The sequence below is a fragment of the Leopardus geoffroyi genome, chromosome B4, assembly GCF_018350155.1.
Source record: "Leopardus geoffroyi isolate Oge1 chromosome B4, O.geoffroyi_Oge1_pat1.0, whole genome shotgun sequence".
Lineage (NCBI taxonomy): Eukaryota > Metazoa > Chordata > Mammalia > Carnivora > Felidae > Leopardus > Leopardus geoffroyi.
This window is the reverse complement of record NC_059341.1, coordinates 37336307-37549461: the sequence shown is the minus strand read 5'-3', so window position 1 is coordinate 37549461 and position 213155 is coordinate 37336307. Positions and strand designations below refer to the sequence as shown.

General features: G+C 49.0%; 3 protein-coding genes and 1 long non-coding RNA gene across 29 annotated transcripts; 1 reads left to right on the top strand and 3 right to left on the bottom strand.

Annotated features, from left to right (window-relative positions):
- Positions 1 to 13429: 13429 nt before the first annotated feature.
- IQSEC3 (IQ motif and Sec7 domain ArfGEF 3) lies at positions 13430 to 119649 on the top strand. 12 transcript variants are annotated; one of them, XR_006708707.1, is made up of 16 exons: positions 13430 to 14118; positions 18672 to 18776; positions 45363 to 45446; positions 67434 to 67713; positions 79135 to 80264; positions 82278 to 82439; positions 97879 to 98001; positions 98458 to 98624; positions 103758 to 103897; positions 105012 to 105137; positions 107100 to 107199; positions 107376 to 107537; positions 110376 to 110468; positions 112774 to 112823; positions 112912 to 113902; positions 116118 to 116230. XR_006708707.1 is itself a non-coding variant. In XM_045463285.1 (16 exons), exons 1-15 carry the CDS (start codon positions 13562 to 13564, stop codon positions 112984 to 112986), a joined length of 3354 nt encoding a protein of 1117 aa, XP_045319241.1. In that variant the 5' UTR covers positions 13430 to 13561; the 3' UTR covers positions 112987 to 112991; positions 116101 to 116213. The 12 variants fall into 12 exon arrangements, 9 of the variants coding, with proteins under 9 accessions (XP_045319241.1, XP_045319242.1, XP_045319240.1 ...); XR_006708706.1 differs by having other exon boundaries at positions 116101 to 116213; XM_045463285.1 differs by having other exon boundaries at positions 112912 to 112991; positions 116101 to 116213.
- LOC123590298 lies at positions 111584 to 114502 on the bottom strand. Its single transcript, XR_006708709.1, has 3 exons — positions 114427 to 114502; positions 113261 to 113465; positions 111584 to 111687 (listed from the first exon to the last, which is right to left on the bottom strand). It is a non-coding gene; the product is annotated as an uncharacterized LOC123590298 (long non-coding RNA).
- Positions 119650 to 130637: 10988 nt separating the features above from the next.
- SLC6A12 (solute carrier family 6 member 12) lies at positions 130638 to 157790 on the bottom strand. Of its 8 annotated transcripts, none has more exons than XM_045463828.1 (16): positions 157680 to 157790; positions 155203 to 155287; positions 152859 to 153135; positions 146753 to 146887; positions 143346 to 143486; positions 142432 to 142519; positions 141333 to 141465; positions 139751 to 139885; positions 137913 to 138016; positions 137473 to 137597; positions 136949 to 137061; positions 136356 to 136493; positions 135540 to 135642; positions 133596 to 133696; positions 132717 to 132887; positions 130638 to 131562 (listed from the first exon to the last, which is right to left on the bottom strand). In XM_045463828.1, exons 3-16 carry the CDS (start codon positions 153070 to 153072, stop codon positions 131419 to 131421), a joined length of 1845 nt encoding a protein of 614 aa, XP_045319784.1. In that variant the 5' UTR covers positions 153073 to 153135; positions 155203 to 155287; positions 157680 to 157790; the 3' UTR covers positions 130638 to 131418. The 8 variants fall into 8 exon arrangements, 7 of the variants coding, with proteins under 7 accessions (XP_045319784.1, XP_045319787.1, XP_045319780.1 ...); XM_045463831.1 differs by lacking the exon at positions 157680 to 157790 and adding an exon at positions 157152 to 157477 and having other exon boundaries at positions 137473 to 137567; XM_045463824.1 differs by lacking the exon at positions 157680 to 157790 and adding an exon at positions 157152 to 157476.
- A 5241-nt stretch (positions 157791 to 163031) lies between these two features.
- On the bottom strand, positions 163032 to 197649 carry SLC6A13 (solute carrier family 6 member 13). 8 transcript variants are annotated; one of them, XM_045463681.1, is made up of 16 exons: positions 192590 to 192821; positions 191921 to 192081; positions 191514 to 191632; positions 184991 to 185125; positions 182246 to 182399; positions 178157 to 178241; positions 177353 to 177485; positions 176316 to 176450; positions 169457 to 169560; positions 168410 to 168534; positions 166811 to 166923; positions 166348 to 166485; positions 165472 to 165574; positions 164928 to 165028; positions 163767 to 163937; positions 163032 to 163471 (listed from the first exon to the last, which is right to left on the bottom strand). In XM_045463681.1, the coding sequence occupies exons 2-16, from the start codon at positions 191994 to 191996 to the stop codon at positions 163349 to 163351; spliced, it is 1815 nt and encodes a 604-aa protein (XP_045319637.1). In that variant the 5' UTR covers positions 191997 to 192081; positions 192590 to 192821; the 3' UTR covers positions 163032 to 163348. The 8 variants fall into 8 exon arrangements, with proteins under 8 accessions (XP_045319637.1, XP_045319638.1, XP_045319639.1 ...); XM_045463682.1 differs by having other exon boundaries at positions 191921 to 192076; XM_045463683.1 differs by lacking the exon at positions 192590 to 192821 and adding an exon at positions 192357 to 192542.
- Between the last annotated feature and the right edge of the window lie 15506 nt (positions 197650 to 213155).

Genomic DNA, 213155 nt, shown 5'->3' with positions numbered 1-213155 from the left:
GATATTTCCTTCCTGGGCCTTGTTTTCTCCTCTGTCCAATGAGAAAATGAACTAGATAAGTTACCTACAAGCAGTTCCCAGAATCTGCAATGTCTCAAAAATTTCACTGGTTAGGAGAAGGAAGAGTCTCCCCAACTTCAGTCAGTGGTAACAACAACAACAACAACAACAATGACAGCAACAAAAATAATGGCAGACACTTACTGAGTACTTATAGCCCCAGGTGTTAAGTGCCTTACGTGCATTAACTCATTTAGTCATCACAATATTCCTATAAGATGCGTTTTACCCATTTTCAGATAAGGAAACTGAGGATCTAAATTAAATGACTTGCTCAGGGTCACATAGCTAGTAAATGACAGAGCAGGGATTTGAACCCTGGCCCTAGAGTATACTTACTTAACCACACTCTTCCCGTTTTATCTAACTACCTGCCCATCCATCCACCCACCAATCCGCCAATGCATCCATCCATCCATCTATCAATCCATCCACCCATTCATCTGATTTCTGTGTAAGAGTTTATATGATAAAAAGGATTCTGCTGAAAAAATTATTTTAAAAATAATAAAAATTTGAAAACTACTGAACATCACCATTCAAACTGGAGAAGCCCTAAAGGGTGGGGTGCTTCCCACTTCCTGGGTCATTCTTAGAGCAATTTCTGTGGGTTGGTGGTGAGAAAGAGTTAGCAGCAATCAGAAACAGAGAATATTTTAAAACAATTTGTCAAACGTGACACCCACAGCTTGTGTGTAGACAGAGGCTATGTAAGAAAGCTCAGGCAGTTTGGATCTGGCTTCCCCCCTCCTTCCTTCTTTCTTATCTCCCCTGTTCTCCAGGGAAAATAGAGCTGGAAGGGGTTTAGGGATTGACTTGTATAGTGAAACTTCAGAGGGCTGAACTCAGACCAGTGGGAGAAAGGGAAAGGAAAGCATATCACAGCTCAATAGAAGAAATATCTTCCTAGCCATTTTGCCATCCTAAAATTAGATAACCATATTGTGATGCAGAGACTCTGTTGTGGGAAAATTTGGGCAGAGACTGGTGATCAGGAGTGATGTGGTGGGGATGCTTGCATTTGGGTGTAAGGGTGTGCTAGAGTAGGTGAGCCCCCAGGTCCTTTCTCCTAGATCCAGTGACTCAACCTCCACCTCCTCACTCTATTGTGGGACTCCTGAGGTCCAGAGAATGGCACACCTTGGCCCCAGCTCTGGAAGCTTATCAGGAGCAGCGAGAACAGATTAAAACCAGTAACCAGGATTCTAGACCTGCAGCTCCAACTTGAAGCTTTCTCAAGTAATCTTTCTCTCTTTTTTTAAGTTCATTTATTTATTTTTGAGAGAGTGAGAGTGACAGCGAGCACACAAGTGGGGGAGGAGCAGAGAGAAAGGGGGACAGGGGATCTGAAGCAGCCTCCAGGCTCTGAGCTGTCAGCATAAAGCCCATTGCAGGGCTTGAATCCATGAACCATGAGATCATGATGTGAACTGAAGTCAGACGCTTAACCAACTGAACCACCTAGGTGCCCCTCAAGTATTTTCAGTGACACCCCACAAAAGTCCCCCTCAAAGAAGGAGGAAAATTATTTCTATGCCCTTCTCACTGTAGGTCTTTCTGGATTGTCTCAATGTGCTTGTTATAGAGGCTGTGACCTTCTCCAAATTTAAGACAGTCCATTTACTGGGGCTAGAGATAGGGAACAATAAGGGAGGGGTGTTCCTACCTTCTGCTGAGCCCACGGATTCCATTTGGTTTACTGCCCTAACAATTTGTTCACTACTTTCCAGTTCATAAGAGCATTCATAGTCATGAGCTCAGGGAATACCAACATTGACCCATTTCACAGATGACGATGGGAAGCTCAGAGAGAGTGACTCACACACATGCCATGACCAGAGGGGTAAAATCAGTTTTCTGACTCCAGGGGCCACTCCTAAATGCTAAAAACTATTAAGCATTTACTCTGTACCTGATATTGTCCTACTACAACAACCCCATGATACCCATTGCATAGAGATTCAGACCAGTTAGATAACTTCCCCAAGGTCACATTGACTGGAAAAGGAAGAATGAGAGTTCAAACCCACATCTGCCTTTTCCAGAACCTATGTTCTTTTCCATGACTCTATTTCATTCTTAAATCCAGAGAAGCCCCAAGAAAATGGTATCTTGGGAGAGCAGGGTATGAGCGGTCTGTTCAAGCCAGAAATCTTGGGAGGCCTCCACAGTGTCTCAGAACCTGGCAGGACTAGCATAATCCATCAGATGGGCAACTAGGGATGAATAGGGCTTCCCTAGCCCAAAAGCTGATAGCAAGAAGGCCTCAGAGACTTCTTCTGAGGCCCGTACCATGAACGGCATCTCCTCAACTGATCTTTGCTATGTGAGATGTGGAAAAAGTCACCTCTCAGGCTGCATTTAAAGGAAGCCCTGGCTGAAGAAAAAACCAGAACAGCTTTGTCTGAAGGGGGATTTCTGGCTCTGTTATTTACTAGCCTTGGGAAAGTCACTATTTCTTTGTGCCCCTGTTCCCTTTCCTGTAAAATCGGGTTAATAAAAATATTCCATAGGCATATTGTGTGGACTAAATGAGATCGTGTATCTGTGAAAGTACTTTATACATAATATAGCGTTAATTACTTAGTAATAAAGCTGATTTTTATTGGACACATGCTCTGTGCCAGACATTGTTCTAAGTGCTTCACATGTTTTATTTCATTTAATCACACATACAGCATAAGGTCATTGCTGATCAACACTCCCCCAAAGTATTATCTCCACGTTGGATGTCCTAATATGTGGTGAAAGGAAAAGAGGTAGGAGCTTAGAATGGGAGACTTGGGTTCTAGTCGTGCTTCTGCTTTGACTGGCTGTGTAACTTCAAGAAAACTACCCACCCTCTCTAAGCCTTGTTTGCCACATCTGAAAAACATGCATATCTTGCTCACCACTCACTGTCAATCAAATAAAATGAATATGTGTTATTGCACAGCACATGCACTGTTTACTTATCCTTAAAATAACCTATGATACACATTTGGTTATTATTTCCATTTTATAGTTGAGGAAACCAAGGCCCAGAGATACTTAAAAGCATAAAGTGAAGTACAAATGTTGGCTAGAATTATCATCACTATTATCATACAACAATAAGGCAACACCTGTGAAAACAGATCCAAAAGGTTATAAGGAAAGACCATATTTACTTTACTTCCCTGTAGGCTGATAGCCTAATGTATTTCTATCCCTGGCAACAGAATACATAAGAAATATATGTGAGCCAGGAGAACTTCTTGTCTGTGGGGCTTAGTTGCTCTTCTGCCCGGAGGCAGAGGGTTGGATGAAATGATCCTGAGTGCCCTGTCCAGTTGTTAAGAATCCATCAAATCTTCTGGACAAGAGCAATACTGCCACTTTCGACCCCATCCCCCCAGCCCCACCTGCCCATCTGGAGAATTGTCCAGTCAGAGTGAGGTGTGAAATCTGTGGGCCTTCTGTGCTGATAGGAGAGGATTTGTCACCAGCCATGGCAACACCCTCTGTTCTTGTCAGGTAGGTGGGGAAGGAGAGAGGTACCCTGGACCAGAAAAACCAAATGCCTTGCTATTCCTGCAATGAGACATTGATCATCAAAGACCTCATAAATATCCCTTCTGCTCCCATAAAACTGCCCTAGAATTAGGACTTTACAAATGTATATGTCAAAGTTAAGAGGAAATCTAGAAATGACTTTGTTCTACAGTCTGTTTTTATACGTTTTTATTGTTGTTTACATATACATGTAGATAAGTACACACACAACACACAATTTAACCAAGGTCCCACCATGTCATTTCAAAAGAGAGACATCTCTTTTAGGAATTCTTCCCTACAAGTAAGCATAATTGGTCATTATCTTCTCCCCAGTTGCACTTCTTCATTCATTAAACATATTATTTGAACATCCATTGTGCTCTAGGCCCTGGGATTAGTGCAGATGTGGGGTGGGTGTTCAGATTTATAAGGCACTAATTTTTGCCCTCCACAAGATTGCAGTCCAGGAGGAGAAGACACCTATACAGATAGCTATATAACAGAGTAGTGAATGCCAGAAAGAGACACATAATAAGGTGTTTTGAGAATCTAAAGAAAGAAGAGGAAATGGAAGATACTCATGGTGTAAATGGCATTTTTACTGAGACTTGGTGGGACAGGATTTAGATATGCAGGGATTCAGGGTGAGGAAGCCACAATAGCCAGAGTAGAAAGTACAAGAAAGAAGAGTGTTATTGGATTTGGGGAGGAGTAAATGGTCCAGTTTGACTGGAACCTACCTGGAAGTGACGGAACATAATGCTGGAAGATAGTCTAGAATGCAGTGGCAGAGAAAGAACAGTCTGAGCACCGGAGAGAAAACACATGGCATGGCTCAGGGAAGGGTAATCCCAAGCTCACTCTTAGGCCTGTCTCGTCCAAGGTTCCTCACTTCTCACAATGTATGAGAGATGAGTCTGTGCATTAGGGTCTGAAGACAAAGTTCCAGCTGCAGCTGTCCCATCTAACGACCATCCTGCTTCAGAAAAGTCACAGCATCCTTGGGCCTCAAATTTTGTGTCCTAAGAGGGGAATCATAATCCTGACCCTGCATTCCTCAGAGGGTGGATGTGAGGATCAAATGATAATGCATATGAAGAGGTCTTGCAACCTGGGAAGTGCCACACAAAAGTAAGGCATTACTTTTATTTCCCTCTAGTCCAGGAGTCCTCCACATTTAGAGTACAACAGAATCACCTGAGTACTTGTTAAAAATGTAGTTTTTTGGCTTCTGGCCATTAAAAAAATTTTTTCTGGCCAGTTATTTAAGGACAGAAGCCAAAAATTAGGACTGCACTCGCCCTCCTACTCTCAACAATTAGAAAATTGTTATATTCCAATATAAACATATATTTGAAATCCAATTTCCAGACATTGGAAAACTATCAGCACAGGATTATGATTCTTGAGACAAGGAAAACAAACTAGGTGAGCCCTACAATCATCTTGGCTCACTGCCTAGAGAAACTTTCAAGATTGTAGGACAGGGAGAGGGAGCCAAAGCAGGACATGATGGTCTCTCTGAGTTGAGGACACAGAGAGTGGAGGAGGCTGGGGTGGCTGGAATCTATAGGGCAGAGTACTAGAGAAGAGAGAGTTACATAAAGAAAGAGCTCCAGGAATCTGCAGATAGCCTTCTTGAGTCTGCTAAGCCATACATACACAGAGTGAAACTCTATGTGAGTAATTAATGACTGTGGGGGTTTAAGGTGAATAATTTCAGGGCTCGGACAGACTGGAAAAGATTAGAGTTCTGAACAGCCAGACTGCAAATACCTTGATGCTGTTCAGTTGATAGAATGATCACATCATAGTAGTAAGGATAAATTAGACAAGAGTAATGATCACTCTTAGACTTGCCTTATACAAAGCTTAAAACAAGTTTTGAGAGGATTGAGTGGGTCCACAAGTAACAACTACCTGCAAAAACAAAGTCCAACACTGTTTAAAGGAAAACAACAAAATTCAGCACTCAATAAACTCACATTCAAACCATCCAGCTTAGAATGAAAAAATCACTAGATATGTGAAGAGGTAGGAAAATAAGACTTCAAACTAGAAGAAAACATAAACATAATGAGATGAGAAATGGAATATATAAAAAAGAGCCAAATGAAACTTCTAGAAGTGAAGCTATCTAAACTGAAGCACAGACAGAAAAAACACACACAAAAAATTGAGGCCCACTGATCTGTGAATCAATATTGATCAGGTTAGATAGTTTTTGCTGCTATATCTTTAAGTTTATTGATTTTAAGAAACCTGTTAATGCCCCCCGAGTAAAACCTTCATTTCAAATATTGTATTTTTACCTCTAGAAGTTCCACTTATTTTTTTATATTTCTCACTTCCCTCCTCATTGTATTCATTGTATTTCTTTAAATACTTACACATATTTATGACAGCTATTTTTAAATCTTTGCTAATTTCACCTGTCTTTCATTTCACATGTTGTTTCTATTGATTTTTCTTCTCCTCATATTAGATTAAAACAATGATTAGATTATAACAATGATTAGATGATAACAATGATCATCATATCCAATGATCCCTGGAGTGCCTGGGTGGCTCAGTTGGTTAAGCCTCCGACTTGAAGGCTCCAGTCATGATCTCACAGTTTGTGAGTTCGAGCCCTGTGTCAGGCTCTGTGCCGACAGCATGGAGCCTGGGGCCTGCTTTGGATTCTGTGTCTCCCTTTCTCTGCCTCTCCCTTCCCCATGCTTTGTCTCTATCCCTCAAAAATAAGTAAACTTAAAAAAAACAAAAAGAATGATCACTGACTTCTTACCACAAAATGTAAGCCAAAAGACACTGGAACAATATCTTTGAAGTGCTGGAAAAAAAATCAAAGTCAAAAACTCTATATCCATGAAAAAGAAATTTTCAACAATTGAGGAGACATAAATAATTTGCCTGGCCAAAAACAAAAACAAAAACAAAAACACAGCAACATAACAGCATGTGTCACCAACAGACCTGACTATACAACTATACAATATGTTAAAGTTCTTGAGATGGAAGGATAACGATACCAAATGGAAACTTGAATCTATAAAGAAATGCAAGTGGCCAAAATGTCATATGTATGAGTAAATTAAAAAGATATTAAAATTTTAAAAAGTTTTTTAAAGATAATTGACTTAAGGTAAAAATGATAGCAACGTATTGTGGAATTTATAATAAATATAGAAGTAAATCTATGACAGTAGTAGCACAGAGGGTGAGAGAAATAGAAACAAACTGTTGTAATGTTTTTACATTATATGTGAAATACAATATTTGGACATAATGGGAATTTATTTAAAAAAATTTTTTAACGCTTATTTATTTTTGAGACAGAGAGAGACAGAGCATGAACAGGGGAGGGGCAGAGAGAGAGGGAGACACAGAATCTGAAACAGGCTCCAGGCTCTGAGCTGTCAGCACAGAGCCCGATGTGGGGCTTGAACTCACGGACCGTGAGATCAGTACATCATGGGAATTTAAACAACAAATATTGTAAACTCTAGAGCAATGACTAAATAAATAAATGAGCAGGTAGTGTCAATAAGCCACTAGTAGAGATGAAATGGAGTACCAGAAAATATGCAAGCCAAATGAAGGCAGGAAAAAGATGAAAAAGAACTAAGAACAAAAGAAACACATAATAAAATAGCAATACAGTAGATATAAATCTAACCATATTGATAATTAAATTAAATGTAAATGATCTAAGCATTCCAATTAAAAAACAGATTGTCAGGCTGGATTTTTAAAAAGCAAGTCCAAATACATGTTATTTATAAGAAAAAATACTTTAAATTTGAAGATATAGATAGATTAAAAGTAAAAGAATGGGGGGGGGGAGGGATGTAACATGCTGTATTGTGTTTCTGTGGCCGTCCAAATTTATTATCTTACAGTTCTATAAGTTAGAAATTTAACATGGGTCTTACTAGGCTAAAATGAAGGTGTCAGCAAGGCTGCATTCCTTTTTGAAAACTCAAGGAGAGAATCAGTTAGCTTGCCTTTTCCATCTTCTGGAGACCACTCATAGTCCTTAGCTTATGGTCCCTTCCTCCATCTTCAAAGCAAGCAAAGCAGGTCTAGTCCTTCTCACATCACACTACCCTGACCATTCTTTTGTAATCATATCTCCCTGTGACCACAACCACAAATGATTTTCTGCCTTTAAGGAATCATGTGGTTATGTTGGGCACAGGTGTGCCCAGAGCAAAATCCAGGACAATCTCCTCGATCTCAGGGTCCTTAATTTTAATGGCATCTGCAAAATCTCTTTTGTCATGTAGGGTAACATAATCACAGGTTCCTGGGACAGTATATGGACATTTTTGGAAGCCATTTTTCTGCCCACCACACATGCAAACATTAATAATGAGAAAGCTGTGGGGCGCCTGGGTGGCTCAGTCAGTTAAGTGTCTAACTTTGGCTCAGATCATGATCTCACGACTCATGAGTTTGAGCCCCATGTCGGGATCTATGCAGACGGCTTAGAGCCTAAAGCCTGCTTCGGATTCTTTCTCTCTCTCTCTCTCTCTCTGCCCCACCCCTGCTTGCGCTCTGTCTCTCAAAAATGAATAAATGTTTAAAAGAATTTTTTAAATGAGAAAGCTGGAGTGGCTATCAGACAATTGCACACAGACATTCATCAAAATAGACCATAAATTGGACCATATAAAAGTTCCAAAATTTTCAATAAATTTTAAAAGATTGAACTCCTATGGATATGTTCTCCGACCATAAAAGAATTAAATTAGAAATGAATAATAGAAATATTTGAAGATATGAAGAGAAATTTAAAAAATATTTTGCACTGAATAAATAAGAAAAATTTAGGATACAGATAAAACAGTGCCTGGTGAGAACTTTAGAGCTTTAAATACACTGAAAAAGAAGAAAGACTTAAAGTCAGTAATCTAAGCTTGCATCTTAAGAAGCTAGTTTTAAAAAAGCAAATGGAGGGGGGTGCCTGGGTGGCTCAGTCGGTTAAGTGTCTGACATTGGCTAAGGTCATGACCTCATGGTTTGTGAGTTCAAGCCCCATATTGGACTCTGTGCTCACAGCTCACAGATCAGAGCCTGGATCCTGCTTCAGATTCTGTCTCTGTCTCTCTGCCTCTCCCCCACTCAATTTCTGTCTCTGTCTCTGTCTCTCTCTCTCAAATATAAATAAACATCAAAAAAATTTTTTGAAAAAGTAAATGGAAACAAAAGTAGGTAGAAAAAAGAAAAAAGAAACATGAGAGCAAATCAGTGAAATAGCAAATGGACAAACAATAAAGAAAAATCAGTGACACCAAACACTGGTTATATGAAAATATAAAAATGGATAAATATCTAGCCAGACTGACTTTTAAAAATACCCAAATTATCAATATCAGGAATGAAACAGGAGCCATCACTACACAGCCAACAGACATTAAAAGGCTAATAGGAACATATTATAAACAACTTTGTGCCAACAAGTTTGACAACTCAAATGAAATTGATACATTCTTGAAAGACACTTGTATTCATTTCTTATTGCTGCTGTTAGATTATGACAAACATAGTGACTTAAAGCAAATTTATTATCTTACAAATTTATTATCTTACAGTTCCAGAAGTCAGAAGTCCAAAATGCGTTTCACCTAGCTAAAATCGAGATATTGGTGGGATTGCATTCTTTCTGTCTGGAGGCTCTGGAGAAGAATCTGTTTCCCTCCCTTTTCTAGCTTTTATATGCCACCTGCATTTTCTGGATTCTTCTCCCCAGATAGCATCTGCCCCATTCTGACATCTGCTTCTGTTGTCACATCTCCTTTCTGACACTCTTACGGCCCCATTACAAAGACTCTTGTGATTACATTGGACCCATCCAGATAATCCTGGATAATCTTTCTATTTCAAGATTATTAATTTAATCACATATTTAAAGTTGCTTTTGCCATGTAAGGTAGCACATTCACAGGTTTTGGGGACTAAGACAGAGACATCTTTGGGTGGCCATTCTCCCTACCAGAGGCACAAATTACCAAAATGGATACACAAAGAAACTTATTGGTTGAATGGCCCTGTATCTATTAAAGAACTTGAATTTGTAGTTAAAAATCTACTCACAAAAAACCCTCCAGGTTTGGCTTCAATGATGAATTATATCAAACATTTAAGGAAGAAATGAACTTTGACTCTTCATAGCAAACACAAAAATTAACCTGAAATAGATCACAGACCTAAACTTAAAAGCAAAAATGATAAAACTTCTAGAAGAGAATACAGAAGAACATGTTTTTGGCCTTGGGACAGGCAAAAAAAATTTAGATAGGACACAAAAAACATTAAGTATAAAAGAAAATGTTTTTCTTTTTCAAGTGTTTTTTTTTCATCAAAATAAAAACCTTTGTTCTTCAAAAGACAATGTTAAGAAAATTAAAAGGAAGATACTGACTAGGGAAAATATTTGTAATGTATACATCTGACTAAGACTGCTTTCCAGAATATATAAAGAACTCTTACAACTCAATACATAAGAGAAAAAATTCAATAGAAAGAGTAGGCAGACAAAATAGATAAATGGCTAATAAGCACATGAGAAGATACCCAACAGTATTAGTCAGAAAAATATCTATTAAAGCCATTTTAAAGCTACTACTCACTCAAAGTGATAAATTTTTAAAAGGCTAAAATTACCAAGTGTTAGTGAGGATGCAAAAACACCTGAACCTCTCATACATTTCTGGTGAAAATAAAAAATAGTACAACCACTTTGGAAAACAATTTGAGTTTCTTATTAAGTTAGATATATATTTAGTATATGACTCAGTAATTCCAATTCTAGGTTTTTCCTCCCAATAAAACATATGTTCACACAAAGACAGCTTTATTCAAAATAACCAAAACCTAGAAACAGCCAAAATGTCCATTTTCAGGTGAATAGATAAATTATGGTTTATCCATACCACATAAGACCACTCATAAATAAAAAGGAACACACTATTGATACCATAACAGAATAAATGAACCTCAAAAGCATTATGCTGAGCACAAAAAAAACAAACACAAAAGAGTATATACTTTATGATTGCCATTTACAAGAAATTCTAGAACAGGCAAAACTAATTTATCTTGGCAAAAAGCAGATGAATGGTAGACCAGGACTGAGGATAAGAGCAATTAACTGCAAAGGGGCATGAGGTTACTTTTTTAAATGATGTTAATTTTGATTACATGGGTGTATATGTTTGTCAAAACTCATTGAACTGTGTTTTCAAAGTGGGTGCATATTATTACATGCAAGCTGTAACTCAATAAAGTGGATTTTTTAATAAAAGAAAAAAAATTAAAATTAAAAAATGAATCACATCCCTAGTGATTCCAACACAGCAGGACTAACATGGGGCCCAGAAATCTGCATTTCCAACAAGTCCTATGGATAATAATGCAGGCTGTTTTACTTATAGAAATAGTATTGTCTCTATGAGCACCCAACTCATGAAGAACAAATCAACTAGACAAGCAAAGAAAATTCAGAAGAAAAGTGTTTCAGTTTTTGTGTACCCTCGTTCTATCCCTCAACTCCCATTCTTTAGTTGGGGGATCATTACCGAAGGATCCTCCCTGGTACTCTGTTCTCCCAACTGTTGGCTCAGCTGTGGATAAGCCTCCTTCCTTCATTCTTTACAAAAGGAAATTTCCTAGGAAAATAAATGGGAGGAAAGCAAAATAAAAACATACTGCAGGTGCAGAGAAACCAATATATTTGCAGAGCACATATCCTTTCCCATAAGGTCATTCAAGTCTGGCACCAGATGGGCTTGGCTGGCCCAGCTCACTGGACACATGGTATTCACAGATAGGCCTACCTTGGGGGAACACAACCTGTGTGGAGAGTAGAGCCGTACAGTAACAGATATGCTAAGAGGACTTATAGCCCAGAGGAAAAGGTCATTTCTCTGCCAAATTAGATTAAAGTGCTCTATTTCATTCCTGAGTCCTTCCTGCTGTCTCACATATCTTTTCCATCTTCTTCCCCGCTCCCCCGTTCTGTCTACCTGTTGCAATCTTTTCCATCCTTCATAGCTTAGCTGAATAACACCTCTTCCTGATCAGATCACCGTAGTCAAACACAATCTATTCCTCCCCTGAGCTCCTATGGCACTTGGCTTGAAGAGCTCTCACAGAAATTTTGATTTGTATTTTAGTTGTTCATGTGCACACCATACCTATTGTATTTGATTATAATCTCCTTGATTATAGAAACCATAAATTTATTATCTATGCTAGGTATAGCCTGCATAGTTCCTAGTACATTACTTAGCAATTAATGGGTGTTTCATGTACATTTGTTGTAGTAATTTATGAATTATTCAGTTCATGTTGATTCATATCTCTGATCTTTTGCTCATTCTGTTCCCCCTTTCTGGAAAATCCTTTCCACTTTAAGTGTTACTTTCTGCAAGAAACTTTCCTAGATACTCCAAGCTGTTGGGCTCCTGTAGCACTCTGGGCATACTCTATCTTATAACATACAACCACCATCATATATCAAAATTAAGTATTTACTACCTGTTTCACCTACTTAATTGTAAGCTTCAAGAAGCCAAAGATTCCGTCCTAGTCATCTTGATCAGTCATCACCTAGCTCAGTGTTTGTTAGGAGGATGCATTTCATAAGTGTTTTTCTTTTTTTAATTAATTCATTTATTTTGAGAGAGAGAGAGAGAGAGAGAGAGAGAGAGAGAGAGAGAGAGAATCCCAAGCAGGCTCCACACTGTCAGCACAGAGCCCAATGTGGGGCTCGATCTCATGAACCGTGAGATCATGACCTTAGCCAAAAACCAGTGTCAGCTGCTCAACTGACTGAGCCACTCTGGTGCCCCCATAATTGCTTTTCACACAGAATAATCTCTTCAGAAGTTTCTGGAAGCATGATCCCATGACACATAGGGTTTGGTATATTTAGTTCATGTTCATATTAGAGTGGCCAAAATTGTCCCGAGGACAGTTTTGTCCAGAGAACACCCAGCATAAACAGACTTCTCACCCTAAGTTTCCTCTTGGCTGAATGAAGGACTAGATGTATAGGGTCCCCTATAGTTCTATGACTTTTGTGTCTCAGGGAATTCCCCAAGAGAATATATTGTTTAGTACAAAGGGGGCACGTGTGACTTCTCCTCAGAAGGTCTTTTTCAAATTTTTAAAAAATACTTTTTATGTTTATTTATTTATTTTAAGAGAGAGAGAGAGCGGGGAAGGAGTAGAGAGAGGAGACAGAATCTCTAGCAGGCTTCCTGCTCTCAGCGCAGAGCCCAACGCAGGGCTCCATCTCACGAGGTGTGAGATCATGACCTGGGCGAAAGCAAAAGTCAAGGCTTAACCTACTAAGCCACCCATGCATTCCAGAAGGTGTTTAAGGTGACCCCTAACCTCTGGGATGGCTGGACATAGGAAACAGAAATCATGACCTCTCAGAGTCCCATGACTTCCTCGTTTTAAATACATTTCTCTTTCCTTTTGCCACTTTCTCTCTCCCCCGCCCCCCAACATTCTCTCAGTCTCCCTCTTCTTTCCCTCTTTCCTTATCTGCTTCTCTTTTCCTACCCGTCCCACCGCACTCTCACAGCACAGGTACATCTACCTCAGCCGCTTTCCTTTTCTCCCCTGATTTATCTATCTCCAGTCTCTCGTTTATGCTGCCCCCGCGCCACCCGCCCCTCGCCCGACTCCCTCAGTCGTCTCCCTTTTCTCCTGTCAGCCCTGCAGGAGGCCGAGACTCCTCACGAAGCCCGGAGGTGGGAGGATGGGTGGGCCCTGGCGCCGCGGTCCCGCCCCTCGGTGCGTGTGTGAATGTCTGTGTGGCCGTGACGCGGCGCCGGCGGCTGGGAGGGAGGCTGGGCCCGCTGGAGAGGGAGGTGAGCGGATCGCTGGGGCTGCTCGGCTCCTGCGCGCCCTCGCGCTCCCCGCCGCCCGCCGAGGCGCAGGCAGGGTGCAGGCGGCGGCGGGCGGCATGGAGAGCCTGCTGGAGAACCCGGTGCGTGCCGTGCTCTACCTCAAGGAGCTCACGGCCATCGTGCAGAACCAGCAGAGCCTCATCCACACCCAGCGCCAGCGCATCGACGAACTGGAGCGGCGGCTGGACGAGCTAAGCGCCGAGAACCGCAGCCTGTGGGAGCACCAACAGCTGCTGCAAGCCCAGCCTCCGCCCGGGCTCGTCCCTCCGTCGCCAGCCTCGCTGCCCGTCACCCCGGCCACAGCCGCCGCCGCCGCCGCCGCTGGGGCCCAGGAACCGCTCCAGAACCACGGACAGCTCTCGCCCGCCGCGCCGCAGCCTGCGCCGGAGCAGCCACCGCTTCAGCACCACGGACAGCTCCTGGTGCAGCCCCAGCCGGGCCCCAGCAGCAGGGCTCACGCACCCCAGTCTCCCCACCAGCACCCAGTGGCGCCCGGGGCAGTCGCCGACAAGGAGAAAGAGCGTCCCCCGAGTTGTTGCACTGCCGCTGGAACCCTCCTTCAGCACAAATCCCCCGCCGCCCTCGGCAAGGGCGTCCTGAGCAGGAGACCCGAGTGAGTGGGGAAGAAGGGATGGGGACTCTTGTGACAGACAGGGAAGCAAATGGGTAAAAGGAGGAGATAAGGGGAAAACCAGGTGCACCTAAGAGTCTGAAGGACTAGAGTAACCTGAAGTGAAGAGATGAGCAGATGCTTGGAGGTAGAAGTGTGTCAAGGAGATTTGGGGGAAAAGAGGGATTGATATCAGTGTTTGAGAGGGCTGAGGGGGTGCTGGAGCAAAAGAGAGCATCCAGACCATTACTGGGGGCAAAGGAGGAAAGAAATGGGTTTTAAGTTATTGGGGATACCGGTTTTAAAGAGGTTTTAAAGAGGACAAGATTGGAAGGAAGTTTTGGTGAAAATTAAACCAAAGAAAAAAGAACAGTTGAATTTTTTTAAGTTAGGAAAAATTTGGAAGGGAGTTTGGGTAGCAAAATTATTTGAATGGAGAGTGAGATATGAAAAAGACAGAGGCTTGGCAAAGAGACATGTTAAGAGCTTTAAAACGGCTAGGGTCTAGGCAGAGTAGAATTGGAATCTGAGAAAATTTAGGATGCAGGGGATACAGTTGAAAAGCAGGTATGATGTGAGAAGGCAGGGGAGCTGGAGGTAGAGGAAGATAAAGGGTGAGAGAAAGCATTTCCCAGAGGAACGAGTCTGGCTCTTTAAGTGATGCAGTGGGAGTCAAAGCCAGGAGTGGCTCTTTGGGGGAAGCTTACTCTGCTCTGACCTGAGTGGGCATCTTTCTTCTGAATCCCCATAGAACTAAAGGGGTGCAAAGACACATCCCACCAAGCCGGTGGAGGACTGTGTTATAGCCTGAGGTCTCAATCTGGCTATAGCTTTTTCCTCTGACTCAAGGAGGATTTCTGTGTAGGGTGGTTGGCAATTGTGTAAAGGGAACAATGATGAAAGGGATAGTTGACAAAAGGAATTGTTGGTATTTGGATGTTTAAATCTCTCTGTTATGGCTGGTGACTGCAAATCTTGTTTCCGCTTGGTTATCTGGTGATAATAGGAATCCTCATGTTGGGTCCTGAGAGAGATATACTCATTAACTCCAGGGAGGGACTCTAGAACCTCAAGCTCTTTACTTTCAGTGTCTGTGAACTAGGGACATGGGAAGAAGAGATGAAAGAGGACTGGAATATTCCCACCTTTGTACCGGAAAGGCCGTGACATATCAGCTTCCTTCCTCTGATTATACAGGTGATGGGAGAACTGCATGGAAGAACAGCTCAGGGGAAATCAGTACCTAGTCAGCACCTGCCCCTGACAATCGTGATGCTAAAGGAAGAGCGGGGTGGGGAGAGGAAGGAGGAGAGCCAAGAATCCCACCTTCATCCAGTTTCAGCATGTTTTAGGTCTGCAGATACTTGTGAAGATTTGATGTATTCCTTAAAAACTCATTTTCTCCTCACATCTACATAGTTAGAGAAGTTGGGTCAGGATATGTTAGCTCACAGGGTAGATTTGACTGGAACCATGGGCTCTTAGGGGTGAAGATCCAGGATGATCTGGCTTGGCAGACGTATAGCACTTGATTCAGGCCCCAAGAAAATGCGGCTTTCTTCCCCAGGTCCCTCAATGGCCCATTTGCTCTTCCTTCAGTTTCATGGTTTTCTTTCCTTATCTGGCATAAAAAGCAGAAAGTCAGTTTTCCCTCAGTGCCCATGGTTCAAAAAAGACAATATTCTTACAAGGTATTGTCTGGCTTTTCCCCCAAATAGGGGGGGGGGAAAGAACTAGTCCATTCATTTCCCTGGGGGCAGCCACAGTTTCCTGGTAATTATCGTTCTTCACCTGATTCTTCTCCTCATGCCCTTTGATATCTCCCTTCTCTTTCACTTTCTTTTCATCCCTTCAGGGAAGCATGAGCAAGAATGATTTAGTTAATTTTTCTTGGAGGACTTTACTGTGGTCCCCAAAGTAGCTTAGAGAGCCCAAACTCTCCTTCCCAGGTGCTCTTGCTGGGAAACCAGGGATTTAGGAATCACTTGGATTCCTATCCAGCCTCACAAGTCAAAACCAGAGACAAACCATAGTGTCCTCATCTTTTCTTCTCCTTTGTCCTGCTTTTGCTTCCCATAGGAGCAAAACAAAAACAAGAGGTAATTAGAATGGTGGAGGAGAGTGGAAGTTGTTAAAAATCTTTCCCTTAGAAAGTTGTGCCAGGCAATAAGAGGTTAATACCACAAGTGGCTCCTTCTTTCCTCCAGATCCTCCAGCTTTTCCCTCTGCTCTCTCTGAGGCTGGATACCAAGATACTTAGAGAGAATGCCTTACCTCCTCCCTGCAACTCTCTCTCCCCTTGGGTGTGAATCATGGACATCTTGGCTGGCTGAATGCCTTTTGTGCCTTTTGTGCCACTCATTTCTTTCCACGGTTCTGCCTAACTTCAACCTAAGTCCCCCTCCACCCCCACAGAACCTCAGGAATAAATCATTGTTGCTGACTACGTGTTTGGCCCCACCTTGCTTTCTACCCGTGACCCCCATTTTGTATGGCTGTCATCCTCTGCCCATACCTCTCGATGGTGCAGGGCTAGATGCAGCCAGCAGGCAGAGAGAGAGAGAGAGAGAGAGAGAGAGAGAGAGAGAGATCTTTATGGATAGGGTGAGATGAGGAGAAAAGCAGAGCCAGCAGCCCTCTCCCTGGTGTTTCTCCTGGGGAGCTCCCTGCTGAATCAGTTCTCTACTGGGCGTGCTGAAGTAGGAAGACGATATGGCAGATGAGGTCTTTGGATCATAATTTTACTGAAATCTTTTCTCATTTTTTACTTGTCCTTCTCTGGCCTCGTTATAGTAAGACTGCAGCCCTGGTGAGGTTGCTGAGGGTTGAGTGTGGGTTACAAGGGCCCAGGCATCGTGTTAGATGCATTATCTTCCCACACAGTTTGTCTCTTATCCTCAGAACTCCTCTTCCTGCCCAAATCCAGGAGAGGCAAGAGCCTTGGGGAACCTGGAACCAAAAAATAATGGATCATTTAATTGTCATCAGATCTGCATTAATATGCAGCCTGGTCTCTCTCCCTTCTTCGCTGAGGGAGATGGGAAGGTGGTGGCCCTGGAGGTCAGGCCAAAGAAGCAATGATGAGGGGGTGAGTGAGTGCAGACATACCATGGAAGAAAGATGCTGGAGGGGTTAATGTTCTTTCTCTGCGTGCTTCCTGGCTCTTGCTAAGCTCCAGCCCCCACTGTTTTTGCCTCTTAATGAAAGCAGTGATCTAGCTTCCTCCTCTTTATTTTTTCAATCAAGGCTCACAGCATCTACAGAATTGATTATCCCTTTTCCTGGCTGGAGTCAGAGCCTCAGCCTGATCTGGCAAAGTCTACTCCTTGCCATGGAAGCACATGACCCTCCCTGAGGCTACTGCTTCAGTGTGACCACAGCTCCTCTGTCTGAGCACATGCTTGCACACCCACCCAGCCATGCATTTAGAGCTGGTGGATCCCAGGGCTTTCCCGTGTTCCCCAACCCTTAAGCAGAGGATTACTGGAGGCTGGGTAAGATTCCTGAATTGTGAATCAAATTCAGCTCCTACTCCCCACCTCCAAGTAGCCATGAAGTCTGGGTGGCTCAGTAGCCCCTGTCCTCTCTTCTCTTCCTTCATCCTTTGTCTTCCTTTTATACTTTCTCTTCCTCACCACTTTTTCCTTTCTCTTTGTCCTTCCTTCTCTCTTTCCTCTTTCTTCTCTCCCTCAAACTCTTTCTCTCTCCCATATTTTCTTCCTTCTATCTATCTGTTGGTTCCACGTAAGCTGCCCAGGGAAGTCTCCTCTTCTCTACTCCCATCCTTTAAGCGTGAAATAAATCTTAGGTCAATTTTTGAGCTCCATGGTATCATACTGACTGGAGGCTGAAGGATAGTTAGAAAGTCATTAGATGTGCTTCTTAGCCTGTTGTCTAAAATGCTGATTGGAGCAGGTGTCTCTACTCCTACTGAGTCAGGGTTGTCCTCCTGGAGATGGCAGCTCAAGTCCGGCCCATTCTGAGAGCTATTAAGAGATTGTGAAGGTCTGTCAGTCAGTCAGCTGTATTTTATCTAGTGTCCGGTCCATTCAAAACTGTACACCCTGTGCTGGGGAAAAACAGGAAAGAAGCAAATAGTCCTTGTTCAACATACCTGAGACATATATCAAGAAATATCTAAACAAATATAAGCAGATTGCTGCTGCCTAGAGCCACCCTCTATCAGAAGAGAACAGGGTGAAAAGGGGGAGCATATAAGTCATATTGAGAGCCCAGAGAGGTTATCTTGGTTGGAGTCAAGGGTTTATGTCAGGAAGAGTAAGAGCCAAGGGTAGCTGGAAGGAGGACAGAGCCCTGAAGATTCAATTCACAGAGATACCTGTATTGCATATGAACATCATCCCATCCCCTAAAAGTACAGTCCCCCCTATCCTAATCACCTCCTACTAGGCTAAACCCTTTCAACAGAGTAAGAAGGGCCTTGATACTCAGAGTCCTTGTCTACCTGTAGCTGGAAGGCCTGCTTTGCTGGGGAAGCAACGAGAAGGTCAGTGCTCACCAAACTGCATATCCTCCTTTTCTTCCTCTACCCCCAGCAAGAAGAGGACTTCTTGCCGGTCAGCTGGAAAATGGGGCCAGAGTGAAGGCTCACCAAGAGGAAGGAGTGTGTGTCTTTTTGCTCACCTAGAAGCCGGCACAAAGTAGGCACTTATAAAGATCCTCTGTCCCCTGCTTGTACAAGAGCCCAGACCACTGCTCTTTCCAATTTTTCATCCAAAAAGAACACAATTCAAGAGAAACAAATTACCCCTGCTTCAGGGAAAACCCACTGGTCTCTGTCCTCCTCACAAGCTCCCTGTGCCTTGTTCCATCCTGCTCTGTCCTTCCATATCCCCAAGCCTTTCCCAGGCCCACAGAGTTAGCACCATAAGGGCCCCATACAAAGGCATCCTGGAACATTTTCCTATTGGCCTGAAACCAAGCAAGAGGAGCAGCAGTTGGTTCTGCTGATTCAGCAAATATCTGTTCAGCCTGAGTTTCAAAGGTCACTTACGAGAAAAGGCAGATGGGGTCAGGTCTGGGTGGAGAGCTAATGAAAGTGAGGCTGATATGGGAAAGGAGGGGAAAGGTGGGATCAGCAGTAGGACCTGTGGTCCAGAAAGAGACTTGGATCCTGCATTTAAATCCTGTGTAAAGATTTTTAGACAGACTGACCTTGTTGGGGACCCTCGAAACTTTTCACTGGGGCCCAAACGGACTCTCTAAGGCCCTGAACACTAAGCAGCTGCTTAGTAAGGGGGTTCTTATAAGAAGTCCTGGGGACACTCTCATTGCACCTGGCAGATCCCCAAATGCAAGGCCATCTGGCAGGATTTCCAAGGCTTGGGCGACTGCAGCACCTTCCTCTTCTGCTTCTGGAAAAGCACAAAGTGTAGGTTCTCATACAGGCTGGAAAGGGTTTCTTGTTTCCATGGAGGAAGGTGGTCACCTCCATTTCAAGGAACATGGGCATTAACAAACAAACAAACAAACAAACAAAGATCAGGAATAGAATGAGGGAGAAATTAGGTTTTTCAGGCTAAAAAGAACTTAAGGAAACCACAGAATCACAGAATTTTCAAGACCTAGTTGGTTAAGAACATGGCCTTTGTGGGGCACCTGGGTGGCTCAGTCGGTTAGGTGTCCAACTTTTGATTTTGGCTCAGGTCATGATCTCACAATTTGTGGGTCTGAGTTCCGCATCCGGCTCCATGTTGACCATGCAGAGCCTGCTTGGGATTCTGTCTCCCTCTCTCTCTGTCCCTCCTCTGCGCTCTCTCAAAATAAACATTTACAAAAAAATTTTCAAAAAGAACATGGGCTTTGAAATTAAGCAAATCTGGGTATGAATCCTGCTCTAACATCTACGAGACTTTACATTCATTATTTTCCCTCCTTAAGCCTCTGTTTTTTTCATTTATAAAATGAGAAGTAATATATACGTTGAAGAGTTGTTGTAAAATTTAAAAGTTAAATAGTATCATTTGTTAGTACTGTTCAGGACACATAGTAAGTGCTCAATACATTGTAGTATTTCTACAGATAAAGAAACCAGGGCCTAGGGCCCATCCACAGTCAGACCACAGTGAAAGACTAGAATCCAAGTTCAGGATTCCTCCATCCTTCCAAGCCTGCTTTCCACCTGTGCCCTTTTCTCATCTACCCCTCTACCTTTGGACAATGCATACCCAAGCTATTGCAGATATGAGAATGTGGAGCTTACCCTGAAATGCAGCCAAGCAGGACAAATCCTCTAACTCTTGGTGATCTGTGATGAGGTCCCATGACTTTATAGTTGGGAAATACTTCCTTAAACTCAACTAAGTGTCTTCTGTTGCATCATTGTAAGATTATTTGCACTTCTCCTAAGGAAATCAAAGGGATCTGAATTATCACCCAGTGCCCCATGGTGATAAGAATGACCTTGCCCATTTTCTAAGTGGGGAAACCACAGTCTCATCTAGTATATGAACTTGTCAAGGATTAAAGTAAAGGGTGAGGGGAATGGAATCTGAACCAGGAGAATGCTTGCAACTTCCCTGGAATGAAAGCTATATCCATTCTTCCAAATTCTTCCATCCTGGGGATGGAAGGGTAGACCTGCTCTTTGCTTACCTCTGAGGTCAAAAAGTTGCAAACAACAGCAGAGATTGACTGAGAAAAGGAGAGTCTGATGTGTTGTGGGATTTGGGGTGGTGGTTGAGGGGAAAGGCAGGGAGCTGGGGAAGGGCTCTACTTTCTCTGATCAAGCCTAGAGAAAAAAGAACTTTCTTAGATGAAATAACATCTAGGAGAAACAAAGAAACAAACAAGCAAACAAATAAACAGAAAAGAGAGTGGGCTTCTGAAATTCCATCCCAGGGTGGTTGTGACTGTGAGGCCACCACAGGCAAAGCCTGCTATGTGTGGCCCTGGGCACCGTGGGGGCATGGGCTGTTCTGCTGTTGCTCTTTGTTTGGAATATCCCATCTGGGAGGGTTATGTAACTCTGCAGGACCAGTGTATGTGCTGAGTGGTACCTTTTGTCACCAGCAGGCAGGCAGGCTACTGTGGACAGAGGCCATGCAGTCTTGTCCAAGTCCCTGCCCACACTCTGTGCTGGCATCAGGCCATTCCCTCTGGCCACAGCTGTAGGGGCTGGAGGGCTTTAGGAGCTGGATCAGGGTCCTCCTGCCCTTAGGGGGAGTCAGAGCTGGAAAGGTACTAAAAAGTCCTTTGGTCCAAACTTCTCATTTGGCAAATGAAAAAACTGTGGCCCGAGAGGTGACTGATGCTTCCAGATGCGTCAGTGGCAGAACTGGGCCTAGAACTCATCATCTGGTTCTCCTGACACTATATGGTAATGGGCTGTGGGTGTACAAGGCCAAACCTACAGCTAGTTATGGCGACTCAGGGGACCCAGGGAGGTCTCTGCCTTCAGACTAGCTTGCCTGTGCCAACAACTCCACAATTAGAGATTCCTTACGATACTTCAAGGTTATCCCCCTTGTTAAAATGCAAATTCTCCTAGGACAGGAGAAAAACAACACATTTAGCTATATCAGCCTTCACACTTCAGCATGAAAGAGGTTTTATTTGAGCAGTGTCCAAGAGCCGATTTGATAAGGAAGGAGGATGCCATGGTGGCACCGATTGACTAAGGGACCAGGCATGAGGCTCACAAAAGGTTGAAGGGCTCATGGGGGAGGCTGTTGAAAGCCTAAATGATTTTCAGCTCTGCTGTATTTTTCAGGGAACCAGCACTGCTTTGCCTGGATCTGGCAAGTGAAGGGGTAGGGGGACCCATGGCACTCCTGCACTGGCGTGTCTTGGAAAAGTAATTATCTGGGTCGTAGAGGGATACTTTCTCAGTGAGCTTCATGTGCAAGTCATAAGGCAGGAACTTAAGGAGCATCCTGACACTTGGTAATCTCTTTTGATCCTTTTTAGGATCTTAAAATACTTTTTTAGTTGGCAACTCTATTGGGGTTTGCTATGCAGTGGGAACCTGTGGACAGGAAGGGTTAACAGAAAGGAGAGGTTGGTACTTCATGGGCCTGGAACAAATGGGGGATGAGAGGCTACCTCAACATCTCATAGGTGCTTGATGAATACTGCCTGAATAAATAAGCTCTTAATATGTACGATCCAGGCCGGCTCAGCAGTTGCAGAGTGGAGGGAGGCAAGGGTATGGTGTCAGAGCTGAAGAAGATCTCAACTGGAGGGGAGGCCCCACAGGGGAAGTAGGTTGTACTTAAGCCCAACAGCCCAGTTTCTGCAGTTAGTATGCGTGAGAACCTAGATCAGTGGCTCAGCTCTTAAGGCCAGTTGGGGAGTGAGAGGCATATGAGGGCTCCTCCCAGCTAATAAAGCCCACCCCCATAGCTATCCATGAGCATGGAGAAGCCTCCCCTCCCACTGCCCCCAGCCTCTGACCCCAGACCAGTCTGGTCCTGAGCCTGGGAAGCTGTGTTAAGAGTTAAGCATGAGAAAGCCCTTTGAGTGTTTCGTCTCAGGGCCACACACACCACCCCCCTGATCTGCCCTTGGCCTTGTCAGAAGGCTGTATAAGAAATAGGCAAAAGGTTTATGATGACGGGAGAGAAAGGAAACCCAAACTGTGGCCATGTGTCCAGGTGGAAAGAGAAGAGAGAGCTGGATTCTGGCCTGGGAGAATGCAATGGGAACCAGTCTCAAGCTCCAGGCCTCTTTACTCCTATTTCTCTACCAGGCAGTATCAGCTGTGTTGATGGAAATGTCAGGACACTGCAGGGAGGGTGAGTGGATGTGTATAAGGTGTGGACGTGCTTGTGGGACTGAGTGGGTGCAGTTGTGCATGGGTGAGTGGGTTACTTGGGCTGGAGAAATGGATCACAACGGACACCATATAAAGACATGCAGGTCTCACAGCAGAACTCAGCGGGTCTTCCCCCCACTTCCCCAGGACACCCCGCTCTGGTCATACTGTCAGAACTCTGGGTTCTATCTCCTTTCTCTGCATGACTTACTTCATCTCTCTTGGCTAGCCAGTTTCTGCTGGGTCTTCCCCTCTGTAAAATGGGGCGAGTCTATAATGCCTCCACTCCCTCACTCTGTTGCAGGTGTGAAAGAGACCTGGCCTCCAAAGGCTGTGAGCTCCTGAGAGGAAGGCTGTCTGGAGGGTGGGCAAGTGCAGGGGTTGGGGATCTGAGACTCTCTATTGAGGTACCGTGTTTGGAAGTTCAAGTAGCCTGCAGCGGTGTGATACATGGAAAGCTGCCCTGTGGTTTTCCCTGAACCTGACTTGGGTAGCTTCGGCCAGGGCCTGGCACCACATGACCTCTCAGGGCTTTGGAGCCATCAGGTCAAACCAGCTGCCTCCCTGCCTCCAACCAGGAATACACTCCCCATCCCAGGCAGAGAGGCAAGGGAATTCCACGATTTCTTCCTTGATAAATGATTCCAATGCACCACGATTTTCATTCAACACATCAGTTCAACCCAATGATTATTTTAAAGCAGCAACAGCAACACAAACTCTGCAAAGCAGTTGGGAATCTCTTGCTTGTGTCTAGTTTCAGTATTTCCTGTGCACAGTCTGGTCTTTACAGAGATACCCTGGATGCTTCCGAACCGGCTTATTTGGCATCTTTGACATTCTTGGGGCAACTTAAATGCTGAGGCAATCAGGGAGGGCCGGGGGCCCAAGGGTATTCCAGAAGCAGGCTGGACTCTGACCGCGAAGTCAGGACCCCTGAGTTCTGAATGCTGTGCCCACCCTCACAGACCCCAAGTATAAGCTTGGTGCAAATCCTTCCCCTTCTCTGGGCCTTGGTTTCTTCTTTGATCAAAGGGGACAATCACTCTTTGCTCAGCTCTTCAACTCTGTCTCCCCTCGATTCGCCAAGTCCACGAAAAGGAGAGCTGTTAGGAGGTTGCTGCAGCACGAAGGACCTCGCTCACACGTGAAAAGTGGCTTCCAAATGATAAGAGCCTTAGGAAGGGAGCTCAGGAAGGGGGATAGAGGGAGACTGAATTCACTCTCCCTTTCAAGAAGAAAAAGGAGACCCCTGCAGTGTAGGGCGTTCCCTGCAGGTCGGGGAGGAACGAGGTTAATGCTGCAGAGGCTACCAGCTGTAAGTGCCCAAGGAATTTCCACCGGGCTCCCTCTGGATTTTACATGAAAAACCGGGAGCAGCTGGAGGGGAGAGCTCAGGAATCAGGAACCTCTGCCCCCCGAACTCGCTCGGAAAGCCTGGGGAAAGCCCTTCCTCCTCTGGCCGCTTCCCCGGGGGCTTCTCCATGGGGAGGGCGCGTGCCGCCAGGCTTTCGGCTGCGTGGGCGGCTTGGCGAGCTGCTGACAGCAGGATGGAACCTCCGGCCCCCGCGCCGCGCCCCGCCCGGCGCCGAGCTCTGCGCTCCCCCGCGGGGGCGGGCACCCCGGCCGGGGGAAGCCGCGCGCCCCCCGCCTCCCGCGCGCACGCGCCCCGCGCCCCCAGCCCTCCCCCGCCCGGCGCGGCGCCGCTGAGTCACCGGCTCCGGAGGCGCAGCCTTGGCACCTGTGCGCTCGGGCTCGGCCCGGCCCGCGGCGCCCCCGCCCGCCTTCCGGGGGCCTGGCCGCGCTCGCGCTGCCGGCCTCTGCCTGAGGCCGCCCTGCCCCTCTCCCTGGTCCCCTCTCCCCGCGCCCCCGCCAGTCTGTCGAGTGTGACCGTTCCCCTCGGTATCTCTCCGCCCCGCGGCCCCCTCCGACTCATCCCGGCGAGCGCACCGCCGCCCGCCCACGGCGTCTGGGAGCGCCCCCGGCGCCACCGCCGCCCGCGCCTTCCCGGGAGCCGAGGGGGAGGTCGGGGGGCCTCCGTGCTGCGTCACCGTGCGGCCGCTGCTGCTCCTGCTGCCGCCGCCCGCGGCCCTGCCGGCTCCCCCCCGCCCCAGACCATGACCGCTCCGCACGAGGGTGCGGATCCTTTCCCAGGCCTCCCTCCGTAGGCCCCAGCCCAGGCTGGTGTGAGTGGATCCACTTTGGAGAAGGGGAGAAGGCGGGGGCGGCTTCAGGTATCAGGATGGAGGTCCGACTTCTACACAGCATCCACCTCCCCTAGCTTCCCATGTACCCAAGACATGTCGGCGAGAGAATCCCGGCTGTAACTTAGCTTCCCGTGTTTATATTTGTGCTTTATAGGATCACATAATCTTGGGATTCTGGCCCAACCTATGATGAAGCATATGGCTTCATTTGTAGCACTAGGTTTGAATCCTGACTCCGTCATGAGCTGATACTCAGTAGCGACAGGCTTGGTTTTCGTATCTGTAAATGCGGATAGGGATAGTCCTAGCTTCATAGGATTGCTGTGGAAATTAAGAGGAAATGCCAATAAAGCACCAAGCAAGGCAAGTGCCTGGCACATGGTAAGGACTCAAAAGAGCATAGTAGTTGCTGTTATTTTAGGACCTTTGGAGTCAGAAAGTGGTTTTTGAAGGTAGAGCGCTCTTCCTTACCTCCCTGTGGCTTCCAGAGGGTGCAGAACAGGACGACTTCTCCTTCACAATCCCTCAAACATTTGAAGAAGGGTCATCTCTTCCTTTCCTTGCCTTCCTGTCCATAATCCACACCCACCCCCCACGCCTGTCTTTTTTTTTTTTTTTCCTTCCAGAAGAACACACCTAAGCCTACCACTTCCTGTTCCACGTGGCTTTGTGGGTCACTCTGTGTGGCCACCTCATCACTGCTTTCTAGAACACAGGAGCCAGGAATGAGTCCTTAGCCCAGGAGGTATGGGCAGACCAGCCTGGGCACAGGGAGCCCCTCCCTCACCCTGTACCAGCAGGGCAGGTTCTGGATCCTGCCCAGCTTTGGATGGCACCTAGGAACCCACTGGCTTTCTCAGCCCCTGGCCACAAGTGGGACCTATCAAGTGAGGTCAGCGAGGGCTGAAGGACTCTGTCCTCAGACTTCTGGTGGCCTGTACTTGTGCAAGTGGCTTTCGTTTTAACACCAAAAATGCTGAACGTTTCACCTGGCCCTGTTGGTTTTCATTTTGTTAATTTATTTGTGCTCTTTTAAAAATTTAAATTACCCTTGGGGCTCCTGGGTGACTCAGTCACTTAAGTGTCAGATTTGGGCTGAGGTCACGATCTGTCGGGTTGCTGAGTTGGGGCCCTGCATCAGGCTCTGTGCTGACAGCTCAGAGCCTGGAGCCTGCTTCAGATTCTATCTCCCTCTCTCTGCCCCTCCCCCATTCATTCTCTCTCTCTCTCTCTCTCTCTCTCTCAAAAATAAAATAAACATTAAAAAACTTAAATTTAAATTACACTTTTCAAATAAATAATACATAGCACAAAATTAAAAAATGCAGGAGTTGATAGTGAAGTGTCTCCCCACCCCGTTTCCAACCCCTTCATCCCCATCGCCACCCCCAAAAACTACTGTTAGCAGCTTCCCATGAGTCCTTCCACGGATAGTCCATGTACATTCAAGCAAATACACACACACACATACATAAATGTTTGTATATATTTGTGTTTATGTGTGTGTGTTTCTTTTTACACAAATGACAGTAAGCTATATGCTGTTCTGCACCTTGCTTCCTCCGCCTAATATCCATTTGGTGATCCTTCCATATCAATGTAAAAAGAGCCACCTTATTCTTTTATAATAGCTGTAAAATATGCCATTGCATGGCTGCGAATCTGAATTCTTTCTTCTTATCTGCTGAAGTTTGGAAGGCAAGCTCTGGGTAGCCTGCTTCTGTGTAATTCTTTGGGGTGTGTTTTTCTGAGAGGTGGGTGGGTAGGCACACATTACCTAGGAGGGCTATTTCAACTTGGACCTCCATCAGCTGCTGTAGTCTCCTGCAGACATTGGTAAATCGCGGTGGAAATAAGATTCAGGAAGTGTACTTCCTTACCTGAAAAGTCTTCACCACTCTTTTAGCTTGGCTCCCTTTGTTGCCTAAGGCCATCAGGATTGGGAGAGCTGCCAGGGTGTTATAATCTCCTTCATATGAGCTGAAGGTGAGTCCTAAAGCCCCACCTCCTTCAGGAAGTCTTCCTGGACTGATATGAGGAAGAAACTGAGGTTCTTCACCACTCGCCCTACCTCCCACCCCTGACTGAGTATACTCCAGTCCTTGCAAAGTATGGAATCAATTCTTTATTCCTTGGTTTAAAAGTGCTTGTTTTCTTCTCTACATAGGTGTATATTCATGGCATGTGTGTTCTTTCACTTAACAAATATTTGATTGTCTACTGTGTGCCAGTTACTACTGTTCCAGGCACTGGGGTACAGTGGTGAACAAAATATCCTCAACTCCCTTTGTGAAGCTGACAGACCAAAAACTAAGCAAGATTAAGAATGAAACCATACAGCACATCTGATGGGAGGGGTGTTCTGGAGAAAAATAAAACAGAGAAGGGGACCTGGGAGTAAGGGGGTTTACAATTTCAAACAGGGGACCCTGGGAAGGCCTCCCTGAGAAGATAAGACCTGAGCAAAAGGCCTGGAGGAGGGGATTCTGTGCCATCGGGTTGGGGGGTGGGGTGAGTGCTCACAGCAGAGGCAGAGTCCTGGTGAGAGAACCCACCTGGTTGTTCAAGTAAGACAGAAACAGAAGGACTGCAGGGAGAGTAGTCTGAGGCAACATTGGAAATGTTGGTGGGGTGTGGGGAAGGTGGGAGAGTGCAGGGGTGCAGCTCACCTGAGATCCATCAGGCTGTTTGGAAATGTGTGGGGACCTTCTAGTTGTTACAATGGCTGACAGGGTTGATGGGGAAGTGCTGAGGGGCAAGGAATACACTTAACATCCTATAGTGCACAAGACCGTTGCCATGGTGAAGTATGTTCCTGCCCAAAACACCAATGTTTCTTTTTTTTTCTTTAAAGTTTATCTTGAGAGAGGCAGGGACAGCACAAGTGGGGGAGGGGCAGAGAGAGCGGAAGAGAGACATTTCCAAGCAGGCTCCACGCCCTCAGCGCAGGGCCTAATGCAGGGCTCAAACCCAAGAACTGTGAGATCGTGACCTGAGCCCAAACCAAGAGTCGGATGCTTAACCGGCTGAGCTACCCAGGGGCCCCCAAATACCAATGTTTCTTGTTGAGAAACACTGATAGGGTCTTGATGTGCATTGTGATGAGTTTGGCTTTTACTTTCAGAAAAACTGGGTTAAAAGGAACCTTGGCTGCTGGGTTGAGTTTCAGTTGAGAATAGCCTGAAGAGGAAGAAAGCCAGAAGCAAGGACACAGGCAGGTCATTGTGGTAAGGTCCAATCGAGAGATGGAAGTAGTGTGAACCTGGGGTAGGAGCAGTGACGGTGGTGACAAGCAGTCGAACCAGCAGTATTTCCCGAAGGATCAATGCGGTGTGTGAGAGAAAGAGGATTTGAGGGTGAGTCCAAGAGTTTGGGCCAAAGTTATTGGAAGGAGGAGATGGGGAAGTCTGGACAGGGAGAGACGAAAGGTGAGGTCTCAGACATGTTAAGTTTGGATGTAGACGCCCAAGTGGAGACAATTAGTAGGCATTTGGAACGGACTGGACGTATAAATTTAGGATGGCTTTGAAAGCCCTAAGACTGGATGACATCCCCGAGAAGTGAGAAAATACTAAAGAGGACTAGGGATGGAGGCTTGGAGCACGCCAGTTTCAAGAGAAAGGCTGGAGAAGTGTGCGGTGTCCTAGCACAGAGGTGTTTCAACCAGGAGGGTAGGAAGGTGGAGGCAAGCCCTGGATAGGGTGAGAGACGAGAACTGCCGTCAGCCTTAACAGTATTGAGGTAATCAGTGACCTTGAAAAGCATAGCTTTGGTAGCACCACGGGGGAGCTTGATTAGTGTGGGTGTAAGGAAGAAGGGAAAAGAGACAAATCAACCAAATGTGAGGTGTGGAACTTGAGTAAGTCCTAATTTAGGCCAAACAACTCTAAAAAGACATTTTTAAGGCAAACAGGAAAATTTGAACACAGATAATGGAGAATTATTTAGTTAGGTATAATAATGATCCTCTTATTGTATCTTTTTTAAAGTTCTTATTTGTTGGAAATATATTCTGTCTAAAATGATATTATTTCTGGGGTATGCTTTAAAGTCCTCCAGCTGGGGCGCCTGAGTGGCTCAGCTGGTTAGGAGTCTGACTTGATTTCGGCTCAAGTCATGATCTCACAGTCATGAGATCGAACCCTGTGTTGCACTCTGCTCTGGACGTGGAACTTGCTTGGGATTCTCTCTCTCCCCGTCTCTCTGTCCCTTCCCCTCAAAAGTAAAATAAAATAAAATACTCCTGCAAAAACTATTGGGGTAAAAGATTGGTAAAATGTATGTTTGAAATTTCCCTACTAAGAACTTTAAAGGATGACAGAACAAGAGGAACAGTAGACAGTGAGTATAGAAAAGTCTTTGATGAATTTTCTTATAAGGAAGAGTAAAGTAATGGGTTGATAACTGGAGGGGAACATGGGTTTAAGACAGAAGACCGCTCTGGAAGGTGGGAGAAATCACACATTTGTTTCCATCATACAACAGGCAACTATACTTGCTGACCATCTGCCACAGAATGGCCCTTAGCTGAGCCCTGTAGGGAAACTGAGGAAGACTGCATCACTACCTAGAGGGAAGCCACAATAATTTAATGAAAGTGAACATTTTGTCATGCGCTTGCTATGGGCTAGGCACTGGGTTAAGTGCTTTACAGACTTATCCCTGTATATGTGCTGATGACTGCTACAGTGGGGGGTGAGGCCAAAGAGGTTAGGTAAGTTGTCCTAGGGCAAGCAACCGTCACGAGGTGGTGTCCACACCCAGACCCAGGCAGTGTGATTCCAGCAGTTGGTATCTTCACCTCTGCTCTCCACTGCCTTCCTGCAGATGATGCAGTAACAGGTATCCATATGGCTAAGAGATGCACTCGCCCCTCACTCCGCCCTGGAGACTGTCATTCACAAGGCGGTTAGTGGAGGGAGGGCAGCCAAAGGTTTTTTAAATGAAACTCTCAGGATTCTGATGCTGCTCCCTGCTTAAGAACCATTAGAATAGATCGGCCCAAGCACACTCATTTATCAACACATATACACAAATATTCACATGAGTGCTGTGAATAATTAGACTAGCTAGGGGCTGGGAAAATATTAAAAGATAATGAACTATGCTGTATAGGAAAGAGGTAGGTGGAGAGAGGGGAGCTGAGCACATTATTGTTACTTAGGGATGGAAAAATCTTATTTAGTTGCCTCAAGGGCTGGAGTCATATCTGTATATTCATTTAGCAAATATTTATTGGGCACCTACTGTGTGTCAGGCTCTGCTGCAGGTGCTGGGAATTCACAGTCAGACAAAGACTCTGCCATCACGGAGCTCATATTCAAGAGAAGACAGGTATTAAACAAGAAAATGACCATATGTGTGTGCATATAAACTCATAAGGACTCTGAGGGATAATAAGGGGATGACTGGGGGGGAGGGTAGTTTTGCTAGGCAAGACCTCACCTAGAGATTAAATAAAGCTAGGGACAGAGCCATGTGAAGACCTGAAGGGAAAACATTCTGTGCAAAGGCCCTGGGGCTGGAAGACATGGATGTATTCAAAAAATAAAAGAAGGGAAGGGGGTGGGAGAGATGGGGTTGGAGGGTCAGATGGGGCTTCCAGAGGAGTCTGGGGGGTGAGAGACAAACGGGAAGACATGGGGGTGGAACTTTGAACAGGGAAGGGTGCACTACTGTGGCAAACTGAGTTGGGAGTTCAAAGGGCAGAAGAGGGAGAGCAGTTCAGCAGAGAGAGCCCTAGAGTGCCATTCCCAATCATCTGCTATTCGGTCATTTATTCGGTCTTTCTTTCAATATCCGTGTGCTAATTTCTGCTATGTGCTCGGCATTTATGTCCATCTATCACCTCATTTTATCCACACACCCCTGATGGGAAGGTATTATTATCCCTATTTCACAGGTGTGATAACTGAGGCTCAGAGAGGTTAAGGTGGCCCACCCAAGGTCACACAGTAAGGTGGTGTCTTCAAGATTCCCATGCAAGCTTTAGCCTCTCATACCCTGACATAGCCATCCCCACTCTAGGGGAGTCCTCTGCAGCATGAGAAGCGCTTCCCCTAGGCAAGTCCTGATGCGGAACCTGGCTCAATGTTCAGGGACAAAAAGGTTGGTGGCACCATGCCCATGTGACAGTTGTTCGTGTTGCTGCAGCTCTGAACTTGGCCTTTGGCCCACTCATCTCTGCCATGCCACACAGGACTAGGCTAGAGGACTGGCAGAATGCCACCCACACATAGCCACAGATGGATGATTTGTAGGTCCCCATGGAACATCATATCCTTCCAGGACCCACATGGTCAGGAGGGTTCATGTAGGGGCTAGAAAATCCTTGGGCTCTGTGGTGTGTGTGTGTGCACGCACATGACTGCACATGCAGAGTTGTATGTGAAAATATGTATATATGTATATGTGTGTCTACATATGCAAGAGTGAATGCATGTGCATTCGCGTATTGTGTGTGCATAGGTTTTGTGTGCATAGGTTTGTGTGTGCATAGGTTTGGGGAGTTTCTATTGAGTGTGAGACTTGGAGTATATTTAGGAACCATGTGCATTTTTGTGAGAATTACAGAGCCAGGCGCTCGGCTGCATCCCACCAGCTCTTCTCATGAGAGATCTCTCTATTACCTGGCAGACAGGTGCCTGGCTACAGGGGACAGCCAGCTTGAGAGGACGGATCGGAGCCACCCAGCCCATGCCAGCCACAGAGGCTGCTTCACACCACATCCTGCCTCGTACCAGAGAAGCGCGCCTACACAGTGTTACTCACCCACCCAAATGTCAATTGTGGGCATTCACTGCTTTTTCCAGGAACGGTGAAGGCAGATCCTGGTCAATAACAATGGCTGCATTTGTCAGTGTTTCTGATTTACCGTAACATTTTTGAGTGCCCTATGAATAATCCCAGTGAATAATGGTAGTAAAAATAATCATAGTATGTAATTATAATAATAATTAATATTAATATTAATGCCATGTACCTGACGAAGAAATTAAGGCCAAGGGAGGTTTGATGACTCCTGAGACACAGCTAAGACTCCAGCTCCATGCCCCGCCACTGCTGTCTACTGCATCCTGGCACTCGCTCCTGCCTTGCCCTACAACCCCAAGGCAGGCATCACAGGGGAGATGGCCTCTGGGCTGTGACAGCAAGAGCCTTGATCTTGCCCTCTATAGCATAGTCAGATTTGGAGTTAGACAGAAACATAAAACCCCATCCAGCCAATCCCCAATCCTGTACCTCAACTACCTCCTAGCCACCTGCCCTGCTCATGTGCTGCAACCCAATTCACAAACCCACAGAAACACTCACTGCTTCTGGGAACCAGCTACACACCAACACTCAGTGTGCTCTGTAATTCTTGCTGAGCCGCCCAGCCTGGCACCGGGAGTTCTGCTGGCTGTCTCCCTACAAAGACGGCTGGACTTCAAACAAGTAGGCTTCAAGATAGGCGACTGAATGGCTCGGGGGTTGCTGGCAGGGCCACCGTGCTGGGCAGGAAGGAGAGAGGGCAGCAGGAAGCTCAGGGGCTCAGAGGAAGCCCTCATGCCTGAGGCGTGGCTGGTTGGTGAGCGTGGAGGGAGGAGGAGGCGGGGGCCCCTGGCACACTCAAATGAGAGACCGACTTTCCTGGTCTGAGTTAGGCTTCCCCCAGACTGCCACGTTGATGCCAAGGCTATGTGATATTAAGCAAGTATTCTGTCTCTCTGAGCCTCTTCATCTGTAAAATGAGGATTAAATTGAGGCAACGTCTGGAAAGGGCTTTGTACAGCTGCACATTTGGTAATAATGGTGGACAGGTCTCTGTGGCATGTACTTGGGCTTTTGTTGACATATGTACGCGTTTCACGAATGTGCATGTTTAATTCCCCGTTTTTCTCCAGCACCCTCGGTAATAGGGACTTTATTCACACATTGAGTCAGCAAATGATATCTACTGCATGCCACGAGCCAGACTGCATGCCATCCTGGATGGAGAAGCTAATTGGTCCCAGGCGCTGCTCTGCCCTGGAGAACTCACTCTAGTATAGGGAAAGGCATATACATAAACACTGGTGACGCAGCGTGGAAAAAATTGATGGTGCGGCCCACTGGGGTTGGAAGGAGGCTGGCGTGGGAATCCAGAGATAAGAGGGTCCAGCCCAGACAGGGGCAGGAGCTGAGGCCAGCAGGGCTGGGGTGCAGGCACAGCAGCAACGGGGGAAGGCTTTGCAGAGGTCTGGGTGCTGGGCCCTGGAGGGTGGGCGGAACCTGGAGATCTGGAGATCAAGGCAGCCTGGGATTTCTGGTGGAGGTGTCCGTGCATTTCACTCTGTTTCCTAGTGATATAATTCAGAGATGGATAGGGGCTGTTATTGCAACTCCAGGGCTGGGAGAGAGGAATTCTGGATCTAGGGACAGCAGGGGCATATTGACGTGGCCAGGCACACTTCTGAGCTCTTTAGATATATTGGTTCATTGAATCCTCATGCTAACCCTTGAGGTAGATGCCATTAGCATCCTATTTTACAGGTAAGGAAACTGAGGCTCCGGCAGGCCAACCTATTAACTAGAAAGTAGCAAAACCAGACTCTGGACTCTGGACTTGCCGTGGCCTGTATTGGTGCATGGTCCCCGTATCGGTGCATGGTACGGACATCGATTTTGACTCTGCTCTCTGCTAAGCATTGCATTAGCATGACATGGGTTATTTTGTTTGATCTTCACAATAACCCTATGAGGTAGCTTCCTTTATGATCCTCCCTCCTCACAGCTGAAAATCTGAGGCAGAAGAAGGTCAGATGATCTGCCCAAGATCTCACAGCCATCCCATTGGAAAGGTAGGGCCTGAATGTACGTCTTCCCAAACCTCCAGCCTGCTTGCTTTCCATGGGACCATGCTACTTCCTGTAGTTTAAGGGGCCTTGATGGAATTCTTCCCTAGAGTATGTGGCTCCCTCACTGCTCCATGCTGGTGCACCCCTAGGACCCGAGGACCTCAGTTCAATACTCATTCCACCCCTTACTGGCTGTGTGACCTCAGGGAAACCAGGTCACATCTCTGTTCCTCATCCGCAAAAGGGAATAACTGGCTCTAACTCACAAGGTGGTACAAAGGGTAAAAGATAGGTGAGAAAATGCTATATAAACTGTGAAGTGCTGTAAAGAAGGGAAGAGACAGCAGCACTGTGTGCCCATCACTGTGGTGAAGGTGACTGATGAGGACTGCACAAGGCAACACCAGCAAAAATAACCAAGTGGGATCACATCAGACTAAAACGCTTCTGCACAGCAAAGAAAACCCTCAACAGAGGGAAAAGGCAACCTATAGAGTGGGAGAAAATACTTGCCAAACATATGTCTGATGAGGGGTTAATATCCAAAATCTATAAGGAACTCAATAGAAAAGATCCCCAAACATCTGGCTAAAAAATGGGCAAAGGACCTGAATAGACATTTTCCAAAGAAGACATATGAATAGCCAACAGGTACATTAGAAAAATGCTTGGCACCACTAGTCGTCGGAGATATGGACATCAAATCCCCAATGTATCCCATCACCTCATAGCTGTTAGGATGGCCATCATCAAAGAGGCAAGAAATAACAAGTGTGGGTGAGGTTGAGGGTGGAAAGGGGGCCCTGTGCACTGTTGGTGGGGTATCGGCTGCAGCCACCATGGAAAACAGCATTTTCTCAAAACCTTAAAGATATCATACCATATGATCCAGCGATCCCACGTTGGGTATTTACTTGAAGGAAACTAAAACTGAATCTGAAAGAAATATCTGCACTCCCCTGTTCATTGCAGCATTATTTATAGGAGACAAGATAGGGAAACAGCCTAAGTGTCCACCAACAAATGAATGAATAAAGAGTGTGCTGTAGATATACACTGAAATATTATTCAGCCATGAGAAAGAAGGGAATCCTGTCATTTAAGACGACATGGATGGACCTTGAGGGTATTACACTGAGTGACATAAGCCAGACAGAGAAAGACAAATACTGCATGGTATCACTTATGCATGGAATCTTAAAAAAAAAAAAAAAAAAAAGTCAAACTCAAGAGTAGCACGGTGATTGCCAAGGGCGGGGGGCTGGTGAAAACAGGGAGAGTTTGGCAAAAGGGCACACCCTTTGAGCTGCAAGATGAATCAGGCCTGAGGACCTCATGTAAAACATGGTGACTATACCCAGGCCGACTCTGCTGTCGGTTTAGCAAGCAATGAACAGGTAATCAGTGGCAGGCCCTGTGCACGCGCATAGGGATATAGACACACACAGGGCCCAGAGTTGGCCATTTGGCTGGAAAATGGAACAACTAATTCAAGAATGGAGCGACTGCCATTTATTATACACTACTGTGGGCTATGGGCGAAATTCCTAAAGTATATTTTCTCATTGAGTTCCTTCAACTATCCAGTGAGGTACTACTATTATTATGTCCATTTGAGTGATAAAGGAAGATGTTCAGAGTGGTTAAGAGACTTTCCCAAAGTCACAAAGCTTAGCAAATGGCAAAGGAGCTATGTACGTCCAAGTCCTCCTGATTCCAAGCCAAGGTCTTTCCCCTGTGCCTGCCACCTCCACGAAATGAAAACACTTTTTCAGAAGGGCGCTGTGGTGGTCTGAGACATGGGCTGGGAGGTGGAGCTGCAGTCAGGAGGCCATAACAACGAGCGGCCCCACCCCGGTGTGGCCTTCGGTCTGCCTCATGCACAAGGAGCTTTTGTGCCGGTTGCCTCTTACAACATTCAAAGCAACGCAGTGAGGTCATGGGTTTCACAGATAAGGGGAGAAGCTCAGAGAGCTCAAGTGACTTGCCCAAACCACACAGCTAGATGTCTTTCTGAAACTTGCACCCAGGCCTCCTATTTGGCCGACTGCACATCTCCAGCTCTTTCCGTGGCAGTAAAATAACTTGGGGGCTGGAACCAGGCCTGGGTTCAAGTCTTACCTCAACATCTTCCTAGCGGTGTGACTTTGGCCATGTTACTAAATTTCTCTATTCATCTGTAAAATGGGAATAATAATATCTACCTCTCCAGTCCATCATTTCATGGTTATTGTACATCAAGTTTCTAGCAGGCAGGAAGTGCTCAATGAGTAAATGAACAAGCAAGCAGTTATGGAGTGTTATTGGCTCTGAGCTCTGTGGGGGACAGTAAGGAGGAGAGGTGACCCTTTCTGTTAGGAAGAGAATACCCTGATGCCTTTTTAAGGAGATGTGAAGGGAGATGGGGTCCACTGTTTCTCATTTGAATTGAGTGAAAAACTTGCAAAATCCACATGTAAGTAACTACAAGCCACTTCCTTTCTCTGCCCCTGGTTGCTGGATCATCTGTAAGCACTTGCCTTACTAAGATCTTTCCAAAGCCTTCTGTGGAAGACTGTGCAGTGGCAGATTGCACCAATGAGCAAAGAAAATCTACCCCTTCGTCCGTTGACCCCATGCCTGGAAGAGGGGGTGGGGGCCCAGGAAGAGGAAGTCAAGATGGCACCCTGGTAGGTCTCTGCTTGCAATAGCGCTGTGGTTGCTGAGTTCCTCAGTGACGAGGACTAATAATATCAATAATAGTCATTATAAGATTTTGCATCTGTGCAGGGTTTATTATGTTTCTCCCAAGGCAGTTTCACATTCAAAGTCTTATTGAATCCCTATAATTCAGTGACATAAACAGGGCAAGAATAAGAGCCTCATTTACCATGACTTGACCTTCCAGAGGGCCCACAGTTTTGAAAGGGGAGCTGGGTCTCCAGCTCAGCACTGTTACCGCTGCACTTCTCAGGGGCTCTCGGCCCCAGGTCCAGCTCCAAAATTTCCCCCATTCAACCATCCCCACCCCCAGTTTCTCGTTGTCCTAGTTTCTGGCCCCCTAGACTCCTTTGGCTCCGTCATGAGCCATCTGGTCTCTGAAAATCCAATCTAGCGGTTGAAGGAAAGGAAAAATCCGGTGTTTTTTATTGCTGCTTGGAGGGGGGTTAATAATTAGGTGATCTGGGGGCAATGGGAGGAAGAAAGTTAGAAAAGAAATTATTCTAAAGCCTCTTGATGAAGTATCAAGAAGTGAGAAGGGGGAGAAAAAGATTTTAGTCTTAAAAACATCAGCTGTATTAAGGCACAATTACATACAATGAAATTCACTGACTTTAAGTGTATGGGTTTAGACAAACCGTCTATAGTTCTGCAACCATGACCTCAATGAAGCTATAGAACATTTCCCTCACCCCGAGGACCCCTTGTTCCCTTTTGCAGTTCACTGTCTCCCTCCCTTATCACTGAGACTGATCTGATGTCACTGTTGTTATATTGCTCTTTCTAAGAAGTCATACAAATGGAAGTCATACAGTGTGTAGACTTTTGTGTCCAGCTTCCTCCATTTAGTATGATGCTCTTTTGAAATTCATCCACGTTGGTGCACATATGAGTAAGCTTGTTCATTTTATTGCTGAATAGTATTCCATTGTATAGATATACCACATTTGCATTTACCGGTTAATGAACATTTAGGTTGTTGCTGGTTTTTTTTAAAACATGTATTTTTATTTTATTGATAAAAACTGGCTCTACATACATTTAGAACACCTGGACCATATGTGTGCAGGATAGATCATTTCCTGAATTTATAGACAATGCTTGGTGAGGACATGTACCTGTGCCCTCCTTGTATTAACTCTGGGCCAGTTCTACTCCCTCCTACTCCTCTGGCCAAGGTGCAGATGCTCCCAAAGTGGGAACCACTCATTTTAGTCACATGGTTTAAGACATGGATATTCAAACCAAAATATGGTGTTTAACTTTATTCATTGTATTTTATTTTACTCTGGTAAGAACACTTAACATGAGACCTACTCTCTTCAGTTTTTAAATGTACAATATAGCCTTGTTAACTACAGGCACAATGTTGTACAGCAGATCTCTAGAACTTACTCATCATGTGTAATCAAAACTATGCCCACTGGTTAGCAATTTCCAGTTTCCCCCTCTTCCCCAGCCCCTGGTAACCACCATTCTAGTCTCTGATTTTATGAGTTTGACTATTTTAGTTACCTTCCATAAGTGGGATCATGCTGTATTTGTCTTTCTGACTGACTTATTTTACTTAATGTCTTCAAGGTTCATCAATGTGGTCATGTATTATAGGATTTCCTTCTTTTTAAAGTCTGAATGGTATTCCATTGTATGTATATACCACATTTTCTTTATCCATTTATTCATTGATGGACACTTAGATTGCTTATAATCTTGGCTATTGTGAATAGTGTTGCATTGAATATTGGGGTGCTAATATCACTTCAAGATCCTGATTTCAGTCCTTTTGGATAAATACCCAGAAGTGGGATTTCTGGATCATATGATAGTTCTATTTTTAATTTTTTGAGAAACTTCCATACTGTTTTCCATAGCAACATTTTGCATTCTCACCAACAGTGTACAAAGATTCCAATTTCTACACATCCTCCTCAACACTTGTCATATACATATGTTTTGATGATAGCCATCATAACGGGTGAGGTGATACCTCATTGTGGTTTTGATTTGTATTTCCCTGGCAATGACTCACATTGAGCATCTTTTCATATACCTGTTGGCCTTTTGTTTGTCTTCTTTGGAGGAATGTTTCACTCAGGTAAACTCAACCCAGCTCATTTTTAATTGAGTTATTATTTTTTTTTTGCTCTTGAGTTGTAGGACTTTCTTATATATTTCGGAAATTAATTGCTTATCTGATACATGGTTTGCAAATATTTTCTCCCATTCCGTATGTTACCATTTCACTCTGTTGTTTCCTTTCTGGCTTAATGTAGTCCCACTTGTGTATTTCTGTTTTTGTTGCCTGTGGTTTAGGTGTCCTATCCATGAAACAATTGCCAAGGCCAATGTCGTGAATCTTCCCCCGTGTTTTTTTCCTTCTAGGAGTTTTATGGTTTCAGGTCTTATGTTTAAGTCTTTCATCCATTTTGAGCTGCTTTTGTGTACAGTAAGATACAGATCCAAATTCATTATTTTGCATGTGGATATCCACTTTTCTCAACCCCATTTGTTGAAAAGACCCTCTTTCCCCCGTTGTGCATTCTTTGCACCTTTGTCAAAGATTAATTGAATGTACATGTATAGAATTCCCAGTTTTATTTTACTGCTGTGAACGTTTGGTGCTATGAATAGTTTTTATCAATCTATGTTTACGTTTATCTTGGGTAAATACCTAGGAATGTGATTACAGGGTCATGTGGTAAGTGCATGTTTAACTTTGTAAGGAACTGCCAGAGTGCTTTCTGAAGTGTTGCACCATTTTACATTTCCACCAGAAAGACGTGTGTGAGAGTTCCAGGTGCTCCACACCCTTTTCAACACTTGCTATTTTCAGACTTTTAAATTTTACTAATTCTGGTGAGTGTGGAATGGTTTCTCATGGAGGTTTTAATGTGCATTTCCCTAATAACTAACCACTTCATTAGTATATTTTCTTTGGCAGAGTATCTATTTTAAATCTTTTGTACACTTTTTTCCATAAGGTTGTTGATCTTATTATTAAGTTGTAAGGATTATTCATTTTTTAAACAGTGTCTTTCAAAGAGAATATTTCTTATTTTGATGAAGTCTAATTTATTAATTTTTTTCTTATGATCTGTGCTATTTGTGTCCTAGCTAGGAAATCTCTGCATACTCTAAGATACACATCTTCTCCTGTGTTTTCTTTGAGAAGTTTTAAATGGTATCTGCTACTTTAGGTTTATATTCCATTTTGTATTAATTTATATATAAATATGGCACAAGGTATGAGGTTAATTTTATTTTATTTTAAAATGTTTTAACGTTTATTTTTGAGAGAGAAAGAGAGAGACAGAGCATGAGAGGGGAGGGGCAGAGAGAGAGGGAGACACAGAATCCAAAGCAGGCTCCAGACTGAGCTGCCAGCACAGAACCCGACACAGGGCTCAAGCTCACGAACCACAAGATCATGACCTGAGCTGAAGTCAGATGCCCAACTGACTGAGCCACCCAGGCGCCCCGTTCTTGTTTTTCAAAGTTGTTTTGGCTATTCAGCCTCTCCCACCCCTCAGCAATAGGAGTGACCTCTGAGCAAGGGAGTGACCTTTTCCTCCTATTCCTCATGTTTAGATAGAGAAGACTTCCTGGAGGAGGTGAAAAAATTAAGAGACAGTGAAAAAAATTAAAGGAGCTCAGTCTTCAGGCTCAGCCAGCCCTAGTGATGATGGTACCAGGAGGGGTAGGTGTCAGGGAAGTGACGGGAAATGATTTTATAATTTCTGCCTTTTCCTGGAACTCAAGGAATCTTATTTGGACAGGTTCCCTGGTGGTTAGATCTGCTGTGTTCACCTCAGTGAAGGAGAGGAGGGGGTTCCTCGTTCAAAGTTGCCCCTCTGGGATCCTGGTTTTGCCTCCTTGATTCTCCTACTGGGAGTCCCCCTTCTTCATGCCTCTACTTACTGTGATGTTGTACACACCATTAGTTCCTCCAAACTACTCCACCATTTTTATGGCCATGCAGTGGAATCCTGAGTCTCAAACTGAATATAGATGTGGGAAGTGATAGGTGTACAGTGTCCCAGAATTTCGAGGGCCTGGCCCTGGCTAAAGCTTTAATTAGCTCCTAGCTAAGTGCTGGTGCCCTGAGTGGTGAACACGCTCTGCCTCTTTGCTGAGGATCTCGGGGACATTTGTTGAAATTCTGAACCTGACCCCCAGGGCACAGGTATACCTGGTGGCAGGAACTGGGAGGGGGGGGGGTACATTCTCTGCCATACCTGCATACCTGGGTCATGGCTCTGAGCCCTTCTGGTTTCTTCCCTGTCTCCTTCCTCCTCCTCCCCCTTCTCCTCATTCCTAGGGGCTGTAATCAGACATTTGAGATCCAGACAATTCCCTAAACACTCTGATTTGCCCCAGGAACCAAGGGCTTGAGTGAGGGAGATGAGGGTGTCTGGAAGACGGAGCTGGGACTTTGGTCAGGGAACTACTCTAGACAAATTACTTCCCCACTCCATGCCTCAATTTTCTCATTTGGGAAATGAGGGGTCAGATTCAATTATTTTCCTTATTGCCCTTTTACAAAACTAGATTAGTTGCATTAATTATTAGTCCAGAATCTATAGATTATATGTAATCCATAAGCAATAATTTATTAAATTAACACAAATCCAAGATAAAAATGTCCATGATCTGTCCTGAAATGACATTAATATTTGTGTAGGTTCCTGAAACTTTCTAGTCCTTGTTCAGGTACATATCCAATTTTAATGTATTTACAGTAATATCATGAGTAGGAATTTATATTTAACATTTTCAGCTAACATTACACCAAGCACATTTTTTCCTTTTCCGTTTTTTGCCTACTTTGTCCCAGTGCCTTCTTGCTGAGGTAGCCAGTGTGAACAGTTTAGTTATATATGCACATATATATATATGCATATATATACATATATATATGTAGAAATACAGCACAATGTATAGAATAGGCATTTGAGGGAGAGGGGTCCTTGTTTATTTTACAAAACTACATATGCTTCTCTGAAGCTTCCTTTTCTCATTTAGCCATACGTGTGGAAATCCATCCAGGCCAAGAGATATCACACATAATTCCATATAGGGGTACAGTGCACAACTCCCTGGTATAAATGAAGCTATCCCAATTTATCCAACCATGCCCTGATTGGTGGGGACTCAGGTTATTTCCAGTTGTTTTGTTTCCCCCAATGAAAACAATGCTGCCACAATATTTTGTACAAATACTTTTGTGAACAGGTTACTTACATTTCTAGGGTATAAAATTACAGAGGTGGGATTGCCAGGTCAGAAGACATGTGCTCTTTTTTTTTTTTTTTTTGGGAGAGAGACAGAGACAGAGACAGAGAGACAGAGAGCAAGCAGTGGGGTGGGGAAAGGGGGAGAGAGAGAGAGAATCTTTTTTAAAAATTTATTTATTTAAATTCAAGTTAGTTAACATACAGTGTAGTATTGGTTTCAGGAGTAGAACCCAGTGATTCATCACTTACATACGACACCCAGTGCTCATCCCAACAAGTGCCCTCCTTAATGCCCATCACCCATTTAGCCCATCCCCCCACCCATCTGCCTTCTAGCAACCCTCAGTTTGTTCTCTGTATTTAAGAGTCTTTTATGGTTTGCCTCCCTCTCTGTTTTTATCTTCTTTCCCTTCCCTTATGTTTATCTGTTATCTTTCTCAAATTCCACACAGGTAAAGTCATATGATGTTTGTCTTTCTCTGACTGACTTATTTTGCTTAGCATAATACCCTCTAGTTCCACTCACTTTGCTGCAAATGGCAAGATTTTATTCTTTTTGATCACTGAATAATACTCCACTGTATATATATATTCCACATCTTCTTTATCCATTCATCAGTCAGTGGACATTTGGGCTCTTTCCATACTTTGGCTATTGTTGATAGTGCTGCTATAAACATTGGGGTGCATGTGACCCTTTGAATCAGCATTGTTGTATCATTTGGATAAATTCCTAGTAGTGCAACTGCTGGGTTGTAGGCTAGTTCTATTTTCAACTTTTTGAGGAACCTCCACACTGTCTTCCAGAGTGGCTGCACCAGTTTGCATTCCCACCAGCAGTGCAAAAGGTTTCCCCTTTCTCCACATCCTAGTCAACATCTGTTATTTCCTGAGTTGATAATTTTAGCCACTCTGACTGGTGTGAGGTGTATCTCATTGTGGTTTTGATTTGTATTTCCCTGATGATGAATGATGTTGAGCATCTTTTCATGTGTCTGTGACCATCTGGATGTCTTCTTTGGAAAAGTGTCTATTTACGTCTTCTGCCCATTTCTTCTCTGGATTATTTGTTTTGTTTTGTTTTGTTTTTTTGGTGTTGAGTTTGATAAGTTCCTTATAGATTTTGAATAATAACCCTTTAAAGAGAGAGAGAGGGAGAGAGAGAGAGAGAGAATCTTAAGCTGGGTCCACACTCAGCTCAGAGCCTGATGTGGGGCTTGATCTCATGACCATGAGATCATGACATGAGCCAGAATCAAGAGTCAGAAGCTCAACTGACTGAGCCCCACAGGTGCCCGACATGAGTTCTTTTTCATTTCCAAAATAGCTGTAAAACTTCACAACCACACAGGTGGGAGACAAGAGCACGTTTCTCCCCACATTCACACCAGCACTTATTGTAACTAGTCTTTTGAATGTTTGCCAGTATGGTGGTTGGGAAATGGCATCTCAGTGCTGCTTTAATTTGCACTTCCCTATTGACTAGTAAGGTAGAGCATCTTTCCATCTATTTACCAGCGCTTTGGATTTCCTCTTCTGTCAACTGGGATTCCTAATCTTTGCCCATTTTTTCTACTGGGTCTGTCTTTCCATTATGAATTTGTGGGATCTCAATGTAGGATATGAAGGTCTTCTGTCAGAAGGATATGGCCTTCTGTCATATGAGTTGCAGATATATTTTCCCACTCTATCATTTGTTGTTTGGCTTATGAGAGTATCTTTTTCCATACAAGATGTTTTCATTGTATGTAGTCAGATATGTTTCTTTTTCTCAATGGCTTTTCAATTTCCTGTTTTGTTTTGAAGTCTCCGCAACACATAAACTGTATTCCTAAGTTTCCTTGTAAATCTTCCCTTGTTTTATGTTTTCTCACTTAAGCATGAAATCTTTCCGGAATTATTTTTGTCAGATTAAAGTAGGCTCCAACATTATTTTCTTCCATGAGAAGAGATAAACTCTCTTTCTTTCTTTCTTTCTTAGAGAGAGAGAGAGAGAGAGGGCACAAGTGACAGCAAGTGAGCAAGGGGCAGAGAGAGAGAGAGGATCCCATGAGGGGCAGAGAGAGAGGGAGAGAGAAGCCCGGCTTACCCAAAGCGGGGTTCATATTTTATCCAAAGTGGGACTCATGTTCACCTGAAGCTGGGCTCCAGCTTACTCGAAGCTGGGCTCTGTTCCCCTAAAGCCGGGCTTGTGTTCACCCAAGGTGGGACTCGAACTCACAAACCATGAGATCATGACCTGAGCTGTAGTCAGATGCTTAACCATTAGGCACCCCAAAAACAGCAGTTTCTAATCTATGCTCTTATAATCCTGGGGCCCCCAAGAGACACATGGGAGGTGGCTACCAAGACTGGGACCAGCAGATCAAGGAGGCATAGACCTCCAATTCCCTGACCATAGAGGGACCACCTTCATTGTTTTACAAAATGGGCTTCCAGGAAAGATTGGGTTTGGACAAAGTGTTCTGAGGCTAAAGGAAGTTTTAAAAATGTCTTTTGGGAAATCTTTGGGGGCCCTCCCAGGTCTGCCATTCTCTGACTCCATGATGGTGAATGCTTGCTAAGGGAGAGAAGACCACATGTCAGCATACCTTCATCCAAAATTAATTTTACTGTTAAATCCCAAGGTGGCTCAAAGTAGATATTAGAATCACAGAGTTTTAGAGATGGAAGTCACCTTGAAAATCATCTAGTCTAATGGCTCTCAATTCTGACTACCTTTTGAATCACCTGGGACCTTATAAAAAGTCCTTATAAAAAGTCCTGGACCTTATAAAAGTCCAGACCAAGTGAATCAGTCCCTGGGGGTTAGGGCCCAGGCATTGATGGTTTTTAAAACTCCTGGTGATTCTAATAAGCATCTAGGGTTGAGAACCACTTCTCTGGTTCAACTCACTTATTTCATTAGTAAATAAATTGCGGCCTGGAAAAGGTGATGAGGTATCACACAGCTGGCTAGCTGTAGAGTTGGCACTAGAATTTCTATCTCCGCCTCCGGGTTAGCGTTTTCATTTGCATCAAACAAATCCCTCATCAAGCACCGTGCCTTGGATTTTCAGCCAGCAACCCTAAAATCTCTGTATGAGTGCTTTCTACCTTCGCATACGATCAGCTTAAACACATTCCCTGCATACAGTTCTGTGCATGATGGGTGAATAGACCTACTTTGGCCTTGCCAGATCATAGTAGGGAACGGGGTCATAAAGAACTATAATGATAAACGGGAGGGCTGAATAAATGGTACATCCTATGCAGAGGACAGGGCCGGGGGTGGGGGGTGCTCAGAAGGAGGAGGAGGAGGTGGTTGATGGGAGGTCCGGGGACTGCAAGCAGGAGGTGGTGTTTGAACTGGGCCTACTGCATGTTGGAGAAGAGCCAGAAGCTCCTCCCTGGAGTAATGTTAACACAGGTTGAAGGGTTCTCGGGTCAGGTGGTGGGGGATGTGTCAGTGCCAGCTGGGCCCAATGTGTCAAGGCCGCCCCTGACCTTCTCCCTCTTGCTCTGCCCTCAGGAATGAGACCGTGCTGCACCAGTTCTGCTGCCCAGCTGCTGACGCCGAGCAGAAGCCCGCCTGCTCCGACTTGGCCTCCCAAAGGTGGGAATGCATTGGTGGCCGTCCTCCCTCCCCCACCCCCACTGTCCTTCCCCTCGAAGCAAAGCACACTGCACAGTGCCATTCGGCCTCTTCCTCTAAGTCCTGTGTTTTTGTCTGTCTGTCTGTTTTTACCTCCTGCCTCATGCCTTCTATTGCTCTTGCCTTCCTCTGGTCCCCAGACGAGCCATTCCCAACTCTGGAGGCCATTATACCCTAATGTTCAAATGCCAAACTTAAGCTCCTTCCCCTAAAGAGCCTACATAAAATATCATCTTTTAGAAATCAAGGGAAGTTAGTTGGATTATACACAGAATATATAATCACGTGGTAAGGTGTCTGGCACTAAGCAGGTGCTCAGTCCAGGGTCGTGCCTGCCTTTTCTACGGTAGCAAAGATTTATTCTTTTCTTTCTAATCTTTCTCCTCCCATAAAAGAGCCAAGATGACTGAGTTTTAATTGTCAGGCTTTTCACTGAGTTAGCTGTTGACCTGGGAAGGAAGGGGGAGAATGTTGAGTCAGGGGTTGGTGTCACTGTCCCAGGCCTGCTTCATCTTGTCGTGGGTTAGTCATAGTCCCTTTCTCGTTTATTAATTTTTTTAATTAAAGAATTTTAAATTAATTTAACTATTTTAACTAGCAAAATATCAGATCACTTCCTAGTCACTGATGACATCTTAGGGTAATAAAACTTAGATATATATACATATATTTGATGGAACGGGCCCAGCATGCCAATCTAATCAGACAGAAAATGTGAATTTTACAGCACATATTTGGGGTCTCTCCAATAATGCCAACAACATAGCTGTCTTCCGCACGGAGTAGTCATCGTCATCACAAAACCTATTTGTTTAGCTTTTACGTGTACTATAAACTTTTCCTTTTAACGTGGAGTACCTCCACCTCTAAGTTTCTGTGCGGAATTATCATCACGTTTGCGAAGCCTGCACGGGAAGGGCGGTGAGTAACAAAGTGCTGAATGGATACAGAAACGCTGCAAGGCTGCGGGCACCGCCTGCTTCCCACAATGTGGCCCCTCTTCTCCACAGCTGTTTGCTGCAGATGTCTTACATTGTGGGACTAACACCTAACAGCCGCCTGAACAGGTGCTCAGAGAGTTCTTTGGGTTTCTTAAGCTCTATACTCCCCTGGAACATAAGCATAGGTAAATAATTCTGCACCACGCAGATCATTTCCTCAGCTAGGGTAGGAGAAATGAGAGTCACTCTGAGTAGCTGAACTCGGTCCCTCTCCCCTCCACCTCCCATTTTGTGGCCCCTCCTCCTTGCATTTCTGTGCTTCTGTCTGTCTTCCACCTTCACCTGTCTCTCTGCTTCACCTCTCCCCTTCTGGCCCACATCAAATTCCTCTCCTGTGTCTACATCCTGGGGCCTTGGTCACGCTTTGTTTTCTTTCCACCAGTTCTTCTTAGTTCTGCACATTTCTCTCTCTTTTTTTACTTGTTTCTTATGTCACTGGGAGTCAAGATACTTGGATTCTGGCCTGAACTTGGCCTCATCTACAGTCTCCTGTTGTTGGGATGAACTTGGGCAAGTTGCTCAGCTCCCCTGGGCCTCAATTTCCCCTCCAAGAGGGTGGTCTGTCAGGAAAGTAACACTGACGTATAATCTCATTGGGTCTTTCAGCTGCTCAGTGAGGTTAGACCAGGCTTTCTCGTCCCTGTCTTATTTGAGAGCAGAGTACGTTTCAGAGCACTCAAGGGCCCTGCCTATAATCACGTGGCCAGAAAGTACCAGTGCCCAGACTTGCCCTGAAGGCATGTCACTCCTACCGCTCACCATTTCCTTGTTTGAGACTGAGTGATTCCATGATCTTTCCTCCTTTATTCCTTGGAGAGCACTAGGTAGGCATCAGAGATGGTAGCTATTGACACAAAGACACAAAATCACCCCTGAAAGGCATCACTACTCATGTTCCCTTAAAGGGAAGTCAGGGCCGGGGTGTAGGCAGGACTCTGAGGTGTCAGAGTCAGGCCAAAGCAAGTGGCACTTTGGGATCCTTCAGTCCAGGGCTGAGAGAGGTGTGCTTGTTCCGAGGGTGACCAGGTAGGATCATGGAAGGCAAAGAGAGGGACCAACCGCTGTGCCGATGCCCTGGGTGGTCTGTGGGTCAAGTTCTGTGCCCGGGGACATAAGAACAAGTAAGGCCACTTGAGTTCTGGAGGATCTCCCCATCTAGTTTCCAATTTCCAAATTGGAAATGGCTCACCTGCAAACTGGAAGTAGACAGAAATGGGAGAATGTAAGGGCAGGAGAGAAGAGAAAAGAGGACAGAGAGCGGAGTGGCATCAGGATGATCTTCGAGGAAAGAGACAGAGGGTCCTGGTTCCTTCCAATGGGCTGTCACTATTCAGACACACAGCTGAGTCTTCTTCCTAAAAATCTCCTCCTTGGCAAGCGGGGAGAAGGGCTGTCTAGTCTGCCTCCCACCCCGTCAATCCAGCTCCATTCAGTAAGCATTTAATTGCTACTACCCAAGCACAAGGCATCGGCGAAGATGGATGACAGGGTGCCCTCAAGCTCAGTCCTAGGGGTGTGGCAACAGGAATCCTTCCTTGGATTTTCCATGGTCATCCTTTCTCTCACTTCTCAGGCCTCTTATTCCTTCTCATGCCCACACCCCTCTGCCTGCCCACCTGCCCTGTGGCCCTGGACCTTGGTGGGAAGGGATGGGAGGGGCTGGTGTGCCATGTGGGAGTGACAAGTGTATGTGGGGCAGGGGAGGGGTGCTCCCCCATCATGGCTGCCAAGGGAATGGGCCTCTTTCTCAAGATTTGGAGTGGGAGGGTAGGAAATCTATTATCTTAGTTTTCCCTTGAAAAGGCAGGTGCCAAGGTGGGGGACAGAGGTGCTCTGGGAGGGAGGGTAGGGGGATGTTCGGTTATGGAGGGACTACCCTCCTGCAGCCCTCCCCTCTGGGTGGGACAGGGAGACTTATGCCCAGTTGGTCCAGACCTTCAGCTGTTGTCTGCCTCTGTTCCCAATTATTCCAAGTTCTTCTGTTTCATTTGTAGTTTCCTGGAGTGTATTTCTGCCTCTCTGTCTGTCTGTCTATTTCTGATGTCAGTTTCTTGGCTTCTCTGGGAGGAGGCCCTCTGGATGTTTTCTGACAGTCCAACAATGTATGTGTCAGTCAGTCTGTCTGTTCCTGGCTTCCTGGGGGGATTGCATCCTAAGAACGTTTTCTCCCATTAGACCCCCACATCCTTGCTCCTAACCCTATCTGTGACCCCTTTACACCCCCTTATCACTTTCCTTTAACCAGGTGCCCCACCTCCACAGAGCATAGCCCACACCTCCCCAGGAATTTCTCTGTGAGAACCTGCCAAAGTCAGAGATTGGGCTGAGGGCTAGCGCAGGGTTGGGGGGTCACAAAGCCCTCTGGGCCACCTTGGGAGATCCTGGGCTGGGCTGCAGGGCTCTGAGACAAGCTAGGCTCTTGTCAGTCTGGCTTCCCACCAGCTCAGCCAGGTTCCAGCCCAATCAGCCTCTGAATCTTCTGGGGATAAGCCCATTGGTCTGCACAGGAGACCCCAATAAGAAATCTAAACTAATTGAACAGGTCTCAGGGTCACTGGGACCTTTGGTGTGTGACCTCAGAGCTGGCTCCCTGACATTCTTCCTCTGCACCCCAGCTGAAGCCAGTGGTGATCAAGATCAGCCCAACTTGAGGGGTCTGTCCTCTCCCTGCCCCACTCCAAGCTGTGGGACTTAGCAAGAATCCCTTTCTTAAGAACTCTGGACGAATCCCATGGGGGCCTCACGGCAGCTGATCACCCACAGCCCCATTGGTCAGACCAGTGGAGAGGAGCTGCCACAGCCTGAGGCAAACCCTCAGCCCAGAGGAGAGACTAAGGGGCCAGGAGAAACCCTCACCCCTCCCCAAGAGACAGATAAGCCCCAGCCCTGGGTTGGGGGGTGGATGTTGCTAGGACAACCTGCCCCAGCCACCTGAAGAGAAGCCTTGAGGGATGGGGTCAGGAGAAACTCTACCTTCGGATGTGGAGCCTGCCAGGGAGTGATACCCCAGGAGGTGGGAACACCCAAAGTTGAGCAAGTCTGGAAGCTGGGTTTCTGTAAGAAAGGAGCCAAGGGGTGGCATCAGGGACTGAGGGGCAATGGAGTAGTTATGGGGCTGGCAGAGGCCTCTGAGGGGATGGTGAGACCACCAGGGAATGGGCCTGGGTTCACACACACACCCCCCACCCCCCCACCCCACCCCCCCACCTCCCCCCCCACCCCCCCCACCCCCCACCCAGGCAAACCTCTGTGCTTACCAGGGCACTTAGGCCCTCAGGTGAGAGCTGGGTTGGGGGTGGCGTGGAACCCAGAGCCGGGTGCAGTAAGTGTGTGCCAGGCTCTTTCTTCCGCCTTCCCTACCTCCTCCTGCTGCTAGCTAATGACAAGGGCTTTATTCTAGGGAGCTGAATAGGCTAGTAATTGCAGCCCTACTTCCAGTCCCATCCCTCTCCTCCCTCTCACGCTCTCCCTGACAATGACCCTGGAACTGGCCAGCCACCATGCAGCATCCAACAGAATGGCAGCCCATTTGTCTCTGTGGGTGGCAATGGGGCCGAGTGGAGGAAGATTGCCTTCTATTAGTGTAATAAGAGGAGGCTTGTAAGGGTGGGGTGGTGGTTCAGCTAGGGGAAGCATAGGGAGGAAACAGAACAACTCCCTCCCCTGGGGAGCCCTGGGGAAGAAGGTACTCTGGGCCCCAGTGAACTCAATGACTCACCCCTGTTATTCGGTCCTACCTGTCCAGCCTTCCTCCAGGATGGAAGAGACACTAATATTTCTTGAACATGCCAGGTATGTTGCACTAAGCACTCTGAGTATTTTATCTCAATTCTGTGAGATAGCTGTTATTCGAAGTTTTAGATAAGGAATCTGAGATGGAGAGAAGTCCCATGTCTTGACAGAGGGACCTTGCTAATCAGTTCTGGAACTGGAAGGTGAACTCTGGTCTAACTCCAAAATGCAACCACTTTCCACAGAGCTGCTGCTAGGGTTTTTTCTTTTTCCTTCCTTCTTTCTTTCTTTCTTTCTTTCTTTCTTTCTTCCAGAGCACAGGAGAAACCCTTCTAGGCATTTCTTTTGATCTTAAATAACATCTATTTTCTCTGATTATAAGTTATACTTGCTAGTTGTTGGAAATGTGGAAAATACAGAAATATAAAGAAGAAAATAATTGAATTCAGTTATATAGAATTAACCACTGTCAATATATTAGGGTGCAACCTTCCAGGGTTTTATTTTTCTAAGCACTGTATTTTACATTTACCCCCCATAAAAAAAAAAAAAAGGCTCTGGGCTGATGGCTCAGAGCCTGGAGCCTGTTTCCGATTCTGTGTCTCCCTCTCTCTCTGCCCCTCCCCCGTTCATGCTCTGTCTCTCTCTGTCCCAAAAATAAATAAACGTTGAAAAAAAAAAATTAATAAAAAAAAAAAAAAGATTTTGTAGCCTGCACTTCCCACTTAGTATATGGTGTCCAGAGAGAACCTCCCGCCCTAAGCAGCCCCTCCAAAGCCCCCATCCTTTCCTGGCGCTCATCTGCACCTGCTAACCAGCCCGCAGACTGGGCGGTGGGTGGCCGTGAGCTCTGCTGGAGGCTGCACTCCCTACTATATCCTTGAGGAAGGGATTTCCTTCCAAGGATGCTGTCTGGGAGAGCCCTTTGTTCGCATCGCTGGCGCCTCTATCCCGCCTCTTGGCTCTCCCCAGCTGGCCTGGGGCATGATCAATGGACCAGCCAGTGTTTACTCAGCGATTACGGAGCAATTAAATTCTCAATCGATACAGTTTAGTCTTCAAACAGCTGGGCTAGGGAGCCTCGGCATCACGCGCCAGCTCCATCAGTCACATCCCCAGCTCTGGCTCCGAGGCTGCCGGGAATCCTGCCCCACCCGCAGTGGAGAGGGTAGGGGCTCATTCTGGGACTGTGGAACTCTGTCCCCTCTTCCCTAGAGAAGCACAGAGAAGACACGCTTCCCTTCTAGGCCTGAGTGGGGCTGGAGGGTCGGCCCACCTAAGCTGCCCAGCCCCTAGGCTCTGGGGTCTCTGCCTTGGCACAACAGGAAGGCAGTGGGCAGCAGGCAAGGCCAAGGGGAAGTTGTCTGGTCTCCTCAGCGTCCCGCGGGTAGTTCCCAAAGGCCTTGGCAAGGGTTGGGATCATGTGACCTAACACAGTGTTCTGACAATTCCCATGATGACCTGCCCTGGAATGGATCATCTGATTGTGGGGCCCAGGTGGGATTCCTGAGGATTGAGGACATCAGTCTGGCCCAGGACACAGCAAACCTGGACTCAAGTGGCAAACAGCAGGGGGAGGGGCGGGGCTGCTCCTTCTTATTTGGGCTTTCTGAGCAGGTTAGGTTTGCTCACCAGTGTCCTGAGGATTTCTGTGTAGTTACGGCAGAATCTGCCTCGGCTGGGCTTTACACCTGAGGATAACCACAGGCAATGGCAGAAGAATTTGGTCCTGGAGCTAGAGAAACCTGTTCCCTGACCAACCATGTGGCCTGTCCCTTCATGTCCATGCTTTTTGTCCCATCTGTGTCTTCCCTGCCAGACTCAGGAGGCACAAAGGACAAAATAGATGTCAGAATACTTTGATACCCTGCTAGGGGATGGCCCCCACACCCATACCCCCAGTTCCAGAGAGTATTAGGAAAGCTTTGTCTTGTCATGGTTTTTGGCTTTCTGTTCAGTGAGTTTTCCTCAGCTGCAACGTGAAACTTGTGTTTGGAGTCAAGTATTTGCCCAGCCCGATTTCCTCGTGTATTTTTTCCACCCAGTGATCCTCTAAGACCAGTCTCTTCATGAGACCTCCGTTGTCACCAAAGGGCATTTTCAAACTTCCCTGTCCACAGGCCTGGGCTGGGGCTGTGTCATGTGAATGAGGCCAGGCTTGGGCCCACCTTCAAAGAGCTGTGAGTTAGGACAGACAGCTTTCTGTCAGCAGTATGTTGAGAGATGATTAGAGAATTCCTCTTCAGTCTATATTTCTATTTTGTGTCCCTTACCCATGAGAGAAGGAAAGAGAACACTGGCTGTCAGCTAGCGAGCCCTTGCTACGTGCTAGACAGATATTAGCTTACTTAATTCCCACCAAAGGTTCATGAACTGCTTTCAGTCCCAGGTTCGAGGACAGAGTGAGGATCAGAGCTGATGAATGACTTGTCTAAGGGCCATATCCCTGGCAAAGGGCGGAACTAGGATTTGAACCAATCTATTGCAGGTGCTGCCACCAGTCAGGTGACCAAAGAAGGGGGGGTGTTCTCAAGCACAGGAAGTGAAAGCATGGTGGGGGAGTGAACAGCAGGCTCTTACTTCTCCTGCCACAGGAAGGGGGCTGCTTAGAGGGGGCTCCTCAAAGAAAGCCTGGTTTGTGGGTCAGCGACGGTGAAGGCTGGCCCTCCACCCTACAAATGAGACTTTGAGGACTCTAGGCACCTGGAGGTAAACACATCAGAGCAACCAAGCTGAAGACAGGAATAACTGGGAGAATATTTTCAGGGGGAGAAAAAGCTTCAGGCTTTATTATTTAAAGAAATAAACATAACTAAGTATACTACTCCCAGAACAACAAAATGAAAGCCACCACAAGGAACATCTAACTATCTCTGTTCTGCTGGTGTTCATTAATGCACAGTTTTGTCCAATTTCGGGAAAGAGATTCTTTTTTTCATTTCCCAGAAACTTCTTGTTTGAGTCTTTTGGGTATTCCTTTTTTTTTTTTTTTTTTTCATTCCCAGAAAGAGTAACCTCTCTTTGCAAGCCTAGAGATTTTTATTTTTTTTTTAATTTTTTTAATTGTTTATTATTTTTGAGAGATAGAGACTGAGAGAAAACAGGGAAGGGGCAGAGAGAGAGGGAGACACAGAATCGGAATCAGGCTTCAGGCTCTGAGCGCTCAGGACAGAGCCCAACGCAGGGCTCAAACTCACAGACCATGAGATCATAACCTGAGCTGTAGTCAGCCACCCAACCGACTGAGCCACCAAGGCGCCCCAAGCCTAGAGATTTTTCTAACCTCACTCTTAGGCCTTTATGGTTTGGGTTTGTTTTCTCCTCTGAAAAGTCATCTTCACCCATTCATTTGTCTTTCAACCAATAACATGACCATGACAATAATTTATAATTTCAGTGAGTGTTTCTGATATATGACAAAAAGTGCTTTAAATCTGTTTCATCAAACCAAAAGAGAGGAGATCATCATAGTCTGCAGCAAGTGGTTTAATCAGACCAGGCATTCTTAATGATTCTACTGCCTTTGACAGAGGCCTTGGAACAGCTTAAGGAAGGTGATTCTTAGAGATTTTGTGTGTGTGTGTATGTGTGTGTATGATGATTAAAAAACCACAAAAAGAAAACAAAAACAAAAACCAGGAAAGACAGCTGTCTATGAAGGAAGACTGGCATATGATGCTGTCCCTGACAGGCAGAAGAGCTAGCAGGAGCTATTGCTTTTGAAACGGAGGGTTTCTGGCTGGAAGGGACCCAAGTGATACACCACTCTTTATCACACAGATAGGAGACTGAGGACCGGAGGAAGGTGCCTTGCCCAAGCGCTCCCAGCTGGTGACGTGCCCAACAGGGTCTAGAACTCAGGCTTCCTGAAGAGCTGGGGCTTTCTACCACCAGCTCAATGCCTCAGTTTCCCCAGCTACTACATAAGGGGGTGAACCGTCTAATGCCCAGGGTCCCTGTGGCAGTAATTCTGTAAGAAGACACTCTGCCTTGGGCCGAGGCAGCAGGAGCACCCGGGAGCATTTACAAAGCAAAACAAAGGGCAAGTGGCATGACAGGAACATGGGGGACAGTGGACCCAAGAAGCAGATGGGAACGGCAACATCCAAACTCGTGCGAGCACACATAAGAAAGGAGAAGCGTCAAGTGGGCCGGTGCACGGGTTCTGTCTTTCTCCATTCTACTGATTGTTAAAACACAAAAGGAAATTTTCAAAAGGAGGAAAGCCTCGCCTCGCTCTGAGTCGTCCAGGCTCTCACAACCACCTTCTGTCATTTTCCCTGGTCCTCACCCCACTCTCCACATCCAAGGGCCTGTGCTGCCTGGGCGCTGGACTTTGTCCCCCGGGATGCTCCAGGAAAGAGCCCGATACCCGCTTCCCTTCTGCCATGCATGCAGCTTCCTTCATTCCAAGGACAGAAATGATGGAAAATGAAGGACGTTTCGGTGGAAAGCTGGTCATAACCTTAACTAACATGTGTACAGGGTGCTCCGGGTTGTAAAACTCCTTCCCAACCGTTCACCCGTCTGATCCTCACCACAAACCTGTTAAAGGCCACAGGGGCAAGAATTACTGTGTCCGTTTTCCAGCTGGGGAAATAGGGGAAAGAAGCAACTTGTTCAGGTTCTAAAGGAAGAAGCTGACAGAGATCAAAACAAGCCCGCATAGAGGGGCTGCAACAAACGGGGGGCATTAAAGCCTGCTTCCTGCCTGTCACTGTTTGAATGCGCTGCCTCGGCCGTGCTCCACCACCCACACAGACTGGCAGGATCTCAGCGTGGTTCCCATGTTCCACGTCTAGGCTGCAGGTTGGCAGGTTTGGAGAAGCGATTAGGTGACCCTGAGGTCCTCGGATTTCAGGGGACCTGGCTCACCAGAAACAGCATTATAAGAGACTTGTATATTACTATGAATTTATTAATTCATAATGAGCAATGATACCAGTGAACAGGATACTCACAATTACTGATTAATAACGACCTTAAAAATATGAGAGTCTCTTTTTTTCTCCAAGTGCAGAGGGATGCGCCAGATGAGTTTTGTGGATGCCCTTCTAGGTTGGACAGGAAGATCTGAGAAGTGGGAAGGTAGTAAAATAGTACCCTGGGCTCGAAGATAAATTCAGGAAGACTTCAAGGAAGTACTAGAATGTGGAGCGGTTGAGAACACAGACAGAGCAACTCAAATCCAGGTCTAAATCCTGGCTTGGCAACTTACAAACTCTGTTACCTTGGTTAAATTACATAAACCTTCTCATCCTCAATTTGCTTACCTGTAAAATGGGGATAACAGGAGCAGTTACCTCTTACAGTGGTTGAGGTGGTTAAATGCGATGATTCCTGGAAAGGTGCTTGGCATATAGGAACCACTCAGTAAGTGCTAACTATTTGAAAGCTGGATTTTTCAGGAGCAGAGAGGGAAAAATCAATCAAGATCCAGGAGTCCCAGAGAAGGGGACTAGAAACTCAAGTATGACTAGGAAATGTTTAGAAAGAATGGGCTGACTACTTTAGGAGATGAGGGTCCAATGGCAGAGCCCCTGGTATGGCAAGTAGGAGGGGACACACTACCTGGAATGTTGTTCAGAGTCATTGAGACATGCCCTTCAGAAAGAGGGTCTAGTCCCTCCTTTGGATGGCAGGTGATGGGCACGGAGAAGGAGGCATCTTTCAGATGTTTCTATTCAAGCCTAGCCTGGGACATAGGCTGCTGGAAACAGCCCAATACCTGAATGAAAGAGAGACTCTCAGAATTAAGGGACCGATTTGGGGAAAAGATCAAAGAAGCTAGAGACCCAGATGAATGCCAATCCAGTAGGGCCAACGGGCCCAGAGAGGAGATTTTCTAGACATCAGGGCAGGAGAGGAAATGATTTCACCCAGCACCAGGCTGTCACAGTGCAGGCGAGGATGAGATTAAGAGCAGAGGCATTTTATCAGAAAATTCTTGCCAGCTGACAGTTTGTTCTAAGAGGAGGAAATGGGAGCACCTGGGTGGCTCAGTCGGTTGAGTGTACAACTTCAGCTCAGGTCATGATCTCACGGTTGGTGAGTTCGAGCCCCGCGTCGAGCTCTGTGCTGACAGCTCAGGGCCTGGAACCTGCTTCGGATTCTGTGTCTCCCTGTCTCTCTGCTCCTCCCCTGGTCACACTCTCTCTTTCAAAAATAAATAAAGATTAAAAATTTTTTTATTTAAAAAGGAAGAAACGGTTGAACCCTTTCAGGGAAAGGTTTATGACCTGGCACTGACCCCTGCCCTGCCTGGAGGGGTGGGTGGTTCCCCAAGCTGGGATCTCTGAGGCTTCTTCCCAAAGCCAGTGTGCTATGCATTGTCCCTTCATCCTAAACACGTTTGGAGAGAGGTGTGAAACCCGCAGACATGTAGAAAATAGCACAGCCATTCTGATACTTGTGAGCTTGTGAAGGTTTCTTCAGTAGCAAGAATGACTGAAGCTAGACATTAGGAAGAACTTCAAGTCGGAAAGCAAAAGATAATGAAGGTGACTGAAAGGAAATAGGTCAATAATTTTGTTCCGTAGAAACTGGATGGATGGCCAGAGCAGCGTCCTACACTACAGGGCATTAGCCATTTCCATCTCTTGTGTCACAAGACTCCTGTTTGGGGTCAGCACACACCTGACTGCCACAGACACCTGTAGGCTATCGGAGACCTTTTCCCTGGCTTGTGGTAAAGTTGAGTCTGTGAGGAGCTGGGAGAATGTCTTTCCCTGGAGATAGCTCAAGATCCAAAAAAACATCTGCTCTGCTGGGGTGAGGTAGGGCCGATCTGAGTGGGACGGGAGGAGGATGGAATAAAGGGACTTTATAGCCATGAGGAAACAAAATAGCTGGGCATGACCCAGCCTCTGGGATGCACTGTGTGTGTTGCAATCATCACCATCCCTCAGAGGGACCCAAGAAGGATTAGATGAGGTCTTTGCTTTCCAGGGAGTCATCGCTCTTGAGCCAGAAGGTGAGGAAGTGCGACATGCCCAGATGAAGGAAGGAAACCTACATTTACAGGGCATCAGTAGGTCCCAGAAGCTTTATGGACATTGTTTTGTCAACTCTCCCAACAGAAGAGGAAAAAGGCTCCGAAAAGTTAGGGAACTAACCAAGGCCACACAGCAAGTGAGTTGTTAGATTTTAAACCATGGTCAGTCTGGTTCTTCATCTCCCACTCGTTATATCCTGCTGCCTCCCAGCCCTTATACCTCCTGGCAGGCTTCTCTTGGCATCCTCTGTAACTCAGAGCTTCAGAAATTATGCTGTGCAGAAAAGAGCACTACTTTTCCATTTAAAGAACTCTCGCACAAGAACGTGAGGGAAAGATAGTTCAAGTTAAGGACTGTTCTTTATTCTGAAGTCACTTCCTTCCTACCTTTTCATATTCGGAAACGGAATGAGGTTTTTGCTTTTTTGTTTTCTTGTTTGAACAGAATAGCATGTTGGAAATCCTAAAAAGGAAAAAGATAGTTGTTCATTATATAGGGCTTACTGAGCATTTTACACACCTTAATTCTCTACCGTAATTCTCCCATAGAGAAGAAAGTGAGGCACAAGGTTAAGCAACTTGCCCAAGGTCACACAGCAAGTCAATGGCAGAGCCAGCGTGCAAAGCCAGGCTGTCTGGCGTGGAGTCCTACCTGCTGCAGTGCTGTCCCCATCGGTGCACTGGCCAACATTGCCTGTGGCCTTCTGTGTTCCCTCCTCTCAGAGACCCCAAAGCACTCACACCCTGGACCTGGCTCCCAGCTGGCTCATGGGCTGATGTCTTTCTTGAGTACACCTCTCCCAGCATCATTTATGTGGCTCCTGAGAGTCACCGTGGCCCATGGTAACATACCCAGACCATGGTGGTGGTGGTGGGGTGGGGGAATAGGTCCTTAAAGAATGAGTCCATTTTCTTTCCTAAAAGTCTTCCTTGCTGAGACAATGGGTGCAGCTCAGCTGCGGCCAGATCCCTGCCATCTTTTCTGTCCTGCCAGCATGGAGTTGCAGGCCATTACCCTTGGAGAGGGGCCTCCTGACCTGTGTGGGGTCTGCAAGATCTCGAGTGTTCCCGGACCTGCCCCGTGAGCACACTATGCAGGCTTGGTGCTGCTGCAAAAGCAGCCACCACCACTTACGTAAGGACAAGGAGGAAATTTGCCCCCAAGGAAAAGCAGGAAATAATAAACACAAATTCAGGACAAAGATTCCTTTGAGAAGAGGAGAAGGAATATGTGAGGTGTCAAAGGCTTCTAATGTGCCATTTCTTGAGCTGGGTACAAGTGAAGATTTTTCTTTACACTTTACATATGTTACTCATATTTCCATATGTAAAATGGCTCATAATAAGAGAAAAAATTAAATAAAATCCAGAGTTTCACTAGGCTGTAAATACAAAGTGTTTCCTGCACTGGCTGTGTGACAACTTTAGGCTGTGTGTCCAGAGATGGTTTTAAAGGCAGTGTTTCTGGAGCTTCCTTGCAGGGTTGGGTGCCACGAGGATGTCAGGCGTGGGAAACGTCTTCTCTTAGGGACGATAACACAAGCAGACATAAACGGTGAAGAAATCTGAGGTGCATTTAGGGGTACAGTGAGTTCTGTGTCTGGGCTTAGAGAAACATGCATTTGTGAAATTGTGTGCTGTGTGTCAGGGAAGGGGCAGAAAGCGGGTAGGATGTCCTTAGAGCCTGATTTTGTTACCAGATCTATGCTTATTTGTGAGAAAATAAAATGCTCAAAATATTAGGATTCCAGTGGCAAGAAGATGGCATTAATCAGTGTGGCCAGTTTAGGAGCCTGTGAGGGAGGTGTCCAGAGGAAACTTCTAAATGAGATTTCCCTGGAGGACAGCAGGTTCTGATGTGCCCAGGTGCTGCTGTTCCCTTGTGGGGTGGGCTGAGTAGGGGAGGCTGATGCCCACACTGGACATCTGGGGACAGTCTGCCTGGGCTGCTTCTGTGACCATCCTTGAGTGAGCACCACGGTACTGTGGGCCTGGATATGGGGAAGGCACAAGTCCAGAGGACTGTGGTTCCTTTGACAGGAAACCCCTACAGACAAAGCAAACCAGCCAGCACTTTTTTGGAACAGCTATGAGACCAAAGCCCAGAGTCTCCAAGGAGCTGACAAGAAAGGGCATCACTTACTCTCTCAGGGCCCTTGGGAGAGGGGAAGGAGAAGCATCTGTCACAATGAATCCAGGGCAGTTTCTGCAAGTGGATGAACCCAGAAAGCCACAGCTGCCCTCCTCCAGGGGTTTCTATTCTGAGACCTGGCTTCCAGCTTGGATAATGGAGGTCAAGGAGCCATGGGCTGGGGCAGGTGCTGCCATGGATTAAATGACGTAAGGGAAGTAAAGGGAGGCTTATGCTGTATCCTTGAGGTGTTGAGGGCAGAGGAGCCAGAGCCCAGCCACTGGGCAGGGATGGTGCATTGTGGGCCTGGGGCCCATGGAGAGGAAAGGAGAAATGGAGAAAGCTGAGCCTCTCCTTCCTTCCAGATGTCAAAGCATTTTGCAGAGACTGTCCATTTCATGATGAGGAGACAGAGGTCCAGAGAGAAGTGGCATGCCCAAGGTTATACCAAATGCTGCAGGCAGAAGCCAGATTGGATCTTGACTCACAGCCCAGTGTTCCTTCCACCACCTGGAGTAGCATTTTCTAGCCTGTCCTTAGAATGAGTACAGAGCGACTCTGTTTCCAGCACTGGCCCTCTGTTCACCTCAGATTTCCCCAGTACTATCTGGGACCCAGAGGATGCTTGGCTTTCCTTGCTTGGTGCCTTTATTCTGACCATCTACGATCACCTTATTGATTCAGACATGGGAGATAAGGAAGTGTTTTAGTAAAGGCTGAAAAGTCTTCAGATGTGAGCCATCTTGTTAGCTTTTTTCTGCAAAATGCCTAGTTTCTTTGTCCCAAAAGCACTTTAAGAAAGGCAGGCAGGGGCACCTGGGTGGATCAGTTGGTTAAGCATCTGACTTTGGCTCAGGTCATGATCTCGCCAGGTTGTGGGTTCAAGCTCCGCATTGGGCTCTGCACTGACAGCTCAGAGCCTGGACCCTGCTTCGGATTCTCTGTCTCCCTCTCTCTGCCTCTCCCCTCCTCACTCACTCTCTCTCTTTCTCTCTCTCTCTCTCTCTCTCTCTCTCAAAAATAAGCTTAAAAAAAAAAAGAAAGGCTGGCAGAGTTTGGGCTAATGTAGTGCAATTGGTCAGGACTTCTGGAAGTTCTTCCCACATGAGGAATCCTTTAGCCCCCCCAAACCCTCCTGGCAAGGTCTCTAGTAATCACTGCTTTAGCCTTGCACAGATGGGAAAACAGCCTCCCTCGGCCACCCACCAGCACCAACACCAACAAGCCCCTCAGGAGGTGGGCCTCTAGGTGCCTCCTCATTCCTTTCTCCACCTTCATGCCAAAGGCCATCACTCAAGCCAGCCTCCAGTAGGGCAGCATGGACCTACGTGCCCTCTCCTGGCTCTTGCACAGTTCTCCAGTTACCTCCATCCTTCCAGCTCCTGGCAGGGGGCGACATGGCCTTGCCTGGGAGCCCAGGGATGACACTCACTGACCTGAGTCAGCTCCCTGGCAGAGGCCGTGTGAGCACAGGGTCCTGCCAGCTGCATAGAAAGGCTGTATTTCCAGGACACTTGAGTGGCTCAGTCAGCTAAGCGTCCAATTCTTGATTTTGGCTCAAGTCACGATCTCATGGCTGCTGAGACTGAGCCCTGAATCCGGCTGTGTGCTGACAGCACAGAGCCTGCTTGGGATTCTCTTTCCCTCTCTCTCTCTACCCCTCCCCCACTCATGGGTGCACTTCCCCCCCCCAAATAAATAAATAAACTTAAAAAAAAAGAGGCCGTATTTCCCATTGTGGCCAGCATACCAGCCTATCTATGAATTAATTTTACCTTTCTCACTCTCTTTGAAAGGAGATATTCACATCCCCACTTTGCAAATGAGCAAACTGAGGTACAGAAAAGTTAGGTATCTTGCCCAAGTCAGCTAACAAACAAGTTGCAGAACCAGGGGCCTCACTCCACTCAAGCTCTCTTACTTGTGAACAAGGATGCCGTCAGTGCTAGGATAACAGTAAACAGTGTCTGAAAGCTCTCAGGTGGGTGGTAGCCAAACACTTTGTACGACCAGAGCTGCCTATGGCCCTTGGCACAGTCTTCAGCGTATGGCAGATAATCTGTGATCATCTCTCCAGAATAGTGTTTTTAGCCTGGGTCTATGGAGTCTCTAAGGCCTCAGAATGTGAAGGTAAAATTTGGCATGTATGAAATCATGTGCATTTTTCTGGAAAGAGAGCCCAGAGTTCTTTCAAGGTGTTTCAAAGGTGTTGGGAAACGGGAAAGGTTCTACAGGTGTGTGGGCAGGCAGGCCCAGGTAATCTTTGCTGTCTAGAGAAGAAGGAAGAAGAAAGAAAAGCTGGTTATGTCACTGATTTGGTTTTCTGGGAAGCAGACTCTGAGTTGAAGGTGCTGAATGTTTCCTAGAGGATGTGCTTGGGATCAACACGCACGGAAAGGAAGGCAGGAACATAGCACGGGGCAAAAGAAAAAGTCCAAGTGACAGAAGTCCAACAAAATCCTCAGCCAGTCCCAGGTGAGCTCTGGAGGGAGAATGACCTACCAAACTTGCCCCATGTTAAGTAACAATGGCTGAGCCTTTATATCCCTGCCTCAATCAGTCACTGGATTCCGACAGCTCTGGGAAGGACGTGACTTTGGGCCAAGGAGACACTGCCTTTGAGACACTCCCTGAAGGAGCTGAAGGGGCTGACAGCAGAGGGCAGTCTCCCAGAGCTGGGCAACAAGTTATTCCTTGAAGGAGAGTCTGGGTGGTGCATCACTGACCCTACCTCAGTACCTCTGCCCTTGGGAAAGTAGTAGAGATTAAATGATGTCCATCCATCGACCTGTCCAGCCATCTATCTTTTCATTTAACATTTATTAAACATGTCTTATGAGCCAGCCCGCTGTGATTGCACTGGTGATAAAAAGGTGTACATGGCATAGTCTAACAGAGAGAGACACATCAATGAATAATTAGAACACAAAGTGGTCATTGCTGAAATAGAGGCGAGTGCCAAGAATTATGAGAGCACATTGGAGGGTGGGACTGATTCTTCCCAGGGGCAATGAGTGCGTCCTGAAAGAGTTGGCACAGCAGAGAAAATGGGGGTGGGAGATTAGGATCATGGAGAGAAGACATCTCAAGGCAGAAGAAGGTTATTGAGAGACATAGTGGTCTGAGAGGGCTTGGCAGATTTGGGGAGAATTTCAGTGTGCACAGAGTGGGTGGATCACTTGGTGGAAATGTGGCTGGAAGGGGAGGTTGTAGTAAGATCACAAGTGCTTCTAAGTCCACGCTGGTGGACCTCATCTCAGGAGTATTGGGAAGTCACTGATGGGTTTTGAGCAAAGTATTGGCATTAAAGTATCTACATTTTATGAAATCAGCTTTGATAGCAGCGATGATAGGATGGAGTGGTCACTAGAACTCCAGGGGAGTCATACATATGCCATGCTCTCTGGGCCCCTATCATTCCTCCAAGCACAAGTCAGCTTCCCACATAGGTGACACTCTCTGATGTGATGTTCTGTCCCAACACACAGGTCATTCTGGTCTTGGGCACATGTAGTATTCCTCTGAGCAACTGCTATTCCCCCAATTTCTCAAAGACTTTCATTTGCCATGCTCAAATCCTGTCTTTTTCTCATGTGTGGAATAACCCCCATTCATGGCCTGAGTCCTTGTATGTTTATTGGTCTAATGTCACATGGGTGCCACCAAAGCCTTCTCAGAACCCTCTTGTTTTGGTGCCACCTACATTCTTTTTCCCTTCTCAAGTGGGTGTCCCAACCCAGGAAAGATTCTTGTGACTAGCATCTCCTTTATGTCATCAGTCACACTAAGTTTCTCTAGGCTAGTGGGCTGCCATTCAAGGAATCTGTTTCCGTACAGCTGGATAATGAGCCCAAGATAGCTAACATCACCAGCCTCTCTCCCCCCTCCTCTCCCTCTCTTCTCCTTACAAGAATCTATGCAGGTCATGGAGTGAATACCATTCACATGATTCCTGTCCAAGTGCCAGGCTACCTGAAATCTGACCCACTGGGGACAGCAGCTTCATGATGTTAGGTCAGCCCAGTAAACTCTAGACACTCAAGGGAGCAGAGCCTGTGTCTTGCAAAGTGTGATGTTCTGGGCATTGGAACAATGGGCTTACGGTTCCATAAGAGACTGGGATTGAAATATATGATCTCTAAGTTGAAGTATATGGCCTTCTAGCTGCAACAGCTAGGATGAATATTCTAAACTCTTTCACTGGCCCATTTTTATAGATGGGGTACAGAGAGGGAAAGAGAGGCTGGGAACATTCTCTTGATGAGAAGTTTTAAGTACTCAGGCCTCTACAGCTCCCTGAAAAGTGACTACAACACAGATCCACACAAGGAGCATTGGACAAATGTCTGCCTAGGGCATACCTCATATTGTGACTGGTACAGCCAAGGAGATTTCCTGTAGGTGGTAGATGTGTATGGATTCGTCAGAGGTGATGGATCCCATGATTTGTGATCCCCAACACCAAGGTCCTTCACCGTGTTGTTGCTCCAGTGGGTGGAGAACAAGGGTGGAGGAAGCCTCTGTAAGCCAATTTGCCTTTGCTTCTCTCCCTAAAGACCATGGGAATTAGTCTGGAGGTCTGGGAAAGACAATGAGCTATTATGGAAAAACCTTACTGTTTGTTTTGTGAAGGTTGAGGAGGGCTAAATGTTGAGAACCCCTTCTCCTTCCACATAGAAATTCTCCATGCTGTTTTTCTGGGAATTCCTTTGAGACTCCATGCTGTAGGTTTCCAGCTCCAAATACTGCCACCACTGTGGTCACCATTTATCAAGGACTACTGTGTGCCAGGCACTGTACTAAGTTCTTTGCAAGCTACATTTATTCCTCACAGCAACCTTGCAAAGGAGTTAGGATGCCTGTTTTGTGGAAATAGAGGCACAAGGAGGTTAGGCAACTTGCCCAAGTTCACATAGTAAGTAGCAGAAAGAGGATTCTAACCCAGGTTTTCCTGACACCAAAGCCCATGTTCTTTTCTCTGTACTGTATAATCTTAAACTTTGCCATATTGATGACATTAGTTCTGAGTCTCCCATAGCTACTTTATACCACACAAGTGAGTGGAGAAGTCTAAAGAGGGAAGGCAAGGACAAAGTCCTCTTTCTAATACTTTTCATCATATACTCGGATTGGGGGGTGTGTCATAGTCTCTCAGATCCTTTTGCATAGAGGTGGGCAAAGGCAGAGTTGGTTCCATCAGCCAGACAGTCTGGAACCTTGGGGCTGGTGGGCCTTGGTGGACTGGCTTTGGCACTGGAATCTAAGCTTCCAGAATTCCAAGCTTAGAGATAAGTAAGTTCTCATCATGTGACAAGTAAGGAAAACTGACACAGAAGGATGAACAAATTACCCAAGCCACAGAGCTAGTTAGAAGCATTATGTATGCATCAGTGTATGTGTTGGTGTGTGTGTGTGTGTGTGTGTCTGTGTGTGTGTTGGTGTGTGTGTGTGTGTGCATGCATGCATGTGCATGTGCATGTGCTAGAGATGACAGTGAAGGGCCTCCTAACTCCCAGGCCCTATGAATGAGTTCAGGAGATAAGGCCTTGAAGTCTGACTATGTTCAGAGGGGTGGACCACAAAGAAGGCTATTTTTAAAATCTGTTTTGGTTTAACACAAGTAGTTTATTTGGAATAAGGTGACTCCAAGAAGTGCCAGTGTGGGGGTGGGGGATGAGACACAGAAGAGAAGGAAGCCAATACATGTTCATTAATGATCAGGTCATGGCTTTGGCCACTGGGCATTTTTGGGAGATGGCATGGAATGTGCCTTGGAGTTATTCTGCTCAAGGGATGAGAGGCCAGAGTATTTATTCACCTGCCTTCATCATCACTGGTTGAGTATTGTTATTGGGGGGCATCAACTCCTCCAGAACCTCTTGCCAAGCAGACTCCCACAGTAAAAGAAAGCATAGGGCTATTTTTAAAGGTGTTTGTAGTCCTGAGTAGCCACCAGTTCTCTAAAGATTCTGGAAAACCTTTTAGGGTGAAGAGGCTTGGGCATTAGCACCAAGAACAGTCTGGAGAAGAGATGTATGTATGACACTGAATGGTGCCCCCCAGGCCCTGGAGGCAGGTTGTGACAGGAGAGGGAAGGGCTCTATCTGTGTGCCCTATGGGAAGAATGGGTAAGTCTTATGACAAGATGAGTTGCAGTCAGATCTTCAACCAGTGAAAACTGGTGAAAAAAAAAAAAAACGTATCAGATAACTAGAGCTCTTCCAACTATACAACTCGATTAATGGCCATACAGAAAGTGATGGAGGAAAGAATCATGCATATAGAGGGTTTCCTTAGGGAGTTTGGGGCTCCTTGTTGCTAGAGCCAGCCAATGCGCTCTCCTTTATGGGAGCAGTGAGGCCAGGAGTATGGGGAGGATAGATGGAGATTGAGTGGAAGGGTTCGCCACTCATCCTTGGTTATTCTAGTACCAGGAGGCTCCAAAGTTGGGTTAAAGCAACACGAAGAGGTCTCTTTTCTGCCTGTTGATTTGGGGGCACCTTACATGGAGGCAAAACTATAGAGGAAAGAAACCCTAAGTATTGCCTGGCTCTTGGGCCAGGGTCACCCCACCTTCTATAAGAAAGGGAGATTGGAGGGCTGGACTAGGTGACATTAGGGTCCCTTCTAGTCCTGATCTTCTATCTCTGTCTGCTGTCCCTTGACTCTTGCTCTCCCTTCAATTCATCCATCAACAAGTATTAACTGAGCACTGATCATCTGCCCAGCATTAACTGGGGAGCAGGGATAAAATAGAATATAGGTCCTGGACTCTAAGAGGCGATAGATGGGGGACATGAGTTAACACTGACTGAGCACTTACTCTGTGCCAGGCAGTGTGCTAAACACCTTATATATACTGACTCCTCTGCCCTCACCATAACCTGATAAAATAGGTACTAGTACCTCCACCATACAAATGAGGAAGCCAGAGATGGGCTCAGAGGAAAAGCAACTTAATTGAAGCCACACGGTGGTAGAGTATGGATTTGAGCCCATGCTGTAGCCACGATGCTTCTGCTCCTGGGAAATAGAGATAGACTCTCTAAGTGCAGCTCCTAGCGTGCTAGCAGACGGAGCAGTCAAAGCTGGAGTTGCTTGGGAAGGCTTCATGGACAGGTGACTTAGCACTTGGCCTTGAGGGAGGGATGGAACTAGGAGACTGGCCAGGGAGGGGAGCAACCTGAGTGTATTAATTCCCCAGGGCAGGCTGGGGTATGACGGCTCCAGTTAGCAGGTATCTCCTTAGGGTAAGGAGGTGGGCAGCAGCTATGGCTCAGCCTCCTGGGGCTCCATGGGAGGGGAGGAGAGGCCAGGAGCCAAAGACAGATTTTCCCCTAGACCCAGCAGGGCAACCACCCTTCTCTTCACAGACCCAGTCCTAAAAAGCTGGTGTCCGCCTGGCCTGGAGGGGGTTTATGCTCAGACCAGGCCTGTAAGCATCACTCCTTCCCCACAGTCATTTGGGCAGCATAAAGATGGAGCTGGTTCAGTGTGTGGATCAGCTTCTTTCCAGCTGCCTAAGCCACTGGCCAGGGAACCAGACCACTGATAATGATGATAGTTAACACTTATATTTAGCAAGGACCCTGAGCCAGGCACTGTCTTAACTTTAGCTAATGTAAGCCTTCCAACATCCTTATGAGGTAGGTACTATTACTGTGACCATTTTATAGATGGGAAAACAGAGGTACAATGAGGTTAAGCAGCCTGTTCAGGTTCCCATAACTAATAAGAGTCAGAGTCCAGATTCCAACCCAGGAAGTCTACTCCTACCTACTCTGCTCTACTGCAGAGCAGAGGTTCTAAGCAAGCAGAGGTTCATGAGCTCTGATCATAGCTGCTCCTTTCCTCTGCCTGGGATACCCTCTCCAAATTCAGGCTCTCTTCCTTGCCTGAAGCTCTTCCCTGCCAAGGTAGCCCCTCCCTAGAGGTGACTTCAGGAGGCACCCCCAAGCCCCCACCACTAGGAAGGCCCATCGCTGCCTGAAAGGCCAGGCCAGAGTGCCCAGTCTCTCTCCTCACCCCCGCACCCACATGCACCCTGTCCCGCTCCCCCCCAACCGAGCACCGTTGCCTTTTGTTCACAGCGATGGCTCCTGTGCCCAGGCCGGTGGGGGCATGGAGGACTCCGTGGTGGCAGCGGCGGCGGTGGCAGCCGGCAGACCCAGTGCCCATGCCCCGAAGGCTCAAGCCCAGGAGCTGCAGGAGGAGGAGGAGCGGCCGGGGGCGGGGGGTGCCTCCCCGAGGGCTGGCTCCCACCGCGCGGCCTCCCCCGGCCGGCAGCAGCCTGCCTTGGCGACGGCGCTCTGCTCCCACGCCCCTAACGCCTCCGATTACGAGCTCTCCCTTGACCTAAAGAATAAACAGGTACCCAGGGCCTCCAAGGGGGGCGGGGAGGGTGGTGAAGGGGCCCTGCCTTCGGGGGCTATCCAGGGTATCTCCCCACTTGGGCCCACCTCTGCTGTGCTGCAGGCACGCCTCTTTTGCCACTAGTTCTTCCAAATTGAGCTAAGTGTTCTGCCCATCCCTGTAGCCCAGTTTGTCAGGCAAGCAGCCTTAACAGGGCCTGGGCCACACCCTTGCAATGCCTGTCCCTTAGGCAGCGTGTCCAGAGGTCTGCTCCTCTTGCCATGTGCAGGATGCCTAAATTGCCCTCACAAATGTCTAGGCAGGTGGCCCACTGTTCTCTGGGGAAGCCCCTACCTCCGCTGCTGCTTAAAAGAGATAGCCCACTCACATGTCCACCCAAGGAGCAAGCGCCATGTGTAGGCACACTTAGGTTCAAATGAGATGCAAAGATGGTGGTCTCCTCCGGGTAGACTGAGGATTCCCAAGATAAACCAAAGTCCCCTATTGGAGAACAAATTCCATTTGTGTGTGTGTGTGTGTGTGTGTGTGTGTGTATACTCATGTGCATATGCTTAGAGAAAGATATCATGACTGAATTTTGTTAAGAAAGAGCATTGAACTTGGAGCCATAGACATAGGATCCACCCCTTGGTCTTGCTCTAGTTAAGTCTGTGACTGGGAATGCCAGTTAAGCACTCTGGGCACTGGTTCGAAATTGGGAATTAGACCTTGAATCATCTCAAAATGTGTAGGTTTTAAAGAAACATTCTTTAACTCCATGGACAAAGTGAGTTTGGGGAAGGAAAGCTAGTAGAAAGGTCACCAAGACTGAATCAGGCCAAACCAACTTCATTTCTTTCCTTCAGCATCAAGGTCGGCTGGAGGTGGAACATCTGGTTTTCAGTAAAGTATTTAACAAAATCTCCCATGATATATATGTGGACAAGATAGGAAGTGAATTGGATGACAATATAGTCAGGTGGGTTGTTTTCAAACAGAATTCTCAAAAAACGTTGGTTTTTCCATCCATGCCGTTTCCTGGTGCCTTGAGCGGTGCACTGTCCTTGGTCCTGTTCAGTTCAACCATTTTTGACAAGGCACTACTTTCTAGTGACACAAAGCTAAAGGGAACAGCTAATACCTTGGTGATAGAATCCAAGATTTTGTAGAAATCTCATCCAGACATAAAGATTTAAATGAAAAAGTCTAAATGAAACAGGGAAAGAGCTAAAGTTCTGCTCTTAGCTTTGAAAAGCCCACAGCATTAGTATAAGATAGGCAGGCTTGGTCCTGGGAGAGAGAACTTGTGGCTTCGGTTGACTGTAAGCTCAAGATGAATCAATAACCAGTGAAATGGCTGCCAGAGAAGTGAGTATAGCAGCCTTCACAGGAGGATGGATAAGCCTCAGTATAGGGGAGCAGCTGGCTGGAGCCCCACACTGGTTTCTGGTCAGGGCCTGTCTGGAGCCTGCCCTTAGTTCTTGGGGCTTCATTTAAGACAGAAGTAAGAGTCGTGAGGATTCCAAGGTTCTCCTAAGAAGGAAAATAGGATTGGCTGGAGTCATATGGAGAAATTGTAGACGTGAAAACAAGTTTTAAATATGGAAGAGCTGGCATGTGAAAAACGGATTTGATATATTTTCTATCATTCCAGTCAAAAATAGTGGTACTAACGTATGAAAGCTACAGAAAAGGAAGCTTTTAGCTCAATTAACAATTAGAGCTGTTAAAAATATAGAAAGTCCTGCTTGTGAGGTAGTGAGTTCTGTGTTACCGGGAATGCCCAGGCAGGGGCTGGAAGACAGTCCATCTGGAACACTACAGTGTGATGTGGGTGGTCAGTTGGCCCAGATAAGAAGTATTCTCAATTCCACATGACTATGCTCCTTGAGGACAGAGATCATGTCTTACCCATCTTTGTACCCTTCTCCCAGCATCTAGCAGAGTTTCTTGAACATAGTAAGAGCCTCTGAGTGAATAATTTTTGAACAACTATGATGTGCAAAGCAATAAGAGAGTGGGGTAACAGAAAAAAAGTGCTCCCTACTTGCCCCCCAAAAAATTGCAGTGCAATTTAACGAATATCCAGTGACTAATACCAAAAGAAACCTGTACTTCAGCTTAGGCAGGAGAGTTAGTTTAATTCTGACTGACTAGGTGGCATATGGAGAGCGATACAGGCTTCTGATTGGCATCATGGGCCTTTTTATAGTAGACACCATTCTGAGAGATGGGTTTGCATGTCAAGCCAGCAGGGGTGGGGCGGGAAAGTTGAGGGTGTGACAGGCACCTTTATGCTGAGTGAATGCAGCTTCAGGGAATAGCGCATCTCCTCTGGCTCATGTATCTCTCTAGGCCAAGCATAGGCTGGGGGCAGAAGGAAGAGGGCAAAAAGTGAGGGGGCTAGAGAAAAGTGATTAAAAACATGACACACGTTTATAAGAGACTGAGCTCAACTCCTGTCTCTTCTGCAAATGAACTGTGTGATCTTGAACAAGTTGCTTAGGTTTTCCAGGCCTCAGTTCTCTCTTAACTCTTTGGGGCTTCATACACGCTATTCTCTGTGCCTCTACCACTAACATTCCTGCTCCCCCCCTCACTTGGCACTCGGCCTCAATTTGTTCTCCCTCCTCCTCCCTGGCAGCTTTCCCTGCCCTCCCAAGGCTGCATTGGATGCCCCTTCCCAGAAATCCCCTAGTACCCAGGGGGTACTGTCATCGCCCTTCAGCCCTGTATCATCATTCCCTATTGACTTGACTCCTCCTAGAAGGCAGGGCCCATGACTCATTATTCATCATTATATCCCCATCATTATATCATGCCTGACACCGTCCCTGGCATGAAGAAGATATGCTCAGGGATGGAAAGGGGAAAATACTAAGTGACCTGAAGGGGGAGAGGCGAATGAAGCCTGGGTCCCGGACCTGACTTTGCTATAGGTTTCTTTAAGATCTAGGATTTAGTATCTGATTCTGTCATTTCCACCAGTTGTGCAAATCCTATAGTACTTACACTAGAAAGATCTTGGGCAATCATTATCTCCCCAGTCCACCAACCTGCCAGGCCTGCTCCATCAGCCAGTCCAGAATCTCAGGCACTGCCTGTGGCTCCTTTCTGTCCCCACACCCCTCCCCCCCCCCCAGATCTGCTCCATCCCCAAGCCCACTGATGCTACTTCTTAACTATTTCCCAAATTCCACCCTCTCTTGCTAACCCCACTGCCCCCACCCCAGGTTAGGCCACCATCACTTCTCACCTGAGCCCCTGGGGAAACCCCCACAGGTACCCCTACTTGGAGCTGTGCCTCTCCTAACCTGATCTCCACCCTGTAGCTGAGCCCTCTTTATAGACAGCACATCAGATGATGGTATTTTGCTGTGTGAAAGCCTTCCATGGCTCCTCACTGTGTGCAGGACAGATTTTTCCTGGTTCTTCTACCACCTGACACAACCCCACATCCTGCCCCACTGCCACGCAGGGTTCCTGCCATCCCCACTCACCTTTCTCCAGATCTCTGTGCTATGGTTTGCCTCTGGGCCTTGCCATATTTTATTTCTTCTGCTGGGAATACTCACCACCTGTCCCCCATCACACTTCACTGGGTGATCTCTACTCATACTTCATGTCTCAGGTCAGCATCCCCAAGCCTGGGTGTGTGCTTTCACTGCGTGCTCCACTGCTGACTCCATGCCATCTGGTAGCTGTCCCACTCGTACAGGCAAGGACTATGTCATTCTCAGGGCTGTCGCACAGTTGAGCGGATTGTGCACAGAACACCTTCGGAGTGGCCAGTTACTTCATGGTCTGTGTGAGTAGTGAGCACTCCCTAGGGTTCTGTGTTAGGTGATAATGCTACTCTTGCTCACCTTTGTTTCCCCACACAGCACAGTCCCTGGTGCCTAGGACATGCTCTGTACTGGAGGAACACATGAGAGAAAGAAAGAAAGAAAGAACGCAACCTGCCTCTGGGTTTCCCTGTTCTCCCAGCCCCCAGGGCCTCGCCCCACAATCACAGTGGGAAGAAGTGCCAGCTTCTCTGGGACAGCTTTTCCATCCTCCATTCCCTCTGCCCTCAGCTCCCTCACTTCATCTCACAGTGAGCCCGGGGCTACAACCTAGGGGACAAGGAGGGAGCATGTAGATTCCTTTGGAGGATCCTTTAGAAAAGCGGTGTGGCAAGGATACATAGGGCACCCGAGTGGTTTCCAAATTCATTCAGGTTCTCTAGGGAGTTTGCATCCTGTTCTGTGCCACCGTTGAGGAACAGCCCACTGGAGCTCATGAGGGTTGTCCAAATGGCATCACTGTGTATGCTGTCCAAGCCAGGGGACCATGCAGCTACTGTCAGTAGCATCCAGGCCCTGCCCCCCACCCAAGTCAGGTCCTGGGTGGAAACCATGTTCTCTTTTTGGAGAGCAGACCCTTCCACAACAGATCACCCATACCTAAGCCTCAGGGTCCAGCCTCACCAGGGGATACCTTCAAGGGGAGAGATTAGGGTTAGGGTTAGGGTGGCCATGTTTCCAATTCTCTGGGTCTCAGTTTCTTCACTTGTGAAATGAGGGATTGTACCAGAATATCTAAGGCTCCTTTCTCCTCTGAAGGCAAGAATCCCACCAGGGCATGGAGGGCACCTGAGGACCAACCCCCAGAGCATGATGGTGAAGGCAATGCTCATCAGGGATAGTCCTTCTGTTCACTTGCATCCAGCTCAGGGAACAGAATTGCATTGCTGTTCTGTGCAAGGCTTGGGACACCACAATACAAAAGACACAGGCACAGTTGTCAGGGAGCTCATTCCAGAGATGGGCACTGACTCGTAACCAGTACTAGCTGGCACTAATAGCATTAACTATGTGCCAGACATTTTCCATGAAATATCTCCCCAGACCTGCATAATATCCCAGTGAGCTAGGTACTACTACTATCTCCATTTTAAGAATGAGAAAATCACAGCTTAGCAATATTAAGTAACCTGCCCAAAGACACATCCCTAGGTGTGCATTCCTGGTGCAGCCAAGACTGGGACTCCACAGTCCTTGATTTTATCCAGAGTCTTCCACAGCCTCCTCATCCCAGTGAAGGGGTAGGTTCCAAGGAAGCAGTGCACAGGGTTCTGTGGGAGCATTGGAGACAGCAAGGAGCCCAACCCGGGTTCAAATCAGGCTCCCCGCAGCAGCTCTACCTGAGACAGTCTCTGTGATCCAGGAGTAGCTGAGCTGTCGTACCCCCTACCCCTAGCTGGCTGTAGTCAGAAGAGGTTCCCAAGAGCAGCCCTGCTCTTAGGCAGGCCTCAGTGCCCTGCTGTGTTGAATGCTTGCTGTATTTTGGACAGTTGGACAGGGAGGTGGGCACACAGGGAAGACGCGGGGCTCACAGCCTGCCCAGTGCAGGCCGGCTTCCCTTGGGGCCGCCCTTAGCATCTCCAAGCTCCTCTCTCCCCACCCTAGACTGTCTGCTCCTAAGCCTCATGTAAGGCTTCCCTTGCCAAGTTCTGCAGCCTCATTCCATGTAATGCTTTAACATTCTCAGCTGGGAAATCTTGGATCAGAGGAAATCCTTGCTCACATGTGAAAGCCACCCCCACCCCGGCCTGGCTCCCTCATTCCCCAGCACTGCAGCCCCCCAGCTAGCTGCTCTTCCTCCCTCACCCTGACTTGGCGACCATCTCTCAGCGGCCCTTCTCAGGCTCAGCTGCTGCAGCAACCTGAAAAGAGGGAGCATGTTCTAATTAACACTGAGAGGCTCGTTAGGCAGACAGAGCCCCCTGAGCCCCCCTCCACAGCTTCTTCTGGCAGAAGCAGAGAGATTGCTCTCTTGGGAGGAAGCGAGGCTACAATTACCCATGATTCATGGGGTTTAGGGAGAAGTGAGATGAGCTGTTCTTAGGCCTGTGGGCCCAAAGACCCCTCCCCACCCTGGGGACCACCCTCCCCCCATATCCAACTCTCTTAGCTCTCTGACCTGGCCTTGGTTAAGAAAAGGGTTAGGGGCGTCTGGGTGGCTCAGTCGGTTGGGCGGCCGACTTGGGCTCGGGTCATGATCTCGCGGTCCGTGAGTTCGAGCCCCGCGTCGGGCTCTGTGCTGACAGCTCAGAGCCTGGAGCCTGTTTTGGATTCTGTGTCTCCCTCTCTCTGACCCTCCCCTGTTCATGCTCTGTCTCTCTCTGTCTCAAAAATAAATAAACGTTAAAAAAAAAAAAAGAAAGAAAGAAAGGGTTAGGGTTGTTGGGAGGACCAGGCTGGGTGGACAGAACTGACCTGGGATGCTGCCAAGTTCCCGAGCCCTGTGGGAGGGAAATGTATATGTATGTGTCTGAGAGAGTTGTGGGGGAGGGGGAGGATGGAGCATTTGACTCCAAGCCCGGATCCGGAAGAGAGCCTAGATTTTTTTATTTCCCCTGGGACATAGGACAGAGTTCAGTTTAGTTCATGTCCGCAAACATTTATTAAGCCCTAACCATGGCTCTGGCTCAACACTGGGCACCAAGAATGTAGAGACAGATAATACCATCCTTCCTGTAAGATACAGTCCATGGGAATACAGAGAGCATGGAGGGTGGCTGCGAAGGATGGAAAGAAACAGTGGGGGACAGTGCAGGCTGGGTTTGCAGCAGGCACGAGGCTGGAATAAATGGGAGATGGTTGTGTTAAATGCACTGGAACAAATGGAGAAGATCCAACAACAATTCAAATATCATAGTGAGCACTTGGTCCTTGCCAGGCTCTGGGCTAGGTGCTGTCCATGGATCAAGGGCCTCGAATAACTGATGCTCTGTTGGAGTCAGGGTAGGGGGTGTGGAGAGAAGGAAGGGTGGGTTAGTTAAATATCACAAAGATTAGTGGAGAAAACTGGGCATCCAAGAGAAGTAAGAAACAACGTTCTCCACAGGCACCTAAAGTGGTAAGATCCCTGTCTGGTTGGGGAACTGAGGAGGCTTCACAGAGGATGCCCATTTGAGGCAGGTCCTGAAGAAAGGAGAGAACATCATGGGCTGAGGGACAAGGCTGAGCAAATGCTCAGAGCAGGGAAGCCTAGTGTGGCTGGGGGAGGAGCAGAGGTCGAGCCAGCATGTACAGAGGCTTGGTGTAGTAGTAGAAAACAGGAGGTAGGCTGAAGCCAGATTGCTCAGGGTCGGAAGGCCAGCAGGAAGCATTTATATACTTATTTGGGGCAATGCTCTCAAGCAGCTGAACGTCTGTATTCACATCTGCTCCTCAAGAGCCTTCATCAGGGTAATGTAGTGTAGGATGGATGGTGGGTGTGAGAAGGGAGCAGGGAGGCAGTGGGGAGGCTGCCAGGGTGGTCCAAGTGGGGAGTCGAAGAGAGCCCCATGTGGCAACAGTTTGGCGGAAAGGTCAGGATGATGCAAAAGGTTTTGGGGGTGGGGCAGGTGGTGGAATAAAGGCTTGGAAGCTGACAAATGCAGAGGGTGGGCAAAGGAGGATGCATGGACAAATACAAGGTTCCCAGACTGGATAGCATAACAGTCAAAGTGCTGTAAGGCAAATAAAGAAATCATCGAGAGCTGATTCGGGGAGGTGGGGCAAGGCAGTGGCTTTGTATAGGTGAACAGAGGGATCTAGGATCAAGCCTAAGAATTGAAATTTGAGAGTCATTCACCGAATCATCATTGTCATCAAATAGCTACCACTTACTGCACACTGATTATGTGACAAGTTCATATGAAATGATTCAATTCTCATAACAAGCTACAGAGTCTGCAGGATTAGCTTCATAACAGATAAGAAAACTGAGAGTTGGAGATGTTAGGAAACTTGTCCAAGGCCAACCAGCAGAGAAGAAGCAGATCTGGGGCTGATTATCTCCCCTAAGGCTTGTTCATCAGCCGATTAAAGTACAATGAAGTTATGATAGTGGACAAGGTTCTCACACAAGAGGTGAGAAGATACTAGCCTGCAGGACAACTGTAGAGTTGCCACAAAGGCTCTGCCGGAGATAGTTTCCCTCTTAATTAGTTGTTAATTATCAGCTACTGGAGGCTGCTCTAATGACCTCCAATGTAAAAGTCATGGAAGATGTCCAGTGCATGGGAAAATAATTCAAATGTCTCTGCAGAATGGAAGATGGCACTCATATGACTTGTAACTGGCATGCTTAGGGATTTTGAGGTCAGAATATAGGATGGAGGTGCTGTATGGAAGCAGGCAAACCAAGGTAGACTGGGTCATGAGAGCCGAGGTCCGAGTTTCAAGGTGATAAAAATACGAAGAGCTGCAGAAAAGAGGGAGGAGGAAGGTTGAGGATGGACCTTCAGGTTTCATGAAGAAAGGTCTCTGGTTACCTTCATAAGAGTCATTTTAGAAAACCAGTGGGAGCAGAAGACCGATGCTGGGGGCTCAGGGCACGTAAACTTGGATCAGCCCTTCGCCATTTGCTCATGGAGTGAGGCAGAGGGTGTAGACTAGTGTTCCAAGAGGTTTGGTGGAAAACAGAAAGAAAGATATTGGGCTAGTTCCCCAGAGCTGGGGAGTCAAGAGGAGTTATGATTTAGCCTGGGGAGATCCGAGAGGGTCTGTAGGCAGGTGGAAAGGGGCCAGTGACACAGTGGAGTTTGGAAACACAAGTGAAATGCATCCGCTCCAGGAAAAGAAAGTTATGGGTTAGTTAGGGTGGTTTTTGAGAGTCACAAAGATAACTTTGCAATTAATTCTTTAATCCATTCAATAAATATTCCTTGAAGGCCTCCTGTGTGCTGGGCATTCTCCAAGCACTGGGGATAAAGCAGTAAACATGGCAAAGTCTCTGCCTTCGTGGGGCTTACGGTATAGTGGAAGATTTGATGAACCAGATTCAAGATATTTAAAATCTTGTTTTCTTCTCTGCTTGGGTGACACTGGGGACATTGGCTAGTAGAAGTCTCCTAGGGTTAGTTCAGCCAGCCTTCTGCCTCCAGATAGGATGATACTGTGCCAGGGGGATGGACATCTTTACCATTCTGGAAACATTTCAGGCAATGGGATTTCATACCTTCCCTCTGTTGCCAATGGCATCTCATAACCTGAAGAGAATGCTTTTGGGTCTAAGGTTTCCCTTGAAATGTGAATAGGCCAGGTGGGAAAGAAATATGAATTTCTGCCTGGTGTCAGTTTCTCATGGGACTTGAGGAGGGATAAGAGTGTGACAGAAATTGATGGAAGGAGAAAGTTAAGTGGGCAGTTTCCCTCACTCTCTATAACTTCCCCCTTGGAGGGCTCTCCTGCCTAGTCAAGGCCAATCTCCATTCCAGACCTCAGGGAGCCTGGCAGGGTTCTGCAGGGAGACTGAGCTGAGCTCTCTCCCCTCTGACATGATTTCTGCAAAAGCAGTGATGAAATGCCTCTGAGATGTCAGAAATTTCTATGTTTCTCTGGAGATCCTGGGTATGTGATAAAACCCCATAGGCAGAATTCTGATGGTCCCCCAGATTCCTGATTCCCCTCTCTGAGATTCTTGCCCCCTGATGTGCACATCCTGTATTGTTCCCTTCCCTTGAGTGGGGATGGGACTAGGGCGTATAATAGGATATCACTCTGTCATTAGGTTACCATGCAGTTGACCTTGACCAAATCCAAAGGAAATCATTCTGGGTGGCCTGACCTAATCAGGTGAACCCTTTAAAAGGTTGGCCCTGAATGGCCAACTCCTCTGGTTGGCCCTGAATGGCCACTCCTCTGGTTGGCCCTGAATGGCCAAACTACTGTGTGGCCAGGAACAGCAGGCAGCTGTAAGTGAGGACCTCAGCCTTAGAATCTCAGGAAACTGAACTCTGCCAACAGCAATGAGCTTGAAAGAGGACCCTGAACCTTGTGTGAGACTGCAGTCCCAGCTGACATTTGATTTCTTCCAGGTGAGATCTCAAGCACAGAACCCAGATGAGCCATGCCCAGACTACTAACGTACAGAACTATGAAAAAATAAGTGGGTATTGTTTTAAGCTGCTGAGCTTGTGGTAATTTGTTATGCAGCTATAGCTAACTAATACACTTGGCGTGAGTTTTAAGAGTACGTTGAAAGCCCTTTAATATGAGGATCATGAAGACATTCTCCTTAAGGCCTTGTACCTCGTGACATGCAAACACTTCTGAGGGGAGCCATACAGGAGGCCTTATTGGCCACTCAAACCTCAATAAGCTGAAGTTTCCCAACTATCGTCCAAGAGGACAGCTGGATTTGGGAAGAGAGACAGCATAATGCCACTAGGTTTGGGGTTGGGAAGGGCCCTGAATGGCAAGACGGAAGAGCTGAAGGCAAGATTGAGGTCATCTCCTTTTACATGGGATTGTCCCTGGGGTTTGGGGTTGTATCTATGAGATTTTCTGGTCTAGAAGGGTGCCTCAGCGGTGGGGGGCACCCACAGGGAAGGAGCCCAGGAAATTGTTGGCATTGTGAGAGGCAGTCACTCCAGCTGCCGTCCCTGGTGAGCCTCCTTCACCACGAGGCAGGTTGAAGCATGGTACTGAGGGACAAAATTAGCCTTTCTATCTGTCCCATTCCATGACCCTGGGAAACATGGTGAAATATCATTGGTCGCTCATATCTCATCTAGTTAGCATCTACTATGTGCCAGCCCTAGGGCTGGGTGCTAGGAACACAGCGTTAATCAAACCCCAGTCCCAACTGTTATGATGATCCCAGGGTCGGGGATTTCCGCAATGCACTGATGTGAATGCTGAGGAAGAAAGCAGGTGAACAAGGTGTAGCAGCGAGTTGGTTTTTTTTTTTTTTTTTTTAGCATTTCTTTTTAATTTTTAATTTTGTATTATTTTATTATTTTAAATGTACACACAAGTAGAAAGAATACTGTAGTAAACTCCCAGATAACTACGATTAACATTGTTTCATCTAACAGTTCCATTTTTTTTGATGAAGTATTTTAATACAAATTCAAGATAACTTGTGTGTCACCCATAAGTGTTTCCATACGCATCTCTGATATGAGCATTTAAAAATGACTACCACAGGGGCTCGTGGGTGGCTCAGTCAGTTAAGCCTTTGACTTTGGCTCAGGTCATGATCTCACAGCTCATGAGTTTGAGCCCCGCCTCAGGCTCTGTGCTGACAGCTCAGAGCCTGAAGGCAGCTTCGGCCTGTCTCCCTCTCTCTCTGCTTTCCCCATGCGTTCTCTCTCTCTCTCTCTCTCTCTCTCTCTCTCTCCCTCAAAAATAAATAAACATTTAAAAAAGTAAATAAAAATAAGTAACCACCACAACAAGCAGAAGTAACACACCTGTCCCCTGCCCCCAGGACATGGCCAATCCCTGGAAGCCAGTCCCACATCCTACCTCTCTAGAAATCTTGGCAAGTATCCATGACACGCTGGGAGTTCTCAGACTTGGCCCTTCCGTATCCGCCAGCTGTGCACTGCCGGGCCCCTCCAAAGCTTAGTCGGTGACTCCCAGTCCTAACTGCGCTCTTCCTCTCTGGTTCTTTTCGCAGATTGAAATGCTAGAACACAAGTACGGGGGCCACCTTGTGTCCCGGCGCGCCGCTTGCACCATCCAAACCGCCTTCCGCCAGTACCAGCTCAGCAAGAACTTTGAGAAGATCCGCAACTCCCTCCTGGAGAGCCGCCTGCCGCGGCGGATCTCCCTGCGCAAGGTGCGGGCGCCCACAGCCGAGAGCCTGGCGGCCGAGAAGGCGCTCATGGAGGGCTACGGCCTCATGGGGCTGCCGCTGGTGCGCTCGCCCTCCCTGCCGCCCACCTTCGCGGGCACGCTCACCGAGCTGGAGGACTCCTTCACCGAGCAGGTGCAGTCCCTGGCCAAGTCCATCGACGACGCCCTGAGCACCTGGAGCCTCAAGACCATGTGCTCCCTGCAAGAGAGCGGCGCTTACCAACTCCACCAGGCCCTGCACGCAGGCGCGGGGCCACCCGGCCTGGAGGCCGAGATGCGGGAGCTCAACAGCGCCCGCCCGGCGCCCGGGGAAGAGGCCGCCGAGGTCGCCGGCCTGCCCCAGGGCCACAGCAGCACCCTCATGATGGCTTTCCGGGACGTCACCGTGCAGATCGCCAACCAGAACATCTCTGTCTCCTCCGCCACGGCTCTGTCGGTGGCCAACTGCTTGGGCGCGCAGACCGCCCAGGCCCCGGCAGAGCCCGCGACGGCGGGCAAAGCGGAGCAGGGCGAAGCCCCGGGGCAGGAGCCCCCCGAGGCCCCCACCGCTGGTCAGGGGGGTGCTCCCGCCGAGAACACGGGCGCAGAGGCCGGAGCCAGCGCCGCCTTGGGCGCGCACCCACCTGGGGCTGCCCAGGCCGTGGTGGAGGGGGCCGCGGTAGCGGTCTCGGAGGCAGAGGCAGAGGAGGAGGAGGCCGGGGAGGCGGGGAAGGAGACGGAGGCCGAGGCCGGCGACAACTCGGAGCAGCTGAGTAGCAGCAGCACGTCCACCAAGTCGGCCAAGTCGGGCTCGGAAGCATCGGCCTCAGCCTCCAAGGAGGCCCTGCAGGCCATGATCCTGAGCCTGCCGCGCTACCACTGCGAGAACCCCGCCAGCTGCAAGTCGCCCACGCTCTCCACAGACACGCTGCGCAAAAGGCTCTATCGCATCGGCCTCAACCTTTTCAACATGTGAGTGAGCACCCGCCCTGGAGCTCAAGGGACTCCCGGGCCGCAAAGGAGAGGCGGGGGCGGGGGCCGGAGGGGGAGGACCTGTAAAGGTGAGCAGGGAGCCAAGTAATTGTCCTCATCATCCCAGTTCCCACCCCCCCCCCCACGTGGCGTTTGTGCCCTGCCTGCTCCTTGAGACACTGTGTAGGAATACACGTTCTATTTTTCATTGTCACAAATGTATTTTAAGGATTAGGGACAAAACGACACATCGAGCCCCATGCTTTCACCACTATTACTGCTTACGATGAAGCTAGGACTTGAAAAGCGAGAGAATTTAAAAGAAAATACAGTATTCAGTGAATAATAGTACTGGTCGTATGAGGATTGAGCAGAAATCATTCAGGTAGGACACGGAGTTAGGGAAACAGCATTATCTTCTGGGGAGGATGTCAAGGAGACAGGAGAGGATGGGCGAGGAGGCAGTGAGCAAAGGCAAGTGGGGTGGGAGAGGAGCGACCTAGAATAAGGCATACAGATTAAAGGCAGGAGAGGGACGTGGATAAAAGGGGGAGACAAGGAAGCTGGGGTGAAGCAAACAGAGGGGGGACAGAAAGAGAACAGGAGAACGGAAGCAGAAAAATGGCATCCCCAGCCAGACACCCAGTCAAAACTGTCCTAGCAACTAGAATGTATGCAGCTGGTGGCAAGCACATGTCACTACCATGGAAGCCTCGAGTATAGGTTCACTCATCTCCACCCTCCATTCACCCCTTCCTTCAGAGCCCTGAGCCAGGAAATAGAACACCCCTTCCAGCCACAAGGATGTGCATCTATTCACTCGGCTGTTATCTATTGAGTGCCATGACATGGCGACCACAAAGACGGGTAGGACGCATCCCCCGGTCTCAAGAAGCTTAAGGGGGGGAATAGCGCCCGTTCATGGCTCACCTTGCATAAGACATCTTGCTAACTTCTGAACAATATCTACAGGTAGCATTACTGTGCCATCTTATAGAAAAGAAACAGGCTCACACAGGTCAGGCGAGTTGCACATGGTGACGGTGACGTAGCCGGTGAGCTTCAGGCCGGTCTGGCTGCTGGTCCACCGTTCTTTCCTCCAAGTCACGCTGCCCCCTGGTGAGCCCAGCCCCCACCCTCACACCTCCACAGCACGACTTCTGCGTGCAAGCTCACACGCACACAGATACCGCGATCCCTCAAGATAGTGGTTCTCAAACTATCTGTGGTGAAGGACCAGTTTGGGTTTTTACCTGACATATTGTGGGCTGATACTTCTGTAAAATGCAATAAAAATGAACTGCTAGAAAAACAATCACATGCTTGGTTATCCTGAAAATGTCAAAGTGCTATAAAAGGTTCTAAATGCTTACCCTCTCTCTCCGTACTTGTCTTCTCCTGAACCAATAAGACACAGTTCAGGGAACAGCATGGATGTGCAGACCACACTGTGAGTACATTTGCCTGAAGACACGGCACCCACACCCACATGTAGAGACTGGAGCCTGAGAAAGTAAATGGTGGAGAGCAGGAGTCTATGGACACTATGGACAGTGTGGTAGGAGAGCTCACCTCAGTCCCCCAGTCTCACCCTCCTTCCAGATTCCAGGCTGGGAACTGAGTATAGACAACAGAATACAGACAGGGAGGAAGGGCTTTGGTGGCAGGCCTCAGGGCCCTCAGGGAACACAGAAGAACACCTCTCCACCTGTTCCGGAATTCACTCATTTTGGCCAGACCTCCTCCAACCCCTTCCCTCCCCATGCTACCTTCACTCCTGGTGTGTGTGTGTGGTGGGGGGGGGGGGGGGCGGTGTGCAGGAAGGTGAGGCTGTGGAGAGAGGTGTTTTGGATCCAGAGCCCCTCTGCAGTGGAAGGAATCCTAGCATTTCATAGGAATTCTTCCCAGAAACCTCCAGGCACCTTTATGGGCTCCATGGGCTGGAAGAAAGTAGTCATGGATGGCTTTGGCTCACTCTCTACTCCTTCTTCCCACCTCTACCCGCACCCCTAGAAACCCGGACAAAGGCATCCAGTTCCTGATCTCCCGAGGCTTCATCCCTGACACCCCCATTGGAGTGGCCCACTTCCTGCTCCAGCGCAAGGGCCTCAGCCGGCAGATGATCGGGGAGTTCCTGGGTAACAGCAAGAAGCAGTTCAACCGCGATGTGCTGGAGTGAGTGCCCCTCTCCCTGGCCCATCCACCTAGGGTCCCCTAGGATGCAGGAGAGTGAGCAGGACCCCTGGAGTCTTGGCCCAATCTTGACCAGCCTCTGTTTCCCCCTCCAAAGTCCTGCAGACATTTACTGAGCGCCCTCTGGCAGGGTACCATTGAAGGAACCAGGGGTACAGGAATGGTCAAAGGAGGCAAAAAGGCCTCCCTCCCTGCTACCCTCAGGGGGCAAGAGAATGAGTCTGGAAAAGAAGGGGACTATGTCTGCACTGGGGCCATCTCTGCCTGGTGAAAGGCCTCAGCCCACCCTCTAGCGGCCATCTGTCCCGCCTCCAAGCCCCCAGAGGCTGGCCTGCTCCCCACATGGACTCAGTGTCATATTGGTGGAGGCAAACAGGAGGCAGAAAAAAGAAGTTAGACTGAGGGTTTTTAGAGCAAGAAATAGAGTGATTCTGTAAAGATATGTTTACCACCAAGATCAATAGATGGGGGCAGGATGAGGGGACCGCCGCGTTCAGCTTTGTTCATGTGGAGGCTTGAGCACATGAGAGTCTCTTCACACTCGCCACCCCGGGAGTCACAGGGCATGGGGTGGCATCCCTGGGGCCTTGGAGCCACCTCTCCCCTGGCAAAGAGAGGGTGAGGCCCCATGAAGCCTGATCCAGTCTCCTTAAGCTCACTTCCTTCTTGAAGGTCACCATGCTGTAAGAAGCCCCCCCCCCCCGCCGCCGCCCCACTTCCCCCCTCTCTCTTGGGTAGTCAGCAGAAGTGTTTCCTCAGAAGTGTTCCTGAGAGACCTCTTTCCTTTGTACTTGCTCTCAGAACAAGGGCCTGCTACATGGGGGCAGGGGGCTCCTGCTCAAGGGTTTGGGAGCATGGGCTGACTGGCAGGATTGTCCATGTCCCTGGAGTGGGAGCTCAGAGACATGGCTTCTGTTTATGAAGGAGTTTTGGTGCTGTGTCTTTCTACAAGTCCCTGCTCTCTGGGCCTGCATTTCCACGCCTGTAGAGTGGAGGGTTTGGTTTATGAGGGGTAGACCAGTTGTCCTCTGGAATCCCTATCACATTTCTAAATTCACTGGTAGTTGTTTCACTGAGTACAGTCCAAAGAGCAGGGGCTTGGACCCAGCTGAGGGACCTTGAAATCCCCGGATGCCCCTTAGTTGACCGAACCCAGGTCCTGCCTCTGACTCTTGGCAGCTTTGGACGTTCAGACCCTGCCCCCCTCCATTAGGTCTTAAGATGCTCTGAGTGCCTGCAAAGAAAAGTAAACTGATAAGTGTGCAGGGTTTCCTTCTCCCCCTCCTTTCCTCTCCCTCTCCCTTGGGCTCCCCTTCCTCCCCACCACTACCTCTGCTATGCAGGGGGCCCTGAAGGGATGCCCTGAGGAAATGATAGAAAGAGGAGAAAGATCAGGTTTTCTTTGTCTCTTTCCTCACCTTGTTTTCTCCCATCTGGCTCATCTCTCTGGCCTTTTCATTGGCTATTGTCCCCGTTCTACTCCTCCGTTCCCTAGGAGGGGGCATGGGGGGGGGGCTGTGCCTCATCGTTTAGTTCTTCTCAGCTGCCCCCGCCCCTGGGTGACCCTGCTTTGTCTCTCTGCTCTGGGGGCACAGGCCCTGACTGCTGTTTCTTCTGCCTTCCCCAGTCCCTGTGTGTCTGGCCTTGAAATTCTGACCTGCTAGGCCCACAGTGACCTGGAGTGCTAGGAACACATGCTTTTCCTCCAGCCCCGGTGGTGCCTCCACAGCACAGTGCAAACTGATTACCATCCTCCCCAGGAGACTGAGTGTGCGGGCTGGAGACAGATCAGCACTGCAGCCCGAGCTGGGGACCCGGCTAGCAGCTGAGGTGGGGATCTGGCTCTGGATGAGAGGGCAGTGTGTGGTGGCAGGAGAAAGCCGGGCCTGAGAGGGCTTGCTCTGAACCCTGGCTCTGATCCTCGCATGCTGGGAGGCCTCCCCTGGGCCTCAGTTTCCTCACCTGTAAAGTGGGAGGGTCGGGCTGTGTGCTCCCAGAGGTCCCTTTGACTCCTGTGAATCTGTGGTCTTTCCCACTCCGCAGGGCCTTTGTAGCACACTGGGATCATGCAGAATTGTTTGCCCTAAACATCCAGGTCATGCTTTGTCATGCTACCGGCTCATCCCAGAGCAGCCCGCAGGCTCCAGAGCAGTGCTGGGGGACCAGAGTTCTCCATTCGTTCCACAGACGTTGAGTGCCTACTCCGTGTTGGGAATGGGGCTGAGCTGAGCACCCGTGAGAATGTGGGATGGGGGCAGTGAGGAATAGGCTTGACTGTGGCCTGGGGGGAACTTACAGACCCAGGTGTCAAGGGGAGAGAGGAGAGGAGTATGGAAAGGAGACAAAGGGCCAAGGAACCTCCAGCAGGCATTGTGGTTTGGGAAAGTGGAGTGCAGACCAAAGCCCCAGTCTGCCCCAGTGGGTGCCTCAGCCCCTCGTGTTTTGTTCTGCAGCCATGCAGGCCCCGGGTGCTGAGACCCTGGCATGCTCAGCCGCTACACGTAAGAGCTCCACAGAAAGGAGCCTCTTCGAAACCCAAGTGCGCGTTGCTGACCGGCTGGCTTGTCTCCTGTGGGGCGCCCACAGGAGATGGAGAGCCAGGAAGGGGCAGGCACTCGCCAGGGAGCCAGACGTTGGGGTTTGGAGGGTTTCCCTGCCACCCAAGCCAGCTATCCTGCACCCTCTCAGGGTCTGCTACCTCTTCCTTCCTCCCACCAGAGAAAACACACAGTAACAAAGTCACCAGTGCCATTTCGCTCAGGCTGAAAAGGCTTCATTGGGATTCCACACAGCTTCCCTGCCCCCGCCTGGTGACATTCAGCATGTCGCGTCCGTTCTGTACAAAGCTGCTTGCTGAATAAAAGGACATAAATCACCCAACCCCTTGGAGACTGAGACAGCCCCAGCCCCAGCACTCTCCAAGATGCAGCCAGGCAAGAAGAGGAGAGGGTGGAGGCTTCTAGGAGGGGATGGGGTGGGACCCCCACCACGACCAACTGCTTGTGGGCCTGTGGAGGAAGGGAAGAGAAAAGGGGCTGAGCAGAATCCACCTCAGGTGCTGACTTATGTCTGAGCACCTACATCTGATGTGGTGACATTGCCTCCAGAATCTGACCCTTGGTGCCCTTGGAAGCTGATCTCTTCACTGCTTAGTACCCTGTTTCCATGGAAGACACACTCCAAGAAGGAATGTATTTAACCAGGATTTATCAGATAATAATAGAAGGCATTCTGAGCGCAAAGGGCCACATCCATTCCACTGGTTACCTAGGAAAGTTTTGGGGGTTTTTTATCTTATTTTTTTAAGTTTATTTATTTATTCTGAGAGAGAGAGAGAGAGAGTGAGTGGGAGGGGCAGAGGGAAAAAAGGAGAGACAGAGAATCCCAAGCAGTCTCTGCACTGTCAGCACAGATCCTGATGCGGGACTCGATCTCATGAATGTTGAGATCATGACTTGAGCGGAAATTAAGAGTTGGATGCTTAACTGACTGAACCATCCAGGCGCCCCAGCTTTGGTTTGTTTTTAAAGGAGAAACCAGCCTGTTTCCTCACTTGTCAAATGGGAAAAAATATTACCTATGTCATATGAGTTAAAATGTTTAAATGCATGTAAAGTGCTTAAGTCAGTGACTGATGCTTAGGAAGTTGTTTATAAATATTAGCTATTTCTGTTATTATTTCTCCCAGTTGAAAACACAAGGCATTGAACACCTCCCCACCCTGGCCAGGGAAACCTCAGACCACCCCATGTCTGGTTTGGGATCAGGTCTGTTCCCCGGACAAGGAGAACATGCTGAAGCTTGCTGAGGAAGGGAGAGCTCCTTTGGGGACCATCCTGCACTCTGGAGAAGCCCCCTCTGGTGACGAGGAGAGAGGGGCAGTGCTGGCTTAGCAGAAGGAGCCAGACATCAGCTGGGGTTAGGATCCGTTGGTGCTGGAAGCTTCTCTCTCTGTTTTCACATGGCTGGGAAATTTGACTCTGCTCTATTTCCCTTCTGAAATGTTCGCTTCAGCAGGTTTGAAGGCCAGTGGATGGGGGAATGTTCCACGCTGGCTGTGAGTGGTCTCTTTTCTGGGCTGGGTGATCTTTTCCAATGTGAATCACATACACATGAAGGGCAGCAGTGTCTGTCCTTTCCATAGCAGTGTGCGAAGGGCAGCTCTTGGGTTGGGTTGCCAGAAGAGTTTCCTGGGTGTTCTTTCTCTCACTGTGTCTACTCCCATTTTTTGTTCAATATTAGAGTTTGACATTTTAGTCAGATTGCATTATTTCATTTCCTTGGAAATGTGTTGGCCAGAGTGTAACAGATTTGTTCTTCTTAGGGGACATTCAGAAATGAAGACAGATTGTCTGTCAAACTCAACAGGCTGGAAGGCTCTAGCCTTTCATGGCTAGGAAGAAATTACTTGAGAATATCCTGCCCATTGTGTCACGTGTAACCTCAGAATGGTTACTTTATTTCTGAAGAATTCCACTGAAGGAGAGAGGAGGCTGGGGCCCATGCAGACCCCTGTGGGTCTGGAGGAGGGTGGAAGAGGCCCCGGGTAGGCAGGGATAGACTTTGGGGTTATTTCCACTGCTTTGAAAGTTTGACACTGTGGCCGCCCAGGGGGATGGAAGGCGGGAGTCTCTTCTAAAAGTGAAGTCTTTAAGTTTATGATCTTGACCCCTTACCTCTCCAGTGCCCTTCCCCCTTGCCCCCACCGCCCCCATCACACACACACACACACACACACACACACACACACACTGACAGATGAGAGATTTTTCTTAACAATAAAGAGTCATGAACATTTCAGACCCACTTACTCCTATAGTGGAGATTTTTGGACCCCAAGCATGGGGTGAACAAGTCCAGAGTGGAGACTCCCTTTGGCTTGGTCACGTTAGCATCTAAGTTGGGCTTTCATACAAAGACCTACCACCCAGCCCCTTCCTGATAGCTCAGGTCCTAGCTCTGGAGGGCTCTTGACATCCCTATGTGATTCTCAGGTGTGGCTTCAACCCACCACTCGTTGAAGTGGGATTTCCAGGGAGCAGGATTCTAGGAAAGGGGCTTCCTGAGATTACATTCTCCTGGGGTTTTTAGGAGGGCCAGCTGCAACTGAGCAGGCTGTGAGACATAACACTGACAGCTCACATCTATCAAGCATTCGCTGTGTGCCAGCAGGCACTGCGCCAAGACCCATACATGCAAAATCTCATTCCGTCTTCACAGCAGCTCTGTGAGGTGAGTGCCGTTGATCTGTGCCAAACGTGGGAGCAGAGGAACAGAGATGTTAGGTAGCTTGCCCACAATCACAGAGCTAACCAATGGCTGAGATCAATGATGGCAGGCACAATGGTTCTATAACCCAAGCCGTCCTCCCCTGTGCCTTATCTCAAGGGACGTGTGGTCCAAATGCCTTGTAGTGTTTGTCAGACCCCAGTGGTGAAATGTAGTGCTGGAAGACCTCTTGCACGGCCTGCTGGTCCAGCCGTCTCATCTCACCCGGGCAGAAACTGAGGCCGAGAGAGAAGAAATGACTAATCCCCTGGCCAGTGGCAGATTGAACGAAATCAGGTACTATCCCGTCCCTTGACTCACCTTTGCTCGCTCTGCTCATCTGAAAAGAAAGCGGGACTGAGAAACTGATTCATAAAATCTCAAGAGGTCTGAGCTAGAACCAGTTTCCCCTCTCCCTGATAGATGGACATTTTCAGGAGTCAGATGAATGTCTAGAGATGGAATTTCAGGCAGATGGAACTGTTCATGAGGGAAAGGTCTTAATACCTATGCTAGAATGGACTTCAACCTCACTTACTTGGTATGTCAACTCAGACTTGGTCTCCAGGTGCCTAACGAAAACTGTCATTTCCTAAGCTCTGTTACAGACCAGGCACTTTACATAATAAAATGTCTCTTTTAAAACTCATAACCACCTGCCCACTAGATGTTATAGTTGTCCGCTCCATTCTGTAGATGGAAAAAGGGAGGAATGGAGAGGCTAAGGGACCTGAACTGAAAAAGGCTAAATGATGGGAGCCAGATTCAACCCCAAGGGTGTCTGACACCAACAGCTGACTTCTCATTCCACCCACTGTTAAGGGCACAGAGCAGTGGTTCTCCAAGTGTGGTCCCCGGAACGGCAGCAGCAGCATCACCACCTGAAAAGCTGTTAGCAATGTCAGTTCTCAGACTCCAGCCCAGACCCGCTCAGTCAGAACTCTGGGGGCAGCAGCTGTGGGTTAACAAGCCTGCCAGGGGGCTCTGATGCCCACTCAAGTTCGAGAACCCCCAGCAGACAGGGATGCTGCCCCAGACCGAGCAAAGGGAAAATCACCTCAGACATCCGCATTGACTTCTAATTCACTTGGGTAGTTTAAACTTGGTTCTTTTGGTTCCTGAGTCCTCAAGGTGTGACTGGCAGCCATCCCTTCTGGGGCCCTCCCCGACGAGGTTTTTCTTTGTTCCCATGTCACCATCAGGGACGCTGGCAGGTCCTCTTGCGTCAGCTCCCTTCTGCTCTATTTTCTGAGCCACGTTGCACTTTTCCAAAAAGCCTTGACCTTTGTTGGGCATGTTATGAGTTGTGCCTAACAAAAATAACTCTCTGGTGGATGGGGATATTTTTAATTGAATTGTATGAGCCAAGAACTGCAGAAATAAAACCAAGGTTCCTATATCCCATGGCAGTAGGCGGTTTCATTTTCCATCCTAATCCTGAAACCCGGGCTTAGTCTCCTCCCCGAGTGCCAGTGCCCCCACCCGGATCCTCCCGCCCCACCGCCGTCTGCGGCACACGCACCTCTGCCGAGCCTCAGCCTGCGTGCGCCTCACCTTCCAGATCTTTGCTGTCTCTTCTGGCCAATTAAAAATCCCTGCTGCTATCATTACCTATTTTCAGCTCCCAGTCAGTTCCTTTGTCTGCCAGACGCTGTCTTGCTATCGTTTAAAAAAATTGAGATGACGAAATTCATTTTGATCACAGTCGTGTATGACGCTTCATTTCCCTGCAACACACTGACTCCACGCATTGATCAGTATTAACAAACAGTTTTATGCAAGATTGTACCTGTGTATGCAGACACAAGGAACATCTGTGCTTCTGCTTGCCCAGCCCCTGTGAGGTACTTGCCACAGGACAGAGAGAGGGAGGGAGGCCTGGACAGAAGCTTCGCTCCCCTGATTCACTCATTCGCGGATCCGCAGCGGCACCTCCCTGGGCAGGTGCAGCCGTGCTCGGTTGGAAGCGGTTTAATGGGCACCAGTTAGCCCCGGCTCTCATCACTCACTCACTTGCACATGAGGCTGAAGGAAGTGGGAAGCACATGTACTCCACCCTGCTTCACCGCCCACGGTCTGGAATCTGCAGGGCCATTTCCTGGGCAGCTCCGTCCAGTCTCGGGGTGAGCTCCAGATGACCTTGGCAAAGCAGGCCTGGCAATCCTGGACCGCCGGGCAGAGCTCCCAGAAGCTCAGGCCCCTGGGCTCCCTCCCCAGCCGAGCACATGCTCAAGGTCCCATTCATTCACCCAGCTGGTCTCTCACTCACGCATTCATTCATCCCGGGAACAGTTACTGAATTCGTATGTGCGCCAGACATGCAGAGGGGAAAAGAACTGCCTGTGCCGGAAAGAGCACAGAGCCGAGTGGGAAGACAGGCAGGTAAATGTTATGACACAGGAGACACCTGCACTGGTGGACAGACGCCTGTCTGGGATAGCATGGAGGTCGAGGGGGACTCCTAGAGAGACGGATCGCTCAACAGGGACCTCCAGGTAGGGGTTGGGCGGCAAGAAGAAAGAACACTGTGTGCAAAAGCATGCAGGCTTGAGAGCCAGACTGCAGGAGGGGAGGCACGTGAAAGGGGCAGAAGCTGAGTGGCTAACAGGGCCTTGCTTGCTCGGCTGAGAAACTTGGGCTTCATGCTAGGGATGTGGAAAGCCCTTGAAAAATATAAACAAAGGAGTGAGTGGCAGGACCAAATGGGTGTCCTGGAAGGATTGTTCTGGAACATGACTTGGAGGCAGGGAGGCCAGTTAGGGAGGCTACTGCAGTCACAGTCGTGGGGAGAAATTCGAGGAAGGAGGAGACCCTTAGCCTGGGCAGTGGCCACAGAAGGGAGGAGTCCTCGAAGCCTGGAGACATGGTGAGGCAGGTGTTGAGCTGGAGGAGAGCAGAGGCAGCCAGATCGCAGGAAACAGCCTCCTGAGCTGCTAAGGATTTGGAACAGTCTTTGCATGTGAATATATTTGTGCTCTCAGGCTCTCTAGGGTAATTTGTGAGATTATACCAAATAAACATGCATGTATTATTCAGTTTGGGAGGGGAGATGCTGGGTTTGGGGACATTTCATCTGAAGAATTCCTCAAATCAGACAGTGTCAAGTATTTACTGAGAACATGTTAAAATATTAAATAGCAGCTGAAAGGTGAAATGCAGGCTGCCTGACTTCCCTGCAAGAGATGCCAGCACAACCTGTGGTCTTGTGAGTGTTGCCCCCGTGACTGCCATTCAGACCAGAGCGCCCAGGGGAATTCAGCAACCAAGGCACTCAGAAGTGTGTTGGTCAACTTCCAACCAAATGCAGTCTAAGGTTTACGTGTGCCCTCTGGACTCAGCAACGTTGTCTTTTATAAACAATACAGATCAACCAAAAAGAATTAACTGGTTGGTGACTAATAATAAAATTAAAAGGGTGAATGCATCACAAGAGAGAAACACTTAAGAGCTGTTGAAGGGGACATTCAGAGCCAGCAAATTGGGTAAGGCCACCTAGAGAGAGGTTGTTAAGAGCAGGAAGGGAGGAGTGCCTGGGTGGCTCAGATGGTTACCGGTTTGGCTCAGGTCATGATGTCACAGTTCGTGAGTTCGAGCCCTGCATCATGCTCTCTGCTGTGTGGAGTCTGCTTGGGATTCTAACCTCTCTCCCTCTCCTTCTCTCTCTCTCCCTCTCTGCCCCTCCCGTGTGTCTCTCCCTCTCAGAATAAATAAATAAACTTTTAAAAAGTCATTTAAGAAAAAGAGGGGAAAAGGAGCCTGGTGTCTAGTCCTAAGGTAGAGGTGCAGCAGAAGGAGGCCCTTCGTGAAAGAGGTGCACCTTCAGGGAGGAAAGAGTCAACCTAGGGGAGGGTGGTGTGAGGGAAGCAAGAGAGAGGAGTGTTTCAAGAAGGGAATGATTAGCCATGTCGGTGCTGCCCAGAGGCTGCTGGGATGAAAAGTTGGTGCCATTGGACTTGCAACATGTCGGCCGGCGTGGCCTTGACAAGCAAAGTTTCCGTGGAATGCTGGAGGTAGATGCTTGGCTGGAGCGGATTGAAAGGTGAGTGGGATTGAGGACATGGAGACAGCAGGCATAGGGACCACCTAGCAGTTTGGCTCCAAAGAAGAGTAGAGGCAAGGGGTAGTGACTCGAGGCAAAGAAGGGTCCAGGCAGGGTTATAATTTGTAAAATAGGAAAGACAAGACTTTGGGTGCTAAGGACGATGGTTTAGTAGATACTAAATTGGTACTACAGGAAAGAGCATCTCAAACATAACGTGTCCAAATCTGCAGTCTCAGTCTCTCCTTCAGCATAGGTATCCATCCCATCATGGACTCAGCATAAAAAATAGTACCACCAGGCCCTCAGGTGCTCAAGCCAGGGCTTGGAGACTCACCATTGACTCCTCTTTTCCCCACCTCCCACCTTCCCTCCATTGCCCGCTCCCATCAGTTCTTCCTCTAGGATGTATCTCAGATCGCCCATCCACTTGGTCTCCACCTTAGCCTAGGCTCCATCAGCCCTAACTTGGGCCTTGGCAGTAGCATCCTAACAGGGCCCCTGCTTCATTCTTGTTCCCTGCCGTCCCTTTTCCACTCATTCTCCCCCAATAGCCAGAGAAATCTTCATAAAACAAACTGGCTCGTATCACTCCTCTGATCATATCCTATTGTCTCCCGTTGTATTCAGGCTAAACTCCGAAATCCTCTTGTGACTCACATAGCTCTGTCTGGTCAAACCCCTGCCTGCCTCTCTAGCCCCACAGCCTGCCACTCTCCATTGTCCCCTTTACTCTGCATTGCAGACTCATTGACCTTTCTAGGTCCTTGGAAGTTCTTTCCTACCACAGGGCCTTGGCATATGCTTTCCCCCCTCTGCCTGAAAGCTCCCCCACCCCTCCCTTTCTCTTGGTCAGCTCCTCATCATTCAGGTCTCAGCTCAATGTCATGTCCGTAAAGGGGCCTTTCCAAAATATGAAATACATCTTTTGTCCTCTCACGGAAGCCTGTCCTTTGCCTACATAGGATTCACCACAATTACAATGAAATGATTATTTTTGACTCTGTGTATAATGTTTCTCTCTCACCAGGATAGGGTCTGTGTTTGTGTTGTTTGCCACTTATACCAGGTCCCAAGCACAGCGTCTTGCATACAGGAGGAAATGCATGTTTGTTGGAAAGAAGGAAGGAAGGAAGGAAGGAAGGAAGGAAGGAAGGAAGGAAGGAAAGAAGGGAGGGAGGGAGGGGAGAAAGAAAAAAGTCACCACCAGGGGCCAGAGAAAGCACCAGAGAGGGGAAGGGGGAAGAAAGGGGGTTGGGGATTGCTTCCTGCTGTGGCTTCTGCGTGCCCAGGCCAGCTCTGAAACTGAGGGATGGCCCCACAGCTTCTGTGCTGACTGTCGATAGTGAAGTGACTCCCAGCACGTGACTGTGACCATGATGGTGCCCAGTTGTCCCTCCCCTTGGCCCCCCACTGGCTCCAGCCAGGCATCAGGGTAAGACAGCTGCTCCCAGGGCATTAACACTAGATGGGGAAGGAGGCAGTCTTGCCTGGCCCAGGAGATGCCAGCAAGGCATGTGATGTGTGCAGCTCCCCCTGCAGGGGCAGCTCTTTTGTGAGCTGGTTTCTTCACATGGAATACAAAATAACAGGATAATGGTTAATATCGCACAGGATGGAGAGAGAAGATGAAGTCAGGGTGCACTTAGTGACAATCCTCAGTAACATGAGCACAGAGGGCGCTTCCCCCGCTAGTGTTGGACCCCCGTTGAAGTGGAGACGGCCCCCTGGGGGAAGAGGCCTCACAAGAGCAGGAAGCCTGGTGCAAGCCCCTTTGTGGTCTCAGTTTCGCCTTCTGCAAAATGGGGAGATTATACACCAGAAAAGACGACCCAGAAACATGTGATGTTTTTCACCTTAAAGATGATCAAAGAGGGACTGATGTCCTTGGCTGTCCTGGGTGGAGGCCACAGGGTGGATTTGGAAAACTGTCAAACAATCTGCTCCCCACCACAATTCCAGGGTGGCAAAGAAGGATGGGGAAGAGGAGATTTTACGTACTGGTAGACACAACAAAATAAGAGAAGCCGTGGGCGGGGGGGTGGGGGGGGGTGGTGGAGCCTGGATGGCTCAGTCGATTGAGCGCCTGACTTAGGCTCAGGTCATGATCTCACGGTCTGTGGGTTGGAGCCCCGCGTCAGGCTCTGTGCTGGCAGCTCAGAGCCTGGAGCCTGCTTCCGATTCTGTGTCTCCCTCTCTCTCTGCCCCTCCCCCACTCGCACTCTGTCTCTCTCTGTCTCAAAAATAAAATAAACATTAAAAAAATAATAATAAGAGAAGCCGTGGGAAAGAGTGAGAGAAGAGGAGCGGGGAGTGGGTCACGGTGCAGCCTGGGCTTGTACCTCGGGAGAGAAAAGAGAATCAGGCTGAGTGGAGGAGCAAAAGAGTTGTGGATGATTGCAGGATGGCAGAGGCCCCTGAGGTGAGGGACTGCCGGGACAGGCCTGTCAGGAGAGAGCACAGCCTCAGCCCAGACCACAGGCCCCACCAGGAAGGTATACAGTGGTTCGCTGGGAGGAGGGAGAGAAGCAGTCGGTCATGGGTCATTGCCAGCTCTATTCCAAAGCCAGCCAGAAATGGCGCTGTGGCCACCTGCTGTCCGGGAGCCCTCTGTCTGCTCTGCTTCTGGGCCCTTCTCAGAAAGCCGGAGCAGTCCTGAGAGGTCACCTGGCCCAAAGCCCAACTCTACAGAGAGGAAGGCATTTGTTTCCTTGGAGACAGTAGTGCCCTGCCGTCACTCAACACAGCTCCTTCCCCCCTGTCTGCGGGTTTTGCAGAACACATTCAGATTTGTTCCCCAGGATCTGAGAGCCCCAGGACACTGCCCGCATTGAACACTGATGCCCCAAGCTGGCAACTGCAGGGAGTAAGGCAGGAATACATGTGTGTGTCCACGTGTGTGTGGAGGGGGCGCGGCATCCGTCTCCACCTTTCTCCTCCCTCACCGCTCTGCAGAAGCAGCCTCTGAGAGCCTGCCAGGGACGCACGAGTGCCCCTGAGCTGCTGCCCTGGTGGCCTGTGAGTTGCTGGACTCACTTTGCAAAGGCTCCACCTGGGCTGGACCCGCCTCCTTCCCTTGCACTCAGCTCAGCTACTGGCTTTCAGTTCTTAAGAATCGCCTGGAGAGCTTGTGAAGAATGCGGATTCCCAGGCTCCGCCTCTACATATTCGAGTGGGTAGATCTGGGGTGGGGCTCAGGGAGCTGCATTTTAACAAGCCACTTCGCAACTCTCACATGGGGTCTTTGAGGATGTGGGGTGTAGACTCTCAGCCCCACGGCCCAGGCATCCTCGCATGAAGTCCTTCCCGCCCCCGTGGCCGGTGACTGATTCACTCAGCACTCCCCAGTCTGCACTGACGTTTCCACCTGGCTGAGTCTCAGGCTCTGGGCTCATTACTGGAGCTTTTAGCTGCAGCCCTGAGCGAGCCAGCGAGCGAACGCGCGTGCGGGCTGCGTGTCACCTGAGCGAAGGCCTGGAAACTAGGCCATCGTGCTTGGCCGAGCAGATCCTACTTTCTCCCAGCTGCCCCTCTGCCTCCTTTGGCGGCCCCCACCGCGGTGCCTGGGCTTCAGGCGGTCACGCCCTTGGAGCACTGGGGCAGGGGGCACAGGACAGAGACTCTGAGGGATATGGAGGCCAGGTAGGGGTGCGGTGGACAGGCTGATGGGGCGAGTCCTGGGCAGCAGCTGGATGCCAGGCAGGGAGGCCGGGGGCCATCCTGGGGTCCTCTGGGCTTGGCCAGCCTGGGGCCCACTGCCCTCCCCCTGGGCCTTGACGAGTTAGGCGGGGGCCAGGATGAGCCGGTGGGGCCCCTCTGCTCCATGCCCAGCAACACCCACCCCTGTCCAGTCTGTGGTACTGTCCTCCACACCCATCTCCTGTCCTTTTCCACCTCTCTCTCCTCTCTCTGTCTCTGTCTCTCCCCTCATCTCTGTTTGTCTCTTGTTCTCTGTCTCCGTCTCCCCCATTTTGTGGGTCTTTCTCTCTCCTCTTTGCCTCCTTGCCTCTCCTTTTCTGTCTCTCTTGCCTTCTCTCTCTGTCCCTGTTCTCTTGGTCTTTCTGACCTGACTCTGTATCCTCTGTGTCTCTCACTGCCTCTATGTCTGTCTCCTCCCTCCCTATCCTTGCTTCCCCGGCTCTAGCTCCGGTCCCCTTGCTGCAGGACCACACTGGTTCACCTCCTCTGACGGCCTCGCTGTCTGGGTCGGTCATGCACGATTCATAACTCCTGGCTGTGCTGGGCTAGGGGATACATGGGTGTGGGCCCCATGATGCTGCTCCTGAGGTTCACTTGCCAGCCTGGGAATGCTCAGGGAGGACGACAAGAACTGCTGAGAAATCAGAGTGGCCTCTCCCCAGGCTGGACCCGGGGGCTGCTACCACCAGTTTCCGTCTCAAACACCCAGACACTGACATTGCCACTTGTCATACTTGGGCCACATTCTTGCCTTGGCCTCCCCAGTGCCACCCTCTCTCTCACTATCCAGGCAGATAAGTCTGAGAGGAGGCTGGGCTTGACTATGAGGAGGATGGGCTCCCAGCCTGAAGATGGCCATCTCCCCTGTGGGAGCCAAGAGGGGGCTCCTAGCCTCCCCTTTCTAGAAGTCTCAGTGATGCTCTCTCCTCTCTGTTCTCCCCTGAAAGGGGCCACCAGGCCCCTGACCACTGTTGTGTGGCTGTCTCCCATTGCTTCCTTCTAAAAACTGACACCAGAGCCAGGGTTGAGTCAGGATCTCTGAGTCTCCTAGGTGGTGGGCCTTGCACAGGCGCTGGCATCACGGAGGAAGTGGGTCCTGCTTAGGGCTCGTCCCTCTGCTCACACGGTCACTGGGCAAATGTTCCCTGAGTCCCCCGGTATGCTGGGCACCAAGCCACACACTGGGCTCGAGCCCAGAGCTTGCCTCGCCTTTTTGGGCAGGAAGGCAGGCAGCGACCAGGCCGTGACCCTGTGGCAGTGGCGGCCGGGGCTGTGGAAGCAGAGGGGCTGCTGACCCCAGCAGGCATTGTGGGGCTGGGTATGAAACGACCAGGAGAGAGGAGGCTGGACCACAGCACGGGTGCAGAAAGGGGGGAAGTAGGCTCTGGGAGCCTGGTGGCACGTGGGAGCGTCTGCAGTTCTCAGGCACATCAGGGCTGCTGCTTGGCCAGACCTGGATCCCTGCCCGCTGCTCATGGCCCTGGGGACAGGCCACCCCAAAGGAGGGCAAGGCAGCAGGAGGACAGGAGGGGCCCTGGGAGGAATGACACTGCCTCATAGGGGTGACTGGAACCACGTCCCCACCTCCATTTCCCCAGGCACTGCAGAGAGACATTCAGATGCAAACTCTCCAGGGCTAGATAGAGGTGGCATTTCAGAGGTAGAAGAGCCCTTGGGGAGCAGGACTCTGACCTCTTTCCTCCTCAGAAAAAGAAACCAAGGCTCTAAAAGATGAGTCTTCACCAAAAGACACAAAAAATTCAGTGGTAGGCCCAGGCTCAGAACCCGGTCGTGTTTGTCACACTGTTCCCCTCCCACGTTAGGCTGATTTGTCATTTACTCTTCAGAGGCCACAGCTTCCCTGAGAGCTCAGGGCTCCTTGGCTGCAAGGGAGCTTAGGATGAGCTCACTCCTTTCCCATCTGGCCTGAGGCAGACCCCGAGGGATGGTATGGGAGGAGGGGTCCGTCACCTGGAAGCCCAAATGGGCACGGGAAACTAGGCTCCTAACAGGACAGGAGCAGATAAGTAAATTGCACTTACTCCTGTTTCAAACCTTTGCCTGACTCTGAGACCCTCTGAGGCTGAGAGGAGACGAGCTGGGAGCTAGAGGTGGAAGGTCAGCCTCCTTCTGGCTGTGTGGCTCTGGATAGCCCCCCTGGCCTCTCTGGGTCTCAGGCTCTTAGCTATGGAGACAGCAGTCAGCCATCTGCCTCCCAGGGCTCTTGTGCTGGAGGAAAGATGGTGTAAGGGAGGGTCCTCTTAGGTTACCAGAGGGAGAATCCTGGCCACCAGGGTGGGCGGTCCAGTGGGAGAGGGGGCTACACCTTGCACCCTACTCCTCAGCTGCCTCCAGCTGAGAGAGGATTAGGGGCTGACCTCTCCTCAAGAACCCCCCTTCCCGACCTGCCCTCAGCTGTGTGGTGGACGAGATGGACTTCTCCAGCATGGAGCTGGACGAGGCCCTGCGGAAGTTCCAGGCCCACATCCGCGTGCAGGGGGAAGCCCAGAAGGTAGAGCGACTCATAGAGGCCTTCAGGTAGGACCCCCATCCTCGCTTCCCTCACACAGCCCTCAAAACACACGCCTGGGATGTGGGGCACCAGAGATGCTGGGGGGTCCATCTGGGGCTGGGAGAAGCCCTCCTGGTGGGGCAGGAAGGGTGGGGGGCTGGCTGCAGAGGAGGGAAGGAAAGAAAAGGGACAGGAGCCCTTGAGCTCTCTAGGCTTAGAACAGCACCGGGCCCACCAGGTAGACAGGGTGCATCCCACCCATCCCCATGGACCAGCAAGTCTTTGGTGAGCATCTAGGTGTGGTGACGGGCTCCATGGCTGTGTGACACTGGCCCTGTCCCCTCAGTGGGGAAGAAGGCCAGGCTACAGGGACCCGATGCCCTCAAAGAAGTGACATCTGTCCCCCCCCCACAACCCCCCACTTCTGGAGCCCAGGGAAGGGGGAGAAGGGCCTCAGCACCCTGCTTGTGTCCCCACTGCAGCCAGCGCTACTGCATGTGCAACCCCGAGGTGGTGCAGCAGTTCCACAACCCCGACACCATCTTCATCCTCGCCTTTGCCATCATCCTCCTCAACACCGACATGTACAGCCCCAACATCAAGCCCGACCGGAAGATGATGCTAGAGGACTTTATCCGAAACCTGAGAGGTAAGGAGGATGGGGAGGAGGGCCGAGACCGCTGCTCAGGCTCCGTTCTGTTCAGCGTGAATTCTGTGTCTGAGCTGACTGTAGATTGTCACCCTAGCAGCCAGGGGCACTGGACACTGCTCTGTGGTCCCAGTCACACACAGCCATCTGGAAAAGTTGCTTGCATGCCAGGCATTGGGGGAGTTTCCAGGAGTCATGGCCACTGCCCTACATCAACCGGCAAGGGCCCCTGGGCAATGCCCCTTGCGCTCCGTGGAACGTTCTCCATTGGTTGACTTCTAGGCCCCGGCCACACAGCTGGCACCTATGTGTGCCAGCCCTTCCCACCGCACAACAGACGGAGGCTTTTAGGTCTTGGGTCCATGGACATCAGCCTTGCATATAATTTCATGGCACCCAGCAGCCAAGTCCTTCTCTAAATGACATAGTGTACCACCTAGCAGGGATCAGAGCTAAACTGGCAGGATGTGATGTGTGCTCAACTCACTGGCTTTTTTTCTTCTTTAGGCCTTAAGGAATCGAAGCTATACATGCACATCATTTAATAAAGTCAAATCATTCTACACGGCTTGCTACAAAAAAAATTAGTCCCTGCCCCTGTCGCCACTCTTCTGCCACTCTCAACGTTCTTTTTGCCATTTATCGTGTTTCTTCTATATCGCGAAACCACGTGCTTCTTCTTCCTTTTTTTTTTTTTTGTTCTTATTCTTTTTTTTAAATTGCTATGAAAGCAAACTGTAAGGTGTACAAATCTGAAAGTATGATGAAGTTTATGTTCATATGCATGTGTGATCACAGCCAGCTCTCGTTCCAGATCATTCCCCTGACCCCAGAACATCCTCTCATGTCCCGGCCCAGTCAGTGCCCCTGTCAGAATGCCAAGGCTCCTGACCTTCCGTCCCCATTGACTAGCTGTGTAGCTCTTGAATTTCATATAGATGGGATGAAATAGTATCTATACTTTGCTTTCTTTTATACCCTGCTACTTGTTCATTTTTTAAAATGTTAAGCATTATCTATTAATTTATATCTCAATCCGTTCAGGTTGCTATAACAAAATACTACTGGCTGGGTAGCTTATAAACAGACATGTGTTTCTCACAGTTCTGGAGGCCAGGAAGCCTGAGATGAAGGTTCTGGCAGATTTGGTGTCTGGTGAGAGCCCTCTTCCTGGTTCCGGCTGGGGCTTTCTCACAGTGCACTCGCCTGGTGGAAGGGGTGGGCTCTGTGAGGTCCTTTTTACATGGCACTGACCCCATTCACGGGGACTCCACCTTTATAACTTGGTTTCTAAAGGCCCCACCTCCTAATACTATCAGTTTTGGGAGCTAGGATTTCAGCATATGAAAGGGGGAAGGGAAACACAGACATTCAGACCATAGCAATTTCATAGAACATCAGCATTAGCCCTCTTTGATCCACCTTCCCCCACCCACCCCCACTAAAACTACCCTGAATCCCCATGATCTTCTTACAGCTGTAGCATTCTTTTTGTGATGTCAGTGTTTATGGTGTTAAGACTAGGTAAACACAGTTCAAAGCTGAGTCTTGAAGTATAGCATGATTACAAACCCTTTCTGTTTCTCCTTTCCATGGAGTGAATACTTGTGTTCTTTTCCCATTTGCTCAACTCTCTACATACCTGCCACTGATTTATCTCCAAACTCCCCAACCTAAGTGTCAAGTTCTTCTCTGCACTTGGAACACGGAGAGGTATTCTTCTTGGGGTCTCTCTCCCAAGAGCCTCTAGTCTCTGCTCCTATCTGGACAGGTGGCTGGGCCAGCTGCATGCAGTCACTTGGGATTCCCTCCACCATCATCCGGGCACCTCCTTTGTCTTGTTCCTGTGTTCGGTTCCTGTATCCTAGATTTCATAGCTGGCTCATTTTTAGTTTTCTTCCATACGAAAGGTACATTGGCCGCAAATTTTTGAGAATTTGTGTGTCTGGATATTTGTTTTCTACCTTCACTCTTGATTGGGAGTTTGGCTGGGCATAGAATTCCAGATTGGAAACACGGAACTCAAAATTTTGAGGGCATTGCTCCATTGTCTTTTAATGGACACTGCTACTCTGCCATTCCAATTCCTCACCTTTTGCATATTATTTCTCTCTCTCTCTCTCTCTCTCTCTCTCTCTCTCTGAAGACGTACAGGCTCTTCTCTTTCTCCTTTGTCTTCTAAATTTTCCTGATATTTCACCTCATTATGGTTCTTTTTTAAATTGAAGTATAATTGATGTCCTATTAGTTTCAGGTGTACGTCATAGTGATTTGATATTTTTATACATTGGGAAATGGTCCCCATGATAAGTCTGGTTACCATCTGTCACCATACAAAGTTATTACGGTATTATTGACTGTATTTCCTGTGCTGTACATTATATCCCCATGACTCAATTTATTTTATAATTGGAAGCTTGTACCTCTTAATCCCCTTCATTTATTTTGCCCACCCCCAACCTGCCTCCCCTCTGGCAACCAACAGTTTGTTCTCTGTATTTATGAGTCTGTTTCTATTTTGTTTTGTCCATTTGTTTTGCATTTAGATTCCACATATAAGTGAAGTCATACTGTGTTTTTCTTTCTGAGTTGTTTCACTTAGCATAGTACCCTCTAGCTCCATCCATGTTGTTGTAAATGGCAAGATTTCATTCTCTTTTATGACTAAGATTCCATTATACACACACACACACACACACACACACACACACACACACACACACCTTCTTTATCCATCATCTCTCAATACACACATAGGTTTCTTCCATCTCTTGGCTGTTGTAAGTAATGCTACAGTGAACATGAGGGTGCAGATATCATCTTCTCTGTACTGTCTTTCTGGAACTCGTGTTATTCAGATGTTAGATCTCCTGGTTTGATGTTCTAACTTTTACAGTTTTCTATTTTCCATATACGTCTTCTGGTTGGACTTTCTTGAAGATGTCCCTTGGCTTTATCTTGCAAGTTTCCTACAAATTTTTTCATTTCTGCTGTCATATTTTTCATTTTTAATAACTTTTTTCTTCTGTAAATATTCCCCTTTTATAGCATTTTAGTCTTGTTTTGTAGATGCAACTATCTTCTCATATATCTCTGATGCTATCTGTTTGTTTTGGTTACTCCCTACTTGCCTCTATTTCTTCTGGCTTCCTTTTTCTGTTTTTCCCATACTTCTTTCTCTCTTGTGTTATAGACTTTCCATATATACTTGATGAAACGTGGTTGTTCTCAAATATTTAAGAGTGAGCTAAAAGGCTGATTAAAAACTCTGTGAATATGGGTGGGGGGTTCTGAGTGGTGAGCTTTTTCATAGGGTGATTAAATTGAGCTGTTTCATTGGGACACCCTTACTGCAGTATCTTCAGATTTTTCTCTTCTGCTGGTTGATTCCCCAGAAGAGAAATGTCCGATCTGTTGACCAGAGGGTATGAGTCTGGCTGCCAATATTCTAAGATCTTTCGGGTAAGAAGGATTGAGAGGGTCTCTTAATACATAGACATCAACTCCATGTTCCAGTTTTCAGCACAGACTCCCACCTTGGACTGGGCTTGGGTGCCCCCACCCCAGAGTTCCTGGTTCACCTCTTCCAGAGGACTGACCTTCAGTCTGCTGCTGAAGCAGAGGAAGGGACAGGGAGATCTAAATCCTTTTTAGACTGATTATCAACCTATTTTCCTGTTTCCAGCCTGACCTCACCTCCACTAAAAGTGGGATTCCTGTTGCCACCCATTCCAGAGCCCTTTGGTGGTTCTGTGGTGTGCTGAATAGCTTGTAACTTCTCGGCCGGCTTCAATTTCCACTTTCTCAGGATTGCTCATGCATCCACTTTCCAGGTCATATGGTGCCCTTGTTTCTTCCCCCGTTCTCTTTCTCTTTGTGTGTATATGCCTCTTTAAAAAATTCCCTTTGACCAGAATATTCAGAAGGAGCACAGGTGTGCAACCTGCCATTTCGGCTGGGAGCCTCTGTGTGTTCAGTCCTGGTCCCTGCTCTTTCTTGCCCCCAGTCTGATGTCTTTTAGGCCCCCAGGGGTGCTGCATGGGCTAATTTGCCTGACTTGAAGAACCAAAATCAGATGTGGAAGAAACGGGGTTGATACAAAGAGTTGCTCATAGAAGGTATAATGTCCTCTCACTGGGTAGGAAATCTCCTTTGAGGACATTTGCCAAAGTTGCTTTATTTTGAATGTTTCTGTCTTATAAGAGAAGCATCTAGTCATTAAAAAAAGATTTAGGAAAGGTAGAATGAAGAAATTTTTTATGGCTTCTCTTTCTACCTCCCAAAGAATTTGTTTCCAAGTCAGTATTTTTTGTTCCTGGAGTTTTATTACTATGAAGTAGGAGATGGGAGTAGAGCGTCCTTACCTGCATCGTTACAGGGGGCTGTCCGGCTCCTCTTCATCTAACATGTAACCACCACCACCTCCCCACGCTCCCAGTGAGGGAAGAATCTTGTCACACATTCTTAGTTAACAACTTATCAGGGGTGGGGATTAGGTGTGAGAGGGAGGAGATCCAAGAGAGAATAAGACAGAACATCAGCTGGGCACCTGAGTGATTCAGTCAGTTAAGCATGCGACTTTTGGTTTTGGCTCAGGTCATGGTCTCACCGTTCATGAGTTCAAGCCCCATGTTGGGGTCTGCGCTGTCAGTGTAGAGCCTGCTTGAGATTCTCTCTTTCTCAAAATAGATTAAAAAAAAAAAAAGACTATATCAGCCTTCAAGTTGTTCTCATGGGGGACAGGGAGTGGGGTGGGTGTAGACAAATACACAGAGCACAAGAAGAACTACAGAAGTGAGGCCCTGAGTGGGAACATGGAGGCTGTATTTGAGGATGAGGAAAGAGACCAGGGAGGTGAGAGTGGATGTTCTGGTTATGGAACAGCAGGAGATGAGACTGCAAATGTGTGTTGGGACCATATTGTAGTAGTTCTGGTGCCTGGCTAAGGAGTCTGTCCTTAATTCAGTGGGGCTGGGAAGCCAGTCACTGAAGGTTTTGCAACAGGGACAGGGCAAAATCAAGGCCACCCCTGCGGAACATCAGCCTGGTGGGGGCTTCCCCTCTCTGGCTGCAGGCCTTTGACACATCCGTCCTCCGCCTCCATCGCCTCCCCTTCCCTTGCCATGTTGGTAGGTGTGGATGACGGTGCCGACATCCCCAGGGAGCTGGTGGTGGGCATCTATGAAAGGATACAGCAGAAGGAGCTCAAGTCCAATGAGGACCACGTCACGTATGTCACCAAGGTGGAGAAGTCCATTGTGGGCATGAAGACGGTAAGTGCCCACCACAGAACAGCACTCACCCCATGGGAGCCACTTCCTCTCCCATGGCTGCCAGGCGCCCCCCATCTCGCACCTGCCTTTGTCTCAAGACCAGCTGACATCTCCTCCCAATCTCCTCCTTCCCTTTCAGGAACACTTTTCCATTATTTGCTCACTTCGTAGTAATTGAGTCCTTACTCTGTGCCATACACTGCACCCTCCGTTTTCCCTTACCTCACTTCCTCAGTGCTACCAGCTATGGCAGCAGAGAGGCTGAGGTGAGATGTTGGGAAAGGCTGCCCAGTGGTCTTGGGTTGAAGCATCTGGATGGCCAGATGGGGAGACTTAGGATGGGATGGATACTGGGCTTTCCTGGATGGTCCTACTGAATAGAAGACAGGAAGGAGGCTGAAGTAGGCTCTAGACTGTGGTAAGCCACTGGTGTGCCCCTTAGTTGTGACCTGTGTCGCAGGCAATATGGTCCATGTTGGCAATGATTCTCTGTAGTTTACTACTCATATGTCAGCAGAGACTCTTCATGCCATAAACTGAAAGCATGTAAAGTGGGTTCTGGTATTTGTCTCCAGTTTCTCCTCCCTAAATTGCTGACCTAAGAAGCAGTCTGAGGATGTCGTCTGAGCTCTACACTGAGCTCCTCTCTGCAGGGATGGCCCTTTTCTGCCCAGAGCCTTTCTTGCTGAGGCCTGCAGTAGATTGTTTTACACGTGGCAGATTTGAGGTATCCCTGCAGTCCCCTCCCTCTTGCACACTTGCATTTGGGTGTGCAGTAGAGAAAGGGACAAAGGGGCCACCTTGCAGGCTGCAGCCTGGGTCATGGGGGTTGACAGCAACCAGATTTGACCAATCTGGAAGCTCTTTTCAATTTCCATTCCCTGTGCCTTCATCTCACTTACTCCAGCGTGATGAACGCTTCTCCCCAAGCCTTGCTCCCCAAGAAGCATGACAAGGGAAGAGCCCCGGTGAGGAGAGAGGACGTTTAGGGTCAAGTTCAGGCCTTGCAGTAGAAACCTTGGCCTCCATCTGCTTTCCTGGAAAGTGGGTGCTATGGGGTGGGGAGGACTGTGAGCTCCAGGGCTCCTCCCCTAAGTTCCTGCCTCCACCAAAGGTGCTGTCGGTGCCCCACCGCCGCCTGGTGTGCTGCAGCCGGCTCTTTGAAGTGACAGATGTCAACAAGCTGCAGAAGCAGGCCGCGCATCAGAGGGAGGTGTTCCTCTTCAACGACCTGCTGGTGGTGAGTACACGGGCCAGGCCGGGGCCACCTGCTGCCCAGCTCAGCCTTAGCCCTGACCCCAGAGAGGGGCGGGGAGGGCCTCAGAGACTTCACTCAGAATGCCACAGTTAAGGGCTGATTCCTCTTGCACGACACTGTCCCATCATGGGGGGTGAGGTTGCTTAGCCACATAGGGCTACTTTGTAAGTTATGAAGCTGAGGCTCAGAGAGGTCAAGTGATTTGTTTATGGTTCCACAGTCATGGTGGGAATGAACCAGATCACAGATCACGAGCCTCTCCCACAGTACAGGAAACCTGGGGCGGGACAGGACAGGGATGTGCTTCTCGTCCCACAGCCAGTGGGGGATGGTGGGCCTGAGCGGGGCCTGCGCTGCCTGGGGCCCAGGGGATGCGTGCATGTGTGTGTATGTGCACATGTGTGCCTGCATGTCTGTGGCATACTCATTCTTTGTTCTTTGGAATAGGTATCCATTCCACAATATTTAATGAGGGTCAACTATGTACCGGGCATTTTTGTAAGTGCTGGGAAACAGCGGTGAACACAATCGGGTCTCTGTCTTTCCCTCGTCTCCCACATCCTCTCTATCCATGAGTCATGGTGGCACTATCTCTAAAATTATCCCACATCTAACCATCCACCCCTGAGCTCCACCTTGCACAGAGCAGCAGAGTGATCCTTCCAGAGTACAAATCGGGCCTCATATCTGCCATGTTTCCCATGCCAGGCAAAGGAAGCCCTCACCCCCCACTTGAAGGCCTCCTGGATCTCTGACCTCCCCTCCCCACCCTCCACTCCACCCCTTGCCTGCGCTGGCACCTTGGTCTCCAGAGCTGAGTCCCAAGGGCCAGCCTCCTTCCATCTCAGACCTTTGTTCCTGCCACCACCCTGCCAGACTTTGCCCAGCCACCTCCCTGTCTTCATTCAGGTCTCAATTCAAACATCACCTCCTCCCAGAGGCCCTCCCTGTGCACCTCGAAAGGTAGCCTGCCCAGTCACCTTCTATTCCTTCCCTATTTCATTCTCTTCAAAACACTTGTCAGTTTCTGGAATTACCTTATTTATTCCTTCACTTTGGTTTTCTTCTGCTTATTATGCTTTATGGATCAATCCATTGGTTTACACCCTGACCGGTCTTGCTCCGCAGCTCTGTTAGGCACTCTGGGGGCACAGCTCTCTCTGGCTTCTGCGCTCCTGTGCCTCCAGGGCCCAGCTGGGAGAAGGTGCTGAAGAAGTGTTTAAGTACTGAGCAACTGGCTAAGTTTCCATTTTAGTTGGGGAGGGAGATAGGAAATAATGAAGGAAACAAATAAACCAGATAGTATCAAATTGGGGAAAAGGTGGTGTGAAGACGATGAAACCCAATGACGGGATAGGGAGGAAGGAGGGGCTGGGGTTAGGGCCAATGTGGTTTGGTTTGTTTTTGTTTGTTCCATGGGCTGCTGAAGGAGATCTCTAAGCAGGCGGCATCTGAGTTCAGATCTAAGTAATGAGAGCAATCCAGCCATGCAGAGAGCCGCAGGGAGAGGTGCGGAATGGGGATAGCATGTGCAAAGGGCCTGCAGCAGGACCAAGCTGGCCCTATTCAGGCCACGGAAAGGATGACAGCAGGGCTTGAGCATGAAGCCAGAGTGAGGCAGGGACCAGATGGGGAGAGGCGGGCAATGTGCACTTCTAAGTGCAGTGGGAACAGCCACTGAGGGGTTTTATGCAATACAAGAAACCCCATATTGTGATACGGTATGTGTATTTATATACCTGTTATATATGTGTGTGTGTGTGTGTGTGTGTACGTATGCGTGGATGTCAACGTGTGAATGTACCCTAAGTATATAAGCGTGCACGTGTGTTCATGTTTCTCCCTGCACAGTGTGCTCCCCTGTGTCCCTGTGTGCTCGTGGGCCTGCGTGTGCACACATGTGTGTACGCGCTCAGTGCACGTCTCTCTCCCTCTCTTGAACAGATTCTCAAACTTTGCCCGAAGAAGAAGAGCTCCTCCACATACACGTTCTGCAAGTCAGTGGGCCTGCTGGGCATGGGGTTCCACCTCTTTGAGAATGAATGTGAGTCTCCCTCGGCCCTGGAGATGTGGCTAAGGGTACTGGGGAGAAGTTGGAGGCTGCAGGGAGGGGGAAGGGGGCAAGCACCCCAAAAGCCCCACCCAACTCTCCACACTGGGCCGGATCCCGCCTCGCTCACTACTGCTCATGGCCGTGGGGGCCTGGGGTCTGCTTTCCAGATTACTCTCATGGCATCACCCTGGTGACCCCGCTTTCGGGCTCTGAGAAGAAGCAGGTGCTGCATTTCTGTGCCCTGGGCTCGGACGAGATGCAGAAGTTTGTGGAGGACCTGAAGGAATCCATCGCTGAGGTGACAGAGCTGGAGCAGATCCGGATAGAGTGTAAGGATGCGGTGGCCGGGTGGGCGGGCAGGCGGGCTCAGGGTCAGCGGGGAACACAGGCTGCTTGCGGCACAAGTCTGACTCCTCGCCTCACTGTGGAGCGAGTGTGGGTGAGCCAAGGATGCTCCTGCCATCCCGAGGCCACCCTGGCCCCACTGCACCATCACAGTTAAAGCGAGGTGCACATGCTCCGGTGGGGCTGTGGGGGTGCCCCTTGGAACAGAGGACTCTGGAACAGGGGACTCTGTGGTGTTTGAGCAACACATCCAAGCCAGCTGACCAAGGCAAGGAGGCAAACCCAAAAGGCCTGGGGACCCAGGCGCTTCTCTTCCCACAGAACTGCCTTGTACAGCCCCTCCCCCTGGATCCAGTCACATTCACGCATTACATCTGGTTGTGTCATTTTCCTTAATCTCTTTTAATCTAGAATCATAGTCCCGCTGACTTTGTTTTTTCATGAGATGGTCTTTTTGAAGAGTCCAGCCTGGTTTTCTGACTATCCCTCACCTAGGAGTTGTCTTTTTTTTCCCCTAAGGAATGCCTTGATTCTTGATTGTTCCAATTCAGGCATTGTAGAAACTATGTGGGGTCTTTGTAGGTCCGGGTGGTTTGCCAGTTACTTTGTGGTTTAGGAAAAGAGTGGCAGTGGCCTGCATTGCAAGCTTTTGCTGCTTAAGCATACATCGCCTTTATCGGGAAGTTTAGTAAGAATGGATTCAGAAACTAAACCGGAAAGTACAGACAGACTTCAGGTCTGCCTTATACAGTCACTCTGTTGGGAAGTGTTTCTAAATTAATATAAACCCATTAAGCAATAGGAAAGGCAGTGGGAGTTTTGGGAGCAAGGGACCAACATGACAGGGCAGTGCTTTTTAATCAGCGTTTTTGGAACACCTACTACGTGCCAGGCAGTTTGCCTACAGCATTCACAGTGAGGTTGCAAGGTAGGTGCTTGTCCGCAGTTCACAGACGAGACCCAGGGCCACCGAGGGATGTGTTTAAGGGCGTGCGTATTACAAGTGGAGAAGGTGGCACTTGCGTTTGAGTCTGATTCTGAGGCTCATGTACTTTCTCCTCTGAGAACGACAGAAGACGTTCCGTGTATAATATCGTCAGGAAACCGTTAAATCCGGTTGAAACAAAAACCCACCAGACCAGACCGTACAACTCGGTAACTGCTTGGGTGGTAGGGGTGTACATTCCCTTGTCTGCACGCTGGGGGCAACCTCGAGCTCAGCAGGATAACAGACAGACTCTTCAACCGCTGGACTGGATGCTCAGAGATGCCACCTTGGCTGTTGATCTTGAATATGCTCAAGGACACACCCTCAAATGTCACTTCTGTCACTGTCAAAATGTTACAGATGGCTCTGCACAGCCCTGGGGAGGCACAGCACACCAATGGGCCCCATGCTTGCTGGAAGAGATCCCTTTTCCCCCATCAGCCCGGGAGCGGCATCCCTGTCCCTTCCAAAGTACAAAGGAGTAGACATTGCCAGAAGCAGTATATCAAGAGTGAATATCATCTTCTGCTGTCTAGAGGGCAGGGGAGCAGAGAGAGAGCCTCACGTCTGGCTGGAAGTAACAGCTGAGAAAAGATGAAGTACTGGTGAGGGAGGCAGGGAGGGAAGGAAGTAGAAAAGAAAGTGAAAACAGTAACAGCTACCATGCGTTACATGCCAGGGACAGGGCTGAATGCCAGACCTATCATATTGTTTAATCCCTGCCACAATTTTCCGTGAGGCAGGTAGGATTGTCCTCCTTTTACGAATAAGGAGAGTCTAACAGAGCTTAAGGAAGCTGTCCAAGTTCACACAGTCGGTGACAAAGCAAGATTCGCACCAAGGTCCTCAGACTCTGTGCTTATAATTACGATGCTAATTTCTCCAAAGCCAAGACAGCCCTTTTCCAGGGAGGGACGACCCCCCATTCAGGAGAAGTATCAAGTATTGACTGGTGGTGTACTTCAAGCAGTCAGGACAAACTGTTCTGGTTTGGAGTGTGCAGTCCAGTGTCCCTGGCTTCTAAACAACTAGAGAGACAGAAAATGGGACCCAGGAGAGTGGTCTTAATCAAAGGAACTTGAGTTATGTCTCCTGGAAAAGAGACACTGAAGGAGTGATTTAATAATCGTCAAACCTCTGAGGATGGTAACTGGCGCTTCTCTAACACCGCCGAGAGAACGAGAAGGAACAAGTTGACAGTCTAGGGAGAGGAGTCAAGGTTGTAGACAAGACAGATGCCCTGGCCACACGGACTGCGCCGCACCGACACCCTCGGTGGGGAATCTCCTCCCTGGGAGAGCTCTGGAAACCCTGAGGAAGGTCTGTCCCGCTGGGCACAAGGTGGGCAGGCTGGCTGTCACCAGCCATCACCGAGGTCCGCTGGTCCAAGTAATTTGTTTCTGCTATAATAAAAGCTAATATTTATTGAGCACCTGCCTCCAGCCAGGCCTCGTTCTCAAGGGCTTTGATGTATTTCCTCATGTAATCCTCTTAACAGCACTTTGAAGTGGGCACCGCTGTCCCCTCCGGTAAGGCATGGAGAGGTTAAGTAAATTGTCCAAAGCCACACAGCTAGGAAGACCCAGAACCAGGATTCAGACCCAAGCAGCCCACCGCCCTCTCTTTTGCCTCTGACATTCAAGCAGCTAATAGCTTACCCCCACACAGAGATGGAGAAACCGAGGCTCTAGCTGTGAAGTGAGGTGCCAGACTCAGGCCACACTTTGTAGCGTGTCAGGGAGCCCCCCTCTTCTTGTTCTCTCTTCATTCCTCTTCCACCTCACTGTGCTTGAGGCTGGGTTCCTCTCTGTTCATGGGCCTCTCTGTCCTGCAGGGGAGCTGGAGAAGCAGCAGGGAGCAAAGACGCTGTCCTTCAAGTCCAGCGGGGCACAGGTGGACCCACAGTCCAAGCACGGATCGCCTACAGGTGAGCCCTAGTTCTGCTCCGTTGTCCCAGGCCCCAGGCCTACCATGGCCCTGGGCCTGCACGGGGGCCACCCTCTGCCCCCGGCCTGGGGTTCCTGGGGAATTGGGGTGAGGAAAGTACTCATTCCCATGGCCATTTCTTTCTGCTAGGAGCTCCAGGCTTGATCTCATGGGCCTTAGTGGTGCGAGTGAGAAGGAAGGCGTGAGAGGAATGTGTCGATTTACATGCTGTCCTGAGGCCCTGGGTCCCTGTGAAAAACAACCATTCTCCCTGGAGGAGTCAGGCCAAGACAGCCCTAACCCCAGTCGGGGAGCCTCCTACCCACCCCCTCCCACCCCACACCCAGGCTGTCTGGGGACTCCGGTTCACTGGAGGGGGTGACAGGTGTAGTAAAGAGAAGCAGCATGAGCCTGGTAAGGAGGGTGGCCAGGAGGGTCTGGAAATCTTGATCTGCCCGTCCAGTCCTTTCCCTAAGGAGCCACGAGTGCTTTCCTATCCCAGGCCAGAGTCAGCCCGCCCCCAAACCCAGATAAACCTCCAAACCTAACTTCCCAAATGGTTTCTTCAAATTGACTTATGCACTCCAGACGCATCAAGCCAGCCTCAGATTTTTTTTTTTTTTTTTTTGACCACTTTTGGCCACGTTTTCTAGACCTGCTTTATTTCTTCCATGGACATCTTCCTACTTTCTACCTCTTGCCCCTCACCTTTACCCCCACCCACAGGGGGCATGGGAAGAGTTACCTCCACCCCCACTCTGCAGTCCCAAATAAAAATTAGAGGGAGAGATGGCGTGAGAATTAACTCCCATCCCAACAAACCCCCAGCAAACCATCAGAACTGTTCACTAATTAATTAATTCAGCCATTTATTCTTTCATTTAACCAACATTTATTGGGTGCCTGCTGTGTGTCCCCTGCTAAGCACTAGAAGACCAGGGTTCCAGCAAGACATTAGCTTGAGCTGAGACACTCCAGTGGGTTTCAGGCTGGTCCCCAACCCTCAGTTACAGCCATGACACCGTGATGCCAGGACAGACAGCATCACAGCACCGGTCACTCAGCTAGGAGATGAGATTCATTTTCCAGACAAGACCTGGGGCTGTTTTAGCTGCATGGAGATTCTCACTCTGATATCATCTTCTGTGTATGGGTTTGACCTGCCATCATGCAGTCATAATTCTCCACCCTGCCTGATTTTTCAGCCGGCCCCTTCATGTCTGTAAGGTCACAGTATACGAGTCGCTGCTTGTTTGCACAGCTGTTGAAACTTCAGAGCCAAACCTCAGTTGTGATTAAGCACTTGACACCCCGCCCCACTCTGCATCCCAGCATGCCTCTTCTGGAAGCTGCACCCCCCAATCAGACCAGGATGCATGTCTCCATGGCCTGGTCCATCAGTCACCTCCCCAGTGGGGTTCTCCTAGGTTCCAAATAACGGCAGAGCTCCCTCTGTGCTACAGAAAGCAGGGCGATGAGCACAGCAAGGGAACTTGCTCATGCGTGAGCACACACACACACACACACACACACATGCACACTGTGTTGAGAAGTCACAGGGGCTCCAGCAGAGGGGCTCTGGGTGGCCTGCTGGGGGCAGGGGTGGGAGCCAGGAGCGACTGAGCCAAAAAAAGCTACCATGATGTCCCTAGAGATCTGCAGGGTCCCCGGTGCTGTGCCGGCCCAGTCAGAATGCCCCAGCAGCAGTTACACAGCCGTCATCAGCTAAGCTTAAGCTAAGCATGCCAGGCCCTGTGGTGAGTGCTCTACAGGTCCCCGCTCATTGAATCCCCACCACTCAGCCAAGTAGCAGGGGTAGAAACACAAAAGGAACACAGCCCTTCCCTCAAGGTGCCTGTGGCTGAAAGAGGCAGGTTAGTGCAGTGCCCACAAACACACAGCAGAGCCTCCTGATGTCTCTGAGAGCCAAGAACCAATGCCACCGCAAAACCAACTTCCACAGTCCATACCAGGGAACCTTTGACGGTGGCTCAGGCTGTCAACACTGAGCAATGCTTGCTGAGACTCAGTAATGCTCCCTTAAAAAACCTCAGAGATCTTCTAGGCTGGACTCCCAAGGTTGCACAGCTACTAAGTGGCAGAACTGGGCTCCGACTTCTAGCCCCCGCCCTGGGGCTGCACCTCCGTCAGGAGTGGCATGGTACCCAGAGTCTTCTGGCCACAACGTGTAACTGCAAGGATGCTTGGTATTGGGGGTGGAGGGGTGGGGTGGGGGCTGGGAGGGAGAGGCAGGGATTTGTGTCGGGCTGGTTGGAGAGTGAGCCCTGTGCTCTTTGCATTCAAAGCCAAAAGGGAAGCTGCCCTGGGGGAGAAGCCGGTGGAGAGCACGGTGGAGGTAAGTGGAGGCCTGGTTGCCCAGGTGAGTGGTTCCGTGCACCCCTGCTTGTCCTTCTTCTCACTGTCTCTGTTGTTTCTCTTCTCAGGTATTAATCAATGCCTCCCCAGCCCGACTCACCATTTTACCAATTTCAAGAGATACAATTAAAAGTTACTGCTAGCATGGGTAATGCCACTGTTCCAGCACCTAATAATGCCACAGCACTTTCTGCCCATTCCCCAGCTGAGTGCCCTCCGAGGCCAAGCTCCCAGACCAACACCTGCAGAGATGCCCATGCCGCCTCCGTAGCGACCCCACCCATCCCCCAACCCACTCCCCCAGCAGATTGCTCACTGATCCCCCTAGTACCCGCTCTATCAGGGAAGCCACTGTTCCCTTTTCCTCAGTTCCCCTATCCTCCATAGGAGGGGGCCTGGGCCCCTCCAGAGACTCACCCCTCAAGTCCAGCCCCAGTGACCACTTCCACCCCGGATCCTGCCCTCAGCCGCCTCTTGGGGCAGGTGGAGAACTGGAGGGGGCAGCTGAGAGGGTGGAGCTCCTCCCTGGACCAGCTGGTCCATTCGGAAAGCTGGCCATGGCGTAGGGGTGTGTGCAGGAGCTGATGAGGCAGAACAGGGTTGAGTCATCCTAGGGATTTCACTGGGGGTGGGGAGCACGTAAATTTGAAGACTGTCCGTGTGGGAGGGGGGTTGCCCATCCCCAAGCCACGTAACCACAGAAGCTGGTCCTTGCCAGGCCCCCAAGTGTCACCTGGGGGGCATTCAGTGGCCCCTACAAGCTTTGCTGGGGCCCAGTCCTCCCCCATTGCTCCCCAGTGAGCCTTCCCCTCCCACTCCTCTGCCAGGCTTCCAGGGACTACTAGCTTCTCACACAGACACCTCCTTTCCCAGCCCCACCCCAAGCTGGAGGAGCCCCCACTTAGAGGTCTGAAGGAGGAGCCTGCCCACCAGGATACCCCAGGGGAGCCCCGTGTCTTCCCTCTTTCCCCATGGCCCCCACTCCCCACACACCTGTGTCTGGAGGAGGCACCTTTACACGGAGGAGCTTCCTGCCCCGGCAGCTGACAAGCCCCCAGGGTGGGTATTCCATCCCCTGCCCCCTCTTCTCCCCATCTTCCTGCAGCTGCCCATTCTCTAGCCTTGCAGATAAACACACAAAGTTACCAGCCTTCCGGTTTGTTCTACCAGCTCTGCCCGTGCCTTAGCCTGACCTGCCCAGGGAGGACAAGCGACCTGATGGCCCGTTCTCCCCTCCCACCCTGCCAGAGGGCCATGTGGCTATCTGCAAGGCTGCCACCCCCAGCCAGCCCCAGGGCCCTGCCAGCCTCTGCTCCCCTGCACGGAGGGCAGCCTCGCTGCTCCCGGCCTCTCAGCTGGACCCCAAGCTCTCTTGTCCTCTGCCCTCTCTCGTCATTGCCTGGCCGAGCCCCTCTGGCAGGCGCTTCTCCATCTTCTCTGAGCTGTTCTGACCTGCTACTCATGTTCCATCTCCTCTCTTTCTTTCTCTCTCTTTCTCTCTCTTTTCTCTCCCCTTCATCAGCAGGAAGGTGAGAAGGGGGTCAAAATGAATGTTTTGCTGTCACTTCCTGCTGCTCACTTACCATTAGAGATACGGGATCCAGGCTGGGGTGGAGATGAGGGAGGTGCAGACAGTGGAGGGGATCAGGAAGCGAGAAGTGAAGAAGAGGCGAGGAGGAGCCAAAAGCTGCGGGGCTGTGTGGGTGGGAGGGTCACGGCCCCTGGGAAGAGAAGGCAGGCTCAGGGGGTCTGGATTAGGGCGGTCAGACTTCTGCTGTACAGTCTGGGGGAGCAGGAGGGCAGAAAGCCTGCACCCACCGTTCAGGCCACTTTTCTCGTGGGGAATAACTCACAATCCATGCAGGCGGGGCAAGGAGCCAGTGCCCTCCGGCAGCGGGGGGCAGAGGCCTTCTGCCAGAATGAGGTCCACAGAGGGCTCCCCAGGAGGAAGGTGGGCCCCAGCAATGCCCTGTGCCTGCCCTGTGTCCTGGCAGGGCACTGAGGGACTCAGGGGCTCCTTCACTTCATTGGGGGGAATCTCAGGCCTAGAAAACGCTGCCAAAGTTGGAGGTTGAGAGGGAAGAGCAAAGCCTGCAATGTGGATATTGAAGGGGCGGACGGAGCCGGCGCCTGGGGAACTGTGGAGCAGCCCAAGGGGAGGGCACAGGCCCAGAGACTGCACCTTCTGCTGACAATAGGATCTGATGGTTTAGGTCTCTGAGATAGTTTTGAGCTGAGCCATCTTGGTCTAGGCCTGGCGATCAAGGCCCCTCCCCTACAGCATTGATTTCCCCCTCTGTGTTCTTCTGGGCAGCCCATCCTGGGTGACGGTGCCCAAGGGCAGTAGGATGCGTCCTCAGGGTGAAGGTCTCAGCCACTTCAGAAGGCCAGGTGTTAGAAGGGGACTGAGGTATGTTGCACCTACAGGCTGGGGAGCTGGAGGGTGAGGAATTAACCCCTCCCCTCCCAGAAGGTGCTAGCTCCCTTCCTCCCATTTCCTCAACCTCCCCCTGCCAGCAAGAGGAGGCCAGGCTGGTTCACAGTGACTTCCAGGGGCTGAGAGAGGGGGTGAAGATTAGAGTCCTTTCTGGGTACCCTCTCCTGCAGCGGGACACGTTTAACCGGGACGCAGGCTGGCCCAGAAAGGCAGCTAGGGACCACACTCTGGCCTTGGCTGTCTGGGCTGCTTTCACATGCATGGTTTTGGCCTTGGGGATCCAGGAGGATCCGGTAGGTCCAGATCACGTATTCAGGGGGCCCTGGCATTTTGGGTTTGGGCACCTTTGTAATTCGACAGAACAATGAAGCTTCTCCTTTAACAAAGCGGGCGGGAGGAGGGGGCTTGAAAGGCTCAAAGATGACTGACTCTCTCAACACAGCTCTGGGAGGCAAGGAGGGGGTAAAGACCATTTCCCCTGTTTTCCAAGCTCAGAGGTGGTAGAGAGGGAGGCAGAGAGAGGTTTGCCTGTGAAATGTGACTGCAGAGCACTGCAGAACCCTAGGGGCGGCTGGCCCAGGTGCCCATCTCACAGGTGAGGAGACGGGCTCTCCCTTCCCCACCCAGGGTCGGCACTTGGGTTCAGCAGTCAGGTTTCCTCCAGGTGGGTGGAGAGATGGCAGGTCCAGGTGAGGGCTGGGAGCCTCCGAGGGGCATAGGGAGACAGGAATGGTGGGGAGGGAGGCTCAGGGTAGCCAGTCCTAGCAGCTGGGAATTAGTCTTGTAACATTTCATGCTTCTCTGGCTGTTTCTAAACTAGGTGTCAATTCACAACAGGCTTCAAACGTCTCAGCACAACCCCCAGCTGGGGGCCGAGAGGGGAGCGCCGGTGCCACTGCCAGACCCGCAGCCTAGCCCCTTGAGGGAGCAGCCCCCGCCGCTGCCGCCGCTGCCACCCACACCCCCCGGGACCCTGGTGCAATGCCAGCAAATTGTCAAGGTCATTGTCCTGGACAAGCCCTGCTTGGCCCGCATGGAGCCCCTGCTGAGCCAGGCTCTCTCCTGCTACACCTCGTCCTCCTCTGACTCCTGTGGCTCCACACCCCTGGGTGGCCCAGGCTCCCCGGTCAAGGTCATCCACCAGCCTCCGCTGCCCCCACCCCCACCCCCCTACAACCACCCCCACCAGTACTGCCCGCCCGGCTCTCTGCTGCACCGGCGCCGCTACTCCAGCGGCTCCAGGAGCCTGGTGTAGACTCTGCGCCCCCCCCACCCTGCTGCTGTCCCAGGAGGGCTGGCCGCTGGGGGGCCCTCGGCTGCACCCAGCAGCCCCCACCGCCCCTTTGCTCGCTGCTCCCCACGCCCTGGCACGATGCACTACTGGTCACTGATCACCATCATTTTGGAAAGAGAATCCCAATCCCTGGCACCTAGGTTTGCCTCCCCCAACCCTGCTCCCCTCACTCCATTGAGCACCCCTTCACCCCAATCTGGAGACACCACCTCACTCTCCTGGGGCCCCACACAGCCAGGCACGTCCAGACCTCCTCTTCCTCCTGCCACCACTCTGGCCATTTGGGCCGTGGACTGAAGAAAGCAAGAGCTGAGGGCCTAACCGGCTTCTGAGTCTTGAGTGTGTTAGGCCCCAGGCCTCAGGCCAGGTAAGGAGGCTTCCTCTGCTGCACCCCGAAGCCCAGCAGTCTCAGGAGTTTGGTCACACCCTCTGCCTCCTCCCAGGGCCTTTTCCTGCTTTCTCAGGAGCTGGGCCCTGCCTGCCCAGGGCTGCTCAGACTTCAGGAAAGTTTTGAGAAAGGTTAAGAGGGAAAGATCAAGTCGGCAGAGCCATGGAATCGTGAGGTCCTACATCCATAAAATCCAACTTTTAAAAGGGTTTCTTCGTTTTCTAGCCCCAGATATGACCTGGCCAATGCAAAGTGCCCAGGGCGTGGACTTAAACACACACGGGTTCTTCCAATGTGGAAGTACAAACAGGGAGAAGGAGCAGTGATTTGCCCAGGGACAAATGCAGCCAGCAGAGGTAGAATTTGGACCCATGTCCAGACTCCCTCTTGAATGATTTCTATGGCCTCCAGGAGAGGTTTGCACACATCCACGGGTGAGAGGAGCAGGTGGTCCAGAGGTGCTTGCACGCCCCCTGCTGCCATCCCAAACCAGCCCTTCAGCCTTTAAATCCCTGACCCCCCTCCCCCACCCCAGAAGCTGCCAGACCTGCCTCCAGTAGGAGTGGCTAAAAGACCCCTTCGCCTTCACAATTGCAAAGGAGAGCCAAGCTGGGCTCGCTGACCTCCCAGGTCAGCTTTTATGAGACCCCACGGAACCCAGGCAGCCCAGCCCCAAAGACCTGGGGCAGCAGCATAGCCTGCCCCAATCCCAGGCCTTTCAAGGAAGTTCTGTCCCAAACCAGGCTGGACTCTCCAGTCCTGTGCCAAGAGCTCGTTGCTGTCCTTCATTAAGATCCTGTCCCACTTGGAGCCCATTATCAAAGCATGCCAAGAGATGGCAGTGAATATTGGGCAGGTCTAAAGTGAATCTGCTTCTTCCTGATGCCTACCCTGTGCCCTAAAGGGAGTGCCCTGAGCCAGCTAGGAGGCACAGAGTCCTCCCCCACTCTAGGAGGTTCCAGATGACCTAGTTTTGTGTGCGTGTGCGTGTGTGTGTGTGTGTGTGTGTGTGTTTGGTCACCCAGACGTCAGTATGATGTCACCCAGTGAGTTTATTTCTGGCTGTGTCTTTGTCAGCCTGGTTTCCATAACTTGTGACCAATTTGCCGCCTCCACCCTCGGTGGCTGCCCAGCTAATGTCCCCCATCCTTGTTGCCCTGGCCCCTGTCCTGGGTCTTCCCTATAACAGGTGGCTCCAATCCACAGCCTTTTGGAACAGACTGGCTGACAGACGGAGCACAAGGATTCAGTCCCCTCTGGTGCCCTTGGCCAAGGCAGGGATCACCCTTAAAAAGTGCAGGCCTAGGCCGCAGGAGTCGGGGACTCAGGAGGGAGTGGATGAAGCTCAATTGAGAAGCCGTGCTGGAAGGGAGTATAGGCAGCAGGGAGGAAGAGGGGCTGTGAGGCGGCTAAGTGTGCTCATAGGGTGGGGACCATGAGTGCCGGAGCTGCTGAGAAGGGACACAGTCTCAGCCATCGGATCCCCTTGTCACCTACTCACATAGTGCTTCTCGCTGACAGCGCCCACCTCCCTGTTGATGGGCGTGCCAACTCTGGCCCCTCCCCCCACCTCTGCCACAGCCCTAACCTTCCAGGTCAGGACCAGCCTCAGGGCTGACATGTGACTGGAGCCTCTCTCTGAGGACCCAGATGCTCAGGCATCTCAGGGCCCCTTCCCCAGGTGGGGGCATCCCCCACCCCCGTCACTGCGGTGGCAGCACTGGGAGGCCTGGCCTAGGAGGCGGACCAGCCTGGGGTCAGCAGCACGTGGCACCAAGCCCGAGCTATGAGGACCTTTTAATTCCTGATGGCCTGAAGCGGGGTGCAATGGGGCCCCCTCACTGTTGGGGAAGCAAGAGTTCCCATTGCCTATAACCGCCCTCCCCTGAGCAGCCAACAGGCTAAAGTTGAGACCCACCGCTGTCCCTGTCCCCAGACCCTCATCCCCAAAGACCTGGGATAAGCCTCCTGCTCCTCCCATGGCAGCAGCCGTGGCAGAGCCTCCAGCTCTCCCAGTGAGCCCAGCTGCAGATGCACTCGGCTCCCCCTGGCTCCCAAGATGGTGGGGGCAATGGAGGGCTGACTGGGCCCCCAGACACAGCGTCCTGGATACATGTCCGATTACCCCAGGGTGGCCCCACTTTATCAACTCTCTAGGCCTTATTTTAGAGGATCTGGGCCCCTTGCTCAGATCCATCTGAGCCCCAACTCCAGAATCAAGAATGGGAAATACAACTCCCTTTCCCACACGGTTTCAGGCAAGTCCCACCCCACACCTGGAGTAAGACCCGCCCTGGCAGCTTGAGCTGGAAGTCTGCCTGCCTCCAAGGGCACACGTATTGATCAGCCCTGAGCCCTTGACCCCTGAGATCCTTGACACCTCCCACCCCTGCACCTGTGCCCCCACAGCCTGCCAGAATGTGTCTTTGTGTCCAATAGGCTTCCCTGGTAACCATCCGTCCATCTGTCCCCGTGTTCTGATGTATATACCTTCTTGCTGCACCCCACCTCCCTGCATATGCCCCTTCACCCCGCTGGAGAGAAACCTCTCTAGGGAAAGGCAGGGTGGCTGCACCCAGCGACTAATCCAAATGGCAAATATTTTGTAACAAAATAGCCCAGAGGTATTTTATCTGTTCAATTCATAGAGTTTTAGAGATTATATTGAAATATGTCACTTGAGCAAATTTTGTGTTGGTTGCATTTGTTTTGTTCTCTCAGAGGGAAGTCCCACTTTAAATCAGAGTATCTGATTGTCCAGAGGCCAAAGCCAGAGGCTGTTCTGAGGCCCTCCGACCTGAGGTCTTTGAGCACTGGGCTGCCAGTCTGCTCTCTTCTGGCCACAGTGATGTCACCCCTCACCCCAGGAGGAGGTACCTCTGTGCCACCATGGGACATGGTTAGGAAGCCCCAACTTAACTAAAGGAGACTTGGGTGTGGGGGTCATATGATGGGTCAGAGCTGGGGACACAGGGCCAGGGAGCTGACCCCACCAACTTACCTGTCAGCCAGGTAAGAGAGCACCTAACCGTGGAGACCGGAGCAGTTTTGGGGGGAGGAGGCCCCATGACTGGCAGTGTGCATCTCAGTAGAGTGAGAGACAAGGGACCAGGACCGCATCTGCCCTGCATGACTTTCTGCAATGGAGAACAGGGGCATGTTGGGGACCCAGGGTCCCACTGACCATGGTCAACCCCCCAAAGCCTGACTGTCTAATCACAGGTCTGCTTTGACAAGCCCTGTGTGGAGGGCACCAGGCTCAAGTGAAGGGACTGAGGGAACACTACCAGGGAAGGTACATGGAACCACAGAGTGTGGGGGTGCAAACATCTGTGGGTTGCTGGAGGGGATGCTGAGATTTGGTGGCGGCAGGATAAGACGAAGACAAGGTGGCTGTAATGCAGGAGAAAACAAGAAAATCAGGGCTAGGGAGAGACACAAGGGGCTTGGGCCAGCATTCACAGCTACATGCAGTGCTCACATCAGGCTCCATGGACAGAGGCTTCACAGAGAGTGATTTCTCCTGGCAGAGGAGAGAGGAGAGAGCCTTCCAGCAAAGCTGAAGCATCAGAGGCACTGCACCATGGGAAAAAAGCAACCAGCCAAGATGGCGGGGCCAGGGACACCTGCAAAGAGGGCAACCAGCTCTCCTGGTGACCAGAACTCTGAACACCCTGAAATCCAGACAGCTCCCCAGGTTGGGTCCCATTATCCCCTACAAAAGTGGAGAGGAACATGACCTCTACCCTCCTTCCAGGAAACGGGAAATTCCAGGAGCAGCCTGGGGCCAGCTAAGACCTGTCCCATCCTGGGAACTCTCTGACCCAAGAATCTGAGGACAGGCCCCTCGAGAGCACCCCTGAGGGGACCCAGCTCAGCCCAGGCCTGGGAGAGGGCCAAAGGCCAAAAGGGCTGCTGCTGTGTGAGAATACAGGCTAGCCACCATTCTCCAAGCCTGCCAGCCCCTGAGGTCATCTGGAAGGAACGGCCATTCCTGGCTCAGCAAGAGAGAAAGACCATTGTCTCTAACAGAGGCCCCTGGATCCATCTGCCACAGGGCTGGAGAGCCAGGGCCAGTGACTCTCCCTGGTAGTGACCCTTTGGGGGGAAACTCAAACTCATCAGCCATTGACTTAGAATGTTTCCAATAAGAGAGACAGGGATGGATAGGCTTGTAGCTGAGAGCAATGGGCCAGAATGAGATGCCAGTGCTAGAATCCAGGGAAAGTCAGCAAGGCTGCGAAGCCCCAGCATGCACCAGGCTCCCGCCTGGGGGTGGGGGGTACACAGTGAATGGGACAAAATTCCTGCCCTCCGGGAGCTCACACAGAGTGGTACCGTCACACACAAACAGACCAATTACTCTCACATAGTGAGTGCTGGCACGCTAGAGGTGACAGGGAAGGGCTGTGTCAGAGTGAACAGTCAAGGAAGGCCTCTGCGGGGAGGCACATTCAACAAGGTCAAGGTCAGGTCTGAGGGCAGGTGAGCAGTTCAGAGACCATCTCCACAATGTTGAATGGCCACAGTGTTTTGAGGCAGAAACCGAGATATTTCCTAATATATGAATTTACTTACATGAAAATCGTTACTATCTCTTACTTAAATGCATTTGAAGAACTACTTATACTGAGGAAATAATAAAATTAGGCTTCTCCTGGAAAACTCCGGACAGATGGGCGAGATAATCAGCGGGAAAGGAGGTGGGTTGAAAGCAGGCTGTCAGGCTGTTCCAGAGGCAGGCCGGGTGGGGGTGGCGTTAAGGGCTGGGCCGTAGCGGGAGGACCCAGGCCACCAGTGCAGGCCCCAGAAGAGAAACACTGTCTGAGGAAATGCTGTCCTGCCGCCGGGCAGTACTGTCCAGACCCAGGGCTCCCGTATGGTTCTGACTCCTGATGGGGAGGAGCCCACCCCAGGGCGCCATGAGCCCACAGGCAGCACTCTTCCCCCTCCCTGTCTTCCCTGTCACCCCAAACCAAGGGGACTCAGGTTTGCAATTTAAAATATAATAGGGGGTGCCTGGGAGGTTCAGTCAGTTAAGTGTCCGACTTGGGCTCAGGTCATGATCTCATGGTTCTTGGTTTCGAGTCCATCGTGGGCCTCTGCACTGACAGCTCAGAGCCTGGAGCCTGTTTCAGATTCTGTGTCTCCCTCTCTCTCTGCCCCTCCCCTGCTTGTGTTCTCTCTCTTTCTCTCAAAAATAAATAGATAAACATTAAATAAATAAATAAATAAATAAAATATAACTGCACGGACTCCATGGCCCATTACCCACAAGGCCCTGGGATTGGCACCTTTTCTGACCTCAGCGTGAATTTCACAAAACTATAGTAGGGTTGATTTCTCGTCCAGTAGGACAGGCAGAACACCACTGTGCGCCTTGGGAGCCTATCTTCCTTCCCCAGCCCTGACAGATGTGGCTAATTGACCACTGCTTTTCAGGAATCACCACCAGTCAACAAATGTTGACACCTGGGATGAAATTCAGTTACCAGCCACCCATGGTGTCCTTGTGGAGCCACCTTGAGGGAAGCCATGGATGGAGGGGGTTTTAGAGCAAGAGGCCCAGCCAGACTCTGGGTCCCAGGGAGGAAGTCTCCTCAAACACCAGCAGCAGGGGCTCGTGCCCACTGTTGTCAGATTGCCTGTGGAAAATGGCTCGGGAGGACGCCTCACTATTCCTTAGCTCAGCAATGCTCTGCCCGTCTGATGCTCAGGACCACTTTTCTTGGGGCTCCACACCGCTCCAGCACCCTGTCAACACCCTGCCCAGTAGGTCCCCTCACTCCTCTACTCACGCCACCAGCTCCCTCTCTCCTCTGACCCACAGAGCGAACCACTGAGGTACAAGACAGCAGCCAGGGTCACAGATGCAGGTGCGGAGTGCCAGGGGGGACAGAACTCAGAAGAGCTCTCCATCCCTGGGCAAAGCATGGCTGGGAGAGGCCACCACCAGGCATTTCTGGCCTTGAGAGACCCTTCACGGGACAGGGGAATGTGTTCCCTCCAGGAGCACGTGGGGCCCAGACGGAGCCCAGTGGCCTGGAGTCACAGGCTGAGCTCTTATGTGCTCCCCTCCCCTTCCCAGGAAGGAGCCAGGCTCGGCGATAGGCCCCATGTCCCAGCCTGGAGTCAGAACTGGTTCCACTGGGAAAATTCCATTCTGGAAGAGGCTGGAGGGTGAGAGAACTGGGTCGGGAGATGAGGAGGAGGGCTGGAAACTCTTTCCTCTGTCCCTCCATCCCTCCTGCAGGTCTGGGTGGCTCCTTTCCCGAGAGAACCAGGCGCCCTAACCCCATTAGCCAGCTCTGAGCACCTCGGTGCTTCCTGCTTCCATGACCCTGAAGAACCTCAAGGCAGACTCTGGAAAAGTTGTGGGAACTAGCTGCGGGAAGGCAGGAAGCCACCAGGAGAGCTGGCTCTTATTCCCACATTCCCAACTTCCCTCCCCCCAGGACCCCCAATCCTTTTTCCTTCTAAGACATCTGGGCTAGGAAGTGGCCTCCCCACCAACCCCCAGGCTTAAGGGGGTTGTGCCACCCCCTGTGCCACCATCACAGGGAGGCACAGGGTCCCAGAACGTCTGACCTGGAAGCAGACAGGTTAGTCAGTCCAACTGCTTCTTTTTATGGATAAGGAGACTTTCATTTAAGACGTTAAAGTAAAGCCTCAAAAATAACAACAGAATAATCCTACGGGCAGTAGGGGGAAGGAAATAACAAAGACAAAAGCAGAAATAATGAAATAGGAAAGACATACACAATAGACAGAATTAACAAAACCAGAAGTTAGTTCTAAGAAATGACTAATAAAATAGACAAAGCTCCCATTTGACTACTGATCATGAAGATGAGAGTCGTCACAGATAAGTACGTTAAGGCAACAAGGGTTGGAACTACCCGCACTGCAGAAATGTGGTTTTAAGTAGAGACTACTCCAAAAAAAACTTCAAACTATACACCGTATTACAACACATTTGAAAACCTTCACAGGGAGAGACTGGGTGGCTCAGTCAGTTGAGCGTTCAATTCTTGGTTTCAGCTCAGGTCATGATCCCAGGGTTGTGAGAACGAGCCCCATGTCAGGCTCTGTGCTGAGCGTGGAGCCATCTTGGGATTCCCTCTCTCTCCTTTTGCCCCTCTCCCTTGCTCGTGCTGTCTCTCTCTTAAATAAAAAAAGGAAGAAAGAAAGAAAGAAAACCTTCACAGAATGAATACTATTCTAAAAAAACACCTTACCAAAACTCACTCAAGTACAAACAGAAAATTTGAGATGTATAATCATTAAAGAAATTTGAATGGGTAGATAAAATCTATCACCTCCCTCCATGAAAATGATACAAAACCAGGCCAAATGATTTTGCAAAATTCTACCACGCACTGAAGGAACAGATAGTTCTAATCTTACATTAACTCTTTCAGAGAGGAGAACAAAAGAAGGAAATTTCCCAAACTCCTTTTCTGGAGTCATCTTAAAAACAAAAACGAAACCAGACAAGGCTTATATGAGAAAAGAGAAACTACAGGCCACTCTTGCTCCTGAGCATAAATACAATACTTGTAGAGGCAAAATAACATACTGAATCTGGCAGTGAAGAACAAAGAATGTGATAAACCATGACCGAACTCGATCAGTCCCAGGAATTAAAGATGGTTAAATATTAGAAAAACCCATTAATATAATTCACTACATTAACAGATTAAAGGGGAAAAACAATATGATCATTTCAATTGATGCAGAAAAGGCAATCAATAAAATTCAACATTGAGGCACCTGGGTGGCTCAGTCTGTTAAGTATCCGAGAGCATGGCTTTGGCTCATGTCATGCTCTCACAGCTCGTGAGTTCGAGCCCCGAGTTGGGCTCTGTGCTGACAGCTCAGAGCCTGGAGCCTGCTTCAGATTCTGCGTCTCCTTCTCTCTCTGCCCCTCCCCTGCTCATGCTCTCTTTCTTTCTCAAAAATAAATACTAAAAAAAAATTTTTTTAATAAATAAATAAAAATACAAAACCAGCAACCTTAGAACAGAGGAAAATGTCATAGCCTTATAAGTGATACCTACCCAAACCTACACCAGCCATCACACCTAGGCGTGGAATATCAGAACGCCTTTCATAACTAGGAAGGAAGGGACGGTACCTGCTCCCACCATCGCTAGTCACCAAGTGAAGGAAAAGGAGGAAAAATGAAAGCATGATGGCCGGAGAAATCAAATTGTCACTATTTCCAGACAGTCCAATTATTTGTAAAAAGCCCTGAAGAATTCAAGAGGAAAAAATCATTAGAATTAATTCAGAGGAAAAGCCTGCAGCCTGGTAGGGGCTGTTTCTCCTCTGCCCCACAAGCCTGCACTGGCCACTCTCTGGCCTCATCCCCACCCTCTCACGGGGCCCCTCCTCTCACCAATAGACCCCAGCCCAACTGCACTTGCTGAGGACCAGCCAGGTGGGCGCAGGCTGCCTTCACGCACTCTGGTAGGCCGGGAGCCAAGTGGGGAGGAGGGCACGGAGTCTCTCTGTGGGGGCCTACCCACTGCAGATGTGGACTGTGCGAGCTCTGGTCTCAGGGCCAGGCCCTCAGGTGCCGCTGAGGATGCCCTTAGCAGATCGGTGAGGTGGTGTGGGCAGAAAGAGCCTCAGGACGTGATCACATCAGGAGTTTGGGCTGGATTCTTATTACATCAGCAGGGCTGGATGCTCACCCTGCAGAGGGGCTCAGCCTTGGCCTTGTCAGGGAGTGAGCTCTGACCACCATGCCAGTGGTCACACTGGAAGCACAGAGTGCTGGAATGCAGGACGCCGGGTCCCACAGCACCAACCCACCTCAGCCCCACGTAACTGCCGGGCCCTCAGCAGCCCTCTGCTTGTGGTCCTCCCAGCCTCTCTGTATTGATGACTGGCTAACCAGCTTTTCTTCCCTGTCAGATCCAATCAGCCCGTGGTCAACAGGGAGTGGGCACGTGAGGACCTGGGTGGCAGGCAGGCCTCACCTGCCTCAGAACCGGGAGAAGAGGGCAAGGCCCAGGGTCCAGGGATGGATTTGGAGGGCCAGAGGTGGCAAGGATGTGGGAGAAAGGCAAAGGACTCAGGAGGAATACCAGCGAGGCATCTTCTTCCCAGAGTGCTGAGGGATGCCTCTGACAAGAGGCCACAACTGATCCTTGGAGACGGGGATTCTCGTATGCAGGGAAGCCAAGGGCCTATAGTAGTTACCTGCTGGTGCTTAATAAACTACTCCAAAACTCAGCAGCTTAAAACACTCACTGTGGGTCAGGAAATCAGAGTCCACCCAGCTGGACGTTTTTGGTGCAGGGCCCCTCGGGAGGTTACAGTCAGTGTCAGCCAGGCCTGTGGTCACCTGAAGGCTTGAGTGGCACTGCAGGATCCACTTCCACTGTGGCCCATTCACCTGGCTGACACATCAGTGATGGCCCTTAGCTGGAGGCCTTGGCTCCTTCCACATGGGCCTCTCCATTGGGTGCCTGAGTGTCCACATGGCATGGCCATTGGCTTTCCCCAAATGACCCAAGAGGTCGAGGCAGAAGAAGCCATTTGCCACCACTCCATCAGATACACTGTGGATCAAGGGTGTGGGTGCCAGGAGGTAGGGATCACTGAGGACCATCTTGGAGGCTGGTTACCAGGGCCCTTAGGGGAGTAGGAGGTAGGAGGTGGACTATAAGATTCATCCAGAGAGCGCCTTCTGTGCCTCTGCCTATTTTAGGACAACGTGCTAGCCTTTCCAGTGAGCTGAGCTCAAGCCCTGTGATTATGATATTTCCCCCACAGACCCCAGTCCTGGCTCCTTCTTCCAAAATCTCATTAGTCTGTGCCCCTCTGCCTCAAGCTCCCCCCACCCCCACCATCTGATTCTGCTCCTTTCCCCTGCCCTAACCCCCATTCCCATAACCTTGTCCCCTCACCTCCACAGCTAAAAGCTTACAAGGCTGACAAGCATTCTCTCTGTAAGCATTCTCTCTCTCTCTTTCTCTCTCTCTCTCTCTCTGACTGAGTGGGGGGAGTTCTGATCTGAGGCTCAAGAACCCACATCCCTGGGCCACACTAGGATGGAACAGAAGGGCACAGCTGTGCTTCCTGTCTACAGGGACAGCAGACACAAGGGACCCAACCAGAAGTTAAGAGTCTCCCTCCAGGTGGCCTCTACATGAAGGATGGATTTGGGAGGTGAGCTGGGGAGGAGCCCAGGCTGTTCCTGGAGGCCCCAAACCAAAGCCAGCCCTCTCTTATGGGGCTCTGCAGGGAGCGGGGTGGGAGAACTACAAAAGTAGGGTGCCAGGCTAGATGGGGGAGCAGTTTCTCCTCACAGACCACAGCCTGCAAATGGGAAGTCCACACCCCAGGGGTCAGAGGCTCCAGTGTCAGCAGAGTTCAAGGCTTCCTCAGCTCCCAGAGCTCTCCCAGCTCAGGGGGATTGGCTGGAGGGGACTGAGCGCACCTGAGTCCACTCCTCAGCTCGTGCACAGGGCAGCACGCTGGATGAGAGGGGGAGGGGCCAAGCCCAGGCCAGCACCAAGGTCCAGCCAAGCAAGGGGGACATACAGGGAAAGCAAAGTGAGCAGCTGGGAATGGCAAACCCCCGCCTTGGGAGGTGGGCTCCCCGGAAGCCCAGCCTCAGGTGGGGAAGGGATTCCCAGGAAGAACTCGGGGTGCCTAGAAAGCAGGGACAGTCTTAGCCTCACAAAGTGGAGGAGTGCCAGTCAGGTAAAAATGCTTTTGCCTACAGTAAAGGGGAGGATGATTTCTAAGCACATTTGGATGCGCTGGTGGGCTGGGGAGGCAGCTGAGGCCCCAAACTTCAGAAAAGCCAGCTTAACCTTGTCCTTTTTGGCTTCGGAGTCCACTCTACCATGGGAGCTGCCGTGTCCTGGCATTTTTTTCTTTTTTTTACTTTTTTAATTTTTTATTTGAGAGAGAGAGAGTAGGGAGAGGGGCAGAGAAAGAGGGAGAGAGAATCCTAAGCAGGCTCCATGCTCAGTGCGGAGCCCGATGCGGGACTCGATCTCACCACTCTGAGATCATGGCCTGAGCCAAAATCAAGAGTCAGATGCTCAACTGACTAAGCCACCCATGTGCCCCATGACACTTTATATCTATCTCTGAAATCAAACTTAGCCATCCCCCTTCCTTGAGAAAGGGAAGAGCGCAGGTGGGAGGGGGAGTTGACCAGGATCAATAAATTACATCAGAGGGTTTACAGAATGGGAAATCCATACATGAACAAGCCATGAACCACCCCTTTTCTAGGCACAGGGACACCTGAGACCACTTGCCTTTGGTCCCCCGTCCTGCTCAAAGCAAGTGTTACCGTGCCCTCCCTTGCAGAGTTCTCAGTTCTTCCCCCACGACACAGATTATGTGAAAAGGTCAGGTATGAATAATAGGGACTGGGGGAGCCTGTGGCAAACTGGACAGTGCCTGGAGGCGTTCACCTTCAAGAGTTGTTCTTTAAATATCATACTGGCCAAATCATAGTTGCCAGATCAGGCCACCAGTTTAAAACTCAAACAGCCTAGATGAGATGAAATCAGACCCCAAGTTATAACCCTGCATCTGCTCTTTATGCATATATGCGCATGCACACACACCCACATACACACACACATACACATACACACACATACACACGCACATACACATACACACACATACACACACACATACATACACACAAACTCCTGAAGTAAAGTGCTCTGGACACTTTGAAGAGTCAAATTGTTGGGGTGCCTGTGTGGCTCAGTTGGTTGAACATCCGACTTGGTTTCGGCTCAGGTCATGATCTCACAGTTTGTGATATCAAGCCCCGAGGCATGGAGCCTGTTTGGCATTCTTTCTCTCTCCCCCTCTCTCTCTGCCCCTCCCCCCACTCCACGTGTGCACTCTCTCTCTCTCAAAATAAATAAACTTAAAAAAGAGTCATATTGTTACTCATTGCCCATGTTGTGGGCCCCATAAGTGGTACTCCATAAGCTATGAAGTTGGTCTGAGGTCTCTTTTCCTTAGTGTTCCCTCAGCCCCAACCGCCCCATGAAGGCCCTCTGACACGCCCCGCCCACCGCAGACCACAGAGGCTCTGTCTTGGGTGCCAGGGTGGAAGAGGCAGTGAGAGAGGGGAATGGTTGCAGACATGCTGTCTCCAGTGGGGCCCCCGAGCCAGAGCGGAGACCTTCCCAGACAGGCTGGGAGCTTAAAGCCAGGGAACCCGGAGCACCAGAAACTCCTGGTGAGTTTATGTGGAGAGAGGAAAAATGGGTGAGGGCCATGGGTGTCTGCCAACAGTCTGCAGAGATAGAAGCTGAGGCTCAGGGCCCCACAAGCTGGGGAAAGCGAGTGCCCCGCCAGAGTCCAGAACAGGGCAACCGCCTACAATAGAAAATGCCATATTCCAGGCTGAAAGGGCCCAGGCTAAAAAGCACAGCACACTATGGGGAGGTGGCAGGGGGCTGAGAGGCCTGGCCGACCTCAGCTCCCCCCATGCCCTTGCAGCTAAGCAGCTCCAAGGCAAGCCAACTGTAATGGGGAGCCCTGCTTGGGCCATGGGAGGAGGGTATAGGAAGTATTTAGTTTCCAGAGGGCGAGAGCTTATACAGGGAAGAAACAGCCAGGCAGCCTGCGAGGACAGAGGAGGCAGGGCCAGGGGAGGCTGCACTGCTCTCATCCACCACCAGGTGGCAGCAAAAAGCACTGAACCTGCCTCACATGTCCCCAGGGTCATACAGGAGCGCAATCTGGCTGAAGCAGTTTCTCCCTATCCCTTTCTCCTGGACCTCCTTCTTCACCCACTAACTAGTCCAACAAAAGTAAGCACAGATGTGCAGAGCAGTCAAAGGGAGGCAGAACCCAGGGGTCTGGACATCTGCCTGTGCCCAGAGTGCCAACGTACCTGTTCTCACAAGCGGAGAAGCCCTAACAGCTCTGGATGAAGGACGCCAGGCACCCTGAAGATGGAACTCACCCTGGCTGGACCATGGCTTTTTACTTTGGCCACTGGGCAGTGGCTCTGGGTGACATCTATCTGTGCATCATTGCAGATGGCTATCTATACAGGTGGCTGCCCTTCTTCTAGCTCCCAGGTCCTGCCCCAGGAAACTCTCCTGGAGTGGCCTACCCCACCTCTTCTCCTTCTCCTCCCTTGCCTTTGGCAGGAACTGGCATAATTTTATAGGGACATGGGGAAAGGAGCGTCCCAAACACAACACCTCTCTCTCTGTGGGAGACCAGAGGTCTTTCAGACTCCAAGGAAGCGGGGGGAGGGGGGAAGGAGAGATGGAAAATGGCAAGAACAAAAGGATCCAGAGAGGAAATCTGGCCAGATGAGTATGGGATGGCAGAGAAAATGCCAAGGTAAGGATGCCAATCTGGGGAGAGCTGCTCACCCCTCTATAGAGGGGACCACTCTCCTTCCCCCCACCCCAAGACAACATAACTAAACAGAAATGGGGTGAGGCAGAGAAAACTAGCACACAGTAGCAGGCAATCCATACATGCTTGTTAAATATGTATAATGGGGAAGAACACCGGCCTGAGAACAAGGACACCAGGTTTTAGGCATATCTCTGGCCCTAAAGAGCCAGAACTTGAAAGAGTCACTTTCTCTTTGGTCCTCGGTTTCCTCATCCATGAAGTCAGGAGGTTGGACAAAAAAAAGCACAGTGGCAACTGGAGCATCTGGAGCACTGTATTTGAAAGGACTGTGAGGTGGGAAAGACTCAATCAGCAATGTCTGTTGCAGGCATAGGAAAGTACAGACACCCTCACCATGCATTTGCACAGTCTAGGGATCATCTCTAAGTTCTTTCCATTCCAATGCTCCATGAGTTGAGGACAACATTGCAGGAAGCATGTGGAACTAGGGCTGCAGCTAGGGACACCTTAAGACAATGATGGCTTGTGAAGGCTTGCCTCTTGGCTGTTTCTCTAGTTCCTTCCCCATGGACTGACTCCAGAACACTAAGCCTAATGAAGCACCCCTCTAATGGAATGTCAGAATCCAATAGTGTGTTCATTGTCACTTCCAACATGGTGTGTTCCATTGGGCACTCCAAGCCAAAGCATGATACATATTCCCATCAGTGCTACCCTCCCAATGCACAAATATAGTAAGCTGTAACATCCCCAGATACAGGAACATCCCTACAGTGGGAGTTCCACACAGTGTAATATGTTAGAATCAGATGGTGGACTCAAAAAAGACCACCCTCCTTTATAAATAAGAAGGTGTGTTCCAACAGTATGGCGTGGTGCAGTGGGACCGCCTCTAGCCCACCAGAAGGAGCTGCCTTCGCTGAGGAGAGAGCAGCGTGGCCTCTGGCCGGGGGCACCCATGAACATCACAGAGGTGCTCAGCAGGACTGTGGTAAGGGACAGAGGCAAAGGCTGTTTGCTGTAGTGGCCCTGACAGAGGTTCCTGGCTCAATGGCCACTTGGCTGCTGGCCACGTCCTACAAGTGGGTCTCCTTCTCCCCAATGATTAGTCCTTCTTTTGTTGGGGAAGGCCCACAGTCCTGGCTGGTACCACGGTCCAGATACAGGTGTTGCTTGGGCTGCGGGAGGCTGGGGTCGGGGGTGGTGAGCTGTTGCAGGCGCTGTGGAGAGAAGAAGGAACGAGTGGGTGCTACCGGTGAGAAAGACAAAGCTGTTTCATCCTGGTTGTATCCCCAGGGCCTGGTATAAAGCCAGGCACACTGGGGGCAGCCAGCACGATATGAGTAAATACATGAATAAATATTTTGAGAAGAGAGAAGAGACGATCAATCCCGTGGCGATTAAGAACATGAATGGTCTGGGTTCTAGTCCCAGCTATGTTACTACCTATGCAACTTTTAGGCAACCCATTTAACCCCTCTGTGCCTTATCTGTAAAACGAAGATAATAATAATACACAGCTCATAGTATAGTGCCTGGCACAGGGTCAGTTGGTCAATAAGTGCCTATTATATTTTATGAGGAGCAGTACTACTATTATTACTGTTATTGGTGCCATCTTCTTCCCCTCCTTCTTGCCTTGAATGCAGATGTGATGACTGGAATGATGACAACCTTCTTGTGACCATGAAGTGGTAAGCATGATGATAAAAAGACGTGCTCAGGATGGAGGTGCAGAAATAGAGGAAGAGTTTGGCCCTAACAACTTCTTTTCAGCAGCTGAACCAAACACCAGCAGCACCCATCTCTGGTCTCTTGATGTAAAAAGAAAATAAGCCTATTTGCTTATTGCAGGTCGGGTTTTCCGTTACTTGTAGGCCAGATAGACTTCTGCAAGTGTAATGTCTTTGTGGAGCATGCGCTATCCCCTTTTGGGAAGGCATGTCTTAAACTCTAAACAGGGAGCTTTTGCCCATGCCTCCCCAGGCAGAATTAAGAAAAGAAACCAGGAATGAACCATGATAGCTGGTTATTAATTTCCTGGGAGCAAGGAATTTGTGCCCTATAAATCTCTGTCTGGGCACCTTGAAGTTCTTATTGTGACTCAGTTTCCTCCATAAGCATTTGACAGTGTACCCATGGTCAACCTGCCCACATGATCGGCTGGAGGTCAGATTCTGAAGGTCTAAGACTCTAGGTCTTTTGAGTGTTTCTGGAAATGAAGCCATTGGACTGGTCTTCAAAGACCCTTCTCTTTGAGATTTCATCAGACCAAAGAGCTGTCCCACACTCAGAGCTGGGCCCTGCCCATCGTGCCCTGCCTGCAACCTCACTCAGCAACCCCCTTTAATATATCACTTCCCCTGGCCCCTACCTTCTTGAAGGAACCCTGGGTCTTCAGAAGGGTGATGATGATGAACAGAGGGACGCAGACCATGGAGGACAGAGCCAAGAACCAGCCGATGGAGTAGCCCCAAGGAGGGTACACATAGATGTTGTTGTATTTGAGAGGTGTGTACTTGCTCAAGGAGAAGAGGAAGGTGGCCTGGAAAGAGGGAGAGGTGGATGCAGATTAGACAGAGAGCCCTTGAAATCCTCTCTTTAGCTGCTTAAATATCCAGTGACAGAGGACAAGTAAAATACACTGAAGTGGGGGCGCCTGGGTGTCTCAGGTGGTTAAGCATCCAACTCTTGATTTTAGTTCAGGTCACGATCTCAGTCATAAGATCGAGCCCTGCATTGGGCTCAGCGTGGAGTGAGGAGCCTGCTTGGTTCCTCTCTCTTTCACTCTCTCTCTCTCTCTCAAATAAATCAACTTAAAAGAATACACAGATAGATAAATAAATACACTGAGGTGCTTCAATGAGGTAGAATAGTAAAAGCCATTACAAGCTGTGGGCCAAGGCATCACTCCATGGAAGGCTGAGACAGGAGGTGGGGGGGGGGGGGGGAGGGAGGAGGAGCCCTGAGCAGGCAGACAGAAAGAGACCATAACTGGGAAGTCTGGCGGCTGGATGGAGGCGCTATGAGAAAGGAAGGGAGCAGAAACTGGAGGGTAATGATGGTAAAGCAGAGAGATGAAATGGTCCCAGGAAGGAAGGGCAGGAGAACCAACCCAGAAGTGGAAATGGACCAGCCTCCCAAGGTAACTGGACAGGCAGGAAAAGAGCCCCAGAACCCAGGCATCCTGTTCCTTGTCCCCGAGTCTTCTGGATGTAGGAGGAGATATAGGGGTAGCTGGGTGGGCACATACCAGGCAAAGTCCAGGGGTCAGAAAGAGCCAGGAGATCTTCACCAAGGGCCATGGCCGGTAGCCAATCATGTCTTCAACGTTGTCATAGAACCGATCTGCCCCTGCCCAGGTGGGAGGGGAGTGTGAGAACAGGAGGAAGGGAAGAACTCACCGTATCTGGGAAGGACTCACCTGGCTTTGCACTCTTCCCCCTACCTTATGAGGGGAAACCGGATCCAGGCACATGAATGAAATGGGTCCCTGGCACCCCAACCACAAGGCAGGGAGCGAGGAGGAAGAAGGGGCTGCCACCAAAAAGCCAGGTGCCCTTGAGAGAGTCACCTAACCTCCCAGTTAAATCCTTTGGCCCCTTGTCTAGGAATGAAGACCCTACTAACCACAGAGGTGGGTGTGAGCCTAAAATGGGCACAATGACTGTGCAAACGCTCACTTATATATGCCTCAGACATGACTTCAGTTTCAAGTCAAAACAGCAAAGTTCCCACTGTTCCAAGCATAGCGTGCTGAACTCACATAAGGCCAGAAAGCCTCTGGGAATGGAACAACAGTCTAGATTCGACACTCTGGAGGAGCCACTCTGTGTTCTTAGAAAATCTTGCTAAGAGGCTCGCTTTGTGTTTGTGGAAACACTGGATTTGTTTACTGTCCTTCTGTTTCCACGTTTGCTCCAGATCCAGATCCAGCCAGTCTCCCAAGAAGAAAAGGGCTGCTGATTGGGAAAGACAGTTGGAGGGCCCCCTAGCCCTTCCTCAGAGAAAAAAAAAAAAAAAAGGAACTTTCCACTGATCACTGATGGACATGAAATGCCACCATTAGGGAGTCATTCCTTTGGCTTCTAAATTTTTCCCCCAGTTAAAAACCAGATGTTACTAGGAAGGGGTAACATACTAAGGTTTCTCAGCTACTTATAGCTTTCTGTGATTGAGTTTATCAGATCTTCTTTGAAAACAAGTTCTGAGGAGCAGTAGGGGAAAATCAGAAAGACATCAGATGCTTCAGGTGAGAAGACAGGTGGCCTGTCCCAGGAAAGGAAAGGACACCAAAAAAGAAGGCCTAGGGTAGCAAAATAAAAACCTTCTCGTGGCTTTCCTACCTATGCCCACTACACGGCACCCACCTACCCTCTCTGCCCTGAGCCTTGTTACACTAGCAATGTGTTCCCCCCCAACCTGGTGCAGTGGAGTCAGATGGTTTGGGTATGATGATGCCTCCCCCACTTACTCTCTGTGTGAGCTCAGGCAAGAGACCTACCTCTCTGAGCCTCACCTCCCCTGCACAGGCTGTTGTGTGGGTTGAGAGAGAATGTATGATACAATCATCACGTTGCTTGGCATTCAGCAGTGCACGGACTCCATGCATAAAGATTTCTCCTCTATTGTCATCAGACACAACAATGGCATGGATGTCACAGCACTCAGCACCACTGGCCAGTTGCCTCAGCACTGAGGGGGGTCAGGGAGGTTGAGGGCAGTCAATGGAAGGCAGAACTCACTTTAGTTAAAGAAAGAAATGCATAACAGCCACAACAAAAAAAGCTACCTCAAAAACGTGGGAACGAGTTTTCTGTTCCTGGAAGTATTCAAGCAAGGTCTGGGTGGTAACCTAGAAAGGGAGTGTGGGAATGTGTGGAGGCTCAGACTACGTGGCCCTGAAGATCTCTTCTGACTAGGACTCCCACTGATGAAGTGCCTCCAGCAGTTTCCGCATCAAGAAAACGGCACACTGTTGTTTCTGATTCCTCTCACTAGTGCAGGAAATCAGTTTTGTCCTTACCGCAGCTCTGTCTGCCACAATGAGAAATGCCTGGGTTCCCAGAGGCGGACAAAGTTCCCAGAGAAAAGAACCAGGGCAGCAACACCAAGACCTATAGAAACCAGAGGGCTGGCACACCCCGCCTCTCACAACCTTAGGGGTAGGCTCTCCCCACCTCCCCCCTCCACTTACCATACACCCAGCTGATGCAGATCACTTCAAACACTGCCAAGAAGAGCAGGCATATGCCACTGGAAGCGTAATAATCAAACAGCTGGAAGATATACATCCCGCCCTGCAGAGAGGCAGGGAGAGCTGGGCCTTGGCCAATGGGGGAGGGAACCTGCTCCTCAGGGACAGGGCGCACACCCATCTGGGCACACATCCTGCTCGGCCCATGGGAAATTGTTCCTTGCATCTGAAGGCAGTTTGGCCAGGCAAGACAGGCCCTTCATTTAACATTGGGACAACAACCTGACAGCTACGGGGACACTGGGAACTGTCTGCCCGGGACCGTATCTCCTAGAAGTTGGCCCCACCTCACTCTGAGAGTGCTCCACTCCCCTCTCCAGGCCCAAAGGACAGCCAGGGCCAGACACTTACCGTGTTCTTAGGAGAAGGTCCCTCTCTTTCCTGTGGGGTTGGGTGGGTGGCAGAAGGTAAGCCTGAAGCTGCACCCACCTTCTTTAATATGAGGAGGGGAATCTGACTAAGAAGGGCATTCCTGACAATGTCATTAGACCAGCTGGATCCAACCATGCCTGAAACCAAATATCCCTAGACTTTGCAGTTTCCTGGCCCCCCCAAGGCTCCCTTTTCTGCTTAAGCTAGCTTGCATTTGTTGTCTGTCACCTGACACGGAAAGACAGCTAACTAACACAGGTAGGTTCTGCCTCGTGGTCCCCACAACCTTGCTGTGAGGAAGGTGGGCTCTGAGAAGGGTCACCAATGCACCCCACGGCTCCCTCAGCCTGGAGCCCCGCCTGCAGGCCGCCCCCCTCTGCTCACCTCTGTGACCAGGAAGAGCCCTAGCAGGTAGCACACGATGGCAATGGTGAGAATGAGAAGTTCTCGCCTCCCGCTCTTCCGGAGCTGACCGGGGAACATGTCCACAGAGGCTGTCACCAGGCACTCCACACAGACAAACTGCAGGCAGGAGGGAAGCCGGGGTGAGAGGCACCACCTGCCCTTGGGCCTTGCCTGGCGTGGCCTTGCCCTGGCCGCCTCGCACGCCACTCACCCGTGCTGATGCACAGGAGCGCAGGAAGGGGCACAGGGGCAGAAACAGGGTGGCCAGCCCTGCCCTCGGCCGTATCTCTATGACGGAGGGTCCCAGCAGTGAGGGTTGGAGGGGGAGATATGTTCCGTCCCAAAGAGGGGGGCGGGGCTGTGGGGGGAGAAAGCAGGTGGCCCCCCTCACAGAAGAAGGTCTTGAGGCCAAGGGTCACCCAACCAACTGCAAGGACAAACCCTGGAAAGTGGAGTGGGGCTTGGAATGTAGGTCAGGGGAAAAGGAGTTGGGGGAGGAAGGGAAAGCCCAGAACCTCAGAAGCTGGCAAGAGGGTCGCCAGGGCAGGGAGGGTCGGGGTGGGGTGACGAACCTGGCTGTCCAGCCCTAGGAAGATGAGCATGATGAAGAAAAGGCAGGACCACAGCTGGGATAAGGGCATCATAGTCACCGCCTTGGGGAACGCAATGAAGGCTAGACCAGGACCTGCAGGCACACAGCACAGTCAGGAGAGCTCCTGGCTCTCACTGCCCTGGCGAAGAGCCTTCTCCCAAGGCACTGCGTGTGTGGAGGGGCAGGGGGAAGGGGGGAAGCGTTTAGGGGAGGGGTTCAAGAGATCAGAGTAGTTTCACCCCTTACTCTGCTCTCTGGTTCTGGGGAGTTGGCTGTGCATTGGTTCATCCATTTATCCATCCCTGCACACAACCGTGGGGCTACCCGCCCTCAGTGCCCTCCCCCACCTCCCTCCCTCCCATGAGAAGGCCCAAGCTCTGCCCCCAGATGCTGAAAGGTTCTCATAAGCCAGCTGCTGGGACTCCTGCCTGGGACCCTGTAGGAGGGATCTGTGTTCCCTGACCCCCCTTCCCCTCAGGGCCCAGACAGCAAAGTGGTACCTACCAGACTCGGCCACTTCAGAGATGGGCATCCCCTGCTCCTGGGCCATGAAGCCCAGGATGGAGAAGACCACGAACCCGGCCGCGAAGCTGGTGGCGCTGTTGAGGAAGCAGAGGGCGATGCAGTCCCTGCGGGGCGGGGCCAATGCAGAGGAACCAGGAAGGAAAATGAGGAAGAAATCCATCAAGGGAGGGGAGATCCAAAGACAGCAAGCGGGGAGAGGAGAGGGAACAGGAAGGCAAAATATGCGAGAGGAGAGAAATGGAAGAGAGAATGGGCGAAAGACCACGGTCATGTAGTGGAAGGTGAGAGAAGAACGTGAGGAAGAAAGAAGAGGAGGGAAGGAAGACACTGAGTCTGCAAGATGAAGCTGATTCTCCGATCTCACTGCAGGCAGGTCGGGCGCCCCGGGGTCCCACAGCGTCCCCACCGCCCAGCCCTACCTGTAGCAGTTGTTGTGGTACTTGTTGTAGCTGCCCAGGGCTGTCAGGCACCCCTGGCAGATGGCGAAGGAGAAGAAGATCTGGGTGCCCGCGTCCATCCACACCTACGTGAGACCCCAAGAAAGTGGCAGAGGGAGTGGAAGGGTGCCCGCCCGTCACCCCTCAGCCCCAGCGGGCCCCCCTGGGTGTGCCCTCAGAGTCGCTTATTCCCCACTCTCTGCTCACAATCTCTTCACTGGCAGGCCAGGTTTAAATTTGCCTCTTTTCGGGGAGAGGCGCCTGGGTGGCTCAGTCGGTTGAGCATCCAACTTCAGCTCAGGTCATAATCTCACGGTTCCTGAGTTCGAGGCCCACATCTGGCTCTGTGCTGATAGCTTAGAGCCTGCTTTAGATTCTGTGTCTCCTTCTCTCTCTGCCCCTCCCCAACTCTCTGTCTCTCTCTCAAAAATAAATAAACATTAAAAAAAAATTTTTTTAAGTAAATTTGCCTCTGGGGGCACTTCGTAGGCACCAAGTACTTGAATTTCTCAGGTGGAGTGGCGGTGCCCCGAGAAGGCAAAGCCTACCTGCAGGGCAGAACTGAGAGCATCTGGCTCATTCAACAAGTGCCACGGGCCACTTCATTAAAATATAAAGAAAAACACCACCAGGACTCCACGGGGAGGGGGTGCAAAGAATGCGCTCAGACAAGTCCTAGAGGAGGAAATACAAATGGCCAGCAAATCTGTGGGAAAATGTCCAGCCTCACAGCAGTAAAAAATAAAAAAAAATTAAGACAACAAAATGATACTATTTTGATCTATCAAATTACCGAAGGTTAAATTATTATCGAATCTCTCATGGGCCCTGCAGAAAAAAGGGTACCCTCCAATACTGGGGGAGAAAGTCCACATTTCTCTAAAGCCAGTACGTTTCAAGAAGCTTAAAGGCACATGCTCTTTGACTTAGTGATTCCAGGGCTGACTGCCGTCAGGGAATAATCAGAGAGGTGGCAAGAGATTTAAATATGGGGTGTCCAATGCAGCTGTATATACGATCATAAAAAACTACATGACCTTAAATGTCCAAGAATCAGAGATTGAGAAAGTGACCCCAGGGGTGAGCGTTCAGAGGACACGGGGCCTTGTCTGCTTTGCCCACTGCCCCACTCCATGGTCAGAGAGCCACCTGGCACTGAACGGGTCCTCAGTACATTTTGGGTGAATGAGTGACCGAATGGATGATGGATGGAGGACATATTATGCAAGGATTTAAAATGACTTCTACAAATGAATGTGATAGCATGAAAAATGCTTACAGTGGAATTTAAATGAAAAAAGATGCATCTCTCTGTATATAAATATCTCAAATACATTAAAACAAAGATACACAACACCAACTAGGAAAAGAGTTGGAAGGAAATATACTAAAATGCTCATAGAGATGATACCTGAGTGGTGGGATTACAAGACACCTTTATCTAATTTTTCTCCAGTGGGGATATATTGCCTTTAATCTTTTTTTAAAATGTTTATTTATTTTTGACAGAGAGAGAGACAGAGCATGAGCGGGGGAGGGGCAGAGAGAGAGCGAGACACAGAATCCCAAGCAGGCTCTAGGCTCCGAGCTGTCAGCACAGAGCCTGCTGCGGGGCTCAAACTCACAGACCGCGAGATCATGACCTGAGCTGAAGTCAGACGCTCAACAAACTGAGCCACCCAGGCGCCCCTTTTTAATTTTTTTGCAGGAGGGAAAATATTGCCTTTAAACCAAGAGAAAAGCAACTACAGATTTTCAAAAGTACAGCTCTGGTTTGGGGTGGGAGGCATCTGGGAAGGGGTCCCCAGCACAGCCCCTACCTGGGGGTCCTTGAGGCGAAGCAAATCTGGCTTCAGGTAATAGATGACACCCTCGTAGGCTCCCGGAAGGGTGATGCCTCGGATCAGTAGGATGATCAGCATCAGGTAGGGAAATGTGGCTGTGAAATAAACAACCTGGAGGGGAAACGGGGCCAGGTCACTGCTGTTGGGGACACAGCTGCCAGGAGGCACCAGGGAGTCTGCGGTAGTCCTCCTGTCACCCCTCCTCAGGCAGCATGAGTCACACCTAGCTCAGGGTCCGACACCTTCTTAGAGATGCTGAGAGCATGTGAGCACCTGTCTTTCTTTACACATTCCAGTGGGTCTTAGGTGCCCTGGCAGGCAGACTGTGAGATATACATCAGCAGGGCAAAGAGGGAACAAGGACAGGGAGGGGTACAAGCTTCCAGCCATAACATTTCAAAGACTATTTTAGAATTCAGGGGCGCCTGGGTGGCTCAGTCGGTTGAGCGTCTGACTTCAGCTTATGTCACGATCTCCCAGTTCGTGAGTTCGCGCCCCACATCAGGCATCCTCTGTCCATCACCGACCCCTGTCCCTCCCCCACTCACTCTCTCTGTCTCAAAAATAAATAAACGTAGAAAAAAAATAGAATCCAGAATCTGTTCTCCCTTAATCCCTCACCCTAGCTGGTCTCCCTATGCCCCTGGTGAGTGTGGGACGTGGTGAGGGACGGGGAGCAGATCGCCGCAATGACCTGTGGCAAAACTTAGACTGCACTTTTCCAGGCTTAGGGTTGGGCAAACAGCAGTGGCCTGAGCTCTGGGACATGGAGACACTCAGATGGGTCTACTCGGCCCCTGACCAAGTTTAGCTCCTTAACCCACAGGGATGGCAATATCTGTGTTATTATCACTATTTCTAGTTTTATTATAATTACAACAATCCAGGGAAAGGCAAGGCTGCCCCCCAAGAACAGGTTAATCAGAGAAGTCAGCATCCCGTCTACTCCTGGCTTTAAAAAGCATGAGGCATCCACCTGAGATTCCCTGGGTTGAAAATAAGTGTTCAAGTCTGAACTCTCTCAACACATACAATAAGCCACTCTTGTCCATTCTTGGCTTAAACCCCCGTGATTACTGGAAATTCACCACCTCAAAGATAGTTCTGTGTGCTAGTTCTTACCAAACATTGTCTTGTTGTGTTGTTAGGTGCAAACAGCAAGTCATAAAAGTGTATGATCCTAATTGTGTAATATACACACATAATAGATACAGATATACACAAGCATACTTAAAAAGGAAACTAGAAGGCAATACAGCAAAACATTAACAGGGATTAGTAGACCCAAACTGCCACCATGCTGGCTCCAACAGTGATTAGGGGGACTTTTATGCTTCTCATTTTGCTCTGCATGTTTCTTATGTAAACAGGTCTTTTAAAGTAATATTGAAAGAGAAAGTCCTTCCTTGTGCTGAGCTAACCTCTTCCTACCATTTTCCCCTGCTCTCAACATGCCTCTCCCCTAAACTACTCTTTCAGTTCTCCAGAGGGACTCTGTGAGTGTCTCCATGGATTCTGGGGGGCTGCAGAGAGCTTACCAGGAGCCAGAACACCTCACCTTGCCAGTGGACTTGACCCCTTTCCAGATGCAGAAGTAGCAGATGACCCAGGCAAGCAGGAGGCACAGGGCCAGCTCCCAACGCAGGGCCCCCAGGTCATGGATGCCTGAGGTGATGCCCAAAACACGTCTCCTGAGGATGGAAAAAATGAATAACCAGGTGAAAGGCTACAGGGGCACAAATCGCCTTTGTCTTCAAGTCTCTTGATTCTTAGAGCTGACCCCACACATCTCAGGTTCCAGGCTTCCCCACCCCATCCCCCTGCACCTCCCCTATGGCCATGCCATGTTCCCACCTGTAGTCTGTATGCCCCTGGCCGTTAGAAGACCAAATCACGTAATCCCATAGGTATCTTTGTCTTTCTCTGTTGTACAGAGAGATAGAGATAGAGAGAGAGAGAGAGAGAGAGAGAGAGAGAGAGTGAGGGTGGTAAATAATAAATGGATAAGTAGATGGAGAGTAGATATTCAGGTTGATGCACAACTACATGGGTATCAAACAGAGGGGCTGAATGTGTTTTAGTACCTAAAGGGTGTAGGGAGTAGTGGAAATGTGTGTGCGTAAGCGTTGGTGGACATGTGTGAGGTTTGGGTGACATGGGGTCGTAAATGTGTGAGGGTGTAGGTAGACACATGTGAGTGTTGGTCAATAAGTGTGGGTTTAGGTAAGGGTGAGGGTACAGGTACACTTGTGTCAGAACGAAGGTGGACACGTGGGCATGGGCAGATGTAAGGGTGTAGTCAGGGGAAGGGTGGAGGTGTGAGTATAGTGTTTGCCAGTTTTTGCAGTACAAATGCTTCCTCCTTGGCCAGTTTCAAGCCACCAACATGACATCACTGAACACAAAGCTGGGGAGCGATGTGCACAACCAGCTCTCCTTAGCTGGGACAGACTATTTGCTGTGCACCTGTGGACACGTGTGGGTTGATGTGAGTGTTCCCTCACGGCTCAGTGATGTGCGAGGTGGGGGTGGGAGGAGGGTAAGTGCTGAAGAGCATGCACAGAAAGGCTTGAACTTGTACTCCAAGTCCCAGACCTCAGACATCCAAATTTCCTGCTTGGGGCCCTTAGCACATGGCATCCAAGCCCAGCACCTACTCCCAGAATTCCATGACAGGTGAAGTGAAGTTCTCAGACGGGGTCGCTGTGCGGGCTCCTGAATGGTTCATAAAGTCCACGCAATGCTCTGTTGGGAACAAGGGGTGGGGCGGGGGGCTGTGCATCAGCTGGGGACCAGATGGGGAGAGATGTCCTCACATCCTAGTCCCTCCAACCCTCTGACCTTGCAGCCCAGCAGTCCCCATGATTCCCAGTCCCAAGAGCTTCCCCTGGAGCCCCCATTTCCCAGGAGTTAGCCACTCAGGTGGTTCATGGGACCATGTGCCTCCCTCCTCATGTGCCTCACACTGCTCTTGTTCCAGTGAATCTGGCTGTTTCTCTGGCCACCCCGTCCACCAACCTCTGACACAGACCTCGGATCCCCTCTGCCCCTATAACTTGCTCACTCTCTCTCCACTCAGCAGATGAATGGACTGAGTCCTTGGGCTTGCTCTTCCCCCCACATGGCTTATGCTGTTCACATTTTGGGTCCTTCTCATCCTTCAGGCCTCAGCTAGCTCTTTCCCTCCCACTGCTGTATAGTTTCTGCAATGTTTCTTTCACCTATTGCAATTTGTGATTGTTTTATTAACTTGTCTCTTTCTATCACTAGACCACACACTCAAGGAGGGCTGGGGCCACGTTGCCAGTGCTCACCCTTGGATCTCTAGCACCTGGCACAGAGGGAGTGAGGATAACCCCCTGCAGTTATATAAAACATTCACAGTCTTGTTGGATTTTTGGTTCTCCTAATGGGAACCTAGTCTAGGCTCCCACAAAACTGCACCAGAGGCCACAAAGCTTGGCTTTGAGGCAAGTTATACCATGTGCTCTGTCATTGTTCGCCATCATCAGCCACCACAGGCCCAACCCCTAAGGAGAGGCCCCCTCCCAGGGGCTGAAATGATGGATACCTGTGTTCCAGGTATTGGTACAGGTTGTCCAGGGCAGCTCAGAGGTAAAGGAGCTGAACAGGTAGAAGAGAGCCCAGGCGAGGATGATGATGTAGTAGATGTTCAGGTAGGACTCAATGACCACCGACGCCAGACCAATGCCTTTGGGAGTAGGGCAGGCATGGGGAGCAACAAATAGAATCCAAGAGATCAATGTTAGCCCAACAAAGTCACATAGAAGCTGCCAGCTGTGGCTAGAAGGACATTGGGTACTAAACGAACAGAACACCTGTGGTTTGCTTGTTGGCCTCAGAAGCCATTTACAGCATATTTTTCTTTTTAAATTTATTTTTATTTTTTAATGCTTTTAAATTTATTTTTGAGAGAAAGACAGAGCACGAGAAGGGAAGGGGCAGAGAGAGAGAGGGAGACACAGAATCTGAAGCAGGCTCCAGGCTCTGAGCTGTCAGCACAGCCCCACGCGGGGCTCGAACTCACGAACCATGAGATCATGACCTGAGCCGAAGTCAGACGCTCAACCTCCTGGGACACCCAGATGCCCACAGCATATTTTTCTAAGTAAGAAAAGCAGGTTACAGAATACCATCTCAGGCATTCTTCCACTTTTGCAATATATATTTGAATGTATACCTTTTTTTTTTTTTCCTGATGAGATAAAGTCTGGAAGGATTGTCATCCAAAAGTTAACGGTGGTTGTCTATCTAGGTGATAGGATTTCGGCTCATTTTTTAAAGTTTGTTTGTTTTTTACCTTTTGTCCATCTGCATTTTCTAGTTTTTCTGTGACAATCATGCATTACTTGTAAAATAAAAACTGCAAAACCAAAAGATAAGTGCAAAAACCAAAAGAAACCAGCAAGGAGAAAAGAAAGGAGAAGTGGTCGCTGACTGTCAAGAACTCTGGAGCGTGAGTCAGTCTCCACACGCCACCTCGCTGCAGAGCACAGGGCCAGAGTGTTGGCAGAGGCGTTCTCACACCCAGGAGCAGCCTGGAGGCTGGCTGTGGCTCCCTATGGGTGGGGGGGGAGGTACCAAAGGGCAGGCACAGTCACCCCCACCCAGCCCGTCTGCTCCTGCAAACGTGGGATCTTTGCCACAGTAATTTTAAAAGTAGCACGTTGCCAGGGAGGCTCTTAGTCCCAAGGTGTGAAAGCTGGGCAGAGGACAGATCACAGGCCTGTTTGTCCTGAGTCCTGAGTCCTCCCCCGGGCTCAAGAACGACTTAAGGAAGGCCAGCTCAGCCCCAGGGCAGGTTGGAGAATCAATGCTGACTGTCAACAAAACCACCCCTTGGCCAGGCAAGCCCACCCCGATTGTCTATTCCCGCTGGCCTGGCAAACTCGACCAGAAGCCATCCGTGTTTTCCTGCATCTGGGTCCCTGCAGAGCATCCAGGCACTGGGGGACAGGAGCCCTAAAGTGGCCGTGGCCAGGGCAACTTGGTCCTCGGGAGGGGCGGTGGCTGGGGCTGCTGATGGTGAGGAGGGTCCCCCGGGGGAGCCGGTGGCGGGGATATTCAGAGCGCGCACACAGACACCCACACACCCAAACAAGCGGCCACTGTGCGGCCACTCGCCCGCCGGAACGCACTGTGCTCCCACCACCCGCCCCGTAAACACCGACCTGACCCTGGAGAAGGCAGGGCGCCAGGCTGGGGAGGGGAGGTGCCCCTTCTCTGAGAGGAGGAAGCTTGTGCCTGTGTGCAAATTGAAGAGGGAGGGTGGGCGAGCACAGGGTGTGCCCAGGCTCCCTGGGAGGTGAACTGTGGGCTGGGCGCAGTTAGGCAGGTGGCGGGCAGGCAGTAAGCAGCCTGGACCCTCCCACCAACATAGGTGCACACACCTTGAGCGAGCCTTTCCCTGAGACCCCAGGCCTTGGAGTCTCTTCAGCTTGGAAAAGACAGAAGGAGCAGCAATCGCTCCCCACAACCCCCATCCAATGCTTAGTCTGCTCCCCCTGTCTGTGGTGACTCCCTTGGAGAGTTAGTACATGCGTGCCAGAGAGGCCGGCCCCTGTTTTGGACACCCAGGGGCTCGCGTGGACCTTGGGATAGAGCCCAACTGGCTGGGACAGTAGGCTGCTCTGGGGTCTGGAGCAGAGCACTGAGAAACTCTGTGCTCCGTCTGAGGCCACAGCACTCCTGGAGCAGCCAGAACTCATGAGTAGAAATGCATGTGGGCCAAGCTTCCCCCTGCCCCAGCTGCTCACTGCTGCCGCTACAGGGGCCCCATGGATGCCCCAAGAGGAATCAGTACCAGACCAGCCTTGTACCCCAACCAAACCCCCAGTCAGTGGTCAGGGACCCGGCCTGCTCAGGAACCAGTGTTTCTCTACCATGCCCACCCCCGTCCAGCCTACCAAGCTGAGCAGCAACCCCAGATAGCCTAGTCCCTGGGCTCCCTTAGGGACTGACATGAGGGAAAGAGTCCTCTCCTCATTTCAAATATGCAAGAAACCTCTCGGAGACCAGGATTGGGTTTCCCACTGGCCCCCAGGGGACTGGTCCAATCAATTAAAAATGGGGTCAGGGAAGGACACTCCAAACTGCTCACACTAGTGCCAGCAACTCCATAGAGGGAACAGGAACTGTCCCTAACATAATCCCAAACACAAGAAATAGCATGAATTTGCAGCTCAGGGAGGCCTGGGTTCAAATCCTTAGCGAATGACCTCATTTTCTCATATACAAATAACTAAGAGAGTTATTACTGGAGGATTCAATGAGGAAATGCATGTAAAGTGCTTACATGAGCCCTAACACATAGCAGGGCTGAGCAGACGTTAGACGACATCATCTTCATCATCATGACTATTGTTATGTACTCTGGGACCACTCCATGTACCCAGGAACAGCTTTCCAGGAAGCCAAGGAAGATGAAGCTCAGGATTCCTCACTTGCAAGGACCCCTTCCAAGGCTCCTCATCTGAAGTTTCACTTGCAATTTTGTGCTTTCTTTTTTTTTTTTTTTTTTTTTTTTAATTTTTTTTTTTTCAACCTTTATTTATTTTTGGGACAGAGAGAGACAGAGCATGAACGGGGGAGGGGCAGAGAGAGAGGGAGACACAGAATCGGAAACAGGCTCCAGGCTCTGAGCCATCAGCCCAGAGCCTGACGCGGGGCTCGAACTCACGGACCGCGAGATTGTGACCTGGCTGAAGTCGGACGCTTAACCGACTGCGCCACCCAGGCGCCCCCAATTTTGTGCTTTCTTGAGGAATGCCTTCCTCCCAGCATCTATAAGCTTTGGGCCCCACAAAGTCTGGCGACACTTCCTGGGTCGTCCACAGCACTTAGCACGGGATGAGAGGAGATGACTAGGAAGCGGTGGCCCCGAAGGAAGGGGAATGGGGTGACGGAGGGATAGAGGCCCTTGGGGGCCCTAGTAGGAGGGCAAAAGGGAACACTCACCCTGGAGAAGGGGGCAGATCTTCCTCCAGGCTGTCACGCTCCCTTGGCTGGTGTACTGGCCCAACGCCACCTCCAAGAAGAACACTGGGATGCCACAGGTGAAGAAGAAGATGAAGTAGGGGATGAAGAAGGCTCCTGTGGAAGAAGGAGGCAGGAGCTGAGCCCTCAGTCCTCGGAGACCTGTGCCCCAGTGCTCGTCACCCTCCTCACCCTCCCAGGGGCCCAAGTCGGCTTCCTCCCATCTGCCGGCAGGGACAGGCAGAAATTTTCCAGTCTGAGCCCCACTCAGGATAGGAAAGACCTTTGAAGAAAAATGAGTAAAAATTTAAGTGGAAATCCTAACAGACGCACTATTTATTTTCTCAGTGTGCTTCACAAACTCAGTCAGTTTATTATTTTTGGAACAAAAACATGTGTTCTGTATAATTTGATATGCTTATTAAATTATCAAGTTTGTTACATGTTAGAGAAAAACAAACAAAAACACCTTGGAAAAATTATTTTCCCTCTAATAATTTTCAGAGGGTTTTTTTTTCCCCTCCACCAGGCTCTGGTCTGAACTGGGGTCTTAGCAGACAAGGCCTTTCCTCTGCTCAGGCAGATTCCCGGGAACAGGGGTTTCAGTAGCCATGTGATAAAGCACTGACCTACAGGCCCCCACAGGAGGCCAGGCCTAAAAAGCATCTGATAAATTCTGGAATTTGAAGACAACCCTAAGCCATCAGTGCCCACTTCAGTCACTAAGATAGTGACCTCACCTCAGAAGTGTATCCATGGGTGAATGGAATATTGTTTACTGTACAATAATAACACTTAGCACCTATTTGCTGCTTACTGTATATAAGGCATTCTTTTTTTTTTAATTTTTTAATGTTTATTTTTGAGAGAGAGAGAGAGAGAGAGAGAGACAGAATGTGAGCAGGGGAGCGGCAGAGAGGGAGGGAGACACAGAATCCAAAGCAGCCTCCAGGCTCTCAGCTGTCAGCGCGAACTCACAATCCATGAGATCATGACCTGAGCCGACGTTGGACACCCAACCAACTGAGGCACCCAGGTGCCTTTGTAAGGCATTCTTGTAAATGCCTCACCAGCATCAAAATCCTCAACAAAGCCACCTCCTGTGGGGTAGGTACTATTGTTATCCCCATTTTACAGATGGGAAAACTAAGACACAGATGAGGAAACTGAGACGCAAACCCAGCTGGTCTGATCCTGAGTCTGTGCTCTTTTTTTTTTTTTTAAGAGAAAGAGAAAGAGCTCAAGTGTGAGCAGTGGAGAGGGAAGAGGGTGGGGGAGCTCAAGTATGAGCAGGGGAGAGGGGCAGAGAGAGAGAGAGAGAGAGAGAGAGAGAGAGAATTTCAAGCAGGCTCCACAATCAGCATGGAGCCCAATGAGAAGCTCAATCCCACAACCCTGGGATCATGGCCTGAGCTGAAATCGAGAGTCAGAGACTCAACCGACTGAGCCACCCAGGCACCCCGAGCCTGTGTTTTTAACCACTGCATCATAAGACCTCTCAAGTAATCCACTTTACTTTGTAGACAAAATAGAAAGTGCAAAGGGAAAAAACATTGTACACCTTTTCAGTTTTTTATACACACACACACACACACACACACACAAACACATACATACTTCTTTTTTTGCAAAAGTGAGAACCTACTATAATCACTTGATAACCATTTAAAAACACATCAAGAACCTATTATATCAATAAATACGTATGTCATAATTTTAATGGCTATATAGTATTCTGCCTTATGCATCTACCCTAGTTTATTCCATCAGTACTCCCACTGGCATTTTTGGTTGTTTTATTGGAAACTCTGCTGTGATCCGTTGTCCACAGCCTTGAGCACTTGCCTAATTTGCTCCTCAGTATAAGTTTCCAGTAGACAAATTTGTAGGTCAGAGGGTATGCATAATTTTTTTTGCTTTTTTTTGTGGTAAAATATATATAACATGAATTTTACTTTTTAGCCATTTTTAAGTGTACAGTTTCGTGGCATTAAGTACATTCACATTATTATCCAACCATCACCACCATCAATTTCCAGAACCTTCTTACCCAACCCAATCTGAAATTCTGTAGCCGTTAAGTAGGAACTCCTTGTTCTCTGCCTCTCCCCAGCCCCTGGTAACCACGATTCTACTTTTTCTCTGTGAATTGCTATTCTAGACACCTCATAAAGAGGGATCATACAGTGCTTATGCCCTCAAGGTTTATCCATGCCATTTTAAGGCTGAACAGTATTCCCTCTTGTGTATATACCACATGTTTGTCTATTTGTCCATTGAGGGACATTTGGGTGGATTTCCACCTTTGGGGTTTGAACATTTTTTTAAGGTCTTTGACATGCATTTCCAAATCGCCCTCCCAGACTCTCATACCAAACTGTGCTGCCAGTAGCGATATGTGAGAGTGAGACAGAAGGATTTGTGAGTTTTCTGGGCCCTACAGAACCATAACAGCCAGTAACTCTGTGAGTCGTGACGTCTTTTTTAACCCCAGGTTTGCCGGTACATCTTGAGTACTGCTGGAACATTCCTCAACCCAGTGCCAGTACCATCACTGACTCCAGTTTATGTGGCTTAGGTGGCTGAGGGGCAGCGTTCAGAAGTGTTTGGGCTGGGGGCTCTCCCAGAGGGCACTTTCCCAAAGTCTGGTCTGTGGCGGCCTGTGACCCATGGACCCCTTCTGCTGGCTTGTGTGGAGGCCCTTCTCTCTACTGAAGGAGACAGTCTCAGCTCTACCCTTGGCATGTAGACTTCAGCCCCACGGAAACTGGGGAGAGCTCAGGAGGCCTGGAGATGGGCCGCCGTCAGCCTGAGTCCACCCCAGAAGGGCAGTGAGGGCCTGGGCCATGGGCAGCAGTGAGAGGAGGTTGGTCCTGGATCGCCTGGATGGTTCCTCCATCCTTGGCTTTCTCCCTGGGTTTCCAACGCACTATCACTGCAAACACACTCCCCTCTAATGAACTTCTGAGAATCCTCACCTGGGGAGATTGCCCTGGCCCACATTTCTCTTGGCATCTGCCCAGACTCTGGGCACCAGAGGCCTGATGATGCCCCACAGGAATCTGTGAAGACAGGATAACTTGAGACGTGTTTATAATCTCCCTCCCTCTGCTCTAAGGTAGGCCTTATTACCTCTGCCAAGCACACACTCCTGAACCACTGAGTTTCCATTGTCATCTGGAAACTCAGAATTCATAAAATTCTCTCTCCGAGTGAACCATTTTTTGAAGATGATCTAGTTTAGTGACTCCCTGCTTTTTTGTGACCAAAGACATTATTATACCAATAACATTGTTTTTTATCCCTTTGGAAAGATTATTCTCTACAAAACTATTTATTAACTAATAATAATTATCTATTAAGCAATAATAATTGATTCATTTATCAGTAAAAACTATATTTAACTGCCGACTGAGAATTATGGTCAGCTTGAGACAAACCCTATTATCGCAATGAGTTAGTACAATTGTAAAAGCCTAAAGCAACGAGTTGACATTTGAGTTGGTCCGTGAAGTCATGTCCCCCACACAGATCCATTATCAAGTTGTCTGCAATGAGGAACATGTGTTACTACTTTCCTAGACCCCCACACACCAGTGACCTCAGATCGGGACCTTTGATCTGGCTCAGCGTCTCTTGTTAAAGGTGAGGGAAACACGCCAGGGCCGGCGGGGGGGGGGGGGGGGGTGGGGGGGGGTGGGCAGTGTGCCTCCTCCAGGTACTTAGGTTGGGGCAGAGCTCAAGTGAGGACACAAGGGACAGAAATGAACACAGACCCTGGCCAATGCAGTCTGGTTCTGCCTCTTCGCAGATGACCCAGGCTCAGCCCAGCGTCACTGCACACTGGCACAGGTGCTTGTCTCCCCAGGCCGCCCCACAGTACAGAGGCCACAGCCACCAGGTGGGACGAGGCAGCGTGGGCCCTGGAACCCGAAAACCTGTCTCCTTTTCAGACAGCAGGGAGAGGATGCGGGAGCCTGCGAAGCAGGCTACCAGCTACCAGCCGGTTCTACGGTCTTGGGCAAATCGCTAAACATTCTGAGCCTCCACGTGCTCTATGAGATGAGGGCTCAGCCTAAGTCCTCTTTAGCTGGAGCATTAACGCCCTGTGTGTCCGTGAAACTGGCCTAGGACGGTTCAGTTCGTGAGTTCAAGCCCCACATCCGGTTCTCTGCTGTCACCGCAGAGCTAGCTTTAGATCCTCTGGCCCACTCTCTCCCTGCCCCGCCCCTGCTCATGCTCTCTGTCTCTTTCTCTGGCTCGCTCCCTCTCTCTTTTTCCCTCTCAAAAATAAACATTAAAAAAAAGAAAAGAAAAGAAACAAGTTCTTCTTGCTTCCCCTGATCTCTGGCCAGGATTCATCCCCCACTCCCAGGCCTGGCTCCATATCCCTGACCTGCCAGGAAACCCCAACCCTATTTCTTTGGAGCCATTAGTTCAAGCAGCTTGTAATAATAACTGTAAGTTTTGAAACACAGAACAAGTTACATAGTAGATACTCAGTAAATACTTGTCAAATTAAATGTGAATCATGTTTAGAAGGATTTTCTAAACAATGATTATCTTTAAATAGGAATGTTTCTTCTTTTTACCTTTCTGGAATGTTTCTAATTTCACAATATACATATGCGATTTGCACAAGAAGAATAAAGATATTTTCAAAAGGGAAAGATGAATCTGTCCAGTCACAGGGGCGCCTGGGTGGCTCAGTCGGCTAAGTGTCCAACTCTTGATTTCAGCTCAGGTCATGATCTCACGGTTCATGGGTTTGAGCCCTGAATCAGGCTCTGTGCTGGTGGAACAGTTCCTGCTTGGGATTCTCTGTCTCCCTCTCTCTCTCTGCCCCTTCGCCTGCTCACTCTCTATCTCTCTTTCAAAATAAATAAAAATTAAAAACTTAAAAAAAAAAAAGAATCTCTCCAGTCACAAATAAATTCATATAAATGAATTCTTCCATTTGTATGAAAATTCCAAGTAGGTAAATCTATAGCCACAGAAAGTAGATTAGTTGTCACCAAGGGTTGGCAGGGACACGGAATACAGTGACTGCTTATGGCTTCGGGGCTTCTTTCTGGAATGATGAAAATGTTCTAAAATCAATTGTGGTGATGGTTGCACAATTCTGTGAATAGGCTAAAACCATTTAACTGTACACGTTAAAAGATTAATCTGGCCCCTTCCCACCATGCCCCTACTCATTTTTATTACCAGTGCTGAAAAATAATAAAATTAATGTTCCTTCAATTAAAAAAATCATAAACAAGGTAATATCACCTCTCTGATCAAATTCTTCTACAGTTCCCATCTCACTCAGAGCAGAGGCTACAAGATGTGGGCCCTGTTACCTCTCTGATCCCTTCCCCTACTCTTGCCCCCATCTGTCTCTGCCCTCCTCTTCAAACATGCCAGGTGCACTTTCACCTCAGGACCTTTGCACTCGCTGTTTGCTCTGTTTGGAATGTTCTTCACCTGAGAACTGTCCATACGATCCACTCCTTTACCTCCTTCAAGTCTTTCCTCAAATGTGACCTCCTCAGCTAAAGCTTTGCAGCTCACCTTGCTCCACATTTTCAACCCCAGCCCCTCCCCGCCGATGACCCAGCCTTCCCCCGCCCCTTCCCTGCTTTGCTTCTCACCATTCCACAACTCGCCATTCAACATACCACGCATTTTATTTGTTTGTCTGTCATCTGCCACCTTGCACTAGGAATATGTTCTGTTTTGTATCTAGAACACTGCCTGGCCCAGGGTAGGTCCACAGTAACACAGGTCGAATGAACGAATCCTATCAGCCACTGACACTGTCCAGAATAATGAAGGATTGTTAGTAGTGTATCTTACTAAACACTCAGATTCCTTGGTCCTGCCCATTACCTCGATTAACCTTCACCGGAGCCCTGGGAGGCACCATCCCTATTTCACAGAGGAAGACCCTGAGGCGGAACTAGAACTCAGACCCAAGCCCTCCAAACTCCATTCCAGCCTCCTTCTGGTTTACCGCATCGCCAGGCAGGAGGCGCCCAGGTGGGCCCTGCCTGGCAGTCAAGGCACGGCTCTCCCCACCACGCCTACCTCAAAGTGAACTCACCACCTCCATTTTTGTAGCAGAGATAGGGAAACCTCCAGACATTGCCCAGCCCAATGATCTCCCCGGCCACTGACAGCACAAACTCCATCTTGTTGGTCCATTGGCCCCGATCCTTCACCTGGTCCTCGCCTTCCTGGTCCAGCTTCTCTCCCTCCTCAGGGAGCCAGGAGACCACAGGAGGCCCGTCCTCGGGGACTTCCATTTTTCTGTCCATAGCCACGGGGTAGATGGGGGGGCCGCCGAGCCGGGAGCGGGCAGGATGGGGAGACAGGCGCGCCTGGTGGGAGGACAAGGGGTGAGCCGTGCAACCCCAGTGCGTGCCCCGCCACCCCTGCTTTCTCCATCCTCGTCTTTTGTCATCCGTATAACATTGCTGTAATATCTCATATGGTTGCAATATTGTTTAATATTGTTGGACTGTTGATTTTCTTCCCGAACTCTCAAGGACTTACACACCTGAAGTTACACTTTGCTCTCATAACTCAGAGACCAAATAGGGAGCCAATCTTAGTTTGTCCATTTTGCAGATGGAAAAACCCAGGCCTCGAGAGATGAAGACCACGCAGGAGTGGACTGGGAGGAAAGGGCTCGGGGTCTTTTATTCCGAGTCCCTTTTGAGCTTTACAGCCAGCCACCATGCGCGCTGGGCCCATCTGCCCAGCTCCACAGGGTCCATTGAGTGGCGCCAGCCCAGGCTCCGGCCTCCAGCCCAGGAGGGATCGAAGCCTGCCAGGGGTGATAGGAGGTCAAAGGGCAAGTGTGGCTTAGGTGACTGCATGGTCTTCCCCTAGCGGTTGTGTGCTCACTCCCGTGCCAGGTCATTGATCGGCTCACGGTAAACATGGGAGCCAGCTAGCCCTGGGTGTCTGATTGGGAGGGAAGGAGAAGGTGGGGCCTCTGAGCAAGGCCAGGTGAGACCCGGAATCGGCACCAGAACCAAGTACCTACGGCCTTCGAGGGAAACCTGGCTCCTTTTCTCTCCGGCATACCTCTGTCCTGAGAACAAGGGGTCCTGGTGGTAGATCCCAGGGCGAGACTCACTTGGGTAGTGGTCATCTCCAGGTCAAGGTGGTCCCCTCGTGGGAGACCCCGAAGTGGCTGCCCATGACAGCGGGTCACTGCTTTTCCTCAGTCCCTGCTCCCCTAAAGAGCCCAAAGCTCCCTGAACTGCCAGAAAAATGACGTGGTCGTTCTCAGCTTTCCTCTGTGCCTGTCATCCGTTTGTCAACCCCCGGGAGATAAATTGCAGCACTGCGGTGTTGTCCTGGAATCCGTGTTTGCCTTCCCCTCCCTCCCCTACACACAGCTGCCCTGAGGCCACCTCCGCCTTGGCTCCCAGTGAGCTGCCAGGAGGAGGTGCCCGGGCTCCAGAGGGAAGCGCCCACCCACTGCCCCTCACCTCCAGGGGCGCTGGGGGAATCAAAGTGACCAGAAGCTGCCAAGTGCGCCATGCTTCTCCAAGGCTTTAGACAAACACAAGGGATTCTTTTTACTAAAAGAAGTGTCTGTGTTTATTTGTTGGTCCTTTTAACCCAGGCAACAGCCCAAGCCCAAGTCAGTTAGAAAGGCGTGGCAGGAGCCATTTGAGGTTATGGAAATTTTTGAAGGTGACTTCGAGGGTACAGGTTATCCCAGGAATGGGAAAGCCTGGCAGGGGGAAATTCTGGTATGGGGACTCAGAGAGTTCCACTGCAATCGCAGCCCAGGACAGGAGATGAGGAGAAGCACCCAGTGGAAATCAGAGGTCTTGGGCCTCTGGTGTCAGGGAGGAGGGAAGGGAGGAGGAAGGAAGGGAGGAGGAGGAGAGGGAGAGGGGAAGAAAGCTCCCAGGTTCAGAGGAGACTGTCAGACCTCAGGTGGCCGGGGGCGGGGGGGGGGGGGGGTGTGCTTTGAGAGCCAGAGTGTCAGGTTGGAAAAACAGGGCAGTCTGGCCCCAGGGGGAAAAGTTGGCGGGTACCTGAACGAGCTGTAGATGTTGTTACATAACTGGGGTTAGGGCACCCTGACCAATGGCCCCCAATTCATTATCAAACAAATGAATGGATGAGTGGAGGAATAAATGAATGAATTCAAAAATGTTAATGGAAAAGCACCAGACATGAAACCCAAGTTCTAGTCCAGACCTAGCCAATAATAATATTAACAAAAGTTAACGTTGTGCCAAAAACATACACTTCTTTGTGCACGTTACTGAATTTCATCTTCATTAAAATCTTTGACGTAGGTATTACTGTTAACTCCATTTTATAAATGAGGAATTGAAGCTCAGAGAGGCTAAGGAACAGGACTTGACACCCACCAGGTGTTCAGGAAAACTATTTTTGAATGATTTGAATAAACTTACCAATACACTAAGCGGTGGAGCTGAGTCTCTAACTTGCTGTGTGACCTTAGGCAAATCACACCTCCTCTCTGGGCTTTAAGTCTCCCTGGAAGAGAGAATGATCCCTGTTCAACAAGGGCATTGGGAGGGTGGGGAGTAAAAATAGATCCATGAAAGACAAGGAGAGATTTTTGCCTTTGCCTGACCAAGCACCAAGTACCAAGAGCTATAGTGTAGCTCAGCTCAGGGTGAGCCCGAACACACAAGTCACCAAGGGGGTGGTCAAGGGACAAGCCTTACTTCGCAGACCAAAAGCAGCTATTCCAGGGACCAGCTGTCCTGGACAGTTGAAGGAGGGGAGACCTGCTGGGGACAAAGGAGTAAACGGAGGGAAAACCAGAGGCGAGTGCAGGATGAGGAAGCAAATCTGAGAGCCCGGCTCGGGCACAGGGTTTGGGTTGTATCGGGATGGGGGAAGGGAGACAAGAGAACATACATTGATGAGCTGATAATGACATTTTTTTTTTTTAATGTTTAAAGGTTACTGGGAAGATCGTAATTTGTGTGTTAGAATGAAAAACCGGAATGGCAGAATGAAAGCAAGAGCATGTGAGAAGGAAAGCTGGCCTAGAGCCACAGCAAAGCCAAGGGGAAACAGGCTGACAGTGCAGCAAGTGCGATTCAAGTTAGACTCAGGGAAGAAGTGTCCAGGAGGATGTCAGATACAACAACAAGCCGTACAGAGCTCTCCTTCTGGAGTGACTTTTAAGAAGCCAAGAGGATGGCACGCCCCACCTTTCCGCCTCCCTCACTCCGTCCCCACGGTACCCTTCTACCCGCCCCCCTGCTGTGTGCTAGGAATAAACAACGGTGTCATCCACAGTTGAGATGCCTTCCAGAGATCCCCCCCTTCCCAAGGGTCCACCCGTCTCGGTCAGCTCTCCAGCCGCTCGCACCACCTCCCCACCCCCGCTAAGCTGGAGCAGGGCACGGGGCACGGATTGGGGCTCACCGCACATCCATGCCCTCCAGAAGCAAAGACACCTACACCCACACTGGGCTCAGTCTGCCCATCGAGGAAATCTTCAAGAGGCCTAGCAAGTCCGGAATTAACCGTGTTCAGGAGCTGGGCATGAAGACGGAGGCCTGGCCGGGGGCTAGCGGAGGAGCAGACAGGTGGGGAAATGCCGCCCCCCGTGTGCCGCCGGGATCCCAGTGCATCCCATCACCCTCCCCGGCCAGCCCCGGCTACGGGGGCGAATGGGATGCCCCAGCCCCTGCTGCAGCCCACACCCACATACCAGTTCCTTTTTCCGTACACACACTGGTGCCGTTCCCGTCACGTCCCTTTGCACACACATACCTGTGTGCATGGCACCAAAACCTGACTCCGTCTAGTCCTTCACACCCTGTGGGCTGCTCACTTCAGCTGGTGGCCGCCTGCACCTCCCGGCGGCTCCCTCGTTGCCCTTCCCTGGCACAAGCATGCTCATGCCTCCCCGGCACCCCGAGCTGAGGCTGCTTCCTCCTTCTGGGAGACAGTTGGCTCCCTGCTTGCCCTGCCCCACCTGTGGGGGAGGGCAGAAACCCCTCATCTGCGTGGCTAATTGCAGGTCATGGGCCCTCAGGAATGCCCAAGCTTTCTCCTGTCTGCTCTCCCTTCCCACATCGCTGGGCACTGTCTGCTTCCCCTCCCTGTCGGTCAGGTGACCACCCCTCTTTCCCCGCTTGTCTGGGGCCAGCCCCCGATCTCTGTACTTTCCCAGTACAGAGCATGGTTTGGGGAAGCTGGGGTGATGCCCCTTGTCCTAAGAGTCCCAAGCATCAGACTTTCCTCCGGTCCCAGGTTTTTGTACCACAGACACACACACTTCTGCAAAGCTTTGCCACCTGGGACTCAGCCCTCTAGCCCCTCTGAGGCACCTCTCAGGCACTGCGAAGGCACATCCAGTCCTCCATTTCCTGCTCACCTCAGTCCCGATCTCCGCTCCCGTGGTCAGCTCAGCTCCATGCCTTGGGTCCCCAGGACAGTCCCGGGGAAGCGGCTTGCAAGAATACCCAGAAAGACGGGACCTGAGAGGGAAACTGTCCACCTCTTCTCCTTCCCTTTTCCTCCCAGCTCAGAATTCCGTCCAAGTTGTTGTCCTGGGACTCCCAGACAGAAAGCAGCTCTGTGTGTGTGTGTGTGTGTGTGTGTGTGTGCGCACGCACTCACACACACCAGTGTATTGGGAAGTGAAGGGACAGAGAAATACCACAAGCAACAGGAGGGACTGAAGCCAAAAGTTTGTGCACCAGGATTACAACATCCAACTTCAGGAAGCCAAGTCCTCTGTCCCCAGCCCCCCACCCCCATCTCTCTCCTGCTGTGGGCTGCCCCCCCCCCAGCCCTCCTAGTGGGTGCTGTCCCAAGACGGTCCCTCCAGACCAGCTCAGAGACTCATACCCAATCTCATCTCCCTCCTTTCTTTCGTCCCTCCCGCCTTCCCCCTTCTCACCGTGCCCCTCCAGCACCAGCAACTTCTGAGGGAAGAAACGAGGATGTACAGGTCAGGGAGCAGCCTTCTCTCGCCAGAGGAGTAGGATGGGAGCCACCAACCCCACGGTGGAAACTGACAACCTTAGGAGGGGAGTTGGCCTCAGTGACGAGGGCTCAGGAGGAGGGTGAATCACGCACTGGAGTTTTCCACCAAGTACCTGCCCTCTGTGGTTTCAAGGCAAGGCTCTGGACCTTCACAACCACTACCCTATTCCCTGGGATTTTCCTAGAGAAAGTGCCCACAGCATACTTCAAGAAACCTAATCTAGAAAGGACACAGGTTTACAGTCAGGCGGACCTGAGTTTGAACCCCTCCTCTGTTCCACCAGTCAGGGCAGCTTGGCAAGGATCTGAGCCTCAGTCTTCCAATCTGTAAAGGGTACAAAACAATGTCTACCTACTTTTCAGGGTTAAAGACAATATGGTAAATTGCTTAGGATATTGTAGGTGCTTAAAGGCGAGTGGGGGTGGGGGCGGTCATTGGTGTTTGTTGTGTGTCCTCGGGACGCAGGGGCTGGGATGATGGGTGTCTGGGCCCAGGCAGCAGCAATTATGTTCTGGTGACCTCTCAGCACTAAGGCACACAGCTGAGACAGCCTGGCAGCTGTCAGTGGTGAATTGGTATTTGTTGAATAAATGTGTATGCCCCCCCCGCCATGAGTGAGTTCATCCAGAACGGGGTCCTTATCATTATTCCTGAGCATGCCCTCGTGGTGCTGGGTACAGGACCGTCACCTGGTCGGTCATTCATTCAGAACAGCCAGTGTCTCTTTCAAGACAGTGAAGGTGCTTTTTCAGCCCCAGGTGCTGAGGAGGGAGGGGAAGTTGTGGGGAACAAGGGAAATTTCCCTTTGCATGAACTTCCCCTTCATATTTTAGAACTTCCCAGCAGGGCTGGGGTGTGAAGTGAGAATCTCGGTCTGTAGTTTTCCATCAAGCAGCCCCACTCGGTGTCTCTCAGGCCCCTCTCAGCATGTCCTGTGGGGATCCCCAGCAAGAGAAAGCTAGAGCGAGTCTCCGGCCTCAGACTCTTAGCCTCTGTGAAACTGGAAGGTCGGCTCTGGCAGAGCCACACGGCCTCAACCAGAATTCACACCCCTGTTACCCCTGGGCTCAGCTGGGACGGTGTGACCTGCATTGCTGCATCTGCCCTGTCCCTGCGTGTTGGGTCCACCGTAGTGCAGATGGACACCAAAGTCCATGAGATTACAGAACAGTGGCGACAGCCGTCCCAGAACAAAACACCCAGCCTCTCCATGAACGGAAGCGAGAGGAAAGAGAATCAGACGAGGCAGGGGTTAGATTTCCTAGCTCATTCATTCATTCAAAAATTTTATTTCAGGGGCACCTGGGTGGCTTAGTTGGTTAAGCAGCCGACTCTTGATTTTGGGTCAGGTCACGATCTCACAGTTGGTGAGTTCGAGCCCCACATCGGGCTCTGTGCTGACAGCGGAGTCTGCTTGAGATTCTCTCTCCCTCTCTCTGCCCCTCCCCTGCTCCTGCTCTCTCTCTCTCTCTCTCAAAATAACTAAACTTAAAAAATTGGGGGCACCTGGGTGGATCAGTTGGTTAAGCATCTGACTTCAGCTCAGGTCATGATCTCACGGTTCATGGGTTCGAGCCCCACATCGGACTCTGTGCTGACAGCTCAGAACCTGGAGCCTGCTTCAGATTCTGTGTCTCCCTCTCTCGCTGCCCCTCCCCAGCTCGTGCTCTGTCTCTCTCTGTCTCTCTCTGTCTCTCTCTCTCTCAAAAATAAACATTAACAAAATTTTTAAATAAAAAAAATTTTTTTTATTTCATACCTACAATGTGTCAGACTTTTTGCAGGGACCTGGGGCTACACACGGACAGGCAGTCTTACTACCTTACCTTCAACTTGTAGAACAGCTGCCTCATTTGCTCTGGCCTCCTTCTCACTTTGAGCCCATCCTTACTCAAGCCCACCCTGGCCCCTGCAGCTTCCAACCCCCACTGGGTATTCAGACAATTAGTAAACTCCCAGAGGCCAGAGACCCCAATCTTTACAAAAGGTAGGAATCCTGAAATTACTTGGAAAGCCTACCTAAGGCTGTGTCCATACTGGGGAGGGTCCAGAGACAAGATGAAATACAGTTAAATGACTCAGTCATCTTGCAGCAGTGAGAACTGTGAACCCCATAAAATGTTCTCCTCACCACCTTCATCTAACCCCATGCATGCTTTTAGAAGGCCTGCCATGGCACCTACTGTGTGAGCATGTAACTTTTGTTCCTGCAGTGTGTTGTTTCCTAGGGCATAAATATCTAAAGGGTGGGGACTGCTTCATAATTCCTTGTTTTTGCCTCCAGCATTTAATGCAGTGCTGGCTCAGAGCAGACACTCAGTGTTCATTGGATGGATGGATGGATGGATGGATGCAAGCTGAGGGAAAAAATCCATCCCAGTTTTCCATTTTCTGGAAAACCATTGCTCTCCTGGAACCAGGGGATAGATTAGGGCTTGAAGGACTCAGGCCCCGCTTTTCCTGAACAATACAGCTAGTGCCAAGCCCGACTCTGGGGCCACGGGATGCAGAGTTCTTCTAGGGCTACCTCTCCCTTACACCCTTGCAAAACACCTAGCCCCATAAATGTGTAGCCTTTTTCTGTGCCCAGTACGACTTGATGCCTGTGGCTGGAGAGGCGGTAGGGACAGCAAAGATGCCTCTGAACTCTTCCTGGCCTAGTGTCGTGGGGCTGGAGCCACAGGAAAGAGGATGAATTTGCTCGAATGTGTCCCCGGGGCAGCTCTCCCCTACACCTTTCACTGGACTCCAACAACACATTGATCTAGGTATTATTATTTCCATTTTACAGAGGAGAAAGTGAAGGTCCAGAACGGTGAACCGGCCCAAGGTCACAGAGCTGGTAAGTAAGAAGGCTCAGACCCCAGCGGGGACTGCAAGCCTCTGGGAGGGACTATACTGGGCTGACTGTGGTGTATCACAGTTGGGCACACTTATCTGAGGGTAACAGAGGACTGGGTGTCTGTGTGCACACGGATGGATCTGGGACATGCGCCAGGTCTGAGGTGTGGGATCCAAGGCTCCAAGGCAGCCTGGTGGGCTCAGCTTCCCCGCCTGTAAGGGCCCCGCTTACAACTCCAGTGAGCTGGGCTTCCTCCTTCCCCATTCAGCCATCGCTTGCCCAGGGCTCCCCATGCCTGTCTTTCTTCCCTAACAGGTGTGGCTGCTAGACAAGAGGGGTCCCCTTCTTTTTGTGTCTTTTTCCTTGGAGAACTGCAGGATCAGGTATCTGGCCTTGCAGGGAGAGAAAGCAGATGGGACAGACAGCAGGCCCTGCCCCACCATCTCGGCTAAAGCGACGTTCAGGAGTTCCTGCTCCTGTTCCTGGCCCCGACGCAGGCAAGTGGCTTTTCTCTCACGTCTTTGCCTGTCAATGCCCTGGGTTATTAGAGCATATCCCCCTCATCCATCCCCCCAACTGGCTTAATGACCTCACACCATTTGGCACTGAGGACTGAAAGGGCTCTCACACCCGTGACATCATTTGAGCCCTACAATAAGACTGCGTGCATGCGGGTGCACAGTATTACCTCCGTCTGAAAAACATGAAGATCTGAATCCCAAGTAAGTTCCTGTGCTCACTTCGGCAGCACATATACCAAAATTGGATCTCGGGTAAGTTCCAGAAAGACAAGTTAGAAGCAGGTCAGGACTGGACCCCACATCTCCTGATGCTCAGGCCAACGGATTATTTTCACACCATATTCCACCACTAATGAATCTCCTAACTAGGATTCAAATCGCCATTACTGAAACACTGGCACCCCTCCCTCAGATGCTTGCAGCTGTGATCACATGGATGGATGGAGAGACAGCTGTCACACCGTCAGCACGGGGTTCGCAGCCCGCCCCATCTAAACCAGCGAGTTCCTTCCCAGACCCCAGTTTGCTTTTCCTTCAAAAAAACAGCATCTGTCACAAGTTCTTATTGAAGACACTGTGTCATGTGTCACGAGTATAGCACAGCGCCACATAGTAGGTGTTCTGGAAATATCGTCAGATGGGCGAGATGCCAGGGGTGTGGTGTCTCGAGCTGCAGCATGTTTCTCTAGCAGACTGACTTCTCCCACCTGGCACACCTGAGGGAGGCCCAACCAGTCATTGTCCGGGAAGAAGCAGCCAACACCGACCAACAGGAGGGCTGCGATCACCAACTTTTATGAGTTCTCCCAACAGCCACAAACAAAAAACTGAAGACTGGCAAAGATTCCGGTGCATTTTCCCACTAACTGACCTGTAAAACAAACTAGGAAAATCACCCAGGGGACGCTGTGTGCCCTCAGTCTGCAGCTCCAAGAATCCCAGGCACTCCCCCAGAACAACGCCAGAAGGACCATCTGAACAGAGGTGGGGACACCGGCCGACCCCAAAGCCTCCACATGTTCAGGGAGAAATGCAGCTGTGTGTGTTCAGGCACTTACACACACACACACACCCCGAGAGATAAGTGCACCCCAGCTCCACGCAGCTCCACACGTATAGGCTGCAGACACCTGTGGTAGAACTTGGGGACCAGGCCACTCCACTGACCCCGAGGTAGGACAGGCTTTGCCTTCTTCCACTTGCATTCTCTTTGCAGCCTGACCCCAAGAGCTCATCTGCGCAGCTCCAGCCCTAACCGCGAGCTGTGGTCATGGCAGTGCCACCCCCTGGTGGCCACGTCCGGCGGTGCCGCGCCTGGCATCTGTCCGCTGAGCAGAAAAGCGAGGTGGTCCTCAGGATGTGGGCGCCCTCTGCTGGCTGAACTGGGGTAGTGCCCGTTCTGTCCGGGCTTCTCATGCCTGCGGCCTCAGGTCTGCTGCAGTCCCTGGCTGTCTCCCTCGCGTCCCCCCGCAGGCACCCGCGCTCGCACTCACAAGTTTGGCAGGTAGGGTCAGGGAGGGACATGGTAAGGGGAATGTGGGCGGGAAGAAGCCCAACCACACTTTCCTCTGCCTTCCTCTAGCTAAGGCTCAGGCCGCCCTCGTTCCTCCCTCCATTGCCTTGCTTATTCCACTGAGCGAAGGAGGGAGGGAAGGGGCTGTGGGGGATGCATGGACAGAATGTGACAGACCCCTCTGGTGTGAGTGTCTGAGGATGGAGGGTCTCAGCTGGGCCCCACTGCCCTTCTCACCACCGCAGTCCCCTCTGCTCATGGTCCACAAGTACTCAATGAGGCAGGGAGAGACAGAGAGGAGGGAGGGGCCGCTAAGGCCACAGCTGTAAAGTGAGGAAGTGGCCAAGGCCGCAAGGCAGAGGGGCAGGAACCAGGCAGAGCCTCTGGCAGTCGGTGGGAAGAGCATGGATTTAATGGAATGAAGGGTAAGAGGGACGGGGCTGTCACTCCACCCACCGGCCCTCACCCTGCTTCCCAAGGCCTGTTGCGAAAGGGGTGCCCTCGATACCAGCATCTCGCACCTGTACAGCCACCCCTGGAGCAGAGACGTTCCAGTGGCAGGCGCCCAACCCAAGGTGGATTCCAAACCCTCCTTCTCATCTGCCCTGGGAGGAGGCAGAGAAGCACAGCGGGGCTGCTTCTGCCCTCCCCTTCTGCAGCTGTCCCCACAGCCAGGCCCACGGGCACGATCCGAGGCCCTGCGGACCTAGCAGTGGGACTCCACTTCTGTGAGTATGAGCAGTGATGTCCTGGGTGTGGCGGGGGCAGAGGGTTCTGCTCGGTTCCATCCAGGCAGGTCCTCAGCTGGGCACAGGAGCTGGCGAATTCTCTGCAAGGAACGTGGAGGTGGCGGTGGTGAGCTGGAGTCAGGGGCATATGTCCCAGCTTCCCTCACCACCAGCGTCTGCCTGCCGCCCCCACAGGCAAACGCGCCCTCCAGGTGCCGGCCCTGTCATCACCGCCTGTGACTTGGAGGCTTCCAGTCTCTTTCTGAGACTCGGAAGCACTCACTCAGTGCCTCCCCAGCACCTTCACCGGGCTCCTTTGCTGGCAGGCATCTGTGTATCATCATGGGGGCCCTACCTCACCCTCTAGGGCTCCTACCCGCCCTACTGACTCTCTACCTCTCTGAAGGAGCCCTTGAGGGTGCTTAGCTTGTAGAAGCCCCAGGCAGGAATGCAGACCATGGAGGACAGAGCCAGGAGCCAGCCCAGGGCGTCACCCCACCACGGGTATGTGTACTTCTTGTTGTAGGTCAGCGGCGTGTACTTGATCAGGGAGAAGAGGAAGGTGGCCTGAGGATGAGAGGAGAAGAGAAAGGGGCTGGGAGAGCAGGGGCCTTGTGCCCTCGGCCCCCCTGGGAGAGCTGGCAGAGACCAGTCCCCTTGCAAGACTGGATTTGCCTCCAGGCTCAACTGGGTCAATCAACCCCCAATCCCCATCCACATTCTACTCAAAGTCCACACCCCCAGTAGTATTTCCAGGGCACCTACCTTGTTCCTGCAGGGTCCCTGCACCCCCGGGAACCCATACACATGGCCGGCCCTCAGCTAGGACATGGTCACATGGCTGCTGGTGTTTTCGGCTGCTTAAGTCTCCTGCACCGTCAGGAGGGGCTGCCAGGGCCTCAAGGTCAAGGGTCATGCCTCCTTCCCCCTGGGCCTCATTTATGCCCTGCCTATAGTGGGCGCGTGGGGGGACTGCTGACACATAAGATAGAGCCCAAGGAAGCAGCACTTAGTGGTTTATGGTTCAGGATCTGAAGCCAAGCTGCCAAAGTAGCTCACGGCCACTTTCTCACTTGGGCAAATGGCTTCACCTCTCTGGCTTCAGCTTCACCTATAAAATGAATCTAACGGTAATTCTTGCTTCATGGGGTTCTTGTGCAGATAGCGTGGGCTAAAATGTGTACCACGCTCTATGCCTAACGCGAAGTAAGCGCCTTGTGACGGTGCTGTTATTATTGCTGTGGTTAATAGTATTATTATGAGCAACCCAGGACACTTGGGTTTTGCTCCTGCCCTGTGACATTCGACTCACTCTGTGGTGTGGGTTCAAGCCATCTGACAGCTCTGAACCTCAGTCTGTCCTTCTGTGAAGTGGAAAAGAAGAATCTATCTCGCTAATCTTGTTTTCTAGAATCCAAGAGGAGGACGAGTGAAAATCTAAAATGATTCTCAATCCTCATGGACACATCCTTTCCAGGGCTAACAGCCTATCTACCCTCCTACGGCCACCGTGCTTCTTTGTCTTCCTGTAGTTTTACCCCCTGAGGGTTATCTTACTGTGCATACGGCTGGTGTGAGGAAAAGCCAACAATATTTGATAAGAGGCCATGGCCTGTACCCAATCATATCTTCAATGTTGTCGTAAAAGCGCCCCGCTCCTACCGTGCAGAAGAGAAGGAAGGAAGGGGGAGAAAGGACATTCTTTAGCATCGAAGGCAGAGGCAAAGGCCAATGAACAGAAGCTACCATGGTTGTCTTTCCAAATCGCTGCTGGGAGAATCTCTTCCCTGAAATTCATAGGCATGCACAGCAGTGGGCAGAACTTGGCTTAGGCAAAGATAATAACTTTCTGATTACCAAGGCTGTTAGGGGCTGAAAAGGTTTGGATAGGACAGGATTTGGACCCACTTGGTGTGGTCTGGGTACAGTCATAACCAGCAGAGTGACAATGGTAGCAGTAGCAACCAGAAGATTTTTGGGGCTGAGTAGGGGAGGTGCCCCAGGAAAAGGTGGGTGTGAGCAGGAGATGACTGTCTTTTGCTCTCAGGCCCTGAGGTGACGGTGAGTACTGGGGTTGGGACCTGGGGGAAGAGTCACTCACCATAGACCCAAGCCACGCAGAGGGACTCAAAGATGGCCACAAACAGGAGACACATGCCACTGGCTGCGTAGTAGTCAAAGAGCTGAAACACGTACATACCGCCCTGCCCAGGAAGAGATTAAAAAAAGAAAAAAATGAAATGTATCCAGAGGAAACAGATTGGCCCATGGCCTCCAGCCTCACACCCTCAGACACAGAGCAGACCTGGTGAGGATCATGGGAGACAGATATTAAAACAACATAGTCTGTAAGCTCTAAGGCACTAGGCAGATATGAGATAGTAATTATTTTTTATTATGATTTTTGGAAGGAAGCTAAAATAGACAGCTACTGTTAGCTCATCCCTGAGAACATTTAGGGATTGACCCGGAAGTCTAAGAAAAAGCGTGTACTTTTTTGGCAAACGCTCGGACAGGGGTTGTCCTCGATACTGTCAAGCTGGCAAGCTCCATCTCCTTCCGTCTCCCTTGAGACAAAACAGAAAATATCACCCTTCCCCAGGGCGCCCTTTCTTCCTTTGAAGTTTGTCCCTGGAACTTGGTTCAGTTGCCTGGGAAATCACAGGAGCTTGCTGGAGAGGCAGTCCTAATCCAGGACTTTCTGACCATCTTTTTCACACTTCTTAGCTTACCTGGAGCCAAATGACCCCTTGGCCACCCCCAAAGGTAGGTGGCCAGTGTCCAAAGGCCACAGGAAGGCGCCGCCTGCTTTGTGCTTCCTGTGGCTGGGAAAGGAGGGCGTCCCAGGGCCCTGAAGCCCAGAAGGCCTGCCCCGCGACCTGAACCCACACAGCCTGCTCCGCCTGACAGGTAGCAGCGTCCAGCTTGGCTTCTCCTCCTCACCCGGTCCGCACCTCCAAGCCTCCCAGACCCTCACCTCTGTGAGCATGACCAGCCCAACAAAGAAGGAGACGACAGACACGCCGAGAATGAGAAGCTCCCTCCGGTTCTTCTTGCGGAATACACGGGGGTACATGTCCACCAGCGCCGTCACCAGGCTTTCTACGCACACAAACTGGATGAGAGGGCAAAAGAATTGGAGGGAAAGAGAGCTCCCAAAACACGCTGCACCAACTAGCTCTGGCTTCTGGCTCCCAGCGTCAGCCCTGCAGCATCCCTGTCTCAGGTCCCCGAAGCTGTCCTGTACACTTAAGCCTGGACCTCCCCTTCAGAGCTCGTGTTGGTCCCTAGAAGAGCATCCACTTCTGACATTCGCCCAGCCCCCGGCTGTTTTAAGGCCCCTCGGGACATCAGGCTCAGCCTCGTTTCCCCTGCTCCCCCTTCTCCAGCCCCCACACACCCACCCATCTCTCAGGCTCTGCTCGGCCAGTTCTTGGTACCTGGCTGTCCAGTCCCAGGAGGACGACCATGAAGAAGAAGCAGCAAGCCCAGAGAGGAGAGAAGGGCAGCATCGCCACAGCCCGGGGGTAGGCGATGAAAGCCAGGCCAGGGCCTACAGCAAGAAGCAGAGGAACACAGCGCAGTGCCTGGGCTGGCTCCAGGCCGTGTTTGATCCCAAGGCTTCCCAGCGGGGGCCATGGAATCACAGGAGCCAGAGGAAACCTGACCCCAAAGTTACCATCATCACCCCCAAACTCACCCAGGAGAAGCCACCTAAACCTCTACCTGGGTCCCAAATTTCCAAGGCACCACCCGCTGTATTCTCACTGGCAGGGATGGAACCTAGACACTGTGGGTGTGAAGGGCTTTGGAAAATGGAAAGGAGGCATATCACCTGCGTTTCTGCAAGCTCCACCCTGAATCCTCAGGCTCACTCTCAGGATCTCTTGCCCCAAACCAGAGGTTTCAAACTTAAGAGCCAAGGGGTCGGCAGGCCAGGTATATTCGTGCAGCTGACCCAGTGTCACACACTGGTGAGAGGGAGATAATTCTAGCACCTGCCTCAAAGCTTTCCACTGCATGGTGCGGGCAAAATGCTTTGCACAGTGCCTGGCATTTAGTAAATGTTTAATAAAAGTGAAACGCTATGATTTTTAATAAGACTCAGTGGGATCCCAGTGCTTGGTACTCTGCGTGACAGGATGTGCTGTGGGAACGTTATAATAAAACACTGCCTTGCTAGTGAGTGCACGACGGTGGCCCTCAAGAATAGGGGAAGGGCAAGGGACATTTACAGCTTACCCAGGTAGGGGACCAATCCTTGATTTTGTTTAAAAGCAACAACAGCACTGCATGGTGAAAAGGAGGAAACTATGTGCCACCATAAACTTATCTTCGAGATACAGTTTAAGATGAGCAAAACAAGGGCAGCTGGGTGGCTCAGTCAATTATGCATCCAATTCCTGATTTCAGCTCAGGTCATGATCTCATGGTTCATGAGTTCGAGCCCTGTGCTCCCTGCTGACAGTGAGGAGCCTGCTTGGGATTCTCTCCCTCTCTCTCTCTGCCCCTCCTCCGTTGCACTGTCTCTGTCTCTCTCCAAATAAATAAATAAACTTAAAAAAAAGTAAAGTGAGTAAAACAAAAAGCCCAGAACAGTGTATATAGTATATTATACTGTATAATATTATAATATTATCAATTAGCTTTTTGAAGGGAGTAAGAAATAGCAGTAGTAATATGTGCTAGGCATGTATGAATGTTTATGTGTGTATGTGTGTGTGTGTGTGTGTGTGTGCACTTTTTACTCATATATGCCTAAACTGTTTCTGGAAGGAGAACATGAACCTCATCACCTTGGTTGCCTCCAGGGCAAGGACGTGGAGGCCAGCTGTGGGAAATGCTCACTGTCTATGCCTCTACCCTTTGAAGCTGGGGTCAGGGTGCTCCCCAGGTCTTCCCAGGACACGTCCACTGAAAGATGACTATGGCTCACCCCCAGTGTAGGCGACAATAGAAACGTGTACAGATCCCGCTTGGCGAAGGTTCAAGCAAAACTCACAGAAGCCGCCCCTGGCACCCTTCCCCACAACACTCACCAGACTCGGCCACCTCAGAGATGGGCACCCCTTGCTCCTGAGACATGAAGCCCAGGACAGAGAAGATGGCAAATCCGGCCACAAAGCTGGTGCCGCTGTTGAGGAAGCAGAGGGCGATGCAGTCCCTGTGGGGCAGGTGGGAAGGCGGAGACAGGCAGGGTCAGAGAGGGGTTGCCAACAGGAACTGGGAGCACTGCCCCTCAGACAGGCAGACACTCACCCCAGCCCTTCACGCAGGCCAGAGAGGGGCTGCCCGCCAGGATTAGCTTCTGCCCTCCCCCTGCCCACTCCATTAGCTGAGACTTGGAGTCAGTCAAGGTAGTCATGAAAGAATAAGGCTCTAAGGAAGTAAAATGCTAGTCTAAAAACTACAAACTGCCACACGGCCTCCCCTCCCTGCCATATTGCCACCACACCGCTTGGGACGCTACCACTCGGACACAATTCAGTTTGGCGTACTAATATGGAGGGTATGGACATAGACAATCCCAAGCAACAAATAACTCCCATCCCCCAAATTTGATTTCGTAATTCATGACATGATTTTTTTTTTTTTTTTTTTTTTTTTTTTTTTTTTTTTTAGCTAAGATTGAAATTAGCTTGAATGCTCTGATATGAACCAAGTAGGGAACCAGAGGGAGGGGGACATGGGAAGGGGAACAGTGAGGTAAAAATAGGTAAGGATTCAGTGTTTGTTGGGGCAAATGTACAAAGCAGGCCAGACCAAGGTTCCACTGTATATGATGAATTACTCCTCAGGCTTCAGCCCACCAACCTCTCCGTTAGCCAGAGGGTTGGGCCTTCGCTGTGGTTTCCCAGCCAACTGCAACTATCCCAGCCTTTGGAAGCAATCCCCCTGCCCGTGCTGCAATTGGCTCCTTTCAGCAACTTGTGGCCCTGGGGCATTGGAAAATGGGGTGAAGACGAGTAGGGGGAAGGTGAATCCATGAGCTGGTGCACCCTCCAAATCACCCTTGATCTAGCATGCTGGAGGGGGGCAGTTGAGAGAGGCAGATTGGTGGCCTGGGCCCCACTGCCCCCAGTCACCTGTAGCAGTTGTTGTGGTACTTGTTGTAGCTGCCCAGGGCTGTCAGGCACCCTAGACAGATGGCGAAGGAGAAGAAAATCTGGGTGCCTGCGTCCATCCATACCTACACGGGGAAAAAGCAAGAAAGTTGCACTCCAGGAGAGCCAGGCCATCTGGGCTCCATGGGGGCACACAGGCCCATGGCTGAGCCAGACACTGGCTAGCAATGGTGAGAACCCTGCTCTCAGCCTGTGACCTGCTGTCCCAATGGGCTCTACTTCCTGGGCCCCTAGATGGAGTTTCTTGGGCACTACCAGGATGGCGTGGGCATTGGGCATTGGAAAAGACTAATGGACCCTTGATGGAGGAGGCTGGGAGGGAGCCCTAGGACTAGGCTAGACCCAGCACCAACTTTTGTATAACAGAAATACAGCCCTGGGTTCTGCCTGCACATCCCCCCTATCCTCGCCCCTCCTGGCAGTGTGACCAGTTCAGAAAGAATCCAAGGACAGATATAGGCCCTTAATATCAGTGCCAACATGAGATATGGCTTTGCCCCTGTGTGCCTCAAAATCTGCTATCTGAAAAACAGAAAGTAGTCCGCAGCTGACCAAGTCAAGAGGATGAATAGAAATGCATCTGTAAGGGCTTTGTACCCCTCGGTGGGGGGGGGGTGGGGGGGTGGGGGGGGAAGGAGCTCTGTGGCTAAACATAGGGCATGGTTGTTACTGTTGTCTCAGCTGGCTGACCCAGCCCCGGCATGTTATGATTTAGATTCAACAGCTACAATAACATCCCAAAGAGAAAGAACATCAAGGCGAACAGAACTAGGCAACTCTGCAGATCTGCAGGAGGTGGGGTCCTGGGGCCACAGACCCTCCCCAGGCACCTCCCGTCTTCAGAGGATGTGAGCACCACAAAGGAGCACTAAGCTATGGGCGCAGAAATCACCAGGCAGGTGTCCTATCATCTCTGTGTTCGCCATTTCTGGTCTCTGCCCAGCCCTGCCCTAGCAGCTCCCAAATAGGCCCCTGCTCTCCTTACCTCCATGTCAAGCTCCCAATGCCCACATCCACCAGAACCTCAGCTTCTGTCTGTCCAAAGCTCCTCAGTCCCTCACCTACCTCTCCCTGCCTCACTAACCATCTCCGCCGCCCCCAACCTCCCTTGCTTTCTGGTCACACTCGCCCCCACCCAAGTGCCCATTTTCCTCAGCATTGTGGTGGGTCTCAGGGACCCCTTGGCAAGCCCCAGTTGAGATACTGGATCTCTAGGACTGAAGGAGAACTCAGAAATCTGTATTATTTTCAGAGCTTCCTGAATGATCCTAATGTCAGCCAGATGTGGGAATCACTGCCCCTGAGAACTGGCATCAGGGACCCATCCAGGGCACTCAGTCCTCTGGTTATAGTCCCATTTCTGTGGGAAGCAGGACAGCACAGGAAAAGCTGGTGAAGAAAAAGGGAGACCATCTCCAGTCTCCTGCCCCTTCTGCTCGCTGTGAACCCTGTCCCCAAGGTATTCCGCGAGGCGGGAGTTGCCACCAGGGAAAAGGCGTCAGCAGCAAGCAGCACAGTCGAAGATGCAGAAGGGTCCCTGGCTAACAAGGAAATAGCACACAAAGATGGAAACACCAGGAAAACTTTTTTAAACCTGACAGCAAATTATAATGGGAAAAAGAGGGGCAGTTTCGGGATTTATTTCAGAAGCTAGAGAAGGAAAAGTTAGGAATGAAACTGAGGACGAGAAGGAGGGGCTCACAGAATTCGGTGTGATGCCACGGACATTTGAGGGGGTGCCTTGGGTATTCCATTGGCTCCTTTGAGATGTCTCAAAGCTTTTTCTTCTAAAAGTGCCCCCACAGAGCCTGTGAGAATGGTCACCGTAGGAAAACTCAGTGACCGGAGGTCGCTCTGTTCTATTTCGTTCCTGTTCACTCAGCAGGTCATTCGCAGCGCCTTGCAGCAAGAGGCTCTGAGCCTGTGGGGAGAGGCCTGACCCAGGCACAGACATGGAGGGCTGGGAGACGCCCTGATCTACCCGGGGGCTCACAGCCACGGAGCCCCGCCATCTCTCCCCATCAGGTCATCCAGGATATGGCCCAAGAGCCTGCCCAGTGTCAGATCTTCCAAGTTTGTTCCCTGTGACTGGCAGTGCACAGGGTGCAGACTGACCCACAAGTTACCAGGGAAACCCTCCAGTGCCCTCAGAGACATTCTGCGGCTGCCCACACACAGGCACGGGCTGCAGATCCCATGGTGATGAGGTTTTGCGAACTTGGGTTCGGGAAGAAAAAAATAAGAAAAATTGTGCCTTGGCAGTTCACCCTGCCCTGAGGGGGACAGACTAAGACTGGGGTGGGAACAGAGGTTAATGAGAACACAGAAAAAAATGCAGCAGGAGGGCTGAGAGTTCGGAGGACAAGGGGCAGACCCCTTTGCCTCTGACAAAACCCCCTCCTGGGGAGCTTGGCAAGCCCCCTGCTCTTGGCCCAGCTGCAGCCTGACAGGCCTGCTGGGATGGGGAGAGCAGTGGGGTCAGAGGAAGGGCCACAGGGACAAGCAGAGCAAGCTGTCCTGTTCCCCGCCACAGGCGACCCGCTCCCTGACCACGCCAGCAGCCCTGGCTTCTAAAGCAAAGCCCCAGTGTGTCTTTGGTTGAAATAGAGGTCTGATCGAGAATAAGACAAGTGTGAAAAACACCTGGTGGAATGTGGGCAAAAAAGAGGTCTTTGGGGGAGCAGAGAAAGACAGAGACCTCTAGAAGATCCAGGAGAGACGTTTCCAACTTTGAGTTCAATCCCAAGGACTATTATATTCAGTATTTTTAGGAAGGCAATAGTGTGCAATGGAAAAAGCCTGGGCTTTGGAGTCAAATTGAACTGGGTTCAATTCTTAACTCTATTCATTACTAGCTATGTGATCTTGGGCAAGTCACTTAACCTCCCTGAACCTTGCTTTTCTCATCAGGGCAATGGGTATAACAACAAATAAAATAATATATATGAAATACCTAACACATAAATATTAGTTCCCTATCCCACCTTCTGGAATAATAAAAGCATCCCTTAAAACTCTCAAATTCATATTCTTTGGATGATTTATATCATGGTCATCAACACAGCAGACTTCTAGAGTACCTGGAATGAAACCCAGGCTCCCCCATGTGCTAGTTTTGTGGGTTAGGGCAAATTTGTTAAGTTTTCTAAGCTTCCATTTCTTCTTCGGCAAAATGAAGCTAACGGCAAACTCGCAGGGTTGTGTGGGGACCACCCTGTGTCATGTAACCAGTTACGTGCCTGACAAACAGTAAGCACATAATAAATGTGTTAGCTGTTGCTGCTGTTTGTTGTTGTTGTTATTTTAAAAAGGCAACTCGGGGCGCCTGGGTGGCGCAGTCGGTTAAGCGTCCGACTTCAGCCAGGTCACGATCTCGCGGTCCGTGAGTTCGAGCCCCGCGTCGGGCTCTGGGCTGATGGCTCAGAGCCTGGAGCCTGTTTCCGATTCTGTGTCTCCCTCTCTCTCTGCCCCTCCCCCGTTCATGCTCTGTCTCTCTCTGTCCCAAAAATAAATAAACGTTGAAAAAAAAAAATTTAAAAAAAAAAAAAAAAAAGGCAACTCGCCTTTTAGTAATGATGAGGTCCCATAGATTTCAATGTATGATGTCAAAATAAAAAGACTCATTCTAATCAATGGACCCAACCTCTTCCCTTAACAGACCCTTCATTAGAATAGCTTAACATAGGGCTTTAAAAGGCTCCACAAGAGCTCTTTGGACACTGTACCCTCAGCCTGCTGCCCCACCCATCTATGGAAGTGCAGCAGGACAGAGGGCCAGGCGAGGGAAAGAAGCGCCCAGTAGAGTCCTGAGTTTCCAGGATCCACTCCCCAACGTGAAAGAGACGAGCCCCAGGGAACACGAGGAGAGTCCGTGACCTGCCTGACACACAGCAAGCCTGGCAGAAAGAGAGGAGAAAGTCAGATCAACCCAGCATTGTCTCTGCCTGCCTCCCCACTCCCAGACCAACTGCTTGGCAGAGAGAGATGTCTTTGGTCTTTGTGTTGGCTAGCAGGAATTTTGCACCGTTCTCAAGTGCCAGGCAAATGCCAGTTGGAATTATCGCACTTCCTGGGGAGTGCCAACTACATTCAATTAGGGCTCTGGCAGGAGCATCACACCTGCAGGCCGCTGCTCTGTTCGCTGACAACAAAGGCTTCCTGCAGCATGAGACCAGGACCTGGCTGCCAGTGAGGCTGCTGGGAAGCCCAGACCAAGCCTGGCTCTTGAAACATCTCCCTCCTCATGGCTTCAGAGGACCAGGAAGACACATGCTATCTGCACAGCCTACAGCTGGCTGGGCTTGGAAGGGTAATATCCCAGAGGCAGATTAAAAGAGGTTTTATTCCCTGCGGTAACCCAGACCCGGAGTCGTGGCTTTATTAACGCTCAGAGTTGAAGGCTATCTGGTCCACCTTCATCATGTTTGCTAAAGGCTACTCTACAACAAATGCTACACCTAGAACAGACCTGCTGCATGATGAATGTTCAAGAAATTTTTGCTGAATGAATGAGCTGTGAGAAAAACCAAGATGTGCAGACGGGACTTTGCTTTCAAGAGATCCTAAAGTAGGGGCGCCTGGGTGGCTCAGTCGGTTAAGCGTATGACTTCCGCTCAGGTCATGATCTCGCGGTTTGTGGGTTCTAGCCCCACTCTGTGCTGACAGCTTGGAGCCTGGAGCCCACTTTGGATTCTGTGTCCCCCTCTCTCTCTGCCCCTCCCTTGCTTGCACTCTGTCTCTCTCAAAAATAAATAAACATTAAAAATTTTTTTTTAAAAAAAAGAGAGATCATAAAGTATATGGGATTTGTCAGCATTCGGGCCCAGCTTCCAGTTGCAGACATGAGGATGGAAAATTCATTAAACTCTCTAAGCCTTCATTTCCTATCTATGAAATGAGGATACTTCATTGATCTGTTGTGAGGATAAGCTATAATAATGGATGTAAGCCTCTTAACAATGACAGGGATATAGTTAGCACTCAATAGTTGTTGGCTATAAATAGCTGATCAGGACAAATGAGACACTGATCACAGAAGCCATAAACCCATTCCAGAAATCCCAGACCCCTCTCTCCTAGTTAGTTCTGTGTCAGCCTACCTGCCTGTCTCCCCGCCTGAACACAGCCCTTCCTTCCCACCCTGACCTCCCAACAAAGGCAGACTGTGGGGTTTCATGACTGGTTCACACCTCTGCTGCTCCAGAACGACAACGGAGCTCTCCTGCACAACAGACCCAAGCCAGAGTCTACCCTTGGCCTTCAAAGCTGTCCTTCAACTCTGCCCCCACGACCTCCTGTTCGCTGTGGACTCTCCACCACAACACTTTGGTCCCAGATAAGTCAAAGTGCTTATGATTCACAAAATAAAAATACACTTTGTTTGGCCAGCCACTTACTTGCTGTGTGACCTTGGGCCTTGTTTGCTCATCTGTTCAATGAGGAGTTTGCACTAGATGATCTCTGGGGTTCTTTTAGCATCAACACCTACAGTTTTATGGTTTGTTCCAAAGCCTGACTACAGCCTTTGTGCCTCACGTGGAGCTGACCCCACAGCAATCTGCACCTCCACTATGTTTAAGAAATGGGGGAGGGTGGGACAAACCCATATCCCCCCAGGTCACTGAGCAATACCTAGGATGCAAGACTATGGATTCCCTGGGGGAGGTTTTGAATGCAAGTGCTCTGGCTACTTCTGGGAGCCACAGCAGGCCCGGTAGAACTTGGGATGGGAGAACTTAACTCGGCTGGGGTGGCTGGAAGGCCTAAGAAAAATTCAGCTGCTGGATCACTCAAAGTTCTGTATCACGGGGACCCATCGCTTCTGCATGGGCTGAGCACCCAGCCCCAGAGGAGAGTGTGGAACTGTGTGCCGCTCCCTTTGCTCTTATTCCCCCTGGGCAATTTCAGGGAATGTGCTGGTACCGCATTATTTATGATGTTTGCAAAGCCATCCAACGGTTAGTCTTTTCTGTGCTGGGAGCCTCCCGCCCTATGTCTCCTCAGGGCCCCTTTCCAAACTCAGAGAACTCCTCCAGGACCCAAGGGGAGGATCTCTAAATTGTACATGCTCCCCAGGGAGGGCGACCTCCGTGCCAGGGAGGCAGAGGCGGGGCACGTAGCTGGGCAACACATTTTAGGGGCTCTGGGGTGGAGCTTACCCACGCTCCCCTCCGGCCCTCGACACCTCCTGGCTTTGCCAGCTTTCAAAATGGCTGCCAAACATGAGAAGATAAGAAACCCGTCAGAGGCAGTGGCTTCTTATTTCAGGCCCTGCTTTACAAACCCCTCCAGTCAGCAAGCAGCACCACCCCCCTCCCTGCGCCAAGCCACGAGGAAGCTGGCTGAAGCAGACAGAGTGTGGGCACAAAGGAAGGGCCAAAGGGGAGGGAAGAGGCAGCGGCCTCTTGACAACTGACAGGAAACTCAATACCAGCCCAGCTGGCTGGGAGGGGCCCGGGACACCTCAGAATGGGCCACGTGACCACAGGGAGGGAACCAGAGGAACTGGTGGAGGGTGAAGAAATAGAGAGGAAGCTCAGTGTGAAAGATCACCAAGAGAAAAAAAGTGCAAAAAGGGGACGGGGTAGACGGTGGGGAAAGGGCCGCCACCTGTGAGTAAAAGGCCCCGAGGGACACGTCTCAGGCAGCCCTGAGAGGTGTGAGCCAAGCAGGGACCACAAACAGCTGTTGACACATGTCTGGAGCCCCCCTACGCCACCATGGATGCCTTGGGGTTTGGGCCAGGAGCAGGGATTCCGGACCACAGTGCATGGAAACAGCCTCCAGGGCCACGTGATGGCCCTTGTCTGTGGCTTCTTACCTGGGGATCCCACAGACGCGTGAGGTTTGGGTACAGGTAAAACTGAATTCCTTGGGCTGCCCCAGGCAGCGTCACCCCTCGAATTAACAGGACCACCAGCATGAGGTAAGGGAATGTGGCTGTGAAGTACACCACCTGGCCAGAGGGCAGATGAAACACAAGGAACCTGTGAGTTTGGAAGGAAGGGCCTGGCGATCCAGCAGCAGAGTCAGGAGGCCGGAGCTCCCCCACACCCACAGAAGAGGTCAAGAGAGTTTCTCTCCTCCCCCACCCAACCCCTGCAGCTGTTCAGCTCCATCTGCCCTCTGCCTTAAGCCGCAACCTCCCTTATCCCTTTCTCCCTCCCACTTAAAGCACCCACCCTCCTCCTGACACATACCCAGTAAATACTTGTCGAGTGACTGAATGAACTCAGGCATTCTCCCACCAAGTGTGCTTAGAATTACGGCAAGGGTTGTCAGGTATGAAAACTCTGTAACACATGATCCCTATCCTCACAGAGCTTACGAGCTTAGCACACCCGGGCAGCCAGATTACGAAGGAAGCCTTGTTGGAGGCCTCCAGGGCAAGAGTCCAGAAGAACTCAGAAAGCCCTCTCATACCTTGTACACCCAAGGCAAAGAGTTCCCCCCACCCCAGGTTCTCAGGGTGGTTGAGAATCGTTTTGAGATTAACAGTCTCAGGCAGATTCTTTCTCCCAAGAACTGTTGGGTGAAACAAGAGCCACGAACTGTGTCCAGTTTGCAATGTGCCCCCACACGTGGTGTATTGCAAGATCACATTCCAAAGATCTGGAAGTGTCCTTCCTGTCTTCCTCTCCCCCTCCTTTCCATTCCATTTCCCCATGTACCAGAGTCCACAGGGTTGAATCAAGGAGAGACACAGAATCAAGGAAAGGAGCCACACAAAATCTTGGCGAGATCATTCCCTCCCATCCCTGACCAGGTTACAGCTTAGGAGAACTCCTGGGTGACCAGGCCCCCAGGGAGGGCAGGGAGTCCTGGGATGAGAGGGGCCAGGAGCTCTCCAGCACGGACCTTGCCCGTGGACTTGACCCCCTTCCAGATGCAGAAGTAGCAGATGACCCAGGCGAGCAGGAGGCATAAGGCCAGCTCCCAACGCAGGGCCCCCAGGTGTTGGATGCCATCGGAGATCTTCAGGACCCGTCTCCTGGGGAGAGAAGGTTGAGCCGGGCTCCACTTTTGCTGCCAGCCTCAGTTTTGTAGCCCGTGTGTCTCAGGCAGTGGAGCCATGCCTCCAGGCTCTTGTCCAAAGGCTTGTCAGCTCTTTTCACTCAGATCCATGAGGCTCTCCTTTGCCCAGAGGTGGGGGTAGATATAAAGGGAGGCAAATATAAACTGTTCCCAGGTAAGTTTGCTCTGGGAGGCTGAGTACCAATTTAACCTAGAGAGGGAGGTGCAAACACATATCTTCTCAACCAGGGTTTCAGGATGTTTTGATATTAGGAATCATGTCCTAGGTCATTAACAACATTAGGGAGGGGGGCTAAGAGGCAATATGCATGCAGCAGAAGGGAGGAGGGCTTAGGAGTGTGCACACACATGCATGTGTGCTAACATGCACATGGGCGCGTGGGAGAGGAGAGGCAGGCACAGCCTGAGGAGAGTTGCAAAATTCTCATCTCTGAAACCAGTTCTGCATTAACCACAAATACAAGCACACCAGAAAAAAGGCCACTTAGGTGGCCACTTAGGCCACCAAAGAAGGACGTGGAAATTCTTCTCTTGCGGTCCCCTGAGGGTCAGCCCTGCATGAGCCCATCCCTGTGCCCTTCTTTTGAATACAACCCACACTGGGATGGGGAGAGGGGCCTCACTTACTCCCAGAACTCGATGACAGGAGACGTGGCATTCTCAGAGGTCACATTCAGGGAGCCATTGGTCCTCTGGAACTCTACACAGGATTCTACCCGTGGGTCCCAGGGAAGGAAGCAAGAAAAAGATCATTGAATATTTGGCATGACTAGAGAGAGTCATGGGGAAGGTAAGGTCTTTGGAATGAACCAGGCTGAAGTTGTCCAAACAAAACATCCTCGAACACAAGATGAACTCAACAAGCTTGCTTCACCTTCCCCCACAGGACTGTACGTGTGGGCTTCTAAATGTTTGGGTACATATTCTTACTAAAGCATGATCAGATGGCATCAGAAAAGATATTCCACATGACATCTTCTTCAAAGTATACAAATATTTCTAGGTCACTGTCTTGTGTAAAGTCACAACCTTTGAGGGATCATAAAAGTGCTTTCTAGGGAAAAGATGGAGCAGAGTGGCCAAGAGCACAGACACAAGTTAGAAAGTTCTGGCTTGAATCCTGACCCTCTGGTTATTTGTCGTGTGGCTCTCTAACTTCGCTTCCCTCAATTCTAGAATGCATGTAGTGATATCCAGTTGTGGGATTGACAGGGGACTAAATGAAAATATGAGTGCAAAGTGCCCAGTAAGTAGTGGTTCTTAACTATCTGCATCTGACATCAGAGTTTCACAACAGGGCTCACATTCTTTTATACATTGTGTTAGTATAATAATCCTAGTGATATTAATATAGATAGTGTTTCCCCCATCATACACATGAAGAAAGTGAATCTTCTTAGAAATGGCCGGTTCCAGCTCATACATGACGAAGCAAGGGCTAGAATCCAGCTCAGCAAATTATATGTTTTACCTTCAAAATCTTACCTAGAATCTGACCTTTTTCATTACCACTACCAGCACCCTATGAAAACCCTGCAGGTTTTCATCCTTCCCTGGCTCCTAGACTGGCCTTCAGTTTCTACTCCTGCCTCCTTAGCCAAATCTCCACACAGCAGCCAGAATGATTTTGTTAAAATTTAAGTGGCTTTATGTCATGTCTCACTTTAAAGCTCTCCAATGAGCTTCTCATCCCATACAGAGAAAAAAGCTATAACCCCTATAATTGCCTCCAAGGCCCTTTTCAATCTACCTCCATCACTTCTGTCCTCTTTTCCCAGTGCTCCCCCAGTCAAATGCTCCAGCTACACCGACCCCCTTGCTCTTCCCTGGATGCTATAGGCACAGGGCCACCTCAGGGCCTTTGCACTGGTTGGTCCTTCTACCTAGTGTTTGCCCCTGAAATCTGAGTGGCTGATTCCCCCACCTCCTTCAGAGCATTAGTCCTATGTCCTCTCAGTATGACCTTCCCTGATGACTCTATTTAAAATGACAACTCCCACCCCCAAAACTCCCAATCCCTCCTCCCTGTTTTACTTTTCTCCCTAGCACTTCTTTGAACATAATACATATTAATCATTTATTTTGTTTATGGTATGTGTCTTGCCACTAGAACAAAAATTCCATGAAGGCAGGGAGCTTTGTTTTTGTGCATTTTCGTAACCCCACTGCTTAGAACAGAGCCTGGCACATAGTAGGAGCTCTATTAAATATCTGTTGAATGAATGTAAATCAAGCATTCTTTTCACTAAACCCTTTCTCTCTCCTTGAAGCTTCTGCACGCCCAGAAAAGTATTGTTTCATCTTAACAGGACAAGATGTCCTGTATATGAAAGATGCTAGGCTCTGAGTAAAACCAGACTCACTAGGAGAAATGTCAAAAATGCCAAGCAAAAGGCTCAGGAATTGAATTTTCCTCAGAATTGTCTCAGAGATCCTCCAGTCAACCCAAAGGTATATAGGCCTAAAAGTGCCCTGAAGCAAAAGCCCTAGGCCACCAAAAATTTGCAACATTTTTACAAAAGGAACTCCCCTGAAATCTGGATCAAATCACTGTCTGACAAGCTGGTTGTCAAGGGTGATTTCAGCGTCATTAGACTATATGAATGAATGAATGAATGAGGGTTGAAGGAAAGAAGGGAGGAGGGAAGAAAGAAAGAAAGAAAAAATATATGATAAAGAAAATATTAGAATAAAACAAGTTTTTAAAATTGGACTCATCCGGCCACCTGGGTGGCTCATTTGGTTAAGGGTCCAGCTCTTGATTTTAGCTCAGGTCATGATCTTGCCATTTGTGAGTTTGAGCCCCACATCAGGCTCTGCACCGACAATTTGGAGCCTGCTTGGGATTCTCTCCTTCTCTATCTGCCCCTACCTCACTCTCTCTCTCTCTCTCTCTCTCAAAATAAGTAAATAAACTTTAAAAAATAAAATAAAATTGGAGTGATCTGACGAATATTTTTTCAAGTGCTTATGAGGTAGGCAGCACTGTGCTAGTCACAAAGGATACAGAGATAAAGATACCTTTTCTGTCCTCAAGATCTTGCTGACCTGTGGGAAAACCAGACCAACAGCCCAAAAGTAAGGCAAGTGCCACAGTAGAGTCAGGGCTCAGTGCAGGTAATACTACATGTATTTAAGAACACGGGGTGCCTGCGTGGCTCAGTCGGTTGGGCAGCCGACTCTTGATTTCCACTCAGGTCATGATCTCATGGTTCATGAGTTCGAGCCTGGTGTCTGGGTCTGCACTCACAGCATAGAGCCTGCTTGGATTCACTCAAGCCCCTCCTTGCTCTGCCCCTTCCTCGCTTGCTGTCTCTCTCTCTCAAAAATAAATTAACTTTAAAGGCCAAGAAGAAAGGAAACCTATTGAATCTTGGGGCATCAGGGGAGGAAGCTCCAAGATTTGACTCTTCACTTGCAAAATGGTGGAATGAAGGTGGCAGAGATCAGCAAAAGAATGCCTAGGAAGGGATCAAAAGTTTGAGGACAAGAGGGGCCTTGCTAAACATTGCAAAATGTGCCTCCCTGGCAAGAAAAAGACTCAGACTCCAGTTCAGAACTGACTACCTTACCTGAATAACAACAAAAAATTAATCATGGCACATATAGGGCCTTGGTGACGGATCAGCACTGAGAGTTGTAGTGCTGAGGGTCCAAGCAGGACAGCTCTCCATCTGTGCTGTCCAATAGGGTATTTTCCAGCTACATGTGGATGTTCGCGTTTAAGTTCATTAAAATTAAATACAAGTTTTAAAATTTGGTTCCTCACACACACTAGGCACATTTCAAGTCCTCAATAACCGCACGTAGATAGCACCCACCACGCTGGATAGTACAGAGAACACTGTCATTATCACCGATAAGTTCTCTTGGATGGCACTAGGGATTTTTAATTGTTGTTACTTTCAGTCAAATAGACTCAGCAGTTCTATGGCCATAGGTAGTTCTTGTTGTCTTACGAGAGAGTCACATGCAATCTTATAAGCACAGGAGAAATTAATTGTTACTACAAATTGTAATGAAGACATACAAAACAGTTTATTCTCTGGTTAAGTCCAGATGAACTGTGAGTTAGAAAGACCTAAGATAGTATCAGAAAGAAGCCATGAGAAAGAAAACTAATGGACAAACAATACATATATACACCTAAGTAATCATACTTCAAATTGAAATAAGTAAATGGCTAAACTACATAGAAAGGAATCAATTCTATTTGCATAACACATGCTTTCATAATACATGAGTTGAATGCATTATTTTTTTAAAAAATTTTTTAACATTTATTTATTTTTTAGAGACAGAGAGAGACAGAGCATGAGCAGGGGAGGGGCAGAGAGAGAGGGAGACACAGAATCCAAAGCAGGCTCCAGGCTCCGACGCATCAGCACAGAGCCTGATGCAGGGCTTGAACTCACGAACCGCAAGATCATGACCTGAGCTGAAGTCGGACGCTTAACCAACTGAGCCACCCAGGTGCCCCCATTATCATTTTTTTAATTTGAGTATAGTTGACACACAATTTTTTTTTAAGTCTGTGACATTTTTCCTGTCATGCTGGTGAATTCTCACTCTGACTTCTGATCCAAGATTTCCATGACCTACTTGGCAGACTTCTAGTGTGTGCCAAGTTACGGTTGGGGGTACTCAGGACATAAGGATAATCTCAGTCTTGGCTAATGTGGTGTTTAGAAATGGACTCTCTAGAGATGACCTTACCTGTGTTCCACTCATGGTGGCAGCTTCCCCAGGGAAGGTCGATGGTGAAGCTGCTAAAGAGGTAGAAGAGGGCCCAGGCCAGGACAATGATGTAGTAGATGTTGAGGAGGATGACAATCATCTGGGAGGCATAGCCGATGCCTGGAGGGGAAAACTGCAGAATTGGGCTAAGGACAGTGGACAGATTTCTCATAAGCCACCCCTCCCAGCTTAGGAGGGGGTTTGTACTCCACTGTCAGGGCCCTTAAACATTGCTGGGTCCAGGCTCATTGACTCTCTCCTCAATCTCCCCAGCAGGTGAGGAGGGACTTTTCTCTCTGCCTTCCATTGCTGTGCCCTGGATTCCTGTGAATTTTCTTCTTTACCGGTTCTGAAAATTCCCTGATTTTCAATAGTTAATGTTCCCTGGAATTAGGCTGATATATTTCTGAAATATAAAAACACATGTTAAGAGCAGAAACAGGGGCATCTGGCTGAGCTCAGCTCATAGACCATGAGACTCTTGATCTCAGGGTCATGAGTTCAAGCCCCACATTGAGTGTAGAGCCTACTTGGGGGAAAAAAAAGAGCAGGAATAGACAATTCACACAAGAAGAAATACAAATAGATCTTTCCTAATAATTGCAGGTATGCAAAAGGAAACGATGATGAGGTACCTTTCTGTATAGCCAGATGTAATGAAATTTGTTACAAATGATGTAACTCAGTGATTTCCAAATTTGTCCACATATTAGAAATACCTGAGAATATTTTTAAAATTTCAAAGTCTAGACCAGACTCCAGACCAATTAAATCATGATCTCTGGGGATGGGATACAGGCCTCAGGATGTTTTGAAGATCCCCAGGTGATTCCAACTTGCAGACAAGTTTGGGAACCACAAATACCTTGGAGTCATTAAAGATAAGGGGGAAAGATGCTTACTCATATCTAATGACATGGCAAGTCAATATAACATTTCCATAGAACAATTTAATAAGCTAGACCAAGGGACATCAACTTGATTGTCCATTTGATCCAGCAATCCTCATCCTGGAAATTTATCCCAAAGAAATAATTCCCCAAAAAGAGGCAGAAAGCTATCTCAACAAATACACATGATAGCAGAATATAAAAATGTTATAAGTAATTGAAAATAACTAAAAAGCCCCAAACAGAGAACTGTTAATTATGATATACCCACTCAACTGAAGTTTATGCAATCATTAAATTATTATTGTGTTGGGGTGTCTGGGTGGCTCAGTTGATTGAGTGTCTGATTCTTGGTTTCAGCACAAGTCATGATTCCAGGGTTGTGATATCAAGCCCTGCATCAGGCTTCATGCTGAGCATGGAGCCTGCTTGTCATTCTCTCTCTCTCTCTCTCTCTCTCTGTCTCTCTCTCTCTCTCTCTCTCAACCTCTCCCTGTCTCCCTCACTCATGTGCTTTCTCTCTCTAAAATATAAAATAAAATAAAATAAAATAAAATAAAATAAAATAATTGTTGGGTAGAGGATGGAAAAACTGAAAAGTGGAAACATAAACCATGTATGTTCCAGATTAAGATACGTTAGCTCTATTCAGAGAGACAGAAAGAATGAAATAAACCCCCCAAACTGGAAACAACACAAATGTTCTTCAGTGGGTGGTGGTTAAATGAACTGTGGTACATCCATACCATGGAATACTATTCAGCATTAAAAAAGAATAAACGAACTCTTTATACAAGAACTGGGATGGATCTCAAGGGCATCATGCTGAGTAAAAAAGCTAATCTCAAAAGACTATAGACTGCACAATTCTATTTACATAACATTACCAAAATGACAAAATTATAGATATAGAGAACAAATTAGTGGTTGCCAGGGGCTAAGGATGGGGCAGGAAGAGGTAGGTGTAACTACATAGGAGTAACATGACAGAGATCTTTGTGATAATGGAAGAGTATGTATATTGATTGTAGTGATGGTCACACAAATCTACGTATGTGATAAGATAACACAGAATTATACACACACACGCACACACACACACACACACACACACATAAATGAGTGCTTGGAAAATTGGGGAAATCTGAATAAGGTCTGTGGATAGTACCAATGTTAACTTCCAGGTCCTGATATTTTTTAATAGTTAACATCTTAACATCTTGGGGAAAGTTGGGTGAAGGGTACATATGACCTCCCCATACTATTTTTGCAACTTTCTGTGACTATATATTATTTCAAAATAGACACTTAAAGAAAATCCTATAGAAAGAGAAATATTGAAATAAAACACCCTCAAGTCTAAATAGCAATTGTGCCAAGACAGTAGAATTATTAATGATATTTTTTGCCATTTAAAATTCTCTTTATTTGTTTTGTAATTAATTAAATATGCTTTGAAAAATACAAAACCATTGTTATGCATGTGTAAACTATATAGCTAAGATAGCTTTGCACTCTACTTATTTAATCTAAGGTCTTTTTTCCCTTCTTCACCCCCATCTTCTCCATTCTCTCAGAGACCAGGGGATTAGCTCAGCCCTAAATCCACAAGTGGGGGGTTTAACATAAAGACACAAAGTCTTTAAGTCTGTGACATTTTGCCTGCCATTCTGATGAATTCTCACTCTGATCTTTGACCCAAGATTTCCATGACCTACTTGGCAGATTTCTAATATATCCCAAGTTAGTAGCACGGCTACTAAATCCAGTCATTCCAAATAAGGTTTATAACCATGTATGCAGATATCCTGGAATCAGGCACAGGGCTACTCACCCTCAAAGATGGGGCAAATCTTCCTCCAGGCTGTGATGCCTCCCTGGCTAGTGTACTGGCCCAGTGCTGTCTCCAAGAGGAAGACAGGAATGCCACAGGTAAAGAGGAAGATGAGGTAGGGGATGAAAAAGGCACCTGTGGGGTGGGAAACAGGCTTTCCATTACCTGGCACCACCCTCCTCATAGTCCACATTCATCTCCTCCCATCACCACCCCACGTTGCCAGTCAGAATCCCCAGGGGTGCAGGACATGCAAAATGCAGGGGACATCTGTCCAGATATCTGGAACCATAGCAGAAATCAAGAGTCACCAAGTTACCTAACGAGCCCTTTTTATCACTGAAAGTTTCAGTCTATACCTACCAAGGCTTGCTCCCCATCGAACATCAATTATTACTTTAATTACACAAAACTTGTGGCCACAGCAAGGAGCTCATTGAATAATGGACATCCAGGAGCATTAACACAGCCCACAGACTATAATTTTTTCCAAGGAAATGACTGCTTTTAATGGTAGAGAGAGACTTTTAGCAGACTGAAATCAGATTTCCGTTTAGTAATCCTTTCTCCTTCTGTTTTTCATAATTATTGGCTGAGACAAGTGTACTGATTCTGGAAATGCTGGCATTTTCTCCACTGTGGACCTCTATCTGTTGGCAAGGTAGATAGGGCAGTTCACAGAGTACCAGGGAAGAGAGAACTGCACACAGAAGGAGATCCAAATATCTGCGGAGAGTCCCCTTCTAGCTTTCAACTGAGTGCCACTCGGCATCTACATAGGAGGAAATGACCTGAACTAAGGGAAAGAACCATTCAGAAAGATTGAGAGTAATGGTGCTCACACAGGGCTGGGAAGAGTGCTGGCTCCCACTAGCCAGACTGGATAGTCCCAGAATTCTCAAGGCATTGGGAAGAGAAGGTATTTCCTCAGAAGTGGGGAATGATTAGCCCTAGATTGAGCACAGCTCTGGTTCTCCCTAACAAATCTTAGAAGCAAAACCCAAAAGTATCAAATAAATTCACTGGTCCCGAGCAAAGCTCAAGAATTTTTATAGAAATATAAAAATCCCAATAAAAATACTGTTCAGAAATGAAAGTGAAGTAATGCTTCTTAAGACAAGCAAAACTTGAAAGAATCCATCACCAAAAGATCTGTACTACAAGCGATGTTAGAGAAAAACCTTCAGCCAGAGGGAAATGATGCCAGAGAGATATATGAATCTACACAAAGGAACGAAGAATGTTAGAAATGTTACATACACAAGTAAACATATAAGAATTTTTTTCTTATCACCCAAATCTCTTTGAAAAGTTAACTGACTGGTTACACAATGTAAGGTGGAGTTTATAACAGATGAAAAAGTAAAACGTGTAACAACAAGAGCACAAAAGTCAGGAGGAGAGAGATGGAAATGTATTATTGTAGGGTTCTTATATGTAAAGTGGTATAATATTACTTGAGGGTGAATTGTGATAAATTGAAGATGTATGCTACAGGGGCACCTGGGTGGCCCAGTTGGTTGACTTGAGCTCAGGTCATGATCTCTCAGTTCATGAATTCAAGTCCTGCCTCAGGTTCTGTGCTGTCACCGCAGAGCCTGCTTCAGATTCTCTCTCTCTCTCTCTCTCTCTCTCTCTCTCTCTCTCTCTGCCCCTCCCCAACTCCCATTCTCTCTCCCTCAAAAATAAACATTAAAAAAAAAAAACCCAATGTATGCTACAAAACCTAAAACAATCATTCAACTAACATAACAAAGGCTTATGGCTAATAAGTCATCAAAGGAAGAAAGCCAACAATGGAATAATAAAAAATATTCAATTAATTCAAAAGAAAGCAGAAGGATAGGAAAAGGGGAACAAAGAACTGATAAGACAAGTAGGAAACAAAAAGCAAGATAATTTTATTTAAACTTAACTGTATGAATAATTGCTTTAAATGTAAATAGTCTAAATGTCCCAAATAAATGGCAGAGATTGTCAGATTGGCTTCAAAATAAAAACAAGGTTCAGCTACATGTTGCTTAAAAGAAATGCACTTTAAATATCAACACATGAAAAGGAAATCCTGCCTTTTGAGATTACGTGAATAGACCTCGAAGACATTACATTTTCAGAGAGAGAATAACAAATACTGATTGTTCTCATATATGGAATCTAAAAAAGCCAAATTTGGAGTGCCTGGCTGGCTCAGTCAGAAGAGCATGTGACTCTTGATCTTGGAGTTGTGAGTTTGACCCCCACGTTGGGTATAGAGATTACTAAAACAACAAACAAACTTAAAATAAAAATTAAAAAGCCAAATCTGTGGAATTAAAGGGTAGAATGGTGGTTGCCAAAGACCTGGGGACGGGGGAAATGAAACAGTTTAAAATGAAAGTTAATGGGGAATAGAGCTCTCCAGTCCTTCACCTTTCAAATCTCTGGCCTGTAGTCTACACATCCATAAGTCAGGCACCGAGGAAGGCACCTGATTACCAGAAGGGCAAAGAAATAAAGATCATAAACACCTCAGCCTAATAAGTCCATAAGTCAACCCAAGACTTGTTGAGTAGGAAAGGAAAATAAGGGAAGACAGAACTTAGTAGCTGATATGGACAGTTACTGCTCAGAGTTGGAAGCATGGCAGAAAAAAAGAGAGAGAAGAGGGAGAGACAGAAAGACCGAGAGAAAGAGAATTTTTGCCCAGCTCAAGCCCCACCTCCCTATCTTTATGCTACCTGCTCTTTCCCAATAAACCAAGCCAATGTTTAACTGCAGTAGGTTCCATGGTCAGCTCTATGCCTCTCCTCCTCTGCCTCTTTGAGCACGTGGGCAGCTGGCCACAAGGGGCAAGGTTCACACTCAATAAGCAGAGCCACTAGTCCTACAAAGGGAAGGGGTAGGAGAGAGATGGGACCCAGAGGGAGCCAGGTGCAGATTGGGGAGTCCTTTGGGGGCACTCTGCCTCTCTCCCCACAGCCCCAGTCACCACCATTAAAAGATGGAGCTAGTCCTAGAGGTGGAGGATGGAGTTCAGTTACCTGCTCCCTATTCCTGTGGGTTAGTCTCCTTCTCCAAATTCTAAAAGGTTCTGGCCTGTTCCCCCATGAGATGAAGAGGCCACATGCCCAACCTAGAGGGGAATCATTCTGTAGGCCACCCTTCACAAAAGCAGCACACTCTGTGGTATCATCTGTAACGTTCCAGCTAATATTTTAAAACATAAACAGATGAGTTTCCACATGAGCAACACAGCAGTGAGCATACATGAACAGTTATGTGCTGCAGTCACCACTAATCTGACCACTCCTGGGGGGTGAGTAAATTAACTGAAAATGGTAACAAATCATCACACACTACTAAAATAGCTATTACTGTTACATGGAGGAAAAAAGTGTTCTTCTCTTCTCTCTGTTCTTACATACTGACAAACAACAGCAAGGTGACCAGTTCTCCCTGAGGCCAGGTACCATTTAATCCTCTTTGCCTTCATCTCCCTATGGTCTAGAGCTGCCCTTCCCCCACAGCCTGCTCCTCTAAGATCCCCATTCCTAGAGATCCAGTTGCGGGACATTCTGCTGTAGCCTCACATGCAGTCTCCAGGCATCCTAGGTGTTGAGAAACTCAGTCTGCTGGCAGCCAGGTCTAGGGAGCTGGAGAGATCCTAGCGGAAGGCCCATGTTCTGAAGCCACCAGGATCTGGGTGTCTGGGGACTGAAGATCAGAAGCAGAGAGGGCTTGGGGGGAGGCGGGGTACAAGGAAGAAGGAAGCACCTGTCCTCGCACAAGGTAACTGATCTCCAGCTGCTGTTCTATGACTAGCAAAAACCAACGATTCTTAGCACAAGTGACCTCTTCCCCTGGTTTTCAGCAACCTGGACTTAGAAATTAAGTGTGGGGGGTGAGGGTGCCTGGGTGGCTCAGTAGGTTAAGTGTCTGACTCTTGATCTCAGCTCAGGTCTTGATCTCAGGGTTGTGAGTTCAGCCCCGTGTTGGGTTCCACAGCCGGTGTGGAGCCTACTTTAAAAAAATGAAATTAAGTATAGGGACGCCTGGCTGGCTCAGTCAGAGGAGCATGAGACCCTTGATCTTGGGGTTGTGAGTTTGAGCCTCATGTTGAATGTAGAGATTACTTAAAAATAAAATCTTTAAAAAGAAAAGGAATTAAGCATAAAATGTTTGGCAGATGGTCTTTTTGTCTGGGCTGAGATTGGCAGGCAAGTAACTTAAATTCCCTTATGGTAGAGTTGAATTCTCTTGCCAAAACCCTCTCCTACCACCTTTCCCCAACATCATGCCTTTTGAGTTATCCAGAGACTTTTCATCTGCATGGCTAGAACTTTAAGGGATAGGCCCTGGTGGAAGGTCATGTTTGCTTTTCCCTCCAGGGAACTGAGGGTGGAGAGCTTGAGAAATAGTTCTTGGGCCACTTCGCCAGTCAGGAGACCCATCCCCACCACCGCCAGACATACGGGCACACTGTCACTACTACGTGGCACTCATATTGGCTTATCCCTCCCCAGGAGGGAGAACACAAACAGCAGAAATGTACTTTGCCCACTCCCAAGTTTTGCCCAAATCACCCATATTTCCTATTTCTAATCATTTTATTTCCCCATTATCTTGAACCCACTGCAAGCGGTCTTTGCCCCGCCATACCACTGGGACTGCTCCTACAAGGTCACCAAAGGCCTCCATGCCACCAAAGCCAACACTTCATTCTCACTCCATATCTTTCTTAACCTATCTGCAGCATTTGATGCTTGCCTCCCAAAACGCTTCATTACCCTGGTATCATCTTTCTTCACTGGTTTCTCCTTCTCTGTCTCCTGATGGTCCCTCCCCTTCCCCCCAGTCCTTGCTCTCTTTTATCACCATCAAAATTCTAATCACTCTCAAATTTATATCTCCCATCCACATCTCTCTCACAGACTCCAGACTCATATGTTTTACTGCTTAGTCGACATCTCCACTTGATATCTGACAGATATCTCCACTCAGTGTTCCCCAAAGTCAACTCCTTATTTTCTTCTTAAAACCTGCTCCTCTTATGGCCTTCCACATCACAGTAAATGGCCACTCCTTCCTTCGCAGTGCTCAGTCTGCAATCCTTGGACCGCTAAGCCCAGGCAGTAGCAGTGGAAGTGACAAGAGGTGTCAGATTCTGCATACATCATGTGGGGTCTCCAGTCCCAGGCACTCTGGGTTCCTCAAGTCTGTTGGCAGCCAGAGTCCAGGGAGCTGGAGAGGTTCCAGCTGAAGACTCATGCTCTGAAGCCCCCAGAATCTGGGTAATTAGGTAGATCTAACAGTCTGGGAGTGGGAGGGAAGGACTCAAGGATGACTCCGAAATATTTAGCCTCGTAACTGGTCTGCTTCTGCCCCGACTCGTGTACAATCAGTTCTCAACGGCAGCCAAAGAGATTATTTTAAAATGTAAGATCATGCCGCTCCTGCTCAAAACCCTGCCCTGTCTCCCCATGTCACTAGAGCAAAAGCCAAAGTCTTACAATAGCTGACAAGGACCTACATGATCTGCCACCCTCGTCCTATTTACTTCTCTGACCTCAGCTTCTATTTACTCCCCTCCTTGCAATTCCTCAAATAAGCCAGTCAGCCTCTTGCTTTACTACTATTAAATCTTTTGTGTCCTCTGCTTGGAGCACTTTTACCCTTGATATCCACATGACCAGCCTTCTCACTCCTGGCAAACCTTACTCAAATGTTCTCGATGTGCCCCCTCCACACACACACACTCCTGATCCTCTTTTCCCAGCTCTACTTGGTCATTTTCCACAGCACCCATTAACTTCCGATATGCTATATAATTTTCTTATTTACTACATTTATTGTTTATTGTCTGGCTCCCTCTTCAAGAATGTAAGCCCCACGAGGACAGGGAATTGTTCTGTTCTGTTTGTAGATGTAGCCCAACAGCTTAGAATAATTCTAGGCAGATAGTTTGTACCCTGTAACTGCTGTTGAATGACTCAGGCAGGGTTGGGGCTTGGTGGGCTGTGTGCTGGGGCAACTGGCTGAGACTGGAGACTCCAAAAAGATATCTGGGGGTGGATTGGCCACAGGTCCCGGACAGCAGGGATTGTGCTCAGCTAGGAGATGATTGAGGCAGGCATCTCGCTCATCCATCTCTCTGAAAATTTTAGATGGGCTTCTTTAAATCACTGTCTCAGCTTCTCTGGTTTTCAACTCTAGTGTTCAACTAGTTTACCTGCTTTTCTATCATCTTCTTGCTTCAGCCCTTTCTCTGCTCTGGAACTCACTTCAAATTGGATCTACCAAATGTTAAAGCTAGAAGGAACCCAAGAAGACATCATTTGTATTTCTTAAGTTTGGAACTAAAATTATATTTTAGGGACTTTTTTAATCTCTGACCTCACCACTAGATAATTGATAATATTATTGATAATAATAAAGGGCCAAGCTTATCTTCCCCTCCTGCCCCAAGCACAAAAGTAGCTGTTTAAAGCTAGGAAGTTGAAGAAAGGGCCCAGAAGCCCAGAAGCAGGCCGATAGGGTCCATTACCTGAGCATGATACACCCCAGAGGACCCCAGCATCCTTCTCCAGAACTTGCTCAGAACATTCCTCTCATCCCCTGGGAGTCCAGGTCCCAGTTGGAGGACCATGGGTTTAAATAAAATCACTAAAGCAGGAGGAAAAGGGTCAAATCAATGTAAGTGGTCTCCATTCTCCTCACCTTCCTTCCCCATACTGGTAGCAAAGGGTCAGAAAGAGGCATCAGTTTGTTCCTTGACAGACAAGGGGGTGAGAAGAGGAAGTGTGGGGACCCATTCTCTGTGGGGGGTTTGTTTTGCTGGGAGATGAAGGGGGCTGAGTGGTGACAGAAAGGTTAAGCTTCTGGGAACCCCAAAACCCAGGCATATCTAGGTCCCTCTCACGAGCACACATCTCCTCAGTTAGTCCCCCTTACCTTGGCAAAGGAGGCTTTCCATTAATTCCCCCGGTGGCCCTGGGTGACTCATGCCCTTCAGAGCAAACCTGGGCATCAGTCTCTAGCTCCAAAGCCCCTCAGAACACTTCCCTCCAGCTGCTGTCGTCCATCAAGGAAAAGAGGAGTCCTAAGACCCTGCACTTGATCAAGGGAAGAGATTGTGGGTGGCAGTGTTAGGGATTAAACCGAGAGTTTGACTGGATCTGGGACCCCTGAAAACGTCTCCACTCTCAATCGGAATCAGCATGCTGGAAGGTAGGCTCTCTCCAGGGAGGAAGCAGCCACAGCCATCATACCCACCCTCTTCCCTCACAAGCCCATAGCAAGAACCAAGGGCCCCCGATTCTTCTCTCCTCTTGGGCCTGCATTTCCCCTGGAGACAATGTCACACACTCCCAGGCCTACACAGACTCACCACAGAGTCCTAAGGCAGAGCTCAGATCCAAACACTGCCAGACAAGCTCCCTCAACAGGGTGAGCCCACACCCCCCACTGTTCCTATTACGGTTCCCTTCGCTTCACCTTTCTCAGCCCAGCGGTTTTGCGCCAGACCTGGATATCACTCCCTCCCACCTCTTCGTGCCACTCCTGCTAATTCCCAGGCCAACCTTTACCCAATTCCAGAGAGGCTTGGGGAAAGCCGCTCACCTCCTAATCTTCCTGCCATGTGAGGAGCTAAGCTGGTTACTAGGCTCCAGATATAGAGTCCCAGTGGCCAGCTTTAGCCCCCAGATTCCTCCTCCTCCCTGGACCAGCCTCATCCCTCCACCCAGTTCTCTGAAGGGAAGCGTGTGGAGTGTCCAGGACTAGGTTCAAAGTGGGAAGACCTCCTTCCTTCCCTCACAGGGCACATGGAACAAAGTCCTGTGATTTCAGGCTGCTGGCCAGAAATCCCTGGGGAGAAAGGACGCATCAGCCCATACCCACCCCTCTGGAAACATACAAATTAACTTCCAACTCCACGGCCAATCCTCCAATTGCCACAATCCTGAGAATAGGCTCCATGGGCTTAGAGGACCTCTGTACCCTCCTCTCTGGCCCTCCCACCTCCACTGTCCGAAACCACCGGGAGACTGAGCTCAATGCATTTGGAGGCTCCGACTCCCCTGCACAAGGCTGGGTGTCACATTAGGGTACCCTCCAATCCTCATGGCCCCAGAATAACCACTGCCCTCAGCATTTCCCCGCGTTACCTACCTCTGCACTTCCCCCTCCCACAGCCCAGGCTGCAACCTCACTTCCAAACCAGATCTGGGAACCCCAACACCTGTAAGCTTTACCCATCAACAAGGAGATGTTCGTAACCTACTGCTCAGCCAGAACCCTTCAGTACCTGAGAAATCCCTCCAGGGCGTCCCACAGAGGTCTGGAATTCCCTGAAAGTGAGTTACTGGTTGGAAAATTACCACCACTGCTGTGGGGTAGCAAAGTTATTCTAGGAGGCTGGAAGGGATAGGAGGAATGAGAAGCCAAAAAAGCCCTAGGAAAGAGTTAGAGTTAATACTGCATACACACAAACTTTCAGTGGGAAGTTTTGAAGGCAGAGCCACTAGTATCAAAGGTTATGACACTGGTAGGGGTTGGGTAATGACTGGCTTAGAGAATGTCACAATGCCAGCAGAGAAAGGGAAAACACAAAGACTAAGGAGTCTCAAGACCACAGGACAGTTCAGTATCAGCATCATCTTCAACACAGCTGCCATTTATTAAGCACTTTACACACATTACCTCTCATCCTTACAGCAACTTAAAGGCAGGTACTACTATCTGAATTTACAGGAACAGCAGCTGAGGCTCTGAGGGCCTCAATAACTTGCCCAAGACTACACAGAGAGGAAGTAGCAGAGCCAGAATCCAAATTCTGATACATCTGGTTCCAAACCTATGTTCATATGTCTATGATGCCATAGCATTCTAGAAAGACCCCGGGGAGAGTTACATAATCTCTCTAGGTCTCAGTCTCCTGCAGTGTCCTTACTGACTTGTAAGGGGCTGTCCAACTCCAGCATTCTATGCACCCATGGGAGTCCCCAGAGGGGCAATAATTACAGGAGATGGAGACATCCTCCTTCCAGGGACGGGTAGGGTGGCGCAGTAGCTCTCACCTCCCCCATTTTTGTAGCAGAGATAGGGAAACCTCCAGACGTTGCCTAGGCCAATGATCTCCCCGGCTACTGACAGCACAAACTCCATCTTGTTGTTCCAGTGCCCCCGTTCCAGGGTACCATCTTCCTTCGTCTTTTCCACGACAGGGTATACTGGTTTTGTCTCCCCATTGCTGGCTGTGCTCGAGATCCTGCTATCCATCCCACCTGAAAAACAAGCAGAGTGTTCTATTACCGCTGGGAACCTTGGGAGGAAAACCTTCCCCTTCCTTCACCAGCAAACTCCCGAGGGAATAAGTGCACCAGGAGAAAGTAAATTCCTACCCCCTTGCCTATAGACCCACGTCCTCCTTAGCATCTCGTATTGGTAAAGCCTGGGTAACACCTGCTAAGAATGTATATTCCTTTACTGTTCAGGAAGAAAGCATTGATGCTGAAGTATAGATACTCTTTCCACTAGGGAGGGCCTCTTGGGTTGGGGCTTGTGGACATGGAAGAGTTCACATGGCCCCTGGGCTAAGTTCTCCATGCCATCCTACAACCAGCTTTGTCTGTGTTAGCACGTGCTCCAGTGTCTGTATTCTGTATGGGGACAGCGGAAAAGATCCTCAAACCCACCAATCTCCCATGCAGGAATTTACTCTAGGGAAATAATTGTGACTGTGGATAAAGATTTGGCACTGAGGATGTTCATTGTTTACAGCAGCAAAAAATTAGAAAACACACACAGGTTAAGAAATCATGGCCCATACATACAACGGACTAATATATAATCATGAAAAATTGTGTTGCAGAAGAAAGTGTAATGAAATGAAAGTGCTCACGATATGTGGAGTGAAAAATTATAAAATAGCACATATGATATGATCATGCTTGGAAAACATTTTATAAAGTGTTTGCATCAAAAGACTAGGATAGGGGCGCCTGAATGGCTCAGTCGGTTAAGCATCCGACTTTGGCTCGGGTCATGATCTCGCGGTCCCTGAGTTCGAGCCCCGCATCGGGCTCTGTGCTGACAGCTCGGAGCCTGGAGCCTGCTTCGGATTCTGTCTCTCCCTCTCTCTCTCTGACCCTCCCCCGTTCATGCTCTGTCTCTCTCTGTCTCAAAAATAAATAAACGTTAAAAAAAAAAACACTAGGATATCCACCAAAATGTTTCTCGCTCAGTGGTTGGATTATAGGAATATTTTCCTTATTTCTATTTTCTATGTTTTCATCAAAGAACATGATTTATTTTGTAACATTAAAATAAAAGCAAGTTTTTAAAAACTCCTTCCAGGGGCTCCTGGCGGCTCAGTCAGTTAAGTGTCCAACTCTTAATTTCAGCTCAGGTTATGATCGCACAGTTTGTGAGTTTGAGCCCTGAGTCGGGCTCTTTACTGTCAGCAAGGAGCCTGCTTGGGATTCTCTCTCTCTCTGTCTCTGCCCCCGCCTCAAGCGCACTCTCACTCTCTTTCAAAAAAAACAAAAGAGGGGCGCCTGGGTGGCGCAGTCGGTTGAGCGTCCGACTTCAGCCAGGTCATGATCTCGCGGTCCATGAGTTCGAGCCCCGCGTCAGGCTCTGGGCTGATGGCTCAGAGCCTGGAGCCTATTTCCGATTCTGTGTCTCCCTCTCTCTCTGCCCCTCCCCCGTTCATGCTCTGTCTCTCTCTGTCCCAAAAATAAATAAACGTTGAAAAAAATTTTTTTAAAAAAGAAAAAAGAAAAAAAGAAAAGAAATCCTTCCAAAGGAATGGTAGAAGCTGAGTGGGCCCTGGAATTCTGAATTAAGATGGACTGACCTTCCCAGCTATCTTTCTACCTCTCTCTGAAGTCAACATAAGAGAAAGATGAACTATGGGCTCTTTTTCTTTGTTGGTGATGAAACATGTGGGAATCTATTTCAGTAGAGAAGACAACATGAAATGAATAAAGGGCCACAGTTCCAAACGTTCCCCTGCCCTATTCTAGACTCTTACTGAGATTGAAGATAAGATCTGCTATGGCTCACACGTAAAGAGTAACTACTACAAAGCACTTTACATATACTTATTTCACTTAATCCACACAACCACCCTGAAACGTAAGCAGTATTAGTTCTGCTTTGTAAATAAAGAAGGTGCAGCTCAGAGAAGTTAAATGACATATCTGTGGTCATATAGCGAGTAAATTGCACAAGTGGAACTTGAACCCATTCTGTCCCTGCTCTTTCAATTAAATCTCTCGATTTAATTGGCTGCCCAGGTTTATCAGCATGTCTTTTTTTTTTTTTTTTTTAATTATTTTAGAGAGACAGAGAAAGCATGAGCAGGGAAGAGGGGCAGAGGGAGGGAGAGAGAGAGAGAGAATGAGAATTGCAAGCAGGCTCCACGATCAGTGCAGAGCCTTACATGGGGCTCGATCCCATGACCCTGGGATCATGACCTGAGGTGAAATCAAGTCAGACGCTCAACTAGCTGAGCCACCCATGCGTCTCTCAGCATGTCTAAATAAGCATCTTCTAATGACTCTCCCTGATTTTTCACAGTGGCCCCTTTTCCGGAGAAGTAAGCAGATGGACATATTTGTACCCCTCAAGAAAAATTCATGTTAACAGAACTTTCTCATTGGGAGCCCCATCTGGCCAGACTCTCCTATGGTTCAGTTTCCCCAGCGGGGGCTGCCTTCAGAATTCAAAAAGTTAGAGAGAAAGTCAAGGAACAGTAGGGATCTTTGCTTATTTGATAAATTAGGGAATAGGCTCCAAAGAGTGTGCACTGAGAAGGAGAAATCCAAGCAGCTGGTCCCAAGAAGCAAGCTTCCTCAGTCCTTTTGAGAAGGTTGTCTAACGTCTTGTGCCGGTTCTCAGCCTCCCTTTACCATCCGATGGGTGTCTTCCGATGATGGCACGCCATCTCCCTCCACTCCTTCGTCTTCTCAGACCCTAGAAGAAACAGTAGCCCTATCCTGGGTCCCTTGCCTCATTAGGGTACTGTTTCTCAGAGGTTGTGTGGTGCAACAAAAAGGTCATGAGTTGTAGAGTCAGACAAGCCAGGTACAAATCTTAGGTCTGTGCTGTACCACTCGCTGCCCAACTTCAGAGAAGTTAATTAATTACTCTGAGCCTTCGTTCACTCATCTGTAAAAGTGGGGAGGATTAGATGAGGTTATGCATATAAAGGACTTAGCAGAATAACAGGCACTCAAATTTGTAGTTTCTTTCAATCTTGTCAAAGAGTTGCTCATTGTCTCATTTCACAGAGAAAAAAGCTTTCCTTTCTGCTCAATCTAGGGCTCTCTTTCTCTAAATCGCAGTCCCTTAAGTCAACAGCCACTGCAGTTTCAGAAAGCCAAGAACATAGCATCTAGGCTTTGCATGTACACACATGAATGTCAGAAACATATATTCTAGGGGGATCAAAAAATCCTTTGGTTGTAAGTCCTATGATCCCATCCTATAGTCTGAGACCCAGAAACAGAAAAATGAGAGAGGGAGGGAGGGAGAGAGAGAGAGAGAGAGAGAGAGAGAGAGAACATATTACGAACCTTAGTGCAGCTGCTGCCAGAGGTCCAGTCAGGGGGAGAAGAATTATCTAAGGGGGAAGGGGAAGGTGCTGGCTATTTAAAGTGTGGTTCCAACTCCTCTGCGGCACTTGCACTTGTAATTCTAAACTTGGCCCTGCCCACATTCCTCCTCCTGCCTCCCCACCCCACTTTCCCTCCCCCTGAGCAGCAGACTTACACACCGGAGTCATTTCACAGCCTGGGGAGTGCGAGTACACCCTGGCAGGTCAGGCCAGTTGCTTGTGAGGCTGGGCAGCTAGTCTTCTCCCCCAGAGCTCATGTGATCTTGCCCACACCGCCTCCCCCCCCCCACCACCACCACCGGCAACCTCAGGATCACCCTAGAGGGATCCCACCTTCCACCCTTTCTCCAGCCCCAGTGCTCCTGTACTCCTATACACACATCAGGAATAGGTGTCCCTTGGGTTGGGTGCTGTGCAGATTAATCGTACATTTCTCAGGGCACCTGGGTGGCTCAGTTGGTTAAGCATCCACTTTCGGCTCAGGTCATGATCTCATGGTTCGTGAGTTCAAGCCCCACATCGGGCTCTGTGCTGACAGCACAGAGCCTGGAGCCTGCTTGGAATTCTGTCTCCCTCTCTCTCTGTCCCTTCCCTGTTGGCACTCTGTCTGTCTCTCTCTCTCTCTCTCTCAAAAAAAAAAAAAAAAAAAAAAAACCATTGAAAAAAATTTTAGTGTACATTTCTCTTATGCCTCTGTAGGTTCTGATTTGGTGTAGACTGTGATTAGAATAAAGATACATATGTACACCTGAAACTAATGTAATACTGTGAATCAACTACACCTCAATTAAAAAAAATACATTGATGGAATGAAAAAACTATCGATCATTGAAAGTTGTACCATATTATCTATTTTTTATTTTGTACTTTTTGTTTTACTGGCAAAATTATATGCATAAAGTTCAATAAAAGAAAACTTTCATTAGAAAACAAAAAAGTAAAGATATATAGATTACAGACAACTGAGAAGCCAGGAAAACTTCCTCAACACACATACATGCACACACACACATTTATATACATATAGAAAAGCTGGGAGTGTCTGGGTGGCTCAGTCGGTTCAGCGTCTGACTCTTGATTTCAGGTGAGGTCATGATCTCCTGGTTCGTGAGTTCAAGCCCCGCATCGAGCTCTGCACCAGTGGTGTGGTGGCCTGCTTGGGATTCTATCTCTCCTTCTCTCTGTTCCTCCCCCACTTGTTCTCTCTCTCTCTCTCTCAAAATAAGTAATCTTAAAAAAAAAGAAAAAAGAGAAGTCAGAAAAAGCATTCACTAAACAATTAATAGTAGCTCTATCTGGAGAGAAGGGGTTGGGGTCAGGAAATGAAAAATGAAGTAAGGGACATTTTCCACTTCTTAAATTTTTAAGCTTTGGGGTCAGTTTGAATGTTTAAATAACGTGCTAGAATTGATTTTTTGAAATAACTCTTTAAACCAATAAGAAAAGAAAGTGCCAACCTTTCCAACAAAGCAAAGCCCTAAAGTCCTCCTAAGTGAAAGAGCCGGCTGTGAAGAGGTGACGGGCGCTGTCCCGGGCACTCAGTGTCGGGGCAGGAGCAGCCCAGGGCCCAGCTGTGGTGAAGGCAGGCTGCCTCTTTGGCCAGCAGAGCCCCCCAGAGCCACCGGCTGGGGCGCAGTGCAGTGTCAGGACACCGCCTAGGCGCCGAGGTCCAGGGCTGAGTCCTGCCTCCATCACTTTCCAGTTTGTGGCCTTGTTGCTCGAACCTTGTTTTCAAGAAATCTATGAAAAGGTGCTTACCTTGCAGGGTTGAGTTGAGGTTTCAGGAAAAAATGAGCATATGTAAAGGGCCTAATACAGAGCAAGCCTTGAATGTCAGGCCAGACAGTAAGAAATAGTCATGCGGTGGGGGTGGATGACTGAATGGGATTAAAAACAAAAAAAATGTGCCTGAAAGGACACAGAGGAGTAGAAAAGAAGGTAAATCCGAGATTCTAACACAGTTTCTATTTCTTTTCTGTGTCATCTGCGACATCCCCTCCAGGGATGGCAGCAAGGGGCACGGCAGCGCGTTATGATAATACCCAAGGAGCCTCACAGAGATTATTATTCCTGTGTTTCAGCAGCTCCGTCTCCTCTCCCCTTCTAACCATCCCTCCATCTTACTTAACTGTAAAACAAGAGACCAAATATCTTCTCTGAGAGAGGTTGCAAAAAAGTCTGTCTTCAAAGCCAACACTGTTAACTTCTATTTTCATTTACCATTGAGTGGTACTTACTAATGACCTTGTAACTGAACTGTTAAGTTGGAAACTCTGGTATCTGTATTCAAAAATGACCAGATAGGGGCGCCTGGGTGGCTCAGTGGGTTGAGCATCTGACTCTTGATTTCAGCTCAGGTCATGGTCCCAGAGGGTCCAACCCCACACGGGCTCCGTGCTGAGCGTGGAGCCTGCTGAAGATTCTCTCTCTCCCTCTGCCCCTCTCCCTCACTCACACTCTCTCTAAATTAAAAGAAGAAAAAAAGACCAGATAACTTGAGTTTACTGAGGCCTCAGATATATATATATATATATAGATATATATATAGATATATATACACATATCACATATATAAAGATATATATATGAGTATATATATATATATACACATATCACATATATATATATCACATATATATATACACATATCACATATATAAAGATATATATGTGTGTATATATATACATATATATATACACATATCACATATATAAAGATACCATACAGCCTTTAGCAATGTTGCACAGCCCCTCCTATGTCCTCTATGTGCAAAAATTGGCGTTCCCAGTTTCCAGGAAAGACTGTCAGGGATCAGGGCATCATTAAGATCAGGCTGAGCTAGTTTTGAGTTGCTGCTCTCATGTTAAGGAATGTTTTGTTTTGCTGGTTGATCCTATTGTTTTTACATAACCACTTGCATATTACCATTTTTTTCAATTTTATTTTTAAATAATCTCTACACTCAATGTGGGGCTTGAACTTACAACCCTGAGATCAAAAGTCACATGCTCCACTGACTAAGCCAGCCAGGTGCCCCACATATTACCATTTTGATTGCTCTTTTGCTATTTTATTACTCTCCAAATCTTTGTTACCCTCAATTTCTTTTTTTTCCATAAAGTAGGAATTGATGTGGTAGGTCTTTTTTTTTTTTAAGAGAGGGAAAGAGAGAATACACTCAAGGGAGAGGGACAGATGGAGAGGGAGAGAGAGAATCTTAAGCAAACCCCACACTCCGTGCAGAGCCCCACGCAGGGCTCAATCCCATAACCCTGGGATCACAATCTGAGCTGAAATCAAGAGTCAGACATTCAACCAACTGAGTCACCAGGCGCCCCAATGCTGTAGGTCATTTGCCTTGTTTAGGTTGACCAAAGTTTTAAAAAGTTTGAAAACTACTGGTAAATGAGTGTTCATGACAATTCTTCATAACTCCCTGTTTGGGGTTAAGCACAAATCAGGCAGGACTAGCTTTGCATCTCCTTCACATTGCCATTATCCTTTTGTCTCCTGGGTCAGGGAATCTGGGAAAAGGTAACACTAGAACCAGTACTCCAGAATTCTCACTCAAGAGTCTGCATAAGTTCTAAGACTCACTCGGGCCCGTTAGTGAGGATAATGGGAGGATGTGCTCCCCAAAAGGATACATGAAATAAAGTGAACGATGGAGAAAGTGGGCCTGGGAGGTCTTGGCTTCTATCCGATTGACCCTGGGCATATTTAAATGCCAATATGCCATGATATACTCCCCCAGCAATTTTTTGTCTCTACTAGGAGTGACACAAGGGCAAATAAATTTTAGAAGGAGCATGATTCATTTCAGAAAGAATATTTCTGAGCAACTCCAGTGTCAACACTGGAATTGGTTGGTGAGGGAAGTGGTGGGTTCCTCTGGAAATCTTTAAATTAATAGGCATAGTTAGTTCTGTTTAACCACAGGGGTGAGGAACTGTTTGACCTCTTTGATCTCTTCAAATATCACCCTGAAAGGGAAGAAAGGAAGTAGTGAACAAACTAGACAACAAATTATGTTTTTTTAAAACTGGAACAATTCAACCAACAATATGAATAAGGATGATAATGGGTTTTAACCCAAAGGAAAAAATATATTCACAAGTCCATGCTAATATAAGTATATAATCAATGAAGTAAATAAATGGGGGAGAAAGGAGAGCTCTCCTATACAGTAGAATTCCAATTAATAAAAGTAGAAGGAAAGCAAGAAACAGAAACTTACCATTAGGCAAATACCACTGTAATAATTGTTGGAGAAAAGATCCACCAATGAATGCTAAAATTAGTGGGTGAGAATTTGAGGAGGAACAGAGTTTACATAGTCTCAAAGTATCTCCTCCAAGATATTTATTAACTACTAAGAGGCAGTAACTTCATGGTGGAGAAATCAGACAGAAACCACCATAACCAAGTGACCAAGGTCAACATCTCCCATAATAAGACCTATCAATACCCACATCACGAACCACAGGAGATGATGTACTAATAAAAACACAACATTTCTGTGGTATCCTCACCAAAGATTGAGTCTGGTCACGAGAAAACATAAGACAACCCCAGAGTGGGGGACTTTGGACAAAATAACTGACTACTACTCTTTAAAAGCATCGAAGTCGCGAAAGACAAGGAAACTGAGGAACTGTCTTAGGCCGCAGGAGACTGAAGGAAATAATAACTAAATGTAACCTGGGATCCCACATAGGATCCTAGGTAGGATGCTAGAACAGAAAAGGGATATTAGTGTAAACACTGGTGGCATATGAAGAAGGACTTAGTTTTGAATGTGCTCTGCCAATGTTACGTCCCCGATTCTGGCAATCGTGCTACGGTTTGGTAAGATGTTAACATTAGGGAAAGCTGGGTGAAGGGAAACCGGACTGTTTTTGCAATGTTTCTTTAAGTCTAAAACTAATTTATATAAAAAGCTTGTTTTGTTTTTTTTCCCAAAGACTATCGTTTGCTCCCTGACTACTGCTTTTCAAGTACTTGATTGACCCTGTTGTGAAAAGCCCTGGTAACACGTTAAGGTGATACTGAAAATGTTGATGACTCTTCACTATGCTGTGTTCGATTCCACATGGGATAGCCTAACTTCTGTCAGCCCAAGGTCTTAAAGAAATAAAACTAATGACAAAGAATATTAATGTCAATCATCACCATTACTAGTTGTATCAGGCACTTCCAGTGTGCCAGGCACCGTGTAAGTGCTATTCGTGCACCATCTCATTTTACCCTCAGAGAAAGCCTATGAAACAGATGTAGAGGCCGCTTTTGGGCAACAGGCTTGACCGATGGAAGCCTGAGTGAGGCGACCGCAGCCTTTTGGCTGAATACAGACAAGGCCATCAGGTGACCCACCTCAAAGTATCCATAATCCCTAGCTGACCAATGGGTTACATAAACCCGGACACAGGTAACAAAAAAGGAAAATTACATACATTCCCACACCTCCTCCTCCTCCCCTTTAAATACAGCCCACACCCCTGCCTCATAACAGTCTCTGCTCTGCTGTCCTGCATGCAGCTCCCTTCCAGTGCATTCAACAAACTTCTATCTCCCTTGTTCTGCCTCGGGTGAATTCTTTCACCTCCCGTGCTGCAAGCTTCCACCCATCGGGTTGCCCCACATTTGGGGGAGAGACACCACGACAGAAACTGCTATTACGACTTCTTAAAAATGAGAACACATAGGCTTAGGGAGAAGTAAATAACTTACTCAAGGTCACGTACCTAGAAAATGGTGGGGCAGAATTTGAACTCAGGCTTGCAAGATTTCAAAGTCCACTACTTATAAATACCATGCTACACTTTAACTCCAGGAGAGGTGGAAAAAAAAAGACAAGAAAAAGGCTACCAAGCACAGCTGTAGCACTGTGTTTATTTGGGCTGTTGCTAGCCCATGGGATTAAACATAGCTTTCTTAGGAAAGAGGTGAATAATGAAATGACAAGAAAAGTTGTTGCTTTCACTGAAAATTTCATCAGACCTGAAGAATATTTTAACAATCTAATTAGAGGCTGTCTCCTATCCTGACGTGTTGACAATCCTGCCCCACTACTCTACCTTCCCTACCAAGGAAGGAAAATCATAACTTTTCTCTTTAACTCCAGAAAATTAATTGTGGTCCTTTTCTACTTGTATGCAGTTTCTTCTGATCTCTGTTCCCCTGATTTTCTTGTCTCATTCTCAGAATAGAGAGGAGAGTTTGCAACATTTATGTAACTAACTAGTCTCAGCAGGAAACTCTTGGCTGCTTAACCTTGAGCGATAAGGGGCTCTGAGTGAATGGAGAAATTCTCAACATAGATTCCACACACTGACACTACAGCCCAGAGCTACGGTGAGAGAGGGCAGAGTGGCAACGTGTTAAAACGACAGTTTCAACCTTTGGACAGTCTTTTAGGCTAACCATTTTTAAATACCACCACAGTTTATTTACAATAGGCAAGAACATATATTGATGCACTGATCACTTAGCTGGAGGATATGGAACTCAAGGTACTGCCTATAATCTCATGTGTCACTGCTGATGACTCTTTCCTTAGTCCAGAGAGGGAGAAGGGGCCCCAAAAAGGAGTGTGACTATATGGGTCTCCTCCATCCTTATTCCCCTAAACTAGAAAAGAATAGGGCCCACACCCAAACTGTGTTGTAGCAATGCCAACCAGCCAAAGACACCAGGCACACACCAGTAGTGAAACAGGTTGATTACTCATTGCAACAAGGGAGAATGTGCTCCATCAGGACTGTGGGAGATCTCAGTAAGAGGGTGTTACAGAGGATTGATTATAAAATGAATTTGTGTTAGGTGATTTTGAGGATGGTTCGGGAAGCAGAGCTTTGCTGTGGATTGGTTGCTATTAGGAAGCAGAGATCATTTTCTGACCAGATTTCTTGCTAAATTTTATCTAGAAAGCAGGAAGAATGAAGCGAAGCTAAAAATGGGAATTTGTAGGGGCGCCTGGGTGGCGCAGTCGGTTAAGCGTCCGACTTCAGCCAGGTCACGATCTCGCGGTCCGTGAGTTCGAGCCCCGCAGCAGGCTCTGGGCTGATGGCTCAGAGCCTGGAGCCTGCTTCCGATTCTGTGTCTCCCTCTCTCTCTGCCCCTCCCCCGTTCATGCTCTGTCTCTCTCTGTCCCAAAAATAAATAAACGTTGAAAAAAAAAATTAAAAAAAAAATAAATAAAAAAAATAAAAATGGGAATTTGTAGGGAAGCAGTGGTCATTCGTGTTAGCCAGCATGGCAGACGTTTGGCCATTTTTTGTGATTTGGATAACGTTCATGTTTTTGTCTCTTTTCAGAGATGATCACAGAGTGGTCTTATTTTTGTCTTTTCCATCATGATCACAAAGTGGCCTTGTCTGATGATGATGTGGGAAATGCCTTATGTTCAACAGGAGAACATGGGGCCCAACTGTGGGTGTCAAGGCCTAGCCACGCCAAGGTTCTGGCAGTGCTAATGCAGGTCTTAGCTGTCACAGGGCTTCTTTTCTCACTGGTAGCCACACGCAGAGCCTCACAGAGCTGAAATGACACAGCGGGAGCTGGTAACTCTGCGGAGAGGAGGAAACCCACCTTCCTCTCAAAGGCCTTGGCCACAGCTTCTCCCTTGCCATCTCCCGGAATTTTCTGGCCTTCGAAGGAAGCCCTACCCCAACATTCCTCACTCTTGTTGCATCTTTCTCCTCTTCCTTCCGTTAAAAAAAGGAAAGAAAAATTTCCTAGAATACATAGACATCATCTGGCCGTTCTCCTCTCAACTCTTCTATCAGATTAATACGTAAATTTTTCTGAATATGAAATCACAATGCGTGAACATGGAGTCTGGAGAAAACCTTGCTTCCGTGGGCCTTGGAGCAACTTGGAAAGCAAGGATTATGAGAGCATGACCTCCTTGAGGTGTCGCTAACCCTTGTTTTTTACACTAAGATCTCAGCAGCTCAGGAGGCTGCCTGCTCTGTTAGAGTGTTTAAAACTAAGGTGGATGGCTGTGCACGTGATAATCTGGCCCATGAACCCCTGCCAACTCTGCTCCCTTCTCTCTTCCAACATGCTCCTCCTCTCCAGTTAAACACTTTTCCTCATAGAGCACCTGGGTGGCTCAGTCGGTTGAATGTCTGACTTTCAACTTCAGTTCAGGTCATGTTCTCACAGTTCGTGGGTTTGAGCCCCGCTTTGGGCTCTGTGCTGACAGTGCAGAGCCTGCTTGGGATTCTCTCTCTCTCTCTGCCCCTCCCCGCTCACCCTGTCTCAAAAATAAATAAATAAACATTTAAAAAAAAAAAAAGAAAGTGATTCCCAACACTGACTGTACATCAGAATTACCCATAGAGCTATGCTACATAAATTTATAGATAGCTGTATATAACTACATTATGTATATGTAGTTATATGTAGTAACTATATATATACACATATATACATATATATAACTCCATATATATAATGTAGTTATATGTAATAACCACATATATACAGTTAGCTAGATTTATATATCTATATATAACTACATCTATATGTAGTTAGTCTAGCTAACTATATATAAATCTAGCTAACTATATATATAACATATATAAGTTTATAGTCTGGGTCCTGCCTAAGAGATTTTGATTCACTATTCTGGGGTGGAACCTAGATATCTCTGGTTTTGGGGGGCAGTTGTTTTTAAGACAGAAAGAGTGTGAACAGGGGAGAGGGATAGAGGGAGGGAGAAAGCGAGAGAATCTTAAGCAGGTTTCACGCTCAGCTCAGAGCCTGATGTGGGGCTCGATCCCATGACTCTGGGATAATGACCTGAGCCAAAATCAAGAGTCAGACACTCAACTGACTGAGCCATCCAGGTGCCCTGATAGCTCTGTGTTTTTAAAGCTCCACAATTTGATCTTAATGCATACTGACCCTGATTCTCACAAATATGATCTTGGTTCTAACAAAGATTAAACTTGATGCACAACCAGGATTGAGAACTACTGCATCTGAAAAAGGCTACCACATCAAAACCTATCTCTAAGGGGCATAGAGGTAGACAGACAGATAGATGTAGATACAGACAGCTATATTTACAGATGTGTTTATCTATATCTATCTACACTCCAAGAAGCTAAGGGTCTATTATATACTTAAACCATTTCCAAATAGGAAGATCACACACTCCACTCAGGGCCTCTCCAAAATCACATAACCTTTAGCAGGTAAGGGGCTTTTGTCTTCACTCTTAGCCCAGGTTCTTGTTTGCCCATTGAAATCACCTGGAAAGCATTTTAAAAATCACTGACACTTGGCTCCCGACACTAAAGCTTCTGATTTTATTGTTGTGAAGTGCAGCTTGGACATTGACTGTTTTCAAAAGCTCCTTGGATGACTCTAATGAGCAGCTAAAGTTGAAAACCTCTGTAGCCTAAATGCTCTTGTGGCAGTTATCTTAGCTCTCATTCCATCCTCGGGAAAGATGTCTTATATTTGAAATTCTTTTGGAAAGCCACCCTCAGCCTTTTCTTCTCCAAGATAAATAATCACAAATCCCTTTTATCTCTTCTAAGAATCCTCCTTTCTTACTCCACCCACTGTTTTCAGTGCTGTCCCTGGATGCTCTCCAGGTTCTTAACATCTTTGTCAAGCTGGAGTGCTCAAAACTTCCGGACCCTGCCGTGCCGTATTGTTGTTGACTGTTCCATGTTGTGATTGCTTCAACGGTGGCTCCACACTGCTGATTCAGTTCTTGGTTTCCACCAATCAAGAAATCCGCCAATTGGCAAACTCCACATACACACTCGCAGACTTAGAAGCAGAAGCCTAAATAAGTCAGTATGGGAATTGTGTGGCAAGTCCTCCAAGGTGACCAATGGGGGCGGCGCATGGAGGAGGCAGAAAGAAAGGGCATAAGTGCAGAATGAGGCAAGAGCAAATTTCAGTGTGGTGGGGAAAAAAAAAAAAAATGGATAACGTGGGAGGCAGAACTCCACGATCCCAGTCCTGGAAATGACTCTAATCAGCCCCATAACCTTGGGCAGTGAACTTCGCCTTTCTAGGCCCCAGTTGCTCATGTGTAAAATCAGAGAGTAAGCCCAGATCATGTCTAGGCTTCACTTCAGCTCTGCATCTTTCACAGCTGACCTTAGGCCATAACGGAAAAAAGTGGCTCTCATGGTTCCCCTTCTACTTGATCTGCCCACAGTTCTTTCTCTCAGCAGCTCCAGTCATTCCAAGAGTTATTATTTTCCCAATGCTGACATCAAGGATTACAGTGCAGACCTAGCATCCCTAGAATGGAAGCTTCTCTAAGATGATACAGTGCCATCTTCTAAATAAAGAAAACAGTCTCAAAGTATTCAGTCCACTCAGCTGATCCTTGAAACATCGAAATGAGTTAAAGACACATTCCTCCATGTTTAAGAATTAGAGCTCTAAACAAGAATGACCAGAATAATCAGTGTTCACTTCTTCATCAACAACTATACCTACCAAAATGTAGCACCCTATAGAGTCATCAATATTAGCAGTTGTGGCACTGTGCCAGGCGCTTTAACATACATTCTCCTGGTTTGCATTGACAAACCAGAAAGATTGGCATGATCCCTATTTTATAGGTAAGCCTCAGAGAGCTTCAGAGAGAAGTAAATGCTCAAGATTCCAAAGCTACTAAGTAACAGAATTGGGATTTGAATCCAGGGCTCCCCCAGATCCCTCTGTTTCACCCAGCAGAGATAGGTACACCTTGAAGCTAATGATGTCTTGGGGTCCCTCACTTGCACGGGTGCCTTTCTTTCTTTTTTTTTTTTTTTTAACATTTTTTAATGTTTTTATTTATTTTTGAGACAGAGAGAGACAGAGCATGAGTAGGGGGGCAGAGAGAGAGGGAGACACAGAATCCAAAGCAGGCTCCAGGCTCCAAGCTGTCAGCACAGAGCCCGACGCGGGGCTCGAACTCACAGACTGTGAGATCATGACCTGAGCCAAAGTCGGACGCTTAACTGACTGAGCCACCCCGGTGCCCCTGAGAATATGTTTTAGACATGAATTCAAGAGGAATGCTTGCTGGCTTTCTGCTCTAGGAATCTATCCTGCTACTTTAAAGAAATGAGGGACTGTGGTTTCACCTTGTGCCATGTGAACATGGGTCACTCACTCTTCATTCTTCCTCCACTTTATTTTGTACCTGTGGTATCCTTCTCCCGTGACAGGCTGTGGATTTCTCTGTCCCTTATGGCAGGCCTGATGGCATGAGTCTCATCCTGTGGCATGCCACTCCATTCTGATTTTCACAGATCTCCATTCTGCACCTGATCTGTGGTAATGACTCTGCCCTTCCCCTCCTGCCACCTTTTTCTCAGTCTGCTTTCCAGACCAGAGCCTGCAGTTGCTTTGGCATTGGGCTTCAGCTCTACTTTTTTTAGCCAGAAAAGTAGTGCTTCTTGATCACTTGGGAAGGAGTACCTTGAAAAGGAGGATGGGGGGGGGGGGGGCAGAAGAGGGAGCACCTTATACCTCAATTTCTATTAGAAAGGCCCTAATGCCAGGGTTTTTCACATTTCATTCTAGCTTCTTCTATAACCACATCAAAATACTCTAACACTGTATTTTTCATCTACTGTTCTTCCCTTCATCATGATCTTAGTTATCAAAAACCTGTTCTCCTTGGGGCGCCTGGGTGGCGCAGTCGGTTAAGCGTCCGACTTCAGCCAGGTCACGATCTCGCGGTCCGTGAGTTCGAGCCCCGCGTCGGGCTCTGGGCTGATGGCTCAGAGCCTGGAGCCTGTTTCCGATTCTGTGTCTCCCTCTCTCTCTGCCCCTCCCCCGTTCATGCTCTGTCTCTCTCTGTCCCAAAAATAAATAAACGTTGAAAAAAAAAAAAATTAAAAAAAAAAAAAAAAACAAACCTGTTCTCCTTGAGATTAATGCAAATGTTTTTCTCTTTCCTCCCTTACTGCAAACCAGAGAGAGTGCAGATAACAACTATTGACATACACAGCTTGGGGCACCTGGGTGGCTCAGTGGGTTGAGAGGCTGATTTCAGCTCAGGTCATGATCATGAGTTTGAGCCCCACATTGTGCTCTGTGCTGACAGTTCAAAGCCTGGAGCCTGCTTCGGATTCTGTGTCTCCCTCTCTCTCTGCCCCTCCCTCACTCGTGCTCGGTCTCTCTGTCTCAAAAATAAATACATTAAAAAAAATTAAAGAAAAGAAAAATACAGCTTAACAGAGAAACACCTTCAAAACTGGGAATTTCATATGAAGTCAGCACAGTATCTCCTTCTCCCTCCACCTGTCCACTCATCATCTCCCATAGCCTCAACACATCCCACAAATCAGACAAACCTTTGCTTGGTAAACAAATATTTATTATGCAATGGTAGCCTAATTAGTACTACTAGAAAAAACAAGGTAGAACTAGACTATTTATATATAATATTTCCCAGACACATTTTTCATGCAAGCGTTAGCCATGTTTTAGAAACAATTTAGTCTATCGGCAGAAGAAGCATGGAAAAGTTGACATTTGAAAAGCTGGAAATCTGGGGCGCCTGGGTGGCGCAGTCGGTTAAGCGTCCGACTTCAGCCAGGTCACGATCTCGCGGTCCGTGAGTTCGAGCCCCGCGTCGGGCTCTGGGCTGATGGCTCAGAGCCTGGAGCCTGTTTCCGATTCTGTGTCTCCCTCTCTCTCTGCCCCTCCCCCGTTCATGCTCTGTCTCTCTCTGTCCCAAAAATAAATAAACGTTGAAAAGCTGGAAATCTTAGGGCTATGTCATTCTAAGACATGATAGGATATATGTATATATATGTGCATGTATACATAGAACTTAAAGCAGAACTTAAAGCAGAATATTAAATACATCCCTGAAAAGAACTGTAAAACAACACACAAAGCCAGCACCCCTTGCTGAGATGTAAACAGGTCTATAGGCAAGTGGGTATATAGGACTCATCTATCAGTAATCCTTATTCTTCTTCTTTTATTTATTTATTTTTTAAATCTTTTTTATGTTTTTATTTTATTTTTGAGAGAGAGAGAGAGAGAGAATGAGCAGGGGAGGGGCAGAGAGAGAGGGAGATACAGGACCTGAAGCAGGTTCCAGGCTCTGAGCTGTCAGCACAGAGCCTGACGCGGGGCTCAAACTCACAAACTATGAGATCGTGACCTGAGCTGAAGTCAGACGCTCAATCGACTGAGCCACCCAGGCACCCCATTCTTCTTTTGTTTTTTTTTAAAGAGAGTGTGCACAAGCAGGAGAGGGCCAGAGGAAGGGGGGGAGAGAGAGAGAGAGAGAGAGAGAGAGAGAGAGAGAGAGAGAGAATTCCAAGCAGACTCTGCTCTGAGTGTGGGGCTCAATCCCACAACCCTGGGACCATGATCTGAACGGAAACCAAGAGTCAGATGCTCAACTGACTGAGTCCCTCAGGTGCTCTGGATAGAAATTATTATTAGCTTGGAAACCAATTTGACAATAAACTTCATATATTGAAAATAAATAAATAAATAAATAAATAAATAAATAAATAAATAAAAAGAAATTATTATTAGTTTACAAAGTTGGGATGAAACTTTAAAACTCTAAATTCTGCTTCTGGTCTCTTGCCTCCTATTACCACATATCAAGAAATCAGCTTACTAAATCCCCAACTAATCCATCCCTAGAAACAAAATAGAAACTCTCAGGATACATGGGAAAGATAAGAGCATAATTTCAATGATGAGGAAATCCTCACATTTCCATATTTGTGAATGAAAATTAGGAATGGAAAATACAGCAATTTTTGCTGACAGCTTCCAAAAGCATGAGGCTACAAAGATAAGAAAATGAATGAAGAGGAAGCAAATTTGCAAAGACTCTTCGCTATGCATACTGTGAATCTCATGAATTAAAAAATTCAAGGAGATTTGATTCCTTCCTCCAGAATTATAGCTTAAAGACTAAAAGAATGCTTTGCATACACATTAAAAAGGATGGGAACAATTTGGAATGTTTTCAGAGGAGAACTACCAGTAGGGCCAAGTAACTCAGAACACATTGTAGTAGATGTGAGGAGATTTGGAGGTTTCTCTTTCTCTAAGAAGCAGAAAAGATCACTTCCATTGAATGTAAGAGGGGGATTGGTCAAAGGACAATTATAATTACCCCAAATTGGAGTAGTTTTATAGAAGTTTAGCTCAAGTGAAAAAAAAAAAAGTTACTGCTTTTCTTCTCATGAACACTAGAAAAAAAGCCATTACACTTTTTTTTTTCAATCTGATTTGAATGGGAAAGTATGGAAATTGTGAATGTTGTTAAGCCTAAGGAAGTTAGCTCATTTTCTCAGGCACTTCGGTCTTAGGCTGATACAGCATATTGCTCATGCTGACTGTGTGTAGAAAGGAAGGTCGCACCCCACAATCACTGCCTCTTGGCATTCACACCCTCTGTGACCTTCTCCCCATGAGTGTAAGCAGGACCTGTTACTTCTAACCAACAGAATACAGCAAAGGTGACAGGATATATGTGATTATGTGCACATGATTATATAAGATTGTAACATGTGTCTTGCTAGTAAACTCTTCCCCTGGCTGGCTTTGAGGAAACAATTGGCCATGCTAGAAAAATCCATGCACCAAGGAACTTAGGATGGCCCCTTGTCAGCAGCCAACAAAAATGGAGGCCTTGAGTCCAACAACCCACAGGAACTAAATGCTACAACAACGACATGAGCTTGAGAGGGATTCTTCCCCAGCTAAGCTTCAAATGAGACCACAACCTCAACCACCACTTTTGATTATAGCCTTAGTGAGACCCAGAAGCAGAGGACCCAGCAACGTTGTGCCCTGTCTCCTGCCCAACAGAAATGGTGAGGTGATAAATGTGTGCCGTGCCAAATGGCTAAAACTGTGATATTATGGATACACAGCAATAGAAAATTATTACGGCCAGTATATGAGATATATCCTCATAAGTAATTATGGTTGCATAGTAGAGGTTTTGGAATGACTATATTTACATATGCATAGATGCTCAGATACTTTGAAGAATGAATGAGTATGCTATAAGAAATTTAAGAAATGTAGTCAACAGAGGAATAATCTAAAGAAACGTGGCACTCCTCACACCAATTAATTCAGGATAGAACAAAAATTTAGTATAGAGAATAAAACTAGAAAAGTATTAAGCAAGGGGTGCCTGGGTGGCTCAGTCGGTTAAGCATCAGACTCTTGGTTTCAGCTCAGGTCATGATTTCACAGCTTCATGGGTTCAAGCCCCACACCGGGCTCTATGCTGGCAGCATGGATCCTGCTTGGGATTCTCTCTCTCCTCCTCTCTCTGCCCTCCCCCACTTGCGCTGTCTCTGTCTCTCTCAAAATAAATTAATAAACTACAAAAAAAAGTATTAAGCAGGTAAGGAGGTATTTTTATTACCTTGTAGAGGAAGTCATTGTAAGCATGTCAGGAAAACCAGGAATTATAAAATTAAAGAAGTTGACATCTTAATAAAATAATAACTTTTATAAAGAAAAAAATAATAAATAAGAATAAAAGACTAATAACAAGGTGATCAAAAATTTGCAACACAAGACAAAGAAAT

Excerpts from the sequence above, each read along its gene's own strand:
- SLC6A12 (XM_045463828.1), bottom strand. The coding sequence starts at position 153,072 with ATGGACAGAAAAATGGAAGTCCCCGAGGACGGGCCTCCTGTGGTCTCC. Across the intron at positions 146,888-152,858 it reads CTGCTACAAAAATGGAGGTG|GAGCCTTCTTCATCCCCTAC; the intron begins GTGAGTTCACTT and ends CTTCTTCCACAG. Across the intron at positions 132,888-133,595 it reads TGACCCCTGGACTTTGCCTG|GCCACCTTCCTCTTCTCCTT; the intron begins GTATGTGCCCAC and ends CCCTCTTTCCAG.
- SLC6A13 (XM_045463681.1), bottom strand. The coding sequence starts at position 191,996 with ATGCCCAGGTTTGCTCTGAAGGGCATGAGTCACCCAGGGCCACCGGGG. Across the intron at positions 185,126-191,513 it reads CTGGGGTGTATCATGCTCAG|GTGCCTTTTTCATCCCCTAC; the intron begins GTAATGGACCCT and ends CCCACCCCACAG. Across the intron at positions 165,029-165,471 it reads CTGCGTGGCTTGGGTCTATG|GAGCGGGGCGCTTTTACGAC; the intron begins GTGAGTGACTCT and ends TCTGCACGGTAG.
- IQSEC3 (XM_045463281.1), top strand. The coding sequence starts at position 13,562 with ATGGAGAGCCTGCTGGAGAACCCGGTGCGTGCCGTGCTCTACCTCAAG. Across the intron at positions 45,447-67,433 it reads TCCGACTTGGCCTCCCAAAG|CGATGGCTCCTGTGCCCAGG; the intron begins GTGGGAATGCAT and ends TTTTGTTCACAG. Across the intron at positions 98,002-98,457 it reads CGACTCATAGAGGCCTTCAG|CCAGCGCTACTGCATGTGCA; the intron begins GTAGGACCCCCA and ends TCCCCACTGCAG.